At 43.4% G+C, this 288,358-nt stretch overlaps 3 protein-coding genes across 7 annotated transcripts; 2 read left to right on the top strand and 1 right to left on the bottom strand.

Moving 5' to 3' along the window:
* The first annotated feature begins 1,545 nt into the window (after positions 1–1,545).
* CCT4 (chaperonin containing TCP1 subunit 4) lies at positions 1,546–29,132 on the top strand. Its single transcript, XM_056568019.1, has 14 exons — positions 1,546–1,838; positions 4,422–4,474; positions 4,571–4,660; positions 6,790–6,898; positions 9,301–9,443; positions 11,103–11,224; positions 15,286–15,418; positions 15,725–15,864; positions 23,173–23,269; positions 23,656–23,766; positions 24,896–25,026; positions 25,801–26,035; positions 26,140–26,253; positions 29,012–29,132. The coding sequence occupies exons 1-14, from the start codon at positions 1,688–1,690 to the stop codon at positions 29,024–29,026; spliced, it is 1,644 nt and encodes a 547-aa protein (XP_056423994.1). The 5' UTR covers positions 1,546–1,687; the 3' UTR covers positions 29,027–29,132.
* An 8,254-nt stretch (positions 29,133–37,386) lies between these two features.
* CHAC2 (ChaC glutathione specific gamma-glutamylcyclotransferase 2) lies at positions 37,387–67,872 on the bottom strand. Its single transcript, XM_056568025.1, has 4 exons — positions 67,804–67,872; positions 67,374–67,646; positions 48,642–48,677; positions 37,387–37,918 (listed from the first exon to the last, which is right to left on the bottom strand). The coding sequence occupies exons 2-4, from the start codon at positions 67,506–67,508 to the stop codon at positions 37,535–37,537; spliced, it is 555 nt and encodes a 184-aa protein (XP_056424000.1). The 5' UTR covers positions 67,509–67,646; positions 67,804–67,872; the 3' UTR covers positions 37,387–37,534.
* On the top strand, positions 67,690–186,040 carry ASB3 (ankyrin repeat and SOCS box containing 3). Of its 5 annotated transcripts, none has more exons than XM_056568020.1 (11): positions 67,690–67,823; positions 82,557–82,758; positions 88,278–88,436; positions 121,776–121,888; positions 125,551–125,686; positions 150,793–150,970; positions 152,500–152,697; positions 165,079–165,321; positions 165,942–165,995; positions 180,787–180,920; positions 184,631–186,040. In XM_056568020.1, the coding sequence occupies exons 1-11, from the start codon at positions 67,725–67,727 to the stop codon at positions 184,846–184,848; spliced, it is 1,734 nt and encodes a 577-aa protein (XP_056423995.1). In that variant the 5' UTR covers positions 67,690–67,724; the 3' UTR covers positions 184,849–186,040. The 5 variants fall into 5 exon arrangements, with proteins under 5 accessions (XP_056423995.1, XP_056423999.1, XP_056423996.1 ...); XM_056568024.1 differs by lacking the exon at positions 184,631–186,040 and adding an exon at positions 181,089–181,338; XM_056568022.1 differs by having other exon boundaries at positions 67,815–67,952; positions 184,631–186,039.
* The last annotated feature ends 102,318 nt before the right edge of the window (positions 186,041–288,358 follow it).

Here is a 288,358-nt window from a genome sequence, read left to right on the forward strand (position 1 = left end):
AGCAGTGTACATGGCTCCAGAACCAGCCTCCTGTCACTCATAGAGCAGTGTACATGGCTCCAGGACCAGCCTCCTGTCACTCATAGAGCAGTGTACATGGCTCCAGGACCAGCCTCCTGTCACTCATACAGCAGTGTACATGGCTCCAGAACCAGCCTCCTGTCACTCATAGAGCAGTGTACATGGCTCCAGGACCAGCCTCCTGTCACTCACAGAGCAGTGTATATGGCTCCAGGACCAGCCTCCTGTCACTCATACAGCAGTGTACATGACTCCAGAACCAGCCTGTCCCTCATACAGCAGTGTACATGGCTCCAGAACCAGCCTGTCCCTCATACAGCAGTGTACATGGCTCCAGAACCAGCCTGTCCCTCATACAGCAGTGTACACGGCTCCAGAACCAGCCTGTCCCTCATACAGCAGTGTACATGGCTCCAGAACCAGCCTCCTGTCACTCATAGAGCAGTGTACATGGCTCCAGAACCAGCCTCCTGTCACTCATACAGCAGTGTACATGGCTTCAGGACCAGCCTCCTGTCACTCATACAGCAGTGTACATGGCTTCAGGACCAGCCTCCTGTCACTCATAGAGCAGTGTACATGGCTCCAGGACCAGCCTGTCACTCATACAGCAGTGTACATGGCTCCAGAACCAGCCTGTCCCTCATACAGCAGTGTACATGGCTCCAGAACCAGCCTCCTGTCCCTCATACAGCAGTGTACATGGCTTCAGGACCAGCCTCCTGTCACTCATAGAGCAGTGTACATGGCTCCAGGACCAGCCTGTCACTCATACAGCAGTGTACACGGCTCCAGAACCAGCCTGTCCCTCATACAGCAGTGTACATGGCTCCAGAACCAGCCTGTCACTAATACAGCAGTGTACATGGCTCCAGAACCAGCCTGTCCCTCATACAGCAGTGTACATGGCTCCAGAACCAGCCTCCTGTCCCTCATACAGCAGTGTACATGGCTTCAGGACCAGCCTCCTGTCACTCATAGAGCAGTGTACATGGCTCCAGGACCAGCCTCCTGTCACTCATACAGCAGTGTACATGGCTCCAGGACCAGCCTCCTGTCACTCACAGAGCAGTGTAGGCGTGGCTCCAGGACCAGCCTCCTGTCACTCACAGAGCAGTGTAGGCGTGGCTCCAGGACCAGCCTCCTGTCACTCACAGAGCATTGTAGGTGTGACAGCCTCCTGTCACTCACATAAAGTAGGTGCGGCCCCAGAGCCAGGCTCTCAGGCTGGGAGTTGTAGTTGTGAGTGACATTTCTGTTCTGTATAGTGCTAGTGATCTGCTGAGCTCCATCAGGGAAAGGGACAGCTGCTCTTACAAGTATAATTTACCTTATGTCAATGAGCTTATAAAACAAATCCCAGGCCCTGTAGAACTACAAGTCCCAGCCACCTATGACACGCTACATAATACAGTGTATTCTGGGAGTTGTAGTTTTGCATCTAATTGAGGAATCACTGCATTACAATTGAGGCGCGTTACAGGGCGCCCTCTGACGTCATCCCGCACTCACACTTCCCTTGCGTGCCCCTGCCCCGCCTCCAACCGGCGTTTTGTTCTGGAAGCTTCAGGCTGTGACAGGGGAGGCTGCAGAATCCGTTGTCATCCTCCGCCCAGTTACTTGTACCGGGACCCGTACACCCCCAGCCTAAGCTTCACCACCCGTTATGCCGGATAAGTCCGCTCCTAAAGTCATGGCGGCGACCCCCGCCTCAGCATCGGGTAAAGGCAGTGGAGGGGACGGCAGGATGAGAGGATCTTACCAGGACCGGGACAAGCCGGCTCAGATCCGCTTCAGCAATATCTCCGCCGGGAAAGGTACATGCTGTAGGCCGCGGAAGAACACCATCTGTTCTGGAACTACATCTCCCAGCATTCTGACCGCTATTGTCAGTTATAAAGCATTGTAGGGTACGCTGGGAATTGTAGTTTCATTTTTAAACAGCTCATGGATGCTTCATGGTTATATATTGATATGACAGTGAATGGGGGCTGTTCTGGGTATAGGGGTCCCCCAAGGCTGATTTGGTGGGGATAGGGGTCCCCCAAGGCTGATTTGGTGGGGATAGGGGTCCCCCAAGGCTGATGTGGTGGGGATAGGGGTCCCCAAGGCTGATGTGCCCTAATTTGGAGTTACCCTAAGAAGGGGGCAGAGCTTCCTAGCACATGTTTACTATGAGGTCCTGACTATAGTGCTGCAGAGCAATGAATGGATGCTGCTATGTGCTCATCCCTATTGTCAGGCTGTCTATACCAGTGTGCCTCCAGCTGTTGCAAAACTACAATTCTCAGCATGCTGGGAATTGTAGTTTTGCAACAGCTTGAGGCACACTGGTTGGGAAACACTGGTCTATAGACTTGTACTGTATAGAATAGTGTGCCCCTAGCTGTTGCCAAACTATCACTCCCAGCTAAGGCCCCTTTCACACTATAAAGTTGTTCTGTTAAAAGACCCGTTATAAACATCCGTTAGAAAAGCCTTAAAGGAGAACTCCGGAATAGGAAAATTATCGGCCATACTGCCGGTAGTAAAAAAAAAAAAAAAAAAAAAAAAAAAAAAAAGTACATACCTTACTTCGCTCCCCCAGTAACCGTGTTCGGCCTCTGCCGTCATCCTCTTCCTGGTTGCTGGCGGCCGGCGAGTCATACTGCGCTCAGCCAATCACCGCAGCGAAGACCCGACTCGGCCGGCGATAGGCTGAGCGGCAGTGTATCAGGACTTTGCTGCATCCGGTGATTGGCTGAGCGCAGTATGACTCGCCGGCAACCAGGAAGAGGAGTGCGGCGGAGGCCAGAGCGGGTTATCGGAGGCTCCGGGGGAGCGAAGGAAGGTATGTACCTGTTTGTTTTTATACTACTGGCAGTATGTAGGATAATTTTCCTATTCCAGAGTTCTTTAAAAATGGATGTTAAATGGCCGTTACAAAATCCCATTTAAGTCTATGGGATTTTTTGCTAATCCGTTATAGCCCCTCATGAATAACGGACAAAAAAATGGCACATGCACAAATTTTTCTTCCGTCACAAGAAACGGGTAAATGAACAGCCGTTATTTTTAACATTGAAGTCTTTGGCAAACGAATGAGCCTTTGTCATCCATTTGCACCTGTTTTATAATATCCGTTATTACTTCTGAGCATGAGAGGGGACACCAGCAGACTCCTGCAGTGCTACTACTACTCCTATAATGGAACAGACTTGTTTCCATGATGGGAGTAGTAATTCCCCAGCTGCGGGAGTCTGCCAGTGGCTGGGGAGGCTACATCATTGTTTGTACTACAACCCCCGTCATGGAACAATCTCTGTTCCATGATGGGGGGGTTGTAGTACAGGGGCTGAGGGATTGATTGCACCGGGTATCACTTGAGACCCATGCGATCAGAAGTTATTAAACAGGGGAGCAGATGGTATGCTCTGCTCCCCTGCGATGTACAGTGTGCTTTTACTTTCTTTTTTAAATTCCCCACCAGGAGCCCTGAATGGCCGGTACAGAGCAGCCATTCAGGGCTCCCCGCGGGGTTTTTAAACTTCAGTGTGCCTTACTGTATAATCACATTCCCCCTTAAAGCGCAACTGTGCCGCGCTGTCCTACCGCCAAAGTATTTTTGGCAGCAGCCCTCAGACGCAATCTCTGCTCGCTGAATTCAGCTAACGGAGATTCCGCAGTGTGAACACACCCTTAGCTTTTTTTTTTTTTTTTTTTTTTCCCGTTGCGGTTCCATTGTTGCTGCTTGTAAACAGATTACAAACGGTTGTAAAACAATCCCATTGTCAATGGGATTTGTTTTTATTTTTTTTTTTACAATCCTTTCACATCCGTTTACACCCATCTGCGCTCATTTCGTTTTTTTTTTTATTTTTTTATGGGAGAAAATATGGTGCATGCAGTATTTTTTCTCCCGTCCAAAAAACGGAAGAAAAAACGGATACAGTAAATTTAACATTGAAGTCTATGGAAAACGGATGAGCCTTTAATGTCATCCATTTGCATCTGTTTTATCAATATATTTTTTGATCTTTTTTTACTTCTGAGCATGCTCAGAACAAAAAATATATTTTTTTGTTTATTAACTGAACAATAACAGATACTAATGGATACAAATGGATAACATCCGTTTGCATCCATTATTGTCCGTTTTGATCATTGATGGGAGAAGAATGGGATGGGTGTAGACGGCTGTGTGAACGCATCCTTACTCCGGAGGAAATGCCTTGCAGTTGTCTGAATATGAAAACTATTGACACAGCACAATTCCTTACTGAGTCCCTTTAGCAGGCGGCTTTGGGATGGTCCTGTACCAGAGTGGGATGTTATATACTTTTTACCCATATTCACATGTAGCATGGCGGCTGTGGATATCTAGAACAGATTTCTGAAGTTTTTTTTTTTTTTTTTTGTAGCTGTTGCTGATGCCGTTAGAACCAGCCTTGGACCAAAGGGCATGGACAAAATGGTAAGATCCAGGTGACTCTTGTGTTCTAAGTCCTTACTTTTTGCGCATGACGTAGTTATTGAGATGTTTTGTTTTTATCCTTATTTATCATTGAAGATTCAAGATGGTAAAGGAGATGTGACCATTACAAATGATGGCGCCACCATCCTGAAGCAAATGCAAGTCCTGCACCCAGCAGCAAAGATGGTAAGTCAGCTTCAGTATTGAATGTTGGGTGTCTATAAAACTGGATTTGTGTTTTAAACTTATTTTTTTTAAAGCAGACCTATCAGGTGTAAGTAAGCACAAGAGCCCAGGGAAGTCCTGCCCTGTCCTCTTCACCTAGGGGGCTGCCAGTCAGATGGGGATGGAGGATGCAAGTGGGCAGTAATGGAGGACATGGCCTGGACTTACCAGGGGGTACCAAATGGTTTATATCTCGGTGCTGGAAAGGGCTTTATTTACCCCCCTATCTTTCTTGAGAGGTGCACTTTAAGTTCACACACGCGGATTTTCAGTGTATTTTACGCTGCAGATCCGCTGGTGAAGGCCTGCTCTATGCTGGCTTTACATGTGCCTGCTCGTAGTGACAATACGCTGCTACCAGCAGGCACACTGTGATGTGCGAGTCCCAGTATACTCTCACATCGCGGGAGCTCTCTGCCTAGCTCAGAGCAGGGAGAGCGGCCACCATGTGCTACCAGCAGGCACATATAAAGCCAGCATAGAGTGGGGCCTTCACCAGCGGATCTGCGGCTAAATACGCTGCGAAAGTCAGTGCGTGTGAACGTACCCTAAAGTCGTATTCCCATCTTAGCTAATGTAGTTAGAGACTTATCCCATATCTACAGTAGGGGGTGGGTATGTGCCTGAACAGAGGGGTTTCGACTATAAATGTGTATATATATAATCTGTGTCCAACAACTGGAGAAAAAAGGCAGGAATATCAGGAGAGGGAAGCAAATTAACTGAATGTAAAAATATTTAATTATGACGTGCCCTACAAGTTTAATGTTAGTTGAGATGCGAATACTACTTTAGGGTAGGGCCACATGTAGCACATCTGCAGCATATTTGACCCGATGACCATCCCTTGAGTTAGCCCCTTGCTGTGCCCGTGTGTCCTGTCTGCTCGTAGCAGCAATCCGCCACTGCAAGCAAATACACAGGGATCGTTTTTGCATATGCAGTTTACTCCCAGACATTGTGCCCGCTCTCGCTCTAGAGCAGGGGGAGTGGCCGTGATGTCTGTGTGTGTCTGCTCGTAGCGCCAGATTGCTGCAACAAGCAGACACGTGGGCACAGCAGGGGGTTCACTCTAGGGACGGTTATCGGCGTATCCGCAGCGTCAAATACGCTAGGGATGCGCTGCTTGTGACCCTAATGGGGTTCTCCACCCTTAGACATCTTATCCCTATCCAAAGGAAAGGGGTTAAAATGCCTGATTGTAAAGGTTCCAGCCGCTGGGGACCCCCACGATCTCCCTGCTGCACTTGGAGTTTTTTTAGAACGTCGGGTGCAGCCCCGGAGGCTTGTGACGTCACGACCATGCCCCCTCAATGCAAGTCTATGGGAGGGGGCGTCCCGCACCCTCCCATAGACTTGAATTGAGGGGGCATGGCCGAGACGTCGCGAGCGGGGCGCGGCTGTGACGTCACGAGCCTCCGCATCGCATTGCCAGTCATCTATCATGGAGCAAAGTTTTCTCCGTGCACCGTATGTCTGGGGTGCCGCAGCCAAGATCACGGGGGTCCTCACCGGCGAGACCTTTGGATAAGGGATAAGATGTCAAGGGGCGGAGTACCCCTTTAAGATATGTTTTCCGTCAGTGACTTTTTTTTTTTTTTTTACTGAGCTATAATGAGGTTAAGGGTATGTTCACAGTTTTTCCACACTTATATGTAAAATCAGGTCCAAGTCTCTATGGAAATCCCCTATGAAGACTTTTATCTGACACAGGTTTGAAACATACATGGCAGATTTGTAAGATGCCCCTTCTTGGTGCAGAATCCACATCTGGTAACCTGAACCATTAAATGGGCTCATTCACCACATAGAAATCTGTCACAAATCCAAGGATCTACCTCAGACTTAGATTGAAAAATGCATTGTATGAACATGAGCCAATATTGTTCCCCCGACTGAGCTGCAGCTGTAAAATGAAAGGGGTTGTCTCTGTCTCTGATGCTGCGTCTCCTTTTAATCTGATATAACCAATTGAGTAATAACCTGAGATTTGTATCTTGGTTGTGCGCTCAGTGCCGGCTGTGATGATCCTCTCGCTGCCCCTGTGCCCCTTCTCGTACAAATATCTTGTCTTCATGTTTGTTTTCCAGTTGGTTGAATTATCCAAGGCTCAAGATATTGAAGCTGGAGATGGCACAACATCTGTGGTGGTCATTGCTGGTGCCCTCCTTGATGCCTGCTCTAAGTTGTTGCTAAAAGGTAGTTATTAGCATTAGTATAATTTTTAAAGGCCACCTTCTAGCAAGCTAGCGGGTGAAACATAGGGGGCATTGGTAAAGTGGGAATAATGAATTATAACAAGTCCTACACAGTGAGCGCTTCCACTCAGGATCTAGATAAGTGTTTCCCAACCAGGGTGCCTCCAGCTGTTGCAAAACTACAACTCCCAGCATGCCCGAAAGGCTGTCCGGGCATGCTGGGAGTTGTAGTTTTGCAACAGCTGGAGGCACCCTGGTTGGGAAACACTGATCTAGATGATCCCGTTAACTGACCCATCAATAGAATGTTCCTAAATTGCTCGAATCTTTTTTTGTAACACTTGGCATTCTATGTGGAGAAAATGCAGTCTTTGAGCTGGACTCCCATATTGTTGAGTGGATTAGGCAGTGGCTGAGTGACAGACAACAGAGGGTTGTAGTCAATGGAGAATATTCAGAGCAAGGTCTTGTCACCAGTGGGGACCTCAGGGATCTGTACTGGGACCAATATTGTTTAATATCTTTATCTGTGATTTTGCAGAGGATCTCTATGGTCAGGTATTGGTCTTTTTGATGATGACACAAAAATTTGTAGCAGGTTTGATGTTTGATGTTCCTGGAGGGATATGCCAAATGGAAAACTATTTAGGTAAACTAGAAGAATGGTCAGAACTCTGGACACTGACATTTAAAGACAACGTATTGTGTAAGAAAACTTATCCTCTATCCGAAGGATAGGGGATAGGTTTTAGATCTCCTGTTTGGAGCCCCGGCTCTCCTTTACAGCGGCATGTCACGCCTCCTCTATATAGCTCTATGGGAGAACCAAAGATTGCCAAACGGCTCTCCCATAGAGCTATCTGGATGGGGCGTAATGTGCTGCTGTGAAAGAGAGCCGGGGCTCCAAACAGGAGAAGGCGGGGGGTTCCTGTGCTCGGACCCCTGCCATATAAAACTTATCACCTATCCTTCAGATAGGGGGTACGTTTTCTTACATGATACTTCTCCTTGTGGATAAGTGCAAGATAATGCACCTTGGATGTAAAATATAGAATATGTGATACAGTCCTAACCTCAGTATCTGAGGAAAGGAATTTAGGGGTCATCATCTCAGAAGACTTTAAAGATAGGCAGACAATGTAATAGAACAGCGGGAAATGGTAGCAGAAAGCTTGGTGTATAAGGAGAGGTATTAGCAGTAGAGGGAAGTGATCATGGGTGTATAGGGAAAGGTATTAGCAGTAGAGGGAAGTGATCATGGGTGTATAGGGAAAGCTATTAGCAGTAGAGGGAAGTGCTCATGGTTGTACAGTATAGGGAGAGGTATTAGTAGTTAAGAGGGAAGTACTCATGGGTGTATAGGGAGAGATATTAGCAGTAGAGGGAAGTTCTCATGGGTGTATAGGGAGAGGTATTAGCAGCAGAAAGAGAGAAGAGCTCATGTCGCTGTATAAAGCATAAGCGAGAGTTTAGAGAAGATACTAAACTAGTACATGGATTGCAGGATAAAACTTATCAGGAAAGGTTAAAGGACCTTAACATGTTTTAAAGAAAGAAGACAGAGGAGATATGATAGAAACTTTTCTAAACATGAAGGGCATTAACACGTAAAGGAGAAGAGGAGACTTAAAAGAAACTCCCACAAGAGGACATAGTTTTATATTAGAGGAGAAATGTTTCTGCAGTAATATCAGGAAGTATTTATTTTACTGAGTAGTGGATGCATGGAATAGCCTTCCTGCAGAAGTGGTCGCTGCAAATACAGTGAAGGAGTTTAAACATGCATGGGATAAGCATAAGGCTATCCTTCATATAAGATAGGGATAAGCATAAGGCTATCCTTCATATAATATAGAGATACGCATAAGTCTATCCTTCATATAAGATAGGGCCAGGGAATATTGATAGGATTCAGAATATTGGGCAGACTAGATGGGCCAAATGGTTCTTATTTGCTGATACATTCTATGGGGGAGATTTATTAAAACCTGTCAGATAAAATTTTGCCCATAGCAACCAATCGGATCCCTTTTTTAAATTTTTTGAAAGGTCTCTGAAAAATGAAAGAAGCAATCTGATTGGTTGGTCTGGGCAACTCAGCAAATTTTCCTCTGGACAGGTTTTGATAACTCCTCCCCCCTATGTTCTTAAGTTTCCCAATAATATAAAAGGCATATCTGGCACCTACTTTAAAGGGAAGTTGTCACTAATTTTATGCGTCGGAAACCACGGACAGCATGAAACTGCAGGGAGTGTGATCCTGAAATGTCCCATTGACTAGTTACCCGGGTCCTGGCAGCTTATTTTATTTTTTTTTTCTTTCTAGTGTTGGGATTGTGCTCCCTGCACCAGTTTTATGCCATGTCTTTCTCTGTGTAATGTCTTGGTCCTTCTTCCTTGTAGGTATACATCCCACCACTATTTCTGAGTCCTTCCAGCTGGCTGTAGACAAAGGAATTGAAATTCTAAGCAGCATTGCCCAACCTGTGGAGCTAAGCGACCGAGAAACCTTACTGAACAGCGCAACCACATCGCTGAACTCGAAGGTATTTTCATGTTTCTTGTTTACCATTGAGTAGGAATAAACAATATTCAAATGCTTTAAACAAAAAGGTATAAAAATCAGCATTTATTAAGGATATATCCACTACAGGTTGAAAGCATTTATTGGTTAGAACACATCCCCCTCTTTCTAGGTATTTTTGGCAGTGTAAGGCCCTGTTCACATGGAGTGAAATGTGCTCAATATCAACTCGTGTTTTCCATTAACGCGCATTTGTCAGGCGCTAGAACGCACAACTGGCGGGAACTAGAACTTCTCTGCAATGTGCCGTCTCATAGGTGGCAATGCATTTCCGAGAAAAATATGCAAAAAGTCTATATACTTTTTGCAGACACTGTAATCGGGATTTCCACAGCAGAAACATCTGCCACGGAAATACCTTTTGTGTGAACAGCGCAGCAGAATGCAATTGAGATCAATGGGAATCTGCTGCAGCGGAATATTCAGGTGGAATTCCGCTGTGTGAACATAGCCTTAGAACAGTGTTTTCCAACCAGGGTGCCTTCAGCTGTTGCAAAACTACAACTCCCAGCATGCCCGGACAGCCTTCGGCTGTCCGAGCATGCTGGGAGTTGTAGTTTTGCAACAGCTGAAGGCCGCCCTGGATGGGAAACACTGTCTTAGAGCAACGTGACAGATGGTACTTTTCATATATCTGTGGTGCCAAGTCAGAGGAGTTCGCAAGTCTCTGAGGTGCTGAGGACCGGAACAGCTCCTCATTTCCCCATCTGTCCCTGCTTTGTCAGTCAGCTGGAAGCCGGGCCCTGACTGTTAAGCAAGTAGGAATAAGGATGGGAGGAAGAATGAAGAGACCTTCCAGTCCTCGGCACTTTAAGGTCTTGAGAACTCCTCCTGGCACCAGAGAATAAAAGCATTTTTGTACTTTATGGAAGCACAGACGGATATATGTGGACGTCTCCTTGTACTGACAGATATCTTACATTGTCAGCAGTTTGGAACATGAATTGCAGCTGACTCTCCTGTTTATATCCTTTTTAAGGCAGAGAAAATGTTTACATAGATATGTGTAGAGATTAAAGGAGATCATGGGGGGCCCCCAGCGGTCAGACCCACCGTGATCAGCTACTTATCCCCTAATATGGGGGGATAAGTCAATTCTGGCTGCAGTACCCCTTTAAAGGACATCTGCACCCTAAAGGGGGTAAGTGATTGGGAGAGGCGGGGATGCAGCATTCGTGCCTCCCCCATAGAGCTGTATATGGAGGGGGCGTACCGTCAACCTCAGTGAGGTCAATGCTACACGCATAAGCCGCAGCACAGCGCCGCAATGTCGGGGCCCTTTTCGGGAGATAGCAGGGGGGTCCCAGCAGTCGGACCCCCTGCGATCAAACACTTATCCCGTATCCTGTCGATAGGGGATAAGTGTATTTAAGTTGCAGATGTCCTTTAAGAAATGTGTACAGAGAGGCACCCCCCTAATAGAGTAAGACAATTGACTGCTATGGCCGCAGCATCACAATGATGTGGAGTCAGGGGCTTGTGCTGTGGCTTTTATCCCACTTTGAACATCACCATGCTAGAGCACAGGATTTCAGTATGTCTGTTCACTTTTCTTGTCATGTTATGAAATAGACCTGTATTATAAAGGCATTCAGTTACATGTTCCTTTTGTTTCCTGCAGGTCGTCTCCCAGTATTCCAGCTTGCTTGCGCCAATGAGTGTGGATGCTGTAATGAAAGTGATTGATCCATTGACAGCAAACAGCGTTGATCTTCATGACATCAAAATAGTCAAGAAACTTGGGTACGACTTGTTAGTGGGTTGCAGTAGAGTTTAATGTTTTCCATGCGCTTGTGAAGCATTGAAGTCTGGTCTTTATGCCCCTAGATGGGTTATGGCTCTGGTGATAGTAGATGACACCATTTGGCCTGCTGGTAGTGCTGTATAGAAAGCGCTGATATAGGCAGAAGGTTTATGCACAGACTATGGTGGAGATTTACCAAAACCTGTCCAGAGGAAAAGTTACCCAGTTGCCCATAGCAACCAATCAGATCGCTTCTTTCATTTTTAACAAGGCCTCTGCAAAATAAAAGACGCGATCTGATGCAACTTTTCCTCTGGACAGATTTTGCTAAATCTCCAGCTATATGTTCAGAAATAGCACTTTGGTACGCAACATGCACAAAAATAAACGCTACAGCGTGCCCCCTCTTTTCAGTTGAAATTCGTGCAGCAGTTCACCCAGAATTGGGGCATGTATGGTTTTGTTTGTTTTAAATGTATATTCTTCCAAAATGCCTCAAGAAATGACATGTTACTTATTCCAAACGTATCACTGGGAAAAGTGCTGGCTACAATTTAGCCCCATTGAATGGACCTAATTTACAGTCATGAAAGGTAGTAAAATGTGACCAATCCAATGCTACCCTACCCGGGAAGGAAAAATATTCTATATGAATTTAGCTTTCACCTCTAAATCATAGTCTGTGAGAGGAGACCTGTAGGTGCATTGTAAACAGAGGGCAAAACTACTGGATAGAACTGTACACAGAGCAACTTAGGCCCTGAACAAAGCCAATATGCCCACTAAGATGGGGCCTAATAAGCTGCCTGTCAATATATCACTGACAAACATAATACACTGCAGTATACAAGCACAACAGATAGTTCTAACAGCTGGAGGCACATTATGGGTCGGGTCACCGGCAGATCCGCAGCGTAAAATACGCTACGTATCAGTTACTTGTGACCCTACCCTAAAGGAATACTGTAGTGCAATATAACTTATCCCCTATCTGAAGGATAGGGGATAAGTTATAGATTGCACGGGGTCCGACTGCTGAGACCCCCGGGATCTCCTGTACGTGGCTGCAACAGTATGCTGGAAGGGGGCGTTCCGTCTCCATATGATGCTGCAGCCGGCACTCCACCCCCCCCCCCCCCCCCCCCCCTCCATGTATCCCTGCTGAGGACGAGACGGTGCTTCCTGCAGACTGCAGATCGCTGGACAATTCAGCCCAGCGATCTGCAGCGATTCCGGGTCAATCGGGTCTCCGGTGACCCGGAATTACTGGCTGATCGGGGCCGTCTCTGACTGCCCCGAACAGCCATAGCCAGCAGGGGTGAGGTGGCACTGGTGCCACCTCATGATTGCCCTGATTTGTTGGACGGTTTACCGACCGACCAATCAGGGCGCCTGCTGCGGGTGTCACTCCCGCAACCCGCTCCGCCCCTCTTCCGGAGGATGTGAGCGGGTGCGGGACGTGGACCCCGGGAGCTGGGGACCCCGATCCCCCGGCGTCAATGTTTGGATCGGGGCCCCAGGAGCGGCGGCGGCGAGGGACTGACCTGTGTCCTGGAGCAGCAGCAGGAGGTGAGTGACAGCCTCCTGCCGTTGCTTAGCAACAGCTCCCAGCATGCAAAAATGGCATGCTGGGAGCTGTAGTTATGCAACAGCAGGAGGCAGACAACCACAACTCCCAGCATTCCCTTATAGGCATGCTGAGACTTATAGTTTTGCAACAGCTGGAGGCACATTTTTTTCTTTGGAAAAGTGTACCTTCAGCTGTTGTATAACTAAAACTCCCAGCTTGCACAAACAGCTAAAGTGCATGCTGGGAGTTGTAGTGGTGCATCTGCTGGTTGCATAACTACAACTCCCAGCATGCCCGTTGGCTGTCAGTGACTGCTGAGAGTTGTAGTTTTGCAACAGCTGAAGGCACAATGGTTGTGAAACACACAGTTAGGTCACAAACTCAGTGATACATAACCAGTGTGCCTACAGCTGTTGCAAAACTAAAACTCTCAGCATGTACAGTCTGTCAGCGCATGTTGGGAGTTGTAGTTTTGCGACAGCTGGATGTTCTCCCCCCCCCCCCCCCAAATGTGAATGTACAGGGGCGGAGGTTTACAGCAAGTATCCGGCTGCAAGTTTGAGCTGTGGCAAATTTTCTGCCGCAGCTCAAACTGCCAGCGAGAAACTACTGTGAACCCCCGCCCGTGCGACTGTACCCTAAAAACCCTACACTACACTAACACACAATAAAATAAAAAGTAAAAAACACTACATATACACATACCCCTACACAGCTCCCCTCCCCAATAAAAATGAAAAAACGTCTGGTACACCACTGTTTCCAAAACGGAGCCTCCAGCTGTTGCAAAACTACTCCCAGTATTACCAGACAGCCACTGACTGTCCAGGCATGCTGGGAGTTTTAAAACAGCTGGAGGCACCCTGTTTGGGAATCACTGGCGTAGAATTCCCCTATGTCCACCCCTATGCAATCCCTAATTTAGGCCTCAAGTGTGCATGGTGCTCTCACTTTGGAGCCCTGTCGTATTTCAAGGCAACAGTTTAGGGTCACATATGGGGTATCGCCGTACTCGGGAGAAATTGTGTTACAAATTTTGGGGGCTATTTTCTGCTTTTACCCTTTTTAAAAATGTAAAATTTTTGGGAAAACAAGCATTTTAGGTAAAAAAAAAAAATTTTTTTTTTTAGTTTTTACATATGCAAAAGTTGTGAAACACCTGTGGGGTATAAAAGTTCACTTAACCCCTTGTTACGTTCCCCGAGGGGTCTAGTTTCTAAAATAGTATGCCATGTGGGTTTTTTTTTTTTTTTGCTGTTTTGACACCCTATGGGCTTCCTAAAGGTGACATGTCCCCCAAAAACCATTTCAGAAAAATGTTCTCTCCAAAATCCCCTTGTCGCTCCTTCCCTTCTGAGCCCTCTACTGTGCCCGCCGAACACTTTACATAGACATATGAGGTATGTCCTTACTCGAGAGAAATTGGGCTACAAATATAAGTATACATTTTCTCCTTTTACCACTTGCAAAAATTCAAAAATTGGGTCTACAAGAACATGCGAGTGTAAAAAATGAAGATTTTGAATTTTCTCCTTCACTTTGCTGCTATTCCTGTGAAACACCTAAAGGGTTAAAATGCTTACTGAATGTCATTTTGAATACTTTGGGGGGTGTAGTTTTTATAATGGGGTCATTTATGGGGTATTTCTAATATGAAAGCCCTTCAAATCCACTTCAAATCAGAATTGGTCCCTGAAAAATATTGAGTTTGAAAATTTTGTGAAAAATTGGAAAATTGCTGCTGAACTTTGAAGCCCTCTGATGTCTTCCAAAAGAAAAAACTCGTCAATTTTACGACGCAAACATAAAGTAGACATATTGTATATGGGAACCAAAAAAAATGTATTTGTAAGACATTTTCCTTACAAGCAGAGAGCTTCAAAGTTAGAAAAATGCTAAAATTTCTAATTTTTCATCAAATTTACGGATTTTCACCAAGAAAGGATGCAAGTTACCACAAAAATTTACTACTATGTTAAAGTAGAATGTCCCGAAAAAACAATCTTTGAATCAGAATAACTAAAAGCATTCCAGAGTTATTAATGTTTAAAATGACAGTGGTCAGATGTGCAAAAAAACGCTCTGGTCCTTGAGGCCAAAATGGGCTTGGTCCTGAAGGGGTTAAAGTGGCATACACACTCAAAGGCTCAAGGTTATAGAATCAATGAATGAATGTATATATAATGAGGGGGAAATAAAATTATATAGATATATATAGATAGATATAGATATAGATATAGATATAGATATAGATATAGATATATATATATATATATATATATAGATATATATATATATATATAGATATATTATATGATATTATATGATATTATATGATATTATATAATATTATATAATATAATATAAAAAAAATTTGATAGATTATTTTTTTTTTTATTATATATAAGTAATGCCTTTTATAAACTGTGATTTAAGATATATGCTTCCTGTTGGGTCTCATGGAGTAACTTAGTCTTGTCTTCTCTCTAGTGGAACCATTGATGACTGTGAAATGGTTGATGGTCTTGTGCTGACACAGAAACTGTCAAACACCGGAGTATCCAGGGTGGAAAAGGCAAAGATCGGTCTAATTCAGTTCTGCTTATCTGCTCCAAAAACAGATGTGAGTATAAGGGATTGTATGTATTCCAGCTTTCTAGGTGACTGGTGTATATACATGAATCCATACGCTTAACATAAGCATAGCTGAATCCAATTTGTGACTTGCCTGAGTCGTCTACTACAGTGTTTCCCAACCAGTGTGTCCCCAGCTGGTGCAAAACTACAACTCCCAGCATGCAGGGAATTGTAGTTTTGCAACAGCTGGAGGGATCCAGGATGGAGAAACACTGGTCTACTACTTCCCGAAGTCTAGAATATGTATCTAAGGTGCAATGTAGTAAACACAATGTGACATATTTCCTTTCAGATGGATAACCAGATTGTGGTGTCGGATTATGCACAGATGGACAGAGTTTTAAGAGAAGAACGAGCCTACATTCTCAACCTTGTGAAACAAATCAAGAAGGCTGGCTGCAATGTGCTGCTAATCCAGAAGTCCATTTTAAGGTAAAATTCTGGACAAAATGAACGTTGCAACTCCATTATGTTAAGGAGGATCAGGATAAGAAAAACAGAACTGATTTTTATTTATTTTACATTTTTTTTCCCAAAACAGCGCCACGCCTGTCCTAAGGTTGTGTGTGCGGTAACTTCTTTGAAGTTAATTGAGCTAAGTTGTAATACACCACGCAACCTGTTTTTGGAAGAAATTGGCTCTGTTTTCCTGTTCCTGGATAACCCCTTTAATACAAAACCATTATAATAGCACCATTATAATAGCATTCAAGGTGTATTCCCACTTTGTAAAGTAGTGGCATACCGCTAGGCAATGCCATCAATTTATAGGGGACGGGGGATCTGACATGCAACGTCTCCACTGCACTGAGGGGTCACTTGCTAAAATATGTCCAGTAGGTCCTGAGAGCCTCTGCTGAATGCAGAGAAATGCGTGCAGGAGGCGGGGCTCCGACGGCTTAATTTACATATTCATTGTCTGACTCCACATCCTAGTGAAGTAGAATCAGACATTAAATATGTAAATTGAGTGTGTGTGGAGCCCGGCCTCCTGCACGTTAATCACAGAATTTAGCAGAGGAACTTCTGGAGAACATATCTCAGGACCTACGGGACATATTTTAGTAAGTGACCCCTCATTGGACTCCTTTTCACCCACATTATAACTCAGTGTATTGGGTATAGTGTGGGTGGACAGGCTGACAGTTTTCCTCTCCTTAAGGACTCCGGTGCGTTTCTCCGGTGCTCGCCGGGTGGGGACCAGACTGGGATGCCTGCTGAGATCATTCAGCAGGCATTCCGGCATATCGATGATGGGGGTCCCTCCCCCTGGCAATATCGGCAATCTGCGGCGATTTAGTTTCAAACCGGGATGTCTGCTGAAATCATTCAGCAGACATCCCGTCACATCGCTGAGGGGGGTCCTGAGGCTCCCATATTGGCAATCGCCAGCAAATACAAACTGGGCGATTCCGGGTCAAACGTGAGTGACCAGTGGTGTAATATACATCACAATTCAATCTCCATACTGTACTGGGAGGTGGTAGTGTGTTGTGTTTTTTTTTTTTTTTTTTTTAATAGTTCTATATTTTTGTTTTCTCTGTTAGGTGGTGGGTTAGAGTAGGGCAGGAAGTAAAAGCACACACACACACCAATAAAGTCCCCCCCCCCCACATATATACACTTCACCCCCATTAGAGTAGGGAAATGGCCCGCATTGCATTTTCAGCAGAGGAGGCATATGTCATACTTGCCTCTGTCTCTGAAAGCGCCACAGAGGAAGACCCCACCTTCCTTATTTCCTTGCCCTCCTCATCCTCTTCTGATGATGAGATGTCAAGGCGGCGGAGTCGCCGCCATGTGAGGCCGCAAACATCTTCTCCTGACTGTGCCCCATGCTAGTATGAGTCCTCTTGGCGCTCATACTAGTCAAACTCCCCAGCCAAGTTTACTGGTGCCCCGTTCCAGAGAACTTGTCTGGATTGAGCCGGCAGACCACGAGCCCGTGATTCCTGAGTTTGTTGGCGACTCAGGAATAAAGATTGACCTTGTCGGGTTCACTGAAATGGACGTTCAGGTTTTTTTCTTTTTTTTTTTCATTTTTTTTTTCAGTCACTACTTTGTCAATCTGATGGTTGAGCAGACGAATCTTTACACACATTAGTTTGTTGCTGTCCGGGCTCATTTTTAGCTAGACCCTATGGATGGTACACTGTCAATGCAGCCAAAATGAGGACCTTTTGGGGCCTAGTTAGAAAACCCAGTGTCAGGCAGTACTGGAGCAGGGACGTCCTCTACCAGACCCCGCTCTACAGTATGGCCATGACATGTCCCTGGTTCAAGGCCATTCAGAAATGTTTGCATTATGCCGGTCTAAAACTACTTCAGGGCCAAATTTTGGGAGGCCTATGTCCCTGGGCAGGAGGTCTATATTGATGAGTCTCTTCATCAGCTTTAAGGGGAGACTCAGCTTTCGGCAATACATCCCAACCAAGCGAGAGTGGTATGGCGTGAAGATGTATAAACTTCAGCCTCAGTGTACATTTGCAAGTTTAGAGTATATGAGGGACGAGATTCCCGTATTGAACCCCCAGAATGTCCCCCCACTCTGGCTGTTAGCGGGAAAGTCATTTGGGGCCTTCTGTATCCATTGCAGGATAAAGGTTACCATGTGTACGTGGATAACTTTTACACTAGTATGCAGCTGATCACACCCCTCACCGCGAGATCCACTCTCACTTGTGGGACAGTCCGGAAGAATCAAATAGGCCTTCCTTCCTATCCCCTCCAGACTCCTATCCCCCGGGGTGAGTCCCGTGCCTTTTCCCATGAAAACCTATTGCTGGTCAGGTATAAGGACAAGAGGGATGTCCTTATTCTCACCACAATTAATGGGAACGGCAGCTCACCCGTCGCTATGCGAGGTACCGCGGGACCGGTCCTCAAGCCCGATTGTATTCTGGACTACAATCGGTATATGGGGGGAGTTGATCTCTCTGATAAAGTCCTCAAGCCATATAAAGCCATGCGGAAAACACGGGTATGGTACAAAAAGGTTGCAGTCTACATGGTACAGGTTGCCATGTACAACTCTTTTGTACTGTCCCAGCACGCTGACAACAGGGACATTTCTGCAGTTCCAAGAGGCAGTTCTAAAGGCCCTAATCTTTGGTGACCGCCAAGGAGCGGGCCAGAGCACCTCTGGAACTGTGGGCCCCCGGATCGCCCCCGGCCAACACTTTCAGGGTAAGGTCCCTCACACTGTGAAGAAGGGACGATCCCAAAAAAGTGCAGTGTGTGTCACAGGGTGGGATTCGGAAGGACACCACCACTCGATGTGACACTTGCCCCGATCATCTGGGCCTCTGCATTAATAACTGCTTCAGGGAGTATCACACCATGGATCACTACATTTTTAATCTTTTTCCTTATTTTAACTCCCCAGAATTCTACTCCAATGTACCAGTCCAAAAAAAAAACCTCCCAATACCCCTGATTTCTCCCCCCCCCCCCCATTACACCATGTGAAAATGAAGAATTTTGAGTAACACAATCATTTTAGTGTTAAAAAATTAAAATTTTTCCTTTTCTCGTCCAAGTTCAACGCAAAGTCGTCAAACACCTGTGGGGTGTTAAGGCTCCCTCTACCCCTTGTTACGTTCCTTGAGAGGTTTAGTTTCCCAAATAGTGCCATGTTTATGTTTTTTTTTGCTGTTCTGGCACCATGGGGAGTTGCCAAATCCAACATGCCCCCCATTTTAGCAAAATTCTTTAAAAAGGCCAAATTTTGCGCCTTCTCTTCTTCTCTCCTTCTCCGAGCATTGTAGTGCGCCAGCAGAGCACTTAACGTCCACATATGAAGTATTTCCATACTCAGAAGAAATGGGGTTTTACATCTTGGGGGACATTTTCTCCTATTACACCTTGTGAAAAAAGAGAAATTTGGGGGTAACACCATAATTTTAGTGTTAAAAAATCTAATTATCCATTTTCACATCAACTTCAATGCAAAGTCGTTAAACACCTATGAGGTGTTAAGGAACGTAACAAGGAGTACAAGGAGCCTTGAGGTGTGTAGTTTCCCAATAGTATGCCATTTTTTTTTTTTTTTGCTCCTGTTCTGGCACCATGGAGGCTTCCTAAATGCAACATGGCACCCAAAAACCATGACTGCAAAATTCACTCTCCAAAATCCCACAGTTGCTCTTTCCCTCTTGAGCCATGTTGTGAGCCCGCAGAGCACTTTATGTCAACATATGAGGTATTTCCATACTCCAGAGAAATTGGGGTAAAAATTTTGGGGGGCTTTTTCTCCTTATACCACTTTTAAAAATGAAAAAAATGGCTCTACAAGAACATGTGTAAAAAAAATGCAGTTTTAGATTTTTCTCCTCCGCTTTGCTCCTATTCTTGTGAAAAACCTAAAGGGTTAACAAACTTTCTGAATGTCATTTTGAATACTTTGAGGGGTGCAATTTCTATAATGGGGTCATTTATGGGGTATTTCTAATATGAAGGCCCTTCATATTCACTTTAAACTTAACTGGTCCGTGAAAGATTCAGACTGAAATTTTCATGAAAATTTTGCACATTTCTGCTATACTTTGAAGCCCTTTTTTAATTTCCTCAAAAAGTAAAAACATGTTAACTTTATGATTCGGACATAAAGCAGACATGTTGTATCTGTGAATCAATATATAATTTTATTTGTACGGCAATACAGAAATAGCGTTCGGCACAGCACTACATAAATGTGGCTCTATGGCAAGTTCGTATAAACCTGTGTTGAGGATAGCAACTGCAGTAAATACGGACTGGGGTGCTCAATTCTTGGAAGACAGTCTATATAAATGCAGCAATTAAGAAGATGAATGGCACTCACCAGTTTCGTGATGTAACAAACGTGTTTATTCCATAAAGTGCAACATAGTTACAGGCAAGGCTATAATTTTATTTAGAATGTCCATTTTCCTCACAAGCAAAGTTTCAAAGTTAGAAAAATGCTAAATTTTCAAAAAAAATTCATGACATTTTGGGATTTTTCACCAAGAAAGGATGCAAGTAACGACGAAATGTTACCACTATGTTAAAGTAGAATATGTCACGAAAAAAACAATCTCTGGATCAGAATGAAAAGTAAAAGCATTCCAGAGTTACTAATGCATAAAATGACAGTGGTCAGAATTGCAAAAAAGGGCTGAGTCCTTAAGGTGAAAATGAGCTGAGTCCCTAAGGGGTTAAGCAGCGTAGAAGTCCCAGAAGTTGCACCCCCAACCTATACAGTCATTTTGTGATGCATATCCCAACAATGTGCCACCACTTTCAGATGCGAATACTCCTCTGGCCATGTTCTGTAATTGAAATTAAAGGGGTACTCCGCCCTTGGACATCTTATGCCCTATCCAAAGGATAGGGGATAAGATGTTAGATCGCCGCGGTCCTGCTGCTGGGGACCCCTGGCATTGCTGCTGCAGCACCCCGCTATCATTACTGCACAGAGCGAGTTCGCTCTGCACGTAATGACAGGCAATACAGGGGCCGAAGCATCGTTACGTCACAGCTCCTCCCCTCGTGATGTCACGGCCCGCCCCCTCAATACAAGTCTATGGGAGGGGGCGTGGAGATCGTCACGCCCCCTGCCATAGACTTGCATTAAGGGGACGGGCCGTGATGTCAGGAGGGGCGGAGCCTTGACGTCGCGCTGCTCCGTCCCCTGTATCGCCCGTCATTACGCACAGAGCGAACTCGCTCTGTGCAGCAACGATAGCGGGGGGCTGCTGCGGCGATCCCGGGGCTCCCCAGCAGCAGGACCACGGCGATCTGACATCTTATCCCCAATCCTTTGGATAGGGGATAAGATGTCTAGGGGCGGAGTACCCCTTTAAGAATGCTATTGCATCAGGATAGTATAATTCTGTGGGGAGTGCACCATGGTGGTTATTGTGTTGTCTCTGTAATTTGATCTACACTTCATGGGGTTATTTACTTTGTGGTTCAGTGTTTCCCAACCAGGGTACCTCCCGCTGTTGCAAAACTACAACTCCCAGCAAGGCTGGACAGCCAAAAGCCGACTGCTTGAGAAACACTGCTCTACACCAAGGTTTCCTAACCAGGGTGCCTTCAACTGTTGTAAAACTACAACTCTCAGCATGCCTGGACAGCCTTCGGCTGTCCACGCATGCTGGGAGTTGTAGTTTTGCAACAGCTGGAGGCACCCTGTTTGGGAAATACTGGGTGTGGTCAAAGCACTTTTCTATTATGCATATTACCCTAATATAAGGAGAGTCTTCTTTCTAAATGTATTATTTACATTTATGCATGAAATCATTAGTTTTGCTCGATATTTTATTTTTTAAATGAAATAATGTATTTTAAGATAATATGTTGTACCACCACATGTGTAAATGTCCGAACTGTTAAAATATAAGGTTGGCTAAACCACACAGTCGATGGCGTTCACGTAAAAAAAAATACCAAAGTCCAAAATTGTGCATTTTTGATCACTTCATATACCATAAAAATATTAATGAAAAGCGATCGAAAAGTCCCATTTAAAATAAAAATGGTACCGATAAAACTACAGACCATGGTGCGAAAAATGAGCCTCATACATCCCCATATACAGAAAAATAAAGTTATAAGGATCAGAAGAACACATTTTTAAACCTACAAATTTTGGTGCATGTAGTTAGTATTTTTAGTAGCAAAATAAAATTAAAACCTACATAAATTGGGTGTCCTTGTAACCGTATGGACCTACAAAATAAAGGTAATGTGTCATGTTAACCGAAAAGTGCACTGCGTAGAAACGGAATCCTACAAAATGGCGTTTAGTTTTTTAGTTTTTTTTTTTTTTTTACCCCATAAATAAATGAATGTGTGTATATTTTGTTATTAAATGATTGAGGTCATTGCAAAGTACAATTGGTGGCGCCAAAAAAACAAGCTCTTTTTATATGGGTCTGTAGGTGCAAAATTTTAAGCGGTATGATTTTTAGGAGAGGAAGAAAAAAACAAAAGTGCCAAAATGAAAATGGGCTTGTCCTTAAATAGGCACTGTCAGATACAAAAACTTTTGATATGTTGTAAAGCATGTATAACCAATAGGTTTTACTACTGAAAAAGCCAGTCAAACAACTGCTCCCCCTGCCTGCTTGGACACATACTAGTCCTGCAGTGTCCATGCGTCATCATCTATGTCATGGACACACTTCCTTGATTGACAGCTGTGAGCGCAGGGCTGTCAGCTTGTGTCCCGCTACTGTCAGTGAGGACAAGCTGGGAGTTGTAGTTTTGCTAATGCTAGGGGAGATGTGAGTAGACAGCATACTGAGGGAGGGGGCGGAGACCTGCAGTGAGGCCACGCCCCCTCCCTTTGAGAGGAATTCAGACTAGTGAGCTAAATTAAAAGTGTAATAAAAAAGAAATAAAGGTGCTAGACACATAAAATTAGATGTACATGGTCAGGATTAGGTACTGAGTGATATATTAAAAAAAATAATTTGTTTTGTTGGATCTGACGGTACGCTTTAAAGGGTTAATTTTAACCAGCCACTTCAAGAGGCAAGTCAGAGGTTTTGTGTTTTCGTTATAGGTGCGGGTTCCACCTCTGGAATCTGGATTTAACATATAATTATAATATTTAGTATGGCACATGCTTCCATGATTGGTTCCTGAAGGGTATCTAGCCATTTTTGAGACTCCTATAGAGCAGTTAGCAGTCAACACCTTCCATAAACAAATGTGTATTGTGTATTATGAGATATTTCCTCTAACTTCTTTCCCTTTTTGTATATTCAGGGACGCTCTGAGTGATCTTGCTTTGCACTTTCTGAATAAAATGAAAATTATGGTGGTTAAGGACATAGAACGTGAAGACATTGAGTTCATCTGTAAGGTCAGTGTCCTCAGTAGGGACTCTTGGCTTCTGTTAGTTGCTGTAAAAATGTATATTTAATTTGGCATTGTTACTAAAGACGCGTAAAGTTTTATCAGTCAGGGCTTGGGTGGTCAGACCTGAATGAGCCAGAAGTGTGTGCTGAGCGAGTAGTCACCCAGCCCAGTGTAAGACTTTGGGGACTGTCTCCTGTCAAGTGCACAGAGCCGGAAGGAACAGTGCTGAGCTGTGCTCTTATCTCCGCTCCTTCCAGCGTTCGGCCACAGTATAAACAACTTGATACATAACAAAACATAATAATAATTTGACATGCCATAGACACGTGAAAGTGAGTGATTTGAAGTGACAGGTACATCTAAGTTAATTGAATTACCTTTCTTTAACAGACTATTGGAACCAAGCCGGTGGCTCATATCGACCATTTTACAGCAGACATGTTGGCAACAGCTGAGCTGGCTGAAGAAGTCAGTCTAAATGGCTCTGGGAAACTTGTAAAGGTGAGTGTAATAGTTTTTTTCTTCAAGGGTTTATCCAGGAAAAAACTTTTTTATTTTTTTAAGATCAACTGGCTCCAGAAAGTTAAACAGATTTGTAAATTACTTCTATTATAAATCTAAATCCTTTCAGTACTTATGAGCTGCTGAATTTGAGTTGTTCTTTTCTGTCTAAGTGCTCTGACACCTGTCTCGGGAACTGTCCAGAGCAGAAGCAAATCCCCATAGCAAACCTCTTCTACTCTGTGCAGTTTGCGAGACAAGCAGAGATGTCAGCAGAGAGCACTGTTGCCAGACAGAAGGGAACAACTCAAATTCAGCAGCTGATAATTATTGAAAGGATTAAGATTTTTTAATAGAAGTCATTTACAAATCTTATAAAAAGAAAAAAAAGAAAATGGCAGCAGCACACTTGGTCAACAAAATGGAGGCTCTTAGCGCACTTTTTGATCAAAACGTGTCCCCCATCCACCACGTGGAGGTGGCCTCATATAGGATGGGACCCTAACATTCACTCACCTCAGGCTGGGCGACATGCTGGATCCACTAACAAAAAAAAATTTCACAGGAGGTGGTTTTAGGTTATGTCATGTACTTGCCACAGCAGCGTGCACCCGTGTATTGGGCTAGGTGCTGGCTACATTTTTGTTTCATTTTGTTTTTGCTGTGCAATATTCGGGGGGGGGGGGGGGGGCTCCCTCTGTAGCCGTGCATCCCCTCCCCTATTTCACAGGAGGTGGTTTTAGGTTGTTAGTGGATCCAGCATGTCGCCCAGCCTGAGGTGAGTGAATGTTAGGGTCCCATCCTATATGAGGCCACCTCCACGTGGTGGATGGGGGGACACGTTTGGATCAAAAAGTGCGCTAAGATCCTCCATTTTGTTGACCAAGTGTGCTGCTGCCATTTTCTTTTTTTCTTTTTATGTGTCTTGTACTTGCCACAGCAGCGTGCACCCGTGTATTGGGCTAGGTGCTGGCTACATTTTTGTTTCTTTTCATTTACAAATCTGTTTAACTTTCTGGGGCCAGTTGACCTAAAAAAAAAAAAATTTTTTTTTTCCTGGAATACCCCTTTAATTTCTGTCCTTTATAGTGTGACACTGTTAATAACTGATTCTTTATGCCCTTTTTAGATAACTGGGTGCGCCAACCCTGGCAAAACGGTTACAATTGTTGTCCGTGGTTCTAACAAGCTTGTGATTGAAGAGGCTGAGCGCTCCATCCATGATGCACTTTGTGTGATTCGTTGCTTAGTTAAGAAAAGGTATGGTGGTTGTATATAATTTTGTTTTGCTTTATATAATTGTTCTTTTTGCTGGTTTTATACAGATTTTTGGGGGACATTTTGGTGTATATTAGACATCAATATATACAAGCCTAAAGACTCTGTGCCTTGTATTCAATAGTATTATGTGCCGCAGTTCAAACTGAATTGCAGCTTTTATTTTATGTATAACATTTTTGTGTGCACCTTTTTAGAACACAGAATAAGTGATAAGGATTTCATGCTGGAAATGTAGGATGTCAATTAGACCTGTTAAATATTACTAATCAACCACGGTTTTGACTCCGGTTTAAAAACCGTACTGCAACCGCATACGTTTTTTTTTGTTGTTTTTTTTAACATGGACGTCAATGGGAAATGCACATGTATTCTGTTCCATACGGGAAGCCGTATACTGTTTTTACTTTGCACATGCGCATTTGCATCCTAAAGTCCCCACCCAACACCCTTCCTATTAAAAATGGACAAAATTATCAAAAACGTATATTTAAAAAATGAATAAAAACGGACGGAACTGTGTGCACTTTTAAAAACAGTACATACGCATAGTTTACTTTTTCCGATACTTTTCCATCCGTTTTTTTTGCCATACGGTTTTTAGAAAAACGGATTGAAAACAATATGGCAAAAACGTGATGTGAACACAGCCTTACATGTGCTGTAATAGAATATGAATAATTTTTATAACGACTGCTCTAATTTAGGATGGGTAGCGGTGGATTCATAATGGGAGACATTTTTGTATCTCTCTAGAGCTCTGATCGCTGGAGGAGGCGCTCCTGAGATTGAGTTGTCCCTGCGATTGAATGAATATGCAAGAACACTTAGCGGCATGGAGTCCTACTGTATCAGAGCTTATGCAGATGCCTTGGAAGTCATCCCATTCACACTGGCAGAGAATGCAGGACTTCACCCAATATCCACTGTAACGGAGCTGAGAAATAGACATGCACAGGGTGAGAAGACAGCAGGGATAAATGTGCGCAAGGTGAGTTACTCAATTATTTCAGCCCAGAACATGTATCCAATTTGTTTACATAATAATTATAATAAAAATATCATCCTAAATAGTTTTTTGTTTTTTTTCCCCAGGGAGGAATATCTAACATTTTGGAAGAACTAGTTGTTCAGCCTCTCTTGGTGTCCATCAGCTCCCTGACTCTAGCTACAGAAACCGTTCGAAGTATCCTGAAGATCGATGATGTGGTCAGTATTACATTCAGCAGTAACTATATGTATGAACAGACTCGTGTGTTCCAGTAACTTAGAAACAGCCCTGTTATGTAGAAAAGATTTTATGTAATGTACGGTATATACTCCAGTATAAGCAGAGTTTTTCCAGCACAATTTTTCGTGCTGAAAACGACCCCTTCGGCTTATACTCGAATGAACCAAAAAAACATTTCTGGCTTTAGCTGTGAGGGGATGGTCCCGGCTTTCCATCTCCGCCTGTCAATCCCTTCTCAGTGGTTAGAGATGAGCGAACTTACAGTAAATTCGATTCGTCATGAACTTCTCGGCTCGGCAGTTGATGACTTATCCTGCATAAATTGGGTCAGCTTTCAGGTGCTCCCGTGGGCTGGAAAAGGTGGATATAGTCCTAGGAGAGTCTCCTCTCCAGATGTTTCAAAACTACAACTCCCAGCATGCCCGGACAGCCAACAGCCATGGTTGATGACGGGGGGTCTGGATTATGTAATTCCCACCCTAGGCTTATAGTCGAGTCAATAACTTTTCCTGGGTTTTTGGGGTGAAATTAGGGGCCTCGGCTTATATTAGGGATGGCTTATACTCGAGTATATACGGTATATTTTACTAAATAACCTTTTATTTATTTGAAATCCTAATGAGGGATTACGGTGTTGTTTGTTTTGAACCAGTCATGTATTATCTTACTGACACAGGCTGTTGTTGGGGTAACACTTGGTGTGCCTCTACAGCAGGCTTTGCGCCCAGGTGATCCTGGTGTCCTCAGGGGTCCTTAAAAGGTTAGGCTAGGTTCACACTACAGATTTTCAGAGTGTAATTTTGCTTAGAAATTACACTCGGAAATTCCGGTGCAGCAGAATCCCATCTGTCAATAGGATTCTGCGGCACAGTCCACACTATGGAATTTCAGCAGTGGATATTCCACTGACAAAAGAATGATCTCGCTCATTCTTTAGGTGGAATCTGCACGGATGACATTGCCGTCTATGGGGATGGCAGTGTTTGCACGGTCCTAGTGCTGACTCATTCAGTTGGCACTGGGCGCATTTAGAGTCTGCGTCATCCTGTTGTGTTTTTCTGTTCCATGGCATTTAAAGGGGTTCTCCGGTGCTTACACATCTTATCCCCTATTCAAAGGATAGGGGATAAGATGCCTGATCGCAGGAGATTGCTCCGGGTCTGATTACGGGCGACTACAGGGCCGGCGGCGTGTGACGTCACACTCCACCCCTCAATGCAAGCCGACGGGAGGGGGCCTGATAGCCATCACGCCCCCTCCCGTTGGCTTGCATTGAGGGGCGGAGCGTGACGTCACACGCCGCCGTCCCTGTAGTCGCCCGTAATCAGACCCGTAGCGAACACTCTCCAGGGACTGATTACAAACGGGGTGCCGCGTGCATGATCCCAGGGGTCCCCAGCTACGGGACTCCCGCAATCAGGCATCTTATCCCCTATCCTTTGGATAGGGGATAAGATGTGTAAGCACCGGAGAACCCCTTTAAGATCAATCGCATGTTTGACACCAATGGAACCTGACCGGACACTATGGACCTGGGTCCATTAAAGGGGTATTCCAGGGATTTTTATTTTTTTATTAATATGCTACAGAGGCTGTAAAGTTAGTATAGTTCATAATAGTGTCTGTACCTGTGTGTGACGGTCTCCTCACAATTCTTTATCACCCCATATTTATTTTTTAACAGCATACAAATTTACTCATGTCTTGGGATTTCCCAGGTTGCAGTGCGTCGAGACCTGACATCACTAGTCAGGTGATCAGAGGGAGCAGCCCTGCTTCAATTTTGCAACAGCTGCAGGCCCCCTGGTTATAAAAACACTGTCCCTTATTTACTATGAGTGGAGTGTAGGTTTCTTTGTGGGTTTTAATTCCCTACAATTTTTTTCCACGGTATTTATTAACATTTCCCTACATTTTCCACTTTTCCTTCATCTTTGCCCTTTTAGTTTATTTATTTATTCTTTTACACATGCTCTGATCTGTCGGGTTTTCCTCAGCTGAAATCTACCACATTTTCTGTGGAAACCTTAGTAAATATGTTGGGTTTTTGTGAAAATGTCGGGAACACGTCCCTTTTTGGTGACCATGCCCCTTTCCCTGACAGCCACGCCCCTTTTTCGGGTTTTCTTAGCAAAATGGATAGTTGGGTTTTTTCAATTCAGGTGCAAATTTGGTGCAGACAAAATTTTTGGCGCACAACCCTACAAAACATGTCGGGTTTGCAATAGTAAATGAGGGCCACTGTGTTACAGTGGGTGGGGTGGCTGATGTGTGGGAGGAAGGAAAGTGACCTCAAACTTTCAAGCATAGAACTTTGGGATGTGTAGTTTAGAGAACAAAATCCAACAGGAAATACGCAGTTCTAGCAGGTAGGTACTAAAATCACCTTATGGTGGATAACCCCTTTAAGTTCCCTTGGTGTCTGTGGTTGTGAAGGGATGGTGGCGCATACTGAATCAGTCTTACTGTTAAATATGATGGAATCTACGATGCAGTCTCCAAATATAATATCCTATTGCCAAGTGTCACCCTTTGTGTCTAAGGAAAATGTCAACTGAGTTGGTGACACTGCTGGTAATGTGCACAATGTTGCTCTAGGTGTTGCAAAACTAAAATTCCCAGACAGCCAAAGGTTTTGCAACAGCTGGAGGCACCCTGGTTGGGAGACACTGCTGTAGAGCAATGACTTGGAAACATTTTATGAATTTTTGCTAATATTGGAATTTATTTCTCCAGGTAAATACCCGATAAGCATTTTTCTGGCTGAAGCAAAGCGGCAAGTCTGCTGAAGTAAGCTGGCAGTAAACCTTTCTGTGTGTGTCGGCACTTAATTTAATAAAGTTGTTACATGACGTTATAGATGCAGTGTCCTGTATGAGATTGGTGGGGACCGTTCCAAAAAAATAAAATGAACACCATTAAAAATATTCTTGCTCACATAGCTCTGCCTGTCAATGGAACCTACACCTATAAATGAAGGGCAGTGAAGAGAAGGTACTGCTATTAAATAGAATTTACTAAATGTCCTAGAAAGTCTTTTTAGAAATGTCCCGCCTAGGCTGGTGATGAACTGAGCGGCATGACCCAGACACTAGGAAGAAAGCCGGGCCTGTTACATCACACTGCCGCTGCTCAGCCAGTCACCGGCCAAGGCAGGACATCGCTGCGGCTAGAGATTAGCTGAACAGTACAACGTGTCGGGCCCCAAAAGCAGGAAGACCAGGATGGGGGAGCAGTAGAAGGTGAGTTAAGTTATATTTTAGCTGTGGCCGCCCTGGCATGAAGGCAACTTTGTTTTTAAGTTCTCTTGGATTCCTAAAAGAACTCTGGCAAAAAAAAAAAAAAAAGAGGGGATGATGCTGCATTTTTGATAACACTGATATATTCTCTTTATTCTGTGGGTAATTACAATGAAGATACCCATGGTTACGTGCTGGTCTGTTACTGTACTACTTGAAATTTTTTTTGCATCAAATTGCCCTATTCTGACCCCTATAACTTTTTTCTTTTTTGTATATGCAGCTGTGTGAGGGCTTATTTTTTTGCATCATGACTTGTATATTTTTATCCATACCACTTTTGCACCTATGTACTCTTTAATCACTTTTTTATTGTTATTTTTTCTGGGATGAGATGTGACTAAAATCAGAAGTTTGGGACTTTTAGGATTTTGTGTTACACTTAAAGGGGTACTCCGGTGGAAAACTTATTTTTTTTATTTTTTTTGAATGAACTGGTGCCAGAAAGTTAAACAGATTTGTAAATTAAATTACTTCCATTTTTGTCTTGTCTACAGTGCTCTCTGCTGACACCTGATGCCCGTATCGGGAACTGTCCAGAGCAGGAGAAAATCCCCATAGCAAACCTATGCTACTCTGGACAGTTCCTGACACGGACAGAGGTGTCAGCAGAGAGTACTATGGACAACACAAAAAGTAAAGAATTTCCTCTGCAGCATACAGCTGCTAAAAAGTACTAAAAGGATTAAGGATTTTTTTAACAGAAGTAATTTACAAATCTGTTTAACTTTCTGGCACCAGTTCATTAAAAAAAAAAATAATAATAATTTCCACTGAAGTACAAAGGGGTACTCCACAGCTTAGACATCTTATCCCCTATCCAATGGATACGGGATAAGATGCCTGATCACGGGGGTCCCGCCGCTGGGGACCCCCGTGATCTTGCACGCGGCACCCCAGTTTAAATCAGTCCCCGGAGCGTGTTCGCTCCGGGTCTGATTACTGGCGACCACAGGGCGGGCGGCGTGTGACGTCACGCTCCGCCCTTTAATGCAAGCCATTGGGAGAGGGCGTGACAGATGTGGACTGATTTTAACTGGGGTGCTGCGTGAAAGAGCATGGGGGTCCCCTGCGGCAGGACCTCCGTGATCAGGCATCTTAAGATGTCTAAGCACCGGAGTACCCCTTTAAGGCCCCTTACACACTGCCGTTGCTCCCTGTCGAACGGCCGTCAAAGCGTTTTTTTGTTTTTTTTTTCCCCTGACTTTAATGGCCGTTCTCATGACTGCGAACAATGGGTCCTGGTGGCTTCCCTTTACTATTATGGGGGGCGCCGGTATGAATAGCGGGAGAAAAAGACGGCACATGCAGTAATAGTTCTCCCGCTATTCTGCCCGGCTCTCCTGGCAACTGTCATACTGCCGTGCACTAACGGCAGTGTGAAAGAAGCTTAAGCCATCCACCGTACGTGATCATTAACATTGTATTTTACTAGATTGAACATTTTTTTCTAATACCTCAGCTTTTTGGCCCTTGTCGACTGTTTAATGTCTGTATCCATTTCCAACAAAAAACTGAAGAATCGGAACAAAGATCACATGGTGCCCTAAATCCAAAAGTAAATCTAACATAAAAAGAAAACTGGTGTTACCAATAATTGAAAAAAAGATGACAATGAAATAATTTATTTATTCTACTAGAATTTATTAAGGACATTTGAAAAGAAGTGTTATTGTAGTGATCAAATCTCCTTTCTAGAGGTAACAAAGCAAAAAAAATAATCACTTTGTTGGCAATGTTTATATCCCTCCCATCCATTTAGCGACAAACAAATATAAGGTGTGATCAACTGACAGTGAAAGTGATCGTAGTGGTGCCGAGGACAGGTTCTGAGGTAAAATGTCACCACACAAAGCCACTTGGATAATGGAAGGTGGATGTTAGGGTTTCCGTTTCTAGAAGACTTGGCGGGAATGTGTAACAGATATAAGGAATATCTTGTGTGGATAAAGAAGGTTCCTTAAAAGCATTAGTGTTACCTTTAGACTGAAATATGGATTGGGAAGGAAATTTGATTTACTAACAAAGCACATACTATTTTTAAATGAATTTGTGTTCTGTAACAGTATTGAGTTAGTTCTATTCAGCAGTTTTATGAGTAAAGAAAAAATGTAAATGCTGAATAAAGTAATCCAAGTTATTAAAAGGCACCGATACAGCTGCTTTCCTTTAAAAGGAGTGCTGTGGCGTAGGGCAATTTATCCCCTATCCAAAGCATAGGATTAAATGTCTGATTGCTGGGGGTCTAGTCGGTGGGCCCCGAGCTTTCCTCGTGCATGGAGCATTCTCCACTTGGTGTAAGGAGACTGTTGACCCCGCATGAAGCAGTCAGTGGTCAGCATGCCCCCTCCATGTATCTCTATGGGAGAGCTGGAGATACAAAAACTCTTATGGGGGAGATTTATCAAAACCTGTCCAGAGGAAAAATTGCTGAGTGAGTTAGCAACCAATCAGATCGCTTCTTTCATTTTTGAAAAATGAATGAAGCAATCTGGTTGCAATGGGCAACTCGGCAATTTTTCCTCGGGACAGGTTTTGATAGATCTACCCTTATATCTCTGGTTCTCCCAAAGAGATGCAGGGAGGGAGTCTGCCAACGCTTCCTGCCATGGTCGACACAACTTCTTTCATGGGCAGAAGATAGGGGGGGGGGAAAAAGTCTCTTGATTGGTCATTATTTATACCCAGACAGAGAGAACGGTCAATCCAGCCCAGTTTGGTGAGAAAGAGCTTTTGTAAAAAGGAGCAAGTCCTTGTAAAGAAGGAGCTGCTGCCAGTTGCTCTCTTGGAGACTAAGTTCATGTTGTATTTTGGGGTATGTGTAGGAAAAAGCTGACATCATATACACCCAAAGAAGGAGATTTATCAAAACCTGTCCAGAGGACAAGTTGCCCATAGCAACCAATCAGATGGCTTCTTTCATTTTTAATAAGGCCTCTGCAAAATGAAAGAAGTGATCTGATTGGTTGCTATGGGCAACTTCTCCTTTGCACAGGTTTTGATAAATCTCCCCTAAAGAGTCTATTCACCCAACAGAAGGCCAAAAGAGTATACGTACATTGAACCCCTCCCCCAAGTATAGGATGGTAGAGTAGAATGTTTTTTTTGCAGGGGAAATGAAGCATTGCATGGTGGCCATTTTACCAAGTTAATGCGACAGCTCTACACTAAAAGGGTTGTCTGGGAGCCTAAAATGAGACCAACAGCAGGAAATGTGATAAAAATGAATCCCCTGACACTCCAGTGCTAATGGTTTACATTGCTGCATCAATCACATCATGAACATCTATGGCAGTGGCCTTCAACCTGCGGACTTCCAGATGTTGCATAACTACAACTCCCAGCATACCCGGACAGCCGTTGGCTGTCCGGGCATGCTGGGAGTTGTAGTTTTGTAACATCTGGAGGTCCACAGGTTGAAGGCCACTGATCTATGTGATGGTTGCAGACAAGCCCTGGCCCCGGCTGTAATGCTGCCTGAGACCGCTGAGGTCATAGATCGCTGTAGTATTGATATAATGTACTTCAACATTTTTAAGTTTTACCCTTATTTTTTTTAAATTACATGTCAAAAGTTTTTATTGGTCTCTTTGCTTAGACCCCCACCAATCACTGCGCATGCACTGCTTCTACCCTTCACCTGGCTGTGGCAAGCAGAGCGGCTTCAGGAGCATGGCCCTCTTTAAAGAGCACCTGTCATCAACAAAAACTTTTAATATGTTGTTCCTAATCATTAATGAAGACATTGTAATATATCTTCATTAAAAAAATATTAATATTTATACCAGTTTTTCGTTTTATACTTTTGGCCACTAGAGGTCACTCTTCTATGCCTGGTCTGTAGGTAGCATCCTATGCTTTGCATAGTCAATGTACAGCTCTTAGGACTAAATGCTGAAGGGCACTGGTCCTTCCACAGGAAGTTCAGTGCCTGTCAATCGTGCATGAGCAGCACTGTGAGCTAAAAGCCTGCACGTGCCTCTCAGAGCCCAGTCACCTCCCCCGCCCCTCAGCACCTGTTATCTTATACATTGTATCCTCTCACTGCACTCTCTGCTCTGTGTTCCCGTCACATCTTACTTCTGTCACTGTAATAGCTCCTTCCCCTGGTTCTTCTCCCCGCCCCTCACATTATTTGCCCAGCCGTCAGCATTGATTTTTTTAGTGCAGCGCTGATGGTCTGAGGAGAGAGTGTGGCACTACTTTTGTTGGCTCTGATCGGCTGCCGTCCCTCCCCTGTACATTGCTTGTATGCGCGCTTCTGGGAGGGAGCGCAGAATACAAGAAGAGGGCGGAAACAGTCCCGGTGTGAGGTGGTTTTTTGTGCCCCCGTAGATCCATGCGTCCGCTCCTCCCCCAGCTCTCCGAACATTTCCGAAGCTAGAGCTCGGGGAGAGGGCAGAGCAAGGGGAGAGAGAAGTACACGCCCCCTCCCTGAGCTCGGCTGGACGCAGATCTCTACGGCACGCCCCCTCCCTGAGGACATAGATCGCCACGGCAGGTCCCTCCCTCATCTCCCCGAGCTGAGGACTTAAATCTCCACGGCAGATCCCCTCCCCGAGGACGTAGAGCAGTGCTCCCAATGAGCTCTGTGTAAAGGGGGACATACTGCACGGGCTAAAGGGGGACATTTAGCCCCTGCAGTATGTCCCCCTTTAGCCCCCTGCAGTATGTCCCCCTTTAGCCCCTACAGTATGTCCCTCTTTACACACAGAGCTCATTGGGAGCACTGCTCTATGTCCTCAGCTCGGGGAGATGATGGAGGGGGCGTGTACTTCTCTCTCCCCTTGCTCTAGCTTCTGAAATGTTCTGAGAGCTGGGAGAAGAGCGGACGCATGGATCTACGGGGGCGCAAAAAAACCACCTCACACCGGCCTGGCTTCATGTGATGTTGCGCGTGCTGGAACACGCCTCCTTCCGCTCCTCTGTGAAAGAGCGCTCCTGAGCTACCGAAGATGAATATATAAAAGGTATTTACATGTGGTTTACAACCGCAATAAACACAGGGATAGGCTTAGAGTTAGGGACAGATGGGCAGGGGCATTAGGGAAAGTTTAGTTGATGACAGGTGCTCTTTAACAAAGTAGTGCCTAAGCAAGTCCAGGATGGCTGCATTTCTGACGCTAATCTACTCACTGCTTCTGGGTGAAGTAACATGTGCAGTGATGTTTCGAGTGGGCATAGCAGTGCACCAAAGGGACTAGTGAAGAAAATACTAATTTACATATTTGTATTTTTAAGTGTATATATTTAAGTAAATATCCGCACTACTAGACAGTACGATAATTTTAACTCATCATCTTAATTAAATTCCTCATCTTAAAAGGAGTACTCTGAACTCTGCTGCAACACCCCAGACATCTGGTGCTCAGAGAAAACTTCGCTCTGTGCCGGATGACTGGTGATGCAGGGCAGAGTGACATCACGGCCACTCCCCCTCAATGCAAGTCTATAGACTAGCATTAAGGGGGCGTGGCCATGATGTCACGAGCCTCCGGCACTGCTCTAAACGAATGCAGAGTGCAGTAGGGAGATCGCGGGGTCCCCAGCGATGACATCTTATCCCCTATCCCTTTTGGATAGGATGTCTAGGGGCGGAGTACCCCTTTTTAAATTCCGCTACTTCTGATGTGTGAACTGAGCAGCAGAATCCCATTTGTATGAATGGGAGGCTGCTGCAAGTGAAATGTCCATAGGGTGAACCTGGCCTATATGGGGGAAACTTTTCAGTAACCACTTACCTAACTGCACAATGGCAAAAAAAAGCATAACTGATCTGCGCTTCTGCCAGGCTTTATATGTTACCTTCTATATTTTTCAAGTTACTTTATAAAAAAAAAAATTATAAATAAACAGGGTCCCATTATTGTAGTGATTCACTAGAGTGCTTCAGACACAACATTTTTTTTATGCTGTCTCTAAATAAGTTAGCTTGGATGAAAAGCAACAGATACTGTAGCCGGAACACGACCACCCTGGTTCTTCATGCTTCTGTGTAGGTCAGTGGAGTCATCCATAATAAAATACTGTGATGGAATTATACTGATAAAAAGTAATGGAATTGCTGGGCAGTGCAGAATTACAAAGAAAAGATGGCTAGGAGTTGTAGTTTTGCAACAGCTGGAGGCACACTGGTTGGGAAACACTGTTTGAAGGGGTGGAAAACTTTTTTATTTATTTAATAAACTGGTGCCAGAAAGTTAAACAGATTTGTAAATTACTTCTCTTAAAATGTTTTAATCCTTCCAGTACTTTTTAGCAGCTGTTTGCTACATAGGAAAATCTTAATTTTTTTTATTTCTTTTTTTTTTGTCTTGTCCACAGTGCTCTCTGCTGACACCTGATGCCTGTATCAGGAACTGTCCAGAGTAGGAGAAAATCCCCATAGCAAACCTATGCTGCTCAGGACAGTTCCTGACACGGACAGAGGTGTCAGCAGAAAGCACTGTGGACAATACAAAATAGAAATTCAAAAAGTAAAGAATTTCCTCTGTAGCAGACAGCTGCTAAAAGGTACAAAAGGATTAAGATTTTTTTTTTTAATAGCAGTAATTTACAAATCTGTTTAACTTTCTGGCACCAGTTCATTTAATGGAAAAAAAAAAAAAAGTTTTCCACCGGAGTACGAGCGGACCCACAGCAGATCGACTGTTGAAGGACCGCTGCATGGTGCCTTTACCTGTGCTTGATCAGAGCGACAATACGCCGCTACGAGCTGACACTGCTATGTAGCCACCCATGCGCGGTGTACTCGTGCACATCGCGGCTGCTCCCCCTGCTCCATGAGCTTGGGCGAGTGCTGCCACGATGTGAGAGTATACTGCGCATTGCGACTTGCACATAGTGTGGCTGCTCGTAGTGGTGTATTGCCGCTCCGAGCAGGCACATGTAAAGCCACCATGCAGGGGTCCTTCAGCAGCATAAAATAGGCTGTGGGTTTGCTCGTATGACCGTACCCTTAGACAATATCGTGCCCCAGTGTTAGGCCTCCTTTACATTGCAGAATAGCTGCTTGGAAAAAGTTAGTGTGGACAGTTTACAGTTGCAGGCAGGAGGAGTCTTCATAGACAGCAATGCAGAAAGAACAGGCCTGTTCATTCTTTGTGCGGAGTCCTGAATTTTAGAGGACACTGCTGCAATGGAAGTTCAGAGAGGAATTTTTCCACTGGATTCTGCTTGGAAATTTCACTGTGTGAATGGGGCCTAAGTGATCAATTTCACAGCAGCACCATCACCTTGCCAGGGGAAAGCAAGCATTACAGAATGATCATACATATCAATGGGCTTGTGTAATACAGGACAAGTCCTCCAGAGTGTGAGAAGTACCCACCTCTACTAATTCAGGTACTCTATATAGAAATGGGTTTTCAAGAACCAGGGAACCCTTTACGGGTAGGGTCACACGTAGCGCATCCATAGCGTATTGCACGATGCGCTCACTGCAGTCACAAGAGTGAGCTCCCTGCTGCGGACGGGTAGCTCTGTGTGTCTGCTCATAGCAGCGGATTTCTGCACATCTATTACGAACAGGCACTGTCTATAACAGACACATCATGTGACCCTACCCTCAGTTATTAGAATATGTGCAGGATGTGACATTAATTTACACTTACTGAAGATATACTCTAACTTCTAATACATTGTCTCACTACAGTGTTTCCCAACCAGGATGGCCCCAGCTGTTGCAAAACTACATATCTCAACTTGCCCAGACAGCCAAAGGCTTCCTGTTCATGCTGGGAGTTGTAGTTTTACAACACCTGAAGGCACCCTGGTTGAGAAACACTGCCTTAATAAATATTATGCGTTAAAGGGTTTTATGTTCATTAAGGAAAAAAAAAAGCACTAAAACAATTTCATATAAAATAGAAATATCCCAATAAATACTTAGCAATGCATAAATAAAAGCAGGACACATTGTTGTACTTGTCTCCATTCCTAGGTATGAAGGGGAAACAATTTATATACAATTTACATTTTGGTGTCTCTCCAAAAGTTCCCTCACTAACTTTTCTAAGGAAAAAAGGTGCTCGTCTGCGTCTTCTGGTACGAGGCTCCTGAGTGAATCTGCAAGTTCGAACAGGTATTCGGTATTTTTCCCACTAGGCCCGACAGCATTAAAAATCTGTTCAGCGATGTCTTCTAAGGGAGCAGGTCCGAGGTAATTGGGGTTATCACAGGTTCCGATATACAGAAGCACATTGAATGGTTTTATTGAAGGATCCTTTGGGTAAAAGACAACAGTCGTAGTCCGGTAGCCTCCTTTCTCTCTAAAGTCAAGGTAGGCCTTTACTTCTTCCTCCTTTCCTTCTGGGAGTCTGTATGCAACACCCCATACACAGCCCTGGTGAAATAAAAACAGACTATTAATCCTAAACATACTTTCAATGACCTTGTGGATAGGTTGGGTTCACTACTGAGTTTCTGAGCCAAATTTCGTTTTGAAGTCATTCTACCTGGAAAATCCCACCCAAAAAATGAACTTGTTGAGTGGGTGGATTTTCGCTCTGCAGATATTGTAATGTCTGCGCAGCCCTAGTGACAACTGATTCAGTCTGCATTGGCCATGCTCAGAAGTACCAGATGGAAGTTTTACCAGGCCTGATATACAGTTGTAAGTGAACCCTTTAAAGGGTTTCTCCTGTGCTTACACATCTTTTCCCCTATCCAAAGGATAGGGGATAAGATGCCTAATCGCGGGAGTCCTGCCGCTGGGGACCTTCGGGATCACGCACGCGGCACCCCGTTTGGAATCAGTTCCCGGAGCGTATTCGCTCCAGGACTGATTACAGGCGACCACCGGGCCGGCGGTGTGTGACTTCATGCCTCCGCCCCTCAATGCAAGCCTACAGGAGGGGGCGTGATAGCTGTCACGTCCCCTCCCGTAGGCTTGCATTGAGGGGCGGGGCATGACGTCACACGCCGCCGGCCTTGTGGTCGTTGGTAATCAGACCCGAAGCGAACACGCTCCGGGGACTGATTACAAACGGGGTGCCGCGTGCATGATCCCGGGGGTCCCCAGCGGCGGGACTCCCGCGATCAGGCATCTTATCCCCTATACTTTGGATAGGGGAAAAGATGTGTAAGCACCGGAGAACCCCTTTAAAACCATCTAAATTAGTGATAAAATGTCTATATCCATATCCTCAGAGTTGGAGTTTTTTTTTTTTTTTGCCAGTTAAAATCCAGTAAAATGATAGACACCCCCCCCCCCCCCCCCCCCCCTCAGTGTCAAACAAGGTTTGTCGGGATGCAGTGGAGCTGCTTCCCCCCCCCCCCATTTTCTTTCATTCTTCTGCTCCCAGAAATAGCAGCTGAAAGGAAGAGAATGCAGGTGTGAGCCTAGTCTTATTGAGTAAACATTCACAGTGCAGGGAGAAAAGATAAATCCCTGTGTTACAGGGGGTGGCTGATGCAAAAAAATAAATAAATCCAAACACTTACGCGATAAGTGTCTGATAGCGGAGGATCCGACTGCTGAGAACCCCCACAACCTCTAGAATGGGGCTATGGCTTTCAGACAGTGCCGAAGATGCAAGAGTACAGCAGTCAGGCATCTCAGGCACTTCTATAGAAAAAAAATGGTGCACATACTGAGTGCCAGGGCCCTGTTCTGGAGATCATGGGGGCCCCAGCAGTCAGAACCAGACACTTATCTCCTACCCTGTTTTTTTTTTTTTTTTTTTTTTAAACTAGACAACCCTTTTAATTAACTTCAATTGGCAGCAAAATCTCCTGAAGCAAACACGTGTGAACGCACCCTCAGAGATCATTTGAATTGTGAAGAATGGTGGAGGGCGCTTCATGGTTTGGGGCTTCTCTGCTGCCTCATGGCTAGGGTGCCTTTTCTCCATTAAAGGAGAACTGTGGCGCAACACTTAACTTCCCCTGTGCCCGGGCTGCAAAAACTAAAAAAAAACGAAACTTTAACTCACCTTCATGTTTCCCGTTTGCGCTGTTATTGGCGTCCTGTTCTTCCGGCGCTGCTCTGCTTCCTGGGCTCGGATCGTCTCACTGCAGTATCGCAGGCCGCAGCAATGTCCCGCCTTGGCCGGTAATAGGCTGAGCGCAATGTCATGTAAGGAGCCCGGCTAGCAGGGAGAAGGCGGGGCCCGAGCTCCTTACATGACAGTACACTCAGCCTATCACCGGCCGAGGCGGGACATTGCTGCAGCCTGTTATACTGCAGTGAGACTATCTGAGCCCAGGAAGCAGAGCAGCGCCGGAGGAACGGGATGCAGATATTGGCGTCACAGGGGAACATAGGAAGGAGAGTTAAGATTTGTTTTTCTAGTTTTTGCAGTCTGGGCACAGGAGAAGCTAAAAGTGTTGTGCCGCAGTTCTCCTTTAAGAGAACAATAAATTCTAATCTTTATAAAAAAAATCATTTTGCAAGGGAATGTGAAGGCAGAAGTGTATAACCTCATGCTGTAAAAAATGTTAGGTGAATGGCCAGGACCTGAAGAAGACCGTACATGCAAAGCATCCAAAAATATTGATGAAACGGGGAGGAAAGGTCCAAAATTTCTTCTCAACAAATCTCATTTGCTAATACATTTGGTGGAGGTGACTGCTGCTGCTTAGTTTCACATGGCCAAGGTGTTTTTTTTTTTTTTTACCCTAAAACGGGCCGTAGCACAACTAACCCGACTGGGTCCCGACAGATCCATTGACTCAAATTGTGGTTAGTCAGGGATCTGGTAGCTTACCAGAGTTTATTGCAGAAGAAAAAGTGTATACAATTTTTTTTTTTTTTGCTCTGGCAAACTCCTATCGTTTTGACAGAATTGCCGACTGAGCTCCCTTTAGTGGAGTCTGACAGTAATGTGAACCTACATTAACTGGGAACTACAGATTATTCTTTTAAAGGGTTTACCTTTTTCCTCCTGCACTATGGAGGTTTACTCAATGTTTTCATTCGGAAAAAAAAAAGTAAAACTATTTTAGAACATTTACTTCTTCTTTCACCTGTATTTTGTATATGTATTCAGATTTTACATGCTTTTCTATGGCCATCCAATAATCTGTAATATTTAAATTATCCAGAGAACTATTTTACTGTATATTTGCATGGGTTCTAATACCAGTTTCCAAATGTTTATGTAATAAAGTTTGATGGTGAAATGTGCAACGCAAAAAATAAATAATTAGAGGAAGGTGAAGCCTGGACGCGGCTCCTGCAATGACAATTGAGGCTTAATATCTGAATAAACAACCCCTGACAATACACTGGACATAGGGGGGAGATAATGGTGTGATAAGGACAACTTTAATGAACTGTAAAGCACACAGAAAGTGACAGAACAACCAGCGGGAAAAAACAATTAGCCCAGGCTGCGTGTGGATGTGTTTACTACTGAACACATCATGACACTATTACATTCCATCTGCTATTATGCAGGACACTGGCCTACCTACTTTATTATAGGGTCTCTGTACAACTGCAGATCTACATTTTATTTGGTTTAGGGACTGTGAACACAGCCATATTATGTGTCCATTTTTGCCATAATTTTTATTTTTTTTTAAATACTAGAAAAAGCACTTATGACTACTGTATATACTCGAGTATAAGCCGAGTTTTTCAGCATGATTTTTCGTGCTGAAAACACCCCCCTCGGCTTATACTCGAGTGAACTCTCCACCCGCAGTGGTCTTCAACCTGCGGACCTCCAGAGGTTTCAAAACTACAACTCCCAGCAAGCCCGGGCAGCCATCGGCTGTCCGGGCTTGCTGGGAGTTGTAGTTTTGAAACCTCCAGAGGTCCGCAGGTTGAAGACCACTGCAGCCTTCGACATCATCCAGCCCCCTCTCACCCCCTTTAGTTCTGTACAGTACTCTCCTCCGCTCGGCGCTGGTCCGGTGCTGCAGGACTGTTCGGAGAGGAGGTGGTCCGGTGGGATAGTGGTTCCGGGCTGCTATCTTCACTGGGGGCGCCTCTTCTCCGTGCTTCGGGCCCGGCCCCAGAATAGTCACGTTGCCTTGACAACGACGCAGAGGTACGTTCATTGCCTACATACTTCTGCGTCATTGTCAAGGCAACGCCTCTATTCCGGGCCCGAAGAAGAGGCGTCCCCAGTGAAGATAGCAGCCCGGAACCACTATCCCACCGGACCACCTCCTCACCGGACAGCCCTGCAGCACCGGACCAGCGCCGAGCGGAGGTGAGTACTGTACAGAACTAAAGGGGGTGAGAGGGGGCTGGATGATGTCGAAGGCCGCAGTGGTCTTCAACCTGCGGACCTCCGGAGGTTTCAAAACTACAACTCCCAGCAACTCCTACAACTCCTACCTTGCTGGGAGTTGTAGTTTTGAAACCTCTGGAGGTCCGCAGGTTGAAGACCACTGAGGGCGGATGATGAGAAGAGGATGATGAAGGGGGGGGTGTGGGATGATGACAAGAGGATGATGAAGGGGGGGTGTGGGATGATGACAAGAGGATGATGAAGGGGGGGTGTGGGATGATGAAGGGGGGGGTGTGGGATGATGACAAGGGGATGATGAAGGGGGGTGGGGATGATGAAGGGGGGATGTGTGGGATGATGACAAGGGGATGATGACAGGTGATGATGATGAGGGTCTGGATGATGACAGGCAGTGATGATGATGAGGATGTTAATGACGGGTCTGGATGATGACAGGGGGGGGGGAGATGATGTATTTCCCACCCTAGGCTTATACTCGAGTCAATTACTTTCCCTGGGATTTTGGGTTGAAATTAGGGGTCTCGGCTTATACTCGGGTCGGCTTATACTCGAGTATATACAGTACTTTATATTTTTGGTGCCGACCATATAGATAGGGTGTAATATATAACTTTGTGCCACCAATAGTTACTAAACAAATCATCAGAGGTGTGAAAAACCAAATGTTGCACAAGCATGCTGCACACCAACTGGGATAGTGCCAACCCTGATTCACGTTTCAGCAGAGCCTATGGTTGGGTGCCATCGTCTTAAAGGGACAACTGTATTTGCTGCTAAGAGTTGTGGACAATGTTGGATAGCTGTTAAAGTATAAAAGCAAACCTTTAACTTTCTGTTACCAAACAGATAAACAGACTTGTAAATGACTTCTATAAAAAAAAAATCTTTACCCTTCCAGTACTTTTTAGCAGCTGTATGCTGCAGAGGAAATTCTTTTCTTTTTTTAGTCTTGTCCACAGTGCTCTCTGCTGACACCTCTGCCCAGATCAGGAATTGTCCAGAGCAGCATAGTTTTGTTATGGGGATTTCTCTGTTATGGACAGTTCCTGATACGGGCATCAGGTGTCAGCAGAGAGCACTGTGGACAAGACAAAAAAAGAAAAAAAAAAAGAAAAGAATTTCCTCCATCATACAGCTGCTAAAAAGTACTGGAAGGGTTAAGATTTTTTAATAGAAGTGATTTACAAATCTGTTTAAACTTTCTGGCACCAGTTGATTTAAAAAAAAAAAAAAAAAAAAAAGGTTTCCACTGGAGTACCCCTTTAAGTGAGGTGGCCCTTGAGCAGCTTGGCCCCATCTTAAAAACCTATTTTAAAAGTCTAGCAACCACTATCAGCTCAAGGAAATGAAATAAATAGCTGTTAGAGACAGGAACCCAGAAGTATGATCTAAACAGGGCTACTCCTGTTTTTGTTATTTAGCAAAAAATAAAAATACAGCCTTCACACTCGAGCATAAAAACACTAAATCCTGCTTGTGAAATGCTAAGTGTAAAAAAAAAATATCATCTGTCCATACAGATGGCATACTACCAGCCACCCATCAAAATAGACAACAGATGTGTTACTTACACCAATCACAATGTCCTCTTTTTTAAGGGTGCGTTCCCACCTGGCGTATACTCAGTGTATTTCACTCTATAAAAAATTTACTGCAGCAGCGGGAAATATGCTGCATATTCCTCGCTCACTATACACACGGCTTTCCGGCGGCAGCCCTATGCGTGTAGTGAGTTTTGGAGGCGGGGCCGTGTGCCGGCATGACTGACGCGGCTCCGCCTCCAAAACTCACTGCACACATAGGGCTGCTGCCGGAAAGCCCTGTGTATAGTGAGCGAGGAGTACGCAGCGTATTTCTTACTGCTGCCGTAAATTTTGCGCAGCCTGAAATACGCTGCGTATACGCCAGGTGAGAACGCACCCTGAAGCTGGAAATCTCCAGATTTAATCTACCATCTGAGGGTCAGGTTCCTCACAGCCAGTTTGCAGACTGAGTTAGGGTCTATTCACACAGCAGAATTTCCGCACAGATTCCGCCTCAAATTAAAACGCAATAGAATTATATGGGAAAAGTAACAAATTAATCCTGCACTCATAGCGGTCCATCTACTGAGAAGGAGGCATCCTGGAAGCAACGGGGCTTGGATGGGAGCTCGTAGGCAAAGACCGGTGGTCGGAAGAAGTGCTCATTAGCATGAAACCACCGGTTGTTGCCTCTGAGCCCCCGGTCCAAGCCCCGATGCCTCCTTCTCAGTAGCGGTGGACCGCGGTGAGTGCAGGATTCATTTCTTTGTTACTTTTGTGTTATTTACCTGCTACCATCTTCTATCCATGCACCTCCTTGCCGCCCCATGAATTGCTTTTAGTAGTGCTGTTCTCTTATGGAAGCGTCTCCCAGGTGGCTGATTAATTGATCCAGGGGCATACTTGAACGGTGCCTCCTATTTCCTTTCACTTTTCTGCATACAGCAGGGGGGGGGGGGAGCTAAAACCTCTCGCTCCCGCATGCCTTTCTATGGGCTCCCGTATGTAATTCATTTCAATGAGCCAGCCGGAGTGAAACGTTTGGTCCGGTCAGCTCATTTTTGCGCCGTATGCGCTTTTCCCCTGGATCTAAAACTGTGGTCAAGCACGGCTTTAGGTCCTGTTGTAAAAGCGCATACGGCGCAAAAATGAGCCGACCGGACCGAACGTTTCACTCCAGCCGGCTTATTGAAATGAATTACATATGGGAGCGCATAGAAAGGCATATGGGAGCGCGAGGTTTTAGCTCCCCCCCTGCCGTATGCGCTCCCGTATGGGAGAAAACGTGATGTGAACCCAGCCTTACTCCAAGTCAATCGCACTTCTGTGAAATCCCACTGTCCACTCAGGAAGCAACACTGATTGACAATTTCACATGCTGTTTCTGCAAATGGAACAGACAACAGGTGGAAATTATAGGCATTTAGAAAGACACCCCCCAATAAAGGAGTGGTTCTGCAGGTGGTGACCACAGACCACACTCAGTTCCTATGCTTCATGGCTGATGTTTTGGTCACTTTTTAATGCTGGCGGTGCTTTCACTCTAGTGGTAACATGAGACGTAGTCTACAACCCACACAAGTGGCTCAGGTAGTGCATCTCATCCAGGATGGCACATCAATGCGAGCTGTGGCAAGAAGGTTTGCTGTGTCTGTCAGCGTAGTGTCCTGACCTTTGAGGCGCTACAGGAGACAGGCCAGTACATCAGGAGACGTGGAGGAGGCCGTAGATGGGCAACAACCCAGCAGCAGGACCACTACCTCCACCTTTGTGCAAAGAGGAGCAGAAGGAGCACTGCCAGAGCCCTGCAAAATGACCTCCAGCAGGCCACAAATGTGCATGTGTCCACTCAAACGGTCAGAAACAGACTCCATGAGGGCCCGATGTCCACAGTTGGGGGGTTGTGCTTACAGCCCAACACCGTGCAGGACGTTTGGCATTTGCCAGAGAACACAAAGATTGGTAAATTCGCCACTGGCGCCCTGTGCTCTTCACAGATGAAAGCAGGTTCACACTGAGCACATATGACAGAGTCTGGAGATGCTGTGGAGAATGTTCTGCTGCCTGCAACATCCTCCAGCATGACCGGTTTGGCGGTTGGTCAGTAATGGTGTGGGGTGGCATTTCTTTGGGGGGGGGGGGGGGGGGGGGGGCGGGACGACAGGCAGCACAGCCCTGACTGCCATTAGGTACCGAGATGAGATCCTCAGACCTGTTGTGAGACAATATGCTGGTGGGATTCACCCTGGGTTCCTCCTAATGCAAGACAATGACAGGAGTTGGAGTATGCTTTAGTCCAGGTCTGGGAGGCCATCAGGAGCATGTCCAGGCGTTGTAGGGAGGTCATACAGGCACGTGGAGGCCACACACACTACTGAGCCTCATTTTGACTTGTTTTAAGGACATTACATCAGTGTTGGATCAGCCTGTAGTGTGGTTTCCACTTTGATTTTGAGTGTGACTCCATATCCAGACATCCATGGGTTGATAAATTTGATTTCCATTGATAGCTACATACGATGGGTACCTTGGATAAAAACAGCTATTTAACAGTGTCTGCAGCATTAAGCAAGCCAGTAAATAGAGCTGACAGATTCCCTTTAACAATCTCATTATGCCACTTTGCTAACAATGGCGGTCATAGGCCAGACAAAGTTTCCAGAGTTTTAGTCTGGTCTATTTACAACTAGAGTGCTCTTCATGCCTCCTCACAGTCGCTTTGTGCCTATGGGAGTCATGTCCTCTCTGTTAGTTGATTGACTGGCTGGTATCCAATAGGAGCCTGGGCATAAGTGGATCTATACTGCCGATTTGAAAAACGTGCTGCGAGGGTGGAGTTTTCATTCTGCTGATTCTATTACACCAATGTGGGCTGTGGCTGCAGTTCTATGATACTCCCCTTTGTTGAATCAGGCGTAGGTGTAACGTGAACAGTTTATTGGATTTACCTGGATCGCCTCCTCTCCTGATGTCTGAATTTGAACTTTATTAATGGTAATGTTTAGTAACATATAGGATTTATTAATCAGAGTTTAAATTTGTTGCACCAGATGGAATAATACTTCTGTATGTGTTAAAACATGGCGTCTGTGTAAGTTTTCATGTCTGCATAAAGAACCAGTGAGAATATGCTGACCTCCTTTTGCTTTCTTCTGGATTTTCCATTGACTTGCGTGAACTAACCAGCCCTGAATGGACTGTTGTATTGTTACATTGTTGGGACTTTTGTGCTGCTGTCATTCTTCCATTTTCTACATACACCCGTTGTCACATGAAACACCCTCGCGATCCAGAACATATATGTACCATGGCTATGAATACAGAGAAGACAATGGGAAAACCACTTGGCCTTGTTGTGTACTACATATCATTTGTTTGATACAGTCAGTCACACTATGTTTGCCTAAGTAATCCCAAGCTGGTAAGTATCAGTAAGAATGTGAAAAAGTAGATGTTATCTAAAATATCAATGGGAAATATCCAGGCCAGCATCTCTCTGTATAAGGGTATTTGTATATACATCTTTTTGAGGGACATTTTTAGTTTGTGTCAGTTGACTTGAGGTTTGTACTTGTCCCATATCCCAAAAAAGAAGGAGAGTTTCAGGACCTGTTAGGATGTCGCCACCCCCAGACAAAGGCTCTGCCGAAACATACATCACTGTATTGGAATTGGTACCGATGAACTCTTATCCATTAGAAATAGCTCTAAATGGTTACACCATATACCATAATTTGGGTTATGATATCCTATTCTTAACCCTGCATGTCTCTCTATCCGGCCTCAGTTTCTGTGTGACTTATTTTTAATATACCTTGTAATTCTTATCATTGCTAGTTGCCAATAAAGAATCTGATATTTTATACTCATTGATTTAGGCTCAATAGTTGCACATAGGGGTAAGATCCACTTTGTACACCATTCATTGACTTCTGTGGGCCCATTCTGGATGTCTAAGATTTCAAAAATGTTCCCATACAAAGTAGCCCTCTTCCAGAAGGAAAAGAGCTGGAGTTCTAGTGACACAGATTGGGGTTAGCTTCTCTGTAATTTAATGTTTGACTATTTAAAATGCCGAGACAATACTGTAGAAAACTGCAAAGGCCACAGCCCCAGTCTGGAGGCTCTGGTCAGTAGTAAGAGAGCTGAAGTTTATTGGTTACAAAAAGCGACGTTGCGGCTCCATGTGAGCCTTTAAAGGAGTACTCCATTGGAAAAAACTTTTTTTTTTTTTTTTTTTTTATCGACTGGTGCCAGAAAGTTGAACAGATTTGTTAAATACTTCTATTAAAAAAATCTAAATCCTTTCTGTACTTATCAGCTGTTGTATGCTCCACAGTAAGTTATTTTCTTTTTGAATTTCCTCTGTCTGACCACAGTGCTCTCTGCTGACACCTCAGTCCATTTTAGGAACTGTCCAGAGTAGGAGCAAATCCCCACAGAAAGCCTCTCCTGCCCTCGACAGTTCCTAAAATGGACAGAGGTGTCAGCAGAGAGCACTGAGGTCAGACAGAAAGGAAATTCAAAAGGATTAAGATTTTTTAATAGAAGTAATTTACTAATCTGTTTAACTTTCTGGCACCAGTCAATTTAAAAAAAAAAATAATCCAGGGGAGTACCCCTTTAAAGGCTCACATGGAGCTGAAACTTCACTTTTTGTAACCAATAAACTTAAGCTTTTACTGCTGACCGGAGCCTCCAGATTGGTGCTGTGGCATTTGTAGTTTTCTATGGTCAGTTGCTGGATTGGCAGTCCAGGTGACTACGGGCACATCGGATGGGTCCAGTGCTGTCCTCCACACCTTATCAGTGCAGATCAGTGTGCTGGGTGGTAAGCTGGCCATTGATGTGGGACCAAGGTGGTAATGTGTTTGATCAAGCTCTTTTCAATCCGGAGGAGAACTACTACAAAGTCCTCTACAGCAACCATAAATTTGTACTTTAAGAAGTCGTCCGGTATCAAAAAAACGTATACCATGTCAGATCCCGGGGGCTTGGGGGGTTGTTAGGTAGTTTGGAGATATGCGACGGTCCGTTCGCTGGGACCTCCCTAGATCTTCTGCTCATGGCCCCTGCTCTCTACATGAATGCAGTGTTGACCATGGCACGAAGCTGTGGCTGACATGCCCACTCCATGCATCTCTATTCATGCAGAGAGCTGGGGCACCAGGAGTGAGATTGCAGGGGGTCCTAGCGGTCAGAACCCCGCAATTTGAAATTTATTTCCTATCCTGTGGATAGAGGATACATTTTTTTTGATACTGTATAAATCCATCAATCTTTAATATACTCTAGAAAACGAGATGTAAAACAGTTTAGGAGTATAGGTTATATTTACCTCCGGATCTTCAACAAGAGTGACAACTCTTCCAGGCTACAACAAATTAGAAAAGAAAAATATATATGTTATTTGTCTACAGAATGTTACTCTACAGAAGTGTTCCCTCTCCATTGTGCCTCAAGCATGCTGGGAATTGTAGTTTTCCATCAGCTGGAGGCACTCTGACTGGGAAACACGGTGTGAGGTCCAGAACACTCTGGATCAATGTATAGAATACCTTTGTACATTGCTCCGAACGCTGGAGCCGGGAGCTCGTGATGTCATAGCCCCGCCCCCTCATAACACTCCCTGCCCCCTCAATGCAAGTCTATGGGAGCGGGCATGACGGCTGTCACGCCCCCTCCTATAGACTTGCATTGAGGGGGTGGGGCGTGACATGAGGGGGCGGGGCTATGATGACACGAGCTCCCGGCATTGGCTCCAGCATTTGGAGCAATGTACAATTTTCTTTTGTACCCTTCTATAGATCTGTGCCTCCACACAATCCTGTCTCTAAGCTTTACATGCACTACTTTCCTCATGGCTTGGTTTTGCTCCAATTTTGCATTGTTACCCATCAGGCCTTAGACAGACAGGACTGTGTCTTCCCAAATCCTGTCCAATCAGATGAATTTACCACAGGTGACTCCAATCAAAGAGGATCAAGAAAAATGGGAGGTCCCCGAGCTAAATCTCAAGTGTCACAGAGGGTCTGAATACTTCTGTCCATGCTAAATTTTAGTTTTTAGCCTTTTTAATAAATTCGCACAACTTTCAACAGTTCTATGTTCACCAAAATGATATACAACATAAGACATCATAGGAAGGATTCTAGATCTAGCAAATCATCTGCACTTGTATCTTTTCATATAACTGGTAAAACATGAAGAATTTAAAGCATGTCACCATGAAATGTATCATGACAGCACAACATGCTTTAAATTCTTCATGTTTTACCAGTTATATGAAAAGATATAATGTAATACAATTCTAACATGCACTACAAGGAAACACAATACACACTGGTAAAAGAAGAAAAGGAAAAAGAACAACTATAGAGTTGGAGTCGTGTCAATGTTAATCTCTAGCGTCCAGAAGCCTCCAGCAATGCAGTTGTTTGCATATCACAATTCTATGATGCCTAGTCAGGCGAGGGAACATACACACATTTACATCCAGCATGTATCATAATGCGCCATTACCTCTCAATATACTGTTACACAAAAGCAGAATAAAGCACAAGAGCAGGAGAGAAGTTACAGTGTGCAAGGAGGACACACATGAAATGTCCACCACATATGCTCTTAAAGGGGTTATCCAGGAAAAAAAAAACTTATTTTATATATCAACTGGCTCCATAAAGTTAAACAGATCTGTAAATTACTTCTATTAAAAAAATCTTGATCCTTTTAGTACTTATGAGCTGCTGAAGTTAAGGTTGTTCTGTCTAAGTGCTCTCTGATGATACGTGTCTCGGGAACCGCCCAGTTTAGAAGTAAATCCTCATAGCAAACCTCTTCTAAACTGGGTGGTTCCCGAGACACATGTCATCAGAGAGCACTTAGACAGAAAAGAACAACCTTAAAGGGGTACTCCGCCCCTGGCATCTTATCCCCTATCCAAAGGATAGGGGATAAGATGTCAGATTGCCGCTGTCCCGCTGCTGGGGACCCCGGGGATCACTGCTGCGGCACCCCGCCATCATTACTGCACAGAGAGAGTTCGCTCTGTGCGTAATGACGGGCAATACAGGGGCCGGAGCAGCGTGATGTCATGGCTCCGCCCCTCATGACATTACGGCCCGTCCCCTTAATGCAAGTCTATGGCAGGGGGGGGGGGGCGTGACGACCGCCACGCCCCCTTCCCATAGACTTGTGTTGACGGGGGCGGGCCGTGACATCACGAGGGGCGGAGCCGTGACGTAATGATGCTCCGGCCCCTGTATTGACCGTCATTACGTGCAGAGCGATCTCGCTCTGCGCAGTAATGATAGTGGGGTGCTGCAGCAGCAATCCCCGGGATCCCCAGCAGCGGGACCACGGTGATCTGACATCTTATCCCCTATCCTTTGGATAGGGGATAAGGTCTAGGGGCGGAGTACCCCTTTAACTTCAGAAGCTCATAAGTACTGAAAGGATTAAGATTTTTTTATAAAAGTAATTCACAAATCTGTTTAACTTTCTGGAGCCAGTTGATATATAAAAAAAGTTTTTCCTGGATAACTGCTTTAAAGCATACAGTACACTCAATTTTAACCTCTTGGGGATGCTGGGCATACCTGTACGCCCTGGACCACGCATCATATCGGGTCGGTTCTGGCGGCTAACAGTAGCTGGGACCCAGAGCAAATACCGGACATCACAGATTGTGGTGATGTCCGGTATTAACCCTTTAGACACGGCGAACAAAGTTGATCTGCGTCTAAAATGTAAAATAAAAATAAAGCATTCCCGCCAGCTCAGCCAGGCTGATCGGGACCACTCGATCAGCTAGGACGCACGAGGAGGGTCCCTTATCAGCCTCCTCCACATCCGATCGGCGATTGATTGCTCCAAGCCTGAGATCCAGGCTTGAGCAATCAACCGCCGATAACACTGATCAATGCAATGCTATGGCATAGCAATGATCAGTGCCTGCAATCAATGTACTGCATGTTATACTCGCCTATGGGGGCTATAACATTGCAAAAAAAAAAAGTGTAAAAAAATTGTTAATAAATGTGATTTAACCCATTCCCTATGTGGTGCATAAATGTCCAAACTATAAAAATATATCATTATTAAAAGGTCAATGGCGTACAAGAAAAAAAAAAAAAAAAAAAAACAATAAAAATAATATTTGGTCCCTTTATACCATACACAATGAATAAAAGAGATCAAAAAGTCCGATCAAAACAAAAATGGTACCAATAAAAACTTCAGATCACTGCGCAAAAAATGAGCCCTCATACATCCTCAGATGTGGAAAAAGAAAGATAAAGGGGTCAGAAGAGGACATTAATTTTCGTGCATGTAGTTATGATTTTTTTCAGAAGACAAAATCAAACCGATATAAGTAGGGGATCATTTTAATCATATGGACCAACACAATAAAGAGAATATGTAATTTTTACCGAAAAATGTACTGTGTAGAAACGGAAGCCCCAAAAAGTGACAAAATTTGGTCGCACAATGTTTTTTTTTTTCGGTTTCGCCGTAGATTTTTGGGTAAAATGACTGATGTCATTACAAAGTAGAATTGGTGGCGCAAAAAAAAAAATATATATATATAAAAGCCATCATATGGGTCTGTAGGTGCAAAATTGAAAGGGTTATGATTTTTAGAAAGGCGAGGAGGAAAAAAATGAATCTAAAAGTGGAAAAACGTCCCCAAGGGGTTAAAAGGTACTTTGCAAAAGATTTAAAAAAAAAATAAATAAATAAAATGTAAGTGGTAATTCAACATAATAATGAGAATAAAACAAGGTTGGCAAAGAAAATAAATGAATATATTAAAGCTTTCAAAGACAGTCGTACAATACAATTTGCATTTCAGCCCATTTACACACCAAGGTGACAATCTCAGGGGAATAACTTTATTTTGGAGCAACAATAAATCCAATTTTTGAGCCAGGAACAGAATGCTAAAATGCCAGGTCATCACTTGGGTCCCCAAACAGCCTTTTGTATCTTCATTCCAAAAGAAAGATCCTGTCTTGACTGGGATTGAGTGTCTGGCAATTGTTTGCAGGTTGGACCATGTTCTCCCACAGAAGCGTCTGCTCTTTCTGCCTAAGGGTCTATTCACACAGCAGAATTTCCACATGCGGATTCTGCCTTCAATTAAAGCCCAACAGACTTCTATGGGATTCTGAACTCCCATTCACACTTCTGAATTTCCACATGCTGATTCCGCACAAGCCAGAAACCACCCAAATAAATGTGGAAGCAGAATTGGTGCGGATGTGCATGTACCCGTATTTTTCGCCCTATATGACGCACCGGCGTATAAGATGCACCCAATTTATAGGTGCAAAATCTAAAAAAAAATAAAGATTTTTAACCCAATAATGGTCTTCAACCTGCGGACCTCCAGATGTTGCAAAACTACAACTCCCAGCATGCCCGGACAGCCGTTGGCTGTCCGGGCATGCTGGGAATTGTAGTTTTGCAACATCTGGAGGTCCGCAGATTGAAGACCACTGCATAGGAGGTAATACTCACGAGTCCCCGCCGCTCCGGACCAGTCACCGCTGCCGGCCGGGTATCCTCGGGTGTCGCCGTCGCTCCGGAACGTCTCTGCTGCCGGCCGGGTATCCTCGCTCTCCGTTGCTACCATCACGTCGTCACGCACGCCGATGCACGTACGCGACAACGAGGAAGGAGAGCGCCGGCCATACAGGGGATCCTTGAACGGAGAAGACACCGAGGAGGCAGGTAAGGTCTGTCCCGGTGTCCTGTAAGCACTAACCCGGCTATTCAGTCGGGCTGTTCGGGACCGCCGCGGTGAAATCGCGGCGGTCCCGAACAGCCCGACTGAACAGCCGGGTTAGTGTCACTTTCGCTTCAGACGCAGCGGTCAGCTTTGATCGCCGCGTCTGAAGGGTTAATACAGGACATCACCGCGATCGGTGATGTCCTGTATTAGCCGCGGGTCCCGGCCGTTGATGGCTACAGGGACCGCCGCAATAGGGGTGTATTCACCGTATAAGAAGCACCGACTTTTCCCCCCCAGTTTTGGGGAAGAAAAAGTGCGTCTTATACGGCGAAAAATACGGTAAATAGACCCTAAGGTGGCATTGCTTGAGTTCAGCCTTCAACACTTTTGGAATTGGTCCAGTTTAAAATTCCTAGTTCCCCCGGATCCACCTAGATAGGGAGTGATTTGCAGCATTCTTCCCTTTATGGAGACCCAGATACTGCACAAACTGAGTACAGTCTTTACTGCAAGGTTATAAAATTCGGATATATTCTAGAACTGCATCTAAGGTGTGAAAGGACTCCTCTCTTGGATTATAAGGGTATATTCACGCTGAGGAATTTACCTGAGTAATTCCGCTCGCTTATTCCTCTCCAATTCAGTCAGCAGTGAAAAACCCAACAGTGTTTAACTGTATTTACGCTCAGTTCCCCAAGCGGAAATCCAATGCTGAATTCCGTTCCGCATGAACATGTTCTTTCTTCATGCGGAATCTGCGTTTTTGTCCGACTGAAATAAAAAAAAAAATTCTGCTAATAAAAAAAAAAAAAAAAGAAAAAGGAAGTTCTAATTGGTGGTTGTTGTCCAGCAAAAAAAAAAAAAAAAAAAATACATTTAATAATAAAAGTTTCCTCCTGTATTCCTTACGGGAAAAAGAAAATAAAAGAAAAAACGGAAGTTCCACCGCAAAGTTTTTAAGCGAGAATTCCTCACCAATTCCTCAGTGTGAACATACCCGTATGGTTGTTGCAAAATGAAGTAAGCTCTATAGTCTAAGATCTATGATCACTAGAAACTACTTTAGCAAGAAAAGAGGGTAGATAAGAGTGTCTTAAAGGGGTAGTCCAGTGGTGAAAAACGTATCCCCTATCCTAAGGATAGGAGATACGTTTGAGATCCCGGGGGGTCCGACCGCTGGGGCCCCCTGCCATCTCTGTACGGGGGCCAGGCTCTCCGGCCAGATAGTGGGTGTCGACCCCCACACGAAGCGGCGGCTGACACGCCCCCTCAATACATCGCTATGGCAGAGCCGGAGATTGCCGAAGGCAGCACTCCGGCTCTGCCATAGAGTTGTATTGAGGGGGCGTGTCGGCTGCCGCTTCGTGCGGGGGTCGACACGCCCCCTTCGCGCGGGCTGTCGGGGCCCCGTACAGGAAATCGCAGGGGGACCCAGAGGTCGGACCCCCGCGATCTGCAACTTATCCTTAGGATAGGGGATAAGTTGTTCACTACTGGACTACTCCTTTAAGGACTAAAACAGAGCTTGTAGCTCACTTACTCTCCTAGCAGTGGTTTTAGCTACTAAAAACCTTATTTTCCATCTTTTCAGACTAGCTTTAGATAGAGGTTCAAATGGAGGTTTAAAGAGAGTCTCAAAAAATAAAGATCCCAATTGGGAACTAAATTATTGACCCTAGGATTAAGTCTCGATTCTGCTTTGACGAAGCTTTAAAATCCACATATAAGAGGCCAATTCAGTATAAAATACTGCAGAGAAAGCAGAAATCTAAACCTTAAAGGGGTACTCCGCCCCTAGACACCTTATCGTGGGGGTCCCCCGCTGGGAGCCGCCGGGATCTCTCCTGCAGCACCCTGTGTCATCTGCTGCACGGAGCGAACTTACATTCAGGGGGCGGTCTGTGATGTCACGAGGGGGTGGGGCCGTGAAGTCATAATACTCCGGACCCTGTATTGCCCGTTATCAGGCACGGAGCGAAGTTCTTGATAAAAGGGATAGTTGTTTGTAAATATATTGAGGGACATTTATCATTGTTAAGTGAGTTCTGTAGTAATTTTCTGTAGTAAATTTGGTTTTGCTTATGTGTGACGTATTTATCATACTATCACAGGGGGTTGATAAATTTGGCTCACATAAGCAAATACCAATAGATCACTTTTGAATACCATTTTGTAATCCAACCTCAAGTCGCCGTTGTGAGAAAAAAAAAAAATTATATATTACACACATACACTGTTACACCACTTTTTTTTTTTCACCCTATATGTACTAACCCATTTTTTGTTTGTTTTTTTTCTTCTCATTTTAGATCAGTGTATCCTGTGGACTACTTCAGATTTGGTGGAGTACGATAACCAGCATTTTTTTTGTTTAATATTAATAAAATGGTTACTGAGGGCTTGTGGGGGGAGTGTTTTTTAAAATAAAAATTTTATAACGTTTATTTTTTATTCACTTTACAGGCTTTGTAGTGGAAGCTGTCTTATAGACGGAGTCCATTACAAAGCCGGGGCTTAGCATTAGCCCCAAAAACAGCTACCCCCAATTATTACCCCCGTACCCACCGCCAACAGGCCCGGAGCGTCAAAAATGGTGCTCTTGTGCCTAGGCTGTAACAGGCTGGCGTTATTTTTGGCTAAGGAGGTCCTCGCCCACCCTGGTAACGTCAGGCTGTTACTGCTTGGTTGGTATCTGGCTGAGAATTAAGGTACGGGGAACTTGACACATTTTGGTGTTCATAAATAATTAAATATAAAAAAACAAAAACGCAACCAGCAGCAAAAGCCTGATGTCACCAGGGTGGGCGAGGACCATTGTTTCTTGCCCTCCCCAGCCTATATAATGCCAGCCTGTTACCACCTAGGATCAGGAGCGCCATTTGTGAGGCTCCGGGCCTGTTGGTTCCAGCTTTTCCCAACACCCCTGTGGGTTTAAAAAAAAAAAAAAAACGTAAAATAAATAAATAAACTCCCCAACAACTCCCCTTGTTAACCTTTTTATTAACATCAAACAAAAAAAAACTGCTGGTCATCGTTGTAGTCCACCGAATCCGGAGTAGTCCCCAGGCTACATGGATCTGAAATTAAAAGAAGAAAAAAAAAAAAATCACGGAAAATAGGTTAGTACATTTATTGTCTCCCGCCCACCACCGCATGACTACAACTCCCAGCATGTCCTCACTGTATGGAAAAGCTGGGAGTTGTAGTCATTTGACGGAGGGTGATGTGCAGGTGGATGACAAGCAAGTCAGGAAAGCTTGTCACCCGTTCGCACATCTCCTGCTGCCCCCGTGTCGCACGACTACAACAACCAGAATGCCCTTGCAGTAAGGACATGCTGGGAGTTGTAGTGGTGCAGCGCGGGCGGGCGTAAGATGTGCAGACGTGTGACAAGCTTGTCACCTGCCCCACCGCATGACCAACTCCCAGCATGCCTTTACAGTAAGGGCAAGCTGGTAATTGTAGTCTTGTGACACAGGCAGGTGAGAGATGTGCTTGTCACCCGCCCCATGACTACAACTCCCAGCTTGCCCTTACTGTAAAGGCATGCTGGGAGTTGGTCATGCGGTGGGGCAGGTGACAAGCTTGTCACACGTCTGCACATCTTACGCCCGCCCACGCTGCACCACTACAACTCCCAGCATGTCCTTACTGTAAGGGAATGCTCGGAGTTGTAGTTCTGCAACAGCTAGCGGGTGGGTGATAGATGCAGGCAGGTGGCCGGGGAGTGGAGCTGCGCAAAAAGTCACACAAAAGTCGTGACTTTTCAGATATTGCTGTCAAAGGCAAGTTTGTAAACCAGGTCTTATCTGGTTTACACTTGCCACTTTTTGAAGGGGGTTTGAGACTTTTTTTTTTATGCTTACGTGCGACTTTCGCACTTGATAAAAAGTGAAAACTGAAAATTGCTTAGGTAGGGCTGATTGGTATTTTTTTGCTTACCCACAAAAGTCACACAAAAAGTTGCTTACGCGCACGTGTGACTTTTTGTTCGACTTTTGTAAGCAAAAAAAATAAATAAAAAATCCCTTAATAAATCTCACCCTTCATCTTGACGCGTCTGTAAACAAGATCCCCCCCATGTCGTCGTCATCCGCGTCATAGTCACCCCCCCTTCATCATCACCGCCTGTCAATCCCTTCTCAGTGGTCTTCAACCTGCGGACCTCCAGATGTTGCAAAACTACAACTCCCAGCATGCCCGGACAGCCGATGGCTGTCCAGGCATGCTGGGAGTTGTAGTTTTGAAACATCTGGAGGTCCGCAGGTTGAAGACCACTGTGGCCTTAGTCATCATCCAGACCTCCCTTTTGTTTTCTACTCCTCTCAGTGGTAAGGAAGGATGAGCTGGTCCGGGCCATCTATGCTGCAGGGACCGTCCGGTGGGGAGGGTTAGTCGTTTCGGGCTGTCCATCTTCACCGGGAGGCTCTCTTCTCCGCTCCGGGCCTGCCACGGACTAATGACGTCGCCTTGACAACGACGCGCAGGGACGTCCGTGGGCAGCAGACGTCCATGACGTCCCTGCATATGAACGTCCCTGTGCGGTGGCGTCAAGGCGACGTCATTAGTCCGTGGCAGGCCCGGAGCGGAGAAGAGAGCCTCCCGGTGAAGATGGACAGCCCGAAACGACTAACCCTCCCCACTGGACGGTCCCTGCAGCATAGGTGGTCGAATATGGACGGCCCGGACCAGCTCACCCTTCCTTCCCACCGAGGGGAGGTGAGTAGAAAACAAAAAAGGAGGGGGGGGGGGTCTGGATGATGAAGGCCGCAGTGGTCTTCAACCTGCGGACCTCCAGATGCTGGGAGTCCGGGAATGCTGGGAGTTGTAGTTTTGCAACATCTGGAGGTCCGCAGGATGAAGACCACTGCGGCCTTCGTCATCATCCAGACCCCCCCTTTTGTTTTCTACTCACCTCCCCTCGGTGGGAAGGAAGGGTGAGCTGGTCCGGGCCGTCCATATTCGACCAGGTGGGGATTGACAGGCGGAGACAGCCGGCCGGGATCATCCCCTCACAGCTAAGGCAGAAAAGTTTTTTTGTTCACTTGAGTATAAGCCGAGGGGGGGCGTTTTCAGCACGAAAAATCGTGCTGAAAAACTCGGCTTATACTCGAGTATATACGGTAATTTGGGACATTTTGGACGGATGCAAGAGGTTTTTACTTTTTCTGCCTTTAGGATATGCTCCATCTACCCATTTGACTAGTATTCTTCATAGAAATCCTGTCTCCCAGAGGATTCCTTTATCTTAAAAGATTTTACTTTTCCTGTCCATGGGACCTCTAAGGTGTGGGACATCATATGGTGTAGTTGTTTTCTTAGACACTTTAGCAACTTGCTCTGGGCAAATGGTCAACTTTTCCTCTACACAGGTTTTGACAAATCTCCCCCTAAATATCTTTCTCATTAAAAATAGAATTTTTTTGTAAATTTCAGTGGGGAATATATAGTTTTCTGGATTCAGCCATTGCATGAAGGTTCTAGTATTTGAGAAAACTGCACTTTTCTTGGATCTCAGGCCTTCAAAAATAATTGTGATCACCATCCACAGTATCCTCAATATACATAAATTCCCTTTTACTGAAGCTTCCGTGTCCTCAGACCTAAAGTTATATTCTCTCCCTTTTCATTGGCCAGGTCAGCCATTTTATCCTCACTGGAAATAGAATTATCTGCCATTTGTTCAGATTTAACCTCTGAATCAGAAGAAGAAAGTACCTTCCATTTTTTTGAAAAGATTACATATATCTGACAGATTACTGACAGAGTAGCTGCAGACTCCACAGGTACCACGGTGGACCAATTAGAGAGGGAAGGCTGTATTTCTTCCCTGATCCTGATTTTATGTTGTTCATAAACACTTCTAGTTCATTTTCCTGGGCTTTCATAGTGGAAGCTTGACTTTTTTTTTTTTTTTTATATACAGTTGCAAGAAAAAGTATGTGAACCCTTTGGAATTATATGGATTTCTGCACAAATTGGTCATAAAATGTGATCTGATCTTTATCTAAGTCACAACAATGGACAATCACAGTCTGCTTAAACTAATAAAACACGAACAATTAAATCTTACCATGTTTTTATTGAACACACCATGTAAATATTCACAGTGCAGGTGGAAAAAGTATGTGAACCCCCTAGACTAATGTCATCTCCAAGAGCTAATTGGAGTGAGGTGTCATCCAACTTAAGTCCAATCAATGAGATGAGATTGGAGGTGTTGGTTACAGCTGCCCTGCCTTAAAAAAAAAAATAAAAAAAATAAAAAAAACACCCACCAGTTCTGGGTTTGCTTTTCACAAGAAGCATTGCATGATGTGAGTGATGCCTCACACATAAAAGAGCTCTCAGAAGACCTACGGATTAAGAATTGTTGACTTGCATAAAGCTGGAAAGGGTTATAAAAGTATCTCCAAAAGCCTTGCTGTTCATCAGTCCACGGTAAGACAAATGGTCTATACATGGAGAAAGTTCAGCACTGCTGCTTCTCTCCCTAGGATTGGCCATCCTGTAAAGATGACTGCAAGATCACACCGCAGACTGCTCATTGAGGTTAAGAAGAATCCTAGAGTGTCTGCTAAAGACTTACAAAAGTTTCTGGAATATGCCAACATCCCTGTTAGCGAATCTACGATACGTGAAACACTAAACAAGAATCGATTTCCTGGGGGGGGGGGGGGGGGGGGGGGGACCACAGATGAAGCCACTGCTGTTAAAAAAATAAAAAACATTGCTGCACATTTACAGTTTGCACAAGAGCACCTGGATGTTCCACAGCAGTACTGGCAAAACATTCTGTGGACAGATGAAACCAAAGTTGAGTTGTTTGGAAGAAACACACAACACTACATGTGGAGAAAAATAGGCACAGCACACCAACATCAAAACCTCATCCCAACTGTGAAGTATGATGTCAGGGCCTGGACGGATTGCTATCATCAAAAGGAAAAATTAATTCCTACGTTTATCAAGACATTTTGCAGGAGAATTTAAGGCCATCTGTCCACTAGCTGAAGCTCAACAGAAGATGGGTGTTGCAACAGGACAACGACCCAAAGCATAGAAGTAAATCAACAACGGAATGACTTAAAACCAAAGAATATACACCTTCTGGATTGGCCCAGTCAGAGTCCTGACCTCAACCCGATTTAAATGCTGTGGCATGACCTCAAGAAAGCGATTCACACCAGATATCCCCAGAATATTGCTGAACTGAAATGGTTCTGTAAAGAGGAATGGTCAAGAATTACTCCTGAACGTTGTGCACGTCTGATCTGCAACTACAGGAAACGTTTGAAGTTATTGCTGCCAAAAGGAGCTTCAACTAGTTATTAAATCCAATGGTTCAAATACTTTTTCCACCTGCACTGTGAATGTTTACTTGGTGTGTTCAATAAAAACATGGTAACATTTAATCCTTTGTGTGTTATTAGTTTAAGCAGACTGTGATTGTCTATTGTTGTCACTTAGATGAAGATCAGATCACATTTTGTGACCAATTTGTGCAGAAATCCATATTATTCCAAAGGGTTCACATACTTTTTCTTGCAACTGTATGGCGGCGAATTTTTTTTGTCACACTAAAACGCATTTTTCTCCGGGATTTCTTCCTCTGGTTTCTCTTCTTGCCAACCTAAGACAAACAATCATATTACAGTTTACAAATGCATACAAACACACACTTGTGCATGTGTAACTAGGGTTTTTTTGGTCCCCGTTCTCCTCTTCAGAGAGTTGAGGGGATAAGATGTCAGATCGCTGCGGTGCCGCTGCTGGGGAGCCCTGGGATCACCGCTGCGGCACTGCGCTATCATTACAGCACAGAGAGAGTTCGCTCTGTGCGTAATGACGGGTGATACAGGGGACGGAGCCGCGTGACATAATGGCTTCACCCCTCGTGACATCACGGCCTGTCCCCTTAATGCAAGTCTATGGCAGGGGGCGTGACGACCGCCGAGCCCCCTCCCATAGACTTGCATTGAAAGGGGCGGGCTGTGACGTAACGATGCTCCGTCCCCTGTATCGCCCGTCATTACGGTCAGAGTGAACTCGCTCTGTGCTGTAATGATAGCGCGGTGCCGCAGCGGGGATCCCAGGGGTCCCCAGCAGCGGCACCGCGGCGATCTGATATCTTATCCCCTATCCTTTGGATAGGGGATAAAATGTTTGGGGCGGAGTACCCCTTTAAGGGGCTCACCGGAAGTGGGGCATGCAAAATCTTCGCCAAGTGTAATGCATGGCACACTGGAAATGCTACATCACCACTACAGCACAAGGAGTCCCCTCTGTCATTCATCCAGAATAGAGATGAACGAACTTACAGTAAATTCGATTTGTCACGAACTTCTCGGCTCGGCAGTTGATGACTTATCCTGCATAAATTAGTTCAGCTTTCAGGTGCTCCGGTGGGCTGGAAAAGGTGGATACAGTCCTAGGAGAGTTTCCAGCCCACCGGAGCACCTGAAAGCTGAACTAATTTATGCAGGATAAGCCATCAACTGCCAAGCCGAGAAGTTCGTGACGAATCGAATTTACTGTAAGTTCGCTCATCTCTAATCCAGAAGTGTTTCTGGGACTAAAGCGTGCACAGACGACTTCCTATGACCTTCGGTATGACCAAATGTGTGTATCACGGTATTTTTTATATTTTTGGCGGTTCCATGGTATATAACGGTATTTCCTAGCCCCCCCCAATATTAATTATCAGCCCACATCCCCATCGGGGTAAATACTCACATATCACCCGCATGCGCTGCCCTCCTCGTCCTGTTTGTTGCGGCCGCAGGTGCTGACACTCTCTATACTGTGCGGTATCCCTATGCCCGGGCTGCATAAGGTAAACAAAATAAACTTTAACGCACCTACGTCGGCCTTACTCCGGGAACGTCGGACAGCGGTCAGCCTATCACTGAGCCCACTGTCATGTAAGAAGCCGGCTTCTTATAAGACAGTGAGCTCAGCCTATCACCGGTGGAGGCGGAACATCGCTGCGGCCGGTGATAGGCTGACGGCTGTCCGACGTTCCCGTCCCCAGGAAACAAGTGAGGCCGGTACCATCGGGAGGTGAGTTAAAGTTTATTTTGTTTATTTTTTGCAGCCCGGGCATAGCGTACAGTATAGAGCAGTGGTCTCCAACCTGCGGAGCTCCACATGTTGCAAAACTACAACTCCCAGCATGCCCGGACAGCCATTGGCTGTCCGGGCATGCTGGGAGTTGTAGTTTTGCAACATCTGGAGGTCCGCAGGTTGGAGACCACTGGTATGGAGTGTCAGCGCCGGCGGCCGCAACAAACAGGACGAGGAGGGCAGCGCATGCGGGTGACATGCGAGTAGTACCCTGATGGGGACAGCGCTGGGCTAATAATTAATTGGGGGGGGCAGAACAGCGCTCGCAGGTCACATAGGATTAGTTCCCGGATGTGGGGACAGCGCAGCACTGGGCTGATTAATTCATTCCCGAGGGGGAGGGGCCAACCGGTATTGCGGTATGGGTTAAAATTCATATCATGCAGCACAAAAATTTCGGTATTTGGTATGAACCGGTATACCGCCCAGCCCAGACCATTCCTGATCACTTCCTGTTGCAAAGAGTTAGACAGATAATAACCAAAGATGTCCAGGTCCTTTCCAGATATCAGTCAACTAAAACCCCAATCATCGACTTCGCACCTCTGATCAAGTACAAATGAAAAAATATATATAAAACTTTACTTTTTATTATTTTTTTTTTTATTAAAACTAATTTAGTGCAAAATAGACAAAGACATAAACATGTGTATTAAAACACAGTAAAAAAAAAAATTAAATAAAATAAACATCCCACAACTAAACATATATTGGGCATAATGTAGTGGGGACTATATAGACCAGTGGGAGCTCTTACCTAAGCTGTAATAAAGTGAGGGATAGAATAAACTTATAGGATAGACATTCCAGAAAATAGAAAAACCCAGGTTAGGGACCACTATTATAGGTATAGGGTTTTATTTGTGTATACCAAGCCAGGTCTTCATGCCAAATTTGGTGTGAAGTGAACTTGCTCGGCTAGTGACATCATCCGCATACTTCTACCTAGCTAAGAAGAAAAAAACATAAGACCTGTTTTGCTGAATCATGCTTGGTTTGTAAGAATGGCCATAGTAAAGTCTAACAATGAATGAACTCACCATGTGCCGTGTCACCTACATTCAGCAGACTTCCCCCCCCCCCCCCATGTCTCCCAGTTATTCCTGACGTTCTATTGTCAGTGTACACTGGTACCAGTCTGTTCTCAGGAATGGGTCACAGCAGTCGGACCCCACTTAGATGTATACAGCAAGGCACTATTGTTACAGCAAAACACCTAATGGTTGCAACATCAATTATTCCGTATCGGTACAATGGGATCAGTAAGGTAATAAGAGACATGTTCACCTCTCCCAATCTTTGTATCAAAAATGTTGAATGCCTTGAAAATATCTGCAGCTCTAGACTGCAAAAAATGAACATTTGATGCCTCCAAGACCCAGAGGTCACTTAGTGATAGTAGGAGAGACCAATTAGGGGGATGTTATAGGCCAGCATGAGGAGATATGTTTTTAGGGCACGTTAAAACTGTGAATGTTGGGTATAAGGATGGGGGTTCGGGGTATCCCATTCCAGAGAACTGATGCAGCACAAGCAAAGTCTTGAAGACGAATTATAGAAGATGTTAGTTTTAGATCAGTAGCAGAGCGGGGAGCAGGTGTAAGATGGTAGACAGAGATGAGGGAGGAGATATATGAGTGGGTGAGGGAGAACTTTGTAATATATTCTGGACTGAACCAGTGTAGTGACTGACACAGGGGGAGGCATGGGTTAACAGCTGGAGAGGAAGAGGAATCTGGCTGCGGCATTTAGGATGGCGAGAGTTTAGAGAAGAAAAGGTAAAAAGTTACAATAATCAAAGCAAAAATGAATTTAACAATAATGAGAGTTTTAGCTGCTAATGGGATGAAACAAGCAGATTTTGGAGAGGTTTTTGAGATGCAGGTGACAGGACCGTGAAAGGGATTGAATATAGGGAGTGAAAGACAGATCAGAGTCTAGAATAACTCCATGACGGCAAGCTTGCTGCCCAATCGTTATGGTAGTACCACACACAGGGCCGGGCCTACAATGGGACCCGCTGGGTCCACTGGTCCCAGGCAGCACCTTCACAGGGGGGGCAAATTGCTACCCTGACCCTGAGAAGATCTTTGAACAGGCAGGCAGGTGCGGACTGACCAGCTGGTCCATTCAGACGTGGTCCAAGGGCCCGCCACTGCTACTGGGGATCCAGGACACTTGTCCCAGATCCCCAGGCAGGCCAATGTTCCTTTAGGCTCACACGCATACAGCTGTATGGGCGGCATCTATAGTGGCATTTAGCAAATCCAGACTGTCCTTAGCATTGTATGTTGAGTATGGTTTTAAGTTACAATGGTCCAATCTATGTTGAGACCATTGTAAGTTGGGGGACTACTGAATGTTGTACAGTACCTGGTAAGTCCTCTTAAAACAATGGCCACAATACACAATGTATTGCAGACTTAAAAGTGGTCAGATAAAATCTGGGTATGGATAAGGGGGTGGTCTCCTGGAGGGGTTTCACTGCAACTCTAAAAATGCAAATCAATGGAAACTCTGTGCAAGCACTGAACCAACAAGGTGTGTGGAAGTCTGGATGAATTAATTCTAAATAGTGTAAATGATTTGCAAAGAGCAGCCTGAGGATAAGAAGCAGTCACCAATGAATCGGTCAAAGATTTAACCCTGCTCTCTCTGGTGAGCTGAGGATCAGAGAGTCTCACTGTGAAGTCAGGGTAACTGTATGTCATCACATAGGTGCCATTATACAGTATTCCTTTGTGGCAGTGGTCTCCAAACTGTGGCCTCCAGATGCTGCAAAATAGAACTCCCAACATACCCGGACAGCTGTTTGCTTGCTGGGAGTCGTAGTTTTGTAACATCTGGAGGGCCATAGTTTGCATACCACTGCTTTATGTCAATATTCCTCAACCCGAGGCTGTCTCTCCTTTTCAAAACTACAATTTATCATTCTGGAAGTTGCTGTTTTGCACCAGTTGGAGAGACACAGGGTGGAGAACACTGGTTATTGAATGGTGAGAAGCTAGAGAAGGACCAGCAGAAAGTAGACAATGGAGAGAAATCGGATTCCTCTGTGTATCTCATCTCATGTTCTTAAAAGGGGTACTCGCATGGAACACTTTTTAATTAACTGTTGCCAGAAAGTTAAACAGATTTTTTAATTTCTTCTAAAAAAAATCTTATTCCTTCCAGTACTTATTAGCTGCTGGATACTACAGAGGAAATGGTTTTCTTTTTGGAACACAGGGCTCTCTGCTGACATCTCTGTCCATTTTAATAACTGTCCAGAGTAGGAGAAAATCCCCATAGCAAACAAACAGCTCTGGACAGTTCCTAAAATGGACAGAGATGTCAGCAGAGAGCACTGTGCTCGTGATGTTAGAAGAGCTCTGTGTTCCAAAAAGAAAACAATGTCCTCTGTAGTATTCAGCAGCTAATAAGTACTGGAAGGATTAAGATTTTTTTTTTTAATAGAAGTAATGTACAAATCTGTTTAACTTTCTGGCACAAGTTGATTTAAAAAAGTCTTACCATGGTAGTACCCCTTTAAGGGTTTCCTGTGGAAAATACTTGAGGTCTGAGGTTGCAGAACACTGATATTTACAACTAGAATGTTTTCATCAGCTTTTAGGAGTCCTCTCAGCCCCATGGATCACACACTACAAGTCACTGAGTTCATCCGACAGATGACTGCACTACTGTGGTCCCTTTAACTGGTACATTCGGACAATAAAACCTTCTGGTCTTTCAAAATGTTGTCATTTCCTATAGAACGGTTTAAATTTACTCCAGGAAAGAGTTTTTTCTCTCCTCCTGTCATTATTACGTTAAGGGTAAACGACCGTCGTGCTCCTTTTCTTATCCATCGCGAGTCTCAGGAGATGCCCAAAGAAAGGGACTTCTTGTTGACACTGGGAGCAGAACCGGTGTGGTGGGATCGTGGGGGTCCCTGCAGTCAGCTTTACCCACGATCAGACACCTATCTTGGGATAAGGGATAAGTGTCTGATAAGTTCAGTTCACCGGAGTATACCTTTAAATTCTGCTCTTTTGTAAAATGTACGATACATGGTCTGTGTATAAAGACTGTGGCCATTCATCATAACATTGCCAGGAGGTGTTATTAACCCCCAAACTACTTTGTGTTTTCCAGGCGCAAGTCTTTAAAGGGTTCCTCTCATTTAAAAAATAATAATAAATTTGACATCTTACCTACACATGTCAAATTTTTGATTGCATCGGGTCTCACTCTTGAGAGCCACTGTGATCGCTAGTTATAAGCTAGTGAAATTGGCGGCAGTGCGCACCTTGATGTCAATCGAATTGAAACAATTCCGCAATATAAGTCTAGTGGTAAATATGAGAGTAAAAATTTACAAGGTTTTCGGCGCAATCCACCAAGGTGGATTGTGCCGAAAACCTGGTAAATTTTTACTCTCATATTTACCACTGTCCCTACCAGCCAGGAGCACTCCTAGATCCGGGACCAGGAGGCTGCACCACCTGCATGATCATCCAAGCGCATTTGTAGTTGTGTCTATATACACAACTAAGCAAGGTGAGTGGTTCACTAACACCCACTGCACATCACAACACACTGTGTATCAAACGATACTTGTCCCATGAGGAGCTCTGACATTTTTTCCTCTCCAGACTTACGCAATATAAGTCTATGCAGAGAAAAGGTCCGAAATGGAGCACAATACTGGGCATTTTACAGGCTTATAACTCACGATCGCAGCGGGTATCGCATTCTGAGAGTTGTAGTTTTGCAACAACTTGCACTGGCTGTCTGGACATGCTGAGAGTGTTCGTTCTGCAACAGCTGGAGGGCCACAATTTGGAGACCACTGCTGTAATGGCATAAACAACACCGAGATCAGTGTTTCCCAGCCAACTACAACTCCCATCATATACATTTTTAAGCTTTTTTTTTTTTCTCTTTTTTAATGTCACCCATTCACCTCTTCCCCCAGGTATGATGGATTGGGCAGACAGGTCAGATCCCATTTATGCACGTCCCCTTTAAGAAGTTTTCTAAAGTGGCTCCAGAACGGAAACTTCACTTGATACAATGTATAAACATTTAACTAAATGTTCTAAACAAAAGATCACCTGACCTATAGGTCCAGAGGACTGACAATGATCAGGAGCAGGCGGGGTCACGGTGACAATGGCCCCTGCTGTGACCCTGCTGACTCCCCACATACACACAACCCCCTCTTACCTTGCCCGGGACCCCCCGGTGGTCGGTGCTGCCCTGCCAGAACCTCCTGCTGTAACACGTGATGTAGCCCACCAGCTTCTCCTCGTACGGGAAGTCCACCTTCCAGATGAGGGAGCCGTAACCGAACACCCACATGATCAACCGCACACACCGAGATCGCTCCTTTCTATTAGCCGGCCGGCAGCGGCCAATGTGGGCGGGGTCAAACGCTTCTAGCTGTCATCAAACCCCGCTCCCTTGTTCTGGCCGTCCAATGACGCTCGTTCGCAAAGCCTGAAGGGAAATGTAGTGCGACGTGATATGGTTACGTCGCGTAATAATAATACTGTAATGATAAATAAATAAAAAAAAATGTTGAACCAACTTTATTGTTTTGTGACAACAAATATACGGGAGAAAAATTTTTTAGGAAGCGGTTTTATCTTCGTACTTGCGTTCGAGTGTTATGAGGTATAGTAAGGACGAGCAGCGGAAAAGAGTTTGATACTGATGTCGGGGCGTGGTTTGTTGCGTCACGTGGTGTTAGGTAAAGGAACAGCGCGGGAGAGTGAGTGATGCCGGATGGTTCATGTAGTACAGGTGACGTCATAGGGTGTTATTTATGTTGTTCTGTGTAGCAGAGCTGTGTTTGTGATCCAGTGTTTCCCAACCAGAGTACCTCCAGCTGTTGCAAAACTACAACTCCCAGCATGCCCGGACAGCCAAAGGCTGTCCGGGCATGCTGGGAGTTGTAGTTTTGCAGCAGCTGGAGGATTGCTGGTTGGGAAATGATGATATGGGGGGGCGCTTTGTTGCCCATGGCAACCCATTACAGTATAATGGATGCGACTATTCACCTGTATTAGGCCAATGTTAATTTGTCCTTTAGGGCCCATTCGCACTATTGATTCTCTGCCTGGTGCCGATGAAATCCATTGGCACTTGGCCCATGTGGACATTTACCGCCACCATTGAATTCAGCCGCAAGAGTTTTTTTTAATTTAATTAACAAATTTGACATTCTGTCAGGTATAAAGAAAAACAAACATCTACTTACCTTCCTCTGGTGCCCGCTTTGTCCCTTTGCGGTCCCCAGTTATCAACATGTTGCGTTCCCACTCAGCAATGGCTAGTTGCAGTGATGTCCCACCTTGGCCAGTGATTCTTGGTTGACAGTCTGACGTATTAAAGGGGTACTACGGTGCCGAACATCTTATCCACAGGATAAGTGACTAATTACGTGGGGGGGTCCGGTAGGATGGAAAAGGTGGATACGGTCCTAGGAGAGTCTCCAGCCCACCGGAACGCATTTATGCAGGATAAAGTCAGCAACTGCCGAGCCGAGAAGTTTGTGACGAATCGAATCACTGTAACTTTGCTCATCTCTAATTTTCAGCACTAGATTACCCCTTTAAGCCCTAAGCCCGGTCTTCCTCCTGGTGCCGGGTCTTAAAGGAGAACTCCGGAATAGGAAAATGATCGTCCATACTGCCGGCAGTAAAAGAATAAACAGGTGAATACCTTCCTTTGCTCCCCCGGTGGCTCCGGCCTCTGCCGCGATCCTCTTCCTTGTTGCCAGTGGTCGAGGAGTCATACTGCACTTAGCCAATCACCGGCTGCAGCGAAGTCCCGACTCGGCCGGCGATAGGTGACGTTTTCGGCCCCGGCAACAGGTCCCGGGGCCGAAAACGTCACCCTGCCACTCAGCCTATCGCCGGCCGAGTTGGGACTTCGCTGCGGCCGGTGATTGGCTGAGTGCAGTATGACTCGCCGACCACCGGCAACCAGGAAGAGGATCGCGGCAGAGGCCGGAGCCACCGGGGGAGCGAAGGAAGGTATGTACCTGTTTATTTTTTTACTGCCGGCAGTATGGGCGATAATTTTCCTATTCCGGAGTTCTCCTTTAATGTGTCAGATTGCTGCTGGGACATCACTACAGCCAACAATTGTTGAGCCACAGCAAACTCGGAAGAGGACCATATTGGGGACCACAGTAGGACAAAGGAGGCATCGGGAGAGGAAAGAAGATGTTTTTTTTTATTTATTTTTTATTTTTTTTTAATACCTGACGGAATGGTAAATTTTTTCACCCCCATCCTGAAGTACTAATTCAGCAGTGTGGATGGTGCACCAGAATCTTATGAACACAATGGAAGGCTGCTGCACTGGAATATTTGAGCTGAATTTCTTGTTTTAAAAGTCCTGCAGTGTGAATGGGGCCTAAAGAAAACCTGACACCAAGGATTACCCTATATAGCTGGTGACTACCCGTTATGTAGGTTAAAATAAGGATTCTCACTATGTCTGGATGTCCTCCTGCCCATCTGCGATAGTGTAGAAAAAGAGTTGTAAATGTGGTCCTAATAAGGATTATTTACGGTGAGAAAATTCTGTGATGTGAACCCAGCCTACTCAGGTAAGAGTGATTGACTGCTGGGGAGTGGCCGAAGTCATCGCTCTGTTCCCTGACGTCTTGCGCTAGACCAGAAGCCGCTTCATGCCTAGGGGTTATTGCTGCTTCTGGGCCAGCGCAAGATTTCTGTGAAGAGAGCAGTGACATCGGCAGCCCATTGAGCTGTGACTACTTGTTTTTTACACCATGATGGATGTAAAGGAGGACATCCAGACATGGTGGTAAGAAACCTTATTTTATCCTATACTAGTTGAGTAACCGGCATGGCCCAACCTCCTGAAGTGATAGGCTGCTTGTTCTCCCTGCACTTCAGCAGTTATTCACTCTCACTCTTCCCTCAGCCCACAATAAATCTTCTCTCCCCTGCCCGCTTCTTTCCCTCTCCCTGCCCCCCCGCCCACTATTCTCTACACCTGCCTGACGAACAGTTAAATGATACTTTACCATGACATTGGTCAGGTGCAGGCTGTTTAAAATACCCAGGCAATCTCTGCAGCCTCAGAGTAAGGTGATCAGGTGATGTACCGGAAGTCCTATACATTTGCTGTCGGGGATCCACAGTTTTACTCTCAGGCTGTGTAGATTGTTGGTATCTGGACATCCCCCAAACTCTATTATATTTTTATTTGACGTATGAGTAACACGTCTACCAAGTTTCATGAAAAAATATCTCCAGCTGTTTGGGAATGATGCTGGAACATATATACGTATATATATAGATGCACGTGTTGTTAAAGCCAAATTTATGGAGCTGATTTTCAGCAGAAATATCTGATCCGACATCAGTGGTCTACAACCTGTGAACCCCAGATGTTGCATAACTAGAACTCCCAGCATGCTTTGCTACTGCTTTACATTCAGCAGGAAGCTATGAGTACAGGCCTGTCCCAAGAGAACAGGGAGTGATCGGTATCATGCAGACAGCCTTATCTTTGTGTACTGTTCTGTCTTACCTAGGCCACCTGAAGACCAATATAGCATTATCACTATCATTTCTAACAACATTTGACAAGTTGTCCAGACATGTCCAGAGTTTAGATTGTACCGGGTCTCAGTCCTGAGCACACTCCACTGCCTTGCTGGCCACCAAACCCATCTCCTTTATTCCATTATAGTCTATGGGGAATGAGTCGGCTTTAAATGACAGCCGGGGAGTGAGCAGTGCACTTCATCCTGCTGTAATTCGAGATTGCAGAGGGTCTTAGAAGTGAGACCCCGTTTGATCTAACTTTTTGACATGTCTGGAAAACATATCAAAGTTGTTACAAATGTCAGTGATTTTACTACCTATTGACTTCAACAGGTAGGAAAATATCCAAATGATTACAGGGGGGAGAGAAATATATAAGTGCTAATAAAACATAGCTTTTAATATATCGTATAAAACACACTGATTAAACAAAGTGATGTATAGATAAGTGACAAGGCAATTGTCAGCCCTGTGACTTAAAGATAGACACTAACAAGGCTGTTAAAATTGCATGTGAAGGGATTGCCCCACAGATGCAAAAGCCAAATTCAATTGTATGCTGATATTAGATAATTAGATAGAACTACTAGCTATGCCCAACGCGTTTCAGCACATTGTTACATGTGACCTCATCAGGGGCTAACTGGCATAGAACAATACAGTCATTGCATATGATAATTAATATAGGGGTAGCTTGATACATTAGCGACCCCTGCAAAGAGCGTGCTGGATGTTATGCACCAATACTCTGTACAGCATATAGATGACAGGACCCGGAGCGCAACGGTTATGGCGTCTATCTGGGATAAATCCTAACGATGTGTGTATAACCCGCAGTGGCGGGGAGCCTAGCATACAAGCCGGCTGCTAACACACAATTGTGTGTTAGCAGCCGGCTTGTATGCTAGGCTCCCCGCCACTGCGGGTTATACACACATCGTTAGGATTTATCCCAGATAGACGCCATAACCGTTGCGTCCGGGTCCTGTCATCTATATGCTGTACAGAGTATTGGTGCATAACATCCAGCACGCTCTTTGCAGGGGTCGCTAATGTATCAAGCTACCCCTATATTAATTATCATATGCAATGACTGTATTGTTCTATGCCAGTTAGCCCCTGATGAGGTCACATGTAACAATGTGCTGAAACGCGTTGGGCATAGCTAGTAGTTCTATCTAATTATCTAATATCAGCATACAATTGAATTTGGCTTTTGCATCTGTGGGGCAATCCCTTCACATGCAATTTTAACAGCCTTGTTAGTGTCTATCTTTAAGTCACAGGGCTGACAATTGCCTTGTCACTTATCTATACATCACTTTGTTTAATCAGTGTGTTTTATACGATATATTAAAAGCTATGTTTTATTAGCACTTATATATTTCTCTCCCCCCTGTAATCATTTGTATAATTCTTGGGAGTTGTCTATACTAGGTAGTGGACACCATTACCTGTCCACAAGATTATTAGGAAAATATCCAGCAGCAAAACACAGCAAAATACAGCATGTGACCCTACCCTATAGGGAATTAGTTAGCACTTGTATCCTGATGTGTTGTGTCGTTGTCCCAGAAAAGGTTTTATTTATTTTTTCCCCACATCATATGCGAATGAGCTCCTTGGTGCTCTGGGGGGCTGACTGTGTCTATGAGTGCTGCAGTGCTCGTCCGGACTCCTCCCATCTCTTCCTTCTTAGTCTTCTGGCTATAGGAGGGGATGGGAGGAGTCTGTGCAGGCGGCTATAGGAGGGGATGGGAGGAGTCTGTGCAGGAGCCTATAGGAGGGGATGGGAGGAGTCTGTGCAGGCGCCTATAGGAGGGGATGGGAGGAGTCTGTGCAGGCGGCTATAGGAGGGCATGGGAGGAGTCTGTGCAGGCGCCTATAGGAGGGGATGGGGGAGTCTGTGCAGGCGCCTATAGGAGGGGATGGGAGGAGTCTGTGCAGGCGCCTATAGGAGGGGATGGGAGGAGTCTGTGCAGGCATAGCGGTGCTCCTAGAGATACAGTCACGTCAGAGTCATGCACCAGAGAGCTTCTTTGCATATTGAATAAAAAACATTTACTGGGACAACTACGCAGCACATCAGGATACTAAAGAAAATGTTCATTACACAATAATGTTCTCTATTCAGCAATACCAGCGGTTTAAAGGGGTTGTCCAGAATTAGAAAAACACTACTTCTTTTTTGCAAAAACATCACAACTCCTGTCCACAGGTCGTGTGCACTGCAGCTCAGTTTTATTTGCTTTAGTGGAGCACCGAATCCTTGACAACCCCTTTAATTTTACCAAAACTGGTGGTAGACTCCCTTTAATCGTATGTCCACTTTCCACTCACCTCTCCTGGGCCTAAAGCCTCCAAACTGAGTGCATGTAGGATCCAGCTGATTAAACCACTATGTGGATGGAGAGGAGTGCAGGGCTAAGGGGGTTTCCACTGCCCCATATATACAATCCAGAAATAGTCAACACCTCCATTAAAACGATGAAGACAAATGTGCAGGTACTGTGAAATCTCCCTTAGTGGACTCCTCCTAATAGAGGACACCTCCCAATAGCGGACAGTTTTTAATTCTCTGGCAGAGTCCCATAGGACTTAAAGGGGTACTCCGGTGAAAACCTTTTTTCTTTTAAATCAACTGGTGGCAGAAAGGTAAACATATTTGTAAATTACTTCTATTAAAAAATCTTAATCCTTCCTGTACTTATTAGCTGCTGAATACTACAGAGGAAATTCTTTTCTTTTTTGGAATGCTCTCTGATGACATCACGACCACAGTTCTCTCTGCTGACGTTATTATAATAATATTAATAATGCTTTATTTATTATTGTCCTTAGTGGGATTTGAACCCAAGTCCCCAGTACTGCAAGGCAGCAGTGCTAACCACTGAGCCACCATGCTGCCCTTAGCATACATCTGCTATGCATGGTTGCTAAAATGGACAGAGATGTCAGCAGAGAGCACTGTGCTCGTGATGTCATCAGTGTTCCAAAAAGAAAGGAATTTCCTCTGTAGCATTCAGCAGCTAATAAGTACTGGAAGGATTAAGATTTTTTAATAGAAGTAATTTACAAATATGTTTAACTTTCTGCCACCAGTTGATTTAAAAGAAAAAAGGTTTTCACCGGAGTACCCCTTTAATGTATTTGCACACTCCGAATAGGGGAAATTATCAATAGCAATCATGGACACACCCAATAGGTGACAAAACACTGCTGGTCAGGTAAGAAGTAAGAAGAACAGGGGGGGGATGAGGGAAGGGGGGAATGATTTGGCATTGCGGGGGGAATGATTTGGCATTGCGGGGGAATGATTTGGCGTTGCGGGGGGAATGATTTGGCATTGCGGGGGGGAATGATTTGGTATGAATGATTTGGCATTACTTTTCCTAATTCATTATATTGTTGAGATTTTTTTAAAGCCTTATTACAGTGCAAAATTATTTATTTATATTTAGCTTTTTATCATGTTTTGTTACACTCTATAGTGAGTACAGAACAGTATTCCGTCACTTAGAAAGATGTTTAAGCCTTTTTTATTCCCCGTGAGTGTCCGCTATTGGGAGATTCTACTGTATACAGAATATATATATACAGTGTGGGTCAATTAACCTGTGGTCAGCCTGGTGTTTATATAGAAACCTAAAGATCTATTTATCCTGGGTTTTCAGTGTATATCGGAGGTATAGTAGTGGGAGGATCTCCTGACATATACTTCCAAACAGAGGCAGTGGTATACTGTATGTTGCCCATGGGCTCACATGTTTGGTATACAGTAGATGCCTCTGTATAGAATAGTATAGTTGTATGATGTATTCTATGCAGTAAAAAAAAAAAAAGTACAAACAGGTTTGTTAGATGCGAAGAGGCCAATAGGACGCTCTTTTGGCCTTTGTTAGGGACCTACAGTCTGACTTATCGAATGGGAATTTTGTGGCACATAGGCCAATATTCTCTGCAAACACAGTGAATGCACTCAAATATGTACAGTGATCCCTCAACCTACAATGGCCTCAACATACAATAGTTTCAACATACAATGGTCTTTTCTGGACCATTGTAAGTTGAAACCAGACTCAACATACAATACAACAGACAATCCAGATCTGTGCAACGTGTCATTGGCCGGAAGAACCGACCAATCAGAATGGGCAATTTACTGGAAGAACACCTGTATTACTGTAGTGTATGCACTGACTGATGTCTGGTAGCGCCCCCTACAGTAGAGTGAGGTATTACATGTTCTATACTCTTTACCTGTATTACTGGAGTGTATGCACTGACTGGTGTCTGGTAACGCCCCCTACAGTACAGGGAGGTATTACATGTTCTATACTCTTTACCTGTATTACTGGAGTGTATGCACTGACTGGTGTCTGGTAGCGCCCCCTACAGTACAGGGTGGTATTACATGTTCTGTACACTTTACCTGTACCAGGATTAGCTGCTCCTTTGGACACCAGGTGAGGGCGACTCCATTTTACTTTTTTAGGACATTGTGTGTACTGTACAGGACCCTGAAGAAGCTCCTGTCCTCTACATAGACCAGTGTTTCCCAAGCAGGGTGCCCCCAGCTGTTGCAAAACTACAACTCCCAGCATGCCCGCAAAGCCTTTGGCTGTCCGGGCATGCTGGGAGTTGTAGTTTTGCAACAGCTGGAGGCTCCCTGCTTGGGAAACACTGACATACACAGTGATTTACAGCTCCCAGCAGATCTTTATTACTTTTATATCTAAGGACTTGTTTTATCTATATTAGTTATCTACTTATTTTTCTTTAATCCTCACTTTTTCCTATTTTTGGATGACATTTTGGGGCTTCAGAACCAATTACCAGGTTTCCATAGAGTTCTGGTCTCAACATACAATGGTTTCAACATACAATGGTCGTCCTGGAACCAATTAATATTGTAACTTGAGGGACCACTCTATTAAGAATTCCCATTGTTTCCATAGGGGCGAGTAACATCATTACATTGTCATGAGCTTCGTCCACTCTGATTCTTAAAGGGGCATTCCAGAATTTCTCTCTCTTTAGTCTTTGAGCACAAGATGGTAAGTTATAATACTGTGTAATATGCTTCTATTACCTCTGGGCGCCACTTTATCCCATACCCAGAAGTGCAAGTCTTTATTTTACTGCTGTCTCAGACCTTTCCCAGCATTCCATGCAGCCAGAGACAATATTAGGGGAGATGTATCAATCAATACCTGTGTAGAGGAAAAGTCGACTAGTTGCCCATAGCAACCAATCAGATTGCCTCTTTGATTTTTAAATGGGCCTCTAAAAACTGAAAGAAGTGATCTGATTGGTTGCTATGGGCAACTGGGCAACTTTTTCTCTGCACAGGGTTTGATAAATCTCATAAAAATGTCACAAAAGGCAATATGACTCTCTTAAAATGTAACTTTTAATATACTCATATAAAATAAGGTAGCCCTCCAAAAACAAATGTGTAAGGCCCCTTTCACACTACAGGTATCATCCTGTAAAAACCTCCATTATTACTCCCGGCAAAAAGTCCTGAAGACGGCCGTTATTTTTGCCGGCACAAAAGACGGTGAATGCAGTAATTTTTGGTCCAGCAGAAAAAATGGTGAAAAATGTCTGTTAAAATTAAAAATTGTAATCTATGGGAAACTGGAAAAAAAGTGATGTTAAAAAAAAAAACATCATCCATTATTTTCCGTTTTTTTTACATCTGTTTTTTGTACTTAGCATGCTCAGTACAGCTTTACAAAAAAAGGGTTAAAAACATGATTAAAAAAACCCGGATGTAACTGGTAATAACGGATGAACAACATCAGGTTTTTTAAGAAAAAAAACATTAAATATAACAGATGATGGTCGTCAGTTATCATCCGTTATTACCAGTTATTTCATCCATTTTTTTCATCCGTTATTGTAAAATTAAAGGCAGTAAAAGAGCAGGATGATACCTGTAGTGTGAAAGGGGCCTTAACCCCTTAAGGACCCAGGACATACTAGAACGTTCTGGCACCCTGGGCTTTAAGGACCCAGGACGTACTAGTACGTCCTGGTGTTTCTCCGGTCTCTGCCGCGCCCCGGGCAGAGATCGGAAGCGGATCCCTGCTGAAATGCTTCAGCAGGCATCCAGGGCAAACGCCGAGGGGGCCATGTAGGCCCCCCATGTCGGCGATCGCCGCAAATCGCAAGGGAAATCGCCCTTGCGATCTGCGGCGATACCGGGCTGATCGGGTCTCTGGGACCCGACCGCCCGGTAATTTCGCATGATCCCGGCTGTCACAGACAGCCAGGACCATGCTAACGTATAGGAGCGAGGTGGCAAGCCGGCCACCTCCTCCTATACCCTGCGATCTGTCGGTTAACTAACCGACCAATCGCAGGAGGGGGGGCGGTTACTTCCTCCCGTCCTGCCCGGCCCCTTGAAGTCCGGAGAGGACGGGAGGAAGACCGGAGGACGCGGCGGGGGACGGGGGAGTGCTGGGGACCGGCCCCGCTACTTACCTCGTCCCTGAAGACCCGGATCCCGGCGAGGAAGAAGGCGGCGGCGACAGGTGAGTTGATCTTCAGCCGCGGTCGGGCCCTTTACAGCAATGCACGTCGCCGTAAAGCGACATGCATTGCTGTATTGGGACCCTGTAAACTACAACTCCCAGCATGCCCAGACAGCCCTTGGCGTCTGGGCATGCTGGGAGTTGCAGTTTTGCAACATCTGGAGGTCCACAGTTTGGAGACCACTGTGCCCTTCCAGATGTTGCAAAACTACACATCCTCAGCATGCCCTTACTGTCCAGGCATGCTGGGAGTTGTAGTTCTGTAACATCTGGCCCTTCAGATGTTGCAGAACTACAACTCCCAGCATGCCTGGACAGTTTTGGCATACTGGGAGTTTTAGTTTTGCAACATCTGGAGGGCTGCAGCTTGGACACCACTACACAGTGGTCCCCAAACTGTTCTCCTCCAGCTGTTACGTAACCACTACTCCCAATATGCCCTTCGGCTACCTGGGCATGCTGGGAGTTGTGGTTTTGCAACAACTGGAGGCACACTGGTTGGGAAACATTGTCTGTTTCCTAACTCAGTGTTTCCCAACCCGTGTGCCTCCAGCTGTTGCAAAACTATAACTGCCAGCATGCACTGATAGACTGTACATGCTGGGAGTTGTAGTTTTGCACCAGCTGGAGGTCCCCCCCCCCTGTGAATGTACAGGGTACATTCACATGGGCAGGGGCTTACAGTGAGTATCAGGCTGCAAGTTTGCGATGCAGCAAATTTTGCGCGGCAGCTCAAACTCGTAGCGGGAAACTCGCTGTAACCCCCCGCCTGCGTGACTGTCCCCTAAAAACACTACACTAACACAAAATAAAATAAAAAGTAAAAAAATGCTACATATACACATACCCCTACACAGCCCCCCTCCCCTCCCCAATAAAAATGAAAAACATCTGGTACGCCACTGTTTCCAAAATGGAGCCTCCAGCTGTTGCAAAACAACAACTCCCAGTATTGCCGGACAGCCGTTGACTGTCCAAGCATGCTGGGAGTTTTGCAACAGCTGGAGGCACCCTGTTTGGGAATCACTGGCGTAGAATACCCCTATGTCCACCCCTATGCAAATCCCTAATTCAGGCCTCAAATGCGCATGGTGCTCTCACTTCGGAGCCCTGTCGTATTTCAAGGAAACAGTTTAGGGTCACATATGGGGTATCTCCGTACTCGGGAGAAAGTGCCTAACAAATTTTGGGGGGCTTTTTCTCCTTTCACCCCTTATGAAAAGGGGAAGTTGGGGTCTACACCAGCATGTTGGTGTAAAAAAAAAAAATTTTTTACACTAACATGCTGGTGTTGCCCTATACTTTTCATTTTGACAAGAGGTAAAGGGGAAAAAAGCCCCCCAAAATTTGTAATGCAGTTTCTCCTGACTACGGAGATACCACATGTGGGCGCAAAGTGCTCTGGGGGCGCACAACAAGGCTCAGAAGGGAGAGTGCGCCATGTACATTTGAGGTGATTTGCACAGGGGTGGCTGATTGTTACAGCGGTTTTGACAAACGCAAAAAAGAAAAAAAAAACACATGTGACCCCATTTCGGAAACTACACCCCTCACGGAATGTAATGAGGGGTGCAGTGAGAATTTACACCCCACAGGTGTCTGACGGATCTTTGGAACAATGGGCTGTGCAGATAAAAAAATTTGTACAGCCCACTGTTCCAAAGATCTGACAGACACCAGTGGGGGGTAAATGCTCACTGTACCCCTTGTTACATTCCTCAAGGGGTCTAGTTTCCAAAATGGTATGCCATGTGGGGGTTATTTTGCTGTCCTGGCACCATAGGGGCTTCCTAAATGCGACATGCCCCCGAGCAAAATTTGCTCTCAAAAAGACAAATATGACTCCTTCTCTTCTGAGCATTGTAGTTCGCCCGTAATGCACTTCATGCCAACTTATGGGGTACCTCCATACTCAGAAGAGATGGGGTTACAAATTTTGGGGGGTATTTTCTGCTATTAACCCTCGCAAAAATGTGAAATTTGGGGGGAAACACACATTTTAGTGAAAATTTATTTTAATTTTTTTACATATGCAAAAGTCGTGAAACACCTGTGGGGTATTAAGGCTCACTTAATTCCTTGTTACGTTCCTCATGGGGTCTAGTTTCCAAAATGGTATGGCATGTGTTTTTTTTTTTTTGCTGTTCTGGCACCATAGGGGCTTCCTAAATGCAACATGCCCCCCAAAAACCATTTCTGAAAAACTTACTCTCCAAAATCCCCTTGTCGCTCCTTCCCTTCTGAGCCCTCTACTGCGCCCGCCGAACACTTTTCATGGACATATGAGGTATGTGCTTACTCGAGAGAAATTGGGCTACAAATACAAGTATAAATTTTCTCCTTTTACCCCTTGTAAAAATTCAAAAATTGGGTCTACAAGAAAATGCAAGTGTAAAAAATGAAGATTGTGAATTTTCTCCTTCACTTTGCTGCTATTCCTGTGAAACACCTAAAGGGTTAAAACGCTGACTGAATGTCATTTTGAATACTTTGGGGGTGCGGTTTTTATAATGGGGTCATTTATGGGGTATTTCTAATATGAAGACCCTTCAAATCCACTTCAAACCTGAACTGGTCCATGTAAAATAGTGAGTTTGAAAATTTTGTGAAAAATTGGAAAATTGCTGCTGAACTTTGAAGCCCTCTGGTGTCTTCCAAAAGTAAAAACACGTCAATTTTATGATGTAAACATAAAGTAGACATATTGTATATTTGAATAAAATAAAATAAATATTTGGAATATCCATTTTCCTTACAAGCAGAGAGCTTCAAAGTTAGAAAAATGCTAAATTTTCAAATTTTTCATCAAATTTTGGGACTTTTCACCAAGAAAGGATGCAAGTTACCACAAAATTTTACCACTATGTTAAAGTAGAATATGTCACGAAAAAACAATCTCGGAATCAGAATGATAAGTAAAAGCATTCCAGAGTTATTAATGTTTAAAGTGACAGTGGTCAGATGTGCAAAAAAGGGCTGCGTCCTAAGGTGTAAAATGGCTGGGTCCTTAAGGGGTTAAAGGGGTATTCCAGGAAAAAACTTTTTTTTTTTTTTTTTTTTAGATCAACTGGCTCCAGAAAGTTAAACAGATTTGTAAATTACTTCTATTAAAAATCTTAATCCTTCCAATAATTATCAGCTGCTGAAGTTGACTTGTTCCCATCTGTCTGGAAACAGTGCTCTCTGCTGACATCTCTGCTTGTCTCAGGAACTGCACAGAGCAGAATAGGATTGCTATGAGAATTTGCTACTACTCTGGACAGCTCCCGAGACACTTGTCATCAGAGAGCACTTAGATAGAAAAGAACAACTCAACTTCAGCAGCTCATAAGTACTGAAAGGATTAAGATTTTTTAATAGAAGTCATTTACAAATCTGTTTAACTTTCCGGAGCCAGTTGATATATAAAAAGTTTTTTTCCTTAATAACCCCTTTGAGTACATCAGTTACTATAAACTCATATCCACTATTCTATGGGATGCAGACTGAGCAAATATAGCCAAAAAATCTCCCCACAGACTGTATTCAAGTACATTAAAGGAGATATCCAGTGCTGAAAAACGTATCCCCTATTCTAAGGGGGGGTCCGACCGCATGGAGCCCGCCGCGATCTCCTGTACGGGGCCCCGGTAGCCTGCGTGAAGGGGACGTGGCTGACACGCCCCCTCAATACAACTTTATGGTAGAGCCGGAGCGCTGTCTTCGGCAATCTCCGGCTCGGCCATAACGATGTATTGAGGGGGCGTGTCAGCTGCCGCTTCGTGCGGTGGTCGACACCCGCTATCTGGCCAGCGAGCCGGGGCCCCAGCGATTGGACCCCCTCACGATCTGAAACTTATCCCCTATCCTTAGGACAGGGGATACGTTTTTCAGCACTGGACTACCCCTTTAACAAATCCCTACAAACGAAACAATTATACATTAGCTGCTATGTATGTCCCCGATGAACCCCGTCTCAATTGTGACATTCAGGGGGACAGGATTATACTGATTTATGTTTCCTTTGTAGGAATTAGTTAATGTTCTTAAATACAGTCCGTGGGGAGATTTTGTGGCTATATTATCTCGGCCTGCACCCCATAGAATATTGGGGATCGTACCTTTACTCTGCACAGGTTTTTATAAATCTCCCTCATTGTCCCTGGCTGCATGAAATGGGAAAAGTCAGAGACAACAGTAAAATAGAAAGACTTGCACCACAGCACTTCTGGCTGTGGGTCCGGTGCATGAAAATGGGACAAAGAGGCTCACAGGGGTAATAGAAGCAACATTACACAGTAATATAACTTGGCATCGTGGGCTCAAAGGATGAAAGAAAAAAAAAAAAAAAAACTGGAGTACCCCTTAAATCAGTGTTTCCCAACCAGGGTTCCTCCAGCTGTTGCAAAACTACAACTCCCAGCAAGCCCGGACAGCCTAAGGCTGTCCGGGCATGCTGGGGGTTGTAGTTTTGCAGCAGCTGGAGGCACCCTGGTTGGGAAGCACTGCCTTAAAGGGGTACTCCAGTGGAAAACTTTTTTTTTTTTTAATCAACTGGTGCCAGAACGTTAAACTGATTTGTAAATTACTTCTATTAAAAAAATATTAATCCTTCCAGTACTTATTAGCTGCTGAATACTACAGAGGAAATTATTTTCTTTTTGGAACACAGAGCTCTCTGCTGACATCATGACCACAGTGCTCTCTGCTGGCATCTCTGTCCATTTTAAGAACTGTCCAGGAGTAGGAGAAAATCCCCATAGCAAACATATGCTGCTCTGGACAGTTTCTAAAATGGACAGAGATGTCAGCAGAGAGCACTGGGGTCATGATGTCAGCAGAGAGCACTGTGTTCCAAAAAGAAAATAATTTCCTCTGTAGTATTTAGCAGATAATAAGCACTGGAAGGATTTTTTTCTTTTTGGAACACACAACTCTCTGCTGACATCTTGGCCACAGTGCTCTCTGCTGACATCTCTGTCCATTTTTGGACCTGTCCAGAGCAGCATATGTTTTCTATTGGGATTTTCTCCTACTCTGGACAGTTCTTAAAATGGACAGAGGTGTCAGCAGAGAGCACTGTGGCCATGATTTAAATGCTGCTGTTTCTGTATGTAATTACCGCTGCCTGTACGGCCCCGTACAATAGGAGTCACCAGCCTCACCGGGCCAGCGCCAGCTGTGAGATCCCTCATGTCCCCGGCTATTCCAGCAGCCGCCGCCGCACTGTATTGTTAGAATAAGTTAACTGTCTTTCCTGCTTTACCACTTTGGTTATTGAACTTCTGTCTCCTGTACAGGTGGAAATGGATTTCTCCGAGGCGTATACTGATAGATGTTCTACGGTCGGACATGCCGCTCGCAGGGGTGATATAAAATCCTTGAGGAGACTAATTAAAAACGGAAGCAGCGTGGATGTGGCTGATAACAGAGGATGGATGCCGATTCATGAAGCAGCGTTTTCTGATGCCGCTCAGTGTTTACAGCTATTAATTCATTCAGGTAGAGGAGTTATTACAGGCGCATTAATATGCTGCTGCGTACACACACCGCCAGTCTGCGCTTTCTGATTAAATACCATATATTCGGTTTGTTTTTATGCTTTGAAACTTTTTTTTTTCTTTTTTTTCTTTTTAACTTGTCGGCTTTGTTCCGTATACAGAGATCCCTCAACATACAATAGTTTCAACATACAATGGTCTTTTCTGGACCATTGTAAGTTGAAACCAGACTTAACATCTGTTAAGTCCAGATCTGTGATACCTGTCAATGGCCGGAAGATCTGACCAGTCAGAATGGGCATTCACTGGTAAAACACCTGTATTACTGAAGCGTATGCACTGACTGATGTCTGGTAGCGCCCCCTACAGTACAGGGAGGTATTACATGTTCTGTACTCTTTACCTGTACCAGGATTAGCTGCTCCTTTGGACACCAGGATAGGACGACTCCATGTTACTTTTTTAGGACATTGCGTGTTCTGTACAGGAACCCGAAGAAGCTCCTGTCCTCTACATAGACCAGTGTTTCCCAAGCAGGGTGCCCCCAGCTGTTGCAAAACTACAACTCCTTTCTGTCTAAGTGCTCTCTGATGACACTTGTCTCGGGAACCACCCAGTTTAGAAGCTAATCCCCATAGCAAACCTCTTCTAAACTGGGTGGTTCCCGAGACACGTGTCAGCAGAGAGCACTTAGACAGAAAAGAACAACCTTAACTTCAGAAGCTCATAAGTACTGAAAGGATTAAGATTTTTTAATAGAAGTAATTTATAAATCTGTTAAACTTTCTGGAGCCAGTTGCTATATATAAAAAAAAAGTTTTTTTTAAGGATGGTAGAGTGAGCTCCCTGCTGCAGTCTTCTTGTGACTGCCAGCTGGAAATCCACCACTACAAGTGGACACACGGAGCTACCTGACCGCAGCAGGGAGCTCGCTCTGCCAGCACTCTGTGACTGCTGTCGGCGCATGCGCTGTGTGTGACCCTACCCTGTAGGGAAGCTGAAAGATGCATCACCCACACTAACCTGATTATGCAGGGTAATACTGAAGGTGATGCTGATTCTTTACCTTTTAAAAAATCTGTTGTGCTATTACTGATATATATACAAAAATCCTAATATGTAAATTAACAGCCCTTTGTCGCAGCATTCTGCTCGCCTGCACTGGCCCTGTGATACATAAATATGCATTTTCTTATCGTTGACAATCCGTGCTGTGTCCACGCGTCATCGCGTAAGCCCTGGATCACAAGCACGCATGTATCGGCAGTGTGCTGGAGTAGTGTTTTCCAATCAGTGTGCCTCCTGCTGTTGCAAATCTACAACTCCCAGCATGCTGCGAGTTCTAGTTTTGCAACAGTTGGAGGCATCCTGGTTGGGAAACACTGATGGAGAGAAGAAAATGCATATTTATGAAGGGAGTTGTATAGGGATCGGCCGGTATCGTTTTTTTAGGGCCGATACCGATACGATAATCGGTGGAGGTTAGGGCCGATAGCCGATAACTTATACCGATATTCCGGTATAAGTTATCGGCTATTTATCCCCCCGTGACACCGATGCAGATCATTGATTTAAAGCGGGCGCTTTAAATCAATGCACTGCAGTGGCTTTTGCGGTGCCATAGGCCGCCGCTGCCGCCACCCGCTTCTCTCCCCCTACCTGTTAGGGTGGTCTGGGCCATCCATCCTTCCTGTAGTGTCCGGCGGCATTCCGGGTGGAGGGTGAACCGGTCCGGGCTGTCCTTCTCCGGGGGTCCTCTTCTCCACTCCGGGCAGGCTCCGGCCTAGTAATGCAGCATAGACGCCGCTGCGCAGTGACGCCCGTGAGCAGCGACGCACCTGACGTCACGGCGTAGCGGCGTCTATGCAGCGTACTAGGCCGGAGCCTGCCCGGAGTGGAGAAGAGGACCCCCGGAGAAGGACAGCCCGGACCGGTTCACTCTCTACCCGGAATGCCGCCGGACACTACACGAAGGATAGATGGCCCGGACCACCCCATTACGGGTAAGTTAAATTTTTTTTATTGACTCGGAGGGTGGGGGAGGGGCCCGACCGGTATAGCGGTATGGGCAAAAATCCATACCGTGGGAGAAAAAAAAACCGGTATCCGGTTCATAACGGTATACCGCCCAGCACTACGGTGGGGGTTGTGACGTGGTGCGGGGGGTCGGGGGGGGGGGGGCGGTCGCGGTGCAGGGAGCGGGGCATTATCGGCTTATCGGCAAGGTAATTGCCGATACCAATAATGCCCAAAATCGTGATTATCGGCCGATAATATCGGCCATACCGATAATCGGTCGATCCCTAGAGTTGTATTACAGGGCCTTTGGTGTGCGAGCTGAACGGTGCATCAAGAGGCTGGGAACGCTCCCAATGCACCAAGAACGTTAAGATTTTTGTACATATCTCTGAAGCGGCGCAGCAGATTTTCAAAAGGTAAATTGCATTAGAATCAGCATCACCTACGCTGTAATATCTGGCTCGTGTGTGGGATGCTTTGGTCAGTTTCCCTTCAATGGCTGGAAATACCAATTAAAAAGTAGCCATTTTCAGCCGAAAAAAGAACAGGTAATTTCAAGTCATTTTTTTTTGTCATAATCTTACACTACCAAAACTAACAAAATGACTTCACAACACCATTTCTCATGTTCTAAAGCAGGTTTCTAGAGCAAGTTTTTTATTTATTTTTTTTAATTTTTTTTTACCATTGTGTTGTAATTTGGCGTATTTCTTAAAAATAGCAAATCATAGATTAATGACCACTGCATGTGACATGGCCTCCAATGACCAACATTGCTCAGAAATAAACACACAAACTAGACCACTAACTAAAAAAAGACTCATAAATCTCACCAATGTATTTGAAATCAGCAGTTGTGAATTTTGGTTCATGTTTATTGCAGATTGTCGTTTACCAATGGAAGTCAAAAGCTGGAAAACATGGGCAGACATTCTGCACATTAAAATGATTCGGAGGGTGCTAGGACTGCTCGGAAATATGCCATCTCATAGACGGCAATGCATTTCCGAGCGGAATCCGCAGAAAGTCTGTTCTTTTTGCGGACACCAAAATTACATTACAGTAGAATCCCATTGAAATGGAGATTCTGGGACTCCGCTGCAGCAGAATGTTCATGCAGAATATTCCTGCAGAATTCCGCACGGACATTCCGCTGTGTAAACATACCCAAGGGGGAAAAAAATCCACCCAAGAAATCTACAGCGTGTCTGCAGCATACATTGACATCCTGTAGACCAGTGGTCTCCAACCTGCGGACCTCCAGATGTTGCAAAACTACAACTCCCAGCATGCCCGGACAGCCAAAGGCTGTCCGGGCATGCTGGGAGTTGTAGTTTTGCAACATCTGGAGGTCCGCAGGTTGCAGACCACTGCTGTAGACTTTGTGCATATTTTATTCTACATGAATCACATCCACTTTGCTGCTACTGTAAATGCTGCAGATTTTTCAGAAAATCCACACCAAATGCAACACAAGTGTAGCTGGCCTCAGTCCTTAAAGGGGTTATCCAGGAAAAAACTTTTTTTTTATATATCAACTGGCTCCAGAAAGTTAAACAGATTTGTAAATTACTTCTATTAAAAAATCTTAATCCTTTCAGTACTTATGAGGTTCTGTAGTTAAGGCTGTTCTTTTCTGTCTAAGTGCTCTCTGATGACACGTGTCTCGGGAACCACCCAGTTTAGAAGCAAATCCCCATAGCAAACCTCTTCTAAACTGGGTGGCTCCCGAGACACGTGTCATCAGAGAGCACTTAGACAGAAAAGAACAACCTTAACTTCAGAAGCTCATAAGTACTGAAAGGAGTAAGATATTTTAATAGAAGTAATTTACAAATCTGTTTAACTTTCTGGAGCCAGTTGATATATATATATATATATATATAAGTTTTTCCTGGATAACCCCTTTAAATATACATCAGCCATGTGATGTAGTTGCCCCAGATATATTATACCATTTTAGCTTATTTGTGTATTCAATTCATAGTTTTTTTTTTTTGTGGCACAAAAGATGATAGGTGTGATGATTGGTTACATAAAATATTGTTTTTGACCTATTAATGTAATTGTTACTTATGTATCTTTTAATGACGCTTATGTACATAATACACTTTCATAATGCTGCTGGTACGTGTGATGCGGGTTCGGTGAGCCTTCCCAGCATCTGCACTTACTAGAGAAGACGGCAGATAAGTCCTGAGTGGTTCATCATAGGTATATTGTCACATGAAGTGTTTTATAGTTATTGCTATTATCTGATCGCACACTCCGCTGCACGGGTAGGCGCCAATTATACTTTCCGATGCACTTCAGCTGCTGCTCAGCAAATACAGTATTTTACCGTCCCTTCTGGAGTGGCCAATTCTGTGTGTCTGTTATTATTGCAGCGATTGAGGATAAATACTGTACGACTACCCTGATGACTAAGCCTGGGTTCACACCACGTTTTTGCAATACAGTCCCCATATATGTTTTCAATTTGAAAACCGTACGGAACCGCATTGAAAACCGCATGCATTAACTCTCCATTGAAAACCGTATGCCAAAAGATGCATCGGGTTTTGTCCGTTTTGCATCCTGTACAGTTTTGTCAGTTTTTTTTCCCGTACCCAAAACAGTAGCCTACCACGATTTTTTTGTCCGGGTGAAAAAACGTATTGAAATGTATACATTTTTTTTTTTTTTACCGTGAGAGTCAATGGAAACCGTACAGAAGTGTATGTGCGTAGGGTTCCATCTGGTTTTCACCATACAGTTTTTGACTTTGCACAGTTTTTTTCTCGGAATTTCAATCAAACAAGTGAAACTTTATTTATAATGGAGGAAAAGTTAAAAACGTATACTTTTTTTTGTTAAAAAACAGATGCAACCGGACATCATTTTTCAATCCGTATACGGATTAAAATTTGTACACAAGTTTTGATACAGTTTATCATGTTTTGAGGAATCCGTTTTTTATCAAAAACCTGAGACGGGAACTGTATTGCCAAAATGTGGTGTGAACCCAGCCTTAGTAAGTAGATGCTACAGTCAGAAAAATTGTAATCTGTTCATCAGGAATAAGTCCACACGCAGTGCCTCCTTTTGCCAAAAAGCACAATGAATCTGCAGTAAAATACGCATTTATTGCACACAAATGTTATTCAGATTTAGGGTAGGGTCACACGTGCTGTAATTTGCCGTGTATATACTGCTGCGTATTCTCATACCTATTAAAGTCAATGGGTCGCAAAATACGCAGCTGATTTCGCTACCTATTGAATTCAATAGTTAGGAAAATATGCAGCAGCAAATACTGCTGTCGACTCCAAAATCCACATTGCAGGTCCATTTCCTTGCAGAAATTTGCTGCAGTGGGCCAATGATTTGTTAAAATCTCATTCACTTACTTTGTATTGTATTTTGTGGAGGTTTTTTTTTCACAAAGAAAATCTACAAAAATAAAAAATCTGCAGCTACTATATAAGATTTTACTTAAACAAAAGGATTCTGTCCCAACAGCTCCATCCAGGGATTATGTAAAGTCAAAGACATTTGAAGGACAGTCCGCTCTGCATCTTGCGGCTAAACGCGGGAGTGTTCAATGCTCCAAGATTCTGCTACGAGCGGGCGCTGATCCCAATGACCTCACCAACGATGAGACTACCCCACTGTTCCTAGGTAAGGTATGAGGAGCCTATAGGCAAGTAATATATGATGTGGGTATTTTGTGTTGTTAAATATTCAAATTACTAATATTGAGATTGTTTTACACCATTAGTTAAATGTTGCACAGTATTGAGTGTTTTCTGAACTGTAGACCTTAAATACAATGGGACGCTGTATTTGTCTCAAACATTTGCCTGTGAAAATGATCAGGTTTCTACCAATCAGATTTTATTTTTCCCCTCAACAATTATTTTCACGCACACACAGTAATATGTACCAATTTGGGGACATAGAATTGTCCAAACACTTTCGTATTATCCTTAGTTCCCACACACATCAATCTTACTGCTAGATTCTAATAGAGATGACCGGGCACAGTCTGTACTCTAGATTCTAATAGAGATGACCGGGCACAGTCTATACTCTAGATTCTAATAGAGATGACCGGGCACAGTCTATACTCTAGATTCTAATAGAGATGACAGGGCACAGTCTATACTCTAGATTCTAATAGAGATGACAGGGCACAGTCTATACTCTAGATTCTAATAGAGATGACCGGGCACAGTCTATACTCTAGATTCTAATAGAGATGACAGGGCACAGTCTATACTCTAGATTCTAATAGAGATGACAGGGCACAGTCTATACTCTAGATTCTAATAGAGATGACGGGGCACAGTCTATACTCTAGATTCTAATAGAGATGACCGGGCACAGTCTATACTCTAGATTCTAATAGAGATGACAGTGCACAGTCTATACTCTAGGTTCTAATAGAGATGACCGGGCACAGTCTATACTCTAGATTCTAATAGAGATGACCGGGCACAGTCTATACTCTAGATTCTAATAGAGATGACGGGGCACAGTCTATACTCTAGATTCTAATAGAGATGACCGGGCACAGTCTATACTCTAGATTCTAATAGAGATGACCGGGCACAGTCTATACTCTGGATTCTAATAGAGATGACCGGGCACAGTCTATATTCTAGATTCTAATAGAGATGACCGGGCACAGTCTATACTCTGGATTCTAATAGAGATGACCGGGCACAGTCTATATTCTAGATTCTAATAGAGATGACCGGGCACAGTCTATACTCTAGATTCTAATAGAGATGACCGGGCACAGTCTATACTCTAGATTCTAATAGAGATGACCGGGCACAGTCTATACTCTAGATTCTAATAGAGATGACCGGGCACAGTCTATACTCTAGATTCTAATAGAGATGACCGGGCACAGTCTATACTCTAGATTCTAATAGAGATGACCGGGCACAGTCTATACTCCTAATAAATATGAATGTGGAGCGGAGGCAGCTTCAAAAACTCCAGTGGTGCTACACGGAAGTGAAAGTCCATTAAACACAGTAAGTAAAAGAGGGTGAACGGAGCACTCACCATGGCGGTACAGCTGGATATCACTTTATTTCTCGATGAATTACATCCAAATACAAGAAAGAGGGGTGCAGAGACTTACAGACAGGAGCGTCTCACTGCGCGGGGCCATCCGGTGAGACGCTCCTGCCTGTGAGTCTCTACACACATCTTTCTTGTATTTGGATGTGATTCATTGATAAATAAAAAGTGATATCCAGTTGTACCCCCATGGTGAGTGCGCAGTTCATCCTCGGTTCACGGCACAGAATATCTGCACAGAATTCTGACTTGCACTGCACATCTTGATTTCAATGGGTTTTCCAGTGCTCAGTTCCCACATCGGAAGTTCAGTGACTGCACTTCCAACGAGGATTTGAATTTAACGTTTAACATGTTCAATCTTCCTCAGGAATCCATCAGGAAAGTCCTGTTTATCAATGAGACAGCACTTTTTTCCGCAGCAACTTGCATCGGACATAGTGCGGATTTCAGATAATTTCTGCTACATGCAGAAGATCACATATTTCTCACTGAATTTCCTCTGTGTGAACATACCAAAATTGTTATGGCTGAAACATTTAAAGGAGTACTCTGCTTCTCAGCGTTTGGAACAAACTGTTCCGAACGCTGGAGTTGGGAGCTGGTGACGTCATAGCCCCACCCTCTCAAGATGTCACGCCCCGCCTGCTCAATCCAAGTCTATGGGAGGGGGCGTGACAGCCAGCATTCGGAACGGTTTGTCCCAAACGCTGAGCAACGGAGTACCCCTTTTAAGTGTACCTGTCAAAAAATAAAAAATAAATAAATAAAACTTATGACATGCCGAGTGTTCACAACACTAACCTATCTGGGGACATAAATCGCCTCAGGCAGAACCCTGACTAAAGACCCCCCCCCCCCCCCCCCAAAAAAAAATAATATTTTAACATATATAATGTTATTTTTTAATACATATATATTTAACCTTTATTGGATTTATTAGAAGTATAATAGAAATTGTGCTCAGTGGCCGCTAGGTGGCAGTGGTGCATTAAAACTCTCAACACTGTGTACATAAAAGTTCGTTTTATAAGATTTCTTGTGTCTGTGCCACAGACTACTTATATAGGGAATGCTGAGTTCTGCTGATACAGTCTACAGACTAGTATCTTCATCAATCCACAATTAATGGAACTATGTACCAGTGTTGCGCTAAAATATCACTCCTCTCCTCCTAACGTTTCGCCATTTTAAATGGCTTTTTCAAAGGTACGAGTTCAAGTGTTCAAACCCCCAATTTTTGGAAGATATAGCCGGGGGAAGCCTCTGCCTAAATGCTTCTCTCTTCAGCACCCTGTGAGCTCCATTATAAAGATAGATTCTCAAGTTAAAACTTTCAACACGTCTTTGCTATATGTAAAAGGTTCTGTATGATGTTATCCAGCTGTGTATTAACATATCACTGGGCCCAAAATATGTTCTAAATGAAAAAGCTGTTTTAGCAAAATGTTTGTTATTTATAGCTGAAAGGAAAACGGAAGTTAGAAAATTTTTGACCTTTTATGCTTTTAAAAAGGTTGGACTATTTTGTGTATAATATGGCTCAGATAAGTAATACTCACATAGCCTCACTCTTGACACTTTACACAGTGATTTTTTATTGATTAAGTCCACTGTCCACCAGATGACCACAGGTAGTTATGCCCCTAGGCCCCTGTTCCCACAGCTGTTTTTGCATGGCAGCAGTTTGGAAAGTTTCTTATAATGTAGTAAGCGTAAAGAATCATAAAGCAGACATTTTAAAGGATGGGAAGCTATAGCACATACAATATGTAGACAGGTGTGCTGCTGTTTGCAAGAAATCAGCCATGTTTTTCTAATCTTATACAACGTCTATAAACTTGACTAGCACTGGTCAGATATTTGTGCTATTAGGAACAATAACATTTTGCTTAGATTTTTCAGTATCAGACTTTCTAAGTAGCGTCAATGCAGTTTGATCTCACTATAAAGCTCGTTCATTATGGAATTCAGTGATGTTCTGTGATCACAGCCTTTTCCATTTTGATCTTGCATGAAATATCAAAATCATTTTTTTAATAATTTTTACTGGATTTCCATTTTAAAGGCATATTCTCATCTAAACAATTATCTTTTTGATATCTAGTTACACCTATCCAAGCATATACATTGTACATTGTATGTAAAAAATATATACAATATACATTGTATGTAAAAAAAAAAAAAAAAAAACGCCATTCCCCAAATTTCTCTTATCTTATTTATAGTCTTTTGCATGAGCCATTGCCTTTTGTTATGAGTGCCTTGGCCCATTTCTCGTGTGTGACTATTACTCTTGTAAGCACATTAGCTCCCTGTTAAGCTTCCTTGCTCACGCATACGCTACTTTTCTTTATGGCTGTTCCACATTGGAGCAGTCTGGTTTATACCTCTTAATGCTGTTATTCAGGACGCTTCACAAACAAACATGCGTGTAGAGATGAAAAAATATATAATTTTATAGAGAACCTGAATACAGAACACAAAACATTTAAAATCCTGTAAAAAAAACTATAGAAATATACATACAAACTCAAGCAAACCATTGTATAACCGAGCAAGAGTGGGTCTCCTGTGAAGGTCCAAAATAACTGAGAACACAAATATTTCATGATAGTAGGGATGGATGTATACAGACTTACAGTCTAACCCACTACGTAGTACCACACAATATCAACACATCAGGATACTAATAACACCCTAAAAGTATATATGTACATACGTGCATGATATAATACACAGTGGGTAACAGGAAAAAAGCATAACATGCTTAGAATATTTAACATCTATGCATAATAGAATAAAGTAGCTACCAAAATCATACCAAGTGGAAATTTTGAATAAAATATGATCTCAAAGCATATAGGTGCAAATCAGTACCTCACACATTTTGGAGAAAGCCAATGTCTAAAGTGACACAACTGTGAAGGTTAAAAAAAAGCCATATTTTTTTAAAGTGTTTAGGGCCAGGCCACACAACTGTTTCTTAGGCATTGCAGCCAGGTCACACCGCTTTTGTTTAGACGTCATGGGGGCCAAGTCAGGCAACCGTTCTGTAGGTGTCAAAGGCTAAGGCTGGGTCCACACTACGTTTTGTCCCATACGGGAGCGCATACGGCAGGAGGGAGCTAAAACCTCGCGCTCCCGTATGTGACCGTATGCGCTCCCGTATGCCATTCACTTCAATGAGCCGACCGGAGTGAAACGTTCGGTCCGGTCGGCTCATTTTTGCGCCGTATGCGCTTTTACAACCGGACCTAAAACCGTGGTTGACCACGGTTTTAGGTCCGGTTGTAAAAGCGCATACGGCGCAAAAATGAGCCGACCGGACCGAACGTTTCACTCCGGTCGGCTCATTGAAGTGAATGACATACGGGAGCGCATACGGTTACATACGGGAGCGCGAGCTTTTAGCTCCCTCCTGCCGTATGCGCTCCCGTATGGGACAAAACGTAGTGTGGACCCAGCCTAAGTCATACAGCTCATGTTAAGGCCTTGGGAGGTCAAGCTGTGCAACCCTTGTTTAGACATAAAAGGTCAAGCCATACAGCTCTTGTTCAGACCTTAGGGGGCCAAGTCTTGCAAATCTTGTTTAATCGTTGGGTCCTAAGTCTAGCAGCTCTTGTTTAGGCATTGGGGACAAAGTTCTCCATCTCTTGTGTATGTATCAGGGGGCTTAGTCACACAACTCTTGTTTATGGCATTGGGGCAAGCCGTACACCCCTTATTTAGGCATCAGAGGACAAGCCATGCAGCTCTTGTTTAGGAGTTGGAGGCCGGTAACGATTGGGTGCCAAGTCATGCAGCTCTTTTTTTATGCGTTGGGTGTCGAGTCGTGTAGCCTTAGTTTAAGCATCGTTGGCAAAGTCGTGCAACTTTTGTCTATTTGTCGGCATCTGAATGACTCCGCTCTTGTTTATCTGTTGGAGGCTGAAACATTTATTGTTTAAGCCTTCAGGGGCCAGGTCACGCAGCTCTTCTTTAGGCGTTTGGGACCAAGTCTTGCAGCTCTTGTGTAGACATTAGGTTCTTATTCACGCAGCTCTCGCACATGACTTTCTCTAAAGGTACAACAATAAGTGGCTGAAAAATACAAACAAGCTAACTGCGATTTCTTCTGCAATAGATCAAGCAGGGTTTTTCAGTGACATTCCTACACATGTAAAAATTGCTGATATTCCTGTCACACTTGATCAAGTAGCAATAGTTATCTCGTCTATAACTTTAGATGAAGCTCGAGAAACCTTAAAGGGGTATTCTGGGATCTAAGCTTTTATCCCCTATCCAGAGGATAAGGGATACAATGTCTGGTCGCGGGGGGAGGGTGGCGCCGCTGGGACATTGTGTGGGGGGCTTCGTCTCCAGTGTTGGAAACTTCAGAGTTTCCGAGACTGGAGACGTGATGTAACATAACGACAACCACCCCCTCCATTCATGTCTCCCCCTCCCATAGAGATGAATGAGAGGGGGCATGGCGTGACGTCACGGGGGGGCTCATGACGTCACGTCTCCAGTCTCGGAAACACTGGAGACACAGCCCCGCAAACAATGCGGGTGCTGCAGGGAGATCGCGTTGGTCCCCTCGGGATAGGGGATAAAAGCTTAGATCCCGAAATACCGCTTTAAACTGGTTTTGTCTTCACCTAGTATGTGGAATCTTTAGGTGTGTTATGTCATTGATGCCTCGATCACCTTCTTTACTGATATGATATGCCTAGTCAGCTGACCCAGAACTGACATCCTGCTCTGACACATTAAGCACTGTTAGGATTGGAGCATTAGACTGGGGATCACATGACCAAGTTACTGTAATGAAACATGTAGATGCATTTGTGCTGGAATAAAACAAATTAAAAACCTGTAGTGACATAATGAGAAAAAATATAAAATCACATTGTCTGAATTTTTAAGAATTTATTTGCAAATTATGGTGGAAAATAAGTATTTGGTCAATAACAAAAATTAATCTCAATACTTTGTTATATACCCTTTGTTTGCAATGACTGAGTTCAAACGTTTTCTGTAAGTGTTCATAAGGTTTTCACACACTGTTGCTGGTATTTTGGCCCATACCTCTATGCAGATATCCTCTAAAGCAGTGATGTTTTGGGGCTGTCTCTGGGCAACATGGACTTTCAACTCCCTCCAAAGGTTTTCTTTGGGGTTGAGATCTGAAGACTGGATAGGCTACTCCAGGACCTTGAAATGCTTCTTACGAAGCCACTCCTTCGTTTCCCGGATGGTGTGTTTGGGATCATTGTCATGCTGAAAGACCCAGCCACGTTTTATCTTTAATGCCCTTGCTGATGGAAGGAGGTTTTCACTCAAAATCTCACGATACATGGCCCCATTCATTTTTTCTTTTACATGGATCAATCATTCTGGTCCCTCAGCAGAAAAACAGAGCCCCAAAGCATGATGTTTTTACCCACATGCTTCACAGTAGGTATGGTGTTCTTTGGATGCAGCTCAACATTCTTTCTCCTCCAAACAGGACGAGTTGAGTTTTTACCAAAAAGTTCTATTTTGGTTTCATCTGACCATATGACTTTCTCCCAATCCTCTTCTGGATCATCCAAATGCTCTCTAGCAAACTTCCGACGGGCCCGAACATGTACTGGCTTAAGCAGGGGGACACATCTGGCACTGCATGATTTGAGTCCATGGCGGCGTGGCGTTTTACTGATGGTAGCCTTTGTTACTTTGGTCCCAGCTCTCTGCAGGTCATTCACTAGGTTCCCCTGTGTTGTTCTGGGATTTTTCCTCACCGTTTTTGTGATAATTTTGACACCACAGGGTGAGATCTTGCGTGGAGCCCCAGATCGAGGGAGATTATCAGTGGTCTTGTATGTCTTTCATTTTCTAATAATTGCTCCCACAATTGATTTCTTCACACCAAGCTGCTTACCTTTTGCAGATTCAGTCTTCCCAGCCTTGTGCAGGTCTACAATTTTGTTTCTGGTGTCCTTCGACGGCTCTTTGGTCTTGGCCATAGTGGAGTTTGGAGTGTGACTGTTTGAGGTTGTGGACAGGTGTCTTTCATACTAATAACAAGTTCAAACAGGTGCAATTAATACAGGTAACGAGTGGTGGACAGAGGAGCAAATACTTATTTTCCACCATCATTTTCAAATAAATTATTTGGGGATTTTATGGATTTTTTTTTCTTATTATGTTTCTCATAGTTGAGGTGTACCTATGATGAAAATTACAGGCCTCTCTCATCTTTTTAAGTGGGAGAACTTGTACAATTGGTGGCTGACTAAATACTTTTTTGCCCCACTGTATATTTACGAGTCTGGAAGGGAGCTGCAGAATGCAGAAAATCTCAAGTTGTGTGAAAATAATGTAAATTGCACTAAAATTTCTCGTGGGAGCAGCTCATGATAGTTTTAGTTATACTTTTTCTATTACATATTGGAACTGTAAACAAGAGCATAAAATAATTCACATAACAACATAAGTTATTCATTCGATGTGAGATCCGGATCTCTTGAATTCCGGATAATAATACAAGGAGGTTACTTATTGATATCACTCAAAGCTCCGTTAAAAGGGTTATCCAGGAAAAAACTTTTTTCCGAGACACCTGTCTCGGGAACTGTCCAGAGTAGAAGCAAATCCCCATAGCAAACACTGTTGTCAGACAGAAAAGAACAACTCAACTTCAGCAGCTGATAATTGTTGAAAGGATTAACATTTTTTTAATAGAAGTCATTTACAAATCTGTTTAATTTTCTGGAGCCAGTTGATATATAAAAATGTTTTTTCCTGGAATACCCCTTTAACTCTCCAACATGTTAAATGCAAATTTGTGTGGATATAGTTTTACAGTCTCCTTCTTTAATTATTTCCTGAAAAGCTAGCCCCCTGATTACATGTGAGGCTCATCTGTACATCCTGAGGTGTCTGTGTTGAACACGTCTCCCACTGTCATGTGATCTCCGCACAGACTGCAGATAGCAGGAACGTGTTTAATGCAGGCACCTCAGGATGTAGAAATGGGCCGTACATGTAATCAGGAGGCTGGCTTGTCAGGCAAGATGAGAAGAGGCCAACCTCCCATGATCAGCTGTTTTCTCGAGCCACACGGGATCCTGGGCTCGAAACAGCAGTAATATATTGTGCAGAATGATGCAGGACCCAGGGGGAATACGAGTATGAAAATCCAAAAGGGACGATCCATCCTGACAGGTACTACATGTACAATTAATACATGTATAACTTGGCATCAGAGGCACATACCATAAAGGGGTACTCCGCTGCCCCAGCGTTCGGAACATTTTGCTCCGAACGCTTTGAGCTGGCAGCAGGGGGTCGTGACGTCATGGCGTCACGACCCCTCAATTTAAAGTCTTTGGGAGGGGGCTTGGCTGTCGCCACGCCCCCTCCCATTGACTTGCATTAAGGGGCGTGGCATGACATCAAGGGGCATGACCATGACTTCACGACCCCTGCCGCCCGCACCCAGCGTTCTAAACGAATGACAGGTGCTGCACAGAGATCGCAGGGGTCCCGGCTGCGGGACCCCTGGGATCAGAAATCTTATCCCCTATTCTTTGGATAGGGGATAAGATGTCTAGGGTCGGAGAACCCCTTTAAATGTACAAAAAAGCGGTAATAGCCCTTTAATCATCACCTTTAAGCAGAGAACGGCTCTTACTACTCAGGAAGGCTTTCTCACTGAGATTTCAGAAGTCTTCCCTATACAAAGCATGTCATATTTTGTTATAAGCCGTGTCCCCTTCTAGATAAATAGGATCTTCATATTGGTTTTCCATTAATATTTAAAGCCATTCAGTCTCTTGTCACTTTTGTCATCACTTTTGTATCACTAGCTAATGGCAAGTACCAGTAATTCACGTCAGCTCCTCTTCCCGGTCATAATAAAACTTTCCATTCTGGTCACATGACATAATATCCCTTATTTCTCTTTTAGAATTAAATTACTTTTTCCTTGCTGGAAACCTGTGAAAGCCATTTCTATGTATTATCCCACCGCGCTTCGCTATAGACAACTCGGATGCTATATCTGAACATCTCCAGCTTACGCTGCAGGAATGGGAACCCAGAGAGAACTCATAACATTGGAACACCAGGACTTATTAAATTGTTTTGGCCTTACAGACTCACGGGTCTATGGAATTTCCTTTACATTAGCTTGCAGCCATTTAAGTTAATAATATATTCAGTTTAATATTACTTCAGAGTGTAACTGGTTTAAAAAAAACTAATTGATTTCACTACATTATTTCTTAATATTTCTTTCCCTTGTAAACTTCATGTAGAGTTCTCTGTAATGTAACTGTGGAGTGTGAGGTTCTGCTGAACTCTCGGAGCAGGTTCCTCATTAAAAAAAAATCTCTTATTTATTCCGTTTTGTTATCCAAGAATCTTCAGGAGTTCTCTCTGGACTTAAAGAAAAGTATTCATGCCCAATGCAGTACTTAAAGGGGTATACCGGGCAAAAACACTTTATCTCCTATCCAAAGGATAGGAGATAAGATGTCTGAGACGCCCTGCGATCTCCCCCTCCCATAGACATGAATGGAGGGGGCGCGGCGTGACGTTACGTCCCCAGTCCCGGAAACCCGGAGGTTTCTGAAACTGGCGATTCAGCTCCCTCAATGCGGGTGCTGCAGGGGGATCACGGGGGGTCTCAGCAGCGGGCCCCCCGCGATCAGACATCTTATGTCTTATTTTTTCCCCGGAATACCCCTTTAAGTTTAATGAAAGCCGCAATATTAGAAGATGTACAGCAGCCCTAAATGTAGGCCCCAAATTTCAGTTCCGGCATAAAAACTTATGTTACAATTTTTGAACCAATGATCTGGGGAACAACATAATTCTTTATAAAGAATGTGACGGCCGCACAGGGTTTCATTGTCTCTCGGAAAACAAATCGATGTTATTAATGGGCCATAGGGCCACCATGTTCTTTTTGTCACTACAGTGAAAGTGGTGCCACAATACATTTACTGAATGGGTTCCAATGCTGGTAATGTCTTTCTATTACTGCCCAATTTGTACTAATAGCACTAAAGGCTGTAACTGTAAATATACTGTCAAGAATAACGGACGTGGTTCATCCAAAAACATAGTGTATACTATTATGTGCAATCGAGAATAAGTGGCATGCACCGAAAACGAGGATGAATTTTTTTTTTTTCTGGAATGGTCTTGATGTAGCAGAGCTGCGTTAGTTATTTAGAAACTCTTCTGCATTATTTTAACTGTGAGAGCCAGCTCATCAAATAATCAATGTAGTCACTAAATGATAAATACAATTTGGCTACATGTATCATTAAAACAGCCACATAAGGCTTTTTGGTTTCGGTATGAGCTAAAAGTACCGTATATACTCAAGTATATAAGCCGAGGCCCCTAATTTCACCCCAAAAACCTAGGAAAAGTTATTGACTCGACTATAAGCCTAGGGTGGGAAATGCATCATCCACCCCTGTCATCATCCAAACCCCCGTCATTAACACCACTGTCATCATCACCCTCATCATCATCAACCTGTCCTTATCACCCCGTCATAATGACAGGGTGATAATAACAGGGTGATGATGATGAGGGTAATGATCACCCTCGTCATCATCCCCCCTTCATCATCACCGCCTGTCAATCCCTTCGTCATCATCCAGACCCCCCTTTTGTTTTCTACTCACCGGGCCGTCCATCTTCGGCCATCTATGCTGCAGGGACTGTCCGGTGGGGAGGGTTAGTCATTCCGGGCTGTCCATCTTCACCGGGAGGCCCTGTTCTCCGCTTCGGGCCGGCCACGGACTAGTGACGTTGCGATGATGACGACGACGACGCGCGGGGACGTCCGTGTGCAGCAGACATCCGTGACGTCCCTGCGCATGGACGTCCCTGCGCGGTGGTGTCAATGCAGCGTCACTAGTTTGGGGCCGGCCCGGAGAAGAGGACTTCCTGGTGAAGATGGACAGCCCGGATCGACTAACCCTCCCCAACGGACGGTCCCTGCAGCATAGATGGCCGAAGATGGACGGCCCAGACCACCCCTCCACTGGTGTTTTTTTTTTTTTAGTTCACTCGAGTATAAGCCGAGGAGGGCGTTTTCAGCACGAAAAATCGTTTTAAAAAACGCGGCTTATACTCGAATATATACGGTAAGTGTTTGAAAATTGCCTTGATATTTTGTGTATGCAGTCCTAATGCAGACATGAGTGTGTCCATGGTGATATACTAGAAACAGTCCCTTTTGTAGTCTCATCCTGTACTATCTCCTCCTGTCTGTCCATTGTCCTCTTCCATAATGAATAAAGTGAGATATGACGGCAGGATCAGGTTATACACAGAATTTGTTGTAACCATGCAAACACATTCGGTCTGCATAAGAGATGAAGGCACAAGAAAAAGAAGGGTATTTTTCAAGCATAAAAGAGCATCTCTGTATCCGGATGTCTCGACAGCCACTAGTATTTCTGACTGTCTGCTGCAGTAGGATCCCCAGGCAGCTCTGAGGTCTTGAGTAGCTGGTTAGCAGCACAGAGATTTGTATCTTCCTTACTTACCATGTACTACTTGCTATCCTCCCTGTACCACTGTGCAGTTATCCGGAGTTACTCTCTTTAAGCCTTAAAGGGGTACTCCGGTGGAAAACTTTTTTATTTATTTTATTTTTTTAAATGAACTGGTGCCAGAAAGTTAAACAGATTTGTAAATGACTTCTATAAAAAAATCTTAATCCTTTTGGTACTTTTTAGCAGCTGTATGCTACAGAGGAAATTATTTACTTTTTGAATTTCTTTTTTGTGTTGTCCACAGTGCTCTCTGCTGACACATCTGTCCGTGTCAGGATCTGTCCAGAGCAGCATAGGTTTGCTATGGGGATTTTCTCCTGCTCTGGACAGTTCCTGATACGGGGATCAGGTGTCAGCAGAGAGCACTGTGGACAAGAAAAAAAAGAAATTCAAAAAAATAAAGATTTTCCTCTGTAGCAAACAGCTGCTAAAAAGTACTGAAAGGATCAAGATTTTTAATAGAAGTAATCTACAAATCTGTTTAACTTTCTGGCACCAGTTACATATCCCCTATATGTAAGTGATCGCAGGGGATCTGACTGCTGGGACCTCCTGTAAACCCCAGAGCGGGGCCCTCTCTCTCAGTGAGAGCGTGTGCTGCAGTCAGCATGCCCTCTATTCTTTTCTATGGGAGTCCTGTACTTGGGCATCTCCGATGCTCACATAGAAATCAATTGAGTGTGTGGCATGGACTGTCTTTGAGAGCTGTGGCCCTGTTCTGTAGGTCAGAGGCCCAGCAATCAGACACTTATTCTCTATCCGGTGTATACGGGATAAGTTGTTTTTCACTGGACAGCCCCTTGAATAATAGGACAGACTGTCCCTTAGCATAAATGTACCCCAGTGATGTTAGGCATATGACAAACCCCTAACTGGTATGCCTTGGTGGTAACAGAGTTGCTTGTGTTTTTTATTTTTATCTATTTGTATGAGCTTGGTATCATGGTTACTATAGACTCAGGCTTTGTATATATTTTTTCCCTCAATGTCTTCTCCCCTGTTGACATTATGCTACTTGTGACAGAGAACGTTGGGAGGTTGGGATTGTCGCAGTTAAGTGGATTCAAGCCTCTTCTGATGATTTGTAGGACATGCCACTTTATCTGAGCATTTAGGGTTTCTTGGGGATTAGGATTTACTCTAGAGATTTTTAATAGATTTCTAGGTGTTGGGATCACAATTGATGGGTAGGTTTTATAATAAACAATATAGGTAAAGTTTTACCCCACCCTCATATATGTTTTGTCTATTTTGAGACCAGGTGGTTTTCTTCATTCTAAGTGGGTTCCCACTGTAACCTAGAAAAGTGATTTAATTATTATTTTCCAAGACTACTCACCTTATTTTCAATTTTAGACACTCCCGCAGCTCATTCCCCTTGGCGACCGGAAGATCCATCCTTTTACTTTTGTATAAGTCTGTATAACGTTGCATCAGGAGTGAGATACGGTGCGATCAAAACTTCTGACATGTGTGGGGAACATTTCTGAAGTATTTACTAGTGACAGTAACCCTTGAATACTCCAGTTACAGCTGCCGCTTAGAGGAGTAGTCTACTGCAGACTATTCCCACACCATTGTGCCTGGGCTGAAAAAAAAATAGAAAACAAACTTTCACTCACCTTCCTGTTTTCCCCCTGAGCGCTGCTACAGTTTATCGGTCCTCCGGTCCGCTCTTCATCCTTCTTCCTGTGCACGGATCGTCCTGAGGCGGGACATCACTGCAGCCGGTGATAGGCTGAGCGCTGTGTGATGAACCGTGCACAGGAAGAAGGATGAATGGAGAACCAATAAACTGTAGCGGCACTCCGGAGCAACGCAGGAAGGGGAGTGAAAGTTTGTTTTCTATTTTTGTTCAGCCCGGGCACAACGGAGTCGGAATAGTCTGCAGTAGACTACTCCTTTTTTTTTTTTTTTTTTCTCAACTGTAAACTGCAGTATACTAATCCTTTTAAGTTAAGATTTTTCTCAGATGAGTGTGTCATCCCTGTAATACATTCTGGACTTGAGGTGTTTATGTCAGGAGTCTAGAGTGTTCTGTGCGTGCTCTGCGTTTTCTCTCTACACCTATAAAACAGTCGATGGGATTCTCTACTGCAAACTGTCTTTGTCTCTTTGCTCTCTTCCCTATTTACAGTCTGTGTGAGCTGTCCTCCATGTATGCTTTCCCAACTCTTCACACTCTTGTCTGCCTTGTGCTGTATAACACCCTTCCCTTCAATGCTGCTGTCTTTAACACTGGGAGAGCAGAAAGCCCTTCTGATGGAGTATCAAAAATAAAATAAAAATTCAGTGCAAAAATGTCTATAGCATAAAGGTCAAATAAAAACATTACAAGAAAGGCCATGTTTACAAGACAAAAAGTTAGATTTCACATCCATGTCAGAAAACAAATCTGCTCTGCGTGGACCACAGACTGTAATGCCATGTGACCATTCCCTACTTTAGGTTGATTCTGATATTGTTAAAAAAATATTCCATGATCCTCAGAGCCCAGATCTATGTACATTCACATAAATACGGGTTACAGTATAAGCATCTGGAAAAAAAAATGACATATTTATTTTCACCAGTGTTAAAGGGGTACTCCGCCCCAGACATATTATCCTCTACAAAGATCTCGGTTGCGGCACCCCAGACATCTGGTGCACGACCTTCCAGATGACTGGCTATGTGGGGCTTAGGCTCGTGACATCACAGCCATGCCCCCTCAATGCAAGTCTATGGGAGGGGGCATGACGATACCACGCCCCCTCCCATAGACTTGCATTGAGGGGGCGAGGTGTGACGTCACATGGGGCGGAGTCGTGATGTCACGATTTTCCGTTCCTGGGGTCGGGACCCAGACCCTCCAGCGCTTCCGGAGCAGTAACAGGTGGGTGCCGCATGCTATATTGCGAGGGTCCCCAGCGGCGGGACTCCCGCGATCAGACATCTTATCCCCTATCCTTTGGATTTAAAGGATTGAATGCATTTATAACAGATATATACTATAGCATGACATTTCATTGCATTGTTTTACTCTTCCTGACTTATAGGTAGTGTTATAGCTCATACTCATTCAGAGCTTTACAGACTGCAGACCTGAAATCCCCCAGCATCCCCATTTGTTCTTTTTCAGTATAGGGCAATATAGGGCAAGGTCTTGAACCATTTACTGGACAGTGTGGTTTTTATACACTTGCCAATAAGTCGACGACAATGTCAGATACAGCTAACAGGTTACTTGGCCCCGCCAAAGGTTCTCTGGCAGTCTAGTAGACTAGGACCTTCCTTGACATTGCAGTAGCATCAATGACTTAGCTGCGGCTAAAAGTGCAGCGAGGACGAGAACGGCAGACGTCCCATACAGATGATGGCGTACACATGTACAGTATCACCTTGCTGTAGCTGTACACACACGGAGATAACATACATTCTCTCAGGGCGGGTATAGGTGACGCCCGTTACTTATTCGTCTGCCATTGCCGCCCATGCTGCTTCTTAGTCTTAGACCACTACCACCTATCCTTACTGGAGTAAAATAGTTTGTGACGGATAGGAGTGAGTGCCATACACTGCCCTATAGTGAACAATAGGAGAAAGTAAGTGCAGCCGCACGCATTGCAGTCAAAGTAAACAAACGTTCTCCATTATGAACTTGAACAAAAATAAGCAACAAGATATTTTAAAGTATAATTTTTAAATTAAAATCCTGGAGTAGGATAAACTGATTGCTGTCAAAAGTTTTAGTAAATAACAAGAACACTTTTAGTGTCAAGAATGTTGCTTATAATGAGGTTGTCTATGTAAAGTAAAAATCTTCAACAGGCATCAGGGTGCCTTACAAAAAAAAAAAAAGAATACTGACTTGCCTGTTCTCCCACTGTGGTCGTTCCGATGGTGTGCCTCTGGTCTCTGCTACTCATGGCTTCTTGGTGACTTCTCTACACGTAGGAAATGTTTATTCAGCTGACCATTGGCCATAGTGGTGACATGTTTCAACTAATTATTGACTTAGTGGGCATTTACTGTGTGTTGAAACATCAGCAAGAAGTGGCAGCGGCAGGGCATTGGGCAGGTGAGTATGCTTTATTTCTTATTTTAATGCACCCTGACCCCTTTGTTAAGGATAAATAAATAAATCTAACAAAATCTTAAAAGGTTCTGGAAACTTATAGTAACTTTTTTTTAAGGAAATGAATAGATTTTTGGATAAAAAAAATAAAAATAAAACGACAACTCTTGGTTTGGTTAATTTTCATACCTAGGACTGAGATTGAGCCATCAGACAAGGCCACTATGTACAGTGATGCAATAAACCTGCAGAAGCCAAAATCCTATGAAAATGTTATGGTCCCAAAAATACAGTTGTCATTATTAAATAAATAAATAAATAAATACTCCCAAAAGTATCCATAGCCTTCAAAACATAGCTCCTTTCTTCCAGAAACTGTGCCACTCTTGTACCTTAGTTTGTGTGGTATTGCAGCTCTGTTCCATTGAAATGAAAAAAGCAGAGTTGTAATACCACACACAACCTGAGCACGTGTGGTGCGGTTTTTGAAAGAAAGTAGGTATGTTTTTATTCTGTCCTGCATAAAAGTATCATTTTAAGGTTATTGTTATATTTTTGATTGATTGAAGCCTGTTAACTAAGAACATTGATGCTGGTCTTAAAGCCAGTAAATCTTGATACAGTAGTTCCTACTGCTTTATCAGCCGGAGGGGACTGTGATGGTTTATGTATGTGATGGTTTTTACCCCTCCAATAAGCCGTCTAAGGTTTTAGTTTGGTATTCTCTATTAAATTATAGAGATTGCTCATCTTTCATGCATAAAATACCTACTGCGCCTTTAGTACACCTCCACAGTTTATCTAGCTGCAGCTTAATGGTAATTTCCAGTCTTCTCTGTGGGTGATGTGTTCTTTGAGAAGTCACTACCTTGACAAAGTAAGCAACGCAATCCGTTCTCCGTTATCATTAAAAGGTTCTATCTCCCGAATTGTGCCAGGTGCTTGCCGCATGCTGCACAGCATTGTTCTTCTTAAATGAACATCTAGCGAAAGCCTGTTATTTCAGATACATTACCCTTACATTTGTGTCATTAATTGAATAGCATTTTCTAAAGTTTTATCAGCTCCGCAAGGTTGCTAAGTGACTACCCACGTTATGTAATTGTAAATACAGTCATGGCCGTAAATGTTGGCACCCCTGAAATTATCCAAGAAAATGAAGTATTTCTTACAGAAAAGGATTGCAGTAACACATGTTTTGCTATACACATGTTTATTCCATTATTTGTGTGTATTGAAACTAAACCAAAAATGGAGGGAAAAAAGAAAAATGGGCATAATGTCACCAAACTACAAAAATGGTCTGGACAAAATTATTGGCACCCTTTCAAATTTGTGGAAAATAAGATTGTTTCAAGCATGTGATGCTTCTTTAAACTCATCTGGGGCAAATAACAAGTGTGGGCAATATACAAATCATACCTGAAAGCAGATAAAAAGGAGAGAAGTTCACTTAGTCTTTGCATTGTGTGTCTGTGTGTGCCACACTAAGCATGGACAACAGAAAGAGGAGAAGAGAACTGTCTGAGGAGTTGAGAACCAAAATTGTGGAAAGATATCAACAATCTCAAGGTTACAAGTCCTTCTACAGAGATCTAGATTTGCCTTTGTTCACAGTGCGGAACATTATCAAGTAATTTGCAACCCATGGCACTGTAGCTAATCTCCTTGGGCATGGACGGAAGAGAAAAATTGATGAAAGGTGTCAACGCAGGATAGTCCGGATGGTGGATAAGCAGCCACAAACGACTTCCAAAGATGCTCAAGCTGTCCTGCAGGATCAGGGAGCATCAGTGTCAGCGTGAACTATCTGTCGACATTTAAATGAAATTAAACTCTATGGCAGGAGACCCAGGAGGACCCCACTGCTGACACAGACACATAAAAAAGCAAGACTACATTTTGTCAAAATGAACTTGAGTAAGCTAAAATCCTTCTGGGAAAACATCTTGTGGACAGATGGGACCAAGATAGAGCTTTTTGGTAAAACACATCATTCTACTGTTTACCGAAAATGGAACTAGGCCTACAAAGAAAAGAGCACAGTACCTACAGTGAAATATGGTGGAGGTTCAATTATGTTTTGGGGTTGTTTTGCTACCTCTGGCACTGGGTGCCTTGAATGTGTGCACGGCATCATGAAATCTGAAGATTACTGACAGATTTTGGGTCGCACTGTACAGCCCAGTGTCAGAAAGCTGGGTTTGCATCCGAGATCTTGGGTCTTCCAGCAGGACAATGAGCCCAAACATACATAAAAAAGCCCTCAGAAATGGATGGCAACAGGTCACTGGAGAGTTCTGAAGTGGCAGCAATGAGTCCAGATCTAAATCCCATTGAACACCTGTGTTGAGATCTTAAAATTGCTGTTGGGAAAAAGCGCCCTTCCAATAAGAGAGACCTGGAGCAGTTTGCAAAGAAAGAGTGGTCCAACATTCCGGCTGAGAGGTGTAAGAAGCTTATTGATGGTTATAGGAAGCGACATTTTCACAAAAACCCAACATATTTACTAAGGTTTCCACAGAAAATGTAGTGGATTTATCAAAGAGCATATGTAAAGGAGTACGTGTAAAAAAAAAAAAAAAAAAAAAAAGCAAAACGTAGGGAAACCTTAGTAAAGGTTGTGGAAAGAAAATTGTAGGGAATTAAAACCCACAAAGAAAACTACACAACACTCTTAGTACATCAGGGTCTATGTGTCTTTTCATGTGAAAAAAATATATGTTATGTTCTCTTGGTTATGAATATTGTGCGAATCTCTCTTTCCCTATGTCTGTCTCTGTCTCTCTCTCTCTCTCTCTCCTCTCTCTCCTCTCTCTCTCCTCTCTCTCTCCTCTCTCTCTCCTCTCTCTCTCCCCTCTCTCTCCCCTCTCTCTCCCCTCTCTCTCCCCTCTCTCTCCCCTCTCTCTCTCCTCTCTCTCTCTTCTCTCTCTCTTCTCTCTCTCTCTCTCCATTCAGCCATTGCATACATAGTAGGCTTTCTATCCTGTCCGGATGGTGGGGAAAAAGTTGAGAGGTGAAGTGGTCTTTACCATATTTTACTTGGTTTTACATTATTTGTAGAGATGAGCGAACTTACAGTAAATTCGACTCGTCACGAACTTCTCGGCTCGGCAGTTGATGACTTTTCCTGCATAAATGAGTTCAGCTTTCAGGTGCTCCCGTGGGCTGGAAAAGGTGGATACAGTCCTAGGAGACTCTTTCCTAGGACTGTATCCACCTTTTCCAGCCCACCGGAGCACCTGAAGGCTGAACTCATTTATGCAGGATAAGTCATCAACTGCCGAGCCGAGAAGTTCGTGACGAATCGAATTTACTGTAAGTTCGCTCATCTCTAATTATTTGTCACTCACAAATTCACTTCTGAACCACTGGCACTGTACTATAGTTTTCAATAAAAGATTTAATATCATACCTTTAAAATATGTCTCCTTGTTTTTACTTCCCTAAGAAAACAGCTGTTTTTTCAGTCTTGCAAGTGTCAAAGACACATAGCCTAGGATATGCTGTGCGCTGTTAGATTTGTGGCTCCACTTCTTACAATCACTGCTCCTGCACCAGAGAGAGAGAGAGAGGAACAGATGCTTTGAGACCACTGATTCAATAACTCTCACCATTGCTTTCATTGAGAAATATAGTACAGCGCTGGCGGTTCAGAAGTGAGTAGGGGAATGGCAGATTTACTTTAAGTCCTGGTTTAAAAAAATAATAATCCGCTGCCTGTCTGTTGTTGTGTTGGATCCACTGTGCATTTATTGTGGATCTTTCCCATGGACTAAATACAGTGGTCCCTCAACATACGATGGTAATCCGTTCCAAATGGACCATCGTTTGTTGAAACCATCGTATGTTCCGTGCAATGTTCCGTGCAATGTAAAGTATAGGACAGTGGTCTACAACCTGTGGACCACCAGATGTTGCAAAACTACAACACCCAGCATGCCCGGACAGCCAACGGCTGTCCGGGCATGCTGGGAGTTGTAGTTTTGCAACATCTGGAGGTCCGCAGGTTGACGACCACTGGTATTGGAGGTTATACTCACGTGTCCCCGCCGCTCCGGACCGTCACCGCTGCTCTGGATGCCGCCTTCCATCGCTGACGCTTCGTCACCGTGGTTTCCCCGATGCTCCAGCAAGGCCTCTGCTTCCCTGGCATCCTCGCTCTCCGTCGCTGCCATCACGTCGCTACACACGCCGCTCCTATTGGATGACGGGACGGCATGTGTAGCAACGTGATGACGACGATGGAGAGCGCCGACGATGCAGGGGATCCCGAAGAGGACGCGCCGTAGCCCCGAGGACAGGTAAGTGATCGTCAGCGGACCACACGGGGCACCGTAAACGGCTATCCGACGGCAGCTGAAGTAGTCTATGCTGCCGGTTAGCCGTTTATGCGATGGCCCCGACATACAAAAGCATCGTATGTTGATGCTGCTTTCAACATGCGATGGCCTCTGTGAGGCCATCGCATGTTGAAATGATCGTATGTCGGGGCCATCGTAGGTCGGGGGGTCACTGTACTGCAATCCAAGGCAGCACTTCCAAAAATATTAGTGTCCCTTTATTCACACTCTACAATGTTGTGGAATGAACATCCTTGTTAAAGGGGTACTCCGGTGCTTACACATCTTATCCGCTATCCAAAGCATAGGGGATAAGATGCCTGATCGCGGGAGTCCCGCAGCTGGGGACGCCCGTGATCATGCACGCGGCACCCCGTTTGTAATCAGTCCCCGGAGCTGGACTTACTGCTTGAGAAAGGCGTTTACACTGTTTGAAGTGTGAATAAAGGGACATTAAAATTTTAGGAAGTGTTGTCTTTCAATTATTTACTTGTGATCTGACTGGAGTTGACCATGGATCAGTCTTGGTGAGGCGTGCACTCATGTATTATTCTTTGGACTATATCAAATGCTGTTTTTCAAAAACCATTGTAATGGTATATTCATTTGTACGTAATCCGCTGTAGAAAATCTGTAGCAGATTTGCTGCAGGCCCATTAAAGTCAATGGGTAGAAACATAATATGATTGCGAATTATCCACTCTGTAAATTCCACTTGCTGAATTCCACAGCGGACAACCCGCAGAAGATTGTGTATGTGTAAACCTACTCTAAGGCTATGTTCACACATAGTAATTCAGTCAGTATCTTGATTAGTACTTTTAGCCAAAAACAGGAGTGGAAGCAACACAGAGAGGAATTATAATGCAATGTTTTTGACCTTTTTTCTGTGTTTTGGACTCAATCCTGATTTTAGCTAAAATTACTGACCAAACTACAATATGTGAACCCAAGTCTGAAGGTGTGGCAGGTCTTTAGCAAAATCCACATCTGTGGATTTAAAATGCACTTAAAAGTACTGTAGGCAGAGGAGCAGGGACTCCAGTCTATCCCTGGACTCCCTGATCCTGTACAGTAGTGAGCGGTGATACATACAGTACTGTACACATCATTGGGCCAGATGCAAGAGCAACCAGTGATTGTGAAGTGAGCTGTGATGCATGCAGTACCGTATTTATTACTGCTTACTACTGTACAGAAGCGGGGAGTTCAGGAATGAAAGGAGACCCTGCTTCTTTGCAAATTTTCTGGTTCAGAAATGCTGCGAATATGCTGCGGCAGAAATTGCGCATCATTTCAGTCCTGTGAAGCCATATCTTAGATCTCCATTGTAATTCCTGAATAAATTGCCATGTTTGCAGATTTAAAGGGATACTCCGCCCCTAAACCTCTTATCCCCTCTCCAAAGGATAGGGAATAAGATGTCTGATCGCAGAGGTCCTGCAGCTGGGATCCCCGCGATCTCTGTGCAGCACCCAGCGTTCTATCGCTTTTATAGAAAAAAAATCAGCAAGGAAACTGAATGGACCTGTGGTATGGATATTAAAGGGGGACTCCGCTGCCCCAGCATTTGGAACATTCTGTTCTGAACACTTGGAGCAAGCGGCGGGGGTCATGACATCACGGCCACGTCCCTTGTGACATCACGCCACACCCCCTCAAACCAAGTCTATGGGAGGGGGCGTGGCGGCCGCCCATAGACTTGCATTGAGGGGACGTGGCGTGACATCATGAGGGGCGTGGCTGTGATGTCACGACCCCCTTCACCCGCTCCAAGTGTTCAGAACAAAATGTTCCGAACGCTGGAGCAGCGGAGTGCCCCTTTAATATCCATACCACAGGTCCATTCAGATTCCTTGCTGATTTTTTTTTTTTTCTGTAAAAGAGATATTGTCAAAACCTCACATCATTGCTTCTATAATACGCTGTGCATTTTCCATTTGCAAATATTCTTTCCAAATCCACAGCATACCCAACCTGTGTGCATGTAGCCCAAGGCTTGCTTATACTACTGGGCAGAATTCATAGCATGAGCACCAGCAATCTATTTTTACAGTATAATGCTTTGTTTGCATTGGGATTTGTGTGTGAATTAAGTCTTAATGTCATTCTAAGTGTGTGGGAGACGACCGGCGAGTGCGGAAATAATTGCCAGAGGAAAGTGGCCACTTGTGCTATTCTTTACTGCCGCCCTGACATTACACTTAAGCAGAACCGCCACTCGGTGTCACTGTAACCAAGAGCCTGAGTCTGTACGAAGAGAGAGAGAAAAAAAGGAAAACCTAACACCATTTTATAATGAAATGATCCAAAACTGAGCGCTTCAAAGGGGGGAATAATAAATGAATTGATGGGGAAATGTAAATAGAGCCTAATTTAATTTCATTTTTGTGCTCGACATGTTCACGTTTTCTAATGGATTTCTGCATTTTGACATTTCTTTCCACCTTCGAAATTTGTATTTCCTGTTGTGCATACCAAAGCAGTGCCCCCCGTATGAATGTATTAACACTGTCCACAGTCTGTCCCTGTTTATTCATCTAATCACTATATAGACTGGCAGAACTGTTTATAGCACTTATGTTATTGCAGCCATCATTAGCAATTTCTGCTTGCGTTTCCTCTCGGCGCCAGCAGGGGCACTGTAACTAAGCGTCAGGTGCGTTCACAAAATGCTAATGTTCAATCACTAGTCAAGACACATGAACCAGTAAGTTGGAGATACAGTAACAATGACTTATTTGTGTTCAGCCTCCGTGTATGTCTCCTAATGAATAAACTCATCCGTGCTCGGACCTGATGAAATCAATACGTTGTATATGACATGCATTGATCACGTATGGCGCTGCGCACATCTCTCCCACCACTTCCTTTTATGCCTCTCGCCCCTTTGCTGGGATGATATTCTGGACATACCTTGCAGAAGTCTGGAAATGCACAGCTCTGAGGCATATTATATAGATGAAGTAAAGTGTTATCTATGCCATGCTGTACTGTACTTGTTCCCTACTTGCAATTTACGAAGTATATTACATTAATTACGGAGCTGAAATGACTTGTCCTTAGGGTAAAGCTCAGAATGACATTTCTCTGCGCCTGTTCGGATTCAGAAGGTTCACTCACACATGAGCAAGTACAGATAGCAGCCGCTTCTAATCTAGATGAGCAGGAAGAAGGCTTTTTTTTTTTTTTGTTTTTTTGTTTCTTTTTTTTGTTTCTTTTTTTGTTTCTTTTTTTTCTTTATCTCTTATGACTTTGTGCAACAAAAGACACACAATATAAACCAAAAATATGAAGAAAAAAAAATGCTGGGAATTTAATATTACTTTTATTGCATGCAATTTTCTTACATTACGTTACGTTTTCAGATTTGATTGCAGGCATAAACTGCAGCACACATGTGAATAAACCTATTGAAGGGGAACCTCCATAAAGTTTACTAAAATTGGGGTGATATGTGCTGCATTGGGTTGGGTTTAAAAAAAGAACAAAAAGCTAAAATGTACTATAGTTTGGTGTTGGTAAAGGTAAATCCAATATAAGATGGCTCACTTTATAGGTAGAGCTTTACTATTCTGCCACCGAAATGGGTTGTCTAGTGTGAAAAACCCATATAGCTATATCCATCTTGGGAAATAAGAGTTAATAAAATGAGGCCACCACTTATCCATACCAGATTTCCTGTGGCCAATTTTCAGATCCACTATACTTTTATTCACAGCAGCCATTTAATTTAAGGAAACCAACCTCCCTAAAAGACCACTTTCCAATGCAATTTTGTCATCTCGAAGAGGTTTCACACTATGGGTCCCTACTATGCATTGAAAAGTCTCTTCAGGCCCTTTCACTTTTTTTACATTTTGTTATGTTGCGGCCTCCTGCTTAAAGGGGTACTCCGCTGCTCAGCGTTTGGAGCAAATTGTTCCGAACACTAGAGCTGGCGCTGATAGCTCGTGATGTCATAGCCCCGCCCCCTCAATGCAAGTCTATGGGAGGGGGCGCGACAGCTACAAAAGGAGTAATAAGATGAATAGGTTCTTGTAGGTCAGTGCAAAGGTGTTCTACGCTTTTGACTACCCAGGTTGTCATAGACCTCCTGATCCATTTTCATTATGATGGAACCCTGCCGGTTCTGACCTTGGCCTGTCTATGTGATCTATCAATAGCTTTGATACAGTGCTTTAAATTTGTCAGCTCTGACTAACAGACTATTCTGAGGGCGAGATCATGGGGATTCCACGGAGTGAAGTCCAGGGGCGTTAGAGTGAAAACATGTGAACCCCTTAGAATCTCCTTCAGTTTAGCATCAAGTTAAATCCACTGCAGCCCAAGGGATTCAAATCTGCCAAATAGGCCTTGTGCTGACATTGGTGATGATTCCCATCAAGTAGCTAAAATAGGTTACCTTAGGAGTCCACAACTTTTTGCCCACCCTGGGTCATCACAATGAACAGTTTTAGCAGTCAATAAGCATTATATGGCTGTATTGGCTATGCAGCACAGACCGTACTTCTAATATTATTTGAATTCAGAGTTTAGAGCTAATAAATGGTGCAATTTTGGATTATACAGTCTTTTTAAATCCATGAATTCTGATTATCTGCTGAAAAGGCAATGAGTCCTAAAAGATAATGTGTTTTATAGAATTTTAAATTAAACGCATTGTGTTTTATAATCATAAAAAAAAGTTATTGTTCGTCAGCCTAAGTCCCGGGTAATCTTCTCAGCGGTCTCCATTATCAGTTCATCAACCTCAGAACTATTCCCAAAAGTATAATACATTTTTTTTCCCCCAGCAAATATGGTCGAAATGCTTTCAAATGTTGTTGGGTCTTATGAGTTCTTTTTCATTTATGTACAGTAATACACCAGCCATTGGCTATCTGGGAGGCATGCTGGGGGTCTCACAACAGTTGGAGAGGCACAGGCTGGAGACCCTGGATATAGACCATTTGATGTATTGTCATTTCACTTTTCTCCTATTACACCCTGCCTCCTGAGCCACTCAGTACATCTGATGTACATGTAAAGGGCTTGTCCGGCCCATATCATATTTTTAAATGGGCCCTGTTACAATGCAAAACTCTTAATGTGCAATAGAATATAGGTCAAAAATCATTTTTGTAATGTACTTCTTTTACCAAAGCTGCATTTTTTTTCATTATAATGTTACCATATCATCGCCACTGCTAGAGGTCCTCATTCTGGCTTGCCACTAACCTGTTCTGATTTTGCAGTGGTTTTGGTACCTGCGGTAAGATGCACCAGTACCCAATATAGGAATTTAGTGCTGTGCTTGCTTGGCTCTAGTCACGCTCCCAGCATGTAAATGATGTGGGTAGGTGCAGAGAGAAGGGGAGAGAAAAACAGTAGCGGGCAGTGATTGGATGCAGGGCTGTTTGTGCTACCGCGACACAGCCCTGCAAAGTAAAGTGAGCGTTCAGGGGCAGCATTTGATGGCAATTGTCATCGCTACATAGAGGAACCGTGCAAGACAATGAAAAGTCTATGAGCAGGATAAAATAAGTGCTTACAGGCATTTCCAGTGTGCAAAAATCACAGAAAATAAAGAGTCGCAACATTCTCATGTGTGTCAGGGTAAACCAAGGTTTGTTTGTTTTCCCCTTGGTTGCTGACAGGTACGTTTTAAATACTGCTAGAAATGTAAAAGAAGTCACACTTGCTTTAACAATTCCCTGCCACTTGAGGAGTACCCCACCAATCTCTGCTTCCTTATCCCTTTAACATATAACCAAGCACAACGCTCTATAAATATCATAGTTTTACCATCACTTCTACTTTACAAGATCTGTAATTTACCTAGAGCAGAATACTACTGACTTACAGAGTACTACAGATTTATGACTGTGCAAAAGCAGACAAAGAAACAATCATAGACTTGAAGAAGAAGAATATATACAACAATATAACCAAAAGTAGGTGGACACCTTAACATAATGTACAGTAAATAAGAATACTGAATAGTCCATTTCCACAAAACTTTAGAGCGTGTATGTGAAATTTATACCCATGAAGAGAGAGCATTTGGGAGTGCAGGACACTTGGGTTCTTTCTCACCAAATGAATCATGCCATGCCTTTATGGTTCTCCCTTTGTGCGCAGTCATGCTGGAACAGAAAGGGGCCGAACTTAATCTGCTGCCATAGATTTTCATGAATACAAATTTCTTATGCTTCAGTCCAATGCTATTGACCTTTACAATGCTCCAGCTGACTCTCACCTTTGCATATAATGATATCTTAGGCTTTTGTGCAGATATTGAATAGCAAGCAAATCAAACCAATGGACCCTTGACCAGTTTAACACTATTCTTCTGTTTAGAGCACAAATCTTCCTTTGTCTATAAAGTGACACCCATACATGCACCATAATATCACCTAAAGAGATCTGTAAGGCATGTTCCTGATACATGAAATTCTACAGATATATGCATACTTAAAAATCTATTCTACAATTTATGGACTGATGGGCAGTCTGCTAGGGTGGCACATTTTCCCAGTTTGGCTCATATTTGGCCACATGCTCTGGTTCTACATCTGCACCAGGATGTTAAGGCTTCCTTTGTCCAAAGATGGCGTCAGACCTTGTGGCTTATTTGAAGAAGAATCATCCTGCTGGACTTTGCCTAGTATTTTAGGGTTATTCATTTGCTGGCCCCTTTAGCTGTGTCTTGATCCGGACCCTGACCTATTCCTTGGCCATGCTCTTGTGCTTTTGTGTGCCTTGTACTTGTGGTCTGACTTTCTCCTGGCTGTCCTTTTAGCCTTTCACTTTCTGATCGATCAACCGGTGATGACCCTCTGCTGTGTTCTTGACCACATCACTGCTGTATCTCCATTACTGATGCCGTTCTGTGATTATTATGGGGATGGCGGTCTGCTAATCCTCTTGGGGAAAGGTCTACACCTCCTTGCAGGAATTAAGGGTATTCTTTAGACTTTGCACATCAGACTTATCAACAACTGGATTGCAACAGAGAATCCATGACCCGGTACATGAATATAACACCCAGTAGACAAAGCTTGTGATTCTAGAGAAAGAGATCGACCACTGTGAAACCTGAAGAGCTTCACATAGAGAGAAAAGAATATTCTGGGCAAACTCTGTTCATATGGTTACAAGGAGGCAAAATAGTCCTCATGACTCTTAATATGATGACTGCTATTATTTCTATTACTATATTCTGTATGGATCTAAATTTAATTCAGCATTTGACACATTGTTCCAGCTGTTTTCCCATGATAAACCTTGTCAAGCACACGTCCAATAAATTTCTGCATTTTAGAACCCATCATGAGACCCTTCTCCGATTTTGCAGACATAATATAAATGTAATGATTTTCCATGTTTACTTGAGAATTTTACGTTCCCTTCATACCTTTTTACTGCGTCTTGGGTTTCTTGATTGTTATTTATTATTAAATACTTTGCATTTGTTTAAAAGCCATGAATGCTCTGCTTACTTCTATCAGTCTATTTATTTTCTGAGCATTATAGGTTTACAATGTACTTCGAGGCATATTCTACAGGGGGATGCTTCTTATCTGTTGGCTAATTACAGAGCGCCGCTGTACGAGTGAATGATGGCGGCGGACATGGCTGTGGTGTGGGCATGACAAGCCTCATAAGAAGGATGAAATACAAAATCAGCGGAAATGTAATGGAAATTAATGTAAATAAAATTGAGTCCCGGTAATGGGAATCTTTGTGTTTCCTAATAAGTTTGTTTGCATTTGGTTAAAGAGGAATGATTGAACGCTAAAGGCTGGCAATGTAAATGCTAAGGCTTTTATAGCGTGCAGCATGTGGGAGCAAAGCACTGCTTAGAGGGGAATTGATAGAGCCTGAGTCTGCGACATGAAGAATTGAGAAACAGTGTGAGATAATTTATTAGAAGATATTATGGTTAGGGTTACATGGTAGGGCTGGTTTATTATGTTTGCCAGGAATTTTATTGTACATTGAATATTTTCATTTTATTATATTAAACAATTATTGTATTCTATGTTTCTTAATGAAGAATTTTAGGTTTCAGTGAAAAACTAGGAAAATACCAGGATGTGCCATATGCTTCCTATATATTGTAAGAGATTTAGGGGTTTTCCAAATTGGAGCTAGACAATATAGATGGTTATCTAATATTATATTACAATATTTTGTCTACTTTTCCTAGTATGTTTTCCAAATGTAATATACTTGTCTATGACTATTCAATAATCCTGATTGTACTATTAAAGGGGTTGTCCAGACCCTCTCTCCCATCCAATGTGACTTGGAGGAATATTGCAGTACACCAGGTGGGACAGTTTTTTGTTTTTTTTGAACAGACAAGTACTAGAACACCAACCTAAAAGGAGGTTGTACCAACAAGATACACTAGACAGTGGTAGAATAGTTTCTAAGGCAATCCTGCAATGGCCGGTAGGTATTGTACATGTATACGAAACTTCCTGGTGGCTGAGTGATTTATTTGGCAAGTGTCCTATCCAGGTTACTGTAGTCTCTTCCCAAGGTGAGATTGAATGGGAAGGGTGGACAACCCTTTTAATCTGGATTAAGGAATTTGAAGTAGTATCAGCACAACTCTATATAGCTGCTAACCTAATAATAAAACTGGCCTGGACAAAAATGATGGTCCCCTGAAATTAATATTTTGTTGCACAACCTTTTGGGGCAGTCACTGCAATTCAGTGATTTCTGTAACTCTCAATGAGACCTCTGCACTTGTCTCCAGATATCTTGGCCCACTCCAGCTGTCTCAGGTGTGAAGGTGTCTTCTCCAGGCGGCAGGTTTCAGCTCCTTCCACAGATAGTCAATAGGATTCAAATCAGGGCTCATAGAAGCCACTTTAGAATAGTCCAATGCTTTTCTCTTAGCCATTCCCAAGTGTTTTTAGCTGTGTGTTTTGGGTCATTATCCTGTTGGAGGACCCAGAGACCAAGCTTCCTGAGCCCAAGAAAAATTTTAAAAAGTTGTTCAGCTATACATTAGGCTTTTTGGGGTATATAGTGCCTCTGTTAACCTTAATTTTCCCCAATAGGAGAATGACCCAAAACACACAGATAAATAACAGCCAGAGGCCGTCTATAAGCCCTGATCTGAATCCTATTCACCATCCGTGGAAGGGGCTTAAACATGCAGTTTGGAGAAGACCTCTTTACACCCGAGACTGCTGGAGCAGTATTTTATGAGTGGGCCTAGATATCTGGAGACAAGGGCAGAAGTCTCATTGGGAGTTACAGAAATCGCTGCATCGCATTGACTGCCTCAAAAGGTTGTGCAACAAAATATTAAGTTCAGGGACCATCATTTTTGCCTAGGACAGTTTTATTGTTTGGTTTTTCAGAATGATTCCGTTAAAGCACAATTCACAAGCAATGTCTGATTTTCATCACTTAATTTTCAGTAAATTTTTACTTTTGTCAGTTTCAGGTTAATTCAGGGAGCATTGTGGGCTCTTCTGTTTTTAACGGAAGGGTTCCAACAATTTTGTCCTGTTTGTTTATTATTGTGTTCCTCTTATGATTCTTCTGTCAAATAGACCTCTATCTGATGTCCACAACACAGCTCAGTTGTAGGTGCTGTGTAGGTAGAGGGATTGCAAAATCAGAGCAAACATATAGACAATATGTATGGCACACTAAGGAGTCAATGGAAGTTACATTGCTTTTGTGAAAATGAAGTTCAGTATATAGTAGAAATATAGAATTTAGCACATATTTCAGTCCATTAGAGCAAATGTCAAAAAACTATTGCAATAAAAAAGCACAAACTGATGCACTCCGTAGTGTAACACCAAAGGTGAGTTGGTAACGCTAAGTGTGAATTGCGCTTACCACATGAAGTTGTACTCCAACCAAGTACAACAATGGAACAGGTAGAATCATCAAAGGGTCTCTTCAGCTTCGTCCCGCTGAAATAAAATCATGATAAAAACAAGCAATCTCCAGGTAACCGAGCGGGATCAATGGAAGCGCTTCCATTGATCCCGCTCTGCTACCTGTAGATTGCTTGTTTTTATTGTGAAAAAACTATTGCAGACTGTCCAATAATGGTTTATCATTTCAGTCCCACCTGGATCTTTTTAAAGTCCGATCTGGTGTAGGAGGGATGGTAGACAAGCGCTCCAGTTAGGCACTTCTCTTAATAGTGGTGGGATTTGACTGTTTGCTTAAGGTGTTAGTCTTGAGATATTGGATAGATATGCATACATTTGGAGGATATGCTTGGCCAAGGGATATCGCCCTTGTAAGAGCTATTGTGGCTGGCAAGAAGTAATGTTTTCTTCCACTATAAAGGATATAAGAAGATAAATGACTAAACTCTGTATATATGGGCTACACCGTTTCTGTACGTTTTGGTTGAAGAGAATGTTGTTTTTTTTATTTTTCGGTACAGGGTAAAGTATGTGAAGTGCTTATAGAAACGTTTTCATGAAAATAGGAAAAGTAATACTGATTGTAATTGTTGCTCTCGCGTCAGAAATACCACTTTGTCTCCAACCAGGGGAGCTGCTATTCCTTTCGATTACCTCTTTTGTCAGGTGATCCTGCTCTTTATTTAGCAAGCAGCCGGCATGCTGTGACCGATCAGCATATAGCAAATGGCCTTCCCTCTGCTATATCTTTATGGTCGCTGTTAGGACAAGGGTTCCTGCTGTTTACACAGGTTTCAATGCCAGTATAGCCTCTTAATAAATGGCCTAATTTACCTCTGTTATACATTATAATAATGTGTGCTATTGTTGTTGTGTATTAGCCATTTAGGCAAATTGCTTCAGAAAAGTTCCCGTTTTAGTAGGCAAAAATGAAATATGGAAAATATAAGGCTGGTATGGAAAATGTGAATCTTTTTTATAGTCTGAGATTTTATTTTTGATTGTTTTTATGGAGGTACATGTAGTTTTTGTAAGTTTTTGATACATCAGTCAAATCAAATAGGCGATGGAGCCACAAGACCCTCTTTGGGACTCAAAGGGTCACAATCTGGGCCAAATGTATCCAAATCAAACACATATATTGCATTTTGTGGCTCTTCATACTTAAAGGGGTACTTCAGTGGGATTTTTTTTTTAAATCAATTGGTGCCAGAAAGTTGAACAGATTTGTAAATTACTTCTATTAAAAAATGTTAATCCTTCCAATACTTATCAGCTGCTGTATGTTCCACAGGAAGTTCCTATCTTTTTGAATTTCTTTTCTGTCTGACCACAGTGCTCTCTGCTGACACCTCTGTCTGTGTCAGGAACTGTCCAGGGAAGTAGAGGCTTGCTATGCTCCTGCTCTGGACAGTTCCGGACATGGACAGAGGTGTCAGCAGAGAGCACTGTGGTCAGACTGAAAAGAAATTCAAAAAGAAAAGAACTTCCTGTGGAACATACAGCAGCTGATAAATACTGGAAGGATTAGGATTTTTTTTTGTAGAAGTAATTTACAAATCTATATAACTTTCTGGCACCAGTTGATATATAAATAATAATAATAATTGTTTTCCACCGGAGTACCATTTTAAGGAGAACTCTATCTATTGATAGTCAGATATTCTGCAGCTCAGAACCTCTGCACAGATTGCTCTAAGTCTTATGGGACAGAAATTTTTCTGTTGAGTTTTTACTGTTTTTATATGATGTTCAATTTAATTTAAGCAACAACTATATATACATGCCTGCGGAAAAAGTCACTGCTCCTTAGTGTCAGGACTATATTTTTTTGTTTGTAGATGTTAGGGTCCTTTTTTGATAACTTTTACCTTATTTTATGTCAACTTTGCATATTTAAGGAATCGTCCAGTGGGATAAAATAAAGAAAAAGCTAAAGACTGTGTTAAAAGCAAAGGACACATTTGCACAATTTTTTTTATTTATTGTTGATTTGTTTCCTTAATGTAAAATGAAACCACTTTCTAAATAGTCTTTATGAGACATAAATCCAGTTCTGCTCTTGGAATAATATGTAATTGATAATATATGGCTTATCAGTGTTACTGTTATATTAATACATTTTTAGCATGTTATACATTTTTTAAATTTAGATCATTTAGGGGCTGTGTCCTGAGACCCCCTCCGATCATTAGATATTGGCAGGTAAAGTGTGTAACTGTGCGCTTCACTCCCCAGCTGGCCACTCAATCTGACTGATTGCAGGAGATGGGTTCCATAGAATTATAAGGGAGTCTCCTGCTATCATTCGGTTCTAGGGTATGCCTTAGGCTAGGTTCACAACACGATTTAACCATCCGATTATCGGACTGTAAGATCGGACGAAATCGGATTGCAAAAAATTGTATACAATCGTATGTAAAAATGTCATTGCTATCCTATTTAAAAGTGTATCCAAAAATCATACAGATGAAAATTGCATCCGCTTTTCAATTAAAATCTGATCCTGTTTTTAAATTGAATATATATGCCAATGGCAATAAAGTTTTATATATTTTAAGTGTATGTGTTTTTAAGTCTACTGCACATGCGTACAAAAAAATTTGTGTGATTAATCTGATAGAATCACACAATTCCATGCGATTTACATAGACATCAAAAATAAAAAAAATCGGACACTATTTTGATCCAATTTTGAATGTGCATGAAAAATCGTGGTCAACCACGATTTTACCTCCGAACTTAAATCGTGCAAAATCGGATGCAGATCAAAATTGATGCATTTGTTGTCTATCATTAATGAATGGAAGTCAATGGATACGACTTGGCATGCAGATTTGTACGATTTCAAAGTTAAAAATCGTGAGAAGTAGGATGGTAAAATCGTGATGTGAATGCGCCCTTAGAGTGAAGCACACAACCGCAGGCCTCACGAGGCTATCTAACCATCTGATGCGGTCTAAGAATTGAGATCTTAACCGATCTCTGAACTTTTGACGTGTCTAGGCAACATATCAAAGGTTTATTTAGATGACCATAATGCTTTAACATTTTTCTTTTTTTCTCTCAAGCTGTGGAGAATGGATGTGAAGCTGTGGTCAAGCTGCTGCTGAAATATAAAGCAAATGTTAATGGGCCACATTCTTGTTCAGGATGGAATCCACTTCATCAGGCCTCACTGATGGTAAGCTGCATATTTTCTAGATAGGCCTGGTTAATTATCCACTCCACGATCAGTGGTAGACCACAACAGCAACCTGCATCTTGCCATTACCAGTTGTACAAAGTAGCCGGGCCACACTACTTTCTTTAAAATGGCCTCGCACACATTACATGGACATACATAGGCTACATCTGCTGATTCCCACAGGACCAGCTGACCATCTGTTGTGTATATTAAAAACATGCATGAGTAGCCAAGATATATATGAAATTTAGTTGACTCCTTGACAATGCAGAGCTGATGTGTTGTTCGCTCCATATCTCAACTTCTACAAGCAGTATATGAGGGATATGGAATAAAACTATATACAGGATATTTTTGAAACTGCTTGTCCTTCTAGGTCTCGATATACAATATAGTTACATGTGAAGCTACAAATGTTGTTTATTATGACAGTTATTTCATATACCAATGTTAACTCAAAGTACACTAAAGAACAATGCACCACATTTGTTATAAGACACACACCTCTTAAAGGGGTTGTCCACTAATTTCCTTTTATGTTTTGAAAAAATATCAATACAGTTCAGTCTATACTCCCCTGCTGCTGCTTTTCTCACCTGCTCACCACTTTCTAATCTCCTCTCCACACAAGGGATGAGCCGCCCCAGCTAGTCAATGGTTAAAGTATGTCGGCACTGCAGCCAGTGATTAGCTGAGCAGGCACTTCCTTCCTTGCACCAATACTATAAGACTTCTGGCTCCAAGTTTTGTAAAATTCTCAAACATATTAGACATCTTGTAAATAGATATCACTGGTAGAGCTGACGTGCTTCCAAAAGTAAACTGTCTTTAAAGTGTACCTGTGACTTTAAAAAACCTTTGACATGTAATTGGGTGAATCACTTTATTTCAGAAAGGTTAAAGTAGGGAACAACCCAACTAAGTGTGTAACCTAGTGCCTACTTCAATGCTGCATCACCAGCAAAACTCAGGAGACAGTGAATACATAGGATGCATGAAGGCAGGTGCACAATACCAAAATTTTCTACTTTGTCTCCTTAATGTTGTCAGAAAGCAACATCTTTTGGCAATGTAAGTGACTTCGTCCAATCCTCCGGAGTAAAAGCTTGGTCCAACTGCTTTTCCCAAGTGAAGATGTATGTAAGGGCGGCTCCGACTGTCCCATCAGTAAAACATCATACAGTGAAGGAGTAGAGGCAATACACAACAACTCAAAAGGTGTTAAAGGGTTTTTCTGGCAGGAAGGGCGGAGGGAGTTTAGAACTTTGCTCACTTAACAGAAAATAAAAAAAATAAACCGTAACTTACTTCCAGTGCTCCAACAGTGCCTTCGGTGTTCTTCTCCAGTCTTTGCCTATAATTCTCTTCAAGTAAAAAATCATTATGCTTGGGCCCGGATTGACGTTGTGTTGCTCAACCGATCACTAGCCAAGGCGGGACATCTCTGCGGCCAGTAATTGGCTGAGGAGCAGTGTGACACTCTGGGCCTCGACATCACTCCGGGCACGGGAGTGCTAGAGGTAAGTAAAGTTTTTTTTTTTTAATGTTATTAAGTAGGCAAAGTTCTAATTTTCCCCCTTCCTGCTGGATAAAAATGTGTGGCGCAGGTGATCTCTATGGGTATTTCAACAAAGTTGAGAGTAGTCTAAGAAGTGCAGCAGGGATCTAGGCATTTTGGGAAGAATCTCCTCCAGGGGCAGTAAAGAACTACCACTGAGCATTCGGGAACATGTGAATGTAAACGTACAGGGTCTAATCAGGAGGTGCATGTAGTCGTGCTGGGCAGTATACCGGTTCATACCGAATACTGAAATTTTTGTGCTGCACGATATGAATTTTTCCCATACCGCATTACCGGTTGGGCCCCTCATTCTCGGGAATGAATGAATTATCAACCCAGCGCTGCGTTGTCCCCACATCGGGGAACTAATCATATGTGACCCGCAAGCGCAGTTCGGCCCCCCCCCCCTAATTAATTATCAGCCCAGAGCTACGCTGTCCCCATCGGGGTAAATACTCACATATTACTCGCAAGCGCTGCCCTCCTCGTCCTCCTGTTTGTTGCGGGCCGCCGGCGCTGACTCTCTGTACTGTACGCTGTATCCCTATGCCCGGGCTGCAAAAGATAGGGCCAGATGAAGCGCTGAAGTACGATACGGTCATAGCCCACGAACTGTCTGGCGTCCTGCTCCCCCAGCATATGGTGTCCCCAAGTCTTCAATAAAGAAGTTCCTGATCATCTGCAACTTAAGGTCTGTGCTCCGTTTTTTCTTCACTTCTCATCTGCATTGGGATAAACAAAATAAACTTTAACTCTCCTTTCCCCGTCGGTCTGGACCTGCTTCCTGGGGACGGAAGCGTTGGAGAGCCGTCAGCCTATCACCGGCCGCAGCGATGTTCCGGCTTGGCCGGTGATAGGCTGTTCGCACTGTCATGTAATAAGCCGGCTTCTTACATGACAGTGGGCTCAACCTATCACCGGCCGAGGCGGAACATCACTGCGGCCGGTGATAGGCTTACTGCTTTCCGACGTTCCTGTCCCCAGGAAGAGCGTGAGGCCGATGTAGGAAGGTGAGTTAAAGTTTATTTTGTTTATCTTTTGGAGCCCGGACATAGGGATACAGCATACAGTATAGAGTGTCAGCGCCGGCGGCCGCAACAAACAGGAAGACAAGGAGGGCAGCGCTTGCGGGTGACATGTGAGTATTTACCCCGATAGGGACAGCGCATCGCTGGGCTGAAAATTAATTGGGGGGGGGGGGGCAGAACAGCGCTTGCGGGTCACATATGATTAGTTCCCCGACGTTGGGACAGAGCAGCGCTGGGCTGATAATTAATTGTGGGGGGGGGGGGTATGAGAAGCAGAACAGCGCTCGCGGGTCACCTGATTTGGGGGGGGGGAAACACCTTTATATACCGTGGAACCACCATAAGTTACCAAAATACCGTGATACACATATTTGGTCATACCACCCAGCTCTAGCATGTAAGCCTGGGAGGAAGGATCTACTTCCATTTAGGGGGTAAGGGGGCCATCCGGAGAAAAGAGAGTGATGTGGAGAGTATACTTTACAGATATAAAGTGCAGATCGTAATGTCATTGGTAGATCCTTTCAGACCTCACCAAGGGCAGATATTGTATTCCAAGGAAGAGAAATAAGCGGGAGTTGAGCTATGTGTGTTTCTAAGGAGATCCAAAGTATAGAGGAAAAATTTGGAAAACCAACTAGATCGGAGTGAAGTATATTTGATGCATCTTTTGCCACGTCATTTCACAAAAACCCTTCTACTTTTTTTTTGGACTTTTATTTGGACCCAAATGTGAAATTTAGCAACTTTTATATGCCAAAACGGGTGTAAATGTGCTTCATACATCCCCCCTGCCCTCTCACCCCCCCCCCCCCATTATTTCCATAGTTTTACTGTAAAAATGGATACAGTTGTAAAATACAGTCTGCTACAGAATTTGTATGCTATAGTAATATATTTGTCAATAGAAATATAAAAAAATTACCTGACAACTTACATACGCAATTTTAAAATTTGTAAAGTTTGACATGTCTATGATGTTGTAGATCACTTTCTGCTATTGCCTAAAACAGACGTATTAGACCATTTTATTTAAAATTGCAACTAATTGAATATCACCGTATCCCCAGGAGCACACTGACCTTATACAGCTACTTCTCGAGAATGGAGTGGATAAAGAGTGCAGAGATGACTTTGGCATTACACCTTTATTTATAGCTGCACAGTACGGGAAATATGAGAGTTTACGCTTACTGTCGTCTCACGGTGAGTAGACCAGCAAGTAGTAATTTTGCATATCGATAGTGTTGGGCTTGGGAAAGGACCTGTCACCACCCCATAATATTCAGAATAGTTATATACCTCTATAAAATAGAGAGATTTTCCCACTACAACCAATCACAGCTCAAGTTTCACTTTACCAGAGCTCGTTAGCTGAGCTGTGATTGGTTGTTGTGGGAAAATCTCAATTTTTTCTCTCACACAGTTAGGTAAATCTGGGCCATAGTTTTTCCTCCTTTCTGCTATTTTCACCACCCAATAAGCAATTAGACAGCGCTGATGAAAATGATTAAATTAAGAGCTGGGCATGAACATTCCCTTCTCTAATACTGTACAACGAGAAAGGACCGTGCCGATTGGCTTCACTAGGGATATCACATGATATCTTCAAAGTGTCATGTGATCTCTTCACCTTCTCGCATTGCTTGTTGCTTTTTCGGCTTCTATGACCCTGGCTGGTATTGTGATGGGAGAGCAGCAAAATCACGCAGTATCTTAGCAGATATAGTATGATGTCTAGTAAAGCCAATCGGTCACCGTCCTTTCTCATCATACAGTGTCAGAGAAGGAAAAGTTTAAGTCCCTAACCCAGTTTTGAATATTTTTTTAGTTATTTTCATACAGCACTGCCAATTTACATAATAGACACCAAAAATAAAAGGACTATAACAAGGAAAGGGGGGGGAGGAGGGGGGGGGCTGGGAAATAACAAGTAATAACAAAAAACGCAGGTACAAAACTACACAGCATGAGGATGTAAGGTACAGTGAAACGTCTTAGAGAAGACCATCCAAAATTGCATTAAAAAGTGGCCTTCTAGTGGGGGTGGTCTTTTCAAACAATATGTCTTACATAATGTACTGCATGATGGACTGAAAATCTGTCACAAGAAATCTGGTCTGGATAAGGGGGGTTGTTTCCTCAATGAAGAGGTCTTCTAATGTAAGAAACAATTTTTAAGCTGTAGAACCCCTTAAAGGGTTACTCTGCCCTTGGACATCTTATTCCCTATCCAAAGGATAGGGATAACATGTCTGATCATGGGAAGTTCGGCCGCTGGGACCCCCCCCCCCCCCCCCCCCCCCCACAATCTCCGGTCCCCCACCCTAGCATTCTAAACATTCATGTTTAGAACGCTAGGTTCTGAAATTCGGCAGCAAATTTTGTTGCTACCCATTGACTTCAATGGGTCTGTAGAAATTCTGCTGTGGAATTTCTACAGCAAAATTTCTGCAGCAGATTATGTATGTGTAAACATACCCTAAAGTGGTATTCCCATATGGATATAGACGGCATATCCAAAGGATATACTATGAATGTCTGATAGATGTAGGTTCCTCCTAGAGAACGAGGTCCCCCTGACCCCTCTGGCAGAGATCACAAGTTGTGGAGTAACGCGTGCTGCATATGTATTTGCGTTGAGGTTTTATAATCAAACATTTTATTGTTAACAAAAATAATGAATCTCCAATAGTATCCCATAAAAAACATGTAAGCTCAAAAGTGATGTTAAAGGGGTACTCCAGTAAAAACCTTTTTATTATTTTTTATTTTTTATTTTTTTTAAATCATCTTGTGCCAGAAAGTTAAACAGATTTGTAATTTACTTCTGTTTAAAAATCTTAACCCTTCCAGTACTTATCAACTGCTGTATGCTCCACAATAAGTTATTTTCTTTTTAAATATATTTTCTGTCTGACCACAGTGCTCTCTGCTGACACCTCTGTCTGTCTCAGGAACTGTCAAGAGCAGGATAGGTTTGCTATGGGGATTTGCTTCTGCTCTGGACAGTTCCTGAGACAGACAGAGGTGTCAGCAGAGAGCACCGTGGTCAGACAGAAAATATATTTAAAAAGTAAAGAACTTCCTGTGTAGCATACAGCAGTTGATAGGTACTGGAAGGGTTAAGATTTTTAAACAGAAGTAAATTACAAATCTGTTTAACGTTCTGGCAGCAGTTAATTTAAATAAAAAAAATTAGGAGTACCCCTTCACCGGAGTAAAAATGGTGGGGGCCCACAAGAAATGTAATAGTGTTAAAGCTGAATTAAAGACGTGGAGTGTGAAGTGTCTATACATATTGCATCAACTGCAATATGCCAATGAAAAAATTATTAAATAAATTAATGTTTATTGCACCCCAATCAATAAATAACAATTTAACATGTAACCTGTAACTCCGTATATAACCAGACCCAATAAAAAAAGTGTAAGTACAAATAGTAAGTGCAAGCAATATGGTAATCGGAATTGTGCAAAATAGGAGAAGATTGCTGTATATTGAAGCCTTTGACAGGTATTCTTCACCAAGCTGTTTATTGATAAAATGGGTAACACATTTTGGGGTTAAATTGGTCCCTTCATCAGTTTGGTATTTTTCATGACATCAGTAGTTTATTGCAAAAAAAGAACATTTCCTCATAAAAAAAAGGGATGAATGGACCATTTTAACCCCTAAAGTGTTGCAATTCATTATATTCAATCTTTTGTTTCAGACTATTGGATTGGCTATGTTTTCCATATCACATATCAATCTCCTCTTTGTGCCCCTGTATCTTACTTGTACCTGATATAGCTTAGACATGGCTGCTTCCATTACTTACAATTTTCCAAGTTGTTTTCGATGTGGCTACGTGCAGATTCCTCTGCACTATCCTCTGTGTCATACATAAAACAAGTGATTGATGGTTTCTAAAACAGCTTCGGAAATGCCCATATACAGTGACCTATGTAAAAATCTCTTCTCAGTAAGTTGTAAAGTAAAGCAACTTGTTGTGCTGTATCTCCTATTGATAAAGATGTACAATCCTGAAACAAATGACCATGCCTGAGATGATTTTGTAGCCCATCGTAACTCTTAACAGCCCCCCCCCCCCCCCCTATGAATATTTCAGGCTCCACCATGCATCATTAATGCGCCTCTCCTTCCACACAAATGGCTTGCTTGTTCTCACAGCAGCTAGCTACTTGCTGCTATTTATTTTTTTATGGCTTGCATTAAATACATAGAGTTGCCACCGTAGGCACCATATCTAATGCTAATGTATTTTTTGGTTTTTCTTTTTTACTTTTTTTTCCTTGGTCATAAAAAATGCACCACGCTTATGGCTCTAGACAGGTCATCATTCATTCTCCCACGTGTTAGATTATGCTACTATTTAATTCCATCATGTCTGTCATTATAGAAAGCAAAACTAAACCAATGGAATTAAAGGAGCACTCCACTTGTATAGAAACTTTATTTCATTTTATCATTTTTTACTGTATATATACATATATATATATATATATATATATATATATATATATATATATTTTATTTTTATTTTTTCTGCAGACATAAAATAGTAAAGTATACAATATGTTAAGTAATCTATTACGTGCATGAAAACCTATTGTAATAGGAAAAGCAAGTATAAATCCATTCCAAAGGCAGAGCAGTCCACACAGTAACACAGGCCACATAGCAGCTATAATTCTGGACACAGGTTTTACTGCAGCTTATGCATTCTCCTTTGTGCCATCTTTTTCTTTTTTCTATTGTACCCCTCCCCATGGCACTGTATATTCAATAATGAAATTTTATAACACAGACACTCCATAAGACAGCTATGACAGGCAATTCAGCCTGTGTAAGAGAGGAGAGAGAGAAGTAATAACAGGAGGATGGAGAATGAAAGGTAAAATGAGGAGGCCTGAGATAATATAAAGCCATTGGGAAATACCTGGATGCCAACCGTGATAAGAAGGTTAATAGTTGTCTCAGATATTCTGTGAAACAGAAAATTGTGACAGATGGAGTAGACTTATGTGCCCGAGCATCACCACTGCCTGATTCAAAGACTGTAAAATAAAGATATACTTTACATGACTAATAAATGGTGATTTATTCAATGTGTCACTAAATAAAATGGTCATAAATACATAATCCTACTTTTAAAGTGTAAGATTTTTATCAGATGCCAAGTACATGATTTTTTCATAGCAAAAGTTATAAATGGTGGACCAGGGGGACCCCCATCTATTGCCAGAGGGTGAAGGTAGTGGAAGGGAAGGAAAAAATGGGGTTTCTTTTTCTTTTGAGTGCTACTGTATGCAAATGGTAGAAAGACGAATGGTAGTAACGCTAACAGATACACAGGACTTGTTTTTATTCAGTTATTTTTACAACAAAGGACAATGCGTTTCGGCGCACGCTTGTGCCTTCCTCAGGTCCACAACAATTAAGAAATGTCATGCTGGAGGGGCTTCCTGTGTAGTGGCTGTGAGCAATATAAGAACAATTTTACAACACTGGAGTACACGTTTTAAATGGAATGTGTCATCAAAAACTACCTATGGCTTAAATGAGGTCCTTATGTTAAACACGTTTTTTAAATGAGCACAAATGAGTCAGATTTAAAAACTTTTTATATCTTGTACATCTTAGCAAAACATTAACCTTTCAAATATACTTCATAAGAATTTTTTTTTCCTTTTTATAGAAATCATGGCTTATAAAATCATGGCTTTGTCCAAGCTGAAGCATAGGCATGGACAAAGTCCAGTAAGTGAGGGTGGGCTAGCATGCGGTCTGATAGGACAAGAGAGAGCAAAGAGGAGTCCTATCAGACAGGAGAGAGCACAGAGGAGTGCTATGAAACAGGAGAGAGCACAGAGGAGTACTATCAGACAGGAGAGCGCACAGAGAAGTGCTATCAGACAGGAGAGAGTACAGAGGGGTACTATCAGACAGGAGAGAGCACAGAGGAATACTGTCAGACAGGAAGGAGAGAACAGAGGAGTCCTATCAGACAGGAGAGAGCACAGAGGAGTGCTAGACCACCCTCACTTACTGGACTTTGTCCATGCCTGTGCTTCAGTTTGGACAAAGCCATGATTTGCCAAGATAAACAACATATAAAAAGTTTTTGAATCTGACCATGCCCATTTAAATCCTGAAATCTAGCCACTAAGCCTAAAGCTAAGCTAAGACTTCCTGTTCTGTCTGATAATAAGGAGGAGGCTGCTGGAAAGTGATTTGTACAGTATTACAGTCAAAGCTAATACCAGTAGCTAGAAAATATAATACAAGTTCAGCCTCTCCTCCCCGGTAAAAAAAAATACTTGTCCAAGGGACTAAAACGGAAGCACAATCTACATGACAATCGACTTGTCCTGGCCAATTTTCATTTTTGCACTTTAGTTTTTTCCTCCTAGCCCTAGAATTGTCATAGCTTATTTTTTATGGGACCGGATGCACTTTGTAATGACACTGTTACGCCTAGCGCTCCGGGTCCCCGCTCCTCCCCGGAGCGCTCACGGCGTCTCTCTCCCTGCAGCGCCCCGGTCAGTCCCGCTGACCGAGAGCGCTGCACTGTCATGGCCGTCGGGGATGCGATTCGCACAGCGGGACGCGCCCGCTCGCGAATCGCATCCCAGGTCACTTACCCGTCCCGGTCCCCTGCTGTCATGTGCTGGCGCGCGCGGCTCCGCTCTCTAGGGCGCGCGCGCGCCAGCTCTCTGAGACTTAAAGGGCCAGTGCACCAATGATTGGTGCCTGGCCCAATTAGCTTAATTGGCTTCCACCTGCTCCCAGACTATATCTGATCACTGCCCCTGCACTCCCTTGCCGGATCTTGTTGCCTTGTGCCAGTGAAAGCGTTTAGTGTGTCCAAAGCCTGTGTTACCTGAACTTTTGCTATCCATCTTGACTACGAACCTTGCCGCCTGCCCCGACCTTCTGCTACGTCTGACCTTGCCTCTGCCTAGTCCTTCTGTACCACGCCTTCTCAGCAGTCAGCGAGGTTGAGCCGTTGCTAGTGGATACGACCTGGTTGCTACTGCCGCAGCAAGACCATCCCGCTTTGCGGCGGGCTCTGGTGAACACCAGTAGCCTCTTAGAACCGGTCCACTAGCACGGTCCACGCCAATCCCTCGCTGACACAGAGGATCCACTACCTGTGAGCCGAATCGTGACAGTAGATCCGGCCATGGATCCCGCTGAGGTGCCGCAGCGAGTGGCCGCTCCTAGCCTCCGCTTGTCCCTGCCGGACAAATTTGATGGGGACTCTAGACTCTGCCGTGGATTTCTGTCTCAATGTTCCCTGCATATGGAGATGTTGTCGGACTTGTTTCCTACAGAACGGTCTAAGGTGGCGTTCGTAGTGAGCCTTCTTTCAGGAAAGGCCTTGTCTTGGGCCACACCGCTCTGGGACCGCAATGATCCTGCCACAGCCACAGTCCAGTCCTTCTTCGCTGAAGTCCGTAGTGTCTTCGAGGAACCAGCCCGAGCTTCTTCTGCCGAGACTGCCCTGCTGAACCTGGTCCAGGGTAATTCTTCAGTGGGCGAGTACGCCATCCAATTTCGTACTCTTGCTTCCGAATTATCATGGAATAACGAGGCTCTCTGCGCGACCTTTAAAAAAGGCCTATCCAGTAGCATCAAGGATGTGCTGGCCGCACGAGAGATTCCTGCCAACCTGCAAGAACTTATCCATTTGGCCACCCGCATTGACATGCGTTTTTCTGAGAGACATCAGGAGCTCCGCCAGGAAAAAGACTTAGATCTCTGGGCACCTCTCCCACAGCATCCTTTGCAGTCTACGCCTGGGCCTCCCGCCGAGGAGGCCATGCAAGTGGATCGGTCTCGCCTGACCCAGGAAGAGAGGAATCGCCGTAGGGAAGAAAATCTTTGTCTGTACTGTGCCAGTACCGAGCATTTCTTGGTGGATTGTCCTATTCGTCCTTCACGTCTGGGAAACGCACGCACCCAGCTCACGTGGGTGTGGCGTCTCTTGGTTCTAAGTCTGCTTCTCCACGTCTCACGGTGCCCGTGCGGATTTCTCCTTCAGCCAACTCCTCCCTCTCAGCCGTGGCCTGCTTGGACTCTGGTGCCTCTGGGAATTTTATTTTGGAGTCTTTTGTGAATAAATTCCGCATCCCGGTGACCCGTCTCGTCAAGCCGCTCTACATTTCCGCGGTCAACGGAGTCAGATTGGATTGCACCGTGCGTTACCGCACAGAACCCCTCCTGATGTGTATTGGACCCCACCACGAAAGGATTGAGTTATTCGTCCTTCCCAACTGTACTTCTGAGGTCCTCCTCGGTCTGCCATGGCTCCGGCTTCATTCTCCCACCCTTGATTGGACCACCGGGGAGATCAAGAACTGGGACTCTGCCTGCCATAGGAAGTGCCTCTCCCCCCCTCCCAGTCCCGTCAGGCAAGCCTCAGTGCCTCCTCATGGCCCCCGTCCTGGTGACACACTGCCCCATGCCAGGCTTCGCCCTCTGCCCTCCCTCCCCATTCCCACTCCTGCTGTACTGCCTGCCGTTGAGGAAACCCTCCATTCTTTCCCGGTGTCCTCATCCCAGGGGAGGCAGTTACCGGACAAAGAAAAGGGGAGACCTAAGGGGGGGGTACTGTTACACCTAGCGCTCCGGGTCCTTGCTCCTCCCCGGAGCGCTCACGGCGTCTCTCTCCCTGCAGCGCCCCGGTCAGTCCCGCTGACCGAGAGCGCTGCACTGTCATGGCCGTCGGGGATGCGATTCGCACAGCGGGACGCGCCCGCTCGCGAATCGCATCCCAGGTCACTTACCCGTCCCGGTCCCCTGCTGTCATGTGCTGGCGCGCGCGGCTCCGCTCTCTAGGGCGCGCGCGCCAGCTCTCTGAGACTTAAAGGGCCAGTGCACCAATGATTGGTGCCTGGCCCAATTAGCTTAATTGGCTTCCACCTGCTCCCAGACTATATCTGATCACTGCCCCTGCACTCCCTTGCCGGATCTTGTTGCCTTGTGCCAGTGAAAGCGTTTAGTGTGTCCAAAGCCTGTGTTACCTGAACTTTTGCTATCCATCTTGACTACGAACCTTGCCGCCTGCCCCGACCTTCTGCTACGTCTGACCTTGCCTCTGCCTAGTCCTTCTGTACCACGCCTTCTCAGCAGTCAGCGAGGTTGAGCCGTTGCTAGTGGATACGACCTGGTTGCTACTGCCGCAGCAAGACCATCCCGCTTTGCGGCGGGCTCTGGTGAACACCAGTAGCCTCTTAGAACCGGTCCACTAGCACGGTCCACGCCAATCCCTCGCTGACACAGAGGATCCACTACCTGTGAGCCGAATCGTGACAGACACCTTGTATTTTTCCACTAGCTTTTGCCCGCGGCTTCGCTCACGTTAAATTTGGGGTAACATAGATCTACTTTTTACGATCCTATAGTAATGAGGCCCCTCTGGGTACAGTCTACGGGCATCAATACAACCTGAGTTCTTTCAACTTTGATCACCGCATCTAAAGAGTTAATGCCGGACATCTGCCGGAACGGCGATGTCCGGCATTAGCCACGGGTCCTGGCTGCTGATAGCAGCCGGGACCGTGTGGGTATGATGCGAACTCAGCTCCTGAGCTCGCTTCATAACCCTCCCGTGCTACAGCACCAGGTATACCCGGCGTTCTGCGGCAAGGGGTTAATCCATACAAACTTTGAACTCCAGTTTCACCCCTTCAGGAGTGGACTTTTAGAAAACGTTAAAACACGTGTTTCTTTATCTCTAATTGTTAGCCTAAAAACAAAGTTTCATGCTTCTAGCTTCAAAAATGACGGACTTCCATACAAACTTTCAACCCCTTTTTCACCCCCTTAATGGTTGAATTTCGAAAAATCCTTTCTTATTCCTCGTCTACGTCTTAAAAACAACACCAGTGAAAAAATTCAGCTTTCTAGGTCCAAGGGTTTAGGGTAGGAGTTGATGATTCAGTGAGTCAGGCCTTATCTTTTTATATATATAGACTAGCTGAGTACCCAGCGTTGCCGGTTTTTCCTTCCTGATCCTTGTTGTGGAGGAAAATCAACAGAGAAAGCTTTTTACGTCATATCCCATCCTCATATATTGTTGTCATATCCCAACCCCATATCCGACCTCCTATCTCGTCCTCCTATCTCGTCCTCCTATCCCGTCCTCCTATCCCGTCCTCCTATCCCGACCTCCTATCTCGACCTCCCATCCCGTCCTCCTATCCCGTTCTCCTTTCTTGACCTCATCTCGACCTCCTATCCCAACCCGTAATATGTGTACCAGGTATTGAAATATCTCTAGCCGTACTGAAGTTATGTGGGAACATACATTTCCCATTGATTTACGTGGGACTTTAAACAAAAACCCCAACCCTCACAAATGGGGGTAGTTAAGGGTTAAATGAACTATCCTAGATTTTAAGTGGACATATAAGTAACATGTGACCAAGTATTATCGCAATATCTCCAGCCGTTTGGAAGTTATGCAGTAACATATATTTCCCATAGACTTGTATGGGACTTTAAACAAAAACCCCGACCCTGGCAAATGGGGGTGGATAAGGGTTAAATTACCTATCCTATGTTTGTTGTTGACATATAAGTAACATGTGTGTCAAGTTTCATGTTAATATCTTTAGCGGTTTGGACATGATGCTGGAACATACACACACAAACACACACTCATACATACACACACACTCATACATACACACACACATTGGGCCTCGTTTACTTAGCTTAAACCTACTAGTTTTTGTCTGGTTATTTTGTCTCAGACATGTCTGCACCTGAAAAATCTGACAAACCCTAAAAGGGGCGTGGTCTGTCGCAAAAGGGGCGTGTCCGGTCAAAAAGGGGTGTGGTTTCACAACCCGGACGATTTACTATGGAATTCACAGAAAATCCTGTGGGTAAATGGCTGGAAATATCGACCTAGAAAAAGCTGGTCAGAAAATGTTCCCGACTTTTCCCAATAGTAAATAGTGAGGAATCCTGCATGTCTGAAACAACTTTTCCCACTAGTAAAAACCCGAAACTCTTAGTAAATGAGGCCCATTGAGTTTTATATATATAGATAACATATGGAAGCTCTGAAGCAAAAAAATAAATAAATATTGGCGAGGTGAAATTGATATAAAAAAAAAGTTAATTTAGCAAATTTAATGGTTTTCTTTTTTATGCCTTGTGGTCAAACTAACGTTATTTTGATACTTTAAGTGGGCCTGATTACAGCAATACCAAGTTTTTTTCTGTCACATTATACTAATTTAAATAAAAATAAAAAAAACTTTTTAGAATAGTTTTTTTAATTGACATTTTTTTTTTACCCCTGTAATATTATTTTCCCTTATACCAGGCTGTATAATGGCTAATTTTTTGGTATTGATCTGACCTTTTAATCGCTTTTTATTCTACTTAATTGGCTGGGGGGCCGCCTGGTATAGATTGGGTTCGAGTCAGGAACCTGCTCCATACATCCTGAGCGCTGCTGAGTTATCTGTCCAGCCCTGCTTTCCCAAAGAAGGGCTAAATGTCAGAGAAATTAATCTGCCCTTTGCCCGGAACTGCATGTCCAGGACGTCGAGCAATACGATTTCCTCTTTCCTGCTCTGCAAGGGTCACAGAGCACTCCCAGAGATCTTTCCCATTCATGTGAATGGGACATTTCCAGTCTGTTCTGACTATGTCTATGGGGTTGTAAAGCATCTCTCTATTACTCGTAATACTGGTAAAAAAAACAGATCAGATGGCAGCCCCCAATAATAATGTCCAATTTTTTTTTTTGTTTACAATTCAGTATCCAGCTCTAATCAGTAAATAAAAGAAAATCTAGACCGCATATTCCATTTAAGGTAAAGAATCAGTCAGTTTGAGAACCAAATTTTTCCAGAAAAGGTAAATTAGTTTTTTTTCTTCCTTCTATCTCCGGAAAGTGGAGCATCGACCCTTACAAACCCCCTAAGACATTGCTTCCCACTTCTGTCAAAACAAAAAAATGTCACTCCTACAGTCTGCATATATTAGTGGCATTACTCTTGTTATGCAAATCATATAAGGTTGTAAATAATAACCTAAGCAGTTGGGACAAAAGAGACTTTGATAGGAAACCGATTACATTGCGGAATGTAAAAAAAATTTCTGGAACAAATAGTAAACGTGATTGGTAGCAAAGGTTAGTAAAGCGATTTATGCTGCTATGGAGCTCACATGATTCTCCAGCCACATCCGTCTATAGGATGAATCTCCTTTATAATATCACTCGACCTAAGGTCTAGAAGGCAGGAGTAATTTTTTATTATTAGAGTCAAGGAGCCTGGAAGGTTTAAGGAATGACAGGGTTTAGTTCTTTACAAGCTTTATATTTATATAGATATCTAACATTTGTAAGAATTTTATTCTGAAATTATTAATGTAAGAAATATCAATTATAAAATAACTCAATTTTTAAGCCAAAATGATCAAAATCTTTTGTTTAAAGGGGTACTCCGGTGCTTACACATCTTATCCCCTATCCAAAGGATAGGGGATAAGATGCCTGATCGCGGAAGTCCTGCAGCTGGGAACACGCTCCGGGGACTGATTACTAACGGGGTGCCGCGTGCATGATCGCGGACGTCCCCAGCTGCGGGACTCCCGCGATCAGACATCTTATCCCCTATCCTTTGGATAGGGGATGCACCGGAGTACCCCTTTAATGCCTCATTAATCTCAGTTAAGGCCTCATTCAGACTTCTGCATAACAAAATAAGTCAAATACAGATGCATAATAGGGGTTGATTTTTCTATTTTTTTTTTTACAATGGAACATACGTTTCTGAATTAAAACCATTCATATCTATGGGGTTAAAGGTGGCACCAACCGTACCCATTCCCTCTCGAGTGTGCAAATGTTAGCTGGATGTCAAGAAAGCGACGTCACTACAGTATGGCAGATAGATCAGAATACCTCTCATTGTGTTTCAAAGACTGAACGGTCTCCTTCATCCGGAATGTTTGTAGTCTTATTCCATCCCTTATTTATGCCTCTAGCTAGTCAACACTCATGCTGCTTATTGTGAATAGATTGCAGTTTTCATATATTTATAAAAATCTAAACATTTCAAAATCCATGTTAAACCCATTCGGCGCTGATGTATTTAGTTCAAACATCCGCTTCCCTTCAGTCCGTGACATCTGGGCAATGTAGTTCCCTCCCCTGCAATGGGGTGAGATCTTTTTCAGTCCCAAAAATGTGGATCCTATCATAGAAGAGCCATGCTTTCCATGGGCATATGCTGCTGTCTCTAGGAGGCTTGACACTATGGCAACAAGAAAGTCGGCTCCTCCCAGCAGGGTATACCCGCCCACAGTCACCTGAGGTAATCAGTTTCAGCTTAGTGTCTTAAGGAGGTAGACATGGCCTGGAGTTCTCCCCAGACCAGGTCTCATATTTTTTGTTTCTTTTTAAGTTTAGGGACGGGTTAGATTTTTTTTATTCCCTTTTATTTACTGTTTTCAGGTGGGGACTCAGGAACGCAATGTTCACTGTTTCCCCATTGCAAGAGGTGGCAGGCATCTTGGATGTACTGTTAACCCCTTCTCGCCAACAGTCAGCGCCTGGGGTTGTACCTCATGGGTCCGGGTCCCCCTACCTCCCTGTTCGCCCCGCTTTGAGCTTGGCTTGCTGCAGGTGACAATGCTGGCTGAAGACTTCATAGGAAGACTTCATGAGGTAAGTTCTTCTGACTGAGGTGAGTATTTTTCCCCCTTTTTTCTCACAGGAGCGGACTTTCAACCTCTGGAGACCCCTAGTTTCTGTCCCACTCTTCTATATGTGGGCTGTTGGGGCTGGCCAGGAGGGATTCCCTCCTTGCCTTTACGGGGGAATTTTTATTATATCTGGGGCTAAGCAGTGTGTCTGGTGTTTGACTGTAACGACTTACCGCTGCGCCTTCCCTCTCGTCCAGACCCCCTATCTCAGGTCCCCTGTGCCACCCCAATTTACCATCTCTGCTTTTGATGGCGTGGCGGTTGAGACCGCGGTTCTGAGGACCCGTGGCTTCTCTTCCCAAGTGGTTTGCACCATGCTGAGGGCTCTCAGGCCTTTCTCTGCAAAGATTTGCCACCATTCCTGGCGGTCTTATTTTCGTTGGTGTGAGCCTCAGCCTTTTTTTCTCAGGTTGTGGTTTTCCTTTCCCGACCCTTTTCCCTTTTGCAGTTGGGCTGGCCCAAGGGTTGGCTCTTCTCCCTTCGGCCCTTTCCATTATTTTTCAACATCCTCTGGCGTTCAATTTTCATGTCCAGACCTGCTTCAGGGAGTGGAGCATGCTGCCCCTCCTTATCGGTCCCCTTCTTCCCCTTGGGACTTACACTTGGTCTTAGGCGCTCCTTTTGAACCTTTCAGGGACATTCCTCTTCGCCTCCTTCCCTGGAAGGTGGCGTTCCTTATTGCTCTTCCTCGGTTTGGAGGGGGTCAGAGCTGGCAGCTCTCTCCTGCCATTCTCCCTTCCTGATTGTTTACCAGGAAAAGTTGTTTTCCGTCCAGGTCCGTCCTTCTTGAGATGGTTTCGACTTTTTAATCTCAATAAGGACATCGTCCTGCTGTTCTTTTGTCCGGTCCCATCTCATACCAGGGAGCGTTTGCCCCACAAACTTTTTGTGGTGAGGGCTGTTCGGACTCTGTCACCTTTTCCTTTCGGCAGTGTAACTCCTTTTTTTGTTTTTACGGAAGGTCGTCGTTCAGGACAACCTGCTTCTACGGCCACCATTTTTCGGTGGATCCGGTCTGCTATTTCGGAAGCTTGCCGCTGCAAGGGGAAGATCCCACCCTTCAGGGTTTTGGCTCATTCCACACGTTTTTCGGGGCATCCTGGGCACTCCGCTATGTGGCTTCGGCCTCAAAGTTCTGTAAAGCGTCCACGTGGTCGTCTTTGCACACTTTCACAAGGTCCTACCAGATTCATACCTTTGCATCAGCTGATGCTCCTCTGGGCCGTAAGGCGTTGCAGGCGGCGGTGGTCCAGCTGTCCACCTAACTGATTTCCTTACCCACCCAAGGGACGGCTTTAGTACACCCACGGTCTGTGTCCCCCAATGGAGCCGATAGAGAAAAGGAGATTTGTATGCTTACCGTAAAATCTCTTTCTCGAAGGATCCATTGGGGACACAGCTCCCACCCTTTTTCTTGTGTTCCTATTTCAATTATCTGTCCGAGGGTATGTTCAGTTACCTTTTCTTCTGGTTTCTCGGACAGTTTGTGGTTTTTCTCTTGACCTGTCTGTCTTCTCCTATTGCTCTGGGACTAAAACTGATTACCCCAGGTGCCTGTAGGCAGGTATACCCTGCTGGGAGGAGCAGACTTTCTTGTTGCCATAGTGTCAAGCCTCCTAGAGACAGCAGCATATACCCACGGTCTGTGTCCCCCAATGGATCCTTTGAGAAAGAGATTTTACAGTAAGCATAAAAATCTCCTTTTTCCTTAAAATGTTTTGAAAGGGGGTGCCCCTCATATTCCATGTTTATGTTATACTGATGTTCCCCCATCGATATGATAACTGTCCTATGTATAATTTATCACATGGACATCTAGGGGGGTGATCTACGGTATCAGATGTCAGGGAGACAGCTCAACAAGCTCCCCTGCCTCAGTACCTGAGTGCTCTGCTCCTCGCTACACTTGCTCTCGCATCATGGAAGGGGATGGACCGGGGAGTGAATATTGGTGAGGCAGGGGATTTGGGCGAACCAGCTCCCTCCCTCCATTGAGCACAGGAGCGCAATGGCAATGAGATTGTAACAGCCAGAACGCAGCAAATACCTAACCGTAAAATGTAAGTGACTCTTCTTTTCTTACAGCTATTCACCCGCACTACAATCCAGTGTATTGGGTTTAGTGTTGGTGCAATACCTGTCAGATTCACTTTAGGTTTGAATACACTTTTTATTTTTATAAAACTGGAAAACCCCAAATATGATACAAAAACTGGAAAACCCCTTTCATTTTCTTGGTAAACATTGATTACAAACAAAGCTATAACAAAGCAGAATTACCTCGTGTTGTCTGCTGTACCCATGTTTTGCCATGGCTGGGACATGCTCCCATTTTTTAAAACCAGCTGGCCCGTGTAATGAAGCAGTTGGCCCAACATGGAGGACATAAAGCCCTGTGCTTCAGCCAAGCCTCACATTCCGTATAAAAACACGTTGGCAATTTGTGCACGACTGCACATCCACAGTCTTATTCTGTTGACACAAGAAATTGCTATGTATTTTATTGATCAGCATTGCTGAGACTACCTGGCCTCCTTCCAGGTGCGCATCGCCATTATTTCAGGCCTGAAAGCAAACAAAGATAACGTTAAGTGTTTGACATCGACTGGAGGCGAGTCCAGAGATTAACCGGGTTTATTTGATAACACTTATATTTGCATACAAATTGATTATATAATTTACATCCCCCTGTTCTACAGCCCTGTTACAGCCTGTCTGTATAATCTTTATGATGATAAAATGTAGAAATCATTGGTTGTTACCAGCTTCTTTAAAAGTCACTTAATATGTCACATAATGTCATCTACATTGCTGCAAATGGCTGCTGATCTCCATGTATAAAGGTTTATGGAGCCTGTAGAAAATAAGAAAATGTCTGTTGTGTAGGAAATGAAAAAGTTATGACTTTCTGTTCACAGTTTGACTTTCTGTCACATAGTGCATGAGCTGTCTATCAACACCTTAAAGCCCCAAAATTATAACCTATCACATGACAGTGGAAGATCTGACTGCTAGGACCCTTACCAATTATGAAAACGGGGATCCCTTGCATTAATGATGGAAGTTGACCATGCGCACTGCCCTAACAATCATACGCTATAGGACTGTCAAAGATAGAAAAGTACATTGGTCCCGTAGAGAGTAAAGGGCCTGTGCACTGTTGCCTTGTTCACTTTGAGGACAGGGGATCCAGTTCTCGTGATTGGTGAGGGTCCAACGGTCCTGTTTTGAAAATCGCATTTGGACCCTCTGTGATCAGACAATTGGGAGTTATGGGAAACACGGTCATATCTGGTGGATAGGGGATACTTTTTTGATAACTGAATAACCCCTTTAAGTGCTGTCCTGTTTTGTTTAATTTTTTTTCCCTAAGAACCAGAACTAAGGCTACTTTCACACGATGAAAGTGGCTCCGTTACAAACGGACGTTTATGGCTCTTTTATGGGAGTCATAGTGGGCAAAGAGGATCCCATTCACTTGAATGGGATTCCTCTAACGTCTGTTAGAACTCCCGTTATTGGGGCTGAAGATAGCGGGAGAAAAAGATGTTGCAAGCACAAATTTTTCTCCCGCTATCTTCCTAACGGACTTCACCTACCGTGCACAAATGGTAGTGTGAAAGGAGCCTTACTTTATTTTCTTGTGGTTGCATGTTTTTTCGTAGGATGAGTTGTATTTTTTTTAAGTAGCTATTGTTTGGGTTTCGTTTTTCACTGTGAAGTATAAATTACATTAACTTTATTCAGCTGGTTAGTATGATTATGGTAATAACACATTTATATAGTTTTTGTTATACTTCACTTTAATTAAACAAAAAACTTTTTTTCTTCAAGGTTTGTTTTGCATGGCTATATACTGACTGCCTACATTTTTTTGCGATGGAGGCTTGTGAGGGCTTATTTGCAAGGAAGGCTGTAGTTTTTATTGGTATCATTTTGGAGTAGATATGACCATTTTTATCACGATTTAAAGGACATCTGCAGCAAAAGACAACGTATCCCCTGTTTTTCTAATCATGGACAACCCCTTATGACTTATTTTACAAATCACTGCTGTGTGTATGTATTGCAGTATATTGTCTGAATACAATCTTTCCTGTTGCGCATGGGTACTATATGCAACATGGCAAACCCAAAGGCGTATACTAGGCCCCAGCCAAGCGGCACCTCAACATCATTTTGTATGGGGAGGCATAGAACTATTGTAACAAATAGCTCTTTTTATAAAGTAACATTTATTTAGCATGTAAAAATAAAGCGTCCTAAGGCACTATTATGTGTAAACATGAAAATCAACAAAAATAGAGAAAAAAGATAAAGACAGTAATTTATCTAGGCTCAGCGGATATACACACAAGAGTGGGATAAAAGACAAAACTGCAAAAATAAGAAAAAGGAAAATCCCACAAAGTACTGCCAAAGGCTGTCCAGGCATGCCGGGAGTTGTAGTTTTGCAACAGCTGGAGACACACTTTTTGGAAAACACTGATTTAGGGAATCTAAATGATCAAGGAGATATGAGGACAATTTGGAACCAGAGCTTTGAATTTGTGATGTAGAAAACAGTTTTTTTTAATCCACTGGTGCCAGAAAGTTGAACAGATTTGTAAATTACTTCTAATTTAAAATCTTAATCCTTTCAGTATTCATCAGCTGCTGTATGCTCTACAGGAAGTTATTTTTTGTCTGACTACAGTGCTCTCTGCTGACACCTCTGTCCATGTCAGGAACTGTCCAGAACTGGAGCAAATCCCCATAACAAAAATATCCTGCTGTGGACAGTTCCTGACATGGACAGAGGTGTCAGCAGAGAGCACTGTGGTCAGACAGAAAATAAATTCAAAAAGAAAAGAACTTCCTGTGAAGCATACATCAGCTGATAAGTACTGTAAGGATTAACATTTTTAAATAGAAGTAATTTACAAATCTTAGAAAGATTAACCATACCTCAAGGATTTTACCATCCCAAATGGTACACAATAAAGACAAATAGTCAGAAAATAGTATAACATTTATTACACAATTGTAAAATATAAAATTGGAACAAAAATTGATCTGTTAGACAAAGAAATTCACGAATAAAATATATGGAATAAAATATGAAACAAATTATGCACTATAATTGTATCTAACTACCATTGGGCCCTAATGGTAAAAATATAGTATGAAACACTGTTGTTGGATCTCAAAGCATTATTTCTGGATGTGATGTGAACTGTAGTTTATATATTCTGGTAGTTCGGCATAAAATGTTGCTGATAGTCCAGCATGGGATGTTAATAATAAAGTTGCTCTCACTGGTGGGGGCAACTCCGGCTTCCGCACTGCTACATCAGCCGCAAGACTTTCCATTAGGTCCGTCACAGCACGGGACAGGTGGCCAGAGGATCGGTGAGATATTATTTTGCAACTGTTTAGGAGGACACTTTCTGTCACCTATAGGACTGTCTAAATGTTTGGACCATAGCTATTATTTTATTATCCAGCAACAGTTTTTCATACTATATTTCTACCATTAGGGCCCAATGGTAGTTAGATACAATTATAGTGCATAATTTGTTTCATATTTTATTCCATATATTTTCTTCGTGAATTTCTTTGTCTAACAGATCAATTTTTGTTCTAATTTTATATTTTACAGTTGTGTCATAAATTTTATACTATTTACAGACTATTTGTCTTCATTGTGTACCATTTGGGATGGTAAAATCCTTGAGGTATGGTTAATCTTTCTAAGATTTTTTTCCTATTATTGGTCGGTGAGGATCGACTTTATTAACCATATATACCTCGGATTTTTTGGTTGTGAGCTGCACACACAATTCTTTCTTCTAATTTACAAACCTGTTTAACTTTCTGGCATCAGTTGATAAAAAAAAAAAAAATGTTTTCCAGCTATGTTCACATGGCGGAATTTCTGTGATTCCACTCAATCCCAATTCAACACAATGGCCCTCATTTACTAACAGGATCCTGACACTTTTTGTCGGGTTTTGCGCCAGAATTCTGTCTGCACCAGAATTTGCGCCAGAATCTGGCGCACAACCCGACAAAATCAAAATCACTCAGAGTGAAAAAAAAAAACAACAAAAGGGCCATTTTCCCCAACAAAAGGGGCGTGTTCCCAACAGAAAGAGAAAAAACACTCCGAGTGTGAATAAAACTCACAGGAAAACCTGTGAGTTGTGCTTCACAGAAAACCGACAGCTCAGAGCTGTCGGTAAATTCCTCAAAACGGAGTGAATCCTGCTACCCCCAGCATGGAACAGGGTCTGTACCATGTTGGGAGTAGTAGTAGAGGGCCTGAGGGATTGATCGCACCGGGTCTCACTTCTGAGACCTGATCCAATCAGATGTTATTAAGCAGGGGAGCGGGCGACATGTTCCGATCCCCTGCAATGTACAGTAAACTTTCATTTTTAAATTCCCCACCAGTCCACCAGGAGCCCTGAATGGCCAGGACCGAGGAGCCAATCAGGGCTCCTGGCGGGGTTTTAATATAGAAGTGCTGTGGTGGGCAAAGATGTATAGAATCGCTGGGGGGGGGGGGGGGTATATATCTGGCCCCTCCAGCGTTTCTATATATCTTTCCCCCTGCTGCGCTATATCAAACTTAGTGCCTGCTGTGCTTGAATAAATGTACTGCCCCCCCAGTGCTAGTATATATCTATACTGACTCCCACTGCGCATATACTGACCCCCGCTGTGCATATTTATATATATACTGACCCCCCCCCCCCCCAGCTGCGCATATTAATATTCAGATTTTCTCCCTCCCCTGGCTGCCAATGAATGAAAACTCTATTAGAGGCGGAGTGGAAGGCTGCTGAGAGTTTGTCATTCATAGCGGGCAGCAGCTGCATATCATGCACATCATACATATACAAATGCCGGCTCACCACTATGAATGACAAGTAAAGCAGTGCAGGGAGCGGCATTTGTATATGTATGATGTGAGGGTCAGACATACATCCATATGTCTGACCCCCACAGCATGATATGCAGCTGCTGCCCGCTATGAATGACAAACTCTTAGCAGCGTGAGCAGCCTTCCACTCCGCCTCTAATAGAGTTTTCATTCATTGGCAGCCAGGGGAGGGAGAAAATCTGAATATTAATATGCACAGCTGGGGGAGGGGGTCAGTATATATATAAATATGCGCAGCGGGGGTCAGTATATGCGCAGCGGGGGTCAGTATAGATATATAATAGCGCTGGGGGGGCAGTACATTTATTCAAGCACAGCGGGCACTAAGTTTGGTATAGCGCAGAAGGGGGTAAGATATATAGAAACGCTGGAGGGACCAGATATATACCCCCCAGCGATTCTATACATCTTTGCCCACCACAGAGCTTCTATATTAAAACCCTGCCAGGAGCCCTGATTGGCTCCTCGGTCCCGGACATTCAGGGCTCCTGGTGGGGAATTTAAAAATGAAAGTTTACTATACATTGCAGGGGATCGGAACATGCCGCCTGCTTAATAACATCTGATTGGATCAGGTCTCAGAAGTGAGACCTGGTGCGATCAATCCCTCAGCCCCTCTACTACTAGCCCCAACATTGAACAGACCCTGAATTTGCTGAGACTTTTTTCTGTCGCACAGAAGACATTTTCTGCGACAGAAAAAAACCTGCGACAGAAAGAAAGGGAAATTGGGCGACAGATTAGTAAATAGCATCAGAAAAAAAAGGAGTAAAGGACTTGCAAAAACACAAACCAACACTCCACTCTTAGTAAATGAGGGCCAATGTGCAGCAAATTTAGCAAAATTTTCTGGCGTAATTCCACTGGGCTAGGACTTTTCCAATTAATTAAATGAATTAATCAATTACTTTTAAAATACTAAATAAATAGACAGCCGCTTCATTAGATTCACATTTGCTGAATCTTACTGTTGATCTGCTTATCTCTACTAAGCAATTTACTATTTGCGCTAAAACATTCCCCAAAATCTCTCCTATTCATGTATTGACTATTGGCTACAACAATTTAGAATTTTGAAAGGGGCGACAAAACTTTTTTTCCCCCCTAAAACTATAAACATGTGCACTGCTATGAAATCCTTGCACCAAACTGTTTAGCTTTTTTTTTTTTTCCTTCTTGGCTTTGCACACCACCCTTTCCGGGAATTGTAAATGACATAGGTGAAGCTTCTTATAATGCTAAATACGCAAAATCTTTTTCCATGCCTTGCTTGAGATTCCTGTACAATGCATCATCTCTTATCGGAGCCATTCACATTTGAATGCAGGCAGCATAATTCAATTTCTGTAGGCTTGCATTAGCTCTTCCAGATGCAGACCTGCTGCTGAAAGTCCTTTCAATCATACTTGTAGTCATACCCCTCCACATATGCTGCACTCGCTGGGTCCGCTCAGATCATCCATCATTTATCAGAAGATTAAAAAGAGCTGATTTTTCCACATTAAAATGCTGTTGTGCACATGCTGCATTGTGCTGGATGCTGCCAGGATTTGGATTCTCCTAAACCTTTTGTTTTTGCATCCCTTTCTTATATACCTGTAACTTTTATTATTAATAAGAACTTATATTAGAAATATAGAAAGGAGAAATGTGTTCACACACCAGTAATTGTGCTGATGACGCCAATGCACATACAGCGTTACAGACTACACGATGAACCAGTATGTGGTGTATTATATGCCTGTGGGACATTTTCCTCTATATTAGATTTTCGGCAAGCATGAACCATATCCCCAGCAGGAGCTCTGCAGTCTCATGCTTCCAAATATTTCTCAAGAGAAAAAGAGTATTTTCCGCTTTTTTTCTTTTTGTAATTACTAATATATATATATATATATATATATATATATATATATAATACTATTCCAGATGTGACAGAGCTGATTTTGTGTTTTAAAGGTGCACATCCTTTAAAGGGGTATCTAAATTTAGAAATGTAAATTTTTTTTTTCTTGTACAGTATTTTACCGAAAATAACAAAAAAAAAAAAAACGAAACATATGTAGTGCATGTTTACACGCCCCATATATAGGGCATATCTGCAAAGAAATCGGTAACCATTCCACTTAGGGTAGGGTCACACTGGGCGGATGCTCAGCGTATTTAACACTGCAAGAAATCTGCCAAGCAGCAGGAAATACGCTGTGTATGCGCTAGGAGCAGACTCAGGGCTTTCCCTGCTACAGCCCTGTGTCTGCAATAAGGTTTGGAAGCCGGCCATGTGCACCGTGATAACCGTGTCCAGCTCCATAACCTTATTGCAGACACAACCTATCTCCCGCTGCTCAGCAAATTTCTTGCACGATCAAATCCGCTCAGTGTGACCCTACCCTAAAGGGTATTTAGCATCCAGTTATTTTTTTATGTGGGTCCATCCCTAGTCTATACAGTGCAGATCTGTGTGTAGAAAAAAAGTGACATTCCTAGCTACGCAACTCAATTTAGTATTCAATTGTGGCTAATCCTTAGTATGCTATATCAAAATTCATGCCAGCAATCCGAGGGTATCCATCACTCGAGTTAAAGTGTAAGGCGGATGATGGTCTTGGCAGCAGGATATCAGTTTCAAATTTTCAGCTACTTTGGATCTCAAGATTTGTCCTGAAACTAAAACCATAAGGAGATGTATTTACCAGACGTCCCATGCAAGTCTGTATGACTTCTGACAAATACATCTTCAGATTGCTTAAGTCTCGGGAAAGTCTCAGGCTCCAAAGTTGCCGGGAATTTCAAACATGTATGTTTTTGCCGGGACCTTCAATTACTTCAGCCTGAAAAACCCCTTTAACATTGTCAAAAATATATAATACTTAGAGAAGTATTTCCCCTATTTAAAAATACTACATACTCTTTGAAATGGACCAAACATAGTTACAAAAAAACACCATACAGTTCTTACCATGTGCATCTCCCCCTCCCCTTCCTCAATAACCAGTATCCGTGTTCGTTGATGCCTGGTAACTATTATGTGCCCAAATAGTTATTGAGTCAATTGAGCATTTGCAAAGAAAAACACTATAGAGGACATTTACTATCCTCAAAAGTCACAGATTATGTGCGAAAAAAGGTAATTTTGTGCAAGTTATGACGATATACCTCTTGCTCCAAGGGGCAGGAAAGGAGGCAGAGAGGGGTTAGGGCTTCGAATGGAGGGTGCAAGCAGAAGTGCGCGCCTTCCTTACATGCAACTTTAGGGCTACCTGGAAACACCAAAAGTCACAGAAATTTTCACTGGCTCAGAGCTTGTGTATATTTTTGCGCCAGGCACAACAGCAGCCATGGAGCCGGTAGATGCTCTTAATAGATCCAGCGAACTGAAAATAGGCGAAGCTTTATTTATTTGCAGTGTATATAAACTTGCACATAGAAAATGTTCCCTAATACATTTCTATAGGGGCTTGAATTCTTCCTGGTGTTTGCATTAGTGCATATGTGGTTTTGGCATATCGTTGCTCAGGGCCAGGGTGTGCAGTGTAAACTATACCCTTAGCATCTGGGAAATTTTGTTTTCCAGTCTAAAACAGTAGGTAATGCAGGGTGATGTAAGTTCACCCATTTCTTGCAGCACAGACAGCCAAACCAACGGAGAAATAGAAAGGCAAACACGTAGAAGTGAAGCACCTTGTATAAACAACTATGGGTGGATTCACACGTGGCATATCTGACATTTTGGGAAAAGTTGCCACAAAATCCATATGTCATTTAGATGGGGAATATTTCATAGTTTGCCCTTTGCAATACAGAGCCTGAAATCTGGAAAAAAAATCTGAGTTGGATACATCTGTGGGGTGGAAAGAATTCTAAGACTACTGTATGTATTTTGGTACCGGTGTTTAAAGAAACTAAAGAACTTTAGATTGTAGGGCACCTCTTAAAAGCATTCCTGTCGTATCACTGAAAAAAATGCTGGCATATGTTACTTAAAGGGGTATTCTGGTGAATTTTTATTTTTTTTTTTCATATCAACTGGCTCCAGAAAGTTAAACAGATTTGTAAATTAGTAGAAATAGACAATCAGTGGTTTGGCTTCTTCTCCAGGCCTAGATATGCTACGAGTGTGTTGGGCTGTACTGTGTGGGTGTATGTATTTATAAGTATGTTTATAAGTAGTGCTTCCCAGATTTGTAAATTACTTCTACTAAAAAAAATCTTAATCCTTTCAATACTTATCAGCTGCTGAAGTTGTTCTTTTCTTTCTGACCACAGTGCTCTCTGTTGACACCTCTGTCTGTGTCACGAACTGCCCAGAGCAGGATAGGTTTGCTATGGGGATTTGCTGCTACTCTGGACAGTTTCTGAGACAGACATAGGTATCAGCAGAGAGCACTGTTGTCAGAAAGAAAAGAACAACTCAGCTTCAGCAGCTGATAAGTACTGGTAGGATTAAGATTTTTCAGTAGAAGTAATTTACAAATCTGTTTAACTTTCTGGAGCCAGTTGATATGAAAAAAAAATTGTCTTTCAACAAAATACCCCTTTAAGTCATGCAGATTCTTTACATGTCTTTTTTTATGTCTAGCTTTTGTAATTGGCTCATTCTGCTTACTGCTGCTTACTCATTCTGACATCCACTGCTCAGAAGAGGGCGTGTCTCAGGCAAACACTGAGCTCGCCCCCACTCACCATGCATTCATTTCTTCCCTGAGTCTGCTGTGCTGTGCTTGGTCTCTTCATCCAATTACTGCAGGCTGCTCTCCCCTCCTCTCTGTTTTCATGCTGTAGTCTGATAGGAGAGGAGTGAGCACTGCTAGTCCTGCCTTCAGGACTTTGTCTCTGTCAGTGCTTCAGCTGGGACAAAGATGATGCTACAGCCGGACAGGAGTTCATTCTGGATGGTATGGGGACCCATAGGGGTCTTTATTGTAAGTCATGGTTTAAATTTTAAAAAATAGAATATTTTCTTATGAAGTAAATTAGAAAGGTTAATGTTTTGCCAATATGTACAATATATATAACAAATTTTTGATTCTGACAGTGCTCATGTAAGATTGTTCCCAACAGAGGCTATGTAGAATTTATAAGAGAAGGGGGTGCAAAACTTTTGCTTCAGGTCGCTTTCACTCATGCGTTATATAGATGTGTGTTTCTTCATGTATATTATGGCCCATCTGGGGTCTAGAGACCCAAACTGAAAATATCATGGTGATTTATGATGTTGTCAATCCTGGTCATTAGAGCCGCGGTCAAGCCAGAACTTTATTTCTCAGTATGGGCGCAAACAGACATCCGTATTGCCTACTTGGGAAATTGACCAAAGACTGTGTGTGTATGTTTATGCATGTAAATAAATTTCTAATTCTATAAATTTCTAAGATAAAAAAAAAAAAATTTACTGTCCCTTTAGGACGGTCTGTACGACACGTTGCGACATTAATTACTTGTTATTATGCTTGTCTATAGCATCTAACTGTTTTGCAGTTTAGTGAATAAAGCAAATCTGCTTTAAGTGAAAATAAAATTGATGTTGCCATATGCTAAGCATGGCGGCTTCATTAAAACGGCAATATTTGTTCATCAAGCTAATTTTTTCGCCAAAAGATTTCCAAATGCTTTTCTATTAAAAGCCGTATAATGTGTCAGGTGCCGATGTCAACTGCCAAGCCAAGGACAAGGCGACTCCATTATTCATCGCAGCTCAGGAAGGCCACGAGAAATGTGCAGAGCTGTTACTGTCTACGGGAGCCGATCCAAATCTTTACTGCAATGATGACGGCTGGCAATTGCCCATACACGCAGCTGCACAAATGGGCCGGAGCAAGTAAGTTGTCTAATATTTGGGTTTAATTAAAGAGTTTAGTAATCGCAGAAGGTAATTAGGAATTTTGATTGTCTCCTGTAAAATTGTAATTTCTACTACATTCCAACTAAACATCTTTTAATAGATCGGAATAATTTGGGGTGTAGTAACGGGTGCATGTGTTGTAAGACGCTAATAGGTATTTAATGATGGAAGGATTGGATTTTAATTTTTGGCAAGGAGATTTACAAAATGCACTTTAAGGTTGCACAGATGAGCTAATGAAAACTAGGGAAATGTAAACACCAGGCTAAATGAGAACCATCATTAGCACATCATGGCGGTATAACATAGTAAATATTTAATATCAATATTATCATGGTCTCTGTTTGAAAAAAATTCTTTAGGTTTATGTAGGTAATGGGAATCTTATGGAGTTGCTAAAGCAGACACAACACACAGCTAAAAGTGTACCTGCCAGTTAGACACAGAGACATATCAAAAGTTTTAATCGGTCAGGGCCTCATTACTGAGACCACTCGATCAGGAAAAAGAACAGGGCGAAGCACGCCCTTCAGCACTTTTCTCCCTGTCTTGTAGTGATCTTCGCCCAGCTCATTGCTGCAAGTTGAAAAAAGGAAGCACATCAATGCTTGCTTCTCCCCACTCGTTCTCAAAAGTGTTTTTTTTTTTTGTAATGACAGGGACACTGAGATACTGAAGGGGAGACAGGACAGCCATAGCACTCATCCTCCACCTTTAATGTACACTCAGTTTGGCTGGGTGTGCTTGTGTTCTCAATGGGGAGAATGGGTCAAACACCTCTGGTAGCAGATTACCACACCTAGGCTGCTCCACAGCTGTCACGCCCCCTTCCATAGTCATGAATAGGAGGGGCTTGGCGTGATGTCACAAACATGGAAGCCCCAAGCTGGCATTCAGAATGCCAGATTGCAGTCCTGGAGATGGCAGGTGGTCCCAGTGACTGGACCCCAATCCCCCCTGCGACCAGACATCTTATCTTGTGTCTAGGAGCAGAGTACTCCTTTTAAGAACAAAAAGATCAGGCAATGATATTCAACATGTCTGGTCCTTTTTTCCCCAACATCCTCTGTCAGGGAAAGGTGTCCAACCCATAAGATATTTTGTTTATGCCGCCAAAATTGGTTGATTCAGCCTTTGTTGTTCATATTCGTATGCACCGTAAGGCTTTGTTCACCTTTTACGTTGTTGTCTTTGAGCTGTGTCACATTGTTTGTCATTTTGATGGGAAAAATAGCTTGGCTTGCAGGACTATCCTGCGACTAGTATGTGAACAAAGCCCTAAACATAAACCATTGAACTTAGAAGAGCACCTCCACAGTTCTCCACTCTGTTCTTATGTCAGAAAGTAACAATTTGATTTTGCACAGCTGATTGCATCTGACCGCATGTATATAACGAATGCAGATGGCGGGAGTGCTGTTCAGGATGACATATGAAATTCACTATCTAATTGTTGGAATGTTTTTGCACTCTGTTATCTACGTTTATTGAAAATATCTTTTTAGGATTCTGGAAATGTTAATATTGGTCACAAGCCGTGTATGCAATACTGGGAAAGATCAAGTGAGTCCAGTGTATTCTGCAGTTTATGGAGGACACATACAGTGCTTGGATATGTTATTGTCTGGAGGCTTTAACCCAGAAGCTCAGGAGTGTCCACTCTTTGGATGTAAAAGCCCAATGTCTATGACTATTCAGAAAGGGTAAGTACTGTATATAGTATATGTAATATTTGTATAACTATTAATATATTTTGTCAAGTTTATAAGTTGCCATAAGTTTGTCATTAAAGGGGCATTTTTATCTGGACAGGATATGCTATACATATCATACAGATCTGAGTCCCCCCTCTGTGATGCACACGATTTTGAGATAGAGGGCTTTTTGTATTAATATGATTAGCTACAGGAGAGTGTTATAGGGGATATCCAGCCACATATTCTGGGTTCTTTGCCAATTCCTGGATTTTTCCAGAGGAACCCATGAGGAAAGTCTTTTTTCCAGAGGAACCCATGAGAAAAGGTAAATATAACGGAGGAGTTAAATAAATATGCCCACATAAAAAAACTGGCTTAGGCTGGGTTCCCATTACGTTTTCCCCCATATGGGAGCGCATACGGCAGGGGAGAGCTAAAAACTTGCACTTCCGTATGCCTTTCTATGCGCTCCTGCATGTAATTCATTTCAATGAGCCGACTGCAGTGAAACGTTCGGTCCGCTCATTTTTGCCCCGTATGCGCTTTTCCCCCGCACCTAAAACCGTGGTCGACCACGGTTTTAGGTCCAGTTGTAAAAACGCATACGGGGCAAAAATGAGCCAACCGGACCGAACTACAATGAATTACATGCGGGAGCGCATAGAAAGGCATACGGGAGCGCAAGTTTTTAGCTCTCCCCTGCCGTATGCGCTCCCGTATGGGGGAAAACGTAATGGGAACCCAGCCTTACATGACTTGTGCCACAATTTCTATGTGTATTAGACTTTTTTTTTAATCTCTCCCCATGAATTGTTGAGGCTTACTGGAAAGTGGGCATGACTTTGATGAAAGGGGCTTAAATGTGCCAAACTTTGGTGTACATTTTTGGTGTAAAACTAAGCCAGCTAATAGATGGTGCAAACGTAGATTGAAAATCAGATGCATCTCTAGATTGTCTAAACAGTTATAAATCTGGTGTATTTTTAGACTGTCTAGTCTACGCTTACACAGTCTAGAAGTTATTTCCCCCAATGTTTTGGAGGTATAAGCATTTTGTTTTATATGTTTATTGAAAAATGCCTGAAAATTTTGAGTGTAGTCCTAATAATATCAAACTTCTACAACCCAACTTCACTTTGCATTCTGTATGACAGAGCTGAACATAACCAAGTCATTGTGGTGGCTACAAAATCTGCTCTTTAGTCCATATTCACACAAAGCAATTTACGAAAGGCATCCGAAGGAAAAAATTTTGCTCTGAAATTCAGTTGCAGCAGAATTCAATTGCTTTCAATGGGATTCTGCTGCACCGTGCACTGCCGTGGAAATCCAAATTCTGTCCTTTGTCAAAAGATTTGACACGTCAATTCTTTCTGCGGAATCCACTTGAAAATGCATTGGCGTGTATGGAGGCGGCACATTTCCAATTGCCCCAAGCGCCAGTATTTTCTGCCGGTGCCTGCTATTTGCAAAATGTCCGTCTGTGTTTTCTTGGAGGATATTCCGCCATGTCAACATAGCCGTAGACTGAATCTTAATTCTATGGCCAGATGTTTCCAGTCGGTGCAGTCAGTGACTCCATCTCTCCCTGTAGAAGCTATCAGACTGCTCCTGCAGGACAGAGTCATAATAGAAATGTATAAGGTATAAGTAGGAGTAAGTGCAATGCACAAAAAAGAACCTTGCACTCACCACTTAAGAGACGACTTCAAGTTCCAACACTGGTCGGACTGGACAAGTCTACAGGAACAGCTTGGGGAGCTCAGAGACGACTGCCGGCGGTCGCCTCTGAACACCCCAAGGTGTTCCTGTAGCCTCATCTTGTCCGTCCAGTGATGGAACTTGAAGTCTTCTGTTAAGTGGTGAGTACGGGGTTCTTTGTTGTGCATTGCACTTACTCCTACTAATATGCTTCATTACCTATATTATTTCCCAGCACCTCCGGACTACGACCCCAGCTATCGCCACCCTACAGGACGTATACTGACCTATATCCTACAAGTATAAGCTATTTGGACATATAGCAGTGCCGCCTTAGTTCTTTTGTTGCACGTAGTCATAACAGAGCTGCTGGCATACATTGTTAGTTGTATGTTCCTCCTTCAGCAATTTAGTAGATGCACATAGGAGCCAGCAATAAGGCACTTCATGGAGGTCTGCCAGATGAGAAGAAGCGGAGGAAGGCCTTGCGTTGACTGCAGGAGGGGGGGTGGGGTAGACTGGGGGTTTATTGTAACCCCCAATGTTGGATGGGGGCTGGGGAAAGGGAAGTAGGCCATTTTATAATATTTTATGATGTTTAAAAAATACAGTCATAAGACCAAAGTCCTTTCTAAAATTGACCCTCTGCATCAAAGTTCTGGAACAATGTGCTCTTTAAAACGTAAACAAGAATGTATTATTTTCAAGGAAGACTATCATCAATACATTCTCTAGGTCTCAAAAGTGATAAATGATCTACCTAAATATTCCTCGGGGGAGCCTGGCTGTTGAGCAGGGTTGTAAAACATAATTGCATTCAAGTTCCTACTTTTTCCAATAGCGGTTATCAACTCTCCCTGTCTTTGGATCTTGACATAATGCTGTAATTGAATGAAGCCAATGCTCATTTGACACTCTTTCCCCCCCTTACTGCTGTCGCACCAGATTGTCTGTGGCTTGGCTAGAATTAGGAAGTTAGAATTTCTCATGTAAGCTACCAAGTCACATATTCTTCTTGCTTTCTTGCAGAAGGTTTTCACTTTTCATTTGATAGTGTGACAACATCTTGATGCGCTTCCTTTCTTTTCGCTGGTATAAATTGGGATAGCATCAGGGTATAGGCATGTTTGGAGGTTAGAGCAGAAATTGGTTTTGTCAGTTGGATTGAAGGTTTACAGATGTAGCTAAGCAATTTTTTTAAACTTTTTTTCTTTGTCTTGTTTGTCCATCATGATAGCCCAGTTGGGTTTTGTGCCATTGCCATGCGGTTTATTGCTCAGTGGCTAGCATTGTTGCTTGCATGGGAGTCGTCGGTTCAAAATTTACCACAGACTACATCTCATGTTTGCATTGGTTTCTTCTAGTACAGTTTTTCTCCAAATACATACTGTTAGATTCTCTATCCCTCAAAACTACTGACAGTCCTACACAGAGAGCAGTAAGTGTAATGATACCTTGTTTTACTGTCATGCAACATGAATAACCAATACAACTTAGTTTAATGTTCAAACCTGCACTATAGCAAGTGCCCAGGAGAGATAGGCCTTTGTGTTAGGTACCCAGAACTCTGTATATTGAGTGCTTCACTAACTCCTCCTCTCAGCTATGAATAACAGCTCTAGTGTTTAATCAGGAGACTGCTAGAGCTGTCCGTCATAGTTAAAGGGGTATTCCAGGAAAAACTTTTTTTTATATATCAACTGGCTACAGAAAGTTAAACAGATTTGTAAATTACTTTTATTAAAAAATCTTAATCCTTCCAATAATTATGAGCTGTTGAAGTTGAGTTGTCCTTTTCTGTCTGGCAACAGTGCTCTCTGCTGATATCTCTGCTTGTCTCGGGAACTGCACAGTGTAGAAGAGGTGTGCTATGGGGATTTGCTTCTACTCTGGACAGTTCCCGAGACAGGTGTCATCAGAGAGCACTTGGACAGAAAAGAACAACTCGACTTCAGCAGCTCATAAGTACTCAAAGGATTAAGATTTTTTAATAGAAGTAATTTACAAATCTGTTTAACTTTCTGGAGCCAGTTGATATATAAAAAATATTTTTATCCTGGAAAACACATTTAAGAGGAGGAGCCAAGGAAGCTGTCAATACAAAAAGCTCTGGGCGCCTTACAAGAAGAACCCATCCCCTGGGCACTTTCCATAGTGGTGACAGGACATTAAACAAAAGTTTTTTTCCTGGTCATGTAGGTTTCATAATAAAAGCCATCATTACATTCCCCTCTCTGTCCACTGTACTGTCAGCAGTTTTGAGTTCTTATAGTGGTATTTCAGCCACTAAAAACGTATTCCCTATGCACAGGATTGGGATGAATGTCTGATTACGGAGTGAGCGCATGACCTCAGGGACGCCCTAGGATCTCAAGATTGGGGAACAGAATCTTCCAACTGAGTGGAGCAGGAGATACCACTTCTAAGATGGCCCTATAGAGAATGAATGGAACTCCATTCACCGTTGACAGTTGGGTTCCTATTCTCATGATCCATAACTTTTATGGCTCCAAAAAATACTCAAAATGTACACTTTGTATGAAATATTGGTAGCATGGTGGCTCAGTGTTTTCCTACAGTACTGGAGTGTTGGGTTCAAATCCCATCAAGGACCACATCTGCAAGCAGTTTGCATGTTCTCCCTGTGTTTGCATGAGTTTCCTCCCACACTCAAAAAAAACAAAAAAAAAACATACTGATAGGGGAATTTTGAAATTAGGTTGTGAGCCCCAATGGGTAAAGGGACCGATTTGAGTGACAACAAGCTTTTTGCAGCGCTGCATAATTAGTTGGCCCTATTTAAATTAAGTAATTATTATTATAGCTTCAAACTACTGACAGATTCCCTTAAACTGACTTCCTGTGAAACAGTCTCAGGACACCCCTGTGTAATAAGTTGACGCCATATAAAAGGAACTGGAAATAATGGATAAACCATGGGTTGCACAATTTGACAAACCCAGCTTTGCTACATCTTGACTTCTTGTACGAAGAGTGCATTAAGTTATCTTATTCTATTCTCCACATTTAGAAAAAAAATTGTCAAAAACGTTTATATCGAGTACATCCCTGCTTTGCCTAAAAAAAAAAAAAGTGCACTTTTAAAAGCAAGCACAGAAGCGAGATCACCCTCTCTAATGAAAGCATTTGCATTATAGCTAACCTATTATAGTTAATGTTTCTCTGGTCAGACTGTGGATGATTTGAAATTGCTCGAGGCAGGAACTCATCCAAGTCCTTGGTTGCACATGTGAACACGTACGCCTGGGTAATAGCCAGCGTATTCTCTGGCAGGTCCCTCATAAATTATGCATGAGGTTTGCAATGAAGCACTGCTTAAGGTTTATTGTATAGCATTTTACAGTGTATCAACCGGAGCATGTCTTCCAAAATCCCTGTACATCATTAGCGTGTGTTGTTTGGTCTACAGCAAATGACTTAATAAAAATAGATAAGTAGGCTAACCCCATTGTTATTGTTGTTGTTGTCTTTTGTGCTTTTTAATAGTGGGTCAGCATGCTGCTTAAATAAAGATTATTTAAATGTTTATTTTGTGATGTTAATTTGTGGTTTAGTTCTAGAGTTCCTGAACTGTCAAAATCATCACTAAATCTTTTTTTACAGTTCTTATTTAATAAAAAGACAGGGTATTGATAACCCATATTGAAGCCGTTTTTTTTCTCCGAATGGTTTTAAGCCGGAGAAATCAAATTAGTTCAGGTCTCATTTGTTCCACACTTGTCGCCGAGTATCATTGTTCTTGTTTGTTTTTTCGCCATTAGGTATGATTGCTGAAATCTATCGACTGCTAGTGGCCAGTTTTCTCAGCTGAGTTTTGTTATTTAGGGCAGAGCAGAGTGTGAACTGAATAACAAACACTATAGTCAGTCTCCGAAGTTAGAATTTATTGTGGTTCTACGTGAGTTCCTAGAGACAGCTTTTAACTCTAATCCATTGCTAGTGACTAATTTTTCTAGAGTAAATTTTAATGGCTTGTTGTAACTTTTAATGTAGTTTTGGGGGCTAGAATTACGGTCATGTCTTTCTTCTAATGGATTTGTAGGTTATTTAAATAGACATGAAACTTCAAAAAATCATTCAGGGCTAGGACTGGCTTGCTGATGGATTAGTGGATTTTCCAGAATTTTTTTTTTAACATAAAAAAAATGATGAAAAATACATAATTTAACCCTTGAAAGTTCTTTTTTTTGTGGTCCTGGATTTGAGTCTTGCTAAGGGCAACATCTGCATGGAGTTTTCCCTGTGTATGCATGACTCCTCGCACACACCAAAAACATACTGGTTATTTTGGTTATTTAGGGTGCACGATATGTCTATATACAGCACTACAAAATATAGTGGTGAAATATAAATAATATATAACAGCCTGTACTGGGGTACTACTAGAAAAAATGCAGTAGTACTATAATCATGCTGACTCTCAGATTGAAATCCAAGAGGAAGGGCAAAAAACTTTTCTCAGTTATAGTTCAGACATAGTACATAGCTGAACTACAATACTGAAACAGCATTGATCTGCAGTACTGGAACAACAGAACAAAGTTTCAATACCAGAGCAGCAGCTGGGGTTTGTAGCTCAGGACATTTAGGTAGAAGGGGAATGCATATAACAGATCACTGTGTACAGCAAACACATGGCTGGGCAAAGCTAGGACCAGCAAGAGTCTATGCAGCAGAGAGACAGCTGTCACGCCCCCTCCCATAGACTTGCATTGAGGGGCAGGGTGTGATGTCACAGGGGGCGGAGTCGTGATGTCACAATCTTCCGTCCCGGTGGTCGAGATGGACTCAGCCTGAGGACCTCCAGCGGTTCCGGAAGCCGCTACAGGTGGGGGCTGCATGGTAGATCCAGGGAGTCCCCAGCAGCGGGACCCCGGTGATCTGACATCTTATCCCCTATCCTTTGGATAGTGGATAAGATGTCTAGGGGCAGAGTACCCCTTTAAGATCAGTACAATAAAACTAAAACAAGTATTTGTGGAATTGCTAAAAACGTATTATAAATATGAACTTTAAAGTGTCCCTGTCATTTAAATAACACGTTTGACATGTCCTAAAGACAGGTCAAAGGTTCTGATCAGTTAGGGTCTCAATGCTGAGACCCCCATGATTGTTAGTAGAAATGAGCGAATCGAAGCTGATGAATCCAAATTCATTACAAATTTCATGGAAAATACGATTTGCAACGACTGGGAATATCGCCTCGTTTCTACCGTGCAAATCTCTTCATTAAACTCCATTTAGTGCGGTCCAGGCTCCAGAGCATCTAAAATGGAGGATCCACACGTGAGGACATGGAGCAAGGAACTCTGGGAAGGCAAAGCGTGGAGGTGGGATGACGCTAAAGGATGCAGTCTATCAGCAGCCAGTCACCCCTGTGTATTTTCTTCTCAAAAAATTACTCAAAACCACAATCATGGGTAAGACTGCCGACCTGACTGCTGTCCAGAAGGCCATCATTGACACCCTCAAGCAAGAGGGTAAGACACAGAAAGAAATTTCTGAACAAATAGGCAGTTCCCAGAGTGCTGTATCAATGCACCTCAATGGGAAGTCTGTGGGAAGGAAAAAATGTGGCAGAAAACGCTCCACAACGAGAAGAGGTGACCGGACCCTGAGGAAGATTGTGGAGAAGGACCGATTCCAGACCGTGGGGGACCTGCGGAAGCAGTGGACTGAGTCTGGAGTAGAAACATCCAGAGCCACCGTGCACAGGCGTGTGCAGGAAATGGGCTACAGATGCCGCATTCCCCAGGTCAAGCCACTTTTGAACCAGAAACAGCGGCTGAAGCGCCTGACCTGGGCTACAGAGAAGCAGTACTGGACTGTTGCTCAGTGGTCCAAAGTACTTTTTTCGGATGAAAGCTAATTTTGTATGTCATTCGGAAATCAAGGTGCCAGACTCTGGAGGAAGACTGGGGAGAAGAAAATGTCAAAATGCCTGAAGTCCAGTGTTTAGTACCCACAGTCAGTGATGGTCTGGGGTGCCATGTCAGCTGCTGGTGTTGGTCCACTGTGTTTTATCAAGGGCAGGGTCAATGCAGCTAGCTATCAGGAGATTTTGGAGCACTTCATGCTTCCATCTGCTGAAAAGCTTAATGGAGATGAAGATTTAATTTTTCAGCACGACCTGGCACCTGCTCACAGTGCCAAAACCACTGGTAAATGGTTTACTGACCATGGTATTACTGTGCTCAATTGGCCTGCCAACTCTCCTGACCTGAACCCCATAGAGAATCTGTGGGATATTGTGAAGAGAAAGTTGAGAGATGCAAGACCCAACACTCTGGGTGAGCTTAAGGCCGCTATCGAAGCATCCCGGCCCTCCATAACATCTCAGCAGTGCCACAGGCTGATTGCCTCCATGCCACACCGCATTGAAGCAGTAATTTCTGCAAAATTATTCCCGACCAAGTATTGAGTGCATAACTGAACATAATTATTTGAAGGTTGACTTTTTTTTGTATTAAAAACACTTTTCTTCCATTGGTTGGATGAAATATGTTAATTTTTTGAGATAGGAATTTTGGGTTTTCATGAGCCGTATGCCAAAATCATCAGTATTAAAACAATAAAAGACCTGAAATATTTCAGTTGGTCTGCAATGAATCTAAAATATATGAAAGTTTAATTTTTATCATTACATTATGGAAAATAATGAACTTTATCACAATATGCACATTTTTTTTAGAAGAACCTGTATATAATCGGCAGCCATATTCCGGCTACTCACTTCATTCATTACACTGCAGAGAGATAGGATGGACAGCCTGTGTGTGTGTCACAGAGAAAAGCTTTTTCCAGCCAGGGTTCAGGGTCCTGAAGCAGCCACTGATGAGGAACCTGAGGAGGACATCAGTGACGTGCAGACAGTTGTTAATGATGATGAAGCCGATCGCAATTGGGAGATGGGTGCAGACGGGGCTTCAGTATCATCAGGAGAAGAGGGTTGCAGGTTGCCCATTAGGCAGCAGCTGAGACAGCAAGGTGGTAGCATGGTTGGCAGTCAGCATGGTAGCAGAAGTGGAAATTCTGGAGCCAAACGTGCCCGGGGGAGACCACCTGCTGCGCGGCTGCCTATCTTCCCAGGAGGTAGTGGAACAGGGGTTCCTGGAGACAGCGGCAGTAGCAGTCAATTAGTGCGGACTGTTGGTGGGAAAATTAGCTACTCGGCGGTGTGGCAGTTCAGCCACCTCCAGGCTGTGCCATTCAGCCACTATATGTTCTACTCATGCTGCCGCCAACTCCAGGCTGTGCAATTCAACCACTATATGGTCTCTTTATCTGCCGCCAACTCCAGGCTGTGCAATTCAACCACTATATGGTCTCTTTATCTGCCGCCAACTCCAGGCTGTGCCATTCAGCCACTATATGGTCTCCTCATATGCTGCCAACTCCAGGCTGTGTTATTCAGCCACTTTATGGTATACTGATGCTGCCGGGCCTTGGACATTACCCACAAATTTTCATGGTAGCACTAGCTACCATAAATCTTCCATTTAAATTTTAAAGTTCATCTTTAAATCTTATGGATTGTGAGGCCCTATGGTCTCCTCATGCTGCCGTGAGCTGCAGGCTGTGTCATTCAGCCACTAAATGGTTTACTGATGCTGCTGGGCCTGGGACACTACCTACAAAGTTTTATGGTAGAATTAGTTACCATAAATCTTCAATTTAAATTTTTAAATTCATCTTTAAATCTTAAAGATATGGTCTCCTCTTGCTGCCGCCAATTCCAGGCTGTGTCATTCTGCCAGGTTATGGTCTCCTCATGCTGCAACCTGCTGCAACTGCAACCTCTAGGCTCTGTCATTGTGCCACCATGTGACTCCTTGTTAGTTTGGGTTTTGTGGTCATACAGTATTAGTTCAAAGTAAACTCCGGGATATTAAACTTGTGAATCTAATATCAATCTTAAATTAAAAAAAATGTATGTAATCTTTTCAAGACTGAGGCCCTATGGTTGTTGCCGTTATATTACCTGTGGAATTATCACAAGAATGCAATGAATCAGCTTGAAACGATAACAATGAACCTTAACGGTCAGGGGGGTGCTGAGAGGCAGGGGCTGGAACAGTTGGTATCTAGCATGGCCATGGACTGCCAGCTCGAATTTAAGATACAAGTGCAAGCTTTTTCACTACAGCCACTTCTAGCTTTATGCGCCCACTTATCCAATGGCACAGAAGCTGAATGTGCTCCTGTTGCTGGTACTGCAGTCCCTCCCTTTTCAAGTGGACACTCAGACTATGGGGGTGAGAGGCAGGGGCTGGAATAGGCGATAGCTCTCCTCGCGGCAGACATCCAGCTTGATGCTCACCAGAATGGGTAATCAAAAAAAATTAAATAAATTCAAATTAAATTAAATAAAAATTACATAAAAATCTGCCACATACAGATGCGCTGCGGCAGTGATTCTAATAGCGATGCCTGTAATCTGCAGGTCAGGAATAACAGTATTATTTCACTAACACAGCACACTCCCTATGCGTGTTGGAACAAAGCAAAGTGTTCTACACCCCTATTGAGGCTCTCTGTAGGCTAGACATAGCTGTTTTTAATACAGATTCGCTGTGAATAAATTTGGACCGAACCAAATTTTTCCGGAAAATTTGGCAAAACGGACTAATCGAATTTTTCTAAAGTTCGCTCGTCTAATTGTTAGATACAGCTGGGAGAAGCATGTGGCTGTGTGCTTTTATTTCTCCAACTTGCTGCTCTAAAACGTTTTACATTTCTGTAGGACATGGTAGAAAAAGGAGAACAGTCCAACATCCCATTTAATGCATCTTTGGGTGTAGGGTATGTGGCATATGTGGTGCTCTGCGGTTGTGGCCATTATAATAAATGCAAGCCTATCTAGCCTCTTTATAAGCAGTATGCAGAGCATTTCAGATCTGTGAGAATGGGGAAAGGCAGTCCCAGACTCCTAGAACAGGTGCGTACATTTCACTTAGGAGACACTTTCAGTTTGCAATTTATAGAGTTAAAATGCATTGGTAAAATGGATTTGGGAAAGGATCATCACAGTTGAACAAAAAAGACTGAGCTGATGCTAAAATTTAAATGATTGGGCCAGAATCAGGTCTGAAGGAGCTTTAAGAGTTAAATTTGATAATATAAAAAGAGTTTGGTACCTTTTATTGCTGTATATATTGTACATTATAAAGGTCATTTATCCATATTGATTTTGTTTTTAAATCTTTAGTCTTATTTTTTGGTGTTTGTCTATGTACTATAATCTGATTAAAGTTGTTACTGTTTAAGGGGTGGGACTTTGCAGAAGGTCATAGGAAGTGTGCTGTGTGGGGTCAGCCATCATTCCTGTCAGCTGTGATCCTGACCATTTGACCTGAATAAATTCCTGTTACCGTTCCTTTTCCTTAGTGTAGATTGCCACAGTTTATTTGTTCATTTACTTCTGGAGGATATTGGATTGCTCTGTGGACCACTTTGTATTCTATACCCTGCTGAGCACTGCTGTATAAGGAGAGTCTGTTGCAGTATGTATGTGTTAACACAGAAGATAAAGCACCAACAGCATAAATACAATTAAGACAATCTTTATTCAATAAACATAGTTACGTAAGAATGTTTGAGAATAATAGGTCATAAAGGATCAGTTGCATATATAAGTGAAGACAGGAATCTGTACTGCATGAAGAGAAAACAGGGCAGCAAGGCATACATACTAAATCAAATCTCTGCAAGAAACAGCTCTAGAGGGGATCTAGAGAATAAAGATAACAGTCCTGTACAGTGCTGACACAATCATCGCATACCCCAACGTACGTTTCGCTTCCTTTCTGCTTCATCAAGGGGTGTGACATTTATGTATAGAGCGTTGCAAAAGATATGAGGAATGCATAGTTCTGGTGTTTTCTTAGTCTGTTGAAAAGAGTAATGATAGTAGGCAGAGGCCTAATGGGGCAGGAGGATAGAAAAAAAAAAGTCACCTTGGGCACTCACTGATTTTTTAAGTAAAGAAACTTATTTTCTCCATATAGCACTTTGGTTCTGTTGGGATTTTTCTGACTTAGATAATCTCAGACACTATGTTCTAGGCCAGTGTTTCACAATCAAAGTGTCTCCAGCTCTTGCAAACCTACAGCTCCCTGCATGCCCGGACAGCCTTTGGCTGTCCGGGCATGCTGGAAGTTGTAGTTTTGTAACAGCTTGAGGCACCCTAGTTGGGAAACATAGAAGTGTCTGTGTTGTGTCAGAAACTGGTGATTTTCACCTCCATCAATGTAATCTTCTAACATGATGTATTATTGTTAGGTTCATGATTCTAAGGCTATGTTTACACAGGAGAATGTCCACATGGACACTCCCCTCCTGACAGCGGATCACTGGCAGAATATGGTGGCGCTAGGACTGCTCAAAATGCGCCATCTCATAGAGAGCAATGCATTTCCGTGCGGACTCCATAGTTGCGATTTCTGTAGCAGATGTTTCCACCATGTGCACTGTGTGGCAGATTTCAATGGGATTTTGCTGCTGCGGAATCTCCGTGTGAAGTTCTAATGTGGAGCTCGGCACGGATATTCCATAAGGTGAACATACCCTAAGTGTCCGATAATATAGAAGCAATGATTATTAACCTATTAATATCCAATAATCAAAGGTTTCATCAGGTGCTGAACTGCTTCTGTCTTGTTTTAGGCACTCGGTAATGGCTCCAATTCTCCTCAAATATGGATTCCAGCTGTCGAGCTGTTATTTACAGAGCTGTTTGGAATACAACAATTTTCCTTTATTTCGCTACTTTCTAAGTCACGATTGCCCTCTGCCTTCTGGGGATGAACTTGATGCATTTAAACGGTCATCTAAAAGCCATTACAAAGAATGGCTGCCCTATTTGCTCCTGGCCGGACTTGATCCCAGACCTTTGCTGGATGCTGCATGGTGAGAGTTGTTACATTTTGGTCTTTATGTCACTTTTATACACAGTAGATTACTTTCCTGTCATTTCGGTTCACAGCGATTGCCTTTTGATATTAGGTTTACAGAATATGCATGCGGTTTATGAATAGGAAATAAAGATTTGACATTTGTAGGTAAATTAAATACATATATATTCTCTATACTGACATGCATACTCATTCAGGAGGCTCTCTGGAAAATATCTGTTCAAGAGCGGACATGGAAACTAATCATACATATATCTATATATTTGGAAAAAAAAAAGTATACTTACAGTGGTGGGAGTCTACCTACTGGGGACCTATAATTGGGGGAGGCAGGTCTGGGGGATTACTACTTTCTGGGGATCTATATGCTGGGGAAAATACTTACTTAGGGGACACCTAAATATTAGGAAAGACATATTGGTAGCACCTACCTATTGGAAGAAACTACATACTGAGGGGACCTTTCTACTTACTGGAGCAACCTACCAACTTATTGAGGAGACCTTTCTATCCCTCACTCCACCCACAACTATTTTACTGTTTGGGGCTCTATAAATGGGGGGAAGGTAAGCAGTGTGCTGGAAAAGTGTGAAGTCAAAGATTTCTGTCTGGCAGGTTTACAGTGGATGTGTTGTGGTTGAAACAAATCATTCTGGGCCACATGAAAAGGTAAAGTGACCAACCCCGATAAGAGAAGATGTCATCCATGAGTCAGTGGATATAACTGCACTGTAATCACTTATACGGTCTTTGAAATGTGTAAAGCTGGAATCTACCACTGTACTGGCTATTGGTCTGTGTATAGTCTTTTTTTTAATATTTGCTAACAGAATGGTGATAATATGTAGTCATGGTGTGATGCCCCACCCTTCAGAAAATCCTACTTACGCTCCTGAGTCACTGAGAGGTAGAAAATGGAACTGTTCCTTAATGACCTGAAGGAATTATCTTCCTTTTCATTAATAATACCTCAAACAGTATAAGCTGCCACATTACTTATTAACAAGGCTACCTGACCTTGGGCAGGAGAAACCTTATCAGAGTTGTACGGATCCACATTTAATATTGCAGCGGACAACAATTAATTAGTGAATTTGCATAGGACACATTCTGGGTAATTGCCTGATGATTGTCTGACCGCACATTATCACTGTAGTAATGAGCCTGAGAAACATGAGGCCAAATAATATAGACTAGGAAAGGAAGGGCTTTTGGTGGGCAGTCTAAAATACTATTGTATGTTATTCCAAGTAGTGTAACTTTAATGGTGCAACCATCCATAGCAAAGAGGATTCTCATCAGTCTGCTGGTGTTTTTATTAAATTTGATAAGTGTGGTGATAGCTTAAAGGAGATCTATCATGCAACAAAACATATCCTGTATTTAAAGGTTAGGGGATAAGATTTTAATTGCGGGGGATCCGACCCCCCCCTCGTGAACTCGTACATGGGACCCCCTCTCTCCGTGGGAAGGGGGTGTTCCGTTCCTTGCATTAAGCGGTGGTAAGTGCGGCCAACATGTTGGGGGTCCTAAAACGTATCTCCCCTATCCTATGTTTTTCTTCATGATACTTCTCCTATAACGATATTATTCCAAGATTAAAACCTACCGATCAAAAGAACAGAAGCCTGTTGTCACTTGCGAAGCCTGTTGTGAATGCGATAGCAGTGCGCATGCTTGACCGCTGTGCCGTTCACTTCCGAATAGCTGTACTTGGCTATTGTTAGATGTCTTTTAGAGTACAAATAGAGCAAGCACTGCACCATTCACCCAGGGCTAAGGGACCCCTATTTTTGTGATTAGTAGAGCAGGGTGGGTGGGTGTTCTCTCATCAATCCTGTCGTACTTAATATTGGTGATATTTTATTTATTTTTATCTTTTTTTTTTACATTTTTGATTGTACTGTCAAATTGTATTTATAACAGTAGGGCACTGCCAGTCCCACTTTTGCACGACCCTTCTCTCCATTGCCATCTTTCATTGGTACAGAGTCACAAGGTCCCCATACAGATTAGCTTGTTGTATTATTTCACTAAAATCAGTGTATTTGGTCAGCCAAAGTAAATGAACTTTACAGTATATAACAGCTGCTAGAATAGGAGTTCCCTGAGGATATATTCACACATGATAAATTTTATACAATACTCATAAGAGTTGTTTTGTTGGCAAATGTGTGGACTTCTGCAAGCCCCTTTTAGATGAATAGGGCTCTCACAGAAATCTCTGCAACAGTGCTGCTGCATGTAAATTTGGCCCAATACATTTGTATTTAAAATACAATCTGATCTTGGGAGTCTTTGTTTTCTTGTGTTTTGCCCTTAGGATCGGTGTACAATTATACGTGTGTGTGTATATATATATATATATATATATATATAAAAATAGAGGCTGGCCACACTTTTTCACACATTTTAAGGGCAGGTGCTCAAACAGTGGGATTCTTTTCCACTTATCCTAGTTGGCCGGGTTCGATTTTAAAGGATCTGGTGCTTGAGCATTGTCGTTGCTTGTGCCCATTAGTTAAGGTGTTCTGACCTTGGTTCTGTTTTCTTATGTATTGACCCATGCCCATTTCCTGGTTACCATCTCTGCCTAATCCATCCTGTACCATGTCTCTTCTGTTGCCAACTTGGATTGTTGACCCTGAAGTTGTGCCTTCTGCCTCTATCTTCTTGCTTAATACTGACTAAGCCTGTCCTGTATTTGACCCAGACTTCTGACTGTGTGTACTTGCCTGACTCGTTGTGCCACCACTGGTATCATATGGTCCGCTGGGCCAGTTGGTACCCATTAGCAGCAGAAGTCCAGATTTAGCATCCTGGAGTGGGATAAAGGGTGCAGACCTGTGGATACTTAGACTCTGCTCCAAGCCTTGGCCCAAAGCCAAACCGGTTCGATAGCACAGCAGATGCACACCCCTTGCTTATTTCAATATCTGATGGCTATGTGATGTTATAACATATGATTTTAGCTTAAAACAGTGGCAGGCAAAGGTTTTTTGTTAGTTTTTTTTTCCAGCAAATAATTTTTTTGCCGCAATAATTCATTATTTTATTTTATTTCTTTTATTTATTTATATAGCGCCTACAGATTCCGCAGCGCTTACAATTATGGGGTACAAACAGACAAGTATCAGACATAATATTACACAATAGCTATTCAAACAAGAGGTGTGGGGATATGTTGAGGATATGTTGAGGCCAATTAGAGAATGTTATAGGCCTGTCTGAAGAGATGTGTTTTTAGGCCACGTTTGAAACTATGGATGTTGTTGTTGAGTCTGAGGGATTGAGGGATAGCATTCCAGAGAACCGGTGCAGACGGGAGTGAGAAGTTCGGATTATAGAAGATGTTAGTGTGAGATCATTAGCAGATCGGAGAGAACGTGTAGGATGGTAGACAGAGATGAGAGAGGAGATGTAGGAAGGTGCAGCATTGTAGAGAGAGCTTTGTGGGTGAGACTGAGGATTTTGTACTGTATTCTGGACTGAATTGGTAACCAGTGTAGTGACTGGCACAGGGAGGAGGCGTCGGTGTAGCGGCTGGAGAGGAAGATGAGTCTGGCTGTGGCATTAAGGATGGACTGGAGAGGAGAGAGTTTGGAGAAAGGAAGGCCTATTAGTAAAGAGTTACAGGCGGGGCGGGAGGGAATCAAAGCAATAATGAGAGATTTAGCAGTTTCAGTAGTGAGAAATGGGCGGATTCTGGAAATGTTTTTGAGATGCAGGTGACAAGAACGTGAAAGAGACTGAATATGGGGAGTGAAAGACAGATCAGAGTCAAGTATAACTCCAAGACAGCGAGCCTGCTGCCCGGGAGTTATGGTAGTACCACATACCGAGATGGAAATGTCAGGGTTAGGTACAGTATCAGTTGATGGAGAAAAACCAGTTCTGTTTTTATTCATTCCAAAGTTTAACCTGGAGTCTGACTAACAATAGCATAGAGTAATAAACCTTTTAGCAGTGTAATATTTTAGGCTTCCGCGATTTATAAATGCAGCTCAACAATAAAAATAACACCTCATCAACTAGCAGTAGACATGGCATTTACTTTTGATTGTTCTCATTATTTTCAAGCGTGACAAAATATACACACAGAAAAATTAGAGATTGAAGTTCGAAAGATTTACTCGGTGAAATAATTGCCTGTCACAATATAGTCTGCAAATTGGATACTCTGAAAAGGCTTAAGACAGGCGTGATATATAAAATACTTGCAAGTCAGCCAAAGCGGGTGAAAAAAAAAAACTCACGCCAAATTAAAAGTGTTTCCAATGAAATTAGAAGTGTTTACTAATTAAACTTGCTGCGGTGTTGTCGTTCGGCTGTGATACTATATTGCTTTGGAAAGCTATCACTCATGATTTATATGAGAGTTAAATATCTGGTGTTTACAGCAGTTTTCTCTACGGTATAATTGAAGGACACATCTACTAACCATGAGTTTTACTGAGTGACACACTATTACTCACCGAAATCACATGGTACATTGCATGTGTCTGTTTTGACAGCAGCATCTAAACATTTAAAATAGCCAACAACAGAGATCACGCCATGTCTGGTGGCCCTCAGCTATCGGGTATGGATTGGGCCACTCTATAGTCCCGAGCTATACAACCTTTACAGCCCCATGATGATAATGCACATCATTGGTCATTAAGGGGTTAAGATGTGACACAGCTAATCATTGGAACGTCAAAAGATACAGGGTCTTGGACCTAAGCAGTGTCCAGTTATATGTCCACCCAGTCCACTTATGGTCACTGAAGCGTAATAAATTTATATGCATTTTAAACTAGTTGTTAATAAATAAATAAAATATATATGTATATTTAAGTGCGGTATACTCCACTATACTATATAAGTAAAATAAAGCTATACCCATGTGTACCAGCCTGGCTCAAAGAAGACTCTACTTAGGCCTCCATGAAGTGAATGGTGGGCTATGAATACATTGCCCCAAGAACTTTTTGGAGCATAAAAAACACAGCCCAATGTGAAAGGTTGTTTTTTAAATTTTTTTTTTTTTAACTGATTTGATCCACATACAAAATTTATATATATTTTTTTAAATCTGTTTCTACCTTCTGATTGTAATAGAATAAAATTTTTAGTACATTATAATGAGAGCAGTCATCTTTCCTGGGCTTTTTTTAACCCCTTTATGACAACAATTTCTCTTTTTTGCATCCACATTTTTTCCTCCTCGCCTTTTAAAATCCATAACTTTTTTCTTTCTTTCATTTACAGGGCCATATAAGGCTTCTTTTATGAGAGACCAGTTGTACTTTATAAATACATCACTCATTTTACCACAAAAAATGCACCTTTTACATAATACTTCTTATTTATTTTTTTGCGCCATACATTTTATGGTAAAATAAAAGGTGTCATTATAAAGTACAATTGGTCAAGCAAAAAACAAGCTCTCATCTGTAGATGGAAAAAATAACAAGGAAAGCAATTAGACTACTAAAACAAGAAGTTAGTGGGGAAACATTAAAGAATTATAAGGAGAAAGATAAAATCTGTAAAAAAAAGAAATAAAACTAGCAAAAATTACAGCAGAGAGAAGAATTACCATAGAAAGTAAAAAGAACCCCAAAATATTCTTCACTTACATAAATAATAAGAAATTTAAAGCTGAAAATGTTGGCCCCTTAAGAATTGATATGGGAGTAATGGTGGAGGAGGATGAGGAAAAGGCCAATCTACTAAATGAATTCTTCTTTACTGTATTTACAAATGAAAATCCAATGTCCAATAACAGGAGAGGGAATAAAGTAAAAGAAAAGGTGAGGTGCCGCCTTAGTAACATTAAAACACACAAATCACCGGGCCCAGATTGCATCCATCCCAGGTTTTTGCAAGAATTAAATACTTTGCTAGACAGACCCCTATTCCTTATATTTAAAGATTCTATAGTGACAGGGATTGTTCCACAGGACTGGCGCTCAGCAAATGTGGTACCAATATTCAAAAAGGGATCCTGGGAACTATAGGCATGTAAGTTGAAAGGGGTACTCCAGTGCAAAACATTTATCCCCTAATGAAAGGATCAGGGATAAGATGTAAGATCGCAGGGAACCCACCGCTGGGGCCTCTCGCGATCTCCGGGCCGACAGCATCGACATCTGGAACACGGGAGAATGGAGTGTCCGTGTTTGAGAAGTAACGCCACGCCGCCTCCATTCATGTCTATGGGAGGGGCGTGACTGCTAGTACATAGCCATCATGCCTCCTCCTATAGACCGGAATGGAGAGGGCACGACGGCTGTAGTCGCCAGTCGTCCGGCACGGAATTCGCTCCGTGCATGGATGACCGGGTGCCGCATTGGCAATCACAGGGGGGGCCCCAGTGGCAGAATCCCCGCAATCTAACATCTTATCCCCTATCTTTTTGATAGGGGATAAGATTTTTTGCGCCGGAGTACCCCTTTAACATCTGTAGTGGGTAAGATTTTTGAGGGTTTTCTGAGAGATGCTATTCTGGAATATCTTAATCAAAATAACCTTCTGACACAGCACCAACACGGGTTTATGCGGGATCAGTCCTGTCAGACTAATCTGATTCTGCTTCTATTGGAAAGGTCAGTTATAGATTGGATCGGGGTGAAGCTGTGGATGTTATATATCTGGACTTTTCTAAGGTGTTTGATACTGTGCCACACAAAAAGGTTAGTACATAAAATGAGGATGCTGGGACTTGGGGAGGACATATATAAATGAGTTGGCAACTGGCTCAGTGACAGGAAGCAAAGGGTGAGTATCAATGGAACTTACTCTGGTTGGGTGACAGTTACAAGTGGGTACCACAGGGGTCAGTACTGGTTCCAATTCCTTATAATATGTTTATTAATGACCTTTTAGAGGGATTACAAAAGTAGAATTTCTATATTTGCAGATGACACCAAACTGGGTAGGGTGATTACCACAGAGGATGATAACATAATATTACAGAGGGATCTGGGGAAGCTGGAGGCTTGGGCACAGACATGGCAAATGTAGTTTAATGTGGATAAATGTAAGGTTATGCACTTGGGCCGTAAAAACAAAATGTACAATTATGTGCTAAATAATAAGAAACTAGGTCAAATGTTTACCGAAAAAGACTTGAGAGTACTGGTGGACAGTAAACTCGACTTTAGCAATCAGTGCCAGGCAGCGGCTGCCAAGGCTAACAAAGTCATGGGATGTATCAAAGGCATAGTGAGAGGTATAGAGGGTCGGGACAAGGACATCGTTTTGCCGCTGTATAAATTACTAGTCAGGCTACATATGGAGTATTGTGTCCAATTTTGGGCACCTGTATATAAGAAGGACATGGCTGAACTGGAGAGGGTGCAGGGGAGGGCGACAAAGATAATTGATGGTATGGGAGGATGACAGGACCAAGACAGGTTATCAAGGTTGGGGTTAATTAGTCTAGAGAAAAGACGTCTTGGGGATGATCTGATTACAATGTACAAATATATGAATGGACAGTACAGAGATCTTTCTAGTGATCTTTTTATACCTAGGCCAGTAACCATGACAAGGGGGCATCCTCTACGTCTAGAGGAAAGAAGGTTTTACCATCATCACAGACATTCTTTACTTTGAGAGCAGTGAAACTATGGAACTATCTGCTGCATGATGTTGTGAGGTTTGACTCAATAAACAGGTTCGAAGGGGGGGGGTGGCTGGATGTTTTTCTAGAGAGTAACAATATTACAGGTTATGGATAGTAGATTTATGTGGATAGAACATTGGTCCAGGGATTTATTCTGATCGCCATATTGGGGTCGGGAAGGAAATTTTCATCTCATGGGGTAATTGGCATCAGCATCATGTTTTTTTTTTTTTTTGCCTTCCTCTGGATCAACACAGAAGGATTTTAGGTTGAACTCGATGAACTCTTGTCTTTTTTTTTCCACCTTACAAACTATGTTACTATGTTACTAATCTACATGACCTAGTGAGTAACACATATAAGCATTATTTTTTTTTCTCTGATATGACAGGTACACTTTAAAAATATGTTTTACATAAATACTTGATTTAAACAATAGGTAATTTTCAGATGGCACATTCCCTTTAGGGGCGCATGGATTGTTACTTTAGTCACATCACAGTTTAGTTGGCTTTAGGATTCTGTTTAATTGTTCTTTCTTTTTCTCATTAGTTGCAGCAATGCTGTGGTTTCTCAGTGTTATGTATTTTATTGAAGAAACACAAAAGAAATTAGTGCATGTAGTGCAAACATACCAGACAGATAAACGTATTATTACTTGTGGCATAGTTGGTAAGAGATGGGAGCAATGTTATGTATAGTTGAACAAGCTTCACAAAGCATAAAGAAGTAGCAGCTCAGGCATCATCCAGAGCACAGGGTCTCCAGGGCCTAAGATATCACTTTCTAGTTCATAAAAAAAGCTGCTGTAGAGAACAAACCACCTTGGCCCCCTCCTCGGGATTGGTGTATGTCACAGCACTCTCTACTCTGGACTCTCCTGGGTAAAGAAGGAGAAATAGCCACATTTAGTGAATGTAACATTTTATCTCAGGGCTTACACTAACTTTTAACAAAAAAATGATATTATCTTTAATGAACCAAATGATTATCACATACACCCATCAGCCATCATATTAAAAGCTATGATAAGTGAAGAGAATGACACTGATTATCTAGTGGCAATGGTGCCTGTTAGGTGGTGCAGTATAATGAGTCTGTTTTTGAAGTTGACTTTTTTAAGAAGAAGGAAAAATGGGCAGTAGTAAGGATCTGAACAGCGTTGATAAGGGTCAAACAGTGATCACCACAACTGGGTCAGGGAATCTTGAAAAAAGCAGGTCATGTGGGGTGATCCCAGTGTGCAGTCGCTAGTACCTACCAAGAGTGGACCAAGAAAGGACAACCAGTAGGCTAATGGGCACCCAAGACTCATGGTCCCATCCTACAGAAAAGCTATTGTATTTGGCTGTGAAAGAAAGGTGTCAGAACACACAATGCATTGTAGCTTATGGCATTTTGGGCTGTGTAGCTGCAGACCATTCAATGTACCCATTCTGATACCTGTCCACTGAAAGAGTCTATAATTGTCACATGAGCATCAGACCTGGACCATGCAGTAGTAAAAGAATGTTGTTTCCCTGGTACATTTTCTTTCATATGATATGGATTTCCTCTTATCTGCAGAAGAGATGGCTCCAGGATGGACTAAGATGTCAGCCTCAGGTCATGCCATTTATTTGGATTTTACTGTACCAAATACCACATACCTTAACATTGTTGCAGACCCATAAACACCTTCATGCTCTCAAGGCAGTGCCATCTTTCAGCAAGAGTGTTCCAAATCCGTGTTGGGGAACAAAGATGTTGACTTGGCCTCACATTTCCTATGATCTCTTCAGAATATAAAGAGAAAACAAATCCAATCCATTGAGCCCCCCCAACCCTAAATTTTAAGGACTTTCAGGATTTTGCTGCTAATGTCTTTGTGGAGAATACCATAGACACCTTCAAAGGTCTTGTGGAGTCCATTTTTGACAGGTCACATCTGTTTATATAGCAAAAGGTGTGTGTGGGGTGGGGGGGCTAGACAGTATTAGACATGTGGTTTTTAATGCTGTCTAATCAGTGTATGTATATCTTGTATAAAAATATATTTAGTTACATTTTTATTTTATTTTATTATTATTTTTTTTACTTTAATTTACCCTCAAAATCATATATACTGTTAGATCAGCTTATTTAGACTAATAGGATATTTAATGTGACAGGTAATTCCACAGATACTGCTGCTGTGAGATAGTTGGAAGGTTAAAGAGTGTAAATATGAAAGCAACGAGAAAATACCAGAGTGTTTAGTACAAGATATTGAAACAGAGTAACCTCACAGACTATGATTGTGGATTAAAGAAAACCTCTATGTTCTCCTGACATGTCTGTTGTAGTAAACACATGCGCCAAAAGATAACATTGCTGGAACATCTTTCCTTACAGCTTTGCATTGTGTTGTCTCTTTATTACTCTCCTTGGAAATGTGTAAAGAAATTGACAAGTAGGAATTACCATTCTCCTTGTCAATGGGACCTGTCCCTACATACTCCCTACATAGTGACAAGCAGATCTGGGGGCCCCCAACATGGAAAATATGTTTCTCTAGATCCACAATACTAAGATCTGTCAAGCCATAGTATGTTTGACTAAGTGAACAATAAATGTTCTCAGGAGGTGCTCTATGTAGTTACTGTAGATGGTTACTTAAAAATTTTGGTTCTCAGACAATGTACCAGAAATCTCTGAGGAAAAGGCAATTGCCTACATGAAAGGACAGATGTCATTTCAGGTTAGTGTGAAAGGCTTGTGGACTTCGGCCCCAAAAGACACTGAAATGTATTTTCGTAAAAGGTCACTGTGTATTTATTTATAAATTCTAAATCTGTCTGTGTGCTTCCAGATTCTTTTATCTTTTTTCACACCCTGGCAAAGTTTTGACTGACTTAGCTCACCTCGATGTACAGTTATGGTAAAGCTTATGGAGCTTACTGTGGCAACATAGACTGGGAAATCAGCTGTCCTCGACACTAGAGCTTCTCTAGTGCCTATTGGTCATCTGTCAGCAGTCGCACTGGTTGGTCCAGCTAAAAAAAAGTTTATTAAATATTATACCTCGGGTACAATGCCACAAGGTTTGCACACCTAGACTTCTGCTATTTTTCTTCACAGATACTATCAATGTCTTAGGTTGGATGGGGACCATCTGTGAAAGTCATATTCAGGTCTCTCCAGAAATGTGGGTGGAGGTCAGGGTTCTGGCTGGGCCACTAAAGGACATTCACAGAGTTGTCCCTAAGCCACTCTTGTGTTTTCTTGGCTGTGTGCTTAGGGTCATTGTCTTGCAGGTCATTTGGCCCAGTCTGAGGTCCAGAGCACTCTGGATCTGATATTTTGATTTATAATATCTGTACACTTTGCTCCATTTAGCTTTCCCTTACAGTTTATGAAGCAAGTCAATGACAGAGAATTCCGTTCCTGCTGTTCTCAGTCTTTAACTTTTTAAGTGCCGTGATATTAATAGCGATCTTGGCACTTAAGTGCTGCAATCGCTGTCCCCCTAACCGATTGGCACCCCCACAACATCTGTGCAGGGGTCTGATTGGTTTGTTCCCCCACTGGAGCTCTTCTCACCTTCTCTGCACGGGTCCTGGCTCAATCTGCTGCTAGAGCCTGGTGAGCCAGGCTTTATCAGCATATTGCTGATAACTATGAGTAATGCTATGCAACATATATCCGAGCTATTAAAATATAATGCTCAGGATTCAGTGTGGTGAATGGCATAAATGTAAAAAAATTCAAAATCCCCAGAAATTTAGTACAAAAGTCGCACGTACAATTGTTTGTGCAACTTTTGTGAGTACGCCTAAGCAACTTTCACTTTGCAATGGTTGGGAATTTATGAAGTGCACGTTAAAGGGATACTCCGCCCCTAGACATCTTATACCCTATCCAAAAGATAGGGGATAAGATGTATGATCGCGGGGGTTCCACCGCTAGAAACCCCAGTGATCTCTCCTGCAGCACCCTCTATCATCTGGTGGATGGAGCAAGCTTCACTCCGTGCCTGATGACGGGTGATGCAGACTTGCATTAAGAAAGTTCGTATCAGCTCACCCTTTGCAGGAGGCGCACGGACTGGCGTGGAGTACACCCAGATAATAGTAGAAAGGAAGACGTCCATGCAACATGTCCCCCCCATTTCAGCAAAATTTGCAAATGTGACTCCTTCTCTTCTGAGCATTGTAGCGCTCCCGTAATGCATTTGACGTCCACTTATGGGGTACTTCCATACTCAGAAGAGATGGGGTTACAAATTTTGGGGGGTATTTTCTGCTATTAACCCTTGCAAAAATGTGAAATTTGGGGGGAAACACATTTTAGTGGAAATTTTTTTTTTTTTTTTTACATATGCAAAAGTCATGAAACCCCTGTGGGGTAGTAAGGCTCACTTTATTCCTTGTTACGTTCCTCAAGGGGTCTAGTTTCCAAAATGGTATGCCATGTGTTTTTTTTTGCTGTTCTGGCACCATAGGGGCTCCCTAAATGCGACATGCCCCCCCCCGAGCAAAATTTGCTCTCAAAAAGCCAAATATGACTCCTTCTCTTCTGAGCATTGTAGTTCACCCATAGTGCACTTCAGGTCAACTTATGGGGTACCTCCATACTCAGAAGAGATGGGGTTACAAATTTTGGGGGGTATTTTCTGCTATTAACCCTTGCAAAAATGTGAAATTTTGGGGGAAACACATTTTAGTGAAAAAAAATTATTTATTTTTTTACATATGCAAAAGTCGTGAAACCCCTGTGGGGTATTAAGGCTCACTTTATTCCTTGTTACGTTCCTCAAGGGGTCTAGTTTCCAAAATGGTATGCCATGTGTTTTTTTTTTTGCTGTTCTGGCACCATAGGGGCTCCCTAAATGCGACATGCCCCCCGAACAAAATTTGCTCTCAAAAAGCCAAATATGACTCCTTCTCTTCTGAACATTGTAGTTCGCCCATAGTGCACTTCAGGTCAACTTATGGGGTACCTCCATACTCAGAAGAGATGGAGTTACAAATTTTGGGGGGGTATTTTCTGCTATTAACCCTTGCAAAAATGTGAAATTTGGGGGGAAACACACATTTTAGTGAAAAAAATTTTTTTTTTTTTTACATATGCAAAAGTCGTGAAACCCCTGTGGGGTATTAAGGCTCACTTTATTCCTTGTTATGTTCCTCAAGGGGTCTCATGCCCCCCAAAAACCATTTCAGAAAAACGTACTCTACAAAATCCCCTTGTCGCTCCTTCACTTCTGAGTCCTCTACTGCGCCCGCCGAACACTTTACATAGACATATGAGGTATGTGCTTACTCGAGAGAAATTGGGCTACAAATACAAGTATAAATTTTCTCCTTTTACCCCTTGTAAAAATTCAAAAATTGGGTCTACAAGAACATGCAAGTGTAATAAATGAATATTGTGAATTTTCTCCTTCACTTTGCTGCTATTCCTGTGAAACACCTAAAGGGTTAAAACGCTGATTGAATGTCATTTTGAATACTTTGGGGGGTTCAGTTTTTATAATGGGGTAATTTGTGGGGTATTTCTAAGATGAAGACCCTTCAAATCAACTTCAAACCTGAACTGGTCCCTGAAAAATAGTGAGTTTGAAAATTTTGTGAAAAATTGGAAAATTGCTGCTGAACTTTGAAGCCCTCTGATGTCTTCCAAAAGTAAAAACACGCCAATTTTATGATGCAAACATAAAGTAGACATATTGGAAATGTGAATAAATTTTTTTTTTATTTGGAATATCCATTTACCTTACAAGCAGAGAGCTTCAAAGTTAGAAAAATGCAAAATTTACAATTTTTTCATGAAATTTTGGGATTTTTCACCAAGAAAGGATGCAAGTATCGACAAAAATTTACCACCATGTTAAAGTAGAATATGTCATGAAAAAACAATCTCGGAATCAGAATGATAACTAAAAGCATTCCAGAGTTATTAATGTTTAAAATGACAGTGGTCAGATGTTCAAAAAACGCTCTGGTTCTAAGGTGTAAAATGGCCTGGTCCTTAAGGGGTTAAAGGAATAGAGAAACAATTGTTAACAATTGATTTGTTAAATAAAAAAAACAGCACCACACCTGTCCTCAGGTTATGTTTGGTATTACAATTGGCTCAATATACTTCGATAGAACTGAGTTGCAATACCACACACATCCTGAGGACAGGTGTGGTGCTGTCTTTATTAGGGATGTCCCGATACCGATACTAGTATCGGTATCGAGGCCGATACTATCCATTTGCATGGTATCGGGGACTCGTTTAATGTCCCCCATACCATGTCCGATACCTGCTGCTGCTCCGCTGCCCCGTTCTCCCATCCTCCTGTCCGCATCATAGCGTTCCATGGAGGAGCATGTGACACACATGTCACTCCACCTCCTCCCCTGCGCCCAGCGTAACGCTACGGGGGAAGCGGAGTGACGTATATGTCACATGCTTCTCCATAGGATGCCATGATGTGGACGGGAGAACGGGTCAGTGGAGCTGCAGCACCCGACAGAGGACAGCCGCAGGTGAGCTTTCTGCAAGGAGGGGGCTGCTACTAATGTCTACAGGGGGGCCTAAAGAGGGGGCCCTGCTGCTGTCTAAAAGGGGGGCCCTGCTGCGGTCTAAAGGGGGAGGGGCCTGCTGCTGTCTAAAGGGGGGGCTGCAGCGGTTGAAATGGGGGCCCACTGTCTAAAGGGGGGCTGCGGTCTACTGGGGAGCTTCTACTAATGTCTACAAGGGGGGGCCTGCAGTCTATAGGGGGGCAGCTGTCTGCAGGGGGGGCTGCTACTAATGAATGCCAGGGGGTTGCTGCTAATGTCTGCAAGGGGATACTACCTACTATTAAAGGCAATCTTAAAGCAGAGTCACCTGCACTAACTTGAATTTATATGTAGATAGTGCAGGTGACCCGGTTTCTACCGCTGCTCACCATGTGAACATCAGTCTCACCGCCAATGCAAATTCCCTGTTCTGCCCAATGGAGAAGAGAGAAATCTTGGCTCATACTACAGCAGCCGCCTCCATTGCACACAACAAGGAACCTACATATCATACGGTAAGCAGAGCCAGAAACTGGGTCACCCTGGTGTCAGATTCCATTTAAAATAAAAGTACTCGTACTTGGTATCGGCGAGGACTAGAATTAAAGTATCGGTACTCGTACTCGGTCTTAAAAAAAATGGTGTGGGGACATCCCTACTGTTAATAAATATGCAATGTTTTGTTTTTAATCTTTTATTTTTTATAGTTTTTTTTTCATATTCTTATTAAATTCTTTATTTATAATTTCCAATATGCATATCATAACAGATCACACAGAAGTATAACCAATACAACCCAAAAAACAGTAATTTCCTTTCTCGTCTTAAAAAAAAAAAAAAAAAAAAAGTGGAGGGGATAAAAAGAAAAACAAACAAATTTGAGGGCTTATTAAGCAGGCTGATCTCCAGCCATTTATGCCATATTTTATAAAAATAAGGAAGTCTATCTGTTGCAAATGCTATAGAACGTTTTTAATCTTTGATAACTTCTTTTATGGAGTATAGATACTCCTGGAATAATGTTGATTAACTATTGGGTCACACGTGTCATATTTTGCCGTGTAATTGCTGCTGCATATTTTCCTACTGATTGAAGTCAATAGGTAGCAAAATCAGCTGCAGAAAATATGCAGCAAAATGAGGCACATGTGACCCTACCCTAAAAGTGTATTATTTATGACCCCCTTCCATTACCTTCACACTTCTTGGTTCATATGTTTATCTGCCCATTCAGTATGCGGTGAGTGATTTCACCCAGACATAGAGATGCTATATTGCAGTGTGTATTTCCAGGACGCTGTATCACACCCTGCTATCATTTCTTGTTGTGCAGGATCGGTTCTGTAAATAACGACATTGTTAATTTGACTCTGGAGTTCACTAATTGGAAGAGGCTTTGTGCAGACATGGAGCAACTCCTGTCCACCCACGCAGAACACTTCACCTGGATTCCACACAAGCATTTCGGTAAGCAAACAACTGTCAGATGAATTGTCTGTGCCTTGGATTAGAGGGGGGAAAAGCTCTTCAGGGCATTTACTGAAATCTACAACAGCACAGAAGGAAAGAGGATGTGTGAACTGTGCCTGTTCAAGTTTATGTTTTCAGCTAAAAGAATAGTTTCTATTTTTCCAGGCAAATATAAACATGATTTGACTGTAGAGGAAAGTAAAGCTGAAACCGTACAGTTAGGTATGAAGATATACACCAGTCACCTGTAACATTAAAGGGTATTCCAGTGAAATAATTTTGAATGTTTTGCTAAAGGAGGTCTTTTAAATAAATAAATAAATAAATAAATAAAAAACATACCTTCCCCAGTCTGCGACAGCTCACATTCCAGTGACTTCCTGTCCCCAGCTGCTCACCGATTCTCCCTGATTCCCAGATGAGACTTTGGAGCTGTACCTGCTCAATCAGCCAGTCACTGGCTGCAGCGGTGTCCTATCTTGACCAGTGATTAGTTGAATGACTGAGGCAGGAAGAAGCTGTGAGCAACACTGGAACGGGAGCTGGAACTGGAACGGGAGCTGCAGGAGGACCAAGGTAGGTAAGTATCACTGGTTTTTCATTTTTATATACCCGCAGAAAAATATAATATAATGTTACATATTTACTACAGTTGACAACATAGACATCCGTATAGACATGATTAATGTTATTGCTGATTACTATTATTATATCTGACACTTCACCCCCATTTGGCTCTGTTCATTTATGTGTTATGGCCGATGAGTGTCCACTCCAAATGTAAACATAGCCATAAAGTTTATAAGTTTGCTCCGAATTCTCATGCATGCTGGGTGGGTTGCTTTTACATGGTAATTGATTATGTTGGGTATGGTTGGTAACCTTTGAGATGGATCATTGTCACTCCAAGATATCAAAGTTGCAGAAGCTATGGCTTACAGATTGGATGGAATGGATGTATCATGGTAATAAAAATACCATCAAGTAAATAAATATAAATATAAAAGTCATGGTAACCTTTAAAAATACATTTGAAACGTGTGTGTTCTATGGTGCATTGGTTGACAACCAGGTATTCAATGTGGCTTAAAGGGATATTCTTGTCTCTAATATTTATGGCATATAGATGTGGTTTCCACCTCTTGGACATGCACCCATTTTTAGATCAGGGGCCTCCAAGCTCCATCTCGCCTGATTTCTGTGGCCAAAATACATAGAACAGCCAATGGTGCTGTTGTGGGACATGCTGTTTCCATAACTCCCAAATGGGTAGCTTGCAGTGCAACTTCCATTCACATCTATGCTTGGAGAAGGATAAAAAACCCAGGGGGCGCTCCCTGATGAGGGGTATCTGCTGGTTTGTGCCCTTCACCACACCACAGTGAGATACCCACCTTGTACAACCGATTATTGGTTGGTGTGGCGATCAGCACGGGTTGGGTCAATGGTGATGGTTGGCTTCAGCACTCCTACCGGTATCGGACCCCAATAATGGGGACCGATGGTAATGGTAGACAGATGAGGCAGAAAAAAGCCGGTTTGGTGGAGGCGCTGCACAACAAGAACATGAAGCGAGGACTCGAGCAGCACAGGACAATAAAATGTTTTTATTGGTATAACGGGGACAGCGCGTTTCGGCATGAACTCATGCCTTACTCAGGTCCACTTACAGTGCCCAAGTTAATGTTTGTTGTGGTACTGTAGAGCTGGGTAGAGGTCCTGTGTGCGTCCATCAATCTCAATGGTTTGGTCCTTAGAAAGTTGGAATTGAAAGTGATAGACTTGGCTAGCTTTTAGAAGTTCTCTTCTAGCATCCATTTCTGCCCCTAACATATCCAGTTTAGTTGTTGATGATCAAGTCTTTCCATGTTCTACATAGGAGTGTACAGAGCGAAGTACCAACATTAGGGACTCTGGCTAGCTTTAACCCCTAACTGTTTTCCTTTCATTAATCTCTTCGACAGCTGCCCCTAATTGTCTGTACTGATTGTAGCTATCTGTCAGATTCCAAGCAGTGCATGTACTTTACTACTTCTTATGGCATAGTTGTGGTAAGCTTGCCGTGGTATTTTCAGTAATAAGTGATCACCCTGAGATAATGTCTCCGAAACCATTTACCCATGGTGAGCACTCTACAGGTCAATGATCCCAACAAAACCACGTGAACAGTCTGCGAATCCATGAAGCTTTGCTGTTTTGATCCAACTCGCATGCTATTTCTTTAGGTGCTGGTTCTTCTTTAAATTTTAAAGTTACGACAACAATCTTAAAAGTTTCAGAACTACTCAGGTTCAAAATAGGATGGAAATAAATATATATTTTTATTTTTTTAAATTTTTTCTTTAACAGTCCAGCACTGACAGACTTTATAAATGATGATTTCCAATGTTTTCTGTCAGCACATAAAGTTAGCGAGGAGCTTGAGCTTGTATAACAAGCCTGACAATCATAAACCTCCTGGCTCCTATCAGAACACACTGTAACTGCTCGGTTTAAGACTGTCTAATACTTGCAAGCAGTCCAAACTTTATAAATGTGCTCACACTGTAATCCAGTGGGAAAAAACATGAAGATGCAAAAAGAAATATAATCCTTATGTAAAATATCTATTGAAAAGGTTACAGATGAAGCAAGAGGCTTTAAAATTCTTTTGATGTGTACTCAGCGGAGTCATGCAAGGATAGAGGTGAATGAGGAGAGTGGCATCGGTGCTTTCTCAGCCACAAACGTGGAAGATAATTGAAAGTAGCAGGATACAGCACACTGCATTCATGGTTTTTACAATAAAAATGTTAATAGATTTAGTTAAATCCCAAATTATCAATTGGACAAGGCAGAGCACATAAAGCCAGAGCCAGGATGTAATAGCTTCTTTGCCCAAAAGGTAAACAATTATTTCCACATCCAGTTTTTATTCAATACGGAATATAACAACAGCGTACAGTTGAAGCTCTAGCAATTGCATACTGGAAAAAAATGAAGAATAAAAAAAGAAATATAGATATCATGTATCAAAGAACTAGAATGTGGACAATATGTTAGGAGTGATCCATTTGGTGCCTAGGAAAGTATTGTAGAAAACAATACGGACATCTGTGATGATTCTATACAAGCCCTCAGTTAACAAGAACTGTACCATGTTATGGATAGTAGTCTGTGGGGCCACTATGTACCCCCTTTTTCATATAGAGGCCTGACAATGACTGACTCCACAGTAAACATATCTTGTCATCTTCCACTAGATTTCCATAATGCAGTACAGTATGAAGGCTCCATACAGCATTACAAAGAGTACCTATAACTCCATTATACAAATACAACGTAATCAGTAACCCCTCCACATGCCATCTATACTTGTGTACTGTAAATCATCACCTAGCACAATGCAGCCTGTTCAGAGCTTATTCACCAGCTGTATATGAAAAGCCTAGCAGAGAGAAGTAGGTGTTGTGCTGTGATTGAGAAGTAAGGGAAAGGAAGTACATGTATGTTTACAACTGGCAAAAGGCCCACCTCTTATACCTGTCCCTGAAATGGATAGAAGGAGGATTAGTTGTGCATTTTCCTTGAAATGACGGGTATGCTTTAAACTTCTTTTTGCAGAAGGATGTGCCTCAGCATTGTTTATACACTGTAAGTTACTCAATTACAAAGTTTTGTTTGCCTCTCAAAATCAGATTTTTTCTTATTTGTTTCCCCATGCACAGCATCCCTCCCATCACTGATGCATCTCTGTCGGCTTAAAGTCCGCTCCCTCTTGAAAACTGAACATTTACGGTCTAATAAATACATATCTCGACTGCCTCTTCCTGTCTGCCTTCAAGATTACTTGCAGTATTCTGATGTGCTACATCTCTATGGTATTGCCAGAAAAGATGATTCTCACGAGGATAATCTAGAAAATATCTCTCAAGCCAGTGATTGATGGAGTTCCATATATCACCTTGACTGGACATTAATACACTGCTCGAGGCTGAACTGTAATACTAAATACTGCCTGTAAATATATGTATTATGAACTGTCGATGCATTCTGGACTGAAACGTGATGCTTTGTAAATCTGGTATCTAAGGGACATAAATGTACATATCTGGTAAAAAAAAAAAAATATAATATGTATTGTTGTTTTGTATCTTTATGGAGATTTCATGGGCACCAGGGTTTTCACATAGTGCAGAAGCATGAGACATTATTCAGCTAGTTCTGGACTCCAGACACATCCTTTGTCAAGTTCCGTTTCATTGTGAGAGATGTTGCTGGCCTTATAGTTTGATTTATTTATGTTTTAATATACCTGTCATTCTAGATAGGCTGTAATGCTTCCTGCTCTCCTGTAGCTGGAAACAAATACCTGAAAGCTGACACAGAGAATTACTGTAAGAGTAGATCATATCTAATAATGGATCTTATAATACCTTCTATATTTTAGGTTGTGTGTACCTTAAAGTGTCCCTGTCATTTGAAAAAAACCTTTGACATGTCACAGCGATCTGCCTTCTGTGGAACTAGTCTAAGTCTATTGGGCTGCAGGATGGAGGTTACTGCGAGCCAGGGAGTAAAGTATGCTCAACAAGACCCCAACCGATCAAGACTTTTGACATATCTCTGTGACGTGAAAGTTTTTTTTAAATGATAGGGACACTTTAATTGCTTTCATCCTTTTTCTGGGTTTCCAAATGTCGTGTCCCTTTATGAAATCACCAAAAAGCAAGTGTTTCTGACATGCAAGCAGTAGAAATTTTGAGACTGGTTCCAATTTACATTACGAAAAGAGACATATATTTTAATCGGGAGCCAAACCCATTATGACCCATAAAAACCTACAAATCAAAATGGCTAAAATCACCAAAGCCAAGAAATAACATTAATACAAAAGCTTTATTGCAGAAGTCATATCTTAAAACATCTAAAAAGGAATACATTGTGTTATGCACATATGGCAAGTGATCAGCACATGGCATAACCATGGGGCATCATATTCCAATCAATAAACAGGATTTATAAGAAAATCTGCAAGTATAATTGCAAATTAGTAATATAGAAATATTAAACGTACAGTATCTTACATACGGAAGTCCATCCCCCCCTTTGGTAAATAATTTATTTTATCTTTTCATGTGACAACACTGAAGAAATACACTCTGCTTCAATGTAAAGTATTGAGTGCACAGCCTGTATAACAGTGTTTAATGTTGTGTCTCCTCAAAAAAACTCAACACACAGCCAATAATGTCTAAACCTTGGCAACAAAAGTAAGGACACCCCTAAGTAGAAATGTGGAAATTGGGCCCAATTAGCCATTTTCCCTCCCCCGGGTCATGTAACTCTTAAGTGTTACAAAGTCGCAGATGTCTTAAATTTGGTGTTATCGCTCTCACACTCTAATACTGGTCACTGAAAGTTCAACATGATACCTCATGGCAAAGAACTCTCTTGAGGATCAGAAAAAAAAGAATTGTTGATCTACATGTTGATGGCCTAGGCTATAAGAAGATTGCCAAGACCCTGAAATTGAGCTGAAACATGGTGGGCAAGACCATACAACAATTTTACAGGACTGGTTTCACTCAGACAAGGCCTTGCCATGGTCAACCAAAGAAGTTGAGTGCACATGCTTAGCATCATATCCTGAAGTTGACTTTGAGAAATAGACGTATGAGTGCTGTCAGCTTTTCTGTAGAGGTTGAAAAGGTGAGGGGTCAGCCTAGTGCTCAGACCATTTACCCCACACTGCATCAAACTGGTCTGCTTGGCTGTCATCCCAGAAGGAAGCCTATTTTAAAGAAGCTCAAGAAAGCCTTCAAACTGTTTTCTGAATACAATCAGACTAAGGGCATGGATTACTGAAACCATGTCCAGTGGTCCGATGTGACCAAGATAATCTTATTTGGTTCAGATGGTGTCAAAAGCGTGTCTTACCTACAGTCAAGCATGGTGGCGGAGTGTCATGGTCTGGGGCTTCATGAGTGCTGCTAGTACTGAGAATCTACAGTTCATTGAGGAGACCATGAATGCCAACATGTACTGTGACTAAAGCAGAGTATGATCCCCTCCCTTCAGAGACTGAGCCACAGGGAAGTATTCCAAAATGATAATGACCCCAAACACCTCCAAAATCACCACTGCCTTGCTAAAAAAAAGCTGAGGGTAAAGATTATGGACTGGCCAAGCAAGTCTCCAGACCTAAACCCTATCGAGCATATGTGGGGCATCCTCAAACAGAAGGTGGGGGCACAAGTTCTGTAACATCCACCAGTTCCATCGTAGAGGAGTAGAAGAGGACTTAATTGACAACCTGTGAAGCTCTGGTAAACTCTGTGCCCAAGAGTGTTAAGGCAGTGCTGGAAAATAATGGTGGCCACACAATATATTGGCACTTTGGGCCCAATGTTGACATTTTCACTTAGGGGTGTTTTCACTTTTGTTGCCAAGTCTTAGACATTTATGGCTGTTTGTTGTGTTGTTTTGAGGGGACACAACATTAAACAGTGTTATAAAGGCTGTGCACTCACTACTTTACATTGTAGCAGAGGGTCATCTCTTCAGTGTTGTCACATGAAAAGATAGAAAAAAAAATATTTACAAAAATGTGAGGGGTGGACTCACTAATGTGAGATACTGTAAGATACTGTAAGGTACAGCCATAGCCCATGAAAGAATGGGATAAACAATCACAGAGATGTATAAACACCATGTCCCAGATTTACCAATCTGTATGATCCAACAGACAGTGCAACCATAGACATAGAGACTTTAAATCTGCCAGATTAATCAGCTGTATGTTAAAATGTAGAAGCTGCCAAGAATCACACTGTCCTCCGGTCTTACAAGACCCAGCTCCAGTCATGTTACAGGCTTTGGTATACAAGCTTTCCTCATTTGCTTTAGGGGGTTTTCACGGAAATTCTACATTTGGGGTAATTTTGTAAGAGCTTAAATATGAAGAGATAACTATTATTTCTCTATGCTGTAACACGATTTTGGAAGAATTTTATAAATAAAAGTTTTAAAGGGAACCTGTCATCAGATTTTACCCCATATAATGGGTAATGATGGGTAGCAATGCGTATATAGGGTAAAATCTTATTTCTCATCATGTGGACCAGTCCTGTTGTCTTCGCTCATGAAAAAAGTGATTTTTAAACTTGTCCTGCACTGCATTCTAATGATCCTAAAGTACTCACAGAGGCATGTGGCTTCCTGTAGAAGTCACTGCTGCTCCGGGCTTTTACCCCTTAAGGACTCATTTTTGCACTTTTGTTTTTTCCTCCTCACCTTCTAAAAATCATAACGCTTTCTGTTTGCCACCAACAGACCTACAGTCATGGCCGTAAATGTTGTCACCCCTGAAATTTTAAAGAAAATTAAGTATTTCTTACAAAAAAGGATTGCAGTAACACATGTTTTGCTATACACGTTTATTCCCTTTGTGTGTATTGGAACTAAACCAAAAATGGGAGTAAAAAAAGAAAATTGGACATAATGTCACCAAACTCCAAAAATGGGCTGGACAAAATTATTGGCACCCTTAACTTAATATTTGGTTGCACACCCTTTGGAAAAAATAACTGAAGTCAGTCGCTTCCTATAACCATCAATAAGCTTCTTACACCTCTCAGCCGAAATGTTGGACCACTCTTCCTTTGTAAACTGCTCCAGGTCTCTTTTATTGGAAGGCGCCTTTTCCCAACAGCAATTTTAAGATACAACATGCTCCCTGAGCCTGCAGGATAGCTTGATTATCTTTGGAACTTGTTTTGGGCTGCTTATCCACCATCCGGACTATCCTGTGTTGACACCTTTCATCAGTTTTTCTCTTCCATCTACGCCCAGGGAGATTAGCTACAGTGCCATGGGTGCAAACTTCTTGATAATGTTGCGCACTGTGGACAAAGACAAATCTAGATCTCTGGAAATGGACTTGTAACCTTGAGATTGATGATATTTTTCCAAAATTTTGGTTCTCAAGTCCTCAGACAGTTCTTTTCTCCTCTTTCTGTTGTCCATGCTTAGTATGGCACACACAGACACACAATGCAAAGACTAAGTGAACTTCTCTCCTTTTTATCTTCTTTCAGGTGTGATTTTTATATTGCCCACACCTGTTACTTGCCCCAGGGGAGTTTAAAGGAGCATCACATGCTTGAAACAATCTTATTTTTCCACAATTTTGAGTTTGGTGTGACATTATGTCCAATTTGCTTTTTTTCCTCCTTTTTTGGTTTAGTTGATGATCTATTTATACCCAGGAATGTATCTATAACAAGGGGGCATCCTCATTGTTTAGAGGAAAGAAGGTTTCTACTCCAGCACAGACAGGGGTTCTTTACTGTAAGAACAGTGAGACTGTGGATTTCTCTGCCAGAGGAGGTGGTCAGGGTGAACTCTGTAAAATAATTTAAAAGGGGTCTGGATGCATTTTTGGAGAATAATAACATTCAGGTTATGGATTCTAGATCTATATCAACTCAGCAGGGACTCATTAGGGTCAGTTTTTAAGCCAACTGAGGACTGGTGTAGAATTGCGCCTCAGTTGGCAAAGTTGTGCCAAATAATGCGACAAACTGAAAAATCGCAAATCATAAATTCCTGACCACTGCATGATATCAACTGAAATCACAACTTTTAACATCACTTTGGAAAAAATGTTCTATTTGGTTTGTATCAAAACTTTGTCTCTGAAAACAACTGCACCAAAAAATAGAGACAAACTACAGCCAAAATAATGGAGTGAAAGGTTTTATAAATACCCCATTATTCCTGGTGTTTGGTGGGCCTCTCCAAAATTATCATACATAGTGCACCCTTTTGATAATTTTGGTTTAGTTACACGAAATTCGCCACAACTAAAATCAGTGCCAAAAAGCCTCGACGCAGCACACCCAAAACAAAGGTTTTACGTTATACAATACAATCTAGCACATTTATGATTGAGTTGCTGAAAGTAAGTCGCAACTTTTCAAAGTTTTACCTTGTTTAAGTTTTAGGTTTATGTTTTTGTTTCTTTTTTTTTTTGTCCTGCTTCGTTTTTCAGGAAGATACAGTTCAGTACCTCATAACAGGCAGCCGTAACAGGTGTTAATTGCAGCCGGGAATATGAGACACATGAATAGCATCTGTTTATGCCCCTCTGACTGGTTAATAATTATCATAACATTTAATTCGCCGATTTCGTGTGTGGATGACAAAGTCTATTATCAGTCATTACAAGGTGTTTAAAACCACCTTACTTGCAGCAGAATGGTTTTGGTAGAAAGACGGTCCATCTGGTAACTAGAGATAACACAAGGTAGTAAAATATAATTGCCAAGGTTAATATGCGAGAGTTTGAAATAACGTTAACGGCAAGATTTTTAGAGCCACAAGACCGTCTGCTCCTCGGAAATCACCACCGGTGAAGATCGCTGTAGTTTGATTTAGTTTGGAAGCATTTTACTTTTTTACGATTATCTCTAAGACAAAGATTCGTCTCAGAATTTCACTCCTCCTCCAAATAAGACTGAATAAATGTGGCAGGTTTTCAGCACAACTGCAGCCAAATAATCATAGCCGCACAACAATGCGCATCATAAACAAGTTAATATAAAACAAAGCAAAAGGCACAGAGGTGTTATAAATACTACAGCACAATAGAAAACGACTTTACCGAAATAATGCAGAATTCTACCATTCAAATGCACAAAGTCAATATATCCCTCCAAAAAAACAAAAAACTAAAAGAAAGTGGTTAACAGACTGTTCTGTGTGATTTCCCATAAAGCAACCACACTGGGGATGGTTATTGATCCTCATAAGTATCCAGCACTATTTTGTTTGTGCAGTCCTCGTCTCCTAATCTGCAAAAGCCCTTGCGATAATTTGCATCTCAAACCGAAATTTACAATTACACAGGAGCAGTTTTACAATGCGCTTTGTCTCTCAGGAAATGCAAGATCAGAAGAGGGTTTTACTAAACAAGACAAGCCATCCATATTTTATTTTTCAAAAAGACTTTAAAAAACCCTAAAAAAATAATCACAATATGAAAAGTCAGACACAGAGTCTTTTATGTGTTTCATCTGCATTGATTTAATATTCTTAATATTCAGTAAATGATGTTTACCAGTGTTACGTGACTAGCAGGTACAAGCTAATGACATTTCTGGTATGTCCAATTGATGTTCAAAGGATTATTTCTGCTTCTCAGCAGGTGACAGACTGTGTGTTGTGCTGCAATGTAGTCACAGCTGCTGTGTCCTTAGTAATAGGAATCTTGTGAGATGTTCTGTACAAGCAAATTCTCCTTTATTTTGATATGTTGTATCGCTTATCTTTCATGTCTCCTTTGCATGATATTATAGGACACAGCTCATACCTATGGTGCCTATGATCAGATTAGGGTTGGACCACATTAACATTCGGTAATATCTGGTTGAATTTTTCTTCTCTGTATCAACATGTTACTTCTTTTTGTCTTTTGTACTAGGTTTTATGTAATATGTATTTTAACCCCTTATTATATGTACAGGGCCCTAAGATTAACTCCCAAATAGAGAAATAGAACATGGCCACACATCTACAACTTGGACTTTGATCTTATTGCTTCACAGAATAATTTCAAAAACTAACAGGTTGTTATTGTACCTTATAATCAAAAAGTACAAGCCCACTCGCCACATTAAGGCCACCTGATAAGAGTGGGTCCCAAAACTAACACTGGCCTAGCACTGGGCAGTGACTACCATCTCTGTAACACCAAGCCCATAGGGGGAACGACCCAATGGCCAGGCAGCCCCACTGCATCCCTCCCTCTCCCTGCCCGCTTATTCCTGTGCTGCGCTAGGAACAACTTAAGAGAGAGAGAAAGTTTTCTCTTTCCCTCCCCTGTCACCTTTCAGCTGCTGTGCTCCACTGTCTGTCAGCAGCATGGAGGGGTGGGGGGGGATCGATCGCTCTGAGCTCTGTACTGGCCGCAGTGAGGTGTCTTAAGTAGGTCAGAGGTCACTGCTACAGACCAGTAAGTCATCTGTATGTTTCTGTGGAATACACTTAGCTCAGCTCCTGGCTCTGACAGCAGCTTTCCTGCCCCAGACACAGGCTCTGGTCTCTGTCAGTCTATAGATCCCCATAACTGTGTAATCTACAGATTCCCCCATAATAGTGTTCATTCCCAGCTCCCCCATATATGTGTCATTCACAGCTCCCCCATAAGTGTGTCATTTACAGCTCCCCTATAAGTGTGTCATTCAAAGCTCCCCATAAGTGGGTCATTCACAGCTCCCCCATAACAGTGTTCATTCACAGCTGCCCCATAACAGTGTTCATTCACAGCTCCCCATAAGTGTCATTCACAGCTCCCCCATAACAGTGTTCATTCACAGCTCCCCCATAAGTGTCTTTCACAGCTCCCCATAAGTGTATCATTCACAGCTCCCCATAAGTTTGTCATTCACAGCTCCTCCATAAGTGTGTCATTCACAGATCCCCCACAAGTGTGCCATTCACAGCTCCCCCATATGTGTGTCATTCACAGCTCCCCCATAAGTGTGTCATTCACAGCTCCCCTAAGAAGTGTGTCATTCACAGCTCCCCATAAGTTTGTCATTCATAGCTCCTCCATAAGTGTGTCATTCAAAGATACCCCATAAGTGTGCCATTCACAGCTCCCCCATAAGTGTGTCATTCACAGATCCCCCATAAATGTGTCATTCACAGATCCCCCTATAAGTGTGTTATCTCATGAACCCCCATAACAGTGTGTGATTTGTATATCCCACAAAGGTGTATCATCTTAAGATCCTCCATAAATGCGTCATCCAGAGATCCCCCCATAAGTGTGTCATCCACAGATCCCCCTATAACAGTGTATCATGTACAGAGCCCAATAACAGTCATCTACAGATTATGCATGGAAGTGATTCTGGGGTTTATATTGTGGTGAGGTCTGTATCTGGGGTCTGTATTATGGTGGGTGGTGATTCTGGGGTCTGTATTTTGGTGGGTGGTTATTCTGGGGTCTGTATTATGGTGGGGTCTGATTCTGGGGTCTGTACTATGGTGGGGTCTGATTCTGGGGTCTGTATTATGGTGGTGTCTTATTCTGGGGTCTATATTATGGAGGGGTCTGATTCTGGGGTCTGTATTATGGTGGGGACTGATTCTGGGGTCTGTATTATGATGGTTTCTGATTCTGGGGTCTGTATTATGTTTGAGACTGATTCTGGGGTCTGTATCATGGTGGGTTGGGATTCTGGGGTCTGTATTATGGTGGGTGGTGATTCTGGGGTCAGTATTATGGTGGGTGGTTATTCTGGGGTCTGTATTATGGTGGTGTCTGGTTCTGGGGTCTATATTATGGTGGGTGGTGATTCTGGGGTCTGTATTATGGTGGGACCTTATTCTGGGGTCTGTGTTATGATGGGATCTGATTCTGGGGTCTGTTTTGTGGTGGGGGTGATTCTGGGGGTCTGTATTATGGTGGTGTGGTGATTCTGGGGTCTGTATTATGGTGGGCACTGTTTCTGGGGTCTGTATTATGGTGGGATCTGATTCTGGGGTCTGTTTTGTGGTGGGTGGTGATTCTGGGGTCTGTATTATGGTGGGGTGATGATTCTGGGGTCTGTATTATGGTGGGGACTTATTCTGGGGTCTGTATTATGGTGGGTGGTGATTCTGGGGTCTGTATTATGGTGGGGACTGATTCGTTGGTCTGTTTTGTGGGGGGGGGGGTCTGATTTTGGGTTCTGTATTATGGTGGTGATTCTGGGGTCTGTATTATGGTGGGGTCTGATTCTGGGGTCTGTGTTAAGGGGGGGGGTCTGATTCCGGGGTCCGTGTTATGGTGGGTGGGGATTCTGGGGTCTGTATTCTGGAAGGATCTACTTCTGGGGTCTGTTTTATGCAGGGCGGTGATACTGGGGTCTCATTCTGGGGTCTGTATTATGGTGGGGTCTAATTCTAGGGTCTGTATTATGGTGGGGTCTGATTTTGTGGTCTGTATTATGGTGGGGACAGATTCTGGGGTCTGTATTGTGGTGGGGGATTTTGGGGTCTGTATTATGGTGGGGTCTGATTCTGGGGTCTGTATTATGGTGGGGACTACCACCATGGTTAAAAACCCAGATAAAATGACAAGATAAATACAATGTAAATGCTCAAGCAGACATAGTCAGAATATTGCATAAACAGACATAGTGGCATTAAACTAACCAGCACCGAATGCAGGCGAAGTCTGGTTTAAAATAGACACACCCGAGTTTTCATTTGTTCAGAGCATTAACCATTCCATACCTAGGAAGAATAGAAAACTGCTCTGAACATCTTAGTGTGGGAATACACACCTAAACAGAAAAATACAAAAACAAATAAACGGGCATTACAGTATCACAGTGCTATGTGTAAAATACAGAAACAAATGACATACAGGTACAAAAATATATAAAAGAGTTCAGCAAGACAAGTTTAGAACACAAAAAGAAAGTCCTAACAGCATAATGGTATAGCAGTCCTTGTGAGTGAGAGTCCAGCTGTATCTTAGGATGTCTTGTCAGCTTTTGCCACAGGCTTTAACAAAGGTTTGTCCAGCATCTCAGTTTTATAGTGGCTTTTTAGGAGGGAAAAGGGAATTTATCTGACCCCACAAGGTGGGGGGGAAACTGCCATCCCTCTTTCCTTGTCCCTTATTTTAGTTTATTTTATGATGGCCAGAGTGCCTGACTTCAAAGGAGTTATAACACAGATAGACAGATCCCCCAATAAAACTGGAATACACAATAACAAATACGCAGTCCGAATGAACCTTCACTCATGTCTTAGATTATACATTAATGTATAATCTAAGTATGCCACGGCGTATTCCTTGTGGCCCTCTAGCAGCTGATCAACCAGTCGCTGGAAAGTGGCTGGGGCATTTTTCATCCCAAAAGGCATGACAAAGCACTCAAACAACCCAAAGGGAGTGATAAAGGCTGACCGCTCCTGGGCCTCTGGGGTCATAGGGATCTGCCAGTACCCTCGGCTTATATCCATGATAGTAACGTATTGGGAACCTGCTAGCTGATCAAGTAGTTCATCTATTCTGGGCATGGGCTAAGCATCAAAGGTAGTAACAGCATTTAACCTTTGGTAATTCACACAGAACTTAGTGGCTTTGTCTTTTTTGGGCACCAGAACTACTGGGGAGGCCCAAGGGCTTTTTGACTTCTTAATTACCCCTAGCTTTAACATGTCTTCAATCTGCTTCTGTATATGGGCCTTTACCTCTGGGGATACCTGATAGGCTACCTGTCTTAGCGGTGGCTGGTCCCCCGTGTCAACATGGTGGGTGGCTAGGGTAGTTCGCACTGGCTTCCCAGTAAAGGTGGCACTGAAGCGGCCCAGTACCTGATTTAGCTGCCTCTTTCTTTCCTCTGAGAGCTGTGGATTGATGGGATCTTAGGTCCTCCACTAGGTCCAGTAGGGGAGCACTACCCAGCCCTTCCTCTGGTGCTCTGCATACACGGAGTACCACCTCCTCAGGGTCATAGTATGCCTTTAGCAAATGAATGTGGTACAGACTCAGAAGTCTCAGGGGCATGTAGCCCTCCTTCCCATTCTCCCATAACTAAATCTAGGGGTCCCTGCACTTTGCGACCATACAATAATTCAAAGCGCGAGAAACCTGTAGACTCTTGGGGTACCTCACTGTAAGTGAATAACAGACGGGGTAAATACTTTTTCCATTCTCTGACCTCTGATTCTACAAAGGTTTTCAGCATTTGTTTCAAAGTCCTATTGAACCTCTCGCAGAGACCATTTGTTTGGGGGTGGTATGGGCTTGCTACCAAGTACTGTACATTCACCTTCTTACAGAGACTTTGCATTAGATTGGACATGAACTGGGTGCCCTGATCAGTGAGCATTTCTCTGGGGAAACCCACCCTGCAGAATATACTGATCAGTGCATCTGCCACCTTATCTGCCCAGACCAGAGAATAAGGCAACATCCTCAGGGTACCTGGTTGCATAATCCACCACAGTAAGAATAAATTGTTTACCTGTGATGCTGGGTATAGCTAATGGCCCCAAAATATCCACTGCCTTTCGTTCAAAAGGTACAGATATGACTGGTAGGGGCACTAGGGGAACACAGGTAACATCCCCAGACTTACCCACCCTCCGGCAGACACGACAGGATCTACAGTAATTTGTAACAGCAGTACCCATTGTAATGGTCTTACCGTAGACGGATGGGAAGTGGATCCCTGGTACTTAAGGACCAAGGACGTACGCGTACGTCATGGGGAATTTCGGTCCCTGTCGCGCGCCGGGCGGGGACCAGACCGTGTTGACTGCTGATATCGATCAGCAGGCACCCCGCACAAATGCCCAGGGGGGTCATCAGACCCCCCATGTAGGCGATCAGCGCAAATCGCAGGTGACCCGAAATATAGGGGGGATGGCGGTTGTCTAAAACACCTATGATCCCCCTGAAGGGACGTCATGATCCCCCTGGTATTGGTCGTGAAGACGCGACGACCAATAGCAGATCGGGGGTGGGGGGGGGGGTTAACTTTCGCTTTCCCTGTCCTGCCCACCCACAATAGGCTGGGCAGAACGGGGAATCCGTCGGGGAGTGGGGACGAAGTCCACTTACCCATCGGCGATGGCAGCGATCGGCTGTGGCAGCAGGCGGCAGAAGAGGGCGGCTATGCAGCTCCCTGGATCTTGCGGAAGCAGGTGAGTTGCCTAGCAACATCTGGAGGGCTACAGTCTGAGACCACTATACAGTGGTCTCTGTACTGTAGCCCTCCAGATGTTGCAAAACTACAACTCCCAGCATGCCCAGACAGCTGTTTGGGCATGCTGGGAGTTGTAGTTTTGCAACAGCTGGAGGGCTACAGTTTGGAGATCACTTTGCAGTGATTTCTAAACTATGGCCCTCTAGATCTTGCAAAACTACAACTCCTAGCATGCCCACACAGCTGTCTGGGCATGCTGGGATTTGTAGTTTTGCAACATCTGGAGGGCCACAGTTTGGAGATCACTGTGCAGTGGTCTCTAAACTATAACCCTCCAGATGTTGCAAAACTGCAAATCCCAGCATGCCCAAACAGCAAACAGCTGTCTCGGCATGCTGGGAGTTGTAGTTGCGTACCTCCAGCTGTTGCATAACTACATCTCCCAGCATGCCCTTCGGCAATCAGTACATGTTGGAAGTTGTAGTTTTGCAACAGCTGGAGGAACACTGGTTGGAAAATTTAGGAGTCAGGTAACAGAATCTAACTGAAGGTTTTCCAATCAGTGTGCCTCCAGCTGTTGCAAAACTACAACTCCCAGCATGCACGGTCTGTCAGTACATGCTGGGAGTTGTAGTTTTGAAACAGCTGGAGGTTTGCCCCCCCCCCCCATGTTAATGTACAGGGTACATTCACACGGGCAGGTTTACAGTAAGTTTCCTGCTTCAAGTTTGGGCTCCGTAAAATTTTTCGCCGCAGCGCAAACTCCTGGCGGGATACTTACCGTAATCCGCCAGTGCGAATGTACCCTAAAAACACTACACTACACTAACACATAATAAAGGGTAAAACACTACATATACACCCCTTACACTGTCCCCTCCCCCCCCCCCCCCCCCCCAATAAAAATGAAAAACGTATTGTACGGCAGTGTTTCCAAAATGGAGCCTCCAGCTGTTGCAAAACAACAACTCCCAGCATTTCCGGACATCCACTGACTGTCCAGGCATGCTGGGAGTTTAGCAACAGCTGGAGGCACCCTGTTTGGGAATCACTGGCATAGAATACCCCTATGTCCACCCCTATGCAATCCCTAATTTAGTCCTCAATTGCGCCTGGCGCTTTCTCACTTCGGAGCCCTGTCGTATTTCAAGGAAACAGTTTAGGGCCACATTTGGGGTATTTCCGTACTCGGGAGAAATTGCACTATAAATTTTGGGGGGCTTTTTCTCCTTTTACCCCTTATGAAAAGGAAAAGTTGGGGTCTACACCAGCCTGTTAGTGTAAAAAAATAAACATTTTTACACTAACATGCTTATGTTGCCCCATACTTTTTATTTTCACAAACGGTAAAAGCAAAAAAAGACCCCCAAAATTTGTAACACAATTTCTCCTGAGTACGGAAATACCCCATATGTGGGCGTAAAATGCTCTGCAGGCGCACAACAAGGCTGAGGAGTGAGAGCGCACTATGAACATTTGAGGCCTAAATTGGTAATTTGCACAGGGGTGGTTGATTTTACAGCGGTTCTGACATAAAAGCAAAAAAATTAATACCCACATGTGACCCCATTTTGGAAACTACACCCCTCACAGAACGTAACAAGGGGTATAGTGAGCCTTAACACCCCACAGGTGTTTGAAGAATTTTCATTAAAGTTGGATGGGAAAAAAAGGGGCGCATGCGCGCGGCTCACCGGAAGGGACGTTGGTAATGTGAGCTACTTGCCACGCTCCTACGACGACAAGTCTCACCCTGATTGCCTCTGGATATGCCCCGGTCCGGTAGGACCCGCAACAAGCCACTCTCGCAACGTTTATCGCAGTCCATACCAGACTTTTTCAAGGCCTCGCCTCGCACCAATATGGCAGCGGGCACCTCTCCACCCCGCTCTGAAATGGCGTCTGAGGAAGAAGGTGAACCCAACTCTGAGCAGATGTCTCCCGCTGCAATGTTTCACCACATCAAGCAACTATTCCAGGCAGAGCTTCAGAAAGCTGTGGCTGATATCGCGGCACAGCTACAGCACTTAGGTCAGCGCGTCTCCAAAAATTAGAATAAGCTTGACGACCTGAACGACGCGGTGGATGCGGACCGCAAAGACATAGACTGACAAGCTGCCAAAGTGTTGTCTATGAAATTGAAACTAGAGGACTTAGAGAATCACTCTCGCAGGGCGAATATCCGCATTCGCGGCCTACCGGAGTCGGAGACCAACCTGAAATCTGCTGTGGATTCCATGTTCCAGGCCCTCCTACCGCAGTACGAGCCAAAACTGCTGCGTATGGACAGGATCCACCGGGCACTGGGCTGGCCCCGCTCCTCCGAAATCCCCCGTGATGTGATTCTCAGACTCCATTATCCTGAGGTGAGGGACCCTCTTCTATTTGCGGCCCGTAACCTGACGGCCCTTCCAGGCATGTCTACTGACGTGCGCCTTTACTCAGACCTCTCCCCTTCTACACTCGAGAGGCGCCGCTCCTTTCGCCATATAACTCTCGCCCTTACCCGGGAGAATATTGAGTACAAGTGGGGCTTCCCTTTTTCTGTAATCTTCCAACATTCTTACCTGTTGCGCACACTGTCGGAAGCGCGGGAGGCGCTGGATAAGGAGGGCATTGCATGGACTGAACCTGATACAACTCTATCACCTGCTCTACCCCAGAGAGCACCGAGACCGCCCCGCACCTGGACGCAAGTCCCATCACCAAGGCGCAAATCGAGAAGACGCATGGGAAATGCGGAGACCACCTGACCGTGACCGCTTCCACTGTTTTTTTGTTGTTATTGCTCCGGGACTTGTCCCTATTGGCGGAGGCCGGTATGCTGGTCCTCAGTAATATGGGGCTCGGCTTTCCGCTTAGACTTTTCTGTTTTTTGTTGTGTTCGTTTGTCTTGTTTTTTGTTTGTTCGTGGATTACTCTATACAGCCTTGCTAGTCATGAATGATGGTTATGTTTGCCTGAGCGATCTCCATTCTCACTGCAATGTGTAGAATTCTATCACATAATCTCAGAGGGTTTAACTCCCCGGCTAAGAGGCGGAAGGCATTCCATAACTATACTATGCATAAACCTGATGTTATTTGTCTCCAAGAGACTCATTTCACAGTTTCGTCTCAGCCTTCCTATTTCCATTCACGTTATTCTAGGTTTTATGTATCTTCTTTTACTTCTAAATGTAGGGGTGTTCTAATTTGTCTCCATAATAATTTTCCCCTAGAAGTTGACCGTGTGCACAGTGACAAGGATGGTAGATACGTGCTGCTGTTGGGCTCCCTGTACGGTAAGAGAGTGTGCCTGCTCAATTCCTATGCTCCTACCTCTAACCCTAATTAGTTTTTCTTTTATCTCTGCTCTTTCCTTCTCTCCTACTCCTATGATACTTTACTCTGGGCGAGTGATTTCAATTTTGTGTTTAATAGCTCCCTGGACAGGTCTTCTCCCTCCCCCTCTCTAGATCTAGGGTCCTACAGCGCAGACTCTGCTCCACATTCAGGTCTCTTCAGTTAGCTGATGCTTGGAGGGAACATAATGGCCCTACTAGGGGCTACTCCTACTATTACCCATCACAAAAACACTACACACGGATTGATTGGATTCTACTCAACACACCCTCCCTGCCGAACTTATTATATGCTCGACATATTGCTTTGTCATGGTCTGACCACGACGTGGTATATGTTGACCTTGACTTTGTGGGTAGGCCGCTTACTTCATTCAAATGGAGGCTCAATGAGCCTCTGTTGTCAAACCCTTTGATCAAGCAGTCGATCTCGGAGGATTTGGCCCATTATTTCTCTCTTAATGCCACCCCGCACGCCAACCCGATATGGGTGTGGTCGGCCCACAAAGCCTATGTCAGGGGGAGGTTGATATCTTTGGCGTCTGGGTTGAAACGGGCTCGAAACAGGCATCACCATACGTTGCAAGACAAACTTGCTAGATTAACTATAGCCCATCAAAGGAATCCTTACCTATACCTCACCAGGGCCCTTAAGGAGACCAGATTGCGGCTGGATGTGGTGCTCTCCCATAACGTTGAGAAGGCTTTACGCTGGACTAACGCGACGTACTACAGGTATGCGAATAAGCCTGACAAACTGCTTGTGCGCATGCTGCAGCAGCGTCAGAGACTCAATTATGTCCACTCCATCCAGCTGCGTCCTGGCTCTCACACCTCACATCTGGACCGCATATATGACACGTTCTTTTCTTTTTACTCTCGCCTTTATTCCCCTATGGACCTTCCGCCGCAATATTTTTCTCACCTCCGTTCTTTCCTCCACTCTCTTTCCCTCCCCACTTTCAATGCCATAGACGTTGACTCTCTAAACGTACGAGGAAGTATCGGACACCATATCCTCCCTGAAATTAGGCAAGTCCCCAGGTCCTGATGGCCTGTCAGCACAATATTATAAAAAATACTCCACCCTCCTTGTTCCACATTTAGTTTCATTGTTTAATCACTTAACTCGGGCCCCCTCCCTCCCCTCAGAATATTTAGATGCACTAATAATAGTTATTCCCAAACCCAATAAAGATGCCTCCATTGTTCCTAATTATAGACCCATCTCCCTGATCAACCTTGATACTAAAATTCTGACATCCATTCTTCCACGCAGGCTGAACCCGATCCTAACGGGGTTGATACATGCCGACCAGGTGGGTTTCATTCCTGGCCGACAGACCGGAGATAACATACGAAAGGTTCTGGATGTTGTATACTGGGCCTCCGCTACCTCATCCCCTCTTATGCTATTATCGCTGGATATCGAAAAACTTTCGATAGCGTTTCCTGGACCTTCTTATGGGGGGTTTTGGAGGTGATGGGCTTCGGGGGCGCCTTTGGCCACCCTGATCAGGAACTCCCCTTCGATTCTGGGGATCACCATTGGCCCTTCCACGTATAAAATAAACCTCTTTGCCGATGACCTCTTACTGTCACTCTCTCATCCCCTCTCTTCTCTACCTAATTTATTTTCTGTTTTATCTGACTTTACTACCCTTTCTGGTCTAAAGATTAATCTCTCTAAATCAGAATCCCTATACCTAAACACGTCCTCCCCGACGCAAAAACTCCTCTCCCTGAACTTTGATTTCCCTCCCCTACCAGAGCCCTTTCCTATCTAGGGGTGCGTCTTACCCCGGAGATTGCCTCCCTTTATGGTGCTAACTACCCTCCATTATTTAGAGCGATCAGACAGGATCTCCGCTCTTGGGATTTGCCTTATTTGTCCTGGATAGGCAGGGTGCACGTTATTAAGATGGTAGTTTTACCCAGATTGTTATATTTGTTTCGCACCCTGCCTGTCCCGGTTTCAATAGCGGAGATCAAATCCCTTCAATCTGATGTTTTCAAATTCATCTGGAAGTCAAGGAGTCCTAGGATAGCACGTAATGTTATGCATTTTCATAAGCATCTAGGTGGGCTATCAGTTCCTAACTTTGCAAAGTACTATTATGCTGCTAGACTGAGCCAGCTGGCCTTGTTCATGGCGGATGGGGAGGTCCCGCTGTGGGTTGGGTTGGAATCCTCACTTATCTCCCCTCACTCTTTCTTTTCTCTGCTGTGGTCGACCCCTTCGGTGGCCAAATACATTCCCTACTCAGCTCTACTTACCTTACATTCCCTGTCCCTTTGGCGGTTGGTCCGTTTTCGTTTCTCTTTACAATCTTGTCCTTCCCCTATGATCCCTATTCTTCATAATCCTTCTTTTTCCCCTGGCTTGGCCTCCTCCAGCTTTTCTTGGTGGTTGGAACATTCACTCAACATTATCAATAATTTTCATAGACAAGGTAGACTCCTAACCTTGGATGAATTTAGATCACAATACTCACCTCCTCCTTCAGAACATTTTCGCACATGCCAGATATTCTCCTATCTACATTCCCTGTTCCCGACAAGCATCATCCCCCAGCTGACTATGTTTGAACGCCTTCTTTTATATTAACCCTCTAGGAGGGGGATTCTGGCTATCATTTATGGTCTTCTCAACTCCCCCCCTCACGACACCAAGCTAGCCTTCATGAGACAGTGGGAGGCAGACCTGCAGATTGAAATGCCCCTGGATGTGTTGCAAGAATGCATCAACGTTTTAAGTAGGGGTAGCTGGCAGGTGTCCCTTACCGAAACATCACTAAAAATATTACATAGAGCTTACTATGTCCCGACCTGCCTTCACTCTATGTTTCCCTCTGTCCCTCCGACTTGCTTCAGGGGCTGCTCTGCAATGGGTACCATGCTCCACACGTGGTGGACATGCAACGTGGTTAGATCCTTCTGGGCTTCAATTCTTGCTATTCTACGCTCTGTACTTTCGTCCCGCTGTCCTTTCCTTCCCACCTTTTGTCTCTTTAGCAGGCGGCCGTGCAGGATGCCCAACAGTCAGTTCAGACTGGCTCAATTCATACTGTTGGCAGCCAGGATCCACATTGCAGGTAACTGGAAGTCTCCAGTCCTCTCAGTAGATAGAGTCCTGTAAAGGATTAACCAAATTATGCTCTTTGAACGGATTAATGCTATGCGTACTGACACCTTAGATAGCTTTGACAAGATATGGTCCCCATGGTTTTCTTCGTCGTATGGCCCGGAGATTAGATATTCCTTGTCTGTCTCATAACCTATTATTTAGTGTATGCGTTTAGTTCTTCTGTCATGACTACTGTGCTGTACTACCATTACATGCTATATCCACGACTGGTTATACGGTTACTGTTTTTGTTTGCATTTTACATGCTCGGGTTGTATCCCGAATATAGCCTTTGTCTCTGTATTGCTATCTGACTTCCTTAATAAATTTGTTTGACACTAAAGTTGGATGGGAAAATGAAAAAAAAATGTTTTTCACTAAAATGCTGGTGTTACCCTAAATTTCTCATTTTCACAACGGAAAGTAGGAAAAAAGCCCCCCAAAATTTGTAACTCCATTTCTTCTGAGTAAGAAAATACCCCATATGTGGATGTAAAGTGCTCTGCGGGTGCACTACAATGCTCAGAAGAGAAGGGGCGCCATTGGGATTTTGGGGAGAGAATGTGCCTGAAATTGAAGGCCATGTGTGTTTACAAAGCCCCCATAGTGCCAGAACAATGGACCCCCCCCCACATGTGACCCCATTTTGGAAACTACACCCCTCACGTAATGTAATAAGGGGTACAGTGAGCATTTACGCCCCACAGGTGTCTGACAGATTTTTGGAACAGTCGTCCGTGAAAATGAAAAATTAAATTTTTCATTTGCACAGCCCACTATTCCAAAGATCTGTCAAACGCCATTGGGGTGTAAATACTCACTGCACCCCTTATTAAATTCTGTGTGGGGTGTAGTTTCCAAAATGGGATCACATGTGCCACTGTTCTGGCACCACGGGGAGCTTTGTAAATGCACATGGTCCCTGACAAACAAATTCACTCTCCGAAAGCTCAGTGATGCTCTTTCTCTTCTGAGCATTGTAGTGCGCCAGCAGAGCACTTGACATCCACACATGGGGTATTTCCATACGCAGAAGAAATGGGGTTACAAATTTTGGGGGTCATTTTCTCCTATTACCCCTTGTAAAAATATAAAATTTGGGGGAAAATCAGCATTTTAGTGAATTTTTTTTTAAATTTACACATCCAACTTTAACGAAAAGTCGTGAAACACCAATGGGGTGTTAAGGCTCACTGTACCCCTTGTTACGTTCCTTGAGGGGTGTAGTTTCCAAAATAGTATGCCATGTGTTTTTTTTTTTTTTTTGCTGTCCTGGCACCATAGGGGCTTCCTAAATGTGACATGCCTCCCAAAAACCATTTCAGAAAAACTCACTCTCCAAAATCCCAGTGTCGCTCCTTCCCTTCTGAGCCCTCTACTGCGCCCGCAGAATACTTTACATACACATGAGCTATTTCCTTACTCGAGAGAAATTTTTATAATGGAGTCATTTATTGGGTATTTCTAATATGAAGGCCCTTCAAATCCACTTCAAAACTGAACTGGTCCCTGAAAATTCTGATTTTGAAAATGTTGTGAAAAATTGGAAAATTTCTGCTGTACTTTGAAGCCCTCTGATGTCTTCCAAAAGTAAAAACATGTCAACATTACGATGTAATCATAAAGTAGACATATTGTATATGTGAATCAATATATACTGTATTTGGAATGTCTATTTTCCTTACAATCAGAGAGCTTCAAAGTTATAAAAATGCAAAATGTTCAATTTTTTCATCAAATTTTCGAATTTTTCACCAAGAAATGATGCAAGTCTCAATTAAATTTTACCACTAAGGTAAAGTAGAATATGTCACAAAAAAACATTCTCTGAATCAGAATGAAAGGTAAAAGCATGCCAGAGTTATTAATACTTAAATTGACAATGGTCAGATGTGTAAAAACGCTCTGGTCCTTAAGGCCAAAATGGGCCTGGTCCTTAAGGGGTTAATTAAACATTCAATCTGAAAAAAAGTATCACCATGCTATGTGTAAAATAAAGAAACAAATGACATACAGATACAAAAATATATAAAAGAGTTCGGCAAGACAAGTTCAGAAAACAAAAATGAAGTCCTTACAGCATAATGGTATAGCAGTCCTTGTGAGTAAGAGTCCAGCTGTATCTTAGGATGTCTTGTCAGCTTTTGCCACAGGCTTGAACAAAGGTTTGTCCAGCATCTCAGTTTTATAGTGGCTTTTTAGGAGGGAAAAGGGAATTTATCTGACCACACAAGGTGGGGGGGGGGGGGGATACTGCCATCCCTTTTTCCTGGTCCCTTGTCTTAGTTTGTTTTTTGATGGCCACAGTGCTTCACTGCAAAGGAGGTATAACCCAGATAGACAGATCCCCAATAAAACTGGAATACACAAAAACAAATACACAGCCCGAATGAACCCTCACCCATGTCTTAGATTATACATTATACACAAGTACATTTATAATACACATGTATGATTCCATAATCAGGCCTTGGGCCTGATGCCCTCCTTCTCACCCTCACCTGCACCCCCTCCTTCTAACCTGTACCCCCTCTCACCTGCACCCCATCCTTCTCACCTGCACCCCTTCCTTCTCACCTGCACCCCCTCCTTACCTCCCCCAGCTCTCAAAGTCAGAGGCGGAGTGAGCACCTCTCTCTGCCCCGCATGCCACTCAAGAGCACTCCAGGGGTTGCCTACCCCTGGTGTAGAGCGTCGGGTGCAGTTACGGAGGCTCGTGACATCACAGCCATGCCCCCTCAATGCAAGTCTATAGAAGGGGGCATGACCATGACGTCATGAGCCTCCGCCCCCCATCGCCAGTCATCCAGCAAGGAGTAAAGTTCACTCCATCACCAGATGTCTGGGGTGCCGCAGTCGAGATCGTGTGGGATTAGACATCTTATGCCCTATCCTTTGGACGTTGAAATTGCGATTTCCGCAATGTGCACAATACAGCAGAATGCCATTGAAATCTGCGAAAAGTCTGAGCTGAATTTTTCTGCCATATTCCACTCAGAAGTTCTGCCATGTCAACATGGCCTCAGAACTTTACCTTGCGGATTGCAAGCATCAGCAGCCTAAGTAGATGACCAGGTGCAATGATCAAACACCCTCTCTCTGCAAAGTCAGAGGACTCATGGGAAATGTAGGTAGAATTATCAAGTTATTTTCATTGATGAATTTGCATCCAAAAGGGAGCCTAACTCATGACTGCAACATCAGCTAATACAGGTAAGCACATACATAAACAAAGTCACTACAATAAAAATCAACATTAAGTGCATAGTATAAAGTATAAAAGCTCTCCTATACCAGCATATTACAGTACAATAACAGTATTACCATGTAAGTACATAGGGTTTAGTGAAGTGTTTTTCAAACAGTGTGTCTCCAGCTGTTGCAAAACTACAACTCCCCGCATGCCCGGACAGCCAGAGGCTGTCTGGGCATGCTGGGAGTTGTAGTTTTGCAACAGCTGAGGACACACTGTTTGAAAAACACTGTTTAGAGTGTGTTTCTTTGTCTACCAAGCAGATGATGAATATTATTTATTTCCAGGAGTGGATTCCCTTTTGTCTCATTGGAGTGTGCTTTCGCTACAATGAGTATTTGCCTTTGTTCCTTACGGGCTGTGTGTAATGCGGCGATTGTTAACACCGTGGTTAATCTTTCTTTTCTTCTATGGGAGCAGCAATAAGCCCTGGAACATGAATGTGACGTTCACACTGCTGGCTACCTTAAGGATTAGATATTACGGGCAACAAAACAAGAGATTAAGATTCATTTTAATTCGGAAAACAAAGGCCTCTTGTGGGGAATCACAGATGGAAGCCGGTTCAAACTTAATATGAATTGCTCTGGTGCAGGTATGATATGACTTCAAAGGAAAGAGTACGAGAGACACCTCTACCGAATATCATATTGCGGCAAAGCGTTGCTTTTAGATGATACAGGTAAAATAGACATAGAACTCATATTCCTTTAAAGGGGTACTCCAGCGGAATTTTTTTTTATATCAACTGGTGCCAGAAAGTTATATAGATTTGTAAATTACTTCTATTTAAAAATCTTAATCCTTCCAGTATTTATGAGCTGCTGTATAATCCAGAGGAAGATCTTTTCTTTTTGAATTTCTTTTCTGTCTGACCACAGTGATCTCTGCTGACACCTCTGTATTTGCCACAGCAGCGTGCACCCGTATTAGGTAGTTGTGCTGGCTTTGTTTCTTTTTTGTTTTTGCTGTGCAATTTAGGGGGAGTGGCATCCTCTCTAGCCGTGCACCCCTCCCTTTTTTCACAGTTTCTTTTTAAATTGATAGTGGATCCAGCATGTCACCCAGTCAGAGCCCATATGCCCAGCAGAGGTGAGTGAAATGAGTGTTAGGTCCTATGGTTTTGTCAGACTGTAATAAATGCCACTGTTTGTTGATGATTTTCTTGATTTGTTGATGTGATGTGTTGAAGGGTATGATGCATTTTGCTTGTTGTGGGGTATCTTGTTGTGGTGTGGATTTGTCCAAAAAGAAGGATTCTCTGTTTTGAGTCTTGGCTTTCTGGAGGGAAACGTGTACTATGTTGATGGGGTATTGTTCCATGAGAGTTTCAGCCTCTTTTTCAAACTGATTAATGTCTGAAAGTTTTGTCTAATGCATCTATACTGTCTGTAGGATATATTTATAAGCCACTATGGAAGATGGCAACTATCAGATTGGATGAAACTGTTTTTGGATGTGGGTTTGTGATATGTGTTACATGTAAGTTTATTATTTTGAGCAGTGATGGTGAGGTCTAGAAATTCTATAGTGTGGGGACTGAAATTGGGTGTGAATTTGAGATTAAATGTATTGTCATTGAGGGATTGAATGAATGTGGTTAATTGTTGTGGTGTACCATTCCAGATTATGACGATGTCATTTATGTATCTTTTCCAGAGGACCAGTTTTGCGCCAAATTCGAGGGTGAGCTCTTCCCAGTATGCCATGAATAGATTTGCGAAACTCGGCGCAAATATGGTCCCCATCGCGGTACCAACTAGCTGTAAGAAGAATTGATCATTGAAACAAAAATAATTATGTGAGAGGATGTAGTGGATACCTTCTAATACAAAATGTGTCCGATCTGGTGGTATGGTACTGTTTTGCATGAAATGTTCCACTGCTTTGATACCAAGTTGGTGGTCTATGCAGGTGTATAGTGAACTGACATCAAGGGTGGCCAGACACCAGTCATGTTGCCATTCTAAGGATTCAAGGGTTTTGATGATTTGTGTAGTGTCTTTGATGCATGATTTCGACGAATGGCTGTAAAAGAATGTCTATATATTCCGATAAGTGTGAAGTAAGTGATTGAATTCCAGAGATGATTGGTCTGCTGGTGGTTGTGTTGGATTTGTGGGATACAGTAAAAGATAGGTATGCATAGTGATATATTCATATTCTTGTTTGGTGAGTATGTTTTGTTGTAGTGCTTTTTTACAAATGTTTTGTAGATATTGATGATAAGAATCTGTGGGGTTGTGTGATAGGGTCTTGTATCTGTTGGTGTCTGACAATTGATTAATGCATTCAGTATTGTACATATGTGTATCCATAATTACTATGCCACCGCCTTTATCGGCGGGGCGTATGACTATATCATTGTCATTCTTTTACAGCCATTCATCAAACAAATGAAATCATACATCAAAGACACTACACAAATCATCAAAACCCTTGGCTACCCTTGATGTCAGTTTACTATACACCTGCAGAGACCACCAACTTGGTATCAAAGCAGTAAAACATTTCATGCAAAACAGTACCATACCACCAGATCAGACACATTTAGTATTAGAAGGTATCCACTACATCCTCTCACATAATTATTTTTGTTTCAATGATCAATTCTACTTACAGCTAGTTGGTACCATGATGGGGACCAGGTTTGCGCTGAGTTTCACAAATCTATTCATGGCATACTGGGAAGATCTCACCCTCACCTCTGAATTCGGCGCAAACCTGGTCCTCTGGAAAAGATACATAGATGACCTCATCATAATCTGGAATGGTACATCACAACAATTAACCACATTCATTCAAACCCTCAATGACAATACATTTAATCTCAAATTCACACCCAATATCAGTCCCCACACTATAGAATTTCTAGACCTCACCATCACTGCTCAAAATGATAAACTTACATGTAATACATATCACAAACCCACATCCAAAAACAGTTTTATCCGATTTGATAGTTGCCATCTTCCTCAGTGGCTTATAAATATACCCTGCGGACAGTATAGACGCATTAGACGAAACTGTGCAGACATTAATCAGTTTCAAAAAGAGGCTGAAACTCTCATGGAACAATTTTAACAGAAACAATACCCCATCACTATACATGTTTTCCTCCAGAAAGCCAAGACTCTTTGGACAACTCCACACCACAACAAGATACCCCACAACAAGCAAAATGCATCATACCCTTCAACACATTACATCAAAAAATCAGGAAAATCATCAACAAACATTGGCATTTATTACAGTCTGACAAAACCATAGGTCCTTCTCTCCCCCCACAAGCACCAGTCATCTTCACTAAAGCACCAAACCTAGGTTTAAAAATTCCACCAACCACCAAACCAACAGGTACAATACAACATAATATAACCCAATCCACTATTTCAGGAAGCATAGGTTTTTACCGGTGCAACCAATGCAACAATTGCATAAAAAAACATATCCAGTCATATCCACCACAATTCAGAAGAAACATGCCATCAAAATCCCATTACATGCAATAGCAAGAATATCATCTACATCATTACAAGCCTCTGCAACAAACAATATATAGGTAGGACATCATGCTCACTTAAAAAACGCATAGCAGAACACTTTTACAATATCAAAAGAGGTTATGATAATCAACCACTGTCGGCACACTACAAGACATTACACAATTGCCATATCAGAAGCACACAATTTGCAGCCATACAATCTGTAAAACCTGATTGGAGAGGAGGCAATTTCATCTCCAAGATGTCTGGAATAGAATCAAAATACTTTTTTGAAATTGAAACAATAGCCCCAAAAGGACTGAATTCTGAATTAGAGATTTTTGGTTTCATTTAAAGGTTATTCCTAGCAGGAGAAGGGTCCCGGCTTAATGGAGAGTTGAGAACAGACTGTTACCAGCGCCTCAGCCCTCCCCACGCCACTACCCACTCTCCCCTAGAACTATCAATACATTCAACCAACCATGACTCCATGTTGATTCTTCATCATATTCTACAAATACACTAATTATACATCACCCGTCAGTATACACATACATTCGTACACCCATTCACTACAGATCAATTATTCCACCTTTATATATATATATATATATATATATATATATACACAATATATGCATACATGAAAGTATGTGTATGCACATACATAATACCAAATCAATCAGCACACATACCTTGCAAGTATATAAGACCTGCATTTTTAAACAGTTTGTACACTGTTATTGAAAAAGAGATCCAGCCAATCTCGAAACACGTCTAGCCACAATAACCACTGTATATAAGCAATCTACAGTTAGCCGCAGCACTCCACAGCCTCCTGGTGTGCATAGCGCATGAACCAGACCACAAGTCATGCCGACTTTCCTGGTGCGCATAGCACGTGAAGCTCCACAGCTCTGCGCCAGCAAGCAGACCTCTCCCTCCCCTGGCTCACCGGCACTGATGACTCGCCACTCCAGGAAGCAATCAGGCGTTCGGTTCAGAAGCCACAGCGGGTAAGTAGCGAGAGCTCTGTGGGACCACATCAGGACGGGTGAGCAACACTGTCCTGCAACCACCAATCTATGTACATTTATACAGTTACTTCATAACTACTGCCTAAAACACTTGTAACATTCAAAACCTCTCTGAGCGACACGGATTGCATAACGGGCCGTACCCACTAGACTACGGAGTGTGTTCATTATTTGCACTTGCAAAGGCTGCCTAATGTAAGATTGCATAATACGGACTTTTACAATATATAAGCTATTTATACTGTGGTGTCCCGTACAGGACATGGTCCTGCACCATCTCTAGGTCCCCTCTGGAGTCCCTGCAGTCCATAGACCTCTCCTGCAGGGCTCACCCCTTGCTCATCTTCTGTTAATGCATTGTAAATGTGCTGTGTACATAGTGTTCATTATACATAAAGTTGTACAAATGTATAGAGGTTAGTCATGTGAACCACTGTCATGTGACACTACCCAGAGTGCCATGGGCACAGGAACCACAGGCTTAGCAACCAATGGGTTTTAGTCCAGCCCCCCTAGTATATGAGGGGCTGTAGTCTCTAAACTCTCTCTCTTGATTCCTGGATTCATAAGAAAGCACAATACCTGTACTATCTAAATTCATGTCCGCTAGGCCAAAGCCTAAAGAACCTGCAGCCACTTTATAACGGGAGTTATCAAGCTCTATCTACAATTCTAGTGACTACTACTCAACGCAAGAATAATATTAGTAGAACAGTGGCCTGCATAGATATTCTCAATACTACAAGTCCCACCAAGCCTGTGAGGTATGCTGCATCCCGATTGCCTCTAGAGAAACTGCATATTTGTAAAGACTGTTTAATAAGAATTCCAAGTAAAGGTTCCAGTTATTTTCACAATTCCTGCTGTGGACATTCCTTTATTGCCTGCCCTTTCTGGGTTGGTTGTCGGCAGGGCCTTATACCGAAACAACCACATCCTGGTGTCACAGCTAATCAGGGGTTAATAACACCTTACCCCACAGGATTAATACCACCAGACCCTGCTACACCATTGAAACACCCCAGACACCACAATACAAGTTTTCTATAAGTTTCATTTTATTGGATTTTAATATTTTTATTCACCATATATCTACTGGCACAGCTGCAAGGGCCATGCAGGCAGATGCCATAGACATTATATACAAATAAATATATAATTGTTCAATCTATATTGTATCCTACAATTTTTTCTATATTCAAATGTGAATATACTATACAATTTCTATACATGCTTTCATCCATGAGCTTATAAAAGATCAGATTCAAGGTGTTGTCAATGTGCGCCATGTTTTCTAGTGAGTCAGACCAGCAGCTAAGGTACGTGACGGTGCAGCTATCATTATCCAGGGAATCTTATTGTCGAACCACTTGTGCCCATATAGTATCAATTTCATATCAAGATTTGTCCTTGATTGTGATATTGCAGCTTAGTTGCACTGAAGTGAAAGGAGCTGAGTTGAAGACAGGTGTGATGCTGTTTTTGGAAGAAAGCTGTAGTATGAGGAGAGCTAAACACAGATATGCAACAGGATAGGAGACAAATCAGCACCTACGTCACTAGGTGCTGGGGTCACGCAGCGTGGAGGAATGTCCGAACGGACTTATGTAACTTCTGATGCGGTGGACTCAGTATGTGAAAACATAAGCAATCCAAAACATAGAAAGCGTAGACAGCGGCACTCACCATTCAGAAAACTGCTTTATTACAATGTTGCAGCATAGCAGGTACAGGCAGGTCAAGCGTTGCGTAAGTGGTGGTGACCGGTCGCCCCCTCTTCCGCACTGCTCGACCTGCCTGTACCTGCTATGCTGCAACATTGTAATAAAGCAGTTTCCTGAATGGTGAGTGCCGCTGTCTACGCTTTCTATGTTTTGGACTAAACACAGATATCATGAGACCACTATCTTATAAATCAAAGCAATCGTACAGGCATTACCCTAGATTGTAGAAAATATAGTATACTGGAAGCATCATTTCACAAGTGCACCTTTATGTTCCATACAGAATTAAATATTGCATCAGGGGTGAACTCTAAAAACATGCAAATCTGGAATAGAACTAATTAAAATTCTCCCCATGAAATCAAGTGTTAATTTGTTTTATTGAAGAGAAAGGTACCAATTTAATATAGGACACAAGCCTAATTAATTTGTTGTTCATTACAATACCATTAGTCATGATGAAGTAATGAGCCATTAATGTTGATGCAGTATGTGCTTTCAAAGGAATTTCATGGTACGTAAGCAACTAATTAATGCGTGTGTAAATTGCCACTTGTTACAATGAACAATTATTTTATGTAGCTTTTCTATTGCTCTACTTATAAAGTCATATATTTTATCTGTCACTTAAACATATATGTTGCTACAGTACTGAGAGAAAAGTATTCGCCCTCTCCTGGTATCTCCTATTACCACATATCAGTGATTGAAGATAGATGTGACATTTATATGCCCTAGATGGCATATAAGAAAGTATTAAAATCCCCAGTTTATCCCGACAGGTATTTTGGCTTTGGAGAAAAGACAAAACAGATTTGCCCTAGCACAGGTTGGTCTCTTCTTTTCACAGAAAATAAAATTAACTAAAAGTGTGCCCCTGATCTTCTGTTTTTCTGACACAAGGGGTAACATTTCTCATAAACATGTGTGGAGACTTAAAGGCTATACATGTTCCACTGGGAATTCTTCACTGCGAAATCTCTGGCATGCATTCCCAGTCAGTTTCCAAGACTCCTACTAGGTGTGAAACACTGCCTTTAAGGCAGGGGCGTTGCTAGGGTTGGTGTCACCTGGTGTGGTAGAAAATGGTGTCACCCCATACCTACCCCCTCAAAGTAAGTTTTTAGCCTGTTGTTACAAACGCCAGTGGTGTAGCATGTTGTGAAATATTCCAGTATAATAATGAAATATACCAATTGCCACAGAATGGGAAAATGCTAAAGAAGTTTTCAACATTTAAAACTACAGCTCCCAGAATGACTTAAGCAGTGGTATGGTTATGCTGGGAGTTGTTGTTTCACTCATCATAACTCCATAACTCTAGACTCCAGCTCTGATGAGACATAGTGAGAAGAATACAGAATGTCAGTGACTACAGGTGGCGTCTTCTCTATAGTGAGGAGGATACAGGATGATATCAGTGACTACAGGTGACGTCTTCTCTATAGTGAGGAGAATACACAATGATATCAGTGACTACAGGTGACGTCTTCTCTATAGTGAGGAGAATACACAATGATATCAGTGACTACAGGTGGCGTCTTCTCTATAGTGAGGAGGATACAGGATGATATCAGTGACTACAGGTGACGTCTTCTCTATAGTGAGGATAATACACAATGATATCAGTAACTACAGGTGACGTCTTCTCTATAGTCTTTTCTTATCTAATTCAGATGGTACATCAGAATGTGATGCCAAGATGGCATTGGCTCCTCACTATGTCAGCGAATTCTGATCCACTATATGAAAACAATAATTATTGTAAACCTTCCACACACTGTACTCTCTTAATATAAATCTGCCACACACTGTACCCTCTAAAAATAATACTGACCCACACTGTGCCCTCTGAATATAATACTGCCACACACTTTGCTTTATAAATATAAACCTGCCACACACTGTAACCTCTTAATATAATACTACCACACACTGTACCCTCTGAATATACTACTACCACACACTGCACTCTCTGAATAGAAACCTGCCATACACTGTAACCTCTTAATATAATACTACCACACACTGCACCCTCTGAATATACTACTACCACACACTTTGCTTTCTGAATAGAAACCTGCCACACACTGTACCCTCTTAATATAATACTGCCACACACTGTACCCTCTGAAAATAATACTACTACACACTGTGATCTCTGAATATAATACTTCTAGTGTTGCTCGCGAATATTCGCAATACAAATTTTATTCGTGAATATCGCATATTCGCGAATATTCGCGAATATAGCACTATATATTCGTAATTACGAATATTCGTTTTTTTTTTTGGTTTTGTTTTACAGTACACATCACAGTGATCACCCCTCTCTGCTTCCAGCTTGTGTGGTGTAAAGAAGGCTCTTTTGTATATGCAAATTTTTGCATATGCTAATTTTTGCATACGCAAATTTTGCGCATTTGCCAAAATAAAACGCAAATATTACGAATATGCGAATTTAGCGAATATATGACGAATATTCGTCCATATATTCGTGAAATATCGCGAATTCGAATATGGCCTATGCCGCTCAACACTAAATACTTCTACATATTGCACCCTTTGAATATACAGTGGTCCCTCAACATACGATGGTAATTCGCTCCAAACGAATCCATCGTATGTTGAGGGATTCGTGCAATGTAAAGTATAGGAAGCTGTACTCACCTATCCCCGCCGCTCCAGACCGCGTCCCGCCGCTCCCGATGGTGACCCGGGGCTCCGCTGGGCTCTCCTGGTCTTCTCCGGTCCTCCGCTGTCTTCTCCGGTCCTCTGCTGTCTTCCGCAAGGCCTTACTGGGCCTGCGTAGCGACGTCATTACGCTGCTGCGTACGCCGTTCCTATTGGATGACGTGCGCAACAGCGTAGTGACGTCACCGGAGAGGGCCGAGAAGACACCGGAGAAACAGCGCTGGACCCGGAGGGCACCCCGGAGCATCGTGGAGGGGTAAGTAATACTTACCGCACCACACGGGAAACATTAAGCTGCTATCCGGCAGCAGCTTAAGCATTTTGCGCTGCCGGATAGCACTTAATGTGATGGCCCCAACATAAAAAAGCATTGTATGTCGATGCTGACATCGACATGCGATGGCCTCTGAAAGGCCATCGTATGTCGATTTGATCATATGTCGGGGCCATCGTAGGTGGGGGGGTCACTGTATTACTGTCACACACTGGACCATTTTATATACTTTGCCTTAGGTCAGCACCTCAAACCCCCATCCCTATTAAAGGGGTTCTTCACCCAGAGACATCCAAAGGATAAGGGATAAGATGTCTAATCATGGTGGTCCTGCCACTGGGACATACTTCTTAGAATGCCGGGTGCGGCACGGGTGCTGCATGGAGATTGCTGGGGCCCCAGCGGCAGGACCCCCACGATCAGAAATGTTATCCCCTATCCATTGGATAGGGGATAAGATGTTTCTGGGTGGAGTACCCCTTTAATGTTCCCCTTATCTCATTTCAGCATCTCAAACACCCCCCATTACTGTGCCTCATTTCGGCATTATAAACCCCAACCTCCACATTACCTTAGACCACACATCACTGTGCCTTATGCCTCTTTAGCCCCCACATTACTGTATCTCATGTCCCCCCAAGACCCCTCATTACTGCGCCATTGCCCTACAATACACAATAATATTACTGTGCCTCATGCCCCCAAAACTACCCATTGCTGTGCGTCATGACTGCCCCCTCCCCTCCTCTATTATTATGCTCATGCTTATATTATTGTGACCACCCGCCCTGCAATGACTGCTCCCCCCAGGCTAATTCTTTACCTATCAGTGTTTTCCTTGAGGCCTTGCTGTTCCTGGTGCTGCTCTTCCTAACTTTCACACGTCAACGCTGGTCTCAGCGTAGCTCCACAAAGCTTCGCCCACCGACGTCACCTACCAGTGATGTTCAGCGCAGGCGGCATATTAACCCTTGGCCTTACGGTGGTAATTATTATTTTTTGTGGGGATGGGTGCAGGGGCGGAATCGTGACGATTAGTCAGGGTGTCACTCCAGAGGATGGTGTAACACGACAACCCCCCCCCCCCCCCCCCCTGTCGCTACACCACTGCTTTAAGGGAAAGCTGCTTTTAAAAAGTGGTGAGGGCTGTTTTGCATAGCCTTTCTTTGCAGAATTGCCAGTAGAGTGTGAATGGTCTATAAGTCTCTATACATCATTATGACGCTCTCCTCAAGGAGAAACATTCTTACTTTTATCTAAACTTTTGACATGTCTGGATGACACATCAAAGGTGTCTTTGATTAACAGATAGCATACATATGTGATAGCACTACGATCGTCATACTTGAGCAATAAAGTCAACATGGTATTAAAATTTTTCATGAATGCTGTAAAAAAGGTAAAAACCTTTGCAGCATTGCTTTTTTTCCATCTACCAGAAAATATATTTAACAAGTTTTACCTAATAGCAGCAATAAAAACTAAAGTTCATTCTGCAAAAAAAAAAAAAAAAAAAAAAAAAAAAGCTGTTGCACAGCTACACTGAAATAGAAATAAAAATGTTATAGCTCTTGGAATTCAGTGGCACAAAAATGTCATTTTTTCCAAATAAAGAATACTAAAAAAAAACTTCTGTTAAAAAAATCTTAATCCTTATCAGCTGCAGTATGCTCCAGAGGAAGTTCTTTTCTTTTTGAATTTCTTTTCTGTTTGACCACAGTTCTCTCTGCTGACAACTCTGTCCATGTCAGGAACTGTCCATAGCAGGAACAAATCCCCATAGCAAACCTATCCTGCGCTGGACAGTTCCTGACATGGACAGAGGTGTCAGCAGAGAGCACTGAGGTCAGACAGAAAAGAAGTTCAAAAAGAAAAGAACTTTCTGTGTAGCATACAGCAGCTGATAAGTACTGGAAGGATTAAGATTTTCAAACAGAAGTCATTTACAAATCTGTTTAACTTTCTGGCACACGTTGATTTAAAAAAAAAAAAAGGTTTTCCACCTGAGTACCCCTTTAGAGTGCTTGTGTTATGCGCTAAGTAGATTTGCTTGAGACATATATTTAAAATCTACAATATAAAAGTGACATTTTCAGGTTATTCCAATTTTAATGGTTACTTACATAGTAACATAGTCCAAAAGGATGAAAAAAGACCATCAAAAGAGTAGATCAAGTGAACCTATAATCCTATTGTGTCCCTACTGTGTTGATCTAGAGAAAGGCAAAAAGCCCTAACTCTTAAAGGGGTATTCCAGGCTAAAACTTTTTTTTATATATCAACTGGCTCCGGAAAGTTAAACAGATTTGTAAATTACTTCTATTAAAAAATATTAATCCTTCCAATAGTTATTAGCTTCTGAAGTTGAGTTGTTGTTTTCTGTCTAACTGCTCTCTGATGACTCACGTCCCGGGAGCTGTGCAGTTCTTATGGCGATATTCTCCCATCATGCACAGCTCCCGGGATGTGACATCATCATTGAGCAGTTAGACAGAAAACTTCAGAAGCTAATAACTATTGGAAGGATTAAGATTTTTTAATAGAAGTCATTTACAAATCTGTTTAACTTTCCGGAGCCAGTTGATATATATATATAAAAAAGGTTTTGCCTGGAATACCCCTTTAAGTGGTTAAAGATGGTCCATCAGATCTCATGACTGGGACCGTATTTACAAATAGAGATGAGAGAATAGTTTTGTTTATCGTTTATAATAGATTTTACACATAAATTCCATGACCAATTTTTGCTTTTTATTACACATGTGGAGAGAGGGGCTGCCTCCATTTTGGTTCATGCACTAAGTGACGAATGTGCTAGACCTTACATGCCCAGAAAGAGAGGCTCAGTGCTGGCCTAGGAGAGGCATATTCATAGTGTAGGGTCTGTCCCAAATGAAGTCACCTTATGGTGGTGGGATGGTACACACTATTTGGCCAAATGGTAAGCTAAGAACCTCTATTTTTCACCATAGCAGTATAGCAAAGTATATATCACCTATAGCTTAATGCTAGCATTGTGCTGCTGTTATCCTCTTGTTTGTATTTGTAGTTCAGCCGCAGCAGCGTGCACCTGTATACTTTATTTTATACAATAGTTGTGTATAAGGATGTGCTGACCAATTTTTGATTTTAACATTACTAAACCTAAGCATACCCCTAATTTTGGGAACGGGGGAGTAGGGTCTGAGCTCATGGAACTCCAATAATAATATCCTCTGACATATCTATCAATTTCAGTGAAATTTTTGTATCAACGTATCAATTGTCATATACAAATTCCAACTGTAACGTTATGTTATCCGGTCTATTCATCTGATACAGTAACTGGAGTTGGTATTAAGTTAATAATCAGGCCTCTTGTTTTAATCACAATGCACATAATTACAACCTGTACATTTGTTTTCTTTGTGTTGCTTATTATTATAACGGCACCTGACCACCATTGTGGGGCTGTATGTACATAATTACTGTTGTACACTGAAGCGTTCCCTTATTAGTGGACCCATGCGGTGCCTCCGTGACTATCTCTGCTCAGAAATCGTTACTTTCTCTAAAATTAAATGCCTGAGAAGGTTTATTTTGTATTTTGCTTTATAATTTTTTTTTTCCATTTTATATATTTTGTTAATGATTTTTTCTTTTAATGTTTCGGGTTATGTAACCTTGCTTTAATAATGTTCAATTTCATTGCACTTAGTGATTTTGACTGCTGACCATGAAAGCAGATTACCATACAACATCTGCGACCTGTGCTAGATTCCAGGATCACTAATTATTTAAAATCTCAGGAAGAAAAAAACTTCTAATAGCCAGGAGTAAACAATTCCTGAAGCAGTATAATATTATGCAGATCCTGGAATTGGCACAATGTTGGTTTCAGGAGAAGCAGGATTTTGTCACTAGTCACAGTCCTTTCTAATATAGTGCATTGCAGACTTAAAGGGGTACTCCACCCGTACACATTTATCCCCGATCTCCCTGCTGCACCCCACATTCGTTTAGAGCATCGGGTGCAGCTTCGAAGGCTCGTGATGTCATGGCCAGGCCCCCTCAATGCAAGTCTTGCATTGATGAAGCATGGCCGTGATGTCCCTAGCGGGGCGTGGCCATGGCATCAGGAGTCATCCGGCACGGAGCAAAGTTGGCCCCGTGCATCGGATGTCTGGAGTGCCACAGCCGAGATCGTGGGGGTACCCAGCGGCAGGACCCCCGTGATCAGACATCTTATCCCCTATCCTTTGCATAGGGGATAAGATGTCTAGGGGCTGAGTACCCCTTTAAACTTTGTTTCTTTGGTGTTTTCGCATGTGGACTTGTACTTGTCTATTGGAAATGTATGTAAGTTTCTTGTGATAAACTAGCTTGTGTCCTATTTGGGTGCTTACTGACACGAATCTTCATGGAGGGTGTACTGTGGTTAACTGGCTAGAATTCCCCTCCACTTAATTTTTAATGGACAAAGCTGAGACATGTATCTTTTAGTCAAGAAGGAATCCCCCAACTAAAAGGGGTATTCCAGAATTATTTTTTATTTGACTATACTACAGGGGTTGTAAAATGAGTGTTGTTCATAATAGTGTCTGTACCTGTGTTTCATGGTGGTCTCGCAATTCTTCTGTGAAATGTTTATTTTTAACAGCATATAAAATGAGTGACGTCTCAGGTTTTCTCAGGTTGCAGTGAGGCCTGAGACATTACATCACTAGTCAAGTGTTAAAAGGGAGCCTATCTACTTCAATGGATGGGGGACCGCTGGGCGGGGGAGAAATCATTCACCAAAGGGCTGCAGAAAATAGTTTTTGATGTGCTTCAATGGATTGGGTAGCTGATGTGTGGAAGGGAAAAAAGTGAATTCACATCTACGAACAAGGGATCTTGGGACTTTTAGTTGGAGGGAGGGAACAGGAAATTTCACAAAATAAAAGCAGCAGCATTATGGGGGGCTCAGGACACAGCCATTTAGCCCAAAGACAAGTACAGATCCTTCCTAAACATGTCCCTTAATGTCTGGCAGGCAAGTATTAAAATCACCTTATGGTGGATATCCCCTTTAGGGTACGTTCAGATGAGCGGATTTGCAGCGTATTTTACGCTGCAGATCCGCCACTGACTTTGCATGTGCCGCTACGTGCAGCCACACTGAAACGATGTGCGAGTCGCCGCGCATGCGCGGTGTACTCGCACATATTGCGGCCGCTCCCCCTGCTCAATGAGCTGCCGCGATGTGTGGGTATACTGCACATGCGCGCGGCGACTCGCACATAGCAGTGTGTCTGCTCATAGCGGCGTATTGCCGCTCTGGGCAGGTACATGTAAAGCCAGCATATAGGAGGTCCTTCAGTGGCGGATCCGCAGCGAAATACGCTGTGAAAATCTGCTCGTCTGAACGTACCCTTAAACAGTGTTTTACTGAACCAGGACCAGTGTCCTTCTGAAATTGAGCACTTTGAATATTTTCTCTTAAATGCTGATGCTGTTTCTGTACTTCTTCTAGTTCTGTTAATATCCTTGCAGTGGGTCTTACTTGGCACATTTGCTAGGATCTTGCAAGGATCAGGACTAGTGTTGAGCGGCATAGGCCATATTCGAATTCGCGAATATTCGCGAATATATGAACGAATATTCGTCATATATTCGCGCATATTCGCATATTCGTTATATTCCCGTTTTATTTTCGCATATGCGAACATTCGCGTATGCGAAAACTATCATATGTGCATATTGGCATACACAAAATGAGCATTCGCGAAAAATGCGCATATACGAAAATTAGCATATGCTAATTTTCGCATATGCTAATATTCGCATATGCGAATTTCGTACGCCAGTCTCACACAGTAGTATTACAGCCTTCTTTACACCACACAAGCTGGAAGCAGAGTGGGGTGATCACTGTGATGTGTACTGTGAAAAAAAACAAAAAAAAAACCGAATATTCGTAATTACGAATATATAGCGCTATATTCGCGAAATTCGCGAATTCGCGAATATGCGATATTCGCGAATAATATTCGAATTGCGAATATTCGTGAGCAACACTAATCAGGACCAGAAATTGTGGCCTATCTGCTTGAGGTGTGCCTAACTTTAGCTACACCTCACTATTGCAGTCTCCTTTGGTGTGTGACAGGAGCTGCAGTGCAATTTGCGCTTCTCTGACTTTGATCTTTGACTATTCGATCAGCACTTTATCTACACAGTGTGCCATAGGCATGCTTTATCAATAACTGAGTCACGGCAGGCGTAGGACAACCAATCGACATCCCACAATTAGATTGCTTGGGTGCCGATCGGACCACTAGACACCATGGTTGCATCTTACTGTCTGAGGCTTCTAATGCAATTTGACTCATGGCAAAAGCGCAGCCGTGTCTGGCTATATATTTGGCATTGAAATGTATGATGGACAGGCAATACACGGGAGGACTGGGGCTGTCAGAGTGGAAGCTGCTGTTATTCATCAGTTCTCTGCCCCTGCTTTTTCTCTTCACTCATTATTATTATTTTATGAACTGTTCTTGGATATTAAGCACCCCAACACATTATTTTGAGCGATTTTTTTAAGTGTGTTTTTGACTATAGAGTTCTCTTGAACTTAATGTAAAAATGGTTGAGAAAAATTCTACAGCTATAATTTTGCAGTCATAAAATTAAGTGTGAGTTGCTTTTTACAGCTCACAAATGGCAATTTTTTAGAAAGTTTTTTGGCCCACTTTTTATCCCATTCACAAATTGCATAAAAAAACAGCTATAAAAATAAATAAAAAACAAACAAACAATGACCATATGGCAGAAAAACAGGAGACATTTTCAGCTGTTTATTAAAAGGCTGAAAGTATAGACAAAAAACATACCCAAAGGCTGTCAGGGTACACTGAGAGTTGTAGTTTTGCCACAGCTGGAGGCACCCTGATTGGGAAACACTGTTCTAGCCAATTCAGTATTTCACAAACAAAGAGCAGTGTTTCCTAACCAGGCTGTCTCCAGCTGTATCAAAACTACAACTCCCAGCATGCCCTGACAGCCTTTGGGCATGCTGGGAGTTGTAGTTTTGCAACATCTGGAGGCACACTGGTTGGAAAACACTGTCCTAGCCTATTCAGCATACACATCATGTTACACCAGTGTTTCCCAACCAGTGTGCCTCCAGCTGTTGTAAAACTACAACTCCCTGCATGCCATGACAGCCTTTGGGCATGCTGGGAGTTGTAGTTTTGCAACAGCTGGAGGCACCCTGATTGGGAAACACTGTTCTAGCCAATTCAGTATTTCACAAACAAAGAGCAGTGTTTCCCAACTAGGGTGTCTCCAGCTGTATCAAAACTACAACTCCCAGCATTGTTTGGCTGTCCGGGCATGCTGGGAATTGTAGTTTTGCAACAGCTGGAGACACCCTGGTTGAGAAACACTGTATTACCCATGCTACTTTCTGAGAATTTTATTCCACCACCTGCTGCCTACCTACCTGAGTGTATTCCCACCTACATATCTACCTAACTGTCTTACTGTCTTCCTACCTAGCTACCTACCTACTGGGCAACCTAGTACACTAACTGGCTACCTACCTACCTGGCAACCTAGCTACCTACCTACATGTCTTCATACCTACCTGGCAAACTATCTACCTACCTACCTGCAAAGAATAAGTCAGCCAGCACTTTAGTTGATACCAAACTATTATATGGACCTGGCCTACAGGTGCACGCTACTAGGCTAGATATACAGCAACAGAAGAATGCAGCAGCACACTGCCAGCACAAAGATATAGATGAAACATGAATATGCAGTTAAAACATGGAGAGCTATACAGCTATGGTGTAATAGATGCAAATGTGAAACTATGAAATAGTGAGGCACTTAGCTCGCAAATTTGTCTCCGCCGGCGGTCAAATAGCTTGGACCGTCCCACCGCGATAAGGTAGCCTCCATGGGACGGACCCTACACTGTGTATATGCCTCTGTGTGAACAGTTCAGTAAGCATGGCAGGATCTGGAACATCCAAGACACCTTATATACACACCCGATAGAGGTGGGTGGGGTGCAAGGCCAACATGGAGGTAGCCACTCCCCCGTATGTGCAATACAGACAAAGAATAAGTCAGCCAGCACTTTAGTTGATACCAAACTATTATATGGACCTACACCATAGCTGTATAGCTCTCCATGTTTTAACTGCATATTCATGTTTCACCTATATCTTTGTGCTGGCAGTGTGCTGCTGCATTCTTCTGTTGCTGTATATTTAGCCTAGTAGCATGCACCTGTAGGCCAGGTCCATATAATAGTTTGGTATCAACTAAAGTGCTGGCTGACTTATTCTTTGTCTGTATTGCACATACGGGGGAGTGGCTACCTCCATGTTGGCCTTGCACCCCACCCACCTCTATCGGGTGTGTATGTAAGGTGTCTTGGATGTTCCAGATCCTGCCATGCTTACTGAACTGTTCACACAGAGGCATATACACAGTGTAGGGTCCGTCCCAAGGAGGCTACCTTATCGCGGTGGGACGGTCCAAGCTATTTGACCGCCGGCGGAGACAAATTTGCGAGCTAAGTGCCTCACTATTTCATAGTTTCACATTTGCATCTATTACACCATAGCTGTATAGCTCTCCATGTTTTAACTGCATTTTCATGTTTCACCTATATCCTTGTGCTGGCAGTGTGCTGCTGCATTCTTCTGTTGCAGTATACCTACCTACCTGGCTACACCTACCTGTTTTCATACCTGACTACCTACCTGGCTATCTTTCTGCCAAACTACCTGCCAACCTAGCAACCTACCTATTTGGCTACCTGGCTATTTCTCTACCTAACTATCTGGCAACCTAACTGCATGCCTACCTGGGTGTCTTCCTTCCTACCTACCTAACTGGCTAGCTACCTACCAAACTACCCAGGAAATTGTTTTGCATCGAAGCCCTGTGGCTTCAAGCCACGCCACTGGGGAGCAATATGAGTGGGTTAATATAGAAAGGGGAGCAATTTGAGGGGATAATATGCAATGGGTAAAAAATGAGGGGCATAATGAACAATGAAGGGCAATGTGAGGGGCATAATATACAATGGGAGGAATGTAAGAGGCGTAATATACTATGGGGCAATGTGAGGGGCATAATATATTATGGGGGCAATGTTTGGACCTGCTAGGGTAATGTTTCTTGCATTATACCCAATGGGGGCAATGTTTGGGCCTGCTAATCTATGACAATGTTGGGGCCTAATACTATACAGCTGCACAGAGGGATCTAATACTATATGGGGCAGTGTAATACATATAGGGGTTTGTATAGAGTTGAGGATTTTGCTGTAGCGAAAATCCTAAAATGTTTCTCTGGTAGATTCGGTGAAGACGAGTCGTGATCGGGAGAAATCTTCATGATGACCCAGAACAGATGGAGAAGAAAGAGAAAAGTGAGCGACTCAGATCAGAGAAGACGCCCCCGTGAGTATGTAACTTTAATGACTTATATGGTCTGCAGCCCCTGTGTATAGCCGGTATCTATTTCTGTATGGTCACTGTATGGGGGATATTGGTATTTGTATAGTGGTTTTTATTCAATAACAATAAAGGAGTAAGTGGTAATGGTTGTGGTCATGGTGTGGCGGAATTATATGTCCCTTGTATTGTGGTGTTATTACTGATACTGGCCTGCGTATAGTGGCTTTTATTTCCTTACAGTATTCTGCAAAATTAATACGGAGTAGCAATATTATTTTATGTTTCTAAGCCCGATACTAAGATAAAATCTTGCGTGTGCCACAGTGAGGAGGAGAAGGGGGGGGCTCAGTCTACAAGCCGTGTAAGGGGCCCCAAAATTTATGATGGCAGCCCTGCCCTTACATCCCCTGCAGATCCTTCCTGAGTCGGTCTCCCTCTGCACAAGGCTGTCTGGTGGATTGTAAACCGACCTGTATGGGGACATCTAGTGGCCGGAAATATAACGGCCAAATACTAGGCAACATATGCATCATTGTTTACAGAAATACATTATAGATTGTCTTAATCTTGGAATATTTGCTGGATATCAATAATAAAATTTTAAGTCCATTACTCTAATCTAATATGGATTTGGGGCATTTACTGTCTGCATGGCATTCCAAGATAGTAAATATGGTCTGATGGATAAGCAGTAGAGGCATAAAAACATATATTCTGTATAATGCAAGTCAGAAAGATAAAATAGTACTGACATTTTAGTGCGCTATATGTATATGATATGTACACAGAGGATAAATTTCATTTATTTTATTGTCAATGGAAGTTTAATGATAACAAATGACAATAATCATTACTTCTGAAACAGCTTAATCAATAATAACACTAATGATAATTTATCTAGAAGACAGTACAGTCATCATTATCTAAGCTGGTTATAAGGATAAAGGGAAATACAGCTCCACTTAACCCATTACTGTTTCGGACCACATGCAATGTAAACATTTAATGGAATTTTTTTCTTGTGCTTTAAGTAGTCAATTTTTAAAACAATTTTTATCGGAATATTATACCTATGTAAGTGGGATAGGGCATTTTTAATTAACATTCCTGGTGAAGCAAGTGAATGCTTTATTAAAGGTGTTGTCTCCTAATGACAACTCCTGTACAAATTGAAATCGTAGAGGGGGTCCCACCTTCTGGACCCTTTCTATGAGCCAATATGGAGATCCACTTTGTTTGTGTGGCTGCTGTTCTAGTAAACTCAAGTCATTGTGGTACATGGATGGATAGTTATCTGAATGGCCACCATGTAATACTACATTTCTCAAGCAGGGGGTTACTGTAGGGTAAATGCCTTTTTGCCAGGAGCTTGCTTGGGCTTATTATGTCTTCATAAAGGTGTACTCCTATCCAATGGCCTCCTCCCATAAACATGAATGGAGGGGGTGGGGCGGCTGTGTTCGCCAGTCATCGGGCATGGATCGGAGTTTGCTCCATGCACCAAATGACAGGGGTGCCGCAGCAGATGTTTTAGCCCCTTTAAGTACTTTGGAACTAAATGCTTATTTACTATAGAGTGAGGGTGCTCAGCCCAAGTTTGGCAAACCCTATTACTGTGTCTCTCTCACCAGTCCATTGCATTCCCACCTCCCAACACTAGGCTACTCTACCAGGGTACCAATAATATACATTTAGTAGTCAACCCTAGTGACCTGTTGCTTATGGGCCTTAAAGGCAGTGGTTACAAATCAGTAAAAGCCATAGTTTTCCAATAAAAGCATTCTTATACGAGTGACAAAGTGACTCAAAATAGTGACAACAGATCCCCACAGTGGAATTTAGAGCACCCGACAACAGTGACAGCCAAAGCTATTCCAAAGGAACAAAAACAAGATCTTTCATGCCAGTAACAACCACATTTTCATGGCAGTGCCCTTTGCCATAATTCATAAAAAGAATTAAAACTTTTACACTCCTCCTCATCACAAAATGAGTAATTCCTTTCTGACAGGAAGTTGTTTTCAAACATCAGAATTCCTATGTCCGTAATGAATTTGTTGTGTAAATTAATGGAGGAATATAATTTAAAGGGGTATCACAGTAAAATAAATTAATAAATAAATACTCTTTTTTTTATATTATACTGGGGCACAAAAAAATAGGAAATAAGGTATACTCATCTACCCTGCCTTCTGTCTTCCCAGCCAATCACTTGTCACAGCGATGTCCCACCTCAGAGCTGGTAGGTCCTGTTGGCAGGAACAAGCTGTGATGAGCAGGGAACTGGAATAGGATCTATGGGGAACAGGGTGAGCATCATTTTTTTTTATCATGCTCCCAGCATAATATAGAATGGTTTTAATTACCCCTTTAAAGTCAATATACTGGTGATGCATCCAATGCCTTTCATTATGGGCACAACCAACTTGTAAAATATCTTGACCCCGCACCAAAATATAGTTCGTATTTCCTAGGCCATAATATAGTTCAGATTTTCTAGGCTACTCCACCAGGGTACCAATGATATACATTTAGTAGTTAACCCTAATGACCTGATGGTACTGTTGCTTATGGGCCTGCAGAGCCTCTATTGTCTCCTGGTCCAAATCTCTTGATTCATCCTCCAGCCCAGAACTCTCAGACCGGTCACTGAGTTTTCATCGACAAGAACTTTACTAGAAGATTAATTCTACCAAGAATAAAGAATGGCTGTTTTTGCTTTCAGGCCCGAAAGAAATTTATATTTTTTGTTGCTGAAATATTGCGCTGTATTTTAAAACAACATGTTAACTGAACAAACACAGTTGATGCATGTCTAAGGAAAGGTCTGAAGTCAACACCAAGCTCTTTATCACAATATAAGTATATTCAAGGACGCCGGCATGTACTTCCCTACTGAAAGCCAGGATGAGATTAATCACATTATCCATGAACAATTTTGGGGTTAAGGGTAAATAACCATCCATTAATTTTAATAGTTATTTAGTCCTCGTTGAGCAGGAAGCATTTACCGCCATGTTCCACATTCTTAGGCACAATCCTGTAAAACTCCACATTTACCTTCTTCCATCAGTTAGCGGCTTCACCGACACAGCTGTGTGACTTTTACGAGATGCCGGGAGTGTTAAAAATGATTTACAGTCCAAATGTTTGTCTGCGAGTGGCTTTGGTAGATTATCAATGCGTTGTAATCTTTCATGATGGTGGATGTGAGTGTATGGGTCATTTCAGCCGAGGTAATTAAGAAAAATAAGAAGGAAGAGAATAGAGAAAAATTGAGAGATGTAACCATTTCTTTAGGCTATTCTGGAGCTCAATTATCCTTCTGACACAATCTGAGATTAGGTAATATCATTTTAAGGGATTTTATTGCAGGGATATAGAGGTTGCTACAGTATATAGGATAGGGTTCTACATAATATCCACAATAGGAGAGCAGATTTATTTTCTTTTGTATAATTTTAGTATATTAGGCAAAAGCAAGAAAATATATTGTGACATTGGCAGTAAAAATGGGGGTCTATGGCAAGGACATTTTCATTTACATTATGCGATATCCTGCCGTGCATCCGTCAAGATGAGGTGCGACAGTCAGCAGAGTTAGAGAGGCATCTAATGCAGGAGATGAAGAAGTGTTGACATCTAGTTTTTCCACACCAAGGGAACCATGTTTGTGCAGGCTGTGTGGAAAGTCCAAACGTTGCAGTCATATGTTCGATTCTCTAGTCAGTCTACTATACTCTTGACTTTATACAATCAATATAACATATAGTTGTGGTGTGTTCACACATTCAAGTTTTTAATTGCAATGATTGAATACAAAGCCAGGAATAAATTCAGATAGTCACAGTCTAACCTTCATACATGTCCTACATTCATAAGCTATTCCTGGCTTTATATTCTATAATTGCAATTAAAAACCTGAACATGTGAATACATCCTTAAAGGGGTACTCCAGCGCTTACACATCTTATCCCCGATCCAAAGGATAGGGGATAAGATGCCTGATCGCGGGAGTCCCGCAGCTGGGGACGCCCGCGATCATGCACGCAGCACCCCGTTTTTAATCAGTCCCCGGAGCGTGTTCGCTCCGGGTCTGATTACGCTCGACTGCAGGGCCGGCGGGGTGTGATGTCACGCCCCCGCCCCCGTGTGACATCACGCTCCGCCCCTCCGCCCCTCTTTAACAAGAAACTTACTTCTGCCCTACATATAGTGTCCCTGTCACTTAAAAAATGTATGACAAGAAGTTTTTATCAGTTTGGATGTTTAGAACACCAATCTCTTTAGATACAGCCATGAGAAACCCTTCACTCCCTGGATTACTGCTATCTCTGTATAAGATGTGTAAGCACCGGAGTACCCCTTTAAAGGGGCATTCCGCCCCTAGACATCATATCCCCTATCCAAAGGATAGAGGATAAGATGTCCGATCCCAGGAACCCCACGATCTCCCTGCTGCACCCGGCTTTCATTTACAGCGTCGGGTGCAGCCCCGCTGAAGGCTTTTGACGTCACAGCTGAGCCCCGCCCATGACATCACAGCCACGCCTGCTCAATGCAAGTCTATGGACTGGAGGGGGCATGGCCGTGACATCACGAGCGGGGTGTGACCGTGACGTCACAAGCCTCTGTCCCGCATGGCCAGTCATCCAGCACAGAGCTAAATTCGTTCTGTGTACTGGAGGTCTGGGGTGCCGCAGCCAAGATCACGGGGGTCCCCAGTGGCGGGACCCCCGTGATCAGACATCTTATCCCCTATCCTTTGTATAGGGAATAAGATGTCTAGGGGTGGAGTACCCTTTTAAGGAACAATCATTAAAGGAGATCTGGCAAAACACAACCAGCTTTCTTTTGCAATAACTGCAGCAATAGAAAAACTTCTGTTTCTACATATTGTGGCCCCTATGCTATGCTATTGATGTAGTGTATTTATTATAGTGTATCATTTGCCGTGGATGTATATACAGGAGCAAGGATTCCTGTCTATTGTCGGACTCCCTGATCCTGTACAGTATTGAGTGGTAATATATACAATTTATGCATCACTGCTCACTTTCCATTTGCAGGTCTAGGCGTCTTTGTACCTTGCCTAGTGAGCATAATGTGAGTGGTGGGGCATGCAGTGTATGCATCAACGCTCAGTTACGCTGTCACAAACCTACCTGGGTCTAGCACCGCCTCTGGTCATCCCCAGACGCCACTGGGTTAGTCTAACATTGACCTGAAAATTGGTCTTGCATGATGCAGGATTGCTCGTCACTGTGGGACTAGGTGGCCTTGCCTATCAGGAGGTGGGAGAGCTGGGCCAATCAACTGAAGCGCTAACGCTCACACCTCCTTGCAGCATGACATTTAATTGGACTTTTGCACTAATAAGATGCCCATAATTGTGGTTCCTAATCATCACTAGCGTTCCTAATGTGCATCACCTGCGTTCCTGACCTTTGCCAGTTCCATGATCCCTGAATGATCCCTGAATGATCAAGTTAAAGTCAGGATCTAAATCCCATCAAGGTGTTGTGGGGGAGCTTCAAATGAGCAATGCACATACAAGAAACCCCTCAAGTGGTAAAATATCGCTCCGAGTCAATATTGGAGACCAATAGACAGGTGTAAGAAACACCTAATGGAAGTTGTTTATTCTATCATTAATATTAAAATATTAGGTATTAAGCGGTGTTTACACATTGCCGCTAATTAGTGGTAACGCAAAGAATTACCGCATGCTTTTTTACTGCAAATGTCTGAAAGCAGTTATGCTAATCATGTAAGTTGAAATAATATGTGTCCTTTTTTACCTTGATTTTGGCCATTTACAGCAAAAAAGCTGTAAATGTTATTAGTTACAGTAATGCTAATTTGCTGCGACCTGTGAACACAGCCTCAGAGCCAAGGGGGTACTCTATTTAAGGAGAAGCATATTCATACTGTACATGTGGTTATATGTCGATTTGCATGTGGAAATTCTGCAGTGGATTTGCCTTTAGGGTCAATTTGCTATAGTTGAACATTTTCACTGAGTGTGTGTATGAACTTTTTAATATTAAAGGGGTTCTCCGGAGGAAAAAAATGTTTTCAAATCAAGTGGTGCCAGTCCTCTCTGCTGACACCTCTGTCCGAGTCAGGAACTGTCCAGAGCAGGAGAAAATCTGCATAGCAAACCTCTCCTGCTCTGGACAGTTCCTGACATGGACAGAGGTGTCAGCAGAGAGGCACTGGGGCCAGAATGGAAAGAACTAGACAACTTCCTCTGGAGCATACAGCTGCTGATAAGTACTGGAAGGGTTAATACTTTTGAATAGAGGTAATTTACAGATCTGTAGAACTTTCTGGCACCAGTTGATTTGAAAACTTTTTCTTTCCTCTGGAGTACCCCTTTAAGGCTATAATCTTTTATTTACTTCAAGTGAAATATTACGTATGTGTGATGTGTATGGTGCAATCTCTTGTGGTCTACTTATTTTCCTGCAGGAAAATGACAGCTATTTGCACTTTGTAGATCTTTTTCCTAATGAGAATGATGAGTAATGCTGCAATACCTATCATCTAAAATTAAATGTGTCTGAAACTATTTCTCCTTCTTCTATTTCTTCTTTTTTTTATATACACAGGGCGTAATGTGAAATGTTATTAATCATGTATTTCCTAAAATAAATCATTTTTTTTCACTTCAGGTTTTCTGTAGATGATATCATTCTAAAATGACAGTCTCTAAAGGCATTCCAGGTACCTCTTTACATGTTGTGTGCACAAGGCTCTGCATGGTATATGCGGCTTCAGTTTTATATGTGCAGTTTACCAGTACATTAAAATAAATTTTTGGCTTAGGATGAGAAAGCAGGAACACTGAGATGATGTCAGGATAGCCCAGAATACTTTACAGCTAGCAGCAAGAACACATGACCATAGGTTAGCCAATTATTGCTTGCATACAGTTCCCAGGCCAATCAGGAGACAGCATGGGGGTGGGTCGTAAAGAAGTGACAAAACCCAATGCGCTGTATTGCAGCAGACTTCTTGGATATAGAAGCTGAGCAGTGAGTACATACTGAACTCTCTGTGGAACTACAGAGCCCAACAACTAAAACTATCACACTACAGCACCAAGCAATTTAAGCAAAGCATTGTGCATTAATATGGGCTTACCTGCATTAGGGTGTCAAGTGATTCTGCTGCAAAACAAATCCCAGCAGTGTAACTGCATTAAGGAGCCCACAGAAAGCTATCACACTACAGCATAAAGAAATTTAAGCAAAGCATTGTTTAGTTAGCTTACTTGCATTTTACCTGTCTTTTCTGGGTTTAAGTAAAACAGAGCATTTTTAGCCAAGTTTAACAAAAAAGCAGCATTTCTAGCTGTGAGAGTCAAAGTTGACTGGCAGATTCTCCATCACCCTTCTGGAACGTTTGGAAAAATCCATTGCATTTTCTAAAACCTCTGTGAGCGTTTTAACATCGACAGTATTCTGCAAACAAAAAGAGATATTTCATGCACCTTTATTTTAATGTTATAAAGCATACAAAATCGAAAAGTGCAGTGTGTTTTTAAACAAGCTGTAATTTATCATGAATTACTGCATGTCACTGTAACTTTGTCTCGGGAAACGCCCAGTTTAGAAGAGGTTTGCTATGGGGATTTGCTTCTAAACTGGGCGGTTCCCGAGACACGTGTCATCAGAGAGCACTTAGACAGAAAAGAACAACCTTAACTTCAGAAGCTCAAAAGTACTGAAAGTATTAAGATTTTTTAATAGAAGTAATTTACAAATCTGTTTAACTTTCTGGGGCCAGTTGATATATAAAAAAAAGTTTTTTTCCTGGATAACCACTTTAAGAGCCCTTAGGCAGTGTTGAGGCTTATTGCATTGCCGGTATGAAGTGCAGAACTACGTCTTATGCAATTCGTCATTCTCTCCTCCCCTCAGCTGTCCGGAAATTGCCAAAGATACAGCGAGGGGAGGGGAAGGAAGAGCTGGGCTGGACACAACTCTGTACCTCCCTCAGCAAGAGGGACATAGATCTGCACACAGCCCCGCTCCTGTCATGGGAACGTAGATCTACATCCCTATGACAGAAGGGGGGCTGTGCAGATCTACTTTCCCATGACAGGATTGGGGCTTTGCAGATCTACATCCTCATGACAGGAGCAGAGCTGTACAGTTTCACGTCCCCATGACAGGTGCAGGGCTGTGCAGATCTACATCCCCATTAAAGGAGCGGGGCTGTGTAGATCTACATCCCATGACAGGAGCGGGCTGTGCAGATCTATGTCCCCATGACATGAGCGGGGCTGTGTGAAAATCTACATCCCTCCTGTCTTGACAGGAGCGGGGCTGTGAGGAGTGGGGCTGTGGGAAGTTTTACATCCCTCCTGCTGAGGGAGGTGCAGAGTTGCGTCCTGCCCAGCTCTGCCTTCCTCTCCCCTCGCTACATCTTCGGCAAGCTTTTACCCTATATAACATTTTGCCAAGCGTTAAATAGGGTAACATCTGAAGAATGGTTCCCTATAGGTTCACACTCATCTCACTGATTTCCTGAATTGTCAGATAAAATATAAACCCTTGTATCTTCAGAATGGTAGGTTGAATCACAAACTAAAAAAAGTATGTGCGCAGGAAGCTACAGTGGGGCAAAAAACTTATTTAGTCAGCCTCCATTTGTGCACGTTCTCCCACTTAAAAACATGAGACAGGCCTGTAATTTTCATCATAGGTATACCTCAACTATGAGACACATAATGAGAAAAAAAAAATCGATAATGAAAATGGAAAATAAGTATTTGGTCAATAACAAAAGTTCATCTCAATACTTTGTTATATACCCTTTGTTGGCAATGACAGAGGTCAAACATTTTCTGTAAATCTTCACAAGGGTTTCACACACTGTTGCCAGTATTTTGGCCCATTCCTCCATGCAGATCTTCTCTAGAGCAGTGATATTTTGGGGCTGTCGCTGGGCAACACCATCCAAAAGTTTTCTATGTGGTTGAGATCTGGAGACTGGCTAGGCCACTCCAGGACCTTGAAATACTTCTTACGTTCTTACGAAGCCACTCCGTTGCCTGGGTGGTGTGTTTAAGATCATTGTCATGCTGAAAGATCCAGCCACATTTTATCGTCAATCCCCTTGGTGATGGAAGGAGGTTTTGACTCAAAATCTCATGATACATGGCCCCATTCATTCTTTTCTTTACACGGATCAGTCGTCCTGGTCCCTTAGCAGAAAAACAGCCCCAAAGCATGATGTTTCCACCCCTATGCTTCACAGTAGGTATGGTGTTCTTTGGATGCAACTCAGCATTCTTTCTCCTCCAAACATGACGCGTTGAGTTTTTGCCTAAAAGTTCTACTTTGGTTTTATCTGACCATATGACATTCTTCCAATACTCTTCTGGATCATCCAAGTGCTCTCTAGCAAACTTCAGATGGGCCCGGACATGTACTCACTTAAGCAGGGAGACACGTCTGGGACTGCATGATTCGAGTCCCTGGCGGCGTAGTGTGTTACTGATGGCAGCCTTTGGTACTTTGGTCCAGGCTCTCTGCAGGTCATTCACTAGGTCCCCCCTAGTGACACCAGGGGGTGAGATCTTGCGTGGAGGCCCAGATCGATGGACCAAGACCGGGCTGCTTGCCTATTGCAGATTCAGTCTTCCCAGTCTGGTGCAGGTTTACAATTTTGTTTCTGGTGTCCTTCGACAGCTCTTTGGTCTTGGCCATAGTGGAGTTTGGAGTGTGAATGTTTGAGGTTGTGAACAGGTGTCTTTTATACTGATAACAAGTTCAAGCAGGTGCCATTAATACAGGTAATGAGTGGAGGACAGAGGAGACTCTTAAAGAAGAAGTTACAGGTCTGTCAGAGCCAGAAATCTTGCTTGTTTGTAGGTGACCAAATACTTAGTTTCCACCATAATTTGCAAATAAATTCTTTAAAAATCAGACAATTTGATTTTATGGATTTTTTTCTCATTATGTCTCTCATAGTTGAGGTATACCTATGATGAAAATGACAGGCCTCTCTCATCTTTTTAAGTGGGAGAACTTGCAAAATTGGTGGCTGACTAAATACTTTTTTGCCCCAATGTATTTAAAAACATCTCAAATCTCATTTATTTGGGGAGGGTACATGTATTCTTTAAGAAGCTTTACTTTGTGGACAGCGATCTTTACTGTTACCTGTTTAAAATCCATATAGACTAACAAACACATCATTATCATGGGCTGCATGCATGTATCTCATAAACAAAATCATTAACTTGATTAAAGTCAGTGATTCATTTCCAAGTATTAAGTTTAGCCTTGGCATTCTGTAGTCACTGGCTTTCCTCCAGTAGTAAAACCAAGGAGCATCATTGTTGCACTAAGATCAATAATGGTAATCGCTGGATACAAATGTAATGAGTGTTTGGAGGTGATGAACTGTGTGTTACATTACTAAGAGATGAATTAAATGGTAGCATTACAGCTCATCTCCTCTGTATTCCATCAAATGTCTCATTTCAGTGGATGCCTAAGAGACTGTATTATATTTTTTACCCTAAGCATGTTTTCTGCTCAATGGTCTCCCAAAATAAATTCCAAGTAGGGATTGTTCCTACCCCAAAAGTACTCAACATTTTCTAAAAAAAAAAAAAAAAAAAAAAAAAAAAAAGAGGGGGGTGGGGGGGGATTTAAAAATAATATGACCACAACACAACCACATTTCTCTACCACATGTGGTGATTGGATAGTACCACCATACTGTAGCTAAAATAATTATACTATTGACACATTTTATTATCATACAGTGACCATGTCGTGGTAGATAACACTACTACACAGACACTCTTTGGATCAGTGGTCTCAAATTGTGTGCAAAAATTCAACTCCCAGTATGTCTGGGCATGCTGGGAGTCCAGGCATGCTGGGAGTTGAAGTTTCACAACATCTGGAGGACCACAGATTGAGACAACTGCTGTAGACCGCATAAGTGACCGTACAGTTATTTTCAGCGACTCACAGGTGACGTCTTCTCTGACAGGAGTTTTTCATTTTCTTTTTCTTCTCCATGAGGTCCAGACCGACATGATGACTTTTTTCTAGCTACAAGTTGTCCCTGCAGAGTTTTCCATGCTGTTTTTTTTGTTCCTCACTTTTCAAGGGCTTCATTACCCCCCCCCCACACCTATTCTCTAGTCTTTACACAAAAGTTCTATTCTGCTTCCCCTTAAACAGTACTATCTTTTGCCTGCTGCTTCCCCCAGTGCCCCCATAAATATTGTTACCACCAATGAAACAGTGCCCCAGATGGTAATAGTGATCCATAGAATAATAGTGCCTTCTTTTGTGCTCCACACAAATTGCAGTGTTGATGTAGTAACATTAGTACAATAATAAGGTCCTCTTTTGTACCTGCAGAGTAACACTTCTAACACACTTAAAGTTACCCCTAAAGGCCCACACACAGTAATGATTCCTCCTAAAGTGCCACCACATAGTATTGATGCCCCCTTTAGTGCCCACTATTAGTAATTATGTCCCCCACTGTCCCTTAGTAATTATGCCATTCTTAGTGCCCCTACTGAGTCCTGATGCCCCTCTTAGTGCATATGAGAGTAAATATGAGAGAAACAAGCTGACAAAAATTCTCCTGGTTGAGTCTCCTAGTCTATAGGCTTAAAGTATCTGTTACCTATGAGAATATATGGTAAAGCAGAGAACTGGTGCTCAGTACTCACTGTATATACAGTATTCAACTGTATCACAGTATTCAACTGTATGGACAGTTGAAAGCTTTGCTAGGGGGCAGGTAAAACTGTGGAACCAACCCCCTTCCGTACACCCATGTCCTTACCTGATGTACACTTCTCAAAAAATAAAGGGAACACTAAGATTACACATCCTAGATCTGAATGAATTAACTAATCGTATGAAATACATCTTCGTTGAATGTGCTGACAACAAAATCACCCAAAAATGATCAATGGAAATCAAATTTATCAACCGATGGAGGTCTGAATATGGAGTCACACTCAAAATCAAAGTGGAAAACCACACTACAGGCTGATTCAACTTTATGTAATGACCTTAAAACAAGTCAAAATGAGGCTCAGTAGTGTGTGTTGCCTCCACGTGCCTGTATGACCTCCCTACAATGCCTGAGCATGTTCCTGATGAGGTGGCAAATGGTTTTCTGAGCGATGTCCTTCCAGACCTGGACTAGTGTTGGACGCGAATATTTGCATTTTTAATTTTTATCGCAAATATCGCAAATTTTCGAATATTGCGAATATATTCGCTATATATTTGAAATTGCGAATATTCGCTTTTTTCCGCATATGCACATATTCGCATATGCGCATATTCTCATGTGCGAATATTTGCATATGTGAATATTTGCATATTCCTTCTTTTCACTTGTGGGCCAATTAGAATGATGCAAATAAACTTGTCAGAGGTTATCGACAACATCCCTAGCAACCAATAGTAAAGGTGCCTACTACCTCATTGTTTTCTTCCTCAAATACGCGAATATGCAAATATTCACAATTGCGAATATGCGAATATAACGAATAAGCGAAATTCATGAATATAAGCCGAATATTTGTCTATATATTCACGAAATATCGCGAATTCGAATATGGGCAATGCAGCTCATCACTAACCTGGACTAAAGCATCTGCCAACTCCTGGTCAGTCTGTGGTGCAACAGGGCGTTGGTGGATGGAGCGAGACATGATGTCCCAGATGTGCTCAATCGGATTCAGGTCTGGGGAACGGGCAGGCCAGTCCATAGCATCAATGACTTCCTCTTGCAGGAACTGCTGACACACTCCAGCCACATGAGGTCTAGCATTGTCTTGCATTAGGTGGGACCCAGGGCCAACTGCACCAGCATATGGTCTCACAAGGGGTCTGAGGATCTCATGTTGGTACCTAATAGCAGTCAGGCTACCTCTGGCAAGCACATGGAGGGCTGTGCGGCACCCCAAAGAAATGCCACCCCACACCATTACTGACTGTCAGGCCCAAGGCCTGATTATTAAAATCCTATATGTGTATTATAAATTATAACTGTGTGTGATGGATCATCCAAGACCTGGGGGTGAGAGGTCATTCAGACTGTGGGTTTGTGTATTGCATTTTATTGGGGGTCTGGCTGTTTGTTTACATATCCTTTGAAGTCAAAGGCTTTTTTTGAAGTCATGCACTCTGGTCCCATCATATAATAGAACAGATAAGGGGCCAGGAAGAGAGAAGACCCCCTGGTGGGATCAGAGGGGAGGGGGGAATGGAGTCTCCCTTCCAAAAAGGCAGATATATAATATTTAACAATGCTAGCCTCAGTGTGTTGAAGGCTGTGCCCAAAGCTGACAAGACCATCCTAAGAACAGCTGGACTCTCACTCTCATGGACTGATACCATCATGCTGTAAGAACTTCATCTTTTGTTTTCTGAACTTGTCTTGCAAAACTCTTTTATATATTTTTATACCTGTATGTCATTTGTTTCTGTATTTTTATATATTTAGCACTGTGATACCTTTTATCAGATTAAATGTTTAATTAATCAGCTCTGGTCTTTGATCTCTAAATATATGAGCTCACCTTTCTGAAGGCAGCTATGGTAAAACAGGTTTATCTAAGGGTTAATTTGGTGCCTTGCTGGGACTAGTAGTGGATACCCAGAGATCTGGCAGCTTTAACCCTTGCACCATCACACTCTCTCTAATGCCTTGGCTTGACCGATAGGGTGTGATCGTGACACTGACCCACCGCCAAACCGGTCATGCTGGAGGATGTTGCAGGCAGCAGAACATCCTCAGATGCAGCAGGCATCTCCAGACTCTGTCACATCTGTCACATGTGCTCAGTGTGAACCTGCTTTCATCTGTGAAGAGCACAGTGGCGAATTTGCCAATTTTGTTGTTCCCTGGCAAATGCCAAACATCCTGCATGGTTTTGGGCTGTATGAACAACCCCCACCTATGGACGTCGGGCCCTCATTCCATCCTCATGGAGTCTTTTTCTGGCCGTTTGAGTGGACACATGCATAGAATAGATTCTAATATAAACTGTGGTAACAAACTTGAATTTAGCTAATAGGAAGTCATAAAACTGAATAAAGGAGTTTGTGGTTTTTGGTAGATCACTGCAAAAGAAAAAGAAAAAATGAGGACCCCTTTGAGATGGACTCTTACTTTAAAGCACATATGATGCACCTATCGCCCAACAATGGGGCAAGCGCAGGAGTGAACTGGGCTGCTGAATCTGAAGGTAGATACCAGATGAACCATTGAACCACAGATGAACCATTAGTGCATGAAGTGCAGGAAAATAAACCTTTCTCCGACCACTTCCAGTAAATAATGCTACATTTTATACAATAATATGGTTTTTTTTTACAGTAAAATGAGATTACAGTAATGTGTTCCAGGAGTGAGATTTCCCCTTCTTCAGATTGCCTATTGGGTACATGGGTCCCTGAATATAATTTGATCTCAATGTTTCTTGTTGTTGGGATTCTCAGCAATCTGTTGTAAAAGAGAAAACTAAAAACAAAGGATTGCACCACTGCTAAAGAGAAAATTAAGCATTACATGGATGGTAGGAACTGAATTATGGTTATTCCAGTTTCAGAAATATTTTCTTTTAAGGTAGGGTCATGTGTGCCATATTTTGCTGCATGTTTTCTGCAGCAAATTTTGCTACCCATTGTTTTCAGTGAGTAGGAAAATACGCAATAGCAAATACGCAGCAAAATATGCAGCAAAATCCGGCACGTGTGACCTTACCTTAAAAGTTAGTCAGGGTGCTTTAAAAATAAAAATGAAAGAAAGTGTACTTACCTGTCCTGATCCCTCACCTCTATGTTTTCAATGGCTTTCAGTCACCGTTACTCTCCATTGCTCCTCGCCTCTTCTTAATGGGGTACTCCGGGCTTAAGACATCTTATCCCCATCCAAAAGATAGGGGATAAGATGTCTGATCACGGGGATCCCGGCGCTGGGCTCCCCCGCAATCTAGCATGTAGCACCCATGTGGGTGCTGCATGCTAGATTGCAGGGTTCCCCAGCAGCGAGACCCCCGTGATCAGACATCTTATCCCCTATCCTGTGGAAATAAGATGTCTTAGGGAATAAGATGTCTTAGGGCCAGAGTACCCCTATAAGTGTTCACCCTATGGTAAATGCCGCTGAGGTCAGTCTCTGGTGTAGCCAGTGATTGGCTGAGGGCATCTACTGGGAGGTTGGCACATCAGAGAAAGTGGGGAGCAAAAGCGAGCATCAACCATTGTTGCAGCAGGGGATCAGGTCAGGTGAGTATACTTTCTCTTTTATTCTTAAATCTCCTCATTCACTTTTAGGGTAGGGTCACGAGTGAAGTATTTTGCTGTGTATTTGCTGCTGCATATTTTATTGACTCATTGAACTCAATAAGCAGCAAAATTTGCTGCATATTTTTCTACCCAGTGACTTTAATGTGTAGGAAAATACGCAGAATCAAATTACAGCACGTGTGACCCTACCCTTAAAAGAAATCTCCTGTTCTGAAATATCCCTTTAATGAGCTGTCAATACATTGCATACACAGGATGGGATATATATATATATATATATATATATATATATATATATATATATATATATATATATAGTGACAGTGTGGCAAGGAAAGGGTGTATTTCCCTAGCTAACTCTGGAGAAACCTCCACCTGTGGCCTAATTAATAAGGTAGCAGAAAGGGTAAGTGTGTATAAAAGGTAGTCAAACAGAATAATCTGGGCTCTCCCTAGAAGATAGCAAGGTGGCTGTAGGGAGAGGCAGGGGTCCTGCTGAGGAACACACAGCCCGAGCCGTAAGTGGCCCCAAAGAGTGGTGTGGATGAGACACACAGCAAGAGGTTGCAAACGCTGTGTGTGAGCAGTGAGTAGAAGGTTGCAGGAGGCATAAGTTTTACTGGCCGGGAAAAGCCCACCAGTTGATAGACAGGGCATGCTGGATTGTTTAGTTAGTGACTGGACGGTCTAGGGTTTTGTTTTGTTCCTGTGTTATGTTATGTTTTTATTTATCCTGCAATCTGCCTAATAAAGCTGGCGAGGGGCCGGACTTGCATAACGTACTGTTGTTTGACGGTTTATTGAAGTGGAAACGTGTCCTGTGGCGGTGTCAAGGACAATCCCAGAGCTATCCCCAGGGAGAAATCCTTACAATATATAGTAAGAGAAACTCTTTACATTACAAGAAAAAGATCTCACCACTGTGTTACTATGTATGTGTGAACTAGCTGAGTACCCGGCATTGCTCGGTTTTTCCTTCCTAATCCTTGTTGGGGAGGAAAATTAACAAAGGAGGAAGCTTTTGATTTCATATCCCATCCTCATATATTGTTGTCATATCCCAACTCCACTTCCCATCCCCATATCCCATCCTCATATCTCAACCTCATATCCCGTCCTCATAGCCCGACCTCATATCCCGTCCTAATATCTGGTCATCATATCTCGACCTCATATCCCGACCTCCTATCCCATCCTCTTATAGTGACCTCATATCCTGTCCTGATATCCCGTCCTCATGTCCTGACCTTATATCCCATTCTAATATCTCGACCTCCTATCCCGACCTCATATCCTGACCTCCAATCCCGTCCTCATATCTCGACCTCATATCCCGTACTCCAATCCCGTACTCATTTCAAGACCTCCTATCCCATCCTTACATACTGACCTCCTTTCCCGTCCTCATAGCTCGATCTCATATCCTGTCCTCATATCCCGACCTCCTATCCCGACCTCATATCCCATCCTCATATCCCGTCCTCATATCAAGACCTCCTATCTCTACCTCATATCCAGTCCTCATATCCCGACCTCCTATCCTGTCCTCATATCTCAACCTCATATCCTGTCCTCATGTCCCGTCCTCACATCCCGACCTTATATCCCATTCTCATATCTCGACCTCCTATGCCGACCTCATATCCCATCCTCATATCCGTCCTCATATCTCGTCCTCATATCCCGACCTCCTATCCCGCCCTCATATGCCAACCTCCTATCCCGACCTCATATCCAGTCCTCATATTCTGTCCTCCTATCTTGACCTCATACCCCTTCCTCATATCCTGACCTCATATCCTGTCCTCATATCCCGTCCTCATATCCTGATCCCATATCCTGTCCCCATATCCCGACCTCATATCCCATCCTTATATCCCGTCCTCATATCTCAACTTCATATCCCGTCCTTATATCCCGTCATCATATCTCGACCTTATATACTGACTTCCTATCCCATCCTCATATCTCAACCTCATATCTCGTCCTCCTATCCCGTCCTCATATCAAGACCTCCTATTTCGACCTAGTATCCTGACCTCCTATCTCGTCCTTCGATCCCGTCCTCATATCTCGACCTCATATCCCGTCCTCCTATCCCGTCCTCATATCAAGACCTCCTATCTTGACCTCATATCCCGTCCTCATATCCCGACCTCCTATCCCGTCCTCATATCTTGACCTCATAGCCTGTCCTCATATCCCGTCCTCACATCCCGACCTTATATCCCATTCTCATATCTCGACCTCCTATCCCGTCCTCATATCAAGACCTCATATTTTGACCTCATATCCCTTCCTCATATCTCGACCTCCTTTCCCGACCTCCTATCCCGCCCTCCTATCCCGACCTCCTATCCCGCCCTCCTATCCCGACCTCCTATCACGTCCTCATATCTCGTCCTCCTATCCCTACCTCCTATCCCGACCTCCTATCCTGTCCTCATATCTCAACCTTATATCCTGTCCTCATATCCTGTCCTCCTATTTCAACCTCATATCCCATCCTCATATCCCGACCTCATATCCTGTCCTCATATCCCCTCCTCATATCCCGACCTCATATCCGGTCCTCAAATCCGATCCCCATATCCCGACCTCATATCCCGACCTCATATCTGTCCTCATATCCAGTCCTCATATCTTGACCTTCTATCCCGACCTCCTATCCCTTCCTAATATCCCGTCCTCCTATCCCGACCTCCTATTCCGACCTCCTAACCCGACCTCATATCCCGTCCTCATATCTCAACCTCATATCCCATTCTCATATCCTGTCCTCCTATCTTGACCTCATATTCCGTCCTCATATCCTGACCTCATATCCTGTCCTCCTATCTCGACCTCATATCCCATCCACATATCCCGACCCCATATCCCGTCCCTATATCCCGATCTAATATCCCGTCCTCATATCTCGACCCCATATGCTATCCTCATGTCCCGTCCTCATATCCCGTCCTCCTATCCCATCCTCATATCCCGTCCTCATATGCTGTCCTCATATCCCATCCTTATGCCCCATCCTCATATCCCGACCTCATATCCTGTCCTCATATCCCGTCCTCATATCCCGACCTCATATCCTATCCTCATATCCCGACCTCATATCCCATCCTTATGTCCCATCCTCATATCCCATCCCCATATCTCGACCTCATATGCTATCCTCATGTCCCGTCCTCATATCCCGTCCTCCTATCCCATCCTCCTATCCTGTCCTCATATGCTGTCCTCATATCCCATCCTTATGCCCCATTCTCATATCCTGACCTCAGATCCTGACCTCAGATCCTTTCCTCATATCCTGACCTTATATCCTGTCCACATATCCTGACCTCATGTCCTGTTCTCATATCCTGACCTCATATCCTGTTCTCATATCCTGTCCTCATATCCCGTCCTCACATCCCGACCTTATATCCCATTCTCATATCTCGACCTCCTATCCCGTCCTCATATCAAGACCTCATATTTTGACCTCATATCCCTTCCTCATATCTCGACCTCCTTTCCCGACCTCCTATCCCGCCCTCCTATCCCGACCTCCTATCCCGCCCTCCTATCCCGACCTCCTATCACGTCCTCATATCTCGTCCTCCTATCCCTACATCCTATCCCGACCTCCTATCCTGTCCTCATATCTCAACCTTATATCCTGTCCTCATATCCTGTCCTCCTATTTCAACCTCATATCCCATCCTCATATCCCGACCTCATATCCTGTCCTCATATCCCCTCCTCATATCCCGACCTCATATCCGGTCCTCAAATCCGATCCCCATATCCCGACCTCATATCCCGACCTCATATCTGTCCTCATATCCAGTCCTCATATCTTGACCTTCTATTCCGACCTCCTATCCCTTCCTAATATCCCGTCCTCCTATCCCGACCTCCTATTCCGACCTCCTAACCCGACCTCATATCCCGTCCTCATATCTCAACCTCATATCCCATTCTCATATCCTGTCCTCCTATCTTGACCTCATATTCCGTCCTCATATCCTGACCTCATATCCTGTCCTCCTATCTCGACCTCATATCCCATCCACATATCCCGACCCCATATCCCGTCCCTATATCCCGATCTAATATCCCGTCCTCATATCTCGACCCCATATGCTATCCTCATGTCCCGTCCTCATATCCCGTCCTCCTATCCCATCCTCATATCCCGTCCTCATATGCTGTCCTCATATCCCATCCTTATTCCCCATCCTCATATCCCGACCTCATATCCTGTCCTCATATCCCGTCCTCATATCCCGACCTCATATCCTATCCTCATATCCCGACCTCATATCCCATCCTCATGTCCCATCCTCATATCCCATCCCCATATCTCGACCTCATATGCTATCCTCATGTCCCGTCCTCATATCCCGTCCTCCTATCCCATCCTCCTATCCTGTCCTCATATGCTGTCCTCATATCCCATCCTTATGCCCCATTCTCATATCCTGACCTCAGATCCTGACCTCAGATCCTGTCCTCATATCCTGACCTTATATCCTGTCCACATATCCTGACCTCATGTCCTGTTCTCATATCCTGACCTCATATCCTGTTCTCATATCCTGACCTCATATCCCGACCTCACATCCCGTTCTTATATTCCATCCTCATATCCTGATATTGATTTTTGATGAAGATATTGTAAACTGAAAATAGAAGGGGACGTGGCTTTGCGGGACTGGGTGTAATTTGAAAGCCAGACTGATGCACAAAAAAGGTAGATAATAAAAGGGGTGGGGCTCAAACTGTGGGTGTGTCATTGTGAGATGGGGTGTGGCTTGCAAGCCGGAATGACACATTCACCAGGAGAAGCAGAGCGGAGCTTGTGGAGTAAGGTACTGGAAGTCCCATATACTTGCATGGGACTTGAAATAAAAATCTATCTTTTATGTAAGGGTGTAGGTAAGGGTTAATTTAACTATCATATATTTTTATTTGACATATAAGTAATATGTGTACCAGGTATTATTGAAATATCTCCAGCCATATGGAAGTTATGTGGGAACATACATTTCCCATTGATTTGCATGGGACTTTAAACAAAAACCCCGACCCTCACAAATGGGGGTAATTAAGGGTTAAATTAACTATTTTATATTTTAAGTGGACTTATAAGTAACATGTGACCAAGTATTATCGAAATATCTCCAGCCGTTTTGAAGTTATGCAGTAACATATATTTCCCATAGACTTGTATGGGACTTTGAACAAAAACCCCGACACTGGCCAATGGGGGTGAGTGAGGGTTAAATTACCTATCCTATGTTTGTTGTTGACATGTAAGTAACAAGTGACCAAGTTTCATGTTAACCCCTTAAGGACGCAGGACGTAAATGTACGTCCTGGTGAGGTGGTACTTAACGCACCAGGAAGTACATTTACGTCCTGTGCATAACCGCGGGCATCGGAGCGATGCCCGTGTCATGCGCGGCTGATCCCGGCTGCTGATCGCAGCCAGGGACCCGCCGGCAATGGCCGACCCCCGCGATTTCGCGGACGTCCGCCATTAACCCCTCAGGTGCCGGGATCAATACAGATCCTGGCATCTGCGGCAGTGCGCGATTTGAATGAATGATCCGATCGCCCGCAGCGCTGCTGCGGGGATCCGATCATTCAGAACGCCGCACGGAGGTCCCCTCTCCTTCCTCGGTCCGGCTCCCGGCGTCTCCTGCTCTGGTCTGTGATCGAGCAGACCAGAGCAGAAGATCACCGAAAACACTGATCTGTTCTATGTCCTATACATAGAACAGATCAGTATTAGCAATCATAGTATTGCTATGAATAGTCCCCTATGGGGACTATTCAAGTGTAAAAAAAAATGTAAAAAAATGTAAAAGTAAAAAAAAAGTGAAAAATCCCCTCCCCCAATAAAAAAGTAAAACGTCCGTTTTTTCCTATTTTACCCCCAAAAAGCGTAAACATTTTTTATAGACATATTTGGTATCGCCACGTGCGTAAATGTCTGAACTATTAAAATAAAATGTTAATTATCCCGTACGGTGAACGGCGTGAACAAAAAAAAAAAGTCCAAAATTCCTACTTTTTTAATACATTTTATTAAAAAAAAAATTATAAAACATTTATTAAAAGTTTTTTATATGCAAATGTGGTATCAAAAAAAAAGTACAGATCATGGCGCAAAAAATGAGCCCCCATACCGCCGCTTATATGGAAAAATAAAAAAGTTAGAGGTCATCAAAATAAAGGGATTATAAACGTACTAATTTGGTTAAAAAGTTTGTGATTTTTTTAAAGCGCAACAATAATATAAAAGTATGTAATAATGGGTATCATTTTAATTGTATTGACCCTCAGAATAAAGAACACATGTCATTTTTACCATAAATTGTACGGCGTGAAAACGAAACCTTCCAAAATTAGCAAAATTGCGTATTTCTTTTTAATTTCCCCACAAAAATAGTGTTTTTTGGTTGCGCCATACATTTTATGATATAATGAGTGATGTCATTACAAAGGACAACTGGTCGCGCAAAAAACAAGCCCTCATACTAGTCTGTGGATAAAAATATAAAAGAGTTATGATTTTTAGAAGGCGAGGAGGAAAAAATGAAAACGTAAAAATTAAATTGTCTGAGTCCTTAAGGCCAAAATGGGCCTTAATGGGTTAATATCTTTAGCCGTTTGGACGTGATGCTGGAACATACACACACACATACATACACACACACATACACACACACATACACACACACACACACACACACATTGAGTTTTATATATATATATATATATATATATATATATATATATATATATATATATATATATATATATGCTGACTCTAATCCACAGTAAAACTGTAAAATATAGAACTTTTCAGTTATATTTTTTTCGAAAATTTGAAAAAGTACCGTAGACGGGAAGTCATTTATCATGGAAGGGAAAACCGCTTTTTTTTATCTCATTCTTTCCACTTATTCTTTTAACCTAACTTGAACCAGTTGAACATCATAAATTATACATCTAAGATAAAGACTAAACAATTTTGCCCTGCGGCGTTTTCACAAATAAAAAGTAAACAAACTTGAAGACAATAGGCGGCAAAAAATCCAGTTACGGAAACTGTAAGGTTATGATTGTTACTGTGAAGATTGTTAATTTTCTTGTAGAAAGTAAAAAACAAAAGTCAAGATGTTTATCCCCTACCAGAATGATCCAACTTCTTTTTATGGAAATCTCTTCTTTCAGTTCTCTTTCATCTGTTGTATCATTATGTAATATTGGTTAGTTCAACCATATTGGAGGAGCAAATTCCAAAGTTCAATTCCTAATGGACTCTTTCAGGGGCAAACAGTACATTTTTAAAAAGTCTTTTTGTTATTTATTATTAATTAATAATTTTTATTATTATTTTAGTGCCTTTAGTGGTAGTGACAGTATAGTGCCCTTTAGTTCTGCTTTGCCATCTTTCTTCATGCATTACATAATGTACTGGGGGATAAATAAATAAACACAAGTACCCAATGTTTCCCAACCAGGGTTCCTCCAGCTGTTGCGAAACTACAACTCCCAGCATGCTTGGAAAGCCTGAGGCACCCTGGTCGTGTAAATTAGACTGTGTAAATTTAGAGTATACAGTGAAGAGTGCACCATTTTTTTAAAAAGTGGCTCAGACTGTTTGTAAATTTGGCACATCTTTTGGCTGTCTAGACTAAGTTTACATCACTTTTAAGTAACATTGCCATAATTCTGGCACACACACTTTTTATGTTCCCTACTGTATTTTTATCTAGGGTTAAAGGGGAACTTCGGTAGAAAACAAGTGGGAAACAAATGCTTTCTAATCAACTGGTGCCATAAAGTTATACAGATTTGTAAATTACTTCTATTTAAAAATCTTATATCTCAAACACTTTTGTGTATCTCTTATATTGATGTTCTATCTCAAGCGCTTTTGTGTATCTCTTATATTGATATTTCTTTGAAAAAATGAAAATAAACATTTATATAAAAAAATCTTAATCCATCCAGTACTTATCATCTGCTATATGCTCCAGAGGAAGTTGTGTAGTTCTTTCCAGTCTGACCTTAGTGCTCTCTGCTGACACCTCTGTCTGTGTCAGGAACTGTCCAGGGCAGGAGAGGTTTGCAATGGGGATTTGCTTTTTACTCTGGATAGTTCCTGACATGGACAGAGGTGTCAGCAGAGAGCACTGTAATCAGACTAAAAAGAACTACACAACTTCCCCTGGAGCACACAGCAGATGATAAGTACTAGAAGGATTAAGATTTTTTAATAGAAGTAATTTACAAATCTGTATAACTTTCTGACACCAGTTGATTTGAAAACTTTTCTTTCCACCAGGATACCTTTTTAAGCAGTGTGTGATTAAATTTGGGTAATATTCTGCATAAGATCTCAATTTGTTTCTGATGCACAGCTTCAGCCATACAAAATAACAGCTCCAATGAATTCAATAATAAATACATATGCATATATCTACCCTAGTGGAAATGTCCCAAATGTGCCCAAATGTCACAGACATAGTAAAAGTCATCTGCAAAATCCCATCAATGTCCATGTAAAAGTCTCTAATGACTGAACATCCATTCCAAAGTCTCTAAAATGTCATCATCCACTAAGAATTTACTAAAAAAAAAAATGGGGGGAGGGATCTCTACAGTAATCATTAAAAAGTTGCCAAAAAACATGCAAGCAAAAACAATCTACCAAAACTGTTGTGAGCCAGTAACAGAAAGATCTACAGAAACACCATTTAACAAAGCAGTGCAACCATGTGATAAATAAGAGGCCAGTACACCTTCAGACAACCAAAAATCGTGGCGTAAAAAAGGGTTCAGCTACACCAATATTGATATATCCACCCAATGTGTAGCCACTTACTGTCATCTATATTCAAAGAGCTGATGGACAGCTTTAGGACCGGTGATTATGAGACCCCATAAATAGAGGGACCCCTTTAGAGTATTTGGTAGAGGACCCCTTGGTTCACGGGAGGTGATACAGATGAAACCGAGATAGGTTAAACCGATGCTAAACCGATCTTATTCTTAGACAGTGTAAGACTAGACAGTCTAAGAATGATCAATATTTATCACAGTGGTTTAGGCTGTTTTATGTTTTTGGCTTTTGACCATGACCAGGAGCGGAGTCAAGTACCCACTAGGTCTTCACCCTTCATCCTTCTCTGGGATGTGGAACCTGGACTTCTGCTGTTAGAGGGTATCAGGTTGCTTAACAAGCATGGTCCCAGTGTGGCCCAGCAGAACAAAAGGTACCAATGGGCCGGGAAGGTAGGCATAGTCAGTAGTCCAAATTGTACACAGGAGAGTCAGAACAGTATCCAGGGATAAGGCAGAGACATGGTCAAATAAAGGCACATGGTCGTGCCAGATGGCACACGTTCAGGTCAACAATCTGAGTTGGCAGCAGGAGTCAAAATGGTATAGCAGAATCAGGAACCAGGAAACAGGCATGGGACAGAATATGTGGAGAATCAGGAACAGGGTAGCACACCTTTGCAAGGAACATTTGGAACCAAAAATGCTTAGACACCAGATGCTGGGCAGATTACACTTTAGTAGACAACACCTAAAGTGTATAGGTTGAGGAAGAATAACTAATGGCTCTTTAAATTAGATGAGGAAAACACGGCTGGCCCCTATAGGCTAAACCGGGGACTACAAGGAGATATGCATGGAACCAGACGACGACAGTGCTCTGGCAGGGACTGGAGAGAGCAGAAGCAGCAGCTTGAATGCAGAGCTGGGAGCAGAGAGGCAGGGTGCCTGTGTGGGGACACTCGTCGGGGTTACATTTAATAAATCTGGTGCAATTTTAGACCGTGTAGTTTAAGTTGATTTAAAGGGGTTGTTCAGGATTAGAGACACAGAGTGGTTTCTTCTAAAACAGCACCACACCTGTCCTTAGGTTGCGTGTGGTATTACAACTTGGCTCCATTTGCTTCAATGGAACTGCCACATCCCCTTTTGCTGATCCATGCCCCAATATTGCATACAGCAGAAAAGCCATTGTTTTGGCATAACATGCTAGAATTCTGGCACATTTTCAGTAGTAAATTTTCCCCATTTTGTATGAAATAAATTATTATTTGCGTGGTTGTTATATTAACAGCACAAAGCCATGCAAAGTCTTACATCTATACAGCGTTACAATAGAGACTAAGGATTGACGGTAACATTGAAATCAACACAACCGCTCCCAGGAGATATCTGAAAACATTAATTTATTCAGAATGGGAATCTGATTGTCGGCTGCCTTGAATCAATTTACTTCACATTAGATTGTCTCTATGTGCAAATATTTTTCTTTATAAAGTATATAATAAAGCCATGCTCCACCGCTTTACTGGAATACGTCAGCAGCATTTGCGGTAATATTACAAAAATAACAATGACCTTGGCGTGGAACATTGCCTGGGCTGTTGTCACACTTCATAAATGCCGTTTTATTTGATCTACTAGTTGTAACTTAAACATAAAAGTCTACAGATTATTCAAGTTGGGAAAGTAACCATATGTTTATTATGATATTTAGGATCTGTATAGGGTATCTATTTCATGTGTCAATTAGAATATATGAAATTAGCCTCGGCTACCCAGCATGTATGTCCTGAGTCCTTCTGGGGACTGGTTATATTCGGCATCCATAGAAAAAATGGAAGATTCACTTTCCATTAGGGCAGACATGACAACCTAGGCCCACTTGGTATGTAATAGCTAGTTTGTCAAAAGGGAAAGACTTTTCATAGAGCTCCTTTCTTTTTTTTTTATCAGAAATTTTTTTATTAAACAGTTTTGCATTAAACAAACAACATACAAATATAAAAGTCCCCTCCTCCCCACCACCCAAAAAAAAACACTCAACACTGTCAAAAGCTTTGGCAGTGTCGAGTGAAAGCACAACCCTACATGCAACATTCTCAAGCTGAAACTGCAGATTCAAAAAGAGCCTCCTAATATTATCAGCTGTTGATTTCCCGGGCATGAAACTCGTCTGATCCCCATGAATTAGGGAAGTTATGACCCTCAGAAGACGGTTGGCTAAGACCTTCGCTAGCAATTTAACACAGCAGGGAGATTGGTCTATAGGAGCCTGCCGATTGCGGGTCTTCGCCAGGTTTTAACCGCAGCACTATAATAGCCTCTAACATTGACCCAGGTAGGCCCTCCCCTGCTACCGCAGCCCATATAACCTCCAACAATCTGGGCAATAAAACATCCTGATATTGTTTGAGATATTCATTAGGGAGTCCATCAACTCCTGGTGATTTCTCAGAGGGCAATGCCCCCAACGCAGATTCTAACTCTTCAATAGCAATAGGCTCATCTAGAAGATCTCTTTGAGTCTGCGACAGGGCCGGGAGCGGGATGCAGGAAACAAATTGGTCAATAGCGGCAAGATCATGCGTCAATTTAGAAGAATAGGTCTCCTCATAAAAGGAAACCAATACATTCAAAATAGCCCTATCATCCTGGACCAGCGTCCCGGCTCCATCACAGAGGCAAGGTATACAGGTCGATTCCTGCTGACCCCCAACAGTACGAGCCAGCAAGCGACCCGTGTTGTCAACACTTTCAAAATATCGCTGTTGAAAAAAACGCCTATTGTCTGCCATGTGTAACAGATGTGAGTCCAATAGGGTCTGCAGAGATTGCAAGCTATCTTTATTCCGGTCAGAGGGGTCCCTGAGGAACTGGTGTTCTGCTAAGAGCACTTGTCGCTGTAATGAGGCTTGAATCTCCCTATTCTTAGAGTTGCAAGTAGTAATATCCCTAATAAGAATGCCCCGCACATAAGCTTTTAAGCAATCCCAGACAGTACCATTCAGGCAGATCGCACATTGATTTTGAGAAAGGAGTCTATGTCAGACTGAAGCGTATGGCCCACCGAGGAAACCTGAAGCCAAAAAGGATTCAGATGCCACAGAGAACCCTGCAGTCTAGGTTGGGAATCAGATGTGAGACAGATAAGTTTAGGGGAATGGTTGGAAAGATTACAGGGGAGATACTCCACCGACTCAACCAGGGGAAAAATTTAAACGTTGCCCAACGCAAGATCAATGCGGGAGAGCGTGCCATGAGAGCTAGAATAACAGGAATATTGTAAATCAGTAGGATGCCGTCTCCTCCACAGATCCGCCCACCCCACAGTATAGCAGGTTGATAGGGCTTGAGTGCCTGAAAAACAGCAACATAGTGGGATCGAGACCTCTGACATTCCACGCCATCACAGTCATATTGTTAGTCATAGTATAAACGTAGGAACATAATTGACAATATGGAATGGAGGACGCCAACAACATCCATAAGGCAAGGTTCAAAATGACATGAAATAGCAGGGAGAGAGGGTTTAAGCGCATGACAAGCAGCACAACTCTGAGCGGGATCACTAAAGTCCCTCGCACTCCACGCTACCACACGCAGGGCAGTGGCCATAGCACAAAGGGAAAAACATTTCATGAAAACGCGCAAGGGCAGACGAAGAGACCAAACATAGACATTCAAGACACAGTACTGTACGAAAAATCGGAAGGAAAGACACGGAACAGCACAAACACCCCAGACAAACAAAAAAACAAACAGTCGCAACTTGCGACGCTAGCCCAGGTAGGGTGAGCAGGTAACATATGGAACAAAAGGGTTAAATCACTAACATGCCGCGCTCAAAGCTGAGCCAAAAATCATGAAAAATCGGAAAGACATTTGGCAATTATGAAGGGTGCCTAGAAAACAAGCACCCAGAGCAGCTAACAAAAGGATGCATAGAACAAAGAACAATAAGGCCTAGCGCAAGTAATAATAAACTCCTGGCAGCGTACGGTGAGTGTATGTAAACATAAGCCCAGAGAGTCCTAGACATGGCCTCAGGACTCGCAGACATGTGAAAAGTTAATGAAAAAAAAACCTCAAGGTCAGGCACGTCTTATTTGCGCCTCATGCAGATCCAACCACTCCGCAGCTGCCACAGATGTTTCAAACATATGAGTAGTTCCATAGGCAACCACACGGAGGCGTGTGGGGTATAGCATAGAGTACATCACATTCAGGGCACGTAAGCGCCGTTTAACATCTGTAAATTTAGCGCGTTTCTTCTGGACTTCAGCTGAGAAATCCGGGAATAGTGAGACGCAATTTCCATTGATGGTGAGAGAGCCTATGTCCCTGGTTTACGGAGAATAATATCCCTGTCTTTATAATGAAGGATCTGGATAAGGACAGCCCTGGGTGGGGCTCCAGGTGGAAGGGGAAGTGTAGGCACCCTATAGGCGTGCTCGACCGCAAACAGGGGCGTCAGAGTCTGTCTTCCAAATGTAGTAAGGAGCCAATTTTCAAAATATTGCCCAGGGTCATGGCCCTCAGCCTTCTCTGGGACACTCGCCAGGCGTATATTATTCCGCCGTAAGCGGTTTTCCAAATCGTCAGATTTAGCGGACAGAGCAGTCAGTCAGATGGTTAATCATTCGTTGCATGTTCCTCATAAGTGGAGGGACCTGGTTCTCCAAATCCCTCACTCTTTCCTCAACAGCACTGACACGCTCGGACACCTTTTGTATATCATGGCGGATAAGGTTGATGTCCACACGTAGTCCGCCTAAAAGCATTTTAACATCAATGTTGCCCTTGGATATGGCCAGGAAAACATCTTTCAGAGTGGGTTCATGAGGTGGAGATGAGGATGAAGGGACAGCCATGGGCTCATTTTCCACACCAGCACTCAAGGAGTCAACAAGCAGAGGGGACCGGGCAACAGCAGCAGGGACAGTCTCAGTAGATGATAGTGCCAGGAGAGCAGGGCCAGCAGTCATCATTGCAGACATGGTAGAGGAGTCCCCATTAGCAACAGAGTGCACTCCAGCACAGGGGGGGGGGGGGGGGGGGGTCAAACGAAAACCTTCCTCCAGCAGCAGTAGCAGGTAGCGTTGCACACTGATCTCGGATCCACAGCAGCACAGTTACACGAGTCGGCAGCCGGCCAGTCAGCTCCCTCCTGCTCCTCCTCACCCAAGGTAGGTACCGGAGCCACGGTATTCTGTTCAGTGATGCGGGCGAAGCACTGCAGGCGCTCCGTAACACCTAGGACCTCTGAGCAAGATGGCGCTGGGTCCTCAGGGAACTCGGCCTTCTGTCCTCCGGCTTTTCCTCTTGTGCCCGGCCATCCTGATGAGTACCCGCTCCAGGCACCCTCACAGATAGGTGGGGATGTAAATTGCTAAGTTTTTGTCCAAAGTCAGGATAAAAGAGTGGATTCTCAGCGGAGCTCTGTACACATGCTGCCGCTCACATGCCGCGCCGCGCCAAGCCCCCATTCTCAGTGGAGCTCTGTAAACTTGCTGCCGCTCACATGCTGCACCAAGCCACGCCCCCATAGAGTTCCTTTCTAGCACACTCATCAATGGGCATTTTGAGTCGGCAGATAAGAACCATTTGGCCCATCTAGTCTACCCAATATCCTGAATACCATGAATAGTCCTTGTCCCTATCTTATATGAAGGATAGCCTTATGCCGATCCCCATCTTATATAAACTATATCCTTATGTCTATCTTTATCTTATATGAAGGATAGTCTTATTCCTATCCCTATCTTAAATGAAGGATAGCCTTATACCTATCTCTGTCTTATATGAAGGATAGCCTTATGCCTATCCCATGGTCCTCTCCCCTCTATAACGCGGGGCCACAGCGTGGCCCTGTGTCATAGTGGTCTGGGCCCGGCACCAAGCAACGGCCGGGACCTGTGGTTAATAGTGCGCGGCACTGATTGTGCCACGCTCTATTAACCCTTTAGACACGTGTTCAAAGTTGATCGCCGCGTCTAAAGTGAAAGCTAATCAGTGCTGGTTAGCTCAGTGGGATGTTCGGGACCGCTGCGGCGAAATCGCGGTGTCCCGAACAGCTGGAGGACACGAGGAGGGTGCCTTACCTTCCTCCTTCATGTACAATTGCCGAATGACTGCTCTGTGCCTGAGATCCAGTCAAGCGACAGAAACACTGATCAATGCTATGCTATGGCATAGCATTGAACAGTATGAGAGATCAATCTACTGCATGTTATTGTCCCCTATGGTGGCTATAACATTGCAAAAAAAAAAAAGTTAATAAAGATCATTTAACCCCTTCCCTAATAAAATAATCACCCCCTTTTCCCATTAAAAAAAAAAAACTGTGTAAATAACAATAAAAATAAACATATGTGGTATCGCCACGTGTGGAAATGTCCAAATTATAAAAATATATCATTAATTAAACCAGGCGGTCAATGGCGTACGCGCAAAAAAATTCGAAAGTTCAAAATAGCGTATTTTTGGTCACTTTTTATAGCATGAAAAAAGAAATAAAAAGCGATGAAAAAGTCGAATCAATACAAAAATGGTACCACTGAAAACTTCAGATCACAGCACAAAAAATTAGCCCTCATACCGCACCATACGTGGAAAAATTAAAAAGTTATAGGGGTCAGAAAAATACAATTTTAAACATAGGAAATGGTTTTCTTTTTGGAACACAGAGCTCTCTGCTGACATCATGAACACAGTGCTCTCTGCTGACATCCTTGTCCATTTTAAGAACTGTCTAGAGTAGGAGAAAATTCCCATCAAACATATGCTGCTCTGGACAGTTCCTAAAATGGACAGAGATTTCAGCAGAGAGCACTGTGGTCATGATGTCAGCAGAGAGCTCTGTGTTCAAAAAAGAAAACAATTTCCTCTGTAGCATACAGTAGCTAATAAGTACTGGAAAGATTAAGATTTTTTAAAAGAAGTAATTTACAAATCTGTTTAACTTTCTGGCACCAGCTGATTTAAAAAAAAGAAAAGTTTTCCACGGGAGTACCCCTCAAATAAAATAAAAAGTCCAAAGTTGCTGCTTTTAGTCACATGTTTTCTGTGTTACTGTACCTTTAATTGAGAGCAGTGATCCCCACGTGACCCTGCCTGCCAATGGGAACCCTTAAAGTCTCCCCTGTATACTGTAGTGGGGAGAGGTGTTGTTCAGTCTAGTGTGGCTCCTGAGCAGGGCCGCCATCAGGGTAGGAATGGCAGGCCTGCCTTCAGGGGCCCGGACAGAAACTAAGATTCAGGGGGCCCAGCTGCCTGCTGCGCTAGTTGCTTTCCTGAGGTCTTCTGCTCCCAGGGGCGAACTGACAGATTGGGCACTGCCTGAGCCTGAGAGGGGGTCCGACGCTGCCAATTTCTGCATGATGGCCCTTTAAAATCAGCGCAAGGGCCATGGACTTATTGGATATTTAGGAGGAGAGCAGAGACAGACCGCTCCTCCCCCATGCTCCCCTAGTGAAGGGAGTGAAGCCCAATTGGTGGAGCAGGAGTGTGCGTAGTTTCTTGCTCCATCACTGACACTGACACCTGCTGTGCCACTGAGAAAAGGAAGCCTTCCCCTGCCTACAGCTGGTGCCACCCAGAAAGTAACTATCTAACTATCTGAAGAAAAAGATAGAAGTCCAGCGCAGCAGCTTTGAGCAGAACGTGCATTTATTGAATTATTAGCACGCAGTACAACAGGTAAGCATGATGGTGGCGCGCCGGCACCTGGCCTTACTCATACCCAGTGGCGTTGCGACCCGGGTGCGGGGGGGTGCGGCCCGCACCGGGTGACACCAACCTAATGGGGTGACACCAAGACGCTCCGCAGCACCATCCCCCCCCAGCTACACCGAGTGTGTGTGTCTGTCTCTGTCTGTCGCTATCTCTGTCTGTGTGTGACTGTCTGTGTGTGACTCTGTGTGTGTGTATGTATGTGACTGTGTGTGTCTCTGTGTGTGTGTATGTGACTGTGTGTGACTCTGTGTGTGTGTATGTGACTGTGTGTGACTCTGTGTGTGTGTATGTATGTGACTGTGTGTGACTCTGTGTGTGTGTGTATGTATGTGACTGTGTGTGACTCTGTGTGTGTATGTGACTGTGTGTGACTCTGTGTGTGTGTGTGTATGTGACTGTGTGTGACTCTGTGTGTGTGTATGTATGTGACTGTGTGTGACTCTGTGTGTATGTGACTGTGTGTGTGTGTTGCAGGGGGACCCAGGAGCGCTACACCCCTGCCCACAATCATTTCTTGTATTGGAATTATGTAGGAGGCCTTCTGGTGTGCCAAGTATGCCTTATTTTCTGTGCGTGTGGGACTCTGTGTGTGTGACTCTGTGTGTGTGACTCTGTGTGTGTGTGACTCTGTGTGACTCTGTGTGTGACTCTGTGTGTGTGACTGTGACTCTGTGTGTGTGTCTGTCTGTGAGTGTGTGTCTCTCTGACTGTGTGTGTTTGTGTGTGTCTCTCTGTGTTGTATGTGTTTTTTTTTGTGGGGGGGGGGGGGGGGGGTTAAACAGCGATCTAATGTGGGGAGATTTTGACCCATTGTGGGGAACTTGCAAGGGAACCTGGAGCCTAATGTGGGGTAACTACTACCAAATGTTCGGAGTCTATGCTACCTAATGTGGGGATTCTATGCTACCTAATGTGGGGAGTCTATGCTACCTAATGTGGGGAAACTGCTACCTAATGTGGGGAATCTGTGCTACCAAATGTGGGGAGTCTATGCTACCTAATGTGGGGAATCTGTGCTACCGAATGTGGGGAATCTATGCTACCTAATGTGGGGAAACGGCTACCTAATGTGGGGAATCTGTGCTACCTAATGTGGGGAAATTGCTACCTAATGTGGGGGAACACGTACCAAATGTGGGGAATCTATGCTGCCTAATGTGGGGAAAATATGCTACCTAATGTGGTGGAACTGCTGCCTACCTAAAGTGGGGGAACTGCTGCCTACCTAATGCTCCCCCCCTGGCAGTAGCACCCTCATCATCCACCAGCAACACCCCCCCCCAGCAGTAGCACCTCCATCAGCAGATCCTGATGGTGGATGATGGCGGTGCTCCTGCCAGGAGGATGATCCTGCGGATGGATGATGGGGGTGATACTGCCAGGGGGGATGGCCAGTTGCACCCTCATCATCCTCCAGCAACACCCCCCCAGTAGTAGCACCCCCATCATCCACTAGCAACACCACCAAAACCCCCCTCCCGTGGTAATAGCATCAGCTAACGGATGTTGAGGGGTGTTACTGCGGTTGTGGTATTATATTCAGAGGGTGCACTGTATGGCAACGTTAAATTCAGAGGGCGCAGTTTGTGGTAGTATTATATTCAGAGGGTACAGTGGGTGGTAGTATTCAGGGGTACAGTGTGTGGAGGTATTATATTCAGGGGTACAGTATGTGGTAGATTTATATTCAGAGGGTACAGTATGTGATGGTATTATATTCAGAATGTACAGTGTGTGGTAGTATTATATTCAGAGGGTACAGTGTGTGGCGGTATTATATTCAAGGGTACAGTATGTGGTAGATTTATATTCAGAGGGTACAGTATGTGATGGTATTATATTCAGAATGTACAGTGTGTGGTAGTATTATATTCAGAGGGTACAGTGTGTGGCGGTATTATATTCAGGGGTACAGTATGTGGCAGATTTATATTCAGAGTGTACAGTATGTGTTGGTATTATATTAAGAATGTACAGTGTGTGGTAGTATTATATTCAGTGGGTATGGTGTATGGAAGGTTTATAATCAAAGAGTATAGTGTATAGTAGTATTATATTTAGAGGATACAGTGTCTGGCAGGTTTATAATAATACTTGTTTTCATATAGAGGATGAGAATGCGCTGACATAGTGAGGAGACGTCTGGGCGTCACATTCTACAGACAGAAGTTTTAGCTGGACCAGGCGGTATGTACCATCTGAATTAGATAAGGAAAGACTATAGAGAAGACGTCACCTGTAGTCACTGATATCATTGTACATTCTCCTCACTATGTCCTATCAGAGCTGTAGTCGCTTGTAAGTTCTACAGTTATGGTGAGTGAAACTACAACTCCCAGCATAACCTCACCACTGCTCAAAGGGGTACTCTACTGGAAAACATTTTTTTTTTATCAATTGGTGCTACAAAGTTAAACAGATTTGTAAATTACTTCTATTTAAAACTCTTAATCCTTCCAGTACTTATTAGCTGCTGTATAAGTGATTCACAGGAAGTTCTTTTCTTTTTTAATTTATTTTCTGTCTGACCACAGTGCTCTGTGCTGACACCTTTGTCCATGTCAAGATTTGTCCATAGTAGGAGCAAATCCCCATAGCAAACCTATCCTGCTCTGGACAGTTCCTGACATGGACAGAGGTGTCAGCAAATAGCACTGTGGTCAGACTGGAAAGCACTACACAACTTCCTGTGGAGCATACAGCAGCTGATAAGTACTGTAAGGATCAAGATTTTAAATAGAAGTAATCAAAAAATCTGTTTCACTTTCTGGCACCAGTTGATATAAAAGTAAATGTTTTCCAGTGGAGTACCCCTTTAAGTAATTCTGGGAGCTGTATATTTAAATGGTGAAAACTTCTTTAACACTTTCCTATTCTGTGGCAACTGGTATATTTGATTATTATACTGGAATTTCTCACAATGCGCTACAACAGTGGTGTCTGTCACAACAGGCTAAAAACTTACTGAGGGGGGGGAGGTATGGGGGTGACACCATTTTCTACTGCACCGGGTGACACCAACCCTAGCAACGCCACTGCTCCTATCTATCTATCTATCTATCTATCTCATATCTATTTATCTATCTATTTATAATATCTATAGATCTCATATTCAGGGGCAGACTGACGCTATCTATCATCTTATATCTATCTATCTATCTATCTATCTATCTTTCTATCTCTGTCTGTCTGTCTGTCTCAGTGTTTCCTAACCAGGGTGCCTCCAGCTGTTGCAAAGCTACAACTCCCAGCATGCCTTTAACATAATGGGCATGCTGGGAGTTGTAGTTTTGCAACAGCTGGAGGCACCCTATTTTGGAAACACTGGGCTCTCTTTCTGTCTTTTTCGATCTTTCTAACTCTCTATTACCTATCTATCTATCTTAGTGTTTCCTAACTTAAATTTGTGTGTGAAAGAGAAGCAGCTCCAGGTGTCTGGCAGCCACTTATCTCCTATCCGTACTGAAGTAAACCTGCATGCTGGGCAAGTCTGAGTCCACTGCACAAGGTTTTATATATCTCCCCCATTGCCCTAGATAAGTGTTTCCAACCAGAATGCCTCCAGCTGTTGCAAAACTACAACTCCCAGTATGTCTTTGACTGTGTGTGCATGCTGGGAGTTGTAGTTCTGCAATAGCTGGAAGCACCAAGGTTGGGAAACACTGGTCTATCTATTAATCTCTATTGGTTTATTTATCCATCTATTTCCTATTTTTATATCTATCTATCTATCTATCTATTTCTTATATCTATAGATCTCATACACAGGGGCAGACTGACAGGTTGGGAACCCGGGCACTGCCCGAGGGCCAGGGTCTGAAAGGGTGCCCAACATTTTTTTTCCTATTTAATTTACCTTCAGCCTACTTAGATGCCAGGCCAGGAAGGGGGCCCGCCGCCAGCCCCTAACCCCAAGTCTATCTGTGGTGGTGGATTTGGGATAAAGCCTTGTGGGGGTGTAGGGTAGTTAGGGTGTTGCTGTTCAGGATAGTTAAGGGCGCTGTTAACCCTTGTCACTTGTGACGTCAGGGTGAGGGTTGAATACTGTAATCTTGACAGGCCTATTGCCACCATTCCCAAGAGCAATAGGTGATGCAGAAATAAAGGATTGTCCACAACCACTGTTAACTGAAAACTTGCAGGAACTTTTACTGAAGAATTTCTGTACATGATGCAATAGTAACAGTCCAGATAACAGAGTCTCTATGCATATAGCTGAGCAGCGATTGACAGTTGGTTGGGATCAGATAAGCTCAATTTAGCTTCTTAGGGATTGTATGGCAGAGATCCGCTGGATTTAAGGGTGCGTTTAGGTCCAGTGGTCTTGCGGTGAGTAGCAGGGAATTGCTTAGTCTATCCGCTATGTTAGAGGCAGAGGCCGCAAGGCTTTGGCCTGGTAAATCGTCTTGTAAGCTGCGAAGGTCCTACCTCTTCCAGAGTCAGCAACCCAAGAGAGGGATCAAGATGGTGCAGGTCCCTTATATGGGCAGGGGCTGGCCGTTTTGGATTGGTCCATAACAACTGTCACTCACCGTTACATTGCATTGTGGGTGAACACGTCATGGGAACCTCCAAAAGGTCCTGTAGCAAAACCATAGAGTTCTAATCTAATCACGTGACCCGCAGGTCCTGCTATGCTTGAACAGGTAGGCAATTACATGTATACATATATCTATACTTATACTTATATGAACTTCTATATAGTCATTGACTAACTGAGGGGTGACAAGGGGATAACTACAGAAGAGGGACCCTGACGTCCTAGGGACTCTGACTATGGGGACCTCTTCAAAGGTAACGTATGAAATACGGTACTGGGACACCACAAACCCCCTTACTTAACCCCTTAAGGACCAGGCCAATTTACACCTTAGGACCAGAGCGTTTTTTGCACATCTGACCACTGTCGCTTTAAACATTAATAACTCTGGAATGCTTTTATCTATCATTCTGATTCCGAGATAGTTTTTTCGTGACATTTTCAACTTTAACATAGTGGTAAATTTTTGTGGTAACTTGCATCCTTTCTTGGTGAAAAATCCCAAAATTTGATGAAAAATTTGAAAATTTTGCATTTTTCTAACTTTGAAGCTTTCTGCTTGTAAGGAAAATGGATATTCAAAATCTTTTTTTTTTTATTCACATTTCCAATATGTCTACTTTATGTTTGCATCATAAAATTGACGTGTTTTTACTTTTGGAAGACACCAGAGGGCTTCAAAGTTTAGCAGCACTTTTCCAATTTTTCACAAAATTTTGAACCTCGCTTTTTTTCAGGGACCAGTTCAGGTTTGAAGTGGATTTGAAGGGTCTTCACATTAGAAATACCCCACAAATGACTCACATGTTCTTGTAAACCCAATTTTTGCATTTTTACAAGGGGTAAAAGGAGAAAATGTATACTTCTATTTGTAGCCCAATTTCTCTCGAGTAAGGACATACCTCATATGTCTATGTAAAGTGTTCGGCAGACGCAGTAGAGGGCTCAGAAGCGAAGGAGCGACAAGGGGATTTTGGAGAGTACGTTTTTCAGAAATGGTTTTTGGGGGGCATGTTGCATTTAGGAAGCCCCTATGGTGCCAGAACAGCAAAAAAAAACAAAAAAAAAACACATGGCATACCGTTTTGGAAACTAGACCCCTTGGGGAACGTAACAAGGAATAAAGTGAACCTTAATACCCCACTGTTGCTTCACGACTTTTGCATATGTAAAAAAAAAATATATATTTTTTTCACTAAAATGTGTTTCCCCCTAAATTTCACATTTTTGCAAGGGTTAATAGCAGAAAATACCCCCCAAAATTTGTAACCCCATCTCTTCTGAGTATGGAGGCACCCCATTAGTTGGCCTGAAGTGCATTACGGACAAACTACAATGCTCAGAAGAGGAGTGATATTTGACTTTTTGAGAGCAAATTTTGCTTGGGGGGCATGTCGCATTTAGGAAGCCCCTATGGTGCCAGAACAGCAAAAAAAAAACACATGGCATACCATTTTGGAAACTAGACCCCTTGAGGAACGTAACAAGGAATAAAGTGAGCCTTAATACCCCACACGGGTTTCACGACTTTTGCATATGTAAAAAAAAAATTTTTTTTTCACTAAAATGTGTTTCCCCCAAAATTTCCCATTTTTGCAAGGGTTAATGGCAGAAAATACCCCCCAAAATTTGTAACCCCATCTCTTCTGAGTATGGAGGTACCCCATAAGTGGACCTGAAGTGCACTACGGGCGAACTACAATGCTCAGAAGAGGAGGAGCACCATTGAGCTTTTGGAAAGAGAATTCGTTTGGAATGGTAGTCAGGGGCCATGTGCATTTACCAAGCCCCCCGTGGTGCCAGAACAGTGGACCCCCCCCCACATGTGACCCTATTTTGGAAACTACACCCCTCACAGAATTTAATAAGTGGTGCAGTGAGCATTTACACCCCACTGGCGTTTGACAGATCTTTGGAACAGTGGGCTGTGCAAATGGAAAACTAAATTTTTCATTTTCACGGATCACTGTTCCAAAAATCTGTCAGACACCTGTGGGGCGTAAATGCTCACTGTAACCGTTATTACATTACATGAGGGGTGTAGTTTCCAAAATGGGGTCACATATGGGGGGGGGGTCCATTGTTCTGGTACCATGGGGGCTTTGTAAACACAAGTGGCCTTCAATTCCGGACAAATTTTCTCTTCAAAATCCCAATGGCGCTCCTTCTCTTCTGAGCATTGTAGTGCACCCATAGAGCACTTTACCTCCACATATGGGGTATGCTCTTTCTCAGAAGAAATTGGGTTACAAATTTTGGGGGGCTTTTTTTTATTTTCCCTTGTGAAAATGAAAAATTTAGGGTGACACCTGCATTTTAGTGAAATTTTTTTTTTCATTTTCCCATCCAACTTTAATGAAAATTTGTCAAATACCTGTGGGGTGTTCAGGCTCACTATACCCCTTGTTACGTTCCGTGAGGGGTGTCGTTTCCAAAATGGGGTCACATGTGGGTATTTATTTTTTTTGGGTTTATGTCAGAACCGCTGTAAAATCAGCCACCCCTGTGCAAATCACCAATTTAGGCCTCAAATTTACATGGTGCGCTCTCACTCCTGAGCCTTGTTGTGCTTCCGCAGAGCATTTTACGCCCACATATGGGGTATTTCCGTACTCAGGAGAAATTGCGTTACAAATTTTGGGGGTCTTTTTTTTCCTTTTACCTCCCCTGAAAATAAAAAGTAAAGGACAACACCAGCATGTTAGTGTAAAAAAAGGAAAAAAAGCCCCCAAAATTAGTAGTGCAATTTCTCCTGAGTACGGAGATACCCCATATGTGGCACTAAAATGTTTCCTTGAAATACGACAGGGCTCTGAAGTGAGAGAGCGCCATGCGCATTTGAGGACTAAATTAGGGCTTGCATAGGGGTGGACATAGGGGTATTCTACGCCAGTGATTCCCAAACAGGGTGCCTCCAGCTGTTGCTAAACTCCCAGCATGCCTGGACAGTTAGTGGCTGTCCGGAAATGCTGTGAGTTGTTGTTTTGCAACAGCTGGAGGCTCTGTTTTGGAAACACTGCCGTACAATAAGTTTTTTTTTTTTATTAGGGGGACAGTGTAAGGGGGTGTAAATGTAGTGTTTTACCCTTTATTATGTGTAAGTGTAGTGTAGTGTTTTTAGGGTACGTTCACACTGGCGGAGGTTTACAGTGAATTTACCGCTAGGAGTTTGCGCTGCGTTGAAAATTTGCCGCAGCTCATACTTGAAGCAGAAAACTTACTGTAAACCCGCCAGTGTGAATGTACCCTGTATGTTCACATGGGGGGGGGGGGGGGCAAACCTCCAGCTGTTTCAAAACTACAACTCCCAGCATGTACTGACAGACTGTGCATGCTGGGAGTTGTACTTTTGCAACAGCTGGAGGCACACTGCTTGGAAAATCTTCAGTTAGGTTCTGTTACCTAACTCAGTATTTTCCAACCAGTGTGCCTCCAGCTGTTGCAAAACTTCAACTCCCAGCATGTACTGATCGCCGAAAGGCATGCTGGGAGATGTAGCTATGCAACAGCTGGAGGGATCGCAACTACAACTCCCAGCATGCAGAGACAGCTGTTTGCTTTTTAGGCATGCTGGGAGTTGCAGTTTTGCAACATCTGGAGAGCTATAGTTTAGAGACTGCAGTGGTCTCCAAACTGTGGACCTCCAGATGTTGCAAAACTACAACTCCCAGCATGCCCAGACAGCAAACTGCTGTCTTTGCATGCTGGGAGTTGTAGTTTTGCAAGATCTGGAGGTGCACAGTATAGAGATCACTTTGCAGTGGTCTCAAACTGTAGACCTCCAGCTGTTGCAAAACTGCAACTCCCAGCAAGCCTAAACAGCTCTCTGGGCATGCTGGGAGTTGTAGTTTTGCAACATCTGGAGGGTTAAAGTTTAGAGACCACTATAGTGGTCTCAGACTGTAGCCCTCCAGATGTTTCTAAGTAACTCACCGGCTTCCGTCGTATCCAGGGAGCTGCGTCGCGGTCCTCTTCTACCGCCGATCGTCGCCCGCTGCCGCCACTGATCGTCGCCCGCTGCCGTCGCCGATGGGTAAGTGGATCTTCAGCGCCGGTCCCTGTCGGTTTCCCCGTCCTGCCCCGCCTATTGTGGGTGGGCAGAACGGGGAAACCGAAAGTAAACCCCTCCGCCCCCGATCTGCTATTGGTGGTCGCCTCTAGACCACCAATAGCAGAGATAGGAGGGGTGGCACCTCTGCCACCTCACTCCTATCGCTACAGGGGGATCGTGGGTGTCTAGGACACCCGCGATCCCCCTTCTATTCCGGGTCACCGGGTCACCATAGACCCGTAATGACCCGGAATCGGCGCAAATCGCAAGTGTGAATTCACTTGCGATTTGCGCCGATCGCCGACATGGGGGGGTCTTATGACCCCCCTGGGCATTTGCGCGGGGTGCCTGCTGATAGATATCAGCAGTCACCCCGGCCCAGTCCCCGCCCGGCGCGCGGCGGGGACCGAAATTCCCACGGGCGTACAGGTACGCCCTTGGTCCTTAAGTACCAGGGAGCAAAGGCGTACCTGTATGCCCTTGGTCCTTAAGGGGTTAAAATAAGTCGACCCCGACGCCTGTCCCCTAAGGCAGAGGAACTAGGACTAGGACAGGATTATTACTACTTTCTATACATCCTTACAAAGCCTAAGTAAACATTAAACACATTCACATTCTCTGGATACTCTTACTAGTATGTAGACTAGACAATATTGCAGCTATCTAGACCGTTTGAAGCTATCTAGACATTTTAAAGCTAACTAGACATTGAGGAAGCTATCTAGACATTGAGCAAGCTATCTAACCTTTAGTTTTTAGCTCCTTAGACATTTTCATATAGCTCTCTATAACATTTATGAGGCTAACTAGACATTCATATACAGCTTTCTATAACCTTTAGTCTCAAGCTGTCTAAACATTTCTGAAATCTCACCACATTTTTCTTTTTGCCACGATGAGTCACCTGTTAGTACACAGAAGGGTATATTGGCTTGCCCGAGGCTCTCTACCAATAAGGTTAGCTACTAGGGTCTATTGCCTACACGCTACTTACCCCTAGAACACAACAGTATAACCTACCTAGGTTACTTTTAGAAATACTGGCCAGTCAGACGATCTCACACACGTAATAAAGAGAAAATAAATATGAGTGTACCTAACAATGGCAGGAATTGGATATCAATAGGCTACAATTCCTAAGTGTTTCTTGAATGTGAGATATATTTTGTTTTTGGTGTATGTACTGAGAACGAATGAGGTAGTACATTTAAGTGAGCAATTTGGTGTACTGAAAAGATATAGGTAGTACATTGAAGTGAGTCATTGAAGGTACCATGTGTGCAGGTACTGAATGTGAATCTTGGTACCTTAAGGGTAGTTTACCCTGTGTAGTCCTTTGAGACCATCGCAACACCACCTTTGAGTCATCAGGAGTCCAACAGGAGAAACATCTTCGGTTGGACTGGGAGATTCTCTGAAGTCAGGTGGAGAAGGTGCAACAGGACTTGGAGAGGTCACAGGAGCATGACTGATGCTTGGTGTAACGACCAATGATGGCTGACAGGGAGAAGCAGTTATTGGCAGCTGGCTGGGTGGAACGGCTACTGGCAGCTGACTGGGTGGAGCAACCAGTGGCGCTGGCTGGGTGGAGCTGGACATGGTATACCGCAATACATGACAGGCTGATGAGAGGGGAACAAAGGAACGTCCATAGTGGGATGAATTCCCTCTACCGGCACATATTCTCTCACTGGCCTTGCTGAGGGTGGAGTAGGCGGAGTAGGCGGAGGTGGTCCAGGCACATCTTCTTTCAGGCACACTTTTATTCTGTTTCTGTGGACCACCTGTGGCTCGAACCCTTCTCTGTGTATCTTATATACGTCCGTTTCCTGGTAAAGGATCGCAGTAATGGTATAAGGTTCCGTTTCCCACAATTAGTCCAATTTATGGGTCCTAGGGAATTTTCTGAGCCACACCTTATCTCCAAGCTGTAAGGGCTGAGCTGAAGCATGCCGATTATAATCTCTCTGCTGTCGTCCATGGACTTCGCCCATTTTCTTCTCAACAATGCTTTTGGCCTCCTCTATCCTCCGTTGATGCTCCGACACCCAACCTTGAGAAACTTGAGGGGAATTGTTGAAAGGAACCTGCAGCCTGAAGGTCCGATCCTTTGACAATTGGCCATGTCTGCCCATCATCAGGAAAAAGGACGTATACCTTGTAGAACAGTAGACTCTGTTGTTGTAAATTTCGAGGAGCTCAGGCAACAACCGGGGCCACTCTTCGTACTTTGAAACAGAAGCAGCTTTGAGCATTTGGATGAACACTTGATTGATCCTCTCGCAGAGCCCATTCCCCTGGGGATGGTAGGTCGTCGTCCGGAGCTTCTTGCAGACAAGCAACTGGCAAAGTTCTTGGAACAACTGGGCTTCAAAGGCGGTTCCCCGATCCGTTAGTACCGATTCGGGACACCCCAGAGGTTGGATCGAGTGATGATAGAAGAGCTGGGCAGCCGTCTTGGTGGTAAGGTCCTTGACAGGGACCACGACCACCCACTTAGAGTAATGGTCCACCATGGTCAGGGCATAGTAGTAGCCAGACCGAGTGGGGGCCAACTTCACATGATCCAAGGCAACAATCTGATTTGGTCTCTCCATACAGATGGGATGTAAAGGGGCCCTTGCGTCCCTCCAGGGATTCTTGATAACATTGCACACCATTCAGCGCACCATTTCTCGATGTCTCCCCGCATCCCTATCCAGTAAAATCTTCTGACTGTGGCTTCAGTCTTATGAACCCCGAAATGCCCTGACTGGTCATGGTAGGCATTCAGGACCATGGCTGCATCTCTTCTAGGGACCACGATCTGATGTATACGATCCCCGGAAACTGGGTCCAGGGAATTTCGGTATACCAACCCCTTGTGCAGGAACAGGCGATTCCTCTGTCGCCACAGCCATTTCAATTCAAAGTCCCCTTGTGTCTTGTGAAGCTGAGTGGGCACTTTCTTGTGGAGGCAATAGTCTAAGAGGTCCCCGATAACCCGGCTTTCGTCTTGAAGTGTCTTCCATGTAGATAAATCTTCAGGGACTTTGAGAGATCCAGGTTCGTCACCCTCCTGGGCAGTTAGAGCACTCTGGCTCATGAACCTTTGGTAGAAGGGAGGCATCTCCAAATCTTCCCACACATCCTCAGCAGGAGGTGCTTCTCCCAGAGCCATGCGAGAAAGTACATCCGCATCAACGTTAGTTTTTCCACTGCGGTACTTGATGTGGAAATCATAGTTGGCCAATCGGGAGGCCCAGCGTTGTTCAAGAGCCCCCAACTTAGCAGTGTTCAAATGGGCCAAGGGATTGCTATCAGTATAGATCCGTGAAGGGAGTAGCAGCCAGATAGTCTTTAAACTTCTCAGTAATGGCCCAGATCATGGCCAGAAGCTCCAGTTTGAAAGAGCTGTAGTTGGCGTCATTTCTTTCAGCGCCCTGGAGGCGTAGGCAATTACCCTCTCTTTGTCATCTTGTACCTGAGATAAGACTGCTCCCAGACCTTCAAAGCTAGCATCTGTATATAAATGGAACGGCAGGCTTTAGTCAGGATATGCCAAAATAGGGGGTTCCGTGAGGAGGTATTTTTTTAGGGCTCGGAAGGCATTTTCTTGATCTTCGGCCCACTGTATGGGTAACCTCCCATTATAATTCTCCCGGGCAGTGCCTCTCAGTAACTCGGTCAAGGGTCCAGCAATTTGGGCAAAGTGGGGGATGAAGCATCGGTAATAACCAGCAAATCCCAGGAAACTTCGGACGTCTCGCACTGTCTTGGGTGTAGGCCACTCTCTCACAGCACTCACTTTATCCGGATAAGGCTGGACTCCTTGGGCACTGACGACATGTCCCAGGTAGTGTACTTGTGGCTTCAGCAGATGACACTTGGAGGGTTTAACCTTGAGTCCATGTTGGATAAGGACTTGGAAAACTTCTTTCAGGTGGTCCAGATGTTCCTGATACATCCGGGAATAAACAATTACGTCATCTAAATACAACAGGACACTCTGGAAGTTGAAATGTCCTAAACATCGCTCCATTAAGCGTTGAAAAGTAGCCGGTGCATTGCACAGCCAAAAAGGCATACTTTTGAACTCAAAGAGTCCCATGGGGGTCACAAATGCTGTCTTCTCTCTATCCTCCGCCATCGGTACCTGCCAGTAACCCCTTGTCAAGTCCAGTGTGGAAAAGTAGGCGGCGGACCCCAGTGCGGTCAAGGATTCTTCAATACGGGGAAAAGGATAGGCGTCCTTGTGAGTTATTCCGTTCAACTTCCGGTAGTCTACACAAAAACGGATAGTCCCATCCTTTTTCTTCACAAGGGCCAAAGGTGCTTCCAAAGGACTCTGGCTTTCTTGGATAACATCAGCCTCTTTCATTTCCACAAGCATCTTCTTTATGGTCCGATACATTCCAGGAGCCACGGGGCAATGCCTCTCAATGGGCGGACTGTCCCCAGTGAGAATCCGATGTTTTATCATCGTGGTTCTGCCAAAGTCTGTGGGGAACTTCCTGAAAGCTTCTTGTTATTGTTTAGCTACCTGGATGACTCCTTCCACCTGTTCCCTGGGGGTGTCTTCGTCCCCTATTTGCAGTTGGACCCACCAAGGTTCCGCTGGAATTTGATCAGGTCCTTGTTGGGCCACTTGTGACTTCAAGACCACATCTCTTGCGTCTAAATGGTGCAGTTTAGCCACAGGGGTATATTTGGGTAGCCGGCTGGCAACTTCAGAGAGATTAATTAGCCTTACCGGATCTTTCCCATTTGTACAGTTACCAGGCTTCTAGCTGCTCGCACCAAGGGATAATCTTCCAGCATGATGGGCTCCAAGAGCGCTTGGTAATCTTGATTTTTTACCCCAGGTCGGGCACGGCACCAAATAACTGTCTCCGTTTGTCGCTGCAGAGTAACAGCACGTATGTCTTGAATCCTGACTCGACAGATTTCTCCTTGATGGTTCACAAACTTCTGTTCTGTTTGGAGTATTTTGAGGTGGTGTTGTGCAGCTCGCCGGCCTGGGGGTGACAAGTGAGGGAGAGATGCATGCAGTGAACAGACAATATCATCAAAACAGTGCCTCATGATGTTCATTCCTAAGGTGAAGCCACACCCTGCCTTTCTAACACATGCTCTCCCACCTTCACCGTGGGCTCCCAGTAGCCATGCCTGGGTACTGGTTTCCGTTCCCTGCAATTACTCTAAACTCTGCTTCCTTAGGCTCACACAACCTTTCTGGACCCCAATACTTATAGAAAACTCCCTGCGGAATAGTGGACACCTGAGACCCCGTATCTATTAGAGCTTGCAACCGGATACCTTCAACTATCACCTGAATATAAGGGCAAGGAGCAACATACATAGACAGTCCTTTCTTGTCACCAGTTGGTTCTGGACCTTCAGCAGCTACTCCTTGGGTGCGGTCCTCGACCCCAGGGGACGCCCGTTTAAAGCGCAGCATTGGCTCTTCCAGTGTCCATTTTTGTTACAATATTTACAGACAGGTCTCTGACCTCCAGGCGGTCTCACAGGAGGGGTATTAGGTGGATCAGCAGGGCGGGGGTCAGGTTTCTTAGGTGGAAGTGTTGCAGATCTAGGGGGATTGGGCCGGACGGCCATTTCGTTAAAGGCCTCTGCTAACTGTTCAATGTCCTGCTTAATGTCTTGCAGATCAGCTGTCCAAGGGCTAGAAGAAGGTGTTGAAAGGACAGGCTGAGAAGGGACAGGTGACTGGGGCGAGGGCCCCGGAGATTCTGTAGCGGGAACACTAGCCTCCTCTGTCTGGGGTCCTGATTTGATCACTTTAACCTCTAGTCTCTTAAAAGCTGGGAAGGCCATGTCGGGATTTTGCACAGCTAGCATCCTAAGTTGGGCTTTGTCCCATTTGTTCAGTGCCTCTTCTATAAAATGGTCCATCAGTACTCGGTTACCCTGATCGGGCGTGATGCCGTCCAGCTTCTGCACCGCAGCTCTGTAAAGCTACTGCATATGCTCTGAGGGTCTCACCTGGTTTGTGACGCCGTTCATATAGTCTGAGGCGTACCTCAGAGGGGAAATGAGATTCAAACACCTGAGAGAGTCCTTTAAAAATCTGCCCCACTATGGCTTTGTCAGCCGCTGGCCAGGTGCAAAGTTCTTCCAAGGCAGGTCCCTGGAGCTGTCCCAAAAGCAACTGTATCTGTTGATGAGGCGGTAATGCATAGAACCCGAAGAGACTGCTGAACTTTTCTTTAAAGTCTCTGAATGTGAAAGGGTCACCGTTGTAGGTGGGAAGCACATGGTTCCCCAAGAAGACAGGTGCAGCAACAGAGGCTCCGAATACGTAGGGAGAAACTGGAGGTGGACTTGCTGGATCCTACTCTGCCTGTGACGAAGGTCTTGCTGGAATCACAGGGAGAGCACGTCTTTGTGAGGTAGAACGCGTTGGTGAAGGCGGCAGCACCCTTCTGACTAGTGGTGGAGACCCCATTGGTGGAGTCACTGGAGCATCGCCCTCCTGTTGCTCAGGTGGTGAAAATGGCGCTGCAGGCTCTGACATTTTTGTATTGGATGTGCTGGCCCTTTAAATAAATCTTGGATTCCTAGGTCCCAAGGAGATATGCAGTTGTTCTCTAATCTGGAACTTGAGAACATAGATTTCAAATTTGAGAGCGGTGACTTGAAACTCAATAGCCTTCAGTTGAAATTTGAGTGTGTGGATCGGCAGCTGAAGTGACTCTATATAGGACTTCAATTTGGCAATCTGGTTTCTCAGAGTCCCGTACTGTTCCGGCTCCTTACAGCTTCCAAACTGTACCATCAGTCTACCTCAGTAAAAGCTGCCGTTAACCTTATCCTGGCCGTTAAACAATTATTTGCCCTTCCTAACCTAAGACTAGTGGTGCTACCTTCAGGTGGTTACATGGCAAACCACGCCCTGGTGTCACAAACACTAAGGGGTTAACACCATCTACCCCTGGGCAACACCGTATGCCCCTACACCTCACATCGCACCCTGACACCACACACTGCTCTCTGTTCCTCTCTGTAGTAGAATGCTGTAGTGACTGGGAGGTGAACTGCTGCTGTAAAAATGCTTTTCTGTGCAACACACACTGCTGTCTGTCCTTCTCTCTGTGCAACAGAACGCTGATGTGACTGGGAAGTAAATCGCTGCTGGAAAAAGGCTTTTCTGTGCAACACAAAGCGCTGTTTGTCCCTCTCAGGGTCTGGCTGGCTGCTGATAGGCTGCATGCTGCATGCCATTCACGGTCATCCCGCCTACCCTTGTTCCTGCCTTCCCAGAATTCCTTGCCCCATGTTCTTACATGTGGATCTGCCATTTTAGATGCCTTGGAGCCTGGACCGCACTAAATGGAGTTTAATGAAGCGATTCACGCGATCGAATCACGGCGATATTAACATTCGTTGCTAATCCAATTTTTCCTGAAATTCGGAACAAATTTGGATTCGTCAGATTCGATTCGCTCATCCCTACTGGCCACTTCAGAACTCTCCAGTGCTTTGTTGTCATCCATTTCTGGGTGCTTTTTAATATATGTTTGGGGTCATTGTCCTCCTGGAAGACCCAAGATCTCGGACGCAAACCCAGCTTTCTGACACAGGGCTGTACAGTGCGACCCTCATGATGTCTTGCACACATTCAAGACACCCAGTGCCAGAGGCAGCAAAAAAAAAAAAAAAAAACATCATTGAACCTCCACCATATTTCACTGTAGGTACTGTGTTCTTTTCTTTGTAGGCCTCATTCAGTTTTTGGTAAACACTAGAATGATATAACATAGTAACATAGTTCATAAGGTTGAAAAAAGACCAGAGTCCATCAAGTTCAACCTATAACCCTAATGAGTCCCTACTGAGTTAATCCAGAGGAAGGCAAAAAACCCTCATACTTGAGGTAAAAATTCCTTTCCGACTCCAAATATGGCAGTCAGAATAAATCCCTGGATCAACTTTCTGTCCCTATAAATCTAGTATACATAACCGGTGATGTTATTATTCTCCAAAAATGCATCCAGACCCCTTTTGAACTCTTTTACAGAGTTCACCATGACCACCTCCTCAGAATTCCACAGTCTCACTGCTCTTACAATAAAGAACCCCCATCTGTGCTGGTGTAGAAACCTTCTTTCCTCTAGACGTAGAGGATGCCCCCTTGTTATAGATACAGTCCTGGGTATAAATAGGTCATTGGAGAGATCTCTGTATTGCCCCCTGATATATTTATACATAGTTATTAGGTCTCCCCTTAGCCTTCTTTTTTCTCAACTAAATCACCCTAATTCTGATAATCTTTCTGGGTACTGTAGTCCTCCCATTCCCCGTATTACTCTGGTTGCCCGTCTTTGAACCCTCTCTAGCTCCACTATATCTTTCTTGTACACTGGTGCCCAGTACTGAACACAGTATTCTATGTGTGGTCTGACTAGGGATTTGTACAGCGGTAGAATTATTTCCTTGTCGTGGGCATCTATGTCCCTATTTATGCACCCCATGATTTTATTTGCCTTGGCCACAGCTGCTCGACACTGGTCACTACAGCTAACTTTACTGTTAACTAAGACTCCCAAGTCCTTTTCCATGTCAGTCGTCCCAAGTGTGCTCCCATTTAATACATAATCCCAGCCCAGATTTTTCTTCCCTGTGTACATAACTTTACATTTATCAGTGTTGAACCTCATCTGCCACTTCCCACCCCAAACCTCAAACCTATGCAGATCCATTTGTAACAGTGCACTGTCCTCTATAGTGTTTACCGCTTTACAGAGTCTCAGGTCTCATCTGTCCACAAGACGTTTTCCTAGAAGGATTTTGGCTTACTCAAGTTCATTTTGGCAAAATGTAGTCTTGCTTTTTTATGTCTCTGTGTCAGCATTGGGGTCCTCCTGGGTCTCCTGCCGTAGCATTTCATTTCATTTAAATGTTGTTGGATAATTTGCGCTTACACTGATGCTCCCTGAGCCTGCAGGAAAGCTTGAATATCTTTGGAACTTGTTTGGGGCTGCTTATCCACCATCCGGACTATCCTATGTTTACACCTTTCATCAATTTTTCTCTTCCGTCCACGCCCAGGGAGATTAGTTACTGTGCCGTGGGCTGCAAACTTCTTGATAATGTTGCGCACTGTGGACAAAGGCAAATCTAGATCTCTGGAGATGAACTTGTAACCTTGAGATTGTTGATATTTTTCCACAATTTTGGTTCTCTTCTCCTCTTTCTGTTGTTCATTCTTAGTATGGCACACGCAGACACACAATGCAAAGACTAAGTGAACTTCTCTCCTTTTTATCTGCTTTCAGGTGGGATTTTTATATTGCCCACACCTTTTACTTGCCCCAGGTGAGTCAAAAGGAACATCTCATGCTTATGACAATCTTATTTTTGCACAATTTTGAAAGGGTGCCAATAATTTTGTTCAGACCATTTTTGGAGTTTGGTGTGACATTATGTCCAATTTGCTTTCTTTTCCTCCCTTTTTTGGTGTAGTTCAAATATACACAAAGGGAATAAACATGTGTATATCAAAACATGTGTTAATGCAATCCTTTTCTGTGAGAAATACTTCATTTTCTAGAAAAATTTCAGGGGTGCCAACATTTACAGCCATGACTGTATAATACACTGCAGTACAGATCTGTACTGCAATGCATTAAAGGGATATTCCAGGCAAAAACTTTTTTTTTATATATCAACTGGCTCCGGAAAGTTAAACAGATTTGTAAATTACTTCTATTAAAAAATCTTAATCCTTTCAATAGTTATTAGCTTCTGAAGTTTTCTGTCTAACTGCTCAATGATGATGTCACGTCTGGGAGCTATGCAGTTCCTATGGGGATATTCTCCCATCATGCACAGCTCCCAGACGTGACATCATCATTGAGCAGTTAGACAGAAAACTTCAGAAGCTAATAACTATTGAAAGGATTAAGATTTTTTAATAGAAGTAATTTACAAATCTGTTTAACTTTCCGGAGCCAGTTGATACATAAAAAAAAGTTTTGGCCTGGAATACCCCTTTAAGCCTATCAGTGTATCACTGACAGCTGTCAGTGTTTTTCTGACACGCATAGCAGATCAGCTGATCAGCCTGATCGGCTTCCTAAGCCAGGCAACCAGTGGCCATTTGAAGGTCTCTGGTTGCCATGGGTATCAATGAGTCCCCGCAATCGCATCACGGGGTCTCATTGGAGGGAAGCTCCCTACCTCTGTCATCAACGGTCAGTGCTGCGGTCACACTGACCCCAGCACTGAAGGGGTTAACTGTCAGGATCGGAGTGCATTTCCACTCCTGACAGTTGCAGTGGGTGCTTGGCGATATGCATTGCTGGCTCGCACCGCCAATCACTGCCTGCACACCAGCGGCGCCGTGATTGTGAATGGACGTATATATACGTCCTTTTGAAGCAGGTCACTGGAAAAATGGATGTTTTTATATGTCCATTTGCGGGAAAGGGTTAAACAGCACAACATAGTTAGGCTAGGCTGTACGATTTGGGGAAAAATTAGCGATTGCGATTATGGAGGTAAATATTGCGATTTCGATATGTGATTTCAATTTAATACACAAATGTTGAAATCTCCCCCCCCCCCATTTCATGTCCAATCACCTCGATTCATATAGCCAATAGACATGTGCAATTCGTTTCCGAATAACCACTATAATACGAACATCAGATTAACGAATACATTCGTAAGATAACGAATGCATTCGTAAAATAACGAATGCATTCGTTAACCGTAAAACGAAAGTAAATAATTAATTTGATTTTTTCAATTGGTCCTTGGGAGGTCACATTACCGGAGTTCATTGTCACATGATACCTTTTAGCCAATTAGCTTATTCCAGTCGACCACTACTGTATCACAGACAGTGAGGCTGTTTAATTAGGCTGCTTTCACACTATGAGCATTCATCCGTTATTAAACGTCCGTTTTCTGTGTAAAAACGGACGTTTAATAGTGGATGAAATAACGTGTGCTAACGGCTGAATAAATATTCATCCGTTAAGACCCGTTGTCCCTCATGTATGGCCGAACACCTCTGCCTACAGACTCCCACAGCCGGGACTACTACCACTCCCATCATGGAACAGACTTGTTTCCATGATGGGAGTAGTAATTCCCCAGCTGCGGTAGTCTGCAGACAGCTGGGGAGGCTACATTAGTGTTTGTACTACAACCCCCATCATGGGGGTTGTAGTACAGGGGCTGAGGGACTGATCGCATCGGGTTTCACTTCTGAGACCCGATGCGATTCAAAGTTATTAAGCAGGGGAGCGGGCGGCAATATCCGCAACCCTGCGATGTATCAGTGTGTTTTAACTTTCATTTTTGAATCCCCCGCGGGGAGCCCTGAATGGTCAGGACTGAGGAGCCATTCAGGGCTAGCAGCGGGAGATTTCAAAATGAAAATTGTGAGTAGCATGGGCCACATCTAAATTAACCTTTTAAGGACGCAGCTCATTTTACCTTAAGGACGCAGGCCTTTTTTTGCAATTCTGACCACTGTAACTTTAAGCATTAATAACTCTGGGATGCTTTTACTTTTCATTCTGATTCCGAGCTTGTTTTTTCGTGACATATTCTACTTTATGTTAGTGGTAAATTTTCGTCGATACTTGCATCATTTCTTGGTGAAAAATTCCAAAATTTTTTACTTTGAAACTCTCTGCTTATAAGGAAAATAGACATACAAATAAATTATATATTGATTGTTGATTAAAGTTGACATGTTTTTACTTTTGGAAGACACCAGAGGGCTTCAAAGTATAGCAGCAATTTTCCAATTTTTCAAAAAATTTTCTAAATCAGAATTTTTCAGGGACCAATTCAGTTTTGAAGTGGATTTGAGGGGCCTTCATATTAGAAATACCCCACAAATGACCCCATTATAAAAACTTCACCCCTCAAAGTATTCAAAATTACATTCAGTAAGTGTTTTAACCCTTTAGGTGTTTCACAGGAATAGCAGCAAAGTGAAGGAGAAAATTCAAAATCTTAATTTTTTACACTTGCATGTTCTTGTAGACCCAGTTTTTGAATTTTTACAAGGGGTTAAACGAGAAAAATCTTCCTAAAATTTGTAACCCAATTTCTCTCGAGTAAGAAAATACCTCATATGTGTATGTGAAGTGTTCTGTGGGTGCACTAGAGGGCTCAGAAGGAAAGGAGCGACAATGGGATTTTGGAGAGTGAGTTTTTCTGAAATGGTTTTTGGGGGGCATGTCACATTTAGGAAGCCCCTATGGTGCCAGAACCGCAAGAAACCCCCCACATGGCATACTATTTTGGAAACTACACTCCTCAGGGAATGTAACAAAGGTTACAGTGAGCCTTAACACCCCACAGGTGTTTGACGACTTTTCGTTAAAGTTGGACGTGTAAATAAAAAAATTTTCCCACAAAAATGCAGTTTTTTCCCCAAAATTTTACATTTTTGCAAGGAGTAATAGGAGAAAGTGTCCCCAAAATTTGTAACCCCATCCCATCTAAGTATGGAAATACCCCATGTGTGGACGTCAAGTGCACTGCGGGTGCACTACAATGCTCAGAAGAGAAGGAGTCACTTTTGGCTTTTGGAAAGCAAATTTAGCTGAAATGGTTTTTGGGGGCATGTTACATTTGGGAAGCCCCTATGGTGCCACAACAGCAAAAAACAAAACAAAAAAATACACATGGCATACTATTTTGTAAACTACACCCCTCAAGGAACGTAACAAGGGGTACAGTGAGCCTTAACACCCCACAGGTGTTTGACAACTTTTAGTTAAAGTTGGATGTGTAAATGAATTTTTTTTTTCACTAAAATGCAGTTTTTTCCCCAAATTTTACATTTCTACAAGGGGTAATAGGAGAAAATGCCCCCTAAAATTTGTAACCCCATGGAAATACCCCATGTGTGGATGTCATGTGCTCTGATGGCACACTACAATGCTCAGAAGAGAAGGAGCACCATTGAGATTATTGAGAGAGAATTTGATTGGAATAGAAGTCAGGGGCCTTGTGCATTTACAAACCCCCCCATGGTGCAAGAACAATGGACCCCCCAAACATGTGACCCCATTTTGGACTCTACACCCCACAGAATTTAATAAGGGGTGCAGTGAGTATTTACACCCCACTGGCGTTTGACAGATCTTTAGAACAGTGAGCTGTGCAGATGAAAAATTACATTTTTCATTTTCACGGACCACTGTTCCAAAAATCTGTCAGACACCTGTGGGGGGTAAATGCTCACTGCACCCCTTATTACATTCCGTGAGGAGTGTAGTTTCCAAAATGGGGTCCCATGAGGGGGGGGGGGTCCATTGTTCTGGCACTATGGGGGCTTTGTAAACACACGTGGCCTTCAATTCCGGACACATTTTCTCTTCAAAATCCTAATGGCGCTCCTTCTCTTCTGAGCATTGTAGTTTGCCTGCAGAACACAACATCCACATATGGGGTATTTCCATACTCAGAAGAAATGGGGTAACAAATTTTGGGGGGCCTTGTGAAAATGAAAAATTTAGGGTAACACCAGCATTACGTAACCCTTGTTACGTTCCGTGAGGGGTGCCTTTTCCAAAATGAGGTCACATGTGGGTATTTATTTTTTGTGTTTATGTAAGAACTGCTGTAAAATCAGCCACCCCTGTGCAAATCACCAATTTAGGCCTCAAATGTACATACTCTCACTCCTGAGCCTTGTTGTGCGTCCGCAGAACATTTAACGTCCACATATTGGGTATTTCCGTAATCATGAGAAATTGCGTTACAAATTTTGGGGGTCTATTTTTTCCTTTTACCTCTTGTGAAAATAAAAAGTGTGGGGCAACACCAGCATGTTAGTGTAAAAACATATGTTTTTTTTTTACACTAACCGGCATATGTAGACCCCAACTTTTCCTTTTCATAAGGGGTAAAAGGAGAAAATCCCCCCCCAAAATGTGTAGTGCAATTTATCCCGAGTACGGAAATACCCCATATGTGGCCCTAAACTGTTTCCTTGAAATACGACAGGGCTCCGAAGTGAGAGAGCGCCATGCACATTTGAGGACTGAAATAGGGATTGCATAGGGGTGGACATAGGGGTATTCTAAGCCAGTTATTCCCAAACAGGGTGCCTCCAGCTGTTGATAGACTCCCAGCATGCCTAGAAAGTCAGTGGCTGTCCAGAAAGGCTAGGAGTTGTTGTTTTGCAACAGCTGGAGGCTCCGTTTTGGAAACACTGCTGTACGATGTCTTTTATATTTATTGGGGGGGGGGGAGGACGGACAGTGTAAGGGGGTGTATATGTAGTGTTTTACCCTTTATTATGTGTTAGTGTAGTTTAGTGTAGTGTCCTGGTGCAGGTTTACAGTGAGTTTACCGCCAGGAGTTTGCGCTGAGGCAGAAAATTTTTCGCGGCTCAAACTTGTAGCAGGAAACTTACTGTAAACCTGCCTGTGTGAATGTACCCTGTACATTCACATGGGGGGGGGGGGGGGGGGGGCAAACCTCCAGCTGTTGCAAAAGTACTTTTGCAACAGCTGGAGGCCCACTGGTTGGAAAACCTTCAGTTAGGTTCTGTTACCTAACTCAGTATTTTCTGACCAGGGTGCCTACAACTCCCAGCTTGTACCGTCTCCTGGCACTATGCGCTGCTAATAGAAATACTTTTCATTCATTTGGCGGCAGGGGTATATGTATATAGAAGCACTGGGGGGCAGACATATAGCGTTATCTGCCCCCCCCACAGCACTTCTATACACATATGCCGCTGCAGCGCGACCGATGCTGCTGCTAGAATGCTTTTCACATATAGCGCTGCAGTGGCATAGGTATATAGAAGCGCTGCGAGGGCACATATACATGCGCTGCGGGGGTATATATTTAATGCGCTGGCAGGGGGTATATATTTAATTCGCTGGCGGGGGGTATATATTTAATGCGCTGGCGGGGGTATATATTTATTAATGCGCCGGCGGGGGTCATATCTAATGCGCTGCTGGGGGGCTAGATATATAGGCTATATGTGTGCCCCCCCCCTCTTCAGCATTATATATCTTGCCCCCCACAGCGCTTTTAATATAGATATAGCTCCTGCTACTCACAATGTTCATTTTTAAATCTCCCGCTGGGAGCCCTGATTGGCTCTTCATTACTGACCATTCAGGGCTCCCCGCGGGGGATTAAAAAATGAAAGTTAAAACACATTGACACATCGCAGGGTTACAGAGCTTGCCGCCCGCTCCCCTTCTTAATAACTTCTGATCGCATCAGGTCTCAGAAGTGAAACCCAGTGCGATCAATCCCTCAGCCCCTGTACTACAACCACCATCATGGAACAGTTCCATGATGGGGGTTGTAGTACAAACACTAATGTAGCCTCCCCAGCTGTCTGCGGATTCCTTCAGCCGGGGAATTACTACTCCCATCATGGAAACAAGTCTGTTCCATGATGGGCGTAGTAGTAGTCCCTCAGCACTGCAGGAGTCTGCTGATGTCACCTCTTCTGAGCATGCTCAGAAGTAATAACGGATATTATAAACTGGGTGCAAACGGATGACATAAAGGCTCATCCGTCAGCCATAGACTTCAATGTTAAAAATAACGGACGTTAATTTACCTGTTTCTTGTGACGGAAGAAAAATTAGTGCATGTGCCAAAACGAATTACTGTATCCCAAAGGTTTTACAGAATTGAAAATGTTTTTATCCGAAAAGAAACAAAACAAAATGAAAATTTTGGTCGTGCACAAGTCTAATAGCCAATCCCCCCCCCCCCATTTCATGTTCATTGACTGAACATAAAATGGAAGGGATTGGATATGAAGTGAGAAATTACCTTAATTCCTCCTTCGCATTTCATATGCCACCTCTGGTAAAGTCTGGACACTCTCCAGAGTTGTTGCTTTTTTCCCTCTGCGCCTTCTTATACCCTTAATGCTTTTAAAAGAGTACCCCAGGATGTAAAAATTGTGTTTCAGACTCTTGGCAGTAAAAAAATAAAGGGATACATACCTCCCACGGCTCCCCTGGTGCTTCCGGTAACCTGCTCTGGCCTCCGCAGTGATTCTCTTCCTTGTTGCTGGTGGTCGTGAGTCAAACTGCTAATCACCGACCGCAGTGAAGGTCCACCTCGGACGGCGATAGGCTGAGCGGAAGTGTGGCACTGGGCCGAAACAGGTTACCGGAGGCAGGTATGTATCCCTTTATTTTTTTACTGCTGGCAGTATGAGGGTACGTTCACACGTGCGGATTTACAGCGTATTCAGATCCGCCATTAAATGTGCCTGCTCGGAGTGGCAATACACCGCTCCAAGCAGGCACACTGCGATGTGCGAGTCGCCGCGCTAGCGCGGTGTACTCGCACACATCGTGGCCGCTCCCCCTGATCAATGAGCTAGGCCGAGAGCTGCCGCGATGTGCGAGTATACTGCGCATGCGTGCGGCGACTCGCACATCGCAGTGTGTCTGCTCATAGCGGTGTATTGCCGCTCCGAGCAGGCACATATAAAGGTAGCATACAGGAGGTCCTTCAGTGGTGGATCTGCAGCGAAATACGCTGCGAAAATCTGCATGTGTGAACGTACCCTAAAACACAATTTTTACATCCCGGAGTACTCCTTTAATTTTCCTCCTACACACCCATATGAGGGCCTGTTTGTGCACCAACAATTGTACTTTGTATGACAAAAATTGTGGGTAGAAACTGAAAAAAAACCTAACAAACTGCAATTTAGAAACAGTTGGGGGGGGGGGTTGTTTCTACGCAGTGCACTTTTTTGGGAAAAATGTTGCGTTATCCTTGTCCTCAAAAAACAAAAACAAAAAAAAGAGCATACTTAAAAATGTCCTCTTCTGACTCATATAACTCTTTCATTTTTCCATATACAGGGCTGTATGAGGGCTTATTTTTTTGGGACATATTGATCACTTTTTATTAATTTTTATCTGGTAGATGAAGCAGCCAGAATAATTGAAGGAAATTCACAGGAGCAGGACTGATGTTTGGTGTAGCAACCAATGGTGGTTGACAGGGAGCAACAGCTATTGGCAACTGGCAAGGTGGAACGGCTACTGGCAACTGTCTGGGTGGAGCAACCAGTGGTGACTGGCTGGATGGAGCTGGAAACGGTATACCCCAATACATGGTGGGCTGCTGAAATGGGAACAAGGGAACGTCCATAGGGGGATGGATCCCTTCTCCCGGCACGTATTCTCTCACTGGCCTTGTTGGAGGTGGAGTAGAAGTAGCAGGAAGAGTAGAAGGAGATGGGCCAAGCATATCTCCAAAGCATGTCGATTATAATCTTTCTGCTAGCGCTCATGAACTTCCCCCATTTTCTTCTCAACAATGTCTTTGGCTTCCTTAATTCTTTGTTGATCCTCTGACACCCAACCTTGGGAAACCTGAGGGGAATTGTTGAAAGGTGCCTGCAACCCGAAGGTCCGATCCTTTGGCAATTGGCCGTGTCGGCCCATCATCAGGAAATAAGGCGTATACCCCGTAGAGCAGTGGACAGTGTTGTTGTAAATTTCTAGGAGTTCAGGCAACAGCTGGGGCCACCCTTCGTGCTTTGAGACAGAGGCAGCTCTGAGCATTTGGATGAACACTTGATTGATCCTCTTGCAGAGCCCTTTACCTTGGGGATGGTAGGCCATCGTCCCGAGCTTCTTGCAGTCATGCAACCAGCAAAGTTCTTGGAACAACTGGGCTTCAAAGGCGGTTCCCCGATCTGTGAGGACCGATTCGGGACACCCCAGAGGTTGGATCCAATGACGATAGAAGAGCTGAGCAGCAGTCTTGGCGGTAAGATCCTTGACAGGGACCACGACCACCCACTTGGAATAATGATCCACCATGGTTAGAGCATGACAATAGCCAGATAGAGTGGGGGCCAGCTTCACATGATCCAAGGCAACAATCTGGTTCGGTCTCTCCATACAGATGGGATGTAAAGGGACTCTTGCGTCCTTTCGGGGATTCTTAATCACATTGCACACGGAGCACTCGGCACACCATTTCTCGATTACTCCCCGCATCCCAATCCAGTAAAATCTCCTTCTGACGGTGGCCTCCGTCTTATGGACCCCGAAGTGTCCGGATTGATTATGATAGACATTCAGGACCATGGCTGCATCTCTTCTGGGAACCACAATCAGATGTATGCGGTCTCCGGAGACTGGATCCAGGGAACTTCTGTAGACCAACCCCTTGTGCAGGAACAGGCGATTCCTCTGCCGCCACAGCCGTTTCAATTCAAAGTACCCCTGTGTCTTGTGTACCCGAGTGGGCACTTTCTTGTGGAGGCAATAGTCTAAGAGGTCCCCGATAACCCGGCTTTCATCCTGAAGCGTCTTCCATGTAGACAAATCTTCAGGGACTTTGAGAGATTCAGGCCCGTCACCCGCCTGGGCAGTTAGAGCAATCTGGCTCACGAACCTTCGGTAGAAGGGAGGCATTTCCACATCTTCCCACACATCTTCAGCAGGAGGTGCTTCTCCCGGGGCCATGCGAGAAAGTACATCCGCATTAACATTGGTTTTTCCGCTGCGGTACTTAATGTTGAAATCATAGTTGGCCAACCAAGAGGCCCAGCGCTGTTCAAGAGCTCCCAACTTAGCAGTGTTCAAATGGGCCAAGGGGTTGTTATCAGTGTAGACCGTGAAAGGAGTAGCAGCCAGATAGTCCTTAAACTTCTCAGTAATGGCCCAGACCAGGAGCTCCAGTTTGAAGGAGCTATAGTTGGCGTCATTCTTCTCAGCACCTCGGAGATGTCGGCTGGCATAGGCAATCACCCTCTCTTTGCCATCTTGCACCTGAGATAAGACTGCCCCCAGACCTTCGAAGCTAGCGTCTGTATATAAATGGAACGGCAGGCTGTAGTCAGAATACGCCAAAATGGGGGGTTCCGTGAGGAGGTACTTCAGGGCTCGAAGGCATCTTCTTGTTCTTCAGCCCACTGTATGGGTAGCCTCCCATTATAATTCTCCCGGGAAGTCCCTCTCAGTAACTCGGTTAAGGGCCCAGCAATTTGAGCAAAATGGGGGATGAAGTAATAATTGGTAATAACCAGCAAATCCCAGGAAACTTTGGACGTCTCGCACCGTCCTGGGTGTAGACCACTCTTTCACAGCCCTTACTTTGTCAGGATCAGGCTGGACACCTTGAGCACTGATGACATGTCCAGATAGTGTACTTGTGGCTTTAGCAAGTGATATTTGGAAGGTTTAACCTTGAGTCCATGTTGGATAAGGACTTGGAAAACTTCTTTCAGGTGGTCCAGGTGTTCCTGATATGTCCGGGAGTAGACGAAGACGTCATCTAAATACAATAGAACACTCTGGAAGTTAAGATGCCCGAAGCATCGTTCCATTAAGCGTTGGAAAGTAGCCGGTGCATTGCACAGTCCAAAGGGCATACTTTTGAACTCAAAGAGTCCCATAGGGGTCACAAATGCGGTCTTCTCTCTATTCTCTTCCACCATTGGCACCTGCCAGTAACCGCTCATCAAATCCAGTGTGGAAAAGTAGGCGGCAGACCCCAATGCAGTCAAGGATTCTTCAATACGGGGAAGAGGATAGGCATCCTTATGAGTTATGCTGTTCAACTTCCGGTAATCTACGCAAAAGAGGATAGTCCCATCTTTTTTCTTCACCAGGACCAAAGGTGCAGCTCAAGGACTCTGGCTTTCTTGGATGACATTAGCCTCTTTCATCTCCACGAGCATCTTTTTTTATGGTCTGATACATCCCAGGAGCCACAGGGCGATGTCTCTCCTTAATGGGTTGACTGTCCCTAGGGAGAATCCTATGTTTGATCATGGTGGTCCTGCCAAAGTCTGTGGGGAACTTGCTGAAAGCTTCTTGATATTTCTTAGCTACATGGATGACTACTTCCAGCTGTTCCTTGGGGGTATCTTCGCCTCCTATTTGTAGTTGGCTCCACCAAGGTTCCGCAGGATTCTGGTCAGGTCCTCGTTGAGCCACTTGTGACTTCGAGACCACATCTCTGAGGTCTAAATGGTGCAGGGTAGCCACCGGGGTATACTTGGGTAGTCGGACGGCAACTTGAGAGAGATTAATGAGTCTCATCGGAACTTTCCCATTACGTTCTGTTACCAGGCTTCTAGCGGCTCGCACCAAGGGACAATCTTCCAGTAGGATGGGTTCCAAGAGCGCTTGATAATCTTGATTTTTTCACCCCGGGTTGGGCACGACACCAAATAACTGTTTCCGTCTGTGGCTGTAAACTAACGGCTTGTGTATCTTGAATCCTTACTCAACAGATTTCTCCTTGATGATTCACTAACTTCTTTTCTGCTTGGAGGATTTTGAGGTGGTGTTGGGCAGCTCGCCGGCCTGGGGGTGACAAGTGAGGGAGAGATGCATGCAACACACAGACAATATCGTCAAAACAGTGCCTCATAATATTCATTCCTAAGATGAAGTCAGCTGCCCCTTCATCCCTAACTTTGGTGACAATTACACCCTGCCTTTCTAACACATGCTCTCCCACCTTCACCGTGGGCTCCCAGTAGCCATGTCTGGGTACTGGTTTCCCGTTCCCTGCGATTACTCTAAACTCTGCTTTCTTAGGCTCACACAACTTTTCTGGGCCCCAATACTTATAGAAGACTCCCTGCGTAATAGTGGACACCTGAGACCCAGTATCTACTAGAGCTTGCAACCGGATACCTTCAACTATCACCTGTATATAATGGCAAGGAGCAACATACATAGACAGTCCTTTCTTGTTGCCGGTTGATTCTGGACCTTCTTCTGTTAAAGCCCAGCATTGGCTCTTCCAATGTCCAATCATACGACACTGGCTGCAGGCAGGCCTCTGATTACCAGGTGGTCTCACAGGAGGGGTATAAGGTGGATTGGCAGGGGGGGGTCAGGTTTCTTAGGTGGGAGCGCCACAGGTCTAGGGGAATTGGGCCGGACAGCCATTCCTTTAAAGGCCTGGGCTAACTGTTCAATGTCCTGCTTAAGGTGTTGAAAGGGCAGGCTGAGAAGGGACAGATAACTGGGGCGAGGGCCCCGAGGATTCTGGAGCGGGGACACTAGCCTCCTCTATCTGGGGTCCTGGTTCGATCACTTTAACCGCTACTCTCATAAAAGCTGGGAAGGCCATGTCTGCATTTTGCACAGCTAGCATCCTAAGTTGGACTTTGTCCCATTTATTCAGTGCCCCCTCTATAAAACGGTCCATCAGCACCCGGTTACCCTGATCGGGCGTGATGCCGTCCAGCTTCTGCACCGCCTCAAATGCGCTCTGTAAAGCTACTGCATATGCTCTGAGAGTCTCACCTGGTTTCTGACGTTGTTCATATAGTCTGAGGCGTACCTCAGAGGGGGAATGAAATTCAAACACCTGAGAGAGTCTTTCAAAAATCTGCCCCACCGTGGCTTTGTCAGCCGCTGCCCAGGTGCGAAGTTCCTCCAAGGCAGGTCCCTGAAGCTGTCCCAGAAGCAACTGTACCTGCTGATGAGGAGGAAGTGCATAAAACCCGAAGATGCTGTAAATCTTCTCCCTAAAGTCTCTCAACGTGAAGGGATCTCCACTGTACGTGGGAAGAAGGGGGTTTCCCATTAAGACAGGTGCAGCAACAGGGCCTCCCAACATGTAGGGAACAGCTGGGGATGAAGGTGGATCAGTACTTGCTCGGGGTGAAGGTCTTGCCATTGATGCCGCAGGAGGACTACGTCGTTGTCGGTCAGGTAGCATCGGTATGGGTGGTAGCATTCTTCTGACTTGCGGTGGGGACCTCATTGGCGGGGTCCCAGGAGCACCACCTTCCTGTTGGTCAAGTGGCGGTGATGGTGTTGCAAGCTCTGACATTCTTTTATTGAGTGCGCTGGCCCTTTAAAGGAAGCTTGGATCTGTATGTCCCCGACTTTGGGCTTTGGCAAGATGCCCGCCACACCGCAGACTTCGGTGGGCGGAGTTTCTGGATCCCGCGGCCTCGCGCCGTTTTTAACTCTTTTCAACGCGGATTGCAGCTCCGCTGTACTCTTCGCCTCCCCCCTTACTTTTCGTGCGGCTCCCTTGTAACGTTCGCCACACGCGCCACTCTTATACATTAAACACAGTCTCTTATATAGGGGGGAGTACAATTTCACTAGTGGCAACTGTAGTAGGCACACATCCGAATCCAGTTCGTGCAACGCCAAAAAGGCTTTGTGGTAGGCCTCTGTGGTAGGGGTAGTGTAATCAGGGTTTTGCTTCAGTATATCAGGGGTTAAGGTTAACCCTATTGTTCGTGACGCCAGGCTGAGGGCTAGTATGCTGAGGTAATTCTCTGGCCTATCGCTGCCCTTCCCAGTAACGATAGGTGCATGCATAAAATGACTGAAGGTCCACAAGGTAGTTGAACTTGAACTTGGATAAACTTTACTTAACCCCTTAAGGACCAAGGACATACCGGTATGTCCTTGGTCCTGCTCTCCTGATATAACACGGGGTTACACAGTAACCCCGCGTCATATCACGGCGGGCCCGGCGTCATAGTGAAGCCGGGACCCGCCTCTAATAGCGCGCAGCGCCGATCGCGGCTATTAACCCTTTAGCCGCGCGCTCAGAGCTGAGCCGCGCGGCTAAAAGCGAAACCGAAAGTGGCCGGCTAGCTCAGTCGGGCTGTTCGGGATAGCCGCGGCTAATCGCGGCATCCCGAACAGCTGACAGGACAGCGGGAGGGCCCCTACCTGCCTCCTCGCTGTCCGATTGCCGAATGACTGCTCAGTGCCTGAGATCCAGGCATGAGCAGTCATGTGGTAGAATCGTTGATCACTGGTTTCTTATGAGAAACCAGTGATCAATGATGAAGATCAGTGTGTGCAGTGTTATAGGTCCCTATGGGAGCTATAACACTGCAAAAAAAAAGTGGAAAAAAAAGTGAATAAAGATCATTTAACTCC

The sequence above is a fragment of the Hyla sarda genome, chromosome 3 (genome assembly GCF_029499605.1).
Source record: "Hyla sarda isolate aHylSar1 chromosome 3, aHylSar1.hap1, whole genome shotgun sequence".
In the NCBI taxonomy this organism is placed as follows: domain Eukaryota; kingdom Metazoa; phylum Chordata; class Amphibia; order Anura; family Hylidae; genus Hyla; species Hyla sarda.

Excerpts from the sequence above, each read along its gene's own strand:
- CHAC2 (XM_056568025.1), bottom strand. The coding sequence starts at position 67,508 with ATGTGGGTGTTCGGTTACGGCTCCCTCATCTGGAAGGTGGACTTCCCG. Across the intron at positions 48,678-67,373 it reads ACCGGGGGGTCCCGGGCAAG|CCTGGAAGAGTTGTCACTCT; the intron begins GTAAGAGGGGGT and ends AATTTGTTGTAG. Across the intron at positions 37,919-48,641 it reads CTCTTGTTGAAGATCCGGAG|GGCTGTGTATGGGGTGTTGC; the intron begins GTAAATATAACC and ends TTATTTCACCAG.
- ASB3 (XM_056568020.1), top strand. The coding sequence starts at position 67,725 with ATGTTGAACCAACTTTATTGTTTTGTGACAACAAATATACGGGAGAAA. Across the intron at positions 121,889-125,550 it reads TTCATCAGGCCTCACTGATG|GAGCACACTGACCTTATACA; the intron begins GTAAGCTGCATA and ends CCGTATCCCCAG. Across the intron at positions 150,971-152,499 it reads GCACAAATGGGCCGGAGCAA|GATTCTGGAAATGTTAATAT; the intron begins GTAAGTTGTCTA and ends ATATCTTTTTAG.
- CCT4 (XM_056568019.1), top strand. The coding sequence starts at position 1,688 with ATGCCGGATAAGTCCGCTCCTAAAGTCATGGCGGCGACCCCCGCCTCA. Across the intron at positions 23,767-24,895 it reads GCTCTGGGAAACTTGTAAAG|ATAACTGGGTGCGCCAACCC; the intron begins GTGAGTGTAATA and ends TGCCCTTTTTAG. Across the intron at positions 25,027-25,800 it reads CGTTGCTTAGTTAAGAAAAG|AGCTCTGATCGCTGGAGGAG; the intron begins GTATGGTGGTTG and ends GTATCTCTCTAG.